Source organism: Hyaena hyaena, unplaced genomic scaffold (genome assembly GCF_003009895.1).
Source record: "Hyaena hyaena isolate Hyena2069 unplaced genomic scaffold, ASM300989v1 scaffold_819, whole genome shotgun sequence".
Lineage (NCBI taxonomy): Eukaryota > Metazoa > Chordata > Mammalia > Carnivora > Hyaenidae > Hyaena > Hyaena hyaena.
Window position 1 is genome coordinate 605,917 of NW_024081453.1, and position 272,148 is coordinate 878,064.

The 272,148-nt window shown below is 42.4% G+C and overlaps 4 protein-coding genes and 1 non-coding gene across 8 annotated transcripts; 4 read left to right on the top strand and 1 right to left on the bottom strand.

Moving 5' to 3' along the window:
* Positions 1-99,814: 99,814 nt before the first annotated feature.
* OSTF1 (osteoclast stimulating factor 1) lies at positions 99,815-157,563 on the bottom strand. The gene is made up of 10 exons (XM_039219463.1): positions 157,347-157,563; positions 131,240-131,286; positions 121,418-121,468; positions 116,711-116,774; positions 114,017-114,070; positions 111,323-111,430; positions 110,343-110,392; positions 106,695-106,773; positions 104,030-104,128; positions 99,815-100,381 (listed from the first exon to the last, which is right to left on the bottom strand). The coding sequence occupies exons 1-10, from the start codon at positions 157,378-157,380 to the stop codon at positions 100,323-100,325; spliced, it is 645 nt and encodes a 214-aa protein (XP_039075394.1). The 5' UTR covers positions 157,381-157,563; the 3' UTR covers positions 99,815-100,322.
* A 310-nt stretch (positions 157,564-157,873) lies between these two features.
* NMRK1 (nicotinamide riboside kinase 1) lies at positions 157,874-182,406 on the top strand. 2 transcript variants are annotated; one of them, XM_039219461.1, is made up of 9 exons: positions 157,874-158,084; positions 161,513-161,576; positions 167,590-167,680; positions 167,967-168,015; positions 173,961-174,108; positions 174,188-174,259; positions 175,786-175,892; positions 178,128-178,211; positions 182,286-182,406. In XM_039219461.1, the coding sequence occupies exons 2-9, from the start codon at positions 161,545-161,547 to the stop codon at positions 182,303-182,305; spliced, it is 603 nt and encodes a 200-aa protein (XP_039075392.1). In that variant the 5' UTR covers positions 157,874-158,084; positions 161,513-161,544; the 3' UTR covers positions 182,306-182,406. The 2 variants fall into 2 exon arrangements, with proteins under 2 accessions (XP_039075392.1, XP_039075391.1); XM_039219460.1 differs by lacking the exons at positions 157,874-158,084; positions 161,513-161,576 and adding an exon at positions 165,424-165,477.
* LOC120221851 lies at positions 181,052-181,165 on the top strand. Its single transcript, XR_005525909.1, has one exon. It is a non-coding gene; the product is annotated as a small nucleolar RNA SNORA12 (small nucleolar RNA).
* A 26,523-nt stretch (positions 182,407-208,929) lies between the features above and the next one.
* On the top strand, positions 208,930-243,364 carry CARNMT1 (carnosine N-methyltransferase 1). Of its 3 annotated transcripts, none has more exons than XM_039219464.1 (8): positions 208,930-209,318; positions 216,720-216,915; positions 217,749-217,912; positions 231,727-231,867; positions 232,825-233,003; positions 234,992-235,105; positions 240,710-240,813; positions 241,732-243,364. In XM_039219464.1, the coding sequence occupies exons 1-8, from the start codon at positions 209,083-209,085 to the stop codon at positions 241,831-241,833; spliced, it is 1,236 nt and encodes a 411-aa protein (XP_039075395.1). In that variant the 5' UTR covers positions 208,930-209,082; the 3' UTR covers positions 241,834-243,364. The 3 variants fall into 3 exon arrangements, with proteins under 3 accessions (XP_039075395.1, XP_039075396.1, XP_039075397.1); XM_039219465.1 differs by lacking the exon at positions 208,930-209,318 and adding an exon at positions 209,355-209,908; XM_039219466.1 differs by lacking the exon at positions 208,930-209,318 and adding an exon at positions 211,305-211,334.
* Positions 243,365-259,953: 16,589 nt separating this feature from the next.
* CUNH9orf40 (chromosome unknown C9orf40 homolog) lies at positions 259,954-266,868 on the top strand. The gene is made up of 2 exons (XM_039219467.1): positions 259,954-260,628; positions 265,196-266,868. Exons 1-2 carry the CDS (start codon positions 260,191-260,193, stop codon positions 265,352-265,354), a joined length of 597 nt encoding a protein of 198 aa, XP_039075398.1. The 5' UTR covers positions 259,954-260,190; the 3' UTR covers positions 265,355-266,868.
* The last annotated feature ends 5,280 nt before the right edge of the window (positions 266,869-272,148 follow it).

The window sequence follows — 272,148 nt, forward strand, 5'->3', positions numbered from 1 at the left end:
TATACCCCAATAAGTCTGAGTTGTTTGTTTTTTTAACACCAGGAAAAACAAAATTCCATATGAGGATGTCATGGACCATACATAAACTAAAATGAGGCATGATTTGGATTCATTGAAGTGTACAAAAGAATCTTTACCTTGAGTGGAACAGGATGTGTAATATCGAACTGTAGAAAAGGAGTTGCAGTCAGAGTGTTTTTGATCAGATTAACAATTTTACAAACCACAGAAATGCAGCCATTTTTGTATATTAATTTTTAGAATCAGCCTGTATTGACACAGTAAGACTTTAACCATGGTTACAAACAATATTTATAAAAGTTCTCGGTCTCATGATGCTACACTGTGGCACAGCTGACCAGAGTTGAGGGAAACTGAAGAAAGGGAAGGTAGTTAATGTGCTCATCTACAAAAAATGAGGGATGTTGGGGGGCGCCTGGGTGGCTCAGTTGGTTAAGCATCTGACTCTTAGTTTCTGCTCAGGTCATGATCTCGCGGTTCTTGAGACCCAGCCTCACATCGGGCTCTGTGCTGACAGTGCAGTGCCTGCTTGGATTCTCTCTCTCTCTCTCTCTCTCTCTCTCTCTCCTTTCCCCCCACTCATGCTTGCTCTCTTGGTCTCAAAATAAGTAAACTAATAAAAGAAATAGAAAGAAAGATGTTGGGAGTTTAGAGTTACTCTTCAAAGTTGATCAAGCCAGAGATGGTGGTTTAATTCTAATAGTGGAAATTACAGAGGTAACTAATAGAAAAACTAAAAATAGTGACTTAACCATCAAAAAATTAGGATAAAAGACTATGCTAAGATGACAGAAGTAAACCCTCCTCTCGGATATCACTGTAAGATCCCAGAGAGCAACCAATCCCTGGCAGCGCCTCAATTCTTACACTTGGTGAGCTAAAATAGCTGGGTTTCTGGACTTCTGCTTCTTTAATAAAACTGTTTTCTCTGTCGCTGTTTTGCCTACCCTTTTAAATTTTGGGTTCCATTCCGTCAAGGGGACATGGAGTAACACACCATGTGAAAGTGGGCATGTTCTAGTAAGTGACCTAATTAATATTAAGTCTATTGGATAAGACGTTTCATATCAGAAAATCCTGACATCAGTTATAAAAATACCCTCCGATCTTAAGATTTTATCAGTAATTAATGTGGTATTTCAACCTCTATTTGCATTAAACCTTTGTGGCTAATTCTCAATTCAGCTATGCTGGGAAAGAGGGCTCCTATTTATTCAGTTCCCATACAGAGCACATACGGCCTATGGTGTGCTCCCACTTTTGAACAATAGGTGTGTGCAAGAACACACACACGCATGCACACATACACACACACAACTGGAAACACATACAGTAACATGCCATCAGTAATTATTCACAGTGTTATGGGGGAGGTTTATTTTCTTTTCTTCACGCGTTCCTTGAATTATTCTGCCAAAAAAAAAAAAATCTACATTCATTCTAAAAAGAAAAAAGTATTTAGCCTTTGGAAATTTAAAAATCCTGGGTCTCATATCAGGAAAAGTTAAGCTAGCCAAAGAAAGAACAGAAAACAGGCGCATTTGCTCATCAGCAACCAACTTAATTACAATTCTAAAACATTTTTCTAAGTATTAGGGAAGACCTCACTTTGGGGCCAAAATCATCTTACATGTTCAAATATGCTGAATACCCAGCAAACCCTATGCCCGGATTCATTTCACACATGTCTTTAGCCACAGTCAGAAACTTTTTCTGATGTCGTTTTAGTAGCAAAATCTCAAAAACCTTTAGAAAGGATAATCACCCTTCAATTCATTATCTGGAGATCAATAAAGAGCACTAGGAAGAACACAGAACATGAGCCAAGTTAGTCTACCCTGCTGCTAAGGAAAGTTGTTTTCTCTTTTCATTGACCAACAGTGTGCCTCTCACCCAGTCACTCACTGCTTGAGGCCAGAGTTAGAAAATATTCTCATCCTAATTTATGTTCCATTGACTCTTTACAGTGTCAGGTATTGATCTTGCTTTGTGCCATCAGATCAGATGCTGCAACCCAGTTCAGGGCCAGGATCAGGACTGTAGGTGATCAGCCTTTAATGTGTAGCAGAAATGGAGGTAGAAGATGATTTATTTTGCTTTTGCAGGATCTTTTATTACAGACACAGATGTTGGGAGCCTTCCCAGCTAAAATCAGGCCTAGCATGAGGCAGGTGAGCTGTCCTGCTTGCCCAGAGTACCACAACCATAAAACAGACTGAACATTCCAGCAATGACTCATTTGATGAGGGGAGCCAAAAACAGCACTGCAAGCAAAAGAAGAAAAATCGAGAACCATTTTTCAATAGGGTTACTGATGGGCCCGAGGCATCGACCAAGAAAGGATGGAGGAGTGATTGCTTGTTATAGAAAGTGATGTAGACTCAAAGATCATTAATATTTTTGCTCCAGAGCACATAGCAATAGTGACTGGACTTGGCTGGGCTTAGGCAATGTCCTTCTGTCATATGTATTCCTTTATTGTTTTCTGAGTATTTTCTAAAGACATGGACTTCCTTGTTAGACCATAACCTCATGTGTCAAATCCCATGCAATGTATTTTAAGAGACTGACAACGTGATTCTGTTGAGCTGGAATGCTGTTGCATCAGATACGCTGGCTACAGGAAGTATGTAGACCACTTGAGCCCTAGGGATCTTTTTTTTTTTTTGAGCCCTAGGGATCTTATAGTCAGGTTAACTCCTTGTCGTATTGCAACTTCTAGAGGGAACTCTCATTGCCTTGTTACACACACGTGAAAGCTCAAAGAGTGCGACCTTTAGCTACTTTGCATTCCTGAAGAACTGGAGGAATAAGGGGAAATGTAGGTTTCTTGGATTTCGGTCAGAAGAGAACCTAAGAGAAACATGGAGGACACCAGTCATGTTGGGTTAGGAAGATACAGGTCTTAATGGCTTTAAGTGACTCCCTGAGTGGTTCCAATGGAAAGGCAAAACTCATCACCATGGTTCTAGGTCCAACCCCTCCCAAACGTTCTGAACTAGACAGAGCAGCTGCGTCAAAGACAGGGGTCACGGACATGTCAAATATTGAAATAGATTTTACTTCCCTACAGAGAAAAGAAGTTCTTGGAAAGCAGGAACTGTTTTATCTTTCCTTTGGATAATACCACTACCTGGCTAAGCAAATAATAGATCCTATAGAAATATTTGTTGAAAAGAATCACTAGTCTTAGGCTGAGAATCAGGTCACTCTGCTGCTTAAAATGTAAACAAGATGTTCTCAAACCATCAGTGCCCATACTGTGGAAGGTCCACTGCCTTTACTAACATTTGTATAAATATCCAGGAGATCTATATTGCCAGAGTGACTTCTGGTGTGAATTTCAAGCCCGTGCTTGAAATGTTTACTTCCTCAATCCCAAAGCATCAAAACATAGAAGACCTTCAGCAGGAAGCAAGTTCATTCTGCATGCATCACACAACAAACTAAAATCCCACAGTACACTGCCCTATTCTTCAAATCCTTTCTGTTACCCTGACTTGAGATTTCTCACTTGTTTTGCCACCCCAGGTAACCTGTCTTATCATCTTAACGGTGATGGCTCCTTCCCCCGCCCCTCCCAACTCACTCCATCACCCCCCATCTACTCCAAACTCCCTGTATAATAGGGAAAGATAGAACAAAATAGGCAGAGAGAGAAAGATTAGGACCTGAGGTCCCTGGGTCGGAGGGAACAACATTGGAACAATGCTGGGAGAGGTTGACCACAGCGACCCCCTCAGAGGGTCAAGTCCCTCTTAAGAATGTAACAGACTCCACCTACTCCCCCTCAGTTTCCCCTCAGGAATTGACAATAAAACAGTATGACCAGTGGGATTCCTCACATAATGGATTCAAACCAATCAGAAATGGACCACCCAGCACCTAGGGCTGTCCAGCCAATAAAGGTAGTACCTGAGAAGGAATAAAGGAAAAGAGGGGGGGTAATGACCAGAACCTTTTAAAACAAGGACCCTCACCTATAGTCTCAAGTATTCACTTTCAAATGTCTCCTCTGTGTAAAGAGATATTATACCCAATAAACTTTGCCTGCTGCTCATTTTGTGTCCACTTCTTCATTCTTCCAAGCGGTGAGACAACGAACCGGGCATTGTGGTAAAAAAAAAAAAAAAAAAAAAAAAAATCCTACAACAACAGGTCTTCCTACTCATAGGACAGATCTGCTCTCGGTGCCCTACTGCTAAACAGCTTCAAGCCCAACTTTATACCTACCCATTTAGGTGCTCTACTTAATGTGATAAGTATCTGAAGCTTTTTTAGCAACACAGACTGGAAAAGACCCTGAAATTACAGTTTTTAACAGTTCTCAACTGGAGGTAATGCTGCCTCCTTGTGGGAGGAAGCAGTAATGGAACGGTGGTTTCTCTAACGTTACCCCTTCATATTTCAGATACCTAAAACACATAAAACTCAAAACTTGGTTGAAAACTAGTAATATTCCACCTTTGATTCAGAACTTTACATGGATTGCTAAGGTGCTTGTAAACTTTGAAGCCAACATTCAGTAGATAAACAGGAAACACAGGTCATGCGCTGACACCGGCTATGGTGTAATTTACTTTAAAATAGACTATGGCATCTAGAGGCATCTATTTAGGGTTTGAAAAATGCTTATCAGAAATACGAACTGGCAGAAGATTTTAGGAAGAACTTCAAATATGGCTTTCAAAATCAGCATCAGATGGTTTATTAGTGGAAGAACTGTTAGAAACCACTTTTCTCTGGTAAAATAAACGTAAATAAATGGAATTTAGGATACATTGTAGCCCAGAAAGATTGTTAGGGCCTCCCTAATCTTTCCTGAACCAGGAGAATAAAAATCAGCAACCCCGGCATCCTAATCCTGGCGACAATCTAGAGCTCCATTTGGTCCTCTGTGCTTCGCCCTTCACAGGGGACTGTTACCTGACCCACATGGGAAGCTAGGATCTAGGAACCACAGTGATGCCGTATCAGCCTCACAGAGAACCTCTCATTTAAATGCTTTTAGAAATGCCAAAAATCAGAGACATAAGGACCTTCCCATGTTTATAAGAAGAGGTGACAGGACGACTTTGGTGTTGCCTTGCTAACAGAAAGGAGATCTAGAAGAATTGGTTAAAGGCTATTTTCTTTTTTTTCCCCCTAATTTTTTTTTTTTTTTTTTTTTTTTTACAAATAGTTTATTGTCAAGTTGGTTTCCAAGGCTATTTTCAATCTGAAACATCACCTAGTAGAAATACTGTGGCGGGATAGAAGGAATTTTGTGGAATTTCAGCAAAATGGACCTGAATATTGCTGAATGGTCAAATTGGCTAAGATCAGTTCACTCTACACAGCTGTCCTGTTTCTAAACAGAAAACCAGAGCAGTGGTTTTTCAGGACAGACTGGCTCTCACTTTGAAGAATCATTGACAGCCTTACAGGGATTCAGACACTTGCCTACATTCTTGCAGCCAGTTGGCGGTGGAATGGGGCTGAAAGCCTATGTCCTAAACCTCAGCTTCCTGAAATTTCTAAGATCTTGAGCACTTTTTTTCACCACTCCTCAGGGGTTGTTTTGTTTTGGTTTGCTTTAGAGAAGTCCAACATTCTATCTTATCATAGAAGCATCTTTAAGCTATAGTCCTCAATTTTCAATATGCCTGAGAATCAGTTCAAGAGGTTTATAAAAATGCATGTTTGATTCCCAAACTTTACTCCCTCTATTTCACTATATCAGAAGTAGAACCCAGAAATCTGCATTTTTTTAACTCCCACCTTCAGGGAACTTGGATGTAAATGGCTTGGAACTACAGCTGAATAAATACCTTCTAGAATGTTCATGGAGTCTTCATTAAGAGTAAGGAGAGTCATTCTGGTGGAGAAATCTAAGGAGAATGCTTTAGAGCACCCATCCCAGAAAAGAGGTTAGATATTAATTTCAGAAAATGAAGGGGCCATTCAATGCAGGAAGCTGCTGGAAGCATTTATTAAACCTGGGATATATTATTTGTTGACTATAATATGTATGTGATTTCCTCCTAGTATCTGTTTATTCTTGTAGGAGTGTTCTGCTTAGGATGTTGCTTTTCAAAATCCCAACTTTAAAATCCATATGTTCCTTTCTTAAAGTCATTTGGTTAGGAGGTTTTACATAAAGGTTTAAATCTAATTGTGATGTTCCTTTTACATTTTTTTAATGTTTATTTTTGAGAGGAGGGGGAAACAGAACATGAGCAGAGGAGGGACAGAGAGAGAGGAAGACACAGAATCCGAAGCAGGCTCCAGGCTCTGAGCTGTCAGCACAGAGCCCGACGCGGGGCTCAAACCCACAAGCTGTGAGATCATGACCTGAGCTGAAGTCGGACGCTCAACCAACTAAGCCACCCAGGCATCCCATGATGTTCCTTTTAAGAAGTGGTTCTCAATTACTAGTGTATATAGAAAGAAACCTAGGAAAAAAGAGGGATGCTTCCAGAACTGCAGCCTCCTTTATTAAGGCTACAAAAATAACTAGCTTAAGGGAACCATGAATGCAATCCATGCCCCAGGACAGAAAACAAACTGCATAGGGGATCATACGATACCAGGTCCTGGGCACAAGCACTCCATGCCACCCAAGGAGCCATTAAAGGACACCGACAGCAGGTGTGTTCTTTTGCATCGGAATCACCGGAGATTGTTGATAGAAATACAGATTCCTGGAGACGCCCCAGATCTTTTGAACTAGAATCTCAGGAGAAGAGGCTCTGAAGACGTATTTTCACAAGCCTCTTTGGTGATTTTTATGGACACTCAAGTTTGAACACAACCCCCAAAGAAAATGTTTGCAATTAGATTCATGCCATACACAAAAATCCTTCACCTGATGCCTGCAACTGTATCTATAGGGCTTCTTCAAAAGGGTTTTAGTTCAGAGAATGGGGCACTTAAGCAGAAAGAAACAAGAGTAAATAGATGTGATATTAACGAGAAATGCAGACATATTACAGGAGGGTTTGAGTCAGGAAGATTTGAAGATAAACAAGGGATTTATATCTAGCATAAGGTGCTGTGGAAAAAGCACCATTTTAAAAAGATTACGGTGTTAAAAAGTGCCAAATGTGGTTCATTTTATGGATCATAATGTGTATGTTTAAAGATATAAGTGATGCCATAAAAATATAGACTCATGAGGACAACAAAAGGAGTCAATACGTGTCTGGTATGCAGAATCTAACCGTGGGCTGTTTCACAGGAACAAGGTGCTAATCCCCAAGTGTAAAAAGCAGGACAATGCTGTGTTCTGCTGACGGCCATGAACTTCAGCACAGAAATCCTCTTTTGAACCAGGCAAGGTTTCCAGTGAGGGAGGAACTTGCAAAGCACAATGTAGGTGGGAGATCTCTGGAAAGAGAGTCAATGATCAGAGTGGAGAGTGCAGAAACACGAATCACAGGTTGGTCTCTCCAGTCAAGTTCATGCATGTGTATTATAGGCGTAGCACAATCGATAGTAGATAATAGTACAACACACTAGTTGAAAGGGACTTAGATCATGGAGTCAAACCACAATTCTCCCGAATGTGCCTGCCCTGCCAACCTATGGCCAACTATAGAATTTTATGTAATAGCTGCCTCAGAATCTTGAAATCAGATTATATAAATTACTTTTAATTTAAGCCTCAGTTATTGATTGAATAACTCAGGTGTGTGAAATACTTGGTAGCTGTTGGAATTAATTCTTTCCTCTAAAAAAAATCCTAGCAAAGAGGTCTCATGAGAACATGGTTATCATGGGCTATCTTCTATTTTGTAGGTGTTGAACAGTGATTGCATATTAGGATGATAACGGATTCTGACTCCGGCACCCTTATACTTTGTGCCTATTGTCTTCGGAGAACTTCACAAGAACTGGAAATTCATTTCTCAAGGATCTCCCTTAGCAACAATGGTAAAGATTAAACAAATGGCAAGTTTCAAGATTGAGCTGATCTATCAGCCATCACCATTACTACTGAATAGAATAAAGAGAGTTCAGGGACAGAGGAGCTGACAGTTTACCCACAGGTCTTTTCAGGGAGGAAAAGGAGTCCATTTTTACTCCAGAGAATTCTTCAATCAACTGTATGCAACAGGGCAATAGTTTTCAAACTGTGTTGAGCCAAAGCGTTCCAGAGATGCGCTTCTGAATGGTGTGGGGGAGCGAAGACCTACAGACATGGAATGTAGGGCAAGCCAGCCCTGGATCTGAAATAGTTCTTTTTTGTAGCTCCTACACTGGGGTCCCATAGAAGTTTTTATACTCCCCCCCCCCCCGCACCTTCCCCTGGCCCACCACAAGTTTTTGCTGCTTAACATACATCTGAAAATATCCCGCGAAGTCACCACATACATCCAAAATTCTCATTTCATAGAATGGCATACAGAACACTTTGCAACAACCCAAAGCCTTGGTTTGTAACTATATTTATTTTGAAGCTATTTGCCTTCCTTGTGTACGAACATATCTTAAAAGACTTTCTAGAACTTTCAAGGAGATCAAAACGAAAACAGCACCTTTAATAATTGGTTTCCATGGGGTATGTATGTAAACGTGAAAGCCCTGGATACCTCTCAGGCATCTTTTAGCTCTCTTCTTTAAAAACTCAATAATTTCCTGAATTCTGGTCTCTTGAAACCTATCTTAATTATACCCTCACTAGTAGTTTTCTACACAACGGTAATCACAGATGCCTATGATACTTGTCTAGTGAAAATGTCAAAGGAAACTCTGCATGATCTCCATTAGCACCACATAATTAAAGGTCCTGATATATTCTGGGAGGGTCTCTGTGGGGATTTTAACCAGGGGCTCATTGGACATGCAGCTAGCTGAATAGATTGGCCCTTGCTAAAACCGAACACAACTTCAACACCGTTGAACGGATTCATGGAACAATAATCAGCAGTAAAATGCTATGGGGATCTGAGAAGTTAAATACATGGATAGTCATCCCAGTAAAACTGCTCTGGCAACAACTAATGAATCACCTCGACTTAACAGTGTCTCGTCATGCTAGGAAAGCAACAGAAATGGAGCCAAGCCACATAGTAGAAGCTACTTGAAGTCTTTGCGAACTGGTGCCTTCTTGGGTTATAGGAGACAAGTTCATCCAACAAGTATTTACTGCATGTCTGCCGAGGGCCGGGCGCAAGAGGAGAGGCCGCCTCTCCGGCTCTGTTCATGGGGTAGTAAGAGGATTTCTTCCCTGCTCCAGTCAGGCCCCTCACCACAGAGCCCATATATTTTAGATCACTCAAGTGTCACTGAGGTCAGGAAAGGGACGGAGCTTGGCTCCTCAACTCTGCTGACTGCTTGGATTTAAAACAAAACAAAACAAAAAATACTTCAGGGACGGCATTGTCTACTGTCACAGCCCCATCACAAAGGTCTCATTTAAACATGGAGAACCCAGGGAGGAAACGCTTTCAACAACCAAATCAGGAAAACAGGAGAAAAAAAAAAAAAAAAAAGAAGGGACTTTTCAATCATTTACTTATTGACAAAGACAAAAACAGAAACGAGCACCTGTGAGCATCAGCTCTGTAGAGGTGGCATGTTAGGTACAAGATCAAAACAAAATGAGTGAGCAAAGGTTCCTGCCTGAGAGAATTCAACAGTCTGAGCCAGGAGAAAAAAGTGCTATAAATACGACATTGGCTTAAAGAGGCAAGAAAGTACTTAGAAAAGAGACAAAAACAATGCTTAACTCAGCTGCAAAGAAGAGCGAGGGGACTCAATAAAGAGGGGTAGTCTGCACCAAGGAACCCTGAGGTACAGAGAAGATGGCTGGCCCCTGGCCGCCATATTTATTTTGTATCCTAAGCAGATAGAAAGGCAGAGAAAGCCTCCATGGAGTTTTCCCCTGTTTGGCTTCTTATTTTTCCAAAATACCGTCTAACTGGGAATCCTAAACACCACAAGATCAAAATCACATTTCCATTTTTTCTCCAGATCCAGGAAGAGGACTGACCTGGGCATTTTCATTCACCTCTATGAAAGTAGAAAAGACACTTTGAAAAGGCTGTGCTCTGGACACACCTGTGTGGCTCAGGCGATTAAGAGTCCAACTTCGGCTCAGGTCAGGATTTCACTGTTTGTGAATTCAAGCCCTGCGTCGGACACTGTGCTGACAGCACAGAGCCTGGGGCCTGCTTCAAATTCTGTCTCCCTCTCTCTCTGCTCCTCCCCACTTTCACCCTCAAAAACAAGCATTTTTTAAAAAATAAAAATAAAGGCTGAGCTCTGGAGGCAGCAAATACAAGGTCAGATTCCCACCAAAGAGTCAAAATCGAAGCATAGAGCTTCTTAACTCTGAAGGATCCTTCCTGACCTTCTACTACCGTTGGTTCTTGCCAGCTTCCCTCTACCAGCGCGGTTTTGTTTTCCTACTTGGCTGAGGCAGGATGACTTGTGCTGCAACCCAACGTGTGTGATGGCCACAGGCCCAAGAGACCAGTGTGGGGATGGGGAATCCCTCCGATCATCCTCTGTCTCCTGCACAAACACCCACTCGTCCGCCTGGGAATTGCGGTCTCACCTGACTCTGAATTCCTGGGAGCAGGGACCACAGAGACCTTTATTTCCAAGCTTGATGGAAGAAGCCCAACTGCACCGAGCAGAATGACGCCGTGGCCACCTGCTGATGGAACGCTGCATAACTTCTCTCCGATGGCAGGCTGGGGCGCAGCAAGGGCACCTCTCCATGCTGGGCATGAGCACAGGGCATACTTGCTCCGGATCGGAGTGTGCGGGTGAGACACCTGCCCTCCAGTTGCCTTTCATGCTTTTCCAACTCCCAACTGCACCTGGGGATTTTTAAAATCTACCCAAGCCCTCCATCTGACCAATTTAAGAATCTTACGGGTGGTGCCACGGTGTCATTGTTTGTTTAAAGCTTCCCAGGTTATTCTAATTTGACCACCACGAGCAGTGATCCAAGGGGCTCTGACCAAGGAGCAAGACATCTTGATTTCAGCTGCAAATGATCTGCGCCTGGCTTTCCTCTCTATGATGGTGTTACTTTGTGGGGCTATTTGAAACTAATGAGAAAGGAGGGTAGAGAATCTCAAGCCTGAGGACCTTCTCAGATGCTGATTTAGTTTCTGAAATCAGGCCATCTTGCTCCTTGTTCGGAGCCTACAATACCTAACCACGGGGCGGCAGTGCCACAGAGCACATGTGAATCTGGCAGCCAAGACTTCCTGATCAAAAGAGACAATGAAAGAAGATAGATCCCATCAAAAGATACTCCCTCTTTTATTCTCAGGGATTATGATTTGATTGAGTTGGGGTGGGGCTTCAGGCATACCTACTTTTTTCCAAACTCCCCTGGGATTTTAATGCGTCCCAGGGTTGAGAACCACCAGCCCAAGGTTCTCCAACTTGGCTGCATATTAGAATCACCTGGGGAGTTTTAAAAGTCCCGATGCCCCAGGCCACACTTCACACACCTCAATCAGAACCGAGGGCCGTGGGTCCTGGGCAGCAGCGTCAATGCCCAGGGTGTCTCCGATGTGCAAGTCTCAGTTGAAATCAGTGCTTAAAAGTCTGCTACAGAGCAGAACACTGAGGAAAGGGAAATAACTAGATTCTAGGCACTGCTTGGCCACAAATTTGCATGTGACCTTGGGCTTATCACTTGGCTGCTCTGGTTCTCAGTTTTCCCACGTGTAAAATGGTATCCAAGACGTACTCCAACTTTAATGCACACTCCTCTGTGCATCTTAGAAGACTTTACTAAGCCAATTCCCTCCTACCACCCGTGTTGCCTCCCATGGGTCTGACTGTATCTATAGCCCTCCCTGCTGTTGGAAGGGGGTCACCTGCTCCGAGGATTAACAGTCCTGAGCATTGTCCCCAGAAAAGGTGGAAATGAAGCTTCCCAATGCTTCCCTACTCCCCAGTCAGACGGAACGTAACCATGCCCTGCGTAGAATAACTGTCCCTGGGTCAGTCTGGCCGAGAGTCATGGTCAGCATGTGGACGGAGATGTTTTGGCTGTCGCACACACAGAGCTGTGCTTCATTGATTTATGGTTTTACTTCTTTCCCCGGAGCCCAGTGCATCAGGCACACTTTCGTTGTTAATCTAGACACACATCACTAGCTATGAGTCACTGGGAATAAGGGTCCTCTGGACTTGAAACACTGCCCACATTGCTTATTTATTTCTAATGTCAGTCCACAGGCAACATCGTTAAAATGAAAGCCAGGGAGGAGATCATTAGCAACCGAAGAATCTAGCCCCTTCTCCATAACCCACGTTTGCAGTGTCGCGGCACAGGCCGTCAAAAGATCAGGATTCAAGCCCCACCTCTGTCGTATGCTGGTTGTGTGGCTTTCGGTAAATGAACTTGCACTAATGAAGCTCTCCGTCCCCTCATCTCCAAAGCAGAGCTCAGACCTGCCCCTTCTCATAAAGGCGAGGATTGAATGAAGCAACATAGGGGAGAGTATTTTGTAAAACATCTCTGCCTTTTTCCCCATGGAGTCCCCCGTCTTGCAACACAAAAAAATTCATGTTTAAAGATCAAAATGATTCCCTGCTGTGATCTAATTCCCCCCCACACCCCCAGATGGGTCCTGTTAGATATCCCAGACACCACGTTGGTGTAATCTAACACATACAAAGGAAGCAGGCCACGTGGAGATGATACCAATTAAAACGGGATTTAGGAAAAGGCAATAATGCAATTAACAAGGAGACAATCACCATTCACATTTCCAGTTCTGTAGGAGTGTTAGATTTTATCACAAGGGAAAGTGGAATCATGCACCTAGGCAGAATCGAAATATAGGACAGAAAATAGAAGGGTCCCAGATGTCAAAAAAAAAAAAAAAAAAAAGGTGGGGGAGGGAGGGGACTGTTCTGTGAAAGCAAAGGCAACAGAGGATGATAGAAAAGTATTGTTCAGTGAGAAATAAAATGGTCTTTATCAGCGTAACACGGACAGGCCTGGCACGTTGCATCTTCTTTGTTCCAGACCTTCCAAGATGAGGAAGCACAAATGCATTCAGCTGTTGAATGAATTCAGCTGCTGGTCTCCTAACCCCCAGATTACAGGGAAGGAATCTTCTCCATATTACAAAAGAACCCTGTTTCTACCTGATAGATGCAAGTTATTGAAAAATGATGCAGAGGATAAGAAGGACAAAAATGGTGACAGGCAGGAAGAAGACTTCCTTCCAAATTATAGATGCTGAAGCTGAGATTTGGAGGTTTATCCGACCCAAGCCAGGACTTCTTGCCCCAGGCTCAGCTCTCCACACCACGAAGAGGCTATGGAAGGTGTATTTTCAAGTAAATAAAAATACTTGCTCCATTTCCCTGAAAGTCAGGCTACTGTCAACCTAAATATAGTCCGAAATGAGAAGTACTAATAGAATAGCTAATCGTGTGCTAAGTATATCCTAGATCCCAGGCTCTTCTTAAAATAATTGTCATATGGATCTCCTGAAAAGCGCCTGAGTAGAGGCTATTGTTTCTTTTTACAAATGAGGAAAAAGCAATAGCGATGGCTACCTAGCTGCCTGAGATCACACAGCTAAGAACTGTTAGAGTCAAGATTCAAGCCCAGGCTATTGGCTCCAGATCCCACATGCACAACCACTAGTTGATAGTGAGAGTGAACCAAAGACTCTGAGCATCAGCAATAACTACCCCAAACTCTGTTGAAGATCCATGTGGGGATTTCTTACGCTTCACTTGGAACCTCACTTGTATTTAATATCTAATTCCTGATGGTTTTACAAAGCAGTCATACATGCAGGGGAGCAAAATCTGGCACCTGCTCACAGCTCCACCTTTGTCTCCCTAGGCTCCAGTCTCACTAGCTTCCCTTAGTGCTCACCCCTGGGCCTTTGCACCTGCCATTCCCTTTACCCAGAATGCTCTTCCCACCATCCTATGTCTGATGACCTCCTACTCACCGTTAAATGTCACTTTCTTGGGAAGGTTTACCAGCATGCTACCATTCCACGGTGATTTTCTCTCGGAGCACTTACCACAATTAGTCATTATAGATTCATTTGTGTGGTTATTGCCTTCACGAGGGCTAGAGCAGAGACAGTTCTGCTCATCTCTGTACTAGCTATGCCCAGGGTGCTCCAAAACACAACAGATGTGGACTAAATATTTGTTGAAAACATTGGTTAATTAATAATATTCTTTCACGTAACAGGCATACTTTGCAGACACTGTGAGTTCAGTTCCAGGCCACCGACAACATAAAGCAAACATCACAATAAAGTGAGTCAAATGAAGTTTTTCATTTCCCAGCGCATATAAAACTTACATTTACACTATACTATAGTCTATTAAGTGTGCAAAAGCATTATGTTAAAAAAAAAAAAGACAATGTACACACCTTAATTTAAAAATGACTTGCAGTACCTGGCTGGCTCAGTTCAGTTTCTGACTCTTGATTTCAGCTCAGGTCATGATCCCAGGGTTGTGGGATGGAGCCCCCATATCAGGCTCCATGCTGAAGGTGGAGCTTGCTTGCGTCTCTCTCTACCTCTGCCCCTCTCCCTTACTTGCACTCTCTCTCTAAAATATAAATAAGTTAGGGCGCCTGGGTGGCTCAGTCAGTTAAACGTCCGACTTTGGCTCAGGTCATGATCACACAGTTCGTGGGTTCGAGCCCTGCAGTGGGCTCTGTGCTGACAGCTGAGAGCCTGCAGCCTGCTTCCGATTCTGTGTCTCCCTCTCTCTCTGCCCCTCCCCTACTCATGCTGTCTCTCTCTCTTTCTCTCTCAGAAATAAATAAAACATTAAAAAAATAAAATATAAATTAGTAAGTAAATAAATAAATCTTTATTGCTAAAAAATTAAAAATAAAATAAACAAAAACTACTTGATGGCTCTAAAAAATGCTCACCATTATCTGAGCTTTCAGCAAGTCATCCCCTTTTTGCTGGCAGAGGGTCTTGCTTGAGGTCCATGGCTGCTGGCTGATCAGGGTGGTGGTTGCTGAAAGCTGGGGGGGTTGGGAAAATTTCTTAACGTAAGGTAACAGTGACGTTTGCCAGACTGACTCTTCCATGAACGTTGTCTCTGTAACAAGCGGTATGACGCACAATAGGACTTCTTTCAAAGTTAGAGTCAGTCAGTCCTTTCAAACCCTGCCACTACCGGGGCGCCTGGGTGGCTCAGTTGGTTGAGTGTCCGACTTCGGCTCAGGTCATGATCTCACAGTTTTTGGGTTCGAGCCCCGCGTCGGGCTCTGTGCTGACAGCCAGCTCAGAGCCTGGAGCCTGCTTCTGATTCTGTGTCTCCCTCTTTCTCTGCCTCTCCCCCGCTTATGCTCTGTTTCTCTCTGTCTCAATAATAAATAAACATAAAAAATTTAAAAAAAAAACCCTGCAACTACCATATCAACTAAGTGTATGTAACATTCTGAATTCTTTGTAGTCATTTCAACAATCTTTTTTTTAAAAATATTTTTTATTTATTTCTAGGAGAGAGAGAGAGAGACAGCGTGAGCAGGAGAGGGTCAGAGAGAGAGAGGGAGATACAGACTCTGAAGCAGGCTCCAGGCTCTGAGCTGGCAGTCAGCACAGAGCCCGACGCGGGGCTCGAACCCATGAACCGCGAGATCATGACCTAAGCGAAAGTTGGACGCTTGACTGACTAAGCCACCCAGGCGCCCTAATCATTTCAACAATCTTCCGAGCATGTTCACCAGGAGTAATTCCATCTCAGGGAAGCGCTTTCTCTGCTTACCCACAAGAAGCGACTTCATCCATTAAAGTTGGATCATGAGATGCTGCAACTCAGTCCCATCTTCAGGCTCCACTTCTAGTTCTAGTTCTCTTGCTGTGTCCACAAAGCTTCGTTTGTAAGACACACAGCATCTGTGAAGCGCAATAAAGTGAAGCAAAATAAAACAAAGTATGCCTGTAATTTTCATAATAACTCTAGGAGGTGGGTACGTAAAGGTGTATGAGATGCATATTATGGATGAGAGGCTTCAAGGCTGGAGAAATTTAGGATGGCTTCCACAATCACCCAATGCCGCCTTCCATCCACGCCATGAGAAGAGTTAATAATGAAGCTGTCCTTTATTTTCAAAAATAAATAAGCTGTGTGTTCACGGGGTCAGGCAAGGATGCTGTCAAAACCAGCTCTATGCCCATTTGCCTTTCTTATTTCCCCAGCATCAGAAAAATGTGCTGTTGTTCTTTGACAGCCATTGGAAGTCCACGGTGTTCTAGGCACTGTACAGAGCAAATCCTTGGTTCCAAACATTATCTAACAGCATAAAAAGTCAAAACCAAGCAATTTTGAGTTGTCTTTAGAGTTTAGTCCAAAAGCCAGGATGAGATAAAATGCTGACTGAGTTAGCATTTGTTCGGAGTCAACAGAAACAGTAACCAAGGGGCGCCTGGGGGGCTCAGTCAGTTAAGCGTCCGACTTCGGCTCAGGTCATGATCTCATGGCTCATGGGTTCGAGCCCCATATCAGGCTCTGTGCTGACAGCCAGCTCAGAGCCTGGAGCCTGCTTCAGATTCTGTATCTCCCTCTCTCTCTGACCCTCCCCTGCTCATGCTGTCTCTCTCTCTCTCTCTCAGAAATAAATAAATAACATTAAAAAAAAAAAAACACAGTAACCAAATGCATAGAAAGGATTGTCCACATGGCCTTCACCAGGTGATCGACCTCTTGAGCCCTGGGATTCATTGGGTGAAAAATGAGAAACCTGGACCTGGTGTACTCTAAGGTCTCTTCTCTGAATGCATGGTCTTCCAGACACACTTGTAGATTTGACTGCTCACAGTTTGGGAGAATGATTTCTTGAGATACTAACTATGATGTTCTTGTATTTTCCTCTTTCCCATTTAAGAAGGTAGAAGTTGGAGCATCCACTCTTCAGGGGAAGCGTGAGGCAGGCTAGAAATCACAATTGCCTATGGGCAATTTCTTCCCTGGCCTTTATTTCCAAAAGAATCAAGACCATATAGGAGGAAAGAATTTGAGAGAGGAAAGTTGAGGAGAAAGAGGTCTGCAAATGTTGAAAGCAGATGACTTGTAGACTGCTCCCTAGAAATGCCCATGAGGGGGCGAATGCTAAGAAAGAACTTCCATGGGGCATGATAAAGGCTAATCTCCTAGGCTGGGGTTTTCCAGACTCACCAAAGTCCACCAGGCACCAAGCACAACCTGAAAGCATCAAGGCAACCAGATCTGAAGAGGCTATGTGGTTGGGGACAATGGCGTTCTCAGAGGTAACCACCACGTACAGACGACAGGTAACCAAAATTGGCACTTGCCCGAGACTGAAGAAATTGGGGAGGGGGAGTATTTTGTTAATGTTTTTCATTAGTGTAAAAAGAGAGTCATCTTTTAGGGAACTTCGGAACATTTTGGAGGAACTTTGGAGCTATCCTTCCCTTGTTTGGGAAACCTACCAGGATTTATCCTTTATTTACATCAGTGTAAGGTAATAATCCGGTCATTGCTTTCCATTGCTTTCTGAGCAACGAGGAAAATGGGAGGCCACTTTACATCTGAATGCAAAAAAAGTACTGAGTGAGATGTCAACTGTGAAGTTTAATCATGTACACTAAGGGCTAGTTTAACTGCACTACGCCCTTGAGGGAAAAGGAAAAGATGTCCCAGAGGAGAGATGATGATGATTATATACAAGGTTCTCCTTCTCCCTGCTCCCCCCCTCCCCTGCATGAGACATCTATACAATCATATTGGGTTATCTAAGGCAGGATAACCTACACTTTGAACACTGTCCTATAGACTATTGGGATCCTCAAGCTGGACCAGAAAATCTCAACTGGACCAAGATTTGAAGCAGTTAAGAAAGATAGCTGTGTTTGCATTTGGAGCAAACTGGAAGAAAAGGGATAGTTCTGGACACAAAAAGCAGATGCTAGAATGGTTTCTGATCTAGCATCCCGAAGAATGACCAGAGTTATGGTAGACAGGCCTTCAACCACCATGCTGATGTCTGTCAAGGACAGAGTCTTGCTCACTACCCTGGATTATCTGATCTTGGAGGTAATACTTTTTCCCAGGAGAAGCAAAAATAGCAGCAAAGAAATTTGATTTTTCAGCAGTCTGAACTTTTACTGATGGTGTTCAGACTTGACCCCTTTGGACTTAGTAAGTAACCCAAGGGGTCCCAAGAAATATCAGATAAAAGAACCTCTGAATAAAAATGAGGTTTTGGGGGCACCTAGGTGGCTCAGTTGGTTGAACATCTGACTCTTGGTTTTGGCTCCATGCATGGTCATGAGATTGAGCCCTATGTTGGGCTCCATGCTGAGCGTGGAGACTGCTTGATTCTCTGCCCCTCTCCCCGCCCCCACTTCTCTCTCTCTTAAAAATTTTTTTAAATTTTAATGAACTTTTTTATGTTGGGATGAGACACAAAGCCATATTTATCTGAATATTAAATATGTTGTGATCTTATTCTACCCTAAGCTGATAAGATGGATGTCTATAGCAGTATGTTCTGTATTGATATTGTTATAGGTTGGGGAGAAGGGGGTATTTTTTAAGAACCCCTTTAATCCAACCACCCCAAATCAAGGACTGTTAGTATTGTGGGATATATACTTTCAGAATTATTTCCTCAGGAAATGTACAAAGGCAGATGTGAGGCAGAGTTAGTCCCCTCAAATTTAGATAATATACAAACTGTTTAAAAGTCTATCTCCTCAACTTAAAAAAAATGAGATAACTTCCCATATCAAACATAGATCTGCATCATTTATAATAATTCAGTTATTTTCCATTGAATGCATGTATCATAAGTTTTTAACCAGTTTCATATTAATGAATAATTTGAACATCAGTTTTCATATATAACTGATAGCATTGTAGGGAAAATCCAATTTGTCCATTCCTTGTACCTTGTACCTTCATTATCTCTTCCAGAACTATTGCAATGGCTTCATAAATGGTATCATTTTGTCTGGTCTTGGCTCTTTCAAAATGAGTCTCTACTAAATAATAGCCGCTCTGTACCAGTTTCACTATGAAATAATGTCCACATTACAAACAAGACATAGACTTCTTCAACAGCTAGACTCTTCTGGCATCACTTATAACTTGATTTGGAGCGCAGTATTCTTTTCACAACTCGATCTGAAGGCCAATCTCTGTTTGGAAAGGACTACCCTCTCCATCATTAGAAAACTTGTAGTCTTCAGTTATAGAAAGCAGCCATTAGTTATACAAGCCCACAGTAGTGTTCACTAGGACCACCCCTAGGGTATGCCGGGCCCTGGACAATAATTTATTTTAAAATGTATCGCAAAATCTACGGGTCCACATGAAGCATGGCAACTATTAATCAGTCACAAATAATGAATCTAGAAAGATACTTAGAATCAATTTATTGTTCAATCAGCACATGCAAAGAGTCTTCCGAGAGTCCAGGCGCCATTTTTTTCTATTCAGGTCCATCATTTCTTCTTTTTTTAAACTATCAACTGTGTCATGAGTATAAAATGTCCTATGAGAAAAAGAAGCCATGTGCTCATTCACGATACCCTAGCTCCGCAGAAGCTCTTTGTGGTGAAACAACATAGATCTTCTTGCCTTTGCAGCTTCCAAATACCATTTATTTTGTGCTGCTTATTTCATTACTCATAATGCTGCATCATCCATCCTACAGCATGTAACCGGCTTCTAATGATTCTCTCAAAGGCTGTTACTGTGCTTCATTGGTGAAGACCATAAACACAAGATTTACCCAGGGTAATCAGGGAAAATGTGAACAGTGATTCGTTTTCTGGCTATGTTAAATTTATCATCCGAAATGTGATAGCATAAACAGGACAACACATCTTCCAAACACGTCTTCCCTACAATTACTGCGTTCTTAAAACGTGAATTCTTTCCATGTTAACCATACACCTCCTTCCACATACTGCCACCTTTAAGGATGATAGGCAGGGCCCTGTGGGTTACTGTAAGAGATGTAGACCCGTTCATGCAAGGGTCTTATGACCAACCTGAGAGAGCCAGTGTCACCATATTGATTGGAGGCAAGAGAGGACATGGTTTGGAAGGGTCCACTGGTGTCACCAAACAAAAGTTTTGAAAGCCCATGGAGGACGTAGGCACATCCTGTCTGGAAGACTGGCAGTGGTGTGGAGCTTGAAGAAAGGTGGAGTGGATAATCCGGGCACTAATGGAAGGGCACACCTAGGGTAAAAGACACCGGGCCTCAGCCTTGCCATAGTCATGTGTAGACTAGAGGTGGCACTGAAGTCATATGCCACGTGAGAAGTCAGTCTCAGCACTATGCTGGTGGCCCAATCTCACATGATCTGGCAATGAAAACATACTGCAGCAGGAGCAGTCTGCTGCCCGCCTGGACCCAGCCCAGCCACGGGCCTCAGAACAACCCACAGGCATGAATTTACTGGGGGCATCTGGTCAAGCCCATGTGTACTCTGACCCTGGCCAATCCCAGGCCCAAGAGAGTCTTACAAATTCCTGATGAAGCCACCCTCTGAGGACTAGGACCCAGGCAGGTGCCCTGAGGTGAGTAGTGTTGTTCACATTCTATTATATGCCACATTGATCTCATGTACTTTCATTGAAGACCTCTTTTTAAAGTTTGCCTAGTGAGTCATCAGCTGAATGAAGCACAGCTAGTTATCTAAGTAGCATGGCTGATATAAACATTTGCCCAAAAATTTGAAGTAAAAAATTCTGCTTTTCAAAAACTAAACACAGAATTACCATATAACCCAGCAATTTCATCCTGAAAGATATACCCAAAAGAACTGAAAAGAGCTACTCGTACAAGTACATGTACATGCATGTTCATAACAGCATTATTCATATTCACAATATGGTTGAACCAATCCAAATGTGCATCGACAGGTAGATGGATAAACAAATTGTGGTATATTCATTCAATAGAATCTTATTCAACCATAGGAAGGAAGTACTGATCATGTTGCAATGCAAATCAATCTCAAAAACACCATGCTAAGTGGATGAAGAAAGATACAAAAGGACAAATATTAGGATTCCATTTATATAAAATAACCCACAGAGGAAAACCCACAGAGGCAAAAGGTAAACTGGTCATTACCAGGGGCAGAGAGGAGAAGGAAGTAAAATGTAACTGTTTAGCAGGGGAGCATTTCCTTTCATGGTGATTAAAATATTTTGGAGCTAGACAGAGGTGGTGGTTGCATAGTATTATCAGGGTGCTAAATGCCACTGAATTGCCCACTTAAAATTGTTAATTTTATGGAGCGCCTGGGTGATCAGTCGGTTAAGCATCCAATGGTTGATATTGGCTCAGGGCTTTACCTCGTGATCGTGAGATTGAGCCCTGTGTCTAGGCTGGGCACTGGCAGTGTGGAGCCTACTTGGGATTCTCAATCTCTCTCTCTCTCTCTCTGCCCCTCCCCCTGCTCCCATTCTCTCTCTCTCTCAAAAACGAATCAGTAATCATTTAAATAAATAAAATGGCTAAATTTATGTTACGTAAATTTCACCTCAATTTTTTTAAATCTTAACTTTGGAGATATTTATTCATAACATGGTTGCTATTAAGTAGTTATATTCAAACACAAAATCAAGTCTGTGATAATCTGTGGTCATGTTTATGATTATTATGTCTCATAGAACAAAATATCACAGAGAATAAGGCCAAAATATATCCAGCTGAGAGAGTTTTCAGAGAAAAGAAATAATATTGAGGGGAAAGGTTGCTGAAAGGAAAAGTAAATCTATGGCAAAAAAAGACCTGAAGAGAAGAAAATTATATTTGTTTTTTACATAAGAAAGTGATCTTTTAATCAAGAATTTTTATATGCCAAGGAAAAGAAATACACTCCAGCATTTTGCCTTGTAAACTATAACCCGAGATTCATTTTATAACCTGAATCTTTAAAATATGGCCTTACATGGTTGGTCCTCAATACAGATAACTGCTATCTGTCCAACCAACAAATATATTACAACCAACAACATAAAAACAAGCAACAAATAAATTACAAACAGAGATATAAAAACAAACACAACCAACAAATTTGCTGTGTTCTTTTGTATGTTGTTCAAGAGGATTTGGCTGGAAAGATGAAGCCACAATATGATTAATTCACATACGAGTTTAATCTCATTACAGCCATTACCTTCTAAGTGGAGATATAATGCAAACAATGTTGTACTTCTTTTTAGACTGCTCTTATCAATTCCTGATATTAAAATAATTATTTTAAGCTGTTATAGCCTACAGACACAACGAAATAGCACAGAAACTATAAAGCTTTGCAAAATAGAACATATAAGTAGTCAAATGGGGCTTATCACAACCCTGCCAGATAAAGAGGCTGATCGTCAGTCAAGAAAGAAACACATTAATCCTAAAGGAAGGAACATTTGCATTTCTATAACACAAAATTATTCCTGCACTAAAAGATTGTGTTGTTGAAGAAACTTAATGTATTTCTCCCCAAAACAGTTTTTTAAAGTACTTCCATCCTGGGATTTCTTTTGCACAAAAATGAAAGCAAAAATCATCTACTTTCGCGGTATAATAAATTTTTAGGAGTAATTGTTCCTCAACAGAGATAAAAAGCTCCGCTATTAATCTGCATGATTTTCTAGATAATATGAAGAGCAATGCAATTACAGTTATGGTAATTGTTATGGTTCTTACCTGATAATGATCAGGGGTCAAGAGTTTAAAACGTAAAGCAGAACATGGTTTGCACTTTTTAAAGTCAAGTTAGCGATTGGAAGGTTGGCTTTGCTTTTGCAGACCTGGGACCCTCGACCCTAGTTGAGGCAGAAATGGAAGAGAGTGCTGCTATGAAATTTTGTGTCCCTTCTTCTTTCAGTAAGGCTGTTATCTCCCCCAAACCAGAACTGTGCTTTCCTAAGGAAGAGCGTGTAATTCTCGGTTATCTGGCCAAACGAGAATCATGCGTAACAAGGCTAAATTAATTTCACAGTTAATCTCAAACCCCAGTTTCACCCCCACTTTATTAGTGTCCTAGGCTTGCTTACTTAGACGAAACCGAATCCAAATAAACAAATAGCCTTTCAATTCATTCAGATCGATGGCACCTTCTACAATTGGGGAGCCCTCACAAAGTCTAATGGTTTCGCTTGGAACCTGCCATTTTGTCCCTGACTTGGAGCCCCATGCTATACATTCTGACAGGGGAAGCTGAACGCACCACAATTTAATTAGGCCATTTGAGTTTTCATTTACTTGGGTATTTTTTTTTATTTTTTTATTTTTTATTTCTAGGAGAGAGAGAGAGAGAGACAGCGTGAGCAGGGGAGGGTCAGAGAGAGAGGGAGATACAGACTCTGAAATAGGCTCCAGGCTCTGAGCTCGCAGTCAGCACAGAGCCCGACGCGGGGCTCAAACCCACGAACCGCGAGATCATGACCTAAGCGAAAGCCGGACGCTTAATCGACTAAGCCACCCAGGTGCCCCTACTTGGGTATTTTTGAACCAAATTCAGTGGGACCAGAGAATTTATATCCAGGTGTAAGAAATGAGTAGAAAGATCACTACCTTTGATGTGACAGATCTTTGATGTGATAAATAACAGGAAACTAAAGAAAAAAAGGGGTGGGGGAAGCTCAAAGAAAAGTCAATTTTTCCATAACCCAGAGATCACAGTTTAATGTACTTGGGGCTGTACATTAGATCACTTTTGAGCCTTTAATGATATGATGTGATTCTTTCTATGAACCAGAAACAAAAATCTACAGCATTACTGCATTTGATATGACCATAGTTAAAAATCAGTGAGTATACAGGCAAATGTTAACAGTATCATTAATCAATGTGATGAGATTTTGGGGTGATGGTGGGGTTCGGAGCTATTGACCAAGAAGAAATTGTTGAAGATGTCTTTGGTGCAAAAAGGTGATTTTATTGAAGCACAGGGACAGGACCTGTGGGCAGAAAGAGCTGCACTGGGGTTGTGAGGAGTGACTGATTATATACCATGGACTTGGGGGAGATAAAGTTGAAGGAAGGTTTCCAAAGGGATTTTCAAAGGCTAAAGACTCACAGATTATTGGAGGCCTAACTATTGTCAAGCTAGGGTTGTTTTCCCTCTAACAAAGCATTAACTTTAGGACAGTAGGGGGTTCCTGGACATTAGACTATTGATAAGATTGTCCTTTTGTTGTAATTATCCTAAGGTATTTATACACTGATGGAGACTCATCAATTTAACCATTTGTTTTCTGCTCTTTCCTTTGTTCTTGGGCAGCCAGGAGCGCCTGAGGAATGTCGCACACATCCCACCAGGGGGCGAGGCTTCCTAGCTTGTGCTTGGCCCTCAGCTTGCCTTAGGCTCCCTCATCAAAGGTTATCTTGGGGTGCTAAGATTATACTTCCTGTGCTTATCTGAATTTTTAATTTTTCCCCAAATATTACTTTGGGGAAAAGTATAAAATAATATTATATTACTTTCATAATAAAAGAAAAATCAATTATTTGTTTCTTAATATTAAAAAATTCATACTATCTACTCCAACTGAGCTGGCGTTTCTAGTTGGATTTCAAACTCTTCTCCAGGAGAGAGGCAGAGTGGGCAGATATCCAGGATCCATGTCCAAATGTCAGTTTTATTCCATATAATAAAGTTTTCCTTAAGGGTTTTAAAAAAATGGGTCCATTGATTTTTTAAAAATTTGGTTGGTACCCATTTATCTATTACAGATAGTTTCTCTAAATTTACTATTATACAAAGTTCTGGGTTGAGAAAACCAAGTCACGTAAAGCTGAGATTTTCTTCTGTGCTCTTGCTCTCCTCTACACACCCCTACACATCGACTTTTTAAAATGTCACTATTCTTGGGGCGCCTTGGTGGCTCAGTCAGTTAAGCCTCCAACTTCGGCTCAGGTCATGATCTCGCAGTCCATGCTTTCAAGCTACACGTCAGGCTCTGTATTGACAGATCAGAGCCTGGAGCCTGCTTCAGGTTCTGTGTCCCTTCTCTCTGTCCCTCTCCTGTTCACACTCTTTCTCTCTCTCTCTCAAAAATAAATGAACATTAAAAAAAATTAGACATCACTATTCTTTTTTTCTCTCTTTTTCTCTTTTTTGGACCATTTTTCTCCCTTTTTACTCCTGAAGTTAAGCTTCTACTCCATCCTGACTTTTCCAGTTATTGCCTTGATTCAGCATCACAAAAGCCAAGAAACTGAGTAGGCAAGGACAGATTTTTCTTTGGAGGTGGGAGAGGAGGGAACACTATGTATATTTATATATTAACTGCTTGTCTCTCTTGTATCCTTGGTGTTTTGGAGTGGAGGGAGAAAATAATTGAAGACAACTGAAAGGTTTTTGGGTGGTTGGAAGATCAATGGGGAAAAAGATTTTTAAAAGCATAACTGTGGGTTATAAAAAGGATACCTTTTGATGTTTTATGAGAAACGCTAAGATTTTATTGTTACCATTACACTTTTTTTGGTCAGACTGCTATTTCTTTGAATCCATACTTAATAAAGACTGGGCCTCATGGTGCACTTATTATATACAGGTTCCAACCATATGGGTGGTGGGAACAAGACACAGAGCACATTCAGTACATAAGGACTTCAAAAAGAAAGAAGATGTAGATGGACCAGGACATAAAATTATCTTTGCCCTTGGCATAAACCTTCATGGCAATGACAACTGGTGATATTTCCATCTAAGGAGACTTAGTGTGCCTTTCAATCTATGAAGGTGACACTAATATATACTGTATACTGGACTTTTCTGTTGCAATATTTGAAGTGTGCTAGTTCAGTTTGGGATAACTTCCAATATTCATTTTAGGACATTGACTCTCTCACACACACAAACACATATACACACGCACACACAGACTTTTTCTTCCATGTGGATCAGGAGATGTTTATGTCTAGCTAGTTACAAGGAAACACACAGTTGATGTATTTATTCATGGGACAATGCATGGACTGTGGAAAGTCTGCATCTGGCATTGTCGGCAGGTTCAGGCCAAGGGGGAAAGGTCTATGACTGGCCTCATCGCAGGTAAACAGAAGAGTCATCCACGAGTCTAACAGAGGTCATGAGAAAGAATGAAGGGTGGACAGCAAGTCTTATCTAAGTCATACAGAGTGTGGTTCTCTGTGGCAAACTGTCTCCCAGGAGACAAAAGGGTCCAGGGATATGTTAACTGCTGGTGTTTTCAGGGCTCAGAGGAAGTTCAACATCGTCAAGCTCAATGAACTTCTGAGGGGAAATATACTGGGTACCTGAGACTCTTACAGGAAAAATACAGCTTCATGATGTCCCTGGTTACTGAGGCTGGTGTGACGAGTTAATCTCTTCAAGTAAACTTCATCTGAGTAATAGTTGAGCATTTTACCACTTGTAGAAGTTGAAAAAAACTAGATGCAGTTCTTTCTACTGCTTGGGGATACGGCAAATGTGATGAAATCTGAAGGTATCTAACAGGTAAAGCGCATGTTGGTGACCAAATTGCATCACAAACATCTTATAATCAATGGGGCGCCTGGGTGGCTCAGTCAGTTGAGTATCCAACTTCGGCTCAGGTCATGATCTCACAGTTCATGGGTTCAAGCCCCATGTCAGGCTCTGTGCTGACAGCTCAGAGCCTGGAGCCTGCTTCAAATTCTGTGTCTCCCTCTCTCTCTCTGTCCTTCCTCTACCCCCACTCATGCTCGCTCTCTCTCTTTCAAAAATAAATTTAAAAACATTTTTTAAAAAATTAAAAATAATAAAATACACGTCTCATAGTCAAAAAACAAAAACAAAAACCACTACCAACAACCACAAAAACGTTTTAGTGAAGCAGCAGGTGCAGAGGAAAGACCACAGATGGACTTGGGGTTCACATCCAAGGTCATCACTGTCTAGCAGCAGGACCCTGGGTGTTTTAACCTCTTTAAGTCTGATCTGGAAAAGAGAAATGAATAATAAGACTTACCTTTACAAGTCCCATGATTGGAGATCATGCATGTGAAGCCCTGGGTAAGACCTGCCTGGAATGTGCTAGGTACTCAGAGGTGAAAACTTATGCCCTGGCCAAGGCTAAGGGGTTCCACACTGAATCAGTGAGTGCCTTCACCCAATCTGGGGAGGCTTGTGTGTAGGTGTTTCGTAACTCCATGAGTCTGTGCACCTTAAGCGAAACCCTCTCCAGTGAGGGAAATCAAAGATGTAAATCTTAGGAACTGTCAGTGGTCATATCTCCTGCCGTACGGAGAAAGGCTGTGTTCAGAAAGAATGAAGCTGACACCCAATGAGAAGTTGAATGTAGGGGTAAGCGACTCTTGATGGGGCTCAAGTCCGGGCTCCACTTACCACTCTGGCCAGCTTCACCCTTCCCACAGCTTGGCTGTGCTGAAGGTCCATTTTCTGTCTCACATCCCACAGAGTGTAGACTGATCCAGATAGCGATTGTTGTTCTAATAATAGGCAAGGGGTCATGAGTAAAGTGGGGAGAGCTGAGAATAAACATTCTGCTCCAGTTTTGTCTCTTGCTTAGTCATTCATTGTGTCACTAGTTTCTACTTCAGACTGTCTAATGGAAACCCAAGAATATGAAATACAGGTGATAAGTATTTTTTCAAAAGATACTTTTTACCACGTATTTGGCTTTACCTGGTTGGAATTCTTCTTCAAAGAGTAAGTTTCGTCATAACCCTCCTTCTCCTCTTCCCAGTGGAGGTCTTAAAGTAAGCTAATGGGTTTTGATATACGTCCAACTCAGGCTGCATAATATACTATTATATGGGCTGTTCCATCTGGGAAACACTTAAGAGATAAAGGAAATAATCTGATTAGTTGCTTCATACAAATTGCCGCTCTCTGAAAATTAGTTTTTTAATGTAGAAAATAAGATAATATTTAATGCCTCCTTCTGGCTTAGGCTTTTTTGATGTTCAAGGGACTCCAACTGAATATTGACATGTAACAAAACACTGAAGTATATGCAATTAAAAAATCTCAGACTATGCAAACAAGAACACACTTAGTTTACTATCCTGCATCCAGAGCTATTCTTTTTTTTTAATGTTTTTAAAATTTTTTTAATGTTTTATTTATTTCTGAGAGAGAGAGACAGCATGAGCAGGGGAGGGTCAGAGAGAGAGGGAGACACAGAACCCGAAACAGGCTCCAGGCTCTGAGCTAGCTGTCAGCACAGGGCCCGATGCGGGGCTCGAACCCACGAACTGTGAGATCATGACCTGAGCCGAAGTCGGCTGCCCAACCAACTGAGCCATCCAGGTGCCCCCAGAGCTATTCTTAAGAGTTGTTGTCGGGGACTCAAGGACTTCGGCTCAGGTCATGATCTCACTGTTGGTGAGTCTGAGCCCCTCACTGTGCTATCAGCACAGAGCCTGGAGCCTGCTTTGAGTTCTGTCTCCCTCACTCTCTGCCTCTCCCCCACTCACACACTGTCTCTCTCTCTCTCTCAAAAATAAATAAACATTAAAAAATTTGTAGCCTGCATATAGAATCCCAAAAAGAACAACAAAATCAAACACACAGATTTGTACCACTGTATACCCCTGTAGTAATAAAACACCCCTGGAATGAAACCATGATGTCATCAGTGGTACTTGGTTTTAAGAGTTTAAAGTTGACTGGGCTTGTACTTTTGGCTACCTTCAGAAAAGATTTGAGCAAAATGTTTCCCAACTTTCAGAAAACTTATTAAAAGGTCAGTGTGTTTCACAATAAAATAAAATATAGAAAACCAACAAAATTGGCCTTTTTTCCAACAGGAGCTACTGCTGTGATTCCTCGCCAGAAGAAATGGGGTATGTGCCTCCATACATCATCTCAAAGCCCTGTCCGTGCCCCTTCAGCTCCCAGGCAGTCCCCCTGTGTCTCCATGGCTTCCTGCATCATCTCCTCATTGGAGAACATCCTGTGACCACACAGACGGGAGGTACCAGGAAGTGATTGCCTCAGCGCAACCTTTAACTAATGAGGATAATTATAAAGGATAATCTCAAATTCCTCATCACTCATGGTGACATTCGGAGGCTCATCCATCCTAGGGGTGAGACAGGTCTTTCCTGCCAGTCCTGTGTCATTTCCTCACTCCCTCACAGCACCTCCTAGGGTCACCTCCCAAAGAAACTACTTGCACCCAAATCCTTGTCGCACTACGCGCCTCAGGGAAAACCTAAGTGAAAACGATCTCCAAGCAGGTTGTTTGTGCCCTGCATTGCTTCCTTCCCTTGTCACTACCTCCTTCCGACTTCCCAACCCCCGATTTAGGTAAAGAGAGTTTATCTCCATAATTCACACATGCAGAAAGAAAATAGTTGATCTCCGTTACATTGAGAAGAGAGAACCAGGAACAATGGACGCTCCCCTTCACTATCAGCAATGCACCCACAGGAACGCATCCACACGAACCTTGAAGTCGTTTTACAGAATAGCAAGTAGGGGTAGGTTTTTCTCACAAATATATAAAGACTGCCCAGTTTTATCTGTAAAGCTGAATTCATGTTAACGATGCTCAGCATCCCTCCTCCTCAGGGAAATACAAATCAAAACCACACTGAGATACCACCTCACGCCAGTCAGAGTGGCTAAAATGAGCAAATCAGAGAACTCTAGATGCTGGCGAGGATGTGGAGAAACGGGCACCCTCCTACACTGTTGGTGGGAATGTAAACTGGTACAGCCCCTCTGGAAAACAGTGTGGAGTTTCCTCAGGAAACTAACAATAGAACTCCCCTAGGACCCAGCAATAGCACTGCTAGGAATTTACCCAAGGGATACAGAAATGCTGAGGCATAGGAGCACATGTACCCCAATGTTCATAGCAGCACTCTCCACAATAGCTAAAACATGGAAAGAGCCTAAGTGTCCATCAATGGATGAATGGATCAAGAAGATGTGGTTTATCTATACCATGGAATACTCCATGGCAATGAGAAACAATGAAATCTGGCCATGTGTAGCAACATGGATGGACCTTGAGGGTGTTATGCTGAGCGAAATAAGTCAGGCAGAGAAGGACAAATATCATATGTTTGCACGTATAGGAGGATTAGGAGGAACTTAACAGAGGACCAAGGAGGAGAAGAAGGGCGGAAATGGTGGGGGAAAGGGAGAGAGGCAAACCATGAGAGACTCTTGAATGCTGACAAAAACTGAGGACTGATGGATGTGGGGGGGAGGGGGGGAGGGGCATGGAGGAGGGCACTTGTGGGGATGAGCACTGGGTGTTATGTGGAAACTAATTTGACAATAAACTATTTGTAAAAAAAAAAAAAAAAAAAAAGCTGAATTCATGTTAAAGGCATTCCTACACAGAGATGCTCTATCTTATTCTTACAAGAATTCTTATTCGCGGATGAAAAGATAAGAGAATGAATGAATGAGAAGCTTCCAGTTGTAGAATTGAATACATCGGTCACGAAAGCAAGATAAAGATTGGAAAGGCCATTGAATTGAATGTGAGGGTCCAAGAAGAGCCTAGAGCCAGCTCTGTCACTGACGATGTAGCACATACAGCATCCATCACATTACCCTGAACTTGAGCTTGAATCAAGAGTGTCAGACATGCCAGCACCAAGGGCTTTGGCCCACAAGTCAGGACAGCAGGACTGGAAATCAAACTCACTGGTAATTGATGCCTGACATTTGGCAAATCACAGTCTCCACTGGATTAAATGCTGGGGTGATATTTGCACTTTACAGATTATTCTTAGAATGAAACGGAAACTTGGCTTTGAAAATGTGGTTCGTTAGGTTCCTTACCTAAGGTAACTACCTCAGGGCCTTCAGCTATACTTGTTGTGCTTAAAGAAAGAGAATAATTCAAATTCATGGTCAGGAGCTTCTGGTTTTGTTTTATTTAACAGTAAAATGAACTCTTGGCTAGAAACCCAATTGATGTTTCTTCACTTATTCAATCAACAAATATTTCTCGTGCACCAGGCTTTGTTCAAAGTACTGGGTATATGGTGGTGAACACAGCATACAAAACCTTCATGGAACTTACAGCTCACAAGAAGTGCTCTCGTTGAAGGGCATATATGAGCTGGGAGAGGCAAGGGAGCTAGTCCCTGGGGCTCTTCAATATCCTTAAGAACCACCTGGGACCCTGTCATAACTGAAAGCGCCCCCCCCCCCCCCCCCCCCCCCCCGCCCATTCCTCCAGCAGCCGATTCTGTAAGTCTCAAGCGGGAAATTAGAACTTTCAACAAGTACTGCAAAGTATTTGATATGCAGGGGATGCCGACCACACTGTGCAAAACACTGCCTTAGAGTTTCCTAGAGCACAATCTATGAGCCAGGTGCCTAAATGATTTCTCTAGGGCCCGCCTTTCTATCCCGATTCTCAGATGGTCACCAAAAACCCCACATTTAATGGTGCCCCTCCCCCATTGAACTTGACCTGGGAGCTTTATGATGCGTAATTAGAAATTCATGATGCCTAATTGTGCCAAAGACACAATTAAATAAAAACAAAGTACTAACCTTCATAACTTAGACCCTAAATATATTCATAACAGTAAACTGGACCAATGAATACTTGTTAATTGCTTCTCAACCAAGTTCGCAGAGCGCTGGGCAGATAGTTCTGCACATACCCACTTACCCAAAGTATCCTGAGTCTCTATTCCCGCCAATGTTTCCTTTTCTCTAAGAGTTGTCCCTCAAAGACGAGAACAGTGGTTTATGTCAGTCTTTGTGTCCATGGTGCCACCACAGTGCTTGTCACATGGTGGCCAACAAATCCTTAGGAAACTCTTGAATGAACGGGACAATGAATTGATGAACAAATGAATTAAGAAGTAAATAAAACAGCTTCTCTTGCTTTTGTTTTCTCACCCGGTAAATGATCTCTTTCTGAGGATGTCTGATTTCCCTTCCAAATCTGTACATCCTACTACTGAAAGAAGAAAAGGCGGAACTATTAACAGCTGCTTCCAAAAATTTGCCCCACAAAATTCCAGACTGCTCTTTACCACATGGCTTAGAAGTACCGGATTTGGCTACTTTTCAAATAAAATCTGCAACAATATATCTGTCAAAAAGAAAGCTTGAGGTGATGCAGTTGATAAGCGTCTGCTTGTCCTCCAACCGGTTGTATGAACTTTCCACAGCACATCTTCTTTCCACCGCAAAACCTTTTAGCCCTTAAAGTAACTCCAAGAATTCGATAATAATGATGATGATGACAGTGATGGATGAAATGGCAAGAGTCCAACTGTTTATTTAGGTATCACTGCCCTCTGCTGGATAGAATTAGAAGTGAACGGACTTAATTATCCAGACTGCATTGGAAGAAACTTTTCAAGTTATTGTTATTTGCTCAAACTCAGAGCTAAGACTAAGGTTCAGTATTTGATTTTTATTTTTGCCTGAAGGTCCACTATGGCTCAGCACAGCATTATTACTGATCCCTGACTCATCTTCATTCAAAATATGTCTTATTCACTATGAAATACTGTGCATTTCATTTTTAAAATATTGCATTAAAATATTTTGTGTCCCTTAAAGTTCTGCACCTGGGGGCGCCTGGCTGGCTCAGTGGTAAAGATGTGACTCTTGATCTCAGGGTTGTGAGTTCAAGCCCCACATAGGGTGTGAAGCTTACTTTTAAAAATTAATTAATTAAAAATGTTAACAAAGAGAGGGGCCTGGGTGGCTCAGTCAGTTAAGTGTCTACCTTTGGCTCAGGTCATGATCTCATGGTTCATGCATTCAAGCCCTGTGTCAGGCTCTGTGCTGACAGCTCAGAGTCTGGAGCCTCCTTCAGATTCATTCTCTCTCTCTCTCTCTCTCTCTCTCTCTCTCTCTCCCCCCTGCTCATGCTCTGTGTCTCTCTGTCTCTCAAAATAAATAAATGTTAAATTTTTTTTAATGTAAAGTGTTAATAAAGAAGGACATGCATATTTCAAGTTAAAAAAAAGAAAGAAAAAGTTTTGGACCTGACATAAATGCCCCAGTTCCAACCCTGATCCAACTACTTCCTAACATATTTTCTCCAGGAGGTTGGCTCCTGTTTGAGCACTTCAGGGACACCTTCCTTCCCCAAACCAGACTGCTAGAGCCAGGCTCCCAAGTTATCCCCTTGCAGAACTACTGGATGTGGATAAATCCTACCTTCTACTTTGGCCTCTCGGCTTTATGATGGCAAGAACCATGCCTGGGTTCAAATATCTGGTATTTGTCCTGAGCATGGGATTTCTAGCCCCTAGCCCAGATATGGCGCATCCTAATTTTCCATAAATAGAAGTTGAATAAAAGAATAAACAGTTAACCCCAGGGAAAGAAGGAAGAATTATTTAGTAGCCTTTTCAATCTTTGAACAGCCCTATTAGGAAAACCTTACTACAGAGATAATTATAAGAAAAGCAGCCATTTAGTGATCACTGCCTGCATGGACTGCAGACTACTTGTGCTAGGTAATATACAATCTCACTTAATCCACACAACAACCTTAAGAGGCGTATATCATTAATACCCCAGTTAGGTAGAGGAGGCATCTAAGGCTTAGAGAAACAAAGAAACCAGAAACATTTCTCCCAGTAGCTTTCACACAGATTCTAAAACTTCTCTTTGATAACATTTTCACGTGTCACATAAAACTGGTTCCACCCCTCCTCCTGAAAAAGGGTTATCTATCTGTTATGTGAAAGGCACTGCAGTAAGCTCTTACATGGATAAAAAGGAAACATAGAGCACATTTCTCTCTAGGAGCTTCAGTCTAGGACAATGAAGAGGATTGAAAAAAATAGCATGCAAATGATAATTTAAAAATATAAGCCTCAGTAGAATCAAGGTCATATGAGGACTAAAAGGAAGTTCAAATAAGAGAATGATTTTAATCCGGTTGGCGGGATCAAGTCTCCCTTCATAGGAGATGGCAGCGTGTCAAATATGCCTTGAAGGAAGGATAAAATATTAACAAGCAGAATCAAGGGAGAGGAGAGCGGGAGAAAAATTCAGAAAGAGGCAAGTGCCCAAATGTAGTAAAAGAGGCAAGTGTGTGTGTGTGTGTGTGTGTGTGTGTGTGTGTGTGTGTAAAGGAGTGCTCCAGTTTGCCTGCAAGACAGCACAGGCATAGAAAACAAAATGACGGAGGGCAACAAGACAGACTGGAACATTCTATACAGGGCTCCCTGGGGAAGGCAGGGGGATCCATAGTTAAGTATTTCCTATTAGAAAGAAAGAAGGTTCTTTAGCAGAACCTTCCTCCCCTACTGAAATCTCGAATCCATCCTACTGAAAACCATCCATTCAGCTAGTAGTTCCTCAGGCCGACAGAGAAACTGCATCTACCCAAGTCATTCCTACCTCTAGTTTGTTACCTGCTGAGGCCACAAAGAGAAGTAAAAGAGTCTGGGAGTATTGATGGAGCAGGTAGGGGTGGCCTCTGGCGGCCGGTGATCTGACCAAGGCAATGGCAGAGGGAGCAAGGTCGCCTTTTCCCTCGCTGGTCCACATGAGCCTGGGTCGGGACCCCAGCCTAAGTGGTGGGCTTGTGCCTTGCTGGTGGGATTGTGGGTTGGGCTGGCTCCAGGCCCCACCACACCGGAAGTGCTTGTATCTGGAGGTACACCCAACCTGGGCGCTTCTGGCTGCAACAAAGCAAAGAAAAAGTCCTCGAGGGGCACCTGAGTGGCTCAGTCAGTTAAGCGTCTGACTTTGGCTCAAGTCATGTTCTCATAGTTTGTGAGTTCAAGCCCCGCAGTTGGGCTCTGTGCTGACAGCTCAGAGCCCGGAGTCTGCTTTGAATTCTGAGCCTGCCTCCCTCTCTCTCAGCCCCTCCCACTCTCTCTCTCTCTCTCTTTCTCTCTCTCTGTCTCTCTCAAAAAATAACTAAACATGAAAAAAGGAAGAAAGAGAAAGTCCTTGAAAGGCCTTGGTGCAGTTCCTTGTGTTATATCATAGCTCAGAAAGAAACATGATTTACTCGGTGACAGCCAAAAAAAATTTTTTTTCTAAAGGCCACAAGTAATTTGGAAATTATTAGAATAACTGGATAAGTGATTTACAATAGAATTTATAGCTCTTGTTTTATGACATAAAGTTGAGTCAGAGGAGAACAAATATGTTTCTCATTTTCTTATTCATTTATTTATGGGTATAAGCATTGTCATTGTTAAATGTTTTAAATATCATTTGGATTTGCAGCCATTTGTTTCCACAGAGACAGGGAGCTGTCAGGGAGGGCCTGGGAAGTGATTGGGGGCGGGGGGGCTAGGGTGGCAGGCAAGGCCCAATTCACACAGGGCCTTGTGAGCGGGATTAAGAGATCTGCGCTTTAGCACGAGAGTAACAGAGGGCCATAGAAACCATGGAAGAGAAGAGTGATGTGATCAGACCCGCGCTCTAGCTCCAGCACAGGGGCTACCTCGCACGGGGCAGACTGGAAGCAGGAAAATGGAAAGGATGCCTGCTGTGGAGACGGGGTGAGGGATAGTGGTGTTCAGAATTATGATGGAGGGACACCTGGGCGGCTCAGTCGGTTAAGCCTCCTACACTTGATTTTGGCTCAGATCATGATCTCAGAGTTCATGAGATCAAAACCTGCATCAGGCTCTACCCTGACAGCGTGGAGCCTTCTTGGGATTCTCTGTCCTCTCCCCCTCTCTCTCTGCCTCTCCCTGGCTTGCTCGTACACACACATGTGTGCTCGCTCTCTCTCAAAATAAATAAACTTAAAAAAGAAAACTAATGATGGTAGGAGTTGAAAGAAGCAGATGTTTCAAACACGATTATTAGGAAGAATTGAAAGACCTTGGTGACTGTTGAATAGTGTCATAGACCAAATGTTTGGGTGCCCCTCAAAATCCATGTATTGAAAGCCCTAACCTCCAGTGCAAATGGATTTGGAGATGGAGCCTCGAAGGAAGTAATTAAGGTTAAATGAAGTCATAAGGATAGGATCCTGACTTGATGGGATCATATCCTTATAAAAAGAGACTACAGAGAGCTCTCTCTCCCCGCCCCTCTCTCTCCCTCTCTACCGTGTGAGGACACAGTGAGAAGGCAGCTGTCTACAAGTTAGGAAGGGAACCTTCACCAGAAACTGAATTTGCCAACACCATGAACACCATGATCTTGGATTTGTCGACATAAAGAAACATGAGTAAATAGATTCCTGTTGCTTAAAGTACACCTACTATGGTGTCTTGTTGTAGCAGCCTGAGCAGGCTAGCACAGCTGGGGATTCAGGGAAGGGATGGAATCTAGTGGAACATCCAGGGCTCCAGCTTGGTCACTGGATCACCTGGATGGATTATCTATCAGTCACTGGGGGCAGCAGCCTGGGCGCAGAGAGCCAACGGGCTGCATTAGCAGAGTGGACTGGGAGAGAAACAGAAGCAAAACAGCACGAGAAATAAGGTCATTTCCTGTTTGCACATTTTTTACCCTGGAGTTGTAATTTTTTTAGATGTAAATAGTAAGACAGAATTCATTACTAGAAGTCATAAAGAGATACTTTATTTGTGCAAAGCAATTTTTTAAATTAGGCTATTTGGCAGGTTAGAAATGAAGTCACATTTCAACCTCCTATGGAACTAGATTGGTATATTTTGTTCAGATTAGGTTTTAATACAAACAAAGCCTCGTGAATCTCTGAGCTTTCAAAACTGTTACTTTTGTTTATTTGTAAAGTGGCCTGAGAGCAGCCACAAGACATTCTGAAACCTGGAAAATTCCAGGAAAGTTCTCTTTGTGTATTGTAATGTTGGCCGCCATGATTGCCATTTGAAGATAATAGTTTGTTCATTACCATAATCGAACGATCTGTACTGACCCAGAATTACTAATCCATTGTTGTGATTGACATCTTTAGATTATTGTAAGAGTCGAGGAAGAAACTAGGCCTGCCCCTCTCTCTCACCTTCTCCCTCTTTCTGTCCTTCAATAATCATCCAAATGTGAAGAGCCCTAAATCAAGAGCTAACAAGATCATAGCTAGTGTTATTTTATCTGAATCTGTTTACCTGTCAGGTTTTTTTTTTTTAATTTGTTAACATTTATTCATTTTTCAGAGACAGAGAGACAGAGTGAAAGTGGAGAAGGGAAGAGAGGGAGACATGGCGTCTGAAGCAGGCTCCAGGCTCTGAGCTGTCAGTACAAAGCCTGACATGGGGCTCGAACTCACAAACCATGAGATCATGACCTGAGCCAAAGTCAGACACTTAACTGACTGAGCCACCCCAGCACCCCTACCTGTGAGTTTTAATTCCTCTGTAAGAAGTTCTTTCCTGCTGTCAACCCCCCAAATATATTGGAGGATTCTAGCACTCTCCTCCCCCCAAATTCTAGAATGTAGCCCATGTAGGACCCATTACCACCATGCTTTCCCTGATTCTCTTCAGCCCTGCCCAAGTCAAGGTAGACATCCAGTCTTTATGCAGCAGAAACTGGTTCCTGCCCCTCATGCAGTCTTCTAAACTATGTGTTTTTGCTGGGTCTTGGCTTCAAAAATACAAATGTTAAAAATTCACTGCACGTCAACCCATCCTTATGGCATGAAGGTATATTTCATGATGTATCAGAGGAATAAAATCTATGTGCAAGGAGGTGGGTATTTTATATCTCAGAATATTATCTTGCCATTTAAGCATGTAAAAGAAGACAGAAAGAACAGGTGCAAACAAGTTAGATATAATAAGGAAAATTGAAGCACCCATCAACCAACACCGTAGTCACTGGGAATAATTTTGGTATATTTACCTTTACAACTCATTATCCATTTATATGTATATGTCTATATTTCTACTATAGACAGATAGATACCTATCTATAGGTTGTGACCTCCTTTGTTCAATTTCATCATTCACCTATCTCTTCACTTGATCTTAACCAAAAGGCCGAGAAGCGATAATCATTCACCTATCTCTTGTGTAACATTATTTGGTTCTGGAAAACTTTGCTAAGTGAGAAAAAAAGTAATTTTTAAATTTTCATTAATTTCAGTGGGAAAAATTATGATACATTTCACCCCAACCTATGATATCCAAATAATTTTCACATTGTTAACTGAAAAATGAAAATAAGTTATATAAGGAATAAACTGATATTTAAAAGGATATGACTGTGGTTTATACACTGATTGAAATGTAGTAAAGATTTTTTATCCTCACAAAATGAGGAAGAAGGGCTTGGGTGCTGGTTGGGAGTGACTGGGAGGGAGTCACTCTTTTTTTTTTTGCCAAATGTGTGTTGTTTTTTTTAATGTTTTATTTCTAGGAGAGAGAGAGACAGCGTGAGCAGGGGAGGGTCAGAGAGAGACAGGGAGTCACAGACCGAAACAGGCTCCAGGCTCTGAGCTGGCAGTCAGCACAGAGCCCGACGCGGGGCTCGAACCCACGAACCGCGAGATCATGACCTAAGCGAAAGTCGGACGCTTAACCGACTAAGCCACCCAGGCGCCCCGGGAGTCACTCTTTTGAAAGATAAATTCTCCAGGTGCCATTTTCCTTACAAACTTTTTAAATTTGGGGGTCGGGGATCCATCATTATTATTTTGTACTGAAATTGGACTTAGAAATAATTTGTAATACTAAAAAACATTTGTAGAGCAAAATAAATGCTTAATCTACTTGTTCTTACTGACATATGGAAAGAGAATATAGAAATGCTGTATCTTAAAAATTTTTTTAATGTTTATTATTTTTGAGAGAGAGACAGACAGAGGGCAAGCAGGGGAGGGGTAGAGAGAGAGGGAAACACAGAAGCAGAAGAAGGCTCCAGGCTCTGAGCTAGAGCCTAATGCAGAGCTCGAACTCACAGACCGGGAGATCATGACCTGAGCTGAAGTTGGATGCTTAACTGACCGAGCCACCCAGGCGCCCCTAGTTATGCTGTACCTTTATCCTACTTGACTAGAGGATACAGAAAAAGAAATCATTTTGGGATCCACAAATATGGTGCCTACTTTACTGTTTTGTCTTGTACTATTTTATCAGAAACTATTGTGTTGAGAAAATTGATGAGCACTCATTAGCCTAAAACCATAATGGTTTTTTTGTATAGCATATTTATTTAGTATTTCTTGGATGAAAAATAATTCCTTATTTCAAAAGAATTTTTTGAAAAGAGGTATAGCGGGGCGCCTGGGTAGCTCAGTTGGTTAAGCCTCCAACTTCAGCTCAGGTCATGATCTCACGGTTCATGGGTTCGAGCCCCGCATCAGGCTCTGTGCTGACAGCTAGCTCAGAGCCTGGAGCCTATTTCAGATTCTGTATCTCCCTCTCTCTCTGACCTTCCTCTGCTCACTCTGTCTCTCTCTCTCTCTCTCTCAGAAATAAATAAAACATTTAAAAATTAAAAAAGAAAAGAGGTATAGCTACTAAATAGCCATTATAGCAAAAGACCAAAAAAAAAAAAAAAATTCAATGAACAATCATTGTATGAAGTAACTCTATATAGGAAAATATCATCTCATGGTAGTATATATGATTCTTCAGCAATATTTTAAAAGGCTGCATAAATTCCATTATGTAAATGCACCAAACTTTAAACAATTCCCAGTTGTTGGAAATTTAATGATTTTTTTTTCAAATTTCATTATTATAAACAATACCACGGATGAACATTCTTGTGGTTAAGTCTCTTAGGAGGTTATTCATGCACAAGTATTAGCTCGGACCTGGAGCGAGACTCCTAATTCTCATTCCCAAGTAATATATTTTTCTCTGTGCCAAATTGAGAAAACTCAGATCGCATTAGATCTGCCACAGATAGATTCAGCACAAACACAGAAACAAACACATAAAGATTCCCATGAAAGATTTATGTTGACTGCCCAACTCAAGCGAATACAATTCTCACTCCAGAGTAATTGACTGACAGTGTATTAAATAATATGTCTTTTGAGACATAGAGTCAAGAAAAAGAAATGTAGCCCTTGTTCAACTTACATGGTTTTAATGGCTTGGAATGGGAATCCCTTCCGAATGACCTAATTCCTGCAAAGCAAAGCCTCTTTAGGAGTTTTCCAGCTTTCCTCACTTAGCCAATTGCAGGAAAACTGTGGCTGAAAAAAAAAATGAGGCCTGGCTCTAATTCTTCTGTCTTTATCTTTGTCTCTTTGTTGACAAATATGGAAAAATTCTGGTGAGTCACATCAGCACAGTGCTCAGCACTAATCACATTACATAGTTCACACACACACACACACACACACACACACTCGCTACCAAAATAACTGCACACAGAAGGAGAAATGAACCTGGTGACAAATGTAATTGAAACAAGATTGCCTGGCTTTTGAAAGGTGTAATCTAGTATGGATGGAAAAAGAAAATTAATATGTTTCCATACACAGGGAAGTAAATGACCTCAAATCCATATTTCCAATTCAGATGTGACATTTTCCTGCGGAAGCACAGGTCCCAGCCAAGCAGAATGCTGTGTCATAAACAAATTTTGTGTCCATGCTACCTATCTATTTGAAATCCAGCAAGTTCCCTTAGCTTTTCTTTCCAGTAGTTCACGTAAAAAACACCATATCATAACTGTAATTTATCATCTTATTTAAGAATGATAAATTGTATAAATTCTGCCTACACGGTCCAGAATTGGTGAGGGAACTGATTTTCTATATAATCTCTCTGGAGCTCATTTCCTTGAAAAAGAGATGTGTTTGGATGTAACCTTCATAAACAGCAAAAAAATGAGCATTTCACTTTAATTTATTCTCTTTACAAGATGGCAGCCTAGGACAAAAGAAGCTTCAGACAAAGTAGAAGAGGAAATGCCAAAGAGGTGCGACTGCTGCTTACTGGACCATTGGTGTGCAATTGCCACAACCCAACAACCCCTATAGCAATCATCAGCAAACTTCAAGAGTCACTGATGCGGAAGCAAGTGGCAAAAAGTGTATCTTTTCCACCTACTTCTTTTTTTTTTTAATTTCTTTTATTTTATTGCAATAGGTGGAGTGTCATGTCATCTGCAAAAAGTAAAAGTTTGACTTCTTTGCCAATTCTGATGCCTTTTATTTCCTTTTGTTGTCTGATTGCTGATGCTAGGTCTTCCAGCACTATATGTTCAACAACAGTGGTGAGAGTGGAAATCCCTGGCATGTTCCTGATCTCGGGGGGAAAGCTCTCAGTTTTTCCCCATTGAGGATGATGTTAGCTGAGGGCTTCTCATCAATGGCTTTTATGATGTTTAAGTAAATTCCTTCTATCCCGACTTTCTCTAGGGTCTTTATTAAGAAGGGATGCTGTATTTTGTCAAATGCTTTTTCTGCATCTATCAACAAGATCATATGGTTTTTATCTTTTCTTTTGTTACTGTGATGATTCTCACTGATTGATTTGTGAATATTGAACCAGCCCTGTAACCCAGGAATGAATTCTACTTGATCATGGTGGATAATTCTTTTTAGATGCCATTGAATTCGATTTGCAAGTATCTTGTTGAGGATTTTTGCATCTGTATTCATCAAGGATATTGGCCCATAGTTCTCACTTTTTGCGGGGTCTCAGTTTGGTTTGGAAATCAAAGTGACGCTGGCTTCATAGAATAAGTTTGGAAGTTTTCCTTCGATTTCTATTTTTTGGAATAGCTTAAGAAGAATGGGTATTAATTCTGTTTTAAATGTCTGGTAGAATTCCCCAAGGAAGCCATCTGGCCCAGGGCTCTTATTTGTTGGAAGATTTTTGATGACTGATTCAATTTCTTCACTAGTTATGGGTCTGTTCAGATTTTCTCTCTTCCCGTGTGAATTTTGGTAGTGCATGTGTGTTTAGGAATTTGTCCATTTCTTCTAGGTTGTTCAGTTTCTTGGCATATAATTTTTCATAGTATTCCCTGATAATTGCTTGTATTTCTGAGTGGTTCGTTTTAATAAGTCCATTTTCATTCATGATTTTGTCTATTTGGGTGCTCTCTCTTTTTTTTGAGAAGGCTGTCTAGAGGTTTGTCAATTTTGTTTATTTTTTCAAAAAACCAACTCTTGGTTTCATTGATCTGTTCAACTGTTTTTTGGATTCTACCTTGTTTATTTTTATGCTGATCTTTATGATTTCTCTTCTTCTGCTGGCTTTGGGGTGCTCTTGCTGCTCTGCTTCTAGTTCCTTTAAGTGCACTGTTAGACTTGTGTTTTTGCTTTTTCTGGTTTCTTGAAATAGGCCTGGAGTGCAAAGTACTTTCCTCTTAGGACTGCCTTTGCCACATCCCAAAGAGTTTGGATTGTTGTATTTTCATTTTCATTTGTTTCCATATATTTTTTAATTTCTTCTCTAAATGCCTGATTGACCCATTCATTCTTTAGTAGGGTGTTCTTTAACCTCCATGTTTTTGGAGGTTTTCCAGACTTCTTCCTGTGACTGATTTCAAGTTTCATAGCATTGTGATCTGAAAGTGTGCATGGTATGATCTCAATATTTTTTATATTGAGGGAGCATTTTTTATAAAAAATTTAGCAATTTTTATATTATTGAGGGAACTTTATGACCCAGTATGTGATCTATCTTGGTGAATGTGCCATACACACTTCAGAAGAAAGTGAATTCCAATGCCTCAGGATGTAGAGTTCTAAATATATCTGTCAAATCCATCAGGTACAATGTGTCATTCAAGTACATTGTTTCTTTAGTGATTTTCTGTCTGGTTGATCTATCCATTGCTGTAAGTGGAGTATTAAAGTCCCCTGCTATTAGCACATTCTTATCCATAAGATTGTTTCTGTTTGTGATTCTGTTTTATGTACTTGGGTGCTTCTGAGTTTGGTGCATAGACATTTATAATTGTTAGCTCTTCCTGATGCATAGACCCTGTAATTATTATAAAATGCCCTTCTGCATACTTTGTACTGCCTTTACTTTAAGTCCAGTTTGTCCAATATAAGTATCGCTACTCCAGCTTTCTTTTGACTTCCAGAAATGTGATAGATATTTCTCCATCTCCTTACTTTCAACCTGAAGATGTCCTCAGGTCTAAAATGAGTCTCTTCTAGACAGCAAATAGATGGATTTTGGATTTTTCTTTTTTTAAATCCATTCTGATACCCTATGTCTTTTGATTGGAACATTTAGTCCATTTACATTCACTGTTATTTTTGAAAAATATGGGTCATTGTGTTCTCTGTAGGATTCATGCTTGTAGTGCTGTCTCTGGGACCTTGTGTTCCTTTCCACATTTCCCTCATAGAGTCCCCTTAGGATTTCTTGTCGGGCTGGTTTAGTGGTGATGAATTCTTTCAATTTTTGTTCATTTGGGGAAACCCTGATCTCTCCTTCTATTCTGAATGACATGCTTGTTGGATAGAGGATTCTTGGCTGCATATTTTTCTGTTCATCACACAGCAGATTTCCTGCCATTCCTTTCTGGCCTGCCAGGTTTCAGCAGATAGGTCTGCAACTGCTCTGATAGGTCTCCCTTTGTATGTTAGGGCCCTTTTATCCCTAGCTGCTTTCAGAATTCTCTCTTTGCCCTTATATTTTGCCAGTTTCACTATGATATGTTGTGCAGAAGATCGATTCAAGTTATGTCTGAGGGGACTTCTCTGTGCCTCTTGGGTTTCAGTGCCTGTTTCCTTCCCCAGATTGGGGAAGTTCTCAGCTTTAATTTGTTCAAGTACGGCTTTAGTTCCTTTTAATCTCTCTTCTTCTTCTGGAATTCTTATGCTATGGATATTGTTACGTTTGACTGGATCACTCAGTTCTCAAATTCTCCTTTCATGCTCCTGGATCAACTGATCTGTTTTCTTGGCTTCCTCTTTTACTATCGTTGTGTCTTCTAATTCACCTCTTCTCCTCTCTGCCTCTTTAATCCGTGCACTGGCCACCTCCATTTTATTATGCACCTCATGTATAGCATATCAAAATTCATCACAACTATTTTTAAGGTCCATAATCTTTGTAGCAATAGCTTCTATGGTGTCTTCCATGCATTTTTCAAATCCCACAATTAATTTGATGACTATTGCTCTAAGTTCTTGGTCAGTTATGTTGCTTATATCTGTTTTGAGCAATTCTTTGGTTGTCATTTTTTCCTAGAATTTCTTTAGAGGATAGCTCCTCCATTTTGTCATTTTGGCTAACTTCTGTCTCTGGTCAGTTTTAAAAGCTAGTTTTGTGCTCTGCACCTGTGAGTTCTGCTATATTAACGGAGGCTCATTGATTGTCCACAGGCTGTCCATTCAGGAAGTGTTCTCTTAGTGGTGTTTCTTGTTGTACCTTTGGTTATTTGATTTCCCTACTCGTAGTGATATTTGGGACTTCCACCATGTGTGCTTTGGCTTGTTTCTTGAGGTAGCCCTGAAAAGGAAAACAGACAGACAAACACACAGGGAACAAAAGCATGCAAATAGACAGACAAATCAGACAAACAAGCAAACTGAAAGGGAAAAACAACAACAACAGAAGACAGAGGACAATCTACAAGCATAAAACCAGAATTCCCAGCTACCAATAAAGAGCAAGGTGGAAGCAATGCTGACAGGAGAGCATATACAAGGAGAGAAATGACAGGGGTGGGGAGAAAGCAAAATAGAACATTGACCAGGCAGAGAGACTAAAAGGCTTAATTCAGAGAGAGAAAGAGGAGAATGTGGTAGGAGGTGAGGAGAAAGGAAGATAATGTTACCCAAAGGAACTACATTCTGATTATTCCAGAGAGAGAGAGAAAGGAAAGTAATGACCGAAGTGTAGGATATGCATCAAGAGAATGGATTAAGTGTGACTGCTTAAGCAAACCAATGACCAGAGTACCCAGTCCAGCAGAGGGGAGGGATAAGAATGAGATATGGTAAAATACATCTGAATAGCAAGAATTGGTCTAGAGTTAATCACGGGACTGCATCAAAGTTGGTCTTGCCCTGGGCTCTGGTTAAAAAAAAAAAAAAAAAAAAAAAAGCAGCTCTCCAGTGCGTGGATTGGTGTAGGCAGGTCTTGCCTCCACAGTGGGTCCTGCGTGCTGCTCCCTGAGGCCCCGCCTTGATGGTTGTGGGGAAAAAACTGGCGGCACCCCAGTCCCGTCTCGAGCCAAGCATTGCAAATCACTATTTTGGGTCTGTTCCCTGTGCCTCCAGCGTAGCCAAGGTGGGCCGTGTTCTATGTCCCAAGCCTGGCCTCGTTTCCAGATCTTAGTCCGGGAGCTTTACTGATACTGCCCAAAATGTAATCCCGCAGGTCAGGCCACTTCCCAGTTGGGGATTGAGTAGGGGGAGTTGGAGAGCAGTTTCTCCTGGTGCAGCCTGGGACCGGGCCACCCAGCCCAAAGATAGTGGCACAGCTAGAGACACGATCCCTCTCTGAATGCCCTGCGGTTAGAGATGGGATGAAAGAATCCCTCTCCATTGTGGGCTGAGGCTTTTCTCTTCTCCAGGGACAGTTCCATGAGCAGTTTCAGCCACTCTTTCTCTTCCCCGCATCTCTCTGTGGCTCTCTAGGGAGGGGATTCCCTCTCCTCACTGCCTCCAGGTTCCGGCCCCATTTTATCTTCTCCAGTTTGCAATCACGCATCTATGAGGCTGTCTTCTTAGTGGACTCTGTCTCTATTCCTCCCAGACTCTTGCGGTTCAGTGTCATATGGTTTCAGGCCTTCTTGGTTTGAGAGATGCGAGCAGGTAAATAGTATGGAACTCCCTACTTCTCCACCATCTTGCCTCTCACACAACTCTCTTAGACAACTTTAAACTTTACTAATCATTTTCATGTTCATTACCTCATTTAATACTCACATCAACTCCATGAGGGAGGTATTATTTTCCCATTAGAAATTACCACATCCTAAATCCTTAGTGACTTCTCAAAAAAAGTTGAATGTGAATGCTGAAGTTGGGTTTTTTTAATATGAGAATGTTGGATGCTAAAATCAACAGGTATTTTCAGTTCAAGGCAGCAGACTAGAAAAACATATTTACTTTCTGTTCATCCTGAAAAAATATTTAATACAAGTGTAGAAATACCAAAATTAATACCAATCAAAGCCAAGAGAATGTGGAAGTCATCAACCACAGAAAGAGATTGATACATTTCAAGAAGACAAAAAGTGAAATGCAGGATTGATGAATAGAATGATCAAGAAAAGACTGTCCAAAGAAGGGGTTGCACAAGACCAGTCTGCTTCTGCCGAGCCCTGTTTATAGTCAAGAGAAGAAAGAATAGGGGTTGAAAACCAGGAGACAAAAGATATTTTCGGGGGAAGAAAAGTTTGCTCAATGAGTTCCATGGGTCACTCAGTCTTCACTCCATAGTAACTCTGTAGGAATGACAACAGATTATTGGTGAGCAAGACAAGGGAACAGGGAGGGAGTGTTGAACCACAGGGTGTCAGCTCTGGTTCATTGTCACTACTACCAACTCCACCCAAGACTACACACCATGGCTTCATGGACTATAACTGGAGATTGTTGCTTCATAAATTGTTAAATGAGAAGGAATCTTCCTGGCAACTATAATTTGTGGTTATTATCAAAATATTTTTATTATTGATTAAATTAACCATTAATATAAATATTTTGTCTTAACAAATTCTGTCTCAACATGTTTGCTTCTGCCAAGGCAAATTATCCTGGAATAACCACTTGCCATCTAATATATTTTGCCTGTAAGGACAAGTAAGACAATGGTCTATATTTTAAAAAAGCATCCTATCTGTCTACTCCCATTTGACAAGAGAAGTCAAGAGGGAGATTTTTCTGGGATATCCTTCCCCAAATCTCCTTGTATTGTCCTGAAGCCCCAACACGCATCATATGCTTAATTGTTCCTCCTTGGGAAAAAAAAAAACGATGGAAATAACATGATTGTCATTTATTGTTTTCAAATACATCTAACATCATCATCTCTTTCAGTGTTCTAATAAGAAATATTTGCCCAAAATTTGTACAAGCTTGCTATTTCTGTTCAAAGAAACACTGCCAAGAAACTGTTTCTTACTGAACTCAAATGATATCAAAGGACTTGTGGTTAAATGTCTTATCTGGAAATCATTTTTGCCCTTAGAGAGATTAGAAAGGGCTTATAATATTTCTCCTTTTTTTCTTTCAAACAGAATTAGGGTCTGAGCAAAACCTTTTGTGTCCTACCAACCCCCACATTAGTGGGGGATGGAAGTTCGAATTTGCTCTAACATACTATAAAAGCTCTCATAACCAGAGCACTAAAGCTAATTTTATAATATGAATTATGCCCAGGACTATTTTTAATATGAAAAAATAGATACAGTAAAGCCTTGGTTCACGAGCATAATTTGTTCTGGAAACATGCTTGTCATCCAAAGGACTTGTCTCTCAAAGATAACTTACCCATAATAAATAATGGAAACTCAGATGATTTGTTCCACAACCCAAAAGTATTCATAAAAATTATTATAATACAGCACTATAATACAAAATAATAAAGAAAACACAAAATACAATAAAAAATAAACAAATTAACCTATACTTACCTTTGAAAATCTTCATGGCTGGTGCGAAGGAGACAGGGGAGAAAAGGGTTCTTGTGTAGGATAAGTTTCATTATCGCTAACGGTTGTTGACTGCACTACAGTATTAATAAGCTCTTGTCATACGCTCTACGTAACGTAACTGGCAATAAGGCAGCAGAGGAAAGGGTCTCTATCTGCAGGCAGCCTGACCTGAGTGAGGCAAAGCATTCCTGAGCTTCCTCTTGTATGGAAAAGCAAAGGACTGCCCAGAGGTGCTTGGAAGTGACAAAAAAGACACCAGTGCCAGTTGTGGACACCTTCCAATGTTCTGAAAAATCACTGATTTCTGCCAAACACTGTGGCCTGAGGCAGAGCATCAGAGTAAGGGAGACGATCACCCACATTCCACAGAGAAATAGAGACTCTGACAGAGAGAGAGAGAACCATTGACTCAATTGTCATGTGACATTTGGCATCATGTACTCCTTGTATTGTAAGACATCCCTCGTTTATCAAGTTAAAATTGATCAGAAATGCCTGCTCATCTTGTGGAACACTTGCGGAACAAGTTACTCACAATCCAAGATTTTACTGTGTGTCTATAGATGTGTATATAATATAATATATATTATATATAATTTTTAATATATATTTTTTGCTGATCTATAGGATTCTTGGTTCTGAAACTTATGCATGTCATGTCCCAGATATGCAACATCAGTCCCATGAGAGAGGAAAAACTTCAATGAAGTAAGCCACAGAAAGGAGATTCAAACTGGGTAAAGCCACATGTAGGTCAAGATTTTTCAAATCTTCTTCCTCATGCTGAAGCTTCCAGCTCCTAGACAATAATACATGTTTCTCTTGCCAGACACCCAAGCATATCTCTCCCCTCCTGGTCATAAGAGTCTCTAGAATTCTGTTTAGGTGCCAGCAATGTGAGGTGAAGAATGAACCTGGCTGGCAGGCTCACAACCACCTAATTGTGTTGACCTTCCTTTAATCCAATACGTTCCTTCACTTTTAACTTAAAATAAATGACATGTTTGCTTTCTAGACATTAGTGAGATGCCTTACTAGACATATTCCTAGAAGGCCAGAGAAACTGGCTTCTAATCCATATGGAATAATCCACAGTTGAATTTCTTCCAGGTAGACCACAACGTATCTAGAATATAATCTCTCATATTTTTTACATATAGTCTTTACATATAATCTTACGTATTTGGATTCTTCTGAGTAGACCAAAGAGAAAATCTGGGCTACAAGGCTCAGTTATAAATGTGGGATGGTAATATGCTTACCACGGGTGGTCCATGACCTACATCTTCTGCGACCAGAATGAACCATTGTAGTCCTTGATTATTTTATGAATTGAGCTTTTGTTCAACGAAGGCCTGGTCCTGGGCAGTGCCTGTGCTCACTGTAAATATGGCACCTGCTAAGTACCCTACGAACTAGGAGAAAGAAAAAGAAAAGATGATAACACGTCATGCATATATGGTAAGGAGGCACCACAGTCCAGAGTAAGAGCTCTGGAGTCACTTCGATGGGCTTGGATCCCAGCTAAGCCACCACCACCTGTGTGACCTGAGGGGCGGTCTAAATTGTAAGTGTTTTGCCAAATTCCTCAAAAGGAAGAAAGCAAGAACCTGCCTGCCAGAAAGGGAGGTCTTGGGGCGCAGCATCCAGTCAGGTCAGGGTTTGGCGACCGCTTGGAAACTGGCGCCGTCTGGAGGGCGATGCTGAAAGGCTGGGCAGCCCTAGCGAAGATGCAGCTGGCTCGAAGCCTCGCAGGGAAGCAGAGAGGGTCCCGGGGGCAGCGGGCCACCCGCTCGCAGCACTGGGAGCACCCCAAGCGCTCGTCTTTCTTGGGGGAAGGGCTGGCGACACACACCGAGGCGCTGAGGGGCCAAACAATCACGGCACTCTCGTACAGTTCGCACGCTGTGGCCTTGCGGGTTGTGTACACGTGCCAACAGGTGCACCGGCCAAGGGCAGCAGGCAGCCTACACACCGCCACCGCCACCTCCGACCGGAAGTCCCATGTGCTGGAGCCTAAGGGGCGGGGCTCTGGGGCCTCCCCTTTGCCCAGTGCCGGGGTCTCTAGCCGCGCTGCGCTTGCGCGCCCTTCTTTGTGACGTGTCCCCGGGTTGCATCACTAGGGCCAGGCTTGGCCGTTCAGACTCAGTGCGTATTTGACCTCGAGAGGAGTTAGACGCTCCGGAGGGGCTCTCCAAGCCTGGGCAGCCCTAGCAAAGATGCAGCTGGCTCGAAGCCTCGCAGGGAAGCAGAGAGGGTCCCGGGGGCAGCGGGCCACCCTTCTTGGGGGAAGGACTGGAGACACATACGGAGGCACTGAGGGGCCCGACAATCACAGCACTCCCCTACAGCCCCCACGCAGTGGCCTTGCGGGTTGTGTACACGTGCCAACGGGCGCACCGGCCAAGGGCAGCAGGCAGCCTACACACCGCCCCTGGCGACCGGAAGTCCCATGTGCTGGAGCCTAAGGGGCGGGGCTCTGGGGCCTCCCCTTTGCCCAGTGCTGGGTTCCCCTGCCAAGCTGCGCATGCGCGCCTTTCTTTGTGACGTGACCCTAGTGGGATGCATCACTAAGGCCAGGTGCGGCTGTTCAGGCTCAGTGCATGTTTGACCTCGAGAGGAGTTGGAAGCTCAGGAAGGTCTCTCCAGCTTTTAGACTCCAACCTCGCGATCGTTTGGCACACAACCAGCTCACTCAGGGCAATCTCCTGAGTAAATATCTACATTTCCCACTCCGCCGCCGCCGTCCCCTGCCTGGCCGTGACATGCCCTGGTCCGCCCCGCCCGTGATGCCCATCCAACACCTGGCAGGGGCCACCCCGCTGCTCCTTCACCTGCCCTGGGCCCTGGGCGCAGACTCTTCCACCAGGTTCGTAGGCCTTTACCAGCCAACTTCCATATCGAGCTGAGGAGGCGGGACTCCATCCTGCAGGCTGCATGGACCTCTCGGGGCATCCTCCCCGCGGTGACCTGGACTAACCCTCCGAAAAAACCTGCCCTATCTCCTCGTAATTTGAAGATGTGTGGGCACTCCAGAGCCATCAGAATCCCTCCTCTGGAACAAAAATTAACTCCAGCATTCGCCATCAGACTGGAGAGGGGGCTGCGGAGCCGGACCCATCCCGGTACCTCTCACTTTTGTGCCCAAATGGGAGGGAGGAGAAGGCCCACAGAAAAGATGGAGGAACTTGTAGAGGCCGAAGGGCTGGGTGGTGGGAGCAGAGCCCCCCGTAGCTGCGGGGATGTGCAGTTAACATCTAGGCCCCTGGAGGCCAGTGAAGTGAGCTCCCGGCACTGCGGCCCTGCACCTTCCGTCCTAGTCCTTCAGAAGACAGTCAGAGGAAGGACAGCCACCAGGCTCCGATGAACTCCTCCCCTGACGGCCGTGTAGTCACCTCCTCGCATGGCCCTGCCAGCGATGTCGTGCCTCACACAGATGCAGCCGTGCTCTCCGACCCAGCCCCGTGCTGCCCCTCACTGCGGGAGACATCAAGCAAGAAGTGTCGGGTGAAAACCATCAGGCTGTCGGGGACACACTCCTAGACAGCGAAGAGAAACGGGCTGAGGAGCCTTCAGGCATGTCATCAGGGAGCTCCTTGCCCCCTGTATCTGCCAGGAGTGGGCCCTGCAAATGGGAAGAGATCCCTGCCACCTTCTCTGCCACTGCCACCACCACAGCCACAGTCGTGGGGCCGCAAGGAGTTGCCCCCACCTCCTTGCATAGCTCTGGACAAAAACCTGGACACCGTGAAGAATGCCAAATGTCAGAGGAACAACACCTTGGGGGACAGAAGAGAGATCAAAGCAGACTGCTCGGACACTGTGCCTGCCCCTGCGCTCTCCATACTGGCAGCAGAGACTGCTAACTGTCTGCCTTCGGGCATGAACACTGTGCGAGTCCCCAGTCCTACAGCGGACTTGGCTGACCAGTCTGCCAGGCCCCCAGTCCCATCTGTCCCTCCAACTTTACCACCAAGTGTTGCTGTTGCCACGAGCTTGCCACTTGGGGGTTCTGGTGTCACCTCCACTCCAGTAGGCAAGCCCCCTGCCAAATGCCACTCAGCTTCGGACAGTGAGGCCATGGACACTCCATCTCCGTCTCAGGCTTCCATCATCTATTCCTCCCCTGCGTCCAGGGACAACCAGGTGCCACTTTACGTAGTGCTTCCTGGTTCTGAGAACACACCATCCGGTGTGGCCCAGGTAGCATGTGGACACGACGTAAATCCAGGCACAGGGGGCGCACCCAGATACCCAGTTAGTGGAGCAGTGGGCGGGGACTCCAGCATTCCCACAAGTGGAGACTCTACAGTCTGCATGACCTATAAGTGTCCTGGGGGCTCACGCAGGCAGAGAAAACGTTCTGCATGTGAAAGTGTTGCCATCCTGGAGAAGAGGTGCCGGTCAGGTGATCAGGCAGCCTCCCCCTATAATCTGAGCAGCAAGGGGGCAACCATCAAAAACCCAGGTGGTGGAGTAGTGGGAGACGGCCACGCTGCTCCTAGGAATGGAGACTCAGCTGTACCTGGTACCCATAAACCTACCTGGGACCCATGTCACAGAGTAAACTTGACCCACGTGAAAGAGCCACCACTCTGGACAAGAGAGGTGTGTCAGTCTCCTCCTCAAATCCGAGCAGCAGGAGGTAAATGGTCAAAAACCCAAGTGGCGGAGCAGTAGGAGACGGCCAGGCTGATTCCACAGATGGAGACTCAGCTGGTTTTCATAACCGTAAGCGCTTGCGGGACCCATCGACACAAAAACAAATTGCTCCATGTGGAAGAGCCACTATGTTGGAGAAGACATGCATGTCAAGAGACGTGTGCGTTCACCCCCCACAGAGCCCCTGCGGCTTGCCGGCCACACTGCCTCAGTCGTAGGTGCAAGTGGCAGCACCAACTCCGTGCTTGGACCCACTTGTACTTCCACGTTCCTTCCCAGTAACGGCGGTCCACCTGCCCAGCAGACAGTCAGTAAGCTCGGAGGGGACAAGGCAGATGCAGCAAGTGCGGCAGCAGATGTAGACGCTATCACATCAGTGATGGCAGGCCTCTGTGTCACCCCCCCCCCCAAGAACACTGGGAGCTCACTTACCCCTAACACAGGTGCTGCTCTGGGGAAGAGCTCCACGCCTGCTATGACTGGATACCCTTCCGGTCCCTCATCTGCACACAGCACATGTGTCCCCCCACCAAGCCCAGTGCTGGTCATGCGATGGGGGATAGCACCATGACATTTTAAACAGAACTTGGGCTCCTCATAGTCAGGTACTCCCCTGGAGGAGCAAGCACTGTGTTTATCCTGGTCAACTGTGCCCGTGCTCTGGGCGTGACTAGAGCACCTTCATCACCTGCCTAGGGCTTCATCAGAGCCACCAAACAATTCCTTGTCATCAGTCAACAAATAAGGACCAAATATTCCTCTGCAAATTGTATATAACCAGAAATGGACTTTATTGCACCAGAAAGGGGCCCCCACCCTTTAAGTGAAACTTAACCTGATCTCTTCGTACAGCAAGTGTGTACATTATGTGCACATGTGTGTATTTGTTATTTCTGTGCATGTGTGTGTTTTGGAGGGTGAGGGGCACATGAGCCCCAGTTTAGAACTACTCCAGAACGACACCAGATTCAAGAAATTCCAATGATGGAAAATAGAAGACAGCTGCATAAATCATCAACTGTGCCATTCCTGGCATGACCATGAACTCAGCTGACCCAAGCTCTGGGCCAGTTTTCTCTGGTCTTGGAACCTGGCATACCAGGTCTGGTCTGGTCTGGGCAGGACACCCCTGCTGTCTGTAGTGGTCTCCGCAACCTATTTGCCTCGATGGGCTTTTATCATTCCCACATTGTGTACTTATACAACTTTGTTCTTATTAATCTGCCTTCACTCATGTGTCTTTTTGACTCAGCAGTAGAGAAAGAATGAACCTGTGTAAATGGTGATGGGTTGAGCCATACTTAAGGATGCAGAATTTTCCATGTCACAGTGACTGGGGTGTGGAAGTGGCTGCATGTACTACCTGCATGCGCTGACGCCTGCACTCTGCATTTTGAATATAAGGGATGACAGTCCATGAGGAAGGAAGGTACAAAGGAGGGAGAGATGAAGTGATTTACCCTTGTCTCTTCCCTCTGTGTTTTGCTTTTCTCTCACCCCGCTCTGACCTTACTAGAGGCTACATAATCCCTGATGTGTCAAAGGAATTGACACATCAATAATCCCTGATGTGATTTTTTTAAAGAAATGTTTAAATGTTTTCTTGTATGTCTTCATATTTAAGTTAGACTTAGGCCAGTCATTCTTACACATTCCCTTACCACCCAGGGAGGATAGATTTGAGCCTGGAGGAACGAAGGGAGAAAGAGTACATACCTGCTCTGTAATTGCTGGAAATTTCAGTTTCTTTTAATTTATTGTGCTGCTTCTACGCAGCAGAAGAGATCTTCAGTAACTGGCCCGGCTCTGGTCTAAATCACTAAAATATCAAATAACACAAGTTACAGTTGTGCCCAGTTCTGGTTGACCCTCGACTTTTTTTGCTGGATCTGCACTAGACTTAAAAAAGGCAAAATTCTTGACTGTGTGGAGCCTACATTCTAGATGCAGGGGAGCAGAAATACAAACATGCAGATGATCTAATAGGTTAGCCAGTAACTCATGTTATGGAGAATGAAGCAGCATATGGAGCATTGAGATATTATAGGCAGAATCACAGCGTTCAACTTAAATGGTGGACAAGATAAGCCTCCCTAGGAAGGTGGGATTTGAGGAGGCTAGAGGGAGGTGAATGAAATAAATGTCTGAGGGAAGAGCATTTCAGATAATGGGAATAATCACTGCAAAAGCTCAGAGGAAAGGTGACTGATATCACCAGGGAACAATTATAAACTAATATGCCTGGAATTGTCAGCAACGGGAGGTAAGAGAGGAGGACAGAGAAGATGTGGGTTGAATTCCCTGCACCATTTATTGGTGGCACAATGACAAACAGTAGAGCCATCTTTCAAGTGTCTCGGTGAACTCAGTGCTTTTTCCATGGCCCATTTACCTTGCAAGATTTGGGGAAGGCTAAAATAAAATAAGGTAAGGAAGTAATTTCAATCATTGTTGTTGTTTTGTTCTATAAGGATAGATGCATAGTAGATAGATAGATACATACATACATACATACATACTTACATACATGGATGGACAGAGGAGATATATATATATCTACACTTACTGAGTTCCTTAGGCAATAATGCTTTAGTTGCTTTCACCAGGCAATTCAAATAGGAGATCCCATTTTAACAGGAGCATAAAAGTGCCAATTTTATGAAGTAAACACGTGGAAAAATATAACTGAGCCTAAAAATGCACGGCATTGTTCCTGCTCTTTGACTGCAGAGAATCACTTGCCCTCTGTAGTCAGAGCTGCCTCTCAGAAGCAGGGTTAAAATCCAGTTTGCTTCTAATAGTCCTGCACCCTCTCTCAGCCATGCCTGGTAATATTACCAGAGATAACTATTAAACATTCATACCTGCTGATTTTTTTTAAAGCCTTCAAGCTAAAAGTAATATCCTGATAACACACATTTAACAAATATGTGGTAGATGTAAAGAAGATTTTGAATTTCATGTTTGCTTAAATATTTATTTTTAAGAGGGAGCATGAGTTGGGAGGGGCCGAGAGACAGGGACACAGAGGATCTGAAGCAGGCTCTGAGCTGAGAGCAGAAAGCCTGATGTGGAACTTGAAATCAAACCATGAGATCATGATCTGAGCTGAAGTTGGACACTCAACCGACTGAGACACCCAAGTGCCACTTGAATTTTATGTTCTGATGCAACTTACACAGTAGAAGCAATTTCTATTTTTTAAATTTGTTTTAATGTTTATGTCATGGGGGTGGGGGGCGGAGCAGACAGAGAGGGGGACACAGAGTCTGAAGAAGGCTCCAGGCTCTGAGCGATCAGCACAGAACTGGACATGGGTCTCGAACCCACGAACCACAAGATCATGACCTTAGCTGACATTGGATGCTTGAGCTACTGAACCACCCAGGCGCCCCCTAGAAGCAATTTCTAAATAAACAGAAATATGTTATTGGTATGAAAATAATACATAAGCATAATAGCAACTTGAATCATATTGAAATGCAGCCCTTTTCTCCTGAGTTCCCCTTTCTAGAGATAGTTTTTTATTACTTTGATGTCATCCCCTTAATTCTAAACATGATGCTTATATTGGTGCATCATGACACACTCCTTTTAAACAATATTTTTACCACTCTGCTATCATGGAGGAAGACAAATCTCCACTCCCCTTGTTTCTCCCCCCCCTCGTTCCTTTCCAATAGGTCATATTTAGTGAATTTGGCTGCTTCTCCCTTATAACTTCATGTAACTTTGCTGACTCTGTTGGTGAGGGAAGTGGCAGCAGAGGCTGAAAGCCTGGTCCTGGAGATGGACTGCTTGAATTAGAATCCTTGTTCTTCAACTTTTATTAGCTCTGTACCCTGCGAAATGTCCACAGCCTACCTGTGCCCATTGTTTTCTCATCCATAAGCCAGGGAAAAGGATTCCTCTCTACCATATGGGGTTGCTTGTGATAATGCAACTAGTAATGCATTTCTAGCCTTTAGTGTCTAACACACAGGAGAGCTCAAGAAACATTAGCTGTTATTATTCATATCTTGTGTTATTAACTTCCCTCTTAATCTCATGATTCTCTCAGTGCATGAGGCCGTGCTCTGAAGCCCCTCCACCTTTCCTTTCTCCTCGTACAAATCACCTTCTGTGAATACGTGCTTGCTTTTACTTGTGCTAGTAGTATTTGCCTTTTGCCATTCAGTTGTAGCAAAGTGTTCTGTGTTTTCTCCCCAGGCTGGCTCTAAGGGTTGAAAACCAGTAAACTGAATTGATAAAGTATCTCTTCCCTCTTTCCCGCTCTCACTGTCTCTCTCTGTTTCTCAAAAATAACTAAAATGGTAAAAAAATGTATATTAAAAAAATGGTGACCATTGTACTGGTTTCACTGATCCCTCAAACCAAACTTCAGTTTCAAAACAGAACATACATTTCACAGCATCCCTACCGTGTAAACACATTACTAAGTGTATTTCCAGTTACACATTTCTTTTAAGTTTATTCATTTTGAGAGTGGGGTGGGGCAAAGAGGGAGACAGAGAATCCCCAGCAGACCCTGTGCTGTCAGCATGGAGCCCAGTGCAGGGCTTGAACTCACGAACCACCAGTCACACAGTTGATCTGGAGTAACAGTTCTATGAGGTCCGGAGTTCCTTATGGCTGCTATAACAAGTCACCACAAAATTGGTGGCTTAAAACACATTTATTCTCTTATAATTCTTGAAGTCAGAGGTCCAAAACATTTTTGCTAGGCTGAAATCAGGAGTTGGCAGGGCTGTGCTCTCTCTAGAAGCTCCATTTCCGTACTGTTTCTAGCTTCGGGTGGCTGCTACCATTCCTTGCTTTTGGCCACATTAATCTAATCCCTGTTTCATGAACACATTCTCTTTACTTGTAGTAAAATCTCCTTCCGCCTTTCTCGTAGAACACTTGGGATTACTTTTGGGGCCCATCAGATAATCCAAAATAATATCTCCATCCTTAACACTTCCATCTACAAGACCCCTTTTGCCCTCGAAGGTGACATTCTCAGGTTCCAGGGATTAGGATGTGGACATTTTGGGCAAGGGTATTATTTTTCTAAGATGCAGGAAAAATGTTTAGGGAAGTAGTTTGCCCCAAGGTCTTATGATGTTTCAGAGGGGCAACTTAAGTTCTGGCATGCTCAGGCACCTGGGTGGCTCGGTCAGTTAAGCATCTCAGGTCATGACCTCGCAGTTTGTGAGATTGAGCCCAATGTTGGGCTCTGTGTTGACAGCTCAGAGCCTGGAGCCTGCTTCAGATTCTGTGTCTCCCTTATCTCCCTTTCCCTCTGTCCCCCCCCCCCCTTTCTCTCTCTCTGTTTCAAAAATAAAATAACACTATAAGAAGGAGGGCTTAATCCCTACCCTGACTCACTGAATCTCTCTTTCTTACATGGAATCTAGAAACCTGAATGTACTGTCTAAAAAAAAATAGGCTATTCTGGCATAAATTTCAGATAGCAAGAAGAAAACCTCAAGAGGTTCAGAAGTTTAGTTCAGAGAAGCAACCAGAAATTGAGATGATTACCTGACACTGAAACGACTTGCTTGATATGAAAACAGAGCTGTAAATCTCACAAGATTACATGATCTTGTAAGAATTTCAAACCTTCTTGCTATTAGTTGGCAATCCCATAAGAATAGCTTCCCTTAAACACACTGATAATAAGCTTCACAGCTTAACATTCAGTGGCCTATGTTTTGGCTAAATGAGCTTCAGAAGAAACAAAAGGAAACTTGAGGTTTAGTTCCATCTACTTTGGAGCCTCTGGTTAAATAATCTGCTTCTGCTGTGCTCTGTCTTCTGACCATCTGTACAACAGAGCAGCTCAAAAACCACAGTCACAGAAATGATGTATAGTTTTATGCACACAGTTGTCTGTATTTATTTAAAATACCAGTAACATTTAAACTATTACTGAAAGAGTACACATGCTATTTTAAATCATCTAGGATAAAACTCTCTTAAAATAAAAAAAAGGAAAGGTGCCCAAATAACTATGAATTTCCCAAGGGGACACTATGAATTTCTGATCTGGGATCAGAACCCTGATATCATCGATCCCACTCCATAGTTCTTTAATTGAGTTTTGAATGATACAGAGAAATAATACTCCTGTGTTACATGTAACCAGTGCAGGACTTGGCAAGATTGGAATTAGAGCACTCCATATTAAGAGGAATCTGGAAAATTATTATTTTTTTCTTTTTTCGAAAAGTTTTTTTTAACAGTTATTCATTTTTGAGAGAGACAGAGCACAAGTCGGGGAGAGCAGAGAGGGAGGGAGACACAGAATCTGAAGCAGGCTCCAGGCTCTGAGCCATCAGAACAGAACAAAACCTGATGCGGGGCTTGAGCCCACAGACCGTGAGATCATGACATAAGCCAAAGTCAGACGCATAACCCACTGAGCCACCCAGGTGCCCCAAATCTGGAAAATTCTTAAAACTAGAACGATATATACTAGATACAGAGAAAACAGTGGAATCTGAAGATGATTCTACAGGAAGAGCAAAAGGAGTAGTTGAAGGTGTGGATGGGCTGCAGTTACAAAAAGGAGAGGTGAGTTCCTGTTTCCCAGCACTTTGGAGGCTCCACCCCAAGCTACAATACTAAGACAAAGTAAACATTTGAATTAGGTCATATTTAATTCTGCATGTTCATGTAAGCCATCAAAATATCCCAGGTAACATCCACGTTGTCATTTATTTTCTATCTTGAGTTTTCATCTCCTTTTTTTAAAAAATATTTTTATTTATTTCTAGGAGAGAGAGAGACAGCATGAGCAGGGGAAGGTCAGAGAGAGAGATACAGACTCTGAAATAGACTCCAGGCTCTGAGCTGGCAGTCAGCACAGAGCCTGACGCGGGGCTCGAACCCACAAACCGCCAGGTCATGACCTAAGCGAAAGTCGGACACTTAACCAACTAAGCCACCCAGGTGCTCCTTGAGTTTTCATCTCTTAAAGTCTTTCCAAACACAAAACAGAGGTTGGAGAAAGGTACATGGGAGGCGGCAGAGATAAAATAAGCCCATTTCACTTACCATGAAAATTAAGATCCAAACAAATTTTTCACAGCTGAAAATGTCCAAACAATTTTCATGTTATGGCAAGGCTTCTGGAAAAATCATGCTGAAGGACTCAATTACCAAAATGCCCCTTATCTGTTTCAATACATATCACTACATATTATGGGACTTCTGAGGGGCAGAGAAACATATCCTGCTAAACATCTCCATGCCCATGATGCAGACAAGATGGTCTCAAACTAACCTGAGGATGTTAGAGCCCACTTTCTCCATTCCTAATATTAATAGAGGATAAAACTTCATATGCTTTTGCTTGTACAACCTAAGTCAATTCTTCATTAAAATGGATGGCCCAGAAAGAAGTCTGTAGTGTAGGCATCATTGGATGCTGAAACTATTTTTGTGGGTTTTATTCATGTCATGGGTTTCTAGGGAGGATCTACTCAAAAACTCTGAGTCTAGTTTGACATTTACAATGAAATGATCATGTAACCTTGAACAAAGTGAGCTCATCATCATAAAGGAAGGATATTAATACTTTCTATCCCTACTTTCAGGGGCTTGGGTAAATTATCAAACAAGGTAACAGAGGTGTATATGAATGCACATATTTTCATTGATAATGATACATGCTTGAAAATAACTCTACAGAATGCACTATAAAAATCTTGATGATTTGTATCTCGAAACTAGTTTCCAGTTGTCTCATTAAAACTACTTAAATTAACAAACACCTGGGGAGGCAAGATGGCGGAGAAGTAGGGAGCTCTGTACTTTTCACACGCCTGCATCTCTCAAACAAAGAAGGCCTTAAGCCATAGGACACTGAACCGCAAGAGCATGGGAGGAAAAGAGACAGAGTCCACTAAGAAGACAGCCTCATACATGCGTGATTGCAAACTGGGGAAGATAAAAACAGGCCAGGACCCAGAGGCACAGAGGAGAGGGAGCCCCCTCCATGGAGAGCCACAGAGAGACAAGGGGGAGAGAAAGATCTGCTGAAACTGCTCAAAGAACTGTCCCTGGAGAAGAGAAAAAACTTGGCCCACAACGGACAGGGATACTACCATCCCATCTCTAACTGCAGGGCATTTGGAGAGAGACCCTATCTCTAGCTGTGGCACATTATTTGGGCTGGGTGCCCCGGTCCCAGGTGGCACCAGGAGAAACTACTCCCTTATTCCCCCTACTCCATTCCTGGCTGGGAAGCAGCCTGGCCTGCGGGATTAAATTTTGGGCATTATCAATAAAGTGCATGGACTAACATCTGGAAAGGAGGCGGGGCTTGGGACATAGAACATGGCTCACCTTGGCTATGTCTGAGGCACAGGGAGATCAGACCCAAAAGTGTGGTTTGAAATGCTTGGATCGAGAAGGGACTGGGGCGCTGACAGTTTTCTCCCCACTACCACCAAGGTGGGGCCTCAGGGAGTGGTCCTCAGGACCCCACAGTGGAGGTGAGACCTGCCTACACCAAACCATGCCCATCAGCACTAGAGAGCTGCCTTTTTTTTTTTTAACCAAAGCCCGGGGCAAGACCACCATTGATGCATTCCCGTGATTAACTCTAGATCAATTCTTGCCATTCAGATATATTTTCCCTTATCTCATTCTTATCTCTCCCCTCCACTGGATGGGGTGCTCTGGTCATTGGTTTGCTTAAACAGTCACACTTAATCCATTCTCTTGATGTATATCCTACACCTCTGTCGTTACTTTCCTTTCTCTCTCTCTGAAATAATCTGACTATATAGTTCCTTTGGGTACCATTATCTTCGTTTCTTTCTCCTCCCCTCCTACCATATTCTCCTCTTTCTCTCTCTGAATTAAGCCTTTTAGTCTCTCTTGCTGGTCAATGTTCTATTTCACTTTCTCCCCACCCCTGTCATTTCTCTCCTTGTATAAGCTCATCTGTCAGCAGTGCCTCCACCCTGCTCTTTATTTATAGCAGGGAATTCTGGTTTTATGCTTTTAGACTGTCCTTTGTCTTTTGTTGTTGTTGTTGTTTTTCCATTTCCATTTGCCTGTTTGTTAGATTTGTCTGTGTGTTTGGGTGCTTTTGTTCCCAGTGTGTTTGTCTGTCTGTTTTCCTTTTCAGGGCTACCTCAAGAAACAAGCCAAAGTACACATGGTGGAGAGTCCCAAATATCACTACAAGTAGGGAAATCAAATAACCAAAGGCACAACAAGAAAGACCAAGGGACACCATTAAAAGAACACTTCCTGAATGGACAGGCCATGGACAGTCAATGAGCCTCCATTAATATAGCAGAACTCGCAGCTGCAGAGTGCATAACAAGCTTTCAAAACTTACAAGAGACAGAAAGCTAGCCAAAATGATGAAATGGAGGAATCCTCCTGTAAAAAAAATTCCAGAAAGAAATGACAGCTAGAGATTTGCTCAAAACAGATGTAAGCAACATAACTGACCAAGTATTTAGAACAGAAGTCATCAAATTTATCGCAGGGCTTGAAAAATGCATGGAAGACACCAGAGAAACTATTGCTACAAAAACTATGGAGCTTAAAAATAGTTGTGATGAATTTAAAAAATGCTATAAATAAGGTGCAAAATAAAATGTAGGCCGCCAGTGCACAGATTGAAGAGGCAAAAAAATAGGTGAATTAGAAGACACAATTATATAAAAAGAGGAATCCAAGAAAAAGAGAGATCAATTGATCCATGAGCACGAAAGGAGAATTTGAGAACAGAGTGATCCAGTCAAATGGAACAATATCCATATCATAAGAATTCTAGAAGAAGAAGAGAGAGAAAAAGGAGCTGAAGGGCACTTGAACAAATTAAAGCTGAGAACTTCCCCAATCTGGGGAAGGAAACAGGCACTGAAACCCAAGAGGCACAGAGAAGTCCCCTCAGACATAACTTGAATCGATCTTCTGCACAACATATCATAGTGAAACTGGCAAAATATAAGGGCAAAGAGAGAATTCTGAAAGCAGCTAGGGATAAAAGGGCCCTAACATACAAAGGGAGACCTATCAGAGCAGTTGCAGACCTATCTGCTGAAACTTGGCAGGCCAGAAAGGAATGGCATGAAATCTNACATATAGTGAAACTGGCAAAATATAAGTACAAAGAGAATCCTGAAAGCAGCTAGGGATAAAAGGGCCCTAACGTACCTATCAGAGTAGTTACAGACCTATCTACTGAAACGTGGCAGGCCAGAAAGGAATGGCAGGAAATCTTCAATGTGATGAACAGAAAAAATATGCAGCCAAGAATCTTCTATCCAGCAAGCCTGTCATTCAGAATAGAAACAGAGATAAGTCTTACCAAATGAACAAAAACTGAAAGAATTCATCACCACTAAACTAGCCCTACAGGAAATCTTAAGGGGGACTCTATGAGGGAAATGATGCAAGGAACACAAGGTAGCAGAGACACCACCACAAGCATGAATCCTAAAAAGAACACAAGGACTCTAAACCCATATTTTTCAATAATAACACTGAATGTAAATGGACTAAATGCTCCAATCAAATGACATAGGGTAGTAGAATGGATAAAAAAACAAAATCCATCTATTTGCTGTCTACAAGAGACTCATTTTAGACCTGAGAACACCTTCAGATTGAAAGTAAGGGGATGGTCAGATTGAAAGTAAGGGGATGGAGAAATATCTATCATGCTAGTGGATGTCAAAAGAAAGCTGGGGTAGCCATACTTATATCAGACAAATTGGACTTTAAAGTAAAGGCAGTAACAAGGGATGAAGAAGGGCATTATGTAATATTTACAGGGTCTATCTATCAGGAAGAGCTAATAATATGTCTATGCACCAAATACAGGAGCACCCAAATACATAAAACAATCCAAACAGAAATAATCTTATAAATAAGAATGTGCTAATAGCAGGGGACTTTAATACTCCACTTACAGCAATGGCTAGATCAACTAGAGAGAAAATCACTAAAGAAACAATGGACTTGAATGACACATTGAACCAGATGGATTTGACAGATATATTTAGAACTCTACATCCTGAGTCCATGGAATTCACTTTCTTCTCAAATGTGCATGGCACATTCTCCAAGATAGATCACATACTGGGACATAAAACTCCCTCAATAACTATAAAAGAATTGAGATCATACCATGCACACTTTCAGATCACAATGCTATGAAACTTGAAATCAATCACAGGAAGAAGTCTGGGAAACCTCCAAAAACATGGAGGTTAAAGAACACCTACTAAAGAACGAATGGGCCAATCAGGCATTTAGAGAAGAAATTAAAAAATATATGGAAACAAATGAAAATGAAAATACAACAATCCATACTCTATAGGATGCAGCAAAGGCAGTCCTAAGGGGAACATATGTTGCACTCCAGGCCTATTTTAAGAAATTAGAAAAAGCACAAGTACAGAGTCTAACAGCACACCTAAAGGAACTAGAGGGAGGGCAACAAGAGCACCCCAAACCCAGTAGAAGATGAGAAATAATAAAAATCAGGGCAGAAATAAACAATATAAAAACCAAAAAACAAAACAAAACAAAACAGTTGAACAGATCAATGAAACTAAGAGTTGGTTTTTTGAAAAAATAAACAAAATTGACAAACCTCTAGACAGGCTTCTCAAAAAGGAAAGAGGGAGCACTCAAATAGACAAAATCATGAATGAAAATGGACTTATTGCAACCAATCCCTCAGAAATACAAGCAATTATCAGGGAATACTATGAAAAATTATATGCCAAGAAACTAGACAACCTAGAAGAAATGGACAAATTCCTAAACACCCATGCACTACCAAAATTCACACGGGAAGAGACAGAAAATCTGAACAGACCCATAACTAGTGAAGAAATTGAATCAGTCATCAAAAATCTCCCAACAAATAAGAGCCCTGGGCCAGATGGCTTCCCTGGGGAATTCTACTAGACATTTAAAACAGAATTAATCCCAATTTTTCTCAAGCTATTCCAAAAAATAGAAATCGAAGGAAAATTTCCAGACTCATTCTGCGAAGCCAGCGTCACTTTGATTCCCAAACCAGACAGAGACCCAGCAAAAAAAGAGAACTACAGGCCAATATCTTTGATGAATAAGGATACAAAAATCTTCAAGATACTTGTAAATCGAATTCAATGGCATCTAAAAAGAATTATCCACCATGATCAAGTGGGATTCATTCCTGGGTTACAGGGCTGGTTCAATATTCACAAATCAATCAGTGCAATACATCACGGTAACAGATGAAAAGATAAAAACCATATGATCCTGTCGATAGATGCAGAAAAAGTATTTGACAAAATACAGCATCCTTCTTAATAAAGACCCTCTAGATAGTTGGGATAGAAGCAACTTACTTAAACATCATAAAAGCCATTGATGAGAAGCCCTCAGCTAACATCATCCTCAACGGGGAAAACTGACAGCTTTCCCCCTGAAATCAGGAACACGACAGGGATGTCCACTCTCACCACTGTTGTTGAACATATAGTGCTGGAAGTTCTAGCATCAGCAATCAGACAACAAAAGGAAATAAAAGGCATCAGAATTGGCAAAGAAGAAGTCAAATTTTCACTTTTCACAGATGACATGATACTCTACGTGGAAAAACCAACAGACCAGAAGCCTACTAAAACTGATCCATGAATTCAGCAAAGTGGTAGGGTACAAAATCAACATACAGAAATCAGTTCCTTTTTTATACACCAACAATGAAACAACAGAAAGAGAAATCAAGAAACTGATCTCATTCACAAATGCAGAAAAAACCATAAAATAGGAATAAACCTAACCAAAGATATAAAAGATCTGTATGCTGAAAACTATAGAAAACTTACAAAAGAAATTGAAGACACAAAGAAATGGAAAAACATTCCATGCTCATGGATCAGAAGAATACATATAGTTAAAATGTCATCACTACCCAAGCAATCTACACACTCAACACAATTCCAATCAAAATTGCCCCAGCATTCTTCTCAAAACTAGAACAAACTATCCTAAAATTTGCATGGAACCACAAAAGACCCTGAATAGCCAAAGTAATATTGAAGAAGAAAACCAAAATGGGAGGCATCACCATCCCAGACTTTAGCCTCTACTACAAAGCTGTCATCATCAAGACAGTATGGTATTGGCACAAAAACAGACACATAGACCAATGGAATAGAATGGAGAACTCAGAAGTGGACCCACAAATGTATGGCTAACTAATCTTTGACAAAGCAGGAAAGAGTATCCAGTGGGGAAAAAAACAGTCTCTTTAACAGATGGTGCTGGGAGAACTGGACAGCGACATGCAGAAGAATGAAACTAGATCATTTTCTCACACCGTACACAAAAATAAACTCAAAACGGATAAAGGACCTGAATGTGAGACAGGAAATCATCAAAACCCTAGAGGAGAAAGCAGGAAACAACCTCCTTGACCTCAACCGCAGCAATTTCTTAGTTGACACATCCCCAAAAGCAAGGGAATCAAGAGCAAAAATGAACTACTGGGATATCATCAATATAAAAAGCTTCTGCATGGCAAAGGAAACAATCCATAAAACTAATAGGCAACCGATGGAATGGGAAAAGATAGTTGCAAATGACATATCAGATAAAGGGCTAGTATCCAAAATCTCTAAGGAACTCACCAAACTCCACGCCCGAAAAACAAATAAACTAGTGAAGAAATGGGCAGAAGATATGAACAGACACTTTCCAAAGAGGACATCCAGATGGCCAACAGACACATGAAACGATGCTCAGCATCCCTCCTCATCAGGGAAATACAAATCAAAACCACACTGAGATACCACCTCACGCCAGTCAGAGTGGCTAAAATGAGCAAATCAGAGAACTCTAGATGCTGGCGAGGATGTGGAGAAACGGGCACCCTCCTACACTGTTGGTGGGAATGTAAAGTGGTATAGCCCCTCTGGAAAACAGTGTGGAGTTTCCTCAGGAAACTAACAATAGAACTCCCCTATGACCCAGCAATAGCACTGCTAGGAATTTACCCAAGGGATACAGGAGTGCTGATGCATAGGGGCATACATATACCCCAATGTTCATAGCAGCACTCTCAACAATAGCCAAAACATGGAAAGAGCCTAAGTGTCCATCAACGGACGAATGGATCAAGAAGATGTGGTTTATCCATACCATGGAATACTACATGGCAATGAGAAAAAATGAAATCTGGCCATGTGTAGCCACATGGATGGACCTTGAGGGTGTTATGCTTAGCGAAATAAGTCAGGTAGAAGACAAATATCATATGTTTGCACGTATAGGAGGATTAGGAGGAACTTAACTGAGGACCATGGGGGAGAAGAAGGGGGGAAATGGTGGGGGAGAGGGAGAGAGGCAAACCATGAGAGACTCTTGGATGCTGAGAAACAAACTGAGGACTGATGGATGTGGGGGAGAGGGGGGAGATGGGCATGGAGGAGGGTACTTGTGGGGATGAGCACTGGGTGTTATACGGAAAACAATTTGACAATAAACTATTTGTAAAAAACAACAACAAAATCATGTTTTACAAGCAACAAATATCACCTGCAAAAAAAAAAAAAAAGTGAAGTGATCACATGCAAAATAAAGCTTTATCTGGTGTATAAAATGTGAAAAAAAATAAGAGAAAATATCATTCGTACAACAGAACAAGATACTTTTAACACAAGAGAACTTTCAAAAAACATGAAGAGTTTTTGAAAATTAAAATTGCCATAACTAAAATTAAAAATAAAAGTTCAAAAGAAGGCTGGGAAGAGTACATCAACAAACCTCCCATTATGTTTTCCCCAAAAAATACTTACATAAAGTTGAGAAAAGGCAAGAAAATTAGAGTATCTATTGAAAAAGTTCTGTCATCTAAGTAACAGAAATTCCAAGAGAACAAACCACAACTACTCAAGAAGAAACTATTTAAGATACAATAAAATTTCCCAGAACTACAGAGAATAAAACTATAGTGTGGAAGGCCCACAAGGTACTTAAAAGTACCATGGTATGTAGTTATAAAATTTTAGTGTATCGGCGGGGGCGGGGGGGGGGGGAGACCCTAAGTGTTCAAATAAGAAAAGAAAAGTCAACACATCAAAGATTCAAGAATACCACCAGACACCTAAGGAGGAAAAATTAGGCTGGAGGGGAGGGAGGGGGGATAGAAAATGTCATCAAAATTCTGAGGAAATAATTTTTCCAACTTAAAATTCTTTCCCCTCCCACATTATTAAACAAAAGATAAAATAAAGACATTTTTAGAATGCAAGGCACTCCCCAGACAATATATGTCCCAAGCATTGTTTTCTGGAAAGCTTTTAGAATATAAATTCCTTCAAAAGGAGGAAGCGAGCCAAGAAGTCACAAGATCCAGGAAACAAGGAGTAAAACATAGGAGAGTAGTGAGGGGAATTTTGAAGAGAGTGGTTCCTAGATGGTTGCTCTCCAAAAGCCCAGATTGGAGCTGAGGGACAAAAGGCTCCAAGAAAGTTGTTTCCACATATAGGGGGAGGGAGATTAATAGATTATTAATAGATTATCTGATGGGTGTAACAGAAAGGACATTTACCATTCAGTCTGAATGTTTAAGTTTGAAGTAACGGTAGGCACATAGAAAATGAAGTATATGGATAAAAAATACAGCAATTATAAACTCCAGGGAAACAAAAAATTCTAAAAGAAATAAACAATAATTATATTACATTATGTTACATTTTTATATGATGATGCTGTGAACAATAATTATATAATCAAAATAGTATAAATTGTGATTATTGATTTCAAAAAATGTGTAATGTTAGAATGACAGGAGCTGAAGCTTGGATGGGATTGGTGGAGATACTGGTATTGACAGAGTACAAAAGAGAAAAAACCTCAGCTTCTCTAATAGAAAATCAATTGAACACACTTAAAACTAAAACACTATGGAGCACCTGGGTGGCCCAGTAGGTTAAGCATCCGACTTCTGTTCAGGTCATGATCTCCCAATTCATGAGTTCAAGCCCCACATGGGGCTCTGTGCTGACAGCTCAGAACCTGACGCCTGCTTAGGATTCTGTCTCTCTGTCTCTTTCTCTGTCTCTGTCTTTCTCTGTTACTCCACTGCTTGTGCTGTCTCCCTCTCTCTCAAAAATAAATAAAATTTTTTTAAAATATAAGCTAAAACACTAAGGAATAGCCTTTCAATATGAGGATCCATTTTACATATAATAAAGCAAATAATTTAAATTGTAACTGGCCACAGGTTGTACACATAGTAGTGATGGTTCTAGGACTCCAATCCAGGTCTGTTATGCAAAATCTATGCTTTAACTCCCCTATGTGCTGATTCTGCCTTGCTAGCAATGTCATTTTTTTTATATCTCGGGCATTTAAGCCATAAATCCTACTCTACAAAATGTGCATTTCTAACACCGCAGAGTACTACACAGTATCATGTTAGAGATATTTCCCAGAATTTATTGCCAAGAAGAACTGTACCAAACCATTTGTCGGTATCATATGGTAACAACAAATAGCAGAACATCCTTTGATCTGGATCCTCTGAGACTGAACTGTAATACTAGATCTTTTTATAATTAGAGGAAATAATTTTTAAAATAGATTATACTTTATTTTTTATTTATACTGCTTTCTTAAAAATAAAGTAATAATCATTGTTAGCTTTTGAAATGGTTTCTCTTTTTTCTTAATTATTTTTTTAAATTTGCATCTATGTTAGCATAAAGTGCAATAATGTTTTCAGAAACTGGATACAGTGATTCATCCCTTGCTTATAACACCCAGGGCTCATCCCAACAAGTGTCCTCCTTAATGTCCCTTGCCCATTTAGCCCATCCTCCCACCCAAAACATCTCCAGCAACCCCCAGTTTGTTCTCTGTATTTGAGTCTCTTACATTTTGTCCCCCTCCCTGTTTTTATATTATTTTTGTTTCCCTTACATTCATCTGTTTTGTATGTTAAATACCACGTATAAGTGAAATCATATGATATTTGTCTTTCTCTAATTTCACTTAGCATATTACCCTCTAGTTCCATCCATATTGTTGCAAATGGCAAGATTTCATTCTTTGTGATTGTTGAGTAATACTTCAGTGTGAGAGTGTGTGTGCCACATCTTTGTTATGCATTCATCAGTCGATAGACATTTGCGTTCTTTCCATACTTTGGCTATTGTCAATAGTGCTGCTATAAACATTGGGGTGCATGTGCCCCTTGGAAACAGCACACCTGTATCCCTTGGATAAATATCTAGTAGTGCAATCGCTGGGTCATAGGGTAGTTTAATTTTTAATTTTTGGGGGAACCTCCATACTGTTTTTCAGAGTGGCTGCACCAGTTTGCATGTTTTTAAGGTTTATTTATTTGAGAGAAAGAGAGAGCACTAGTGGGGGTGAGGCAGAGAGAGAGTGGGGGAGAGACAGAGGGAGACGGAGAATCCCAAGCAGGCTTCTCCCTGTCAGCACAGAGCCAGACACAGGATTCAATTTCACCAACCATGAGATCGTGACCCGAGCAGAGATCAAGAGTTGGATGCTTAACCTACTGAGCCACCCAGTCACCCCACTCATTGTTAACTTTTTATTAATGATTCAATGCCATCGCTTTTACAATCGCACAGAAATGCCCCTTTTCATATCACAGGCTACTTTGGAGAATTTTTTAAAGTAAATGGCAGGTCTAAAGTAGTTGTCAGCTGTAAATTAGAATCACCTGCAGAGCTTTTAAACCTAATGATCCCTAGGTCCTACTACAGACCAATTAAAAATCAGAATACCTGCGTCAAGTTCCTCCTAATCCTCCTATACGTGCAAACATGTGATATTTGTCCTTCTCTGCCTACTTATTTCGCTCAGCATAACACCCTCAAGGTCCATCCATGTAGCTACACATGGCCAGATTTCATTGTTTCTCATTGCCATGGAGTATTCCATGGTATAGATAAACCACATCTTCTTGATCCATTCATCTGTTGATGGACACTTAGGCTCTTTCCATGTTTTAGCTATTGTGGAGAGTGCTGCTATGAACATTGGGGTACATGTGCTCCTATTGAATGCTGACAAAAACTGAGGACTGATGGATGGGGGGGGGGGGGGGGTATGGGCATGGAGGAGGGCACTTGTGGGGATGAGCACTGAGTGTTATGTAGAAACTAATTTGACAATAAACTATTTGTAAAAAAAAAAAGAAAAAAAAAGAAAACATCAAGAAACTAGAAAAAGAAAATAAAAAAATCAGAATACCTGGAGATTTTAAAAACATCCCAAGTGAGTTTGTAATGCAAAGCCAGTGTTGAAAGCCATAGGTTTAGGACCGCGATTCTCAAAGTGTTGTTCCCAGATCAGTAGCACCAACGTCCCCTGAGAACTTCCTAGAAATGCAAAATCTCAGCCCAACCCACACCTACTGAATTAGATACTCTGGGAGCCAGGGGCCAGCAAGCTGAGCTTTAACAACCCCTCCAGGTGAGTGTGATACACCCTTGTATTAGTTTGCCAGGGCGGTCACAGCAGATTATCGGAAACCAGGTGGCTTTAAAAAAGAAAGAAAGAAAGAACCCTTATTTTCTTACAGTTCTGGAAGTGTGGGCAGCACAGCACTCCCTCAGAAGCCTGTCTTCTGTTCCTTGCTTCTTCCAGCTTCTGGCAGCTGCCAGCTTTCCTCATGGTCTCCTTGCTCCAGATTCTGCCCCCGGAAGATTCACAAAACCTTCGCGTCTGTGCGTGCATCACCTGTTTCTCATAAGGACCCTAGTCGTTGGATTTAAGGACCACCTGGAGACCCTAAAGTTATTACATTTCAGAGGCGCCCTTGCCACTCACAGTCACAGGATTTGGAGACATTTCTTTAATGGAGAAGGGAAGGCACCATTTAACCTATGACAACACTCAAGTTTAGGATAAATTGATTGAGGACAAATGAATGGGGAAATGCCATGTGAAAAGATATACTTCGGGGGGGCACCTGAGTAGCTCAGTTGGCTAAGCATCCAACTCTGGCTCGGGTCATGATCTTACGGTTCGTGAGTTTGAGGCCCGCATCGGGCTCTCTGCTGTCAGCACAGAGCCTGCTTTGGATCCTCTGTTTCCCCTCTCTCTGCCCCTCCCCTGCTCTGGCTCTCTCTCAAAAATAAATGAATATTAAAAGATACACTTTCTTTTCATTTCCTCCTCTTTGCAGTCTTGTTGTTTTGTTTGTTAGGTTTTTCTAGTCCTTTTCCGCTATTTAGACTTTTTCTCTCTCTCCACATTCCCTGAGGGAGAATCTTTCCACTATTCCCTGACTCTTCTCCTTACAGTCTTATTCACACTAGACACTGAGGTTCTATGTTAGCAGAAATTTCAGGGTAGTCCTCAAATAAAGCTACTTTTCTCAGATGAAATGTCAGAAGTCGTATTGCACATAAAGTGTGATGAAAACTGATTTTAGACTTAATACCACATATTAAAGGGTCAACTGGGTGGCTCAGTCTGTTTAGCTTCCAAATCTTGGTTTTGCCTCAGGTCGTGATCGCACATTTGATGAGATATAGAGCCCAGCATCATCGGGCCCTGCACTGAGGGTGTGAAGTCCGGCTTGGGATTCTCTCTCTCTCCCTCTCTCCGCCCCTTCCCCACTTGCTCTCTCTATTTCTCTCTCTCTCAAAATAAATAATTAATTAAAAAAAATACTACAGAAAACAATTCAACGCTACATATAATTTTTAGGAATTTTAATGTTTTATCGTTGTGTCTAGTGCTCTCTAGTGGCCAGTGTAGGAATTCATAGTAAAAAAAAAAAACAAATCCTTTTTCTTGCTCATTGACTGATTAAATCTATTTTGAACATCTGTCAGACGCTGTCGATATCTCTGAGATGCCTGGACCAATAAACTGCAAGTCCTGGTCTTCAGATGTTCAACTTTCCCCCACATTATTTCATATCCCATAATAATACGTGACTGAAATATTTATTTCGCTAGAAAGTCTATAAAAACTATTTCAAGTTCACTAGCATAACTGCAGACTTCCTAGGGAGCAAGATTTTTCTTGTCTGGAAGGATAATTCCAGAAACTTCATCATGTATGAAAGTGAATGAAATTTAAAACAGACTTAAATCAGAAACCCTGGGTGTGATGTAATGAATCATACGTTTTGATATGGACATTTTCACTCTTTGAAAAGCCTTTATTTATAATGGGATGATTATATATCTTTTTGCCTTTGAAAACTAGCAGTTAGTTCATGTTTACTAACCAAGCATACATTTTTCCTTTCCTTCCTCCCCAAATCCGATTAAAATAATTAAAGAAACATACACAGGAGCATAAATCTGTTGAGTTGACTAGTGGAAAAGACGGGATCACCAGACCAAAAAAAAAGTGCAATTTGACAAAATGTAATGTCTGTGTAGAGAGTTCATGTCAGGCATGCAGACCTGTGGTTAGCCTAGGGCTTGAACGAGGGGTATTCAGAAGCAGCAGGAGATCAGAGCAGGCTGTGAACTGAAGAAGAAGAAGTTTCTAGAGATCTCTGGAGATAATGGGGAGAGCACTGGATTTCCAACAGCATACAGGACTCATGTTGGAGCAAGTCTACTGGTTTTTTGGTTTCTTGGGTTTTTTTTTTGTTTTTAATTTTTAATATTGTTAAGAGACAGAGCATGAGTAAAGGAGGGGCAGAGAGAGGAGATACATAATCCAGAGCAGGCTCCAGGATCTGAGCTGTCAGCACAGAACCCGACACGGGGCTCAAAGCCATCAACCGTAAGATCATGACCTGAGCCGAAGCCTGGTGCTTAACCGACTGAGCCACTCAGAAGTCCCCAATTCTACTAGTTTTTAAAGGTTAGAGCAACCTCCTAAGTCTGGAAGATGTGAGGTCATGCAGACAACAAATTGCTGAGTTTCAAATAACTGAAGTTTGCAAACTATTTGGTTTTTAAAAAATGAAGTGGAATAGTCTTGATATCCTTGTAATAATGTCACCTCCCTTTACTTGCATTCAATATGCTTCATTTGGCTGAGAGTGGGGCAATTAGAGGTAGCCTGGGGGGGGTGTGAAAGGAACTGACCACAGGGTGTATTCTACTCAGGAATATTCTCCCTCATTTGTATCAGAGTGAGGGGGAAAGAATCTGGATGGTATATTTCACAGAACATGCTCAGAGAACCTGTCTGAATTCTTCTGATGTTCACAATCCTCAAGCTGAGGGAGGCTCAACCACAGCGTAGCCCACAGTTACCTGAATGACGAGAGTAGAGCGTCGAGAGAAAAAGATCAGTCCAGTTACCCTGCCTCCCAAGCCAGCTCGCCTACCCGATAGAGACCCCAAACATTTGTGTTCCTTCTTATGGGCTGAAACGTGTCTGATCATCCTGTTGAAGCCCCGCTAACTCAGATTGTGACTGTATTTGGAGACAGAGCCTCTAAGGAGCTGATTAAGTTGAACAGAGGCCATGGGGGTAAGCCCTAACCCAATGGGACTGGTGTCCTTGTAATAAGAGTAAATTCAGACACACGAAGAGACACCTGGATGAGCACGCACAGCATGTGAGGGGACATAAGAAGATGGCCGTCTGCAAGTCAAGGAGAAATCAAGGGAGCAGACAGACCCCTTGATCCTGGACCTCCAGCCCCCAAAACTGTGAGGAAAATACATTTCTGTTGTCTAAGCCACCAGGTCTGCTGTGCTCTATTAGCACAACCCTAGCGAATGATACGTTCCTCAGGGCGTAATGTCTCAGTTTTAAGTTTGTTACCTAACCTAGGCTTCCTTGTACCTTTTCTTCTGCTATTAAAGTCCATTCATCAAAGGTCACCAAAGTACACCAGGGGTCATAAAAAAAAGTTAGGTTTCTTACCTTCCTGTAGCAAGGGGAAACATGTACCGGGAGAACCGTGCCGTTTCTCAAACTTGGTTAGGGCAGGACACCAAAAGGGGGGGGGGGGGGGGGGGCTTGTCACCTGATGGCTTAAGGGGGAAAATAATGAGCAAGGTCTGGGCAGAGATGGGTCAGAATTTGTAAACTAAGTGAGTTTCTGGAACAATCAGTGGGTTTGTTTTTTTTTTTTTAATCTCTAAAAGATACAAGTCCTTTATATAGTTACTGTTAGATCAAGTTTATGACTTAACTTGAACACAGGGGTCTGAAAGGGCTGGTGCTAAAGGGATCAGCGCTTAAATGGTTTGTCCTGAAGGTCATGGTCTGGTACAGTTGGGTCTCTTTTGCAACTTATGGTATCGTTTTGCAAACTGTGGTTTCTGTTTCATTTCTCACTACTCAGAACCTCTTTGTGCTTACCTTAGTGATCTCAGATACAGTCCAAAGAACTGATACGGGTAAGTGAGCTCTTTATCAGCAAAAAGCGACTGCTTACTTTCTGGGTGATTCCAAAAGTCCGTATCTGTTTAAGATCCTAATATTTTAAAAAAAGGCAGCTTGGTGTCTGAAAAACTAAAGCTTCCACACACTCCATTAACGCAAAGTTACTTCCTCATGTTAGCTGAAATCCACTGAAATTGCATTAACAATTCGGCTGAAAAATTTAAAGTGGGCCTGTCAAGTCAGACAGTCCTTGATTCAATTCCTGTCTCCCTGGCTTGTGAGTTGTAGCATCTTGGGCAAATTCTTTAATACCTCTGGGTCAATTTCATCACCAGAAAAATAGCATAAAGAACAGTACTTCTTTCAAAGGGTAAATGTGAGAATTAAATAATACATGTAAGTCTAGTTATCTGGCACTACATAAAAAACAACTCAAACTTGGTGGCTCAAAATGGCAATTTTATTTTGTGGGTCAGGAATTTGGTAAGGGTTTGGTGGGACGTTCATCCCTGCCCCACAAGCATCAGCCGAGGTGATTCCATTGCGGCTGAAGGACCCACTTCCAAGATGGCCGGGTGGGAAGGCCACCCAGTGCTACTCATCTGAGATCTCGGTTCCTCTCCAGGGAGCCTCTCCACAGGGCCACTCGGGCTCCCTGCCAGTCTAGCCACTAGGTTCTAAGAGTTCATGTTCCAAGTGGCCTGAACAGAAGCTGGAAACTTTTTTTTAATGTAATCTTAAGTCCCAGAGTATCACCTCTATTTTATCCTACTGGTGAAGCATGTCACAAAAGCCACCATGGATTCGAGGGGACAAGAATTTAGCCGTCCCTCCCTATTGCTGAATGGGATGGTAAAGAATTTGTGGTCATGTTGAACCTACCACACACGGAGTGTTTTACACAGTGATCGCCACACTCTGTGGGCTATTACAATCTTTAAAGCCATTACTGGACTCGACATAGGACAGAAGATAGTGTTAGTTTCCTAAAAGCAGCACAGAGATACAAAGTAAATATATATTTTGACTTCCAATATAACTTACTGTCATTGCTTCGGGGTATGTTTTCCCAGCCTTCTTTGATAATCATCACCACTATAGATGCTAATGATACTTTTTGCTGAGATGCTGAAACATTCTTTAAATAATCATTTGTCTCCAGATATCTCAAGAATAATATTAAAAAGCATTTCCTATACCAGCTCTCTCTTGCAAAGGCTGTCAGGTTAAAGGCAAGGAAAAGATTCCCCAAATATTAAGTTAAAGACCTCCCTCTCATCATGGCCCCTACCTAGCATCTTCTGCTTTGATGGAATAAAGATAAATAACTGATGATCTAAGGGCTTGAGACAGGAGGAGAGAGAAGGTAGGGACAAGCTACTGAATTACTTTCCAGTCCCATTTTCTGAAAGGGGAGAGGAGAAGATTAAGGGTGACAATAAAAATTGTCTTCAAATATCTGAAGGGCTGTCTTGTAAAGAAAGCAAACTTAATCCTGAAGCAAAAAAAAAATGTTTTTAAATTTTTAAACGTGAGTCAGTATGTGGAAGCCATATGACAGTAAACCTTGGTTTAATAAAAACAAACATTTTCTTTGTTAGAATTGTTAACTGGTGGATGGTCCGGGAAGTAGCATCCTTCTGCTTCCTGGAGGACTGGTAGCAGGGTCTGGATAACTATTTCGTGGGAATGTTACAGACAGGATTCCCACAACCGTTAGTTACGGCTCAACTGTGTGTATGATATCAAGACCCTCCAATGATACAACTATATAATTTAAAGTCTGATCAACTTCAGTGCCTGTTTTTCTGACTTCCTTTATCATCTACAATTCTGCAATCTACATGCAGGACCCACCTTCGTATATAATCTATTGACCACTCCTTCCTGTGTGAGCAAAAGCCTGACGGTTCAACAGACCCATCCAGCAGAATTTGGAAGAGAAGCAACTCTTGCCAGCAATTGCAGCGCGGGCTACTGAGGAGTAATTAGTGAAAGCACCATCCCTCAAAACCTCCCTGTTTGTACCAGGGTGAAAGTCTGAAGGTGTCATACAAATAAATGCAACTAGAGATATATAATAATTGGACATAAAGAGATGTGACATCTATTGGTTTGGAGGCATAGGAAAGTTGATACACAAGGTATAATATTTTAAAACAGAAAACAAGGAAATGAGTGGTAGGAAGCTTGAACTTGGTAGCATTTATGGCATACCTAAAAACTGTGTGTCGTGTGAGGCAGGACAAGGTAAAAGCCAGTATTGGCATGTCGATAGGAGTCTTTTTACCATTAGGCTGGGAGAGAACTTTGGTAACTAAGAGAGAGGTTTTCGTAAGAAAGAAGGTCACCATCTCTGCACAGATCATTCTCAGAGGAAAAGTGTCTTATCCTTACAGAAAAAAGAATTAGAATCGTAACCGTAAGATCACCAGTTACCTCTCTGGTGCCAAAGCCAGTCACCGCCCTCTGTCCTAATTTTATTGTGTCGTTCAGCAGCTTTTCACACTATTAACCATACTTGTCACTTTCTTTAAACACTTGTTTCTTTTGCTTTCAGTAACTCTGGACTCTTCCGGTTTCCTCCTCTATCGACTCCTTTCAAGTTAGTTTCCTTTTCTGGCCCTTGACATCACCTCTACAGGCTGAAGATCCTTCAAGCTCCAGTAATGGCAACCACTCTCTTTCCATATCATTAAATACCATCTATACCACCTACACACTTAAACCACCAAAAGTATGCCTCGAGATAAGAATCTCTTCTCAGAGCCCACCCCATCAGGTATCTATCCAACTGGCTACCTGACATCTCTACTTGTGTACTTCACACATGTTAACTTCAACAGGAACAAACACAGTACTTGATTCTGCCCCGACCAGCACTGCTCCTTGTATACCCATTGGCCCGCCCTCAAATCTGTTGCCGAGTCTTCCCTATCTTAGTAAATGATGGATCACCATATAACCAGTTATTCAGTCAGACATGCACGAATCATCCTTAACTCCTACTTCTCCTCTTTCCATCATACCCAATCTTTATCAACAAGTTCTGTTGAGCCCACATACAGAATATATCTAGGACCCATCCACTTTCTGCCTTTTACTTCTAGAACCCGAAGGACGTTGCAATGGTCTTCCTAACCGTTCTTTCCATGGTCACCTTGGTCATTCTCAACCCGTGCTCCACATGGCAACCACTGCAGCTCTTATGAAAAATAATTTTCTTGTGAAAAATGGTATTTCCATTTTTCTTCCCCCACAGAAGAAAAAGGGTTGGAGAATTTTTATGCAACTAGAACAACAGCTTGGGTTTCAATCCTTACTACTTCTAAGAGGCAATGTTTCCATTCTCTAGTCTTCTTTTCTTTTGTTCTTTTCCCTTTCATAAGTCAATGAAATGCCTAAGGAATGTATCTCTCATCTGCCAAGGGAGTCCACTTATTTTTTAAATTTACTTATTATTTTGGGGGGCGGGGGGAAACACTAGCGAGGAAGGGGCAGAGAGAGAGAGAGAGGAAGAGAGAGAATCCCAAGCAGGTTCTGCATTGTTAACATGAAGACTGACTCAGGGCTTAAACCCACCAACTATGAAATCGTGACCTGAGCCAAAGTCAAGAGGACACTCAAGTGACTTCGCCACCCAGGCACGCCGGGAATCTACTTTTTGACACATGTGCTAGACAAACGAGCTCCACTGTGGTCACAATTCATGTGACTCTTCTGTTTAGAAATTTTCAATGATATCCCTCTGGAGCCAAAAGAAAATCTAATTCTTTACTGGAGTCTTTATAAGGCTCTCACATACTTCTCTCAAATGATCCATGTTTTGGGCCAGTTTTCTTTTTCTTTCTTTCCTTTTTTTTTAATTTCCAATCCTTTCTCATGGTTACCTTCTTTATAACATATAATAAAAATGAATTACTAGAAAAGATAAAATGAGGGGAAAAAACACCAAAATACAAGTTCAATATTTTTAATTAGATTGAATAGATATAAAACCACTCCATCAACTGTTTAAATTGAAAATTGCTTATTTTCAACTCCTGTATTTATGCCATCATGGATCAGTTGAAAAACTGACACTGACCTAGATGATCTAGCGCCTGCCTGGCTCTCCAACTTCATCCTAAGGACTCTCTTCCCCCTTCGCTGTGTCCCAGCCCTTCTTTCTTTCTTTTTTCTTTTTATTTTTTTAATGTTGATTCATTTTTGAGAGAGAGGGAGAGAGACAGAACATGCACAGGGGAGGGGTAGAGAGAGACACACACGCAGAATCCAAAGCAGGCTCCAGGCTGTGAGCTGTCAGCACAGAGCGCAGCATGGGGCTCAAACCCATAAACTGCAAAATCATGACCTGAGCCAAAGTCAGACGCTTAACTGGCTGAGCCACGCAGGTGTCCCCAGCCTTACTTCCTATATCTTAACCAGAACATACTCTCTTCAGCTTTGAGACGCATTCCTTTCCCTGGATCTGGAAGCTTTGACATCCCTACCTCGATGTTCCTTCTCCTCCAATCTCATTTTGACTCCATCCTCTCAAATGACCATTTCAACTGAAGTAGTTGAGTAGTTGCCCTGTTTTTCTCTGATAGAGCACTTCGTCCATTTCTGCATACCACCTAGCAAAATTAATACTTTGCTTGTTTACTGTTTGTCTCCTAAATTGGGCCTCAGTTCACTACAGGGAAGAACCAGGTCAGCTTTATACACTATCAACACCTGGCGCACAGCACGCACTCTCTAAATATTTGAGTGACTGAATAAAGGGACAGATGAGTGGGCTTTTCTGATGGAGGACACTACTAGCCATGCTCTCTATCCTTGAATATTCAGCATTTGGGCCAGGTCGACCCAGTCAAAGTGAAATATTAAAGTACACAATTATTCTGTAGTTGTACTCAACTATTTATTTAAATTCACAATTCCCTGAAGGATAGTACTAAATCTAAAACTATATAATGGCAGGACTGTTCACTGACCTTCCTGGTGCTTTGTGCAAAAGAAAAATCATTCTAAGTCTCTGTCATCCTGTTAAATAACCACAATATTCACTTACTCGGTGTAAACGTGTGCCTTTTACACTCCATTTAGATAATAACATTAATCCCCAGGGTCAACATTTTAAAGTGAAGATTTAAAGTAGCACAACTAAGGGAAGGGGGGAGACCAGCAAGCTATGCTTTTTGTGGTTGTTTCATGGCAGTTTTGTTTAATGATTTTTACTGTGTCTTTTATTTGTACATTGTTGCACAATAATCTGAATATGAAAGACAAGTCAATCAAAAACAAAACCCTCTGAGCACATAAGACTTCCTGAAACCTTTGCTAGGAAAAAAAAAAAAAAAAAGGCTTGACAATCAGATGGTGCCCTAGCTGATATTCTAAAAGAAAAAAAAGTAATTTCTCTACTGTTATCTTGAAATCTCGAAGAAATTCAATTAATCATTATGCACGCAGAGAGTATTTTTTTAAGACACAACCATCTGGAGTGCCTGGGTGTCTCTATTGGCTAAGCATCTGACTTTTGATTTCAGCTCAGGTCAGGATCTCACAATTTGAGGGTTCAAGTCCTGAGTCAGGCTCTGTGGTGACAGCATGGATCCTGCTTCAGATTCTCTCTACAGCATGGATCCTGCTTCAGATTCTCTCTCTCCCTCTCTCCCTGCCCCTCCTCCATTCTCTCGTACTCTCTCAAAATAAGTTACTTAATTTTAAAAAAAAAGAATATAATTAATTAATTAATTAATTTTAAAAGAAGAACATAGAACAAGGGAGTAACATTGAGAGTCCAGAACTAAACTCAAGTTTGCATGGTCAGCTCATCTCTGACAAGGGTACCAAGTTCATTCACTGGGGAAGAACAGGATCTTCAACAGCTGGTGCCGGCATGACTTATTTTCCACATGCAGAGAATGAAGTACATCACATCATATATAAAAGAAAATGAGCTAAACAGAAGAGGGTAAACTATAAAATTCTTAAAAGACAACATAGGGATAAATCTTCATGGCCTTGGATTTAGTGATTGAGCTTTTAGACATGACATAAGCAATGAAAGAAAAATAGATAAATCTGACTTCATGAATATTAAGAACTTTTGTGCATCAAAGGACATTATCTAGAAAGTGAAAAGACAGGGATGCCTGGGTGGCTCACTTGGTTAAGCATCTGACTTTAGCTCATGTCATGATCTTACGATTCATGGGTTTGAGCCCCGCATCAGGCTCTGTGCTGACAGAGCCTGGAGCTTGCTTCAGATTTTGTGCCTCCATCTCTCTCTCTGCTCCTCCCCTGCTTATGTGCTCTCTCTCTCTCCCTCAAAAGTAAATAAATAAACATTAAAAAAAAAAAAAAAGAAAGTGAAAAGACAATCTTTGGAATGGGAGGGAATATTTGTTAATCACATATATATAAGCTTTAAATAACCAGAATATATACAGAACTCTTAGAACTCAAGTTTAAAAAGACAAACAACCCAATTTTAAAATGGGCAAAGTCCTCAAACAGACATTTGTCCAAAGAAGGTACACAAAGGGCCAAGAAGCACATGAAAATATGTTCGATATCCTTAGTCATGAGGAAAATGCAAATCAAAATCACAATGTGATAACACTTCAAACCTACTAGGGATGTCTAGAAGAAAACAGAAGACAAAAAGTGTTGGCAAGGATGTGAAGAAACTGAAACACTTAAGCATTGCTGGTGGGAATGTGGAGTGGCACAGCCAGTGTGGAAAACCATTTGGTGGTTCCTTACAAGACACAGAATTACCATATGATCCAGGAACTCCACTCTCAGGTATAATAGCCCAAAGAATTTAATAGCTTAGACAGCTGTATGGCAATGTTCATTGTAACACTATCCACAACAGCCAAAAGGTGGAAATAACTCAGGTGTCCATCCATCAACAGATGAATGGAAAAATTAAAAATTGTATATAGATCCACTGAATGGAATAATGCTCATCCATGAAATGAAGGAAGGTCCGATGCACGCTACAACATGGATGAACCTTGAACACAGTACGCTGAGAGAAAAGTCAGATATGGAGGATACATATTATATGATTTCACTTCTATGAAATATCTAGATTAGTCCAATTAATAGAGCTACAAAGTGGGTTACGGTTATCAGGGGGTAGGAGAAGATGGAAATGGGGGTGTTATTGTCTAATGGTTACAGAGTGTCTGTTTGAGGTGATGCAGATGCTTTGGAAGCAGATAGTGATGATAGTTGCACAACAGTGTGAATGTAACCAATACCACTGAGTTGTACATGAAAAAACGGTTAAAATGGTCAACTATTCTGTATATTTTACCACAGTAAGAAACACATCTATAAATAAGTAAAGACACATGTACACTAACAAAAGAATGTTAATAGACATATATCCTGGGAATATCTGCCTTGTAGTAGAGGACTATATTTATTTAACTAGCAGTTCCTGGTACAGACTCGGTGCTGATGATCTGGTCAACAAACATAAAGATGAGGTCCTCGACCTCAAGGAATTTACAATCCGTGGCAGAGACAGACAAGGCCAATGCCACTCTGAGAAATTCAGAGATGGCTGTACACGTGGGGAGCTAGACAGTACACAAGAGGAGTCGCTAACTCAGATCAGGAGGAGTTAGAAAAAAGACTAAAAAGGGACAAAGGATTCTGAGCAAGAAGAGGAGCTTTTGCAAAAGCTTTGGTAAGACAGACACTAGGCCTTAGGGAAGCACTATTATTGGTTGAGCAAGACTGAAACAAAGTTGAAGACGATAGAATGGGTGGTCGCTGAGGGGTAGTAAGGGATGAGGTTAAAGAGACAAGCAAAAACAAGACTTAGCCAAGCAGAAAAGTCTCCATTTTATGGAGAAGCCACTGATTTTAAGCAAGGTAGTAGGAATCTAGGGACTCCTCAGTGGCTCAGTCAGTTAAGCTCCAACTTCAGCTCAGCTGGTCATGATCTCACAGTTCATGAGTTCGAGCCCTGCGTCGGGCTCTGTGCTGAGAGAGCCTGGAGCCTGCTTCAGCTTCTGTGTCTTCCTCTCTCTCTACCCCTCCCCCACTTGATATCTCTCTCTCTCTCTCTCAAAAATGAATAAGGTTAAAAAAATTTTTTTAAATAAATAAGCAAGTTAGTAATACAATTAAGGGCAGTGCCATGAAGAATGACTTAAGGGTGATAAAACCAAGTAGTGGAATTCAGGCACTCCTATGAGCTTGAAAGAAAAATCTCCAGCCGCTAGAAAGCCCATCAATATAATGCTCTAAAATCACAAACTGTTTGATAAATCTTTTGTTGATAAGGCTTTGGGTAAACAAGCATTCTCATGCATTCCTGATGTACAGCAAACCATCAGGGTAATTTGACGACATTTATGGGAATACATGTACATACTTAGCAGTGTTTCTGGGATTCATCCTAGAGACAGACATGGGTAAAATGGCATATGCTGAATGTTCAGTGTTTGTAATCAAAGAAGATTGGAAGTAATTTACATATCCAACAACTGCAATCTGAACAAATAGGTTATGGTACAGCCATACACTGAAATACTATTTGACAATAAAAATATGTGATCAAGCTCTCATGTACATATAGAGAATAATTACCAAGATAAATTTGTAAACACTAATAATAACAAGAATGAAACAGCCTCCCCCCCCAAAAATGTAAAACATAAAATTTCATGTTATGAAAAGTGGGGGAAGGGTGGATTTAAAGAGAAAATACTGGGCGCCTGGGTGGCTCAATTGGTTAAACATCCAACTTCAGCTCAGGTCATGATCTCACAGTTCATGGGTTTGAGCCCTGCATCTGGCTCTGTGCTGACAGCTTGGAGCCTGGAGCCTGCTTCGGATCTTGTGTCTCCTTCTCTCTGGCCCTCCCCAGCTCACACTCTGTCTTTCTTTCTCTCAAAAATAAGTAAACAATAAAAAACTTTTTTAAATAAAGAGAAACTGCTATTGCCAAGACAAAATTTTAAGTAAGAACAACAAAAAATAAAGATAAGAAAGCAAAGATCAAATATGTGGCTATTTGTGTAAAACAATGGAAAGAGAAGTCCTGGATTTAAGAAGAATGCCATCTAAGTCCCTTGATAGTAAACAACCAAGAAAGTAGTATTATAACAACGTTACATTTCCTGAGTACCTTGATTGTGTTGTGGTTATGTAGGAGAATGTCCTACATTTCTACTTTTATTTTATAATTCCCTAGACTATTTTGGTAATAATTGCTGCGAAGCCCATTTATCCATAGTCTCTGAAATTCAACCCAAAATTTCCTTCTTTGGAAAATAGACACATTTGCTGCCGTCACATTTAGGCCTTGTACAAAAATAAGGCCCTTTATGCAACTGACTCCTCGTGCTATTAGCTGCTCAAAGCCTGTTGAAAATTTCCTCCTGACCCTCTGTCTAATACCTTGGTTAGAGACCTATGGCTTCCACCATCTTCTGTGAGTTTTAGAAACATACACAAGAATTAATTTTAAAGGTGGCCTCCAGGAACTGACCTTACACCCTTCACAAAATTAACTCAACATGGATCACAGACCTAAATGTAAAATGCCAAACTATAAAATTCCCGTAGGATAACATAGGAGAAAACCCAGATGGCCTTGGTATGATGATCCCTTTTTAAGTCCAACACCAAAGACCTGATCCATGAAAGAACTAAACCCTAAACTGAACTTCACTAAAATTAAAAACTTCTGCTCTGGGAAAGACAATGGAAAGAGAGCAAGACAACCACAGACTGGGAGAAAATATTTGCAAAATCACATCTGATGAATTGAACATTACCCATAATATACAAAGAATTCCCAAAACTGGATTGGAAAACAAGCAACTGGACTTTAAAATGGGCCAAAGTCCATGACAGACAGCTCACGCAAGAAGATATACAGATGGTAAATAAGCTTAAGATAACAACGTGCTCCATATCAGATGTCATCAGGAAAAAGAAAATTAAAACAACAACGAGATACGACTACACGTCTATTTGGAACGGCCACATCCAAAACACTGACACAGAAGGCTAGTAAGAGTGCAGAGAAACAGGAACTCCCTGAGGAAGGCCCTTCAGAAGACAGTCGGGCAGTTTCTACAACACTAAACACACCCTTGCCATATGATCCCATCATCACGTTTCTTGGTATGGACTCAAAGGAACTGAAAACTTATGCCCACACATTAAAATAAATAAAAACAGACCTGCGCACCCATGTTTACAGCAGCTTTATTCATACTTGCCAAAACTTGGAAGCCACCAGTGTCCTTCAGTAGGTGAATGGATAAATAAACTGTGGTCCATCCAGACAATCGAACACTACTCAACACTAAAAAGAAAAGAGCTACCAATCCAAGAGAAGATGGAGGAAATGTAACACATACTATGATTAAGTGAAAGAAGCCAATCTTAAAAAGCTACATAGTATATGACTCCAACTATGTGACATTCTGGAAAAGGTAGGAGATGTGGGGGTTGGGGAGAAGGGGTGAATAGGCCAAGGAAAGAAAATTTTTAAGGCAATGGAAATACTCTGTATGATCCTATGATGAGGGCTACATGGCACTGCACATTTGTCCAATCCCATAGAGTGTACACCACCACAAGTGAACCCTAATGTGAACCAGGGACTTGGGGTGATTGCAATTTGTTTATATAGGCTCATCAGCTATAACAAATGTACATGCCCCTGGGAGATGTTGATAATGAGGGAGGGTGTGATAGGTAGTATATAAGAAACCTCTGAACCTTCCTTTTAATTTTGCTGTGAACCTAAAACTGCTCTAAAAAATTAAATCATAAAAAAAAAGTGGACTTCAGATTGAAAATTCTATAGAGCAGTTGGGAATCTTTGAGTTCAAGGTAAAAGATTCAATGTCACTATTCCCTATTTATCATGGGGTTATATTCCTTGATTTGGAAGCTTGGATCTCTGTTCACTGTTTGTGACTAACCTTTCTCCCCATACCCCCCAAAGGAACTTCAGATAGAAAACACTTCCTAATCATTAAAATGTGGGACTAAGACCAGATAGTGTATAAAAAATTTTCCAGCTCTAAGCTTCTTTTTCTCCCTGTGATTGGGTAAATTATGAATAGGTACATCTGGGCACACCAATTTCTATAACAAGTTAAATATTATGTCCTACATCCTCCTTTATACTCTGGTTTGACCCATAGTAGAAGGTTAAAAATAAAAAATTAATGGTAAAGAAGTTAAGGTTCAGAGAAGGCAGGAACTTAACATTTACTGAATGAATATTATGATAAGCATTTTCTGCATGTTATCTCTTGAAATCTGCACAACCATCCTGAGTGGTAATCAATTGTACCCTCATTTCAGAGATGAGGAAACAGATGCTCAGAGAGGTTAAGTGACCCGCCTGAAGTGACTCAGAAAGTCGGTAGCTAATCTGTGACTCAAATTCAGTTCTCCCTGAAAGTGAATGTATCTTTCTCTATACCAGACTTTGTAAAACACACTGTCTTTTGTTAGCAAAAGGGGAAGTCAGATATTCTGCACTGTTTTTAGTGTTTCTGAGTATGTCTCGCTCTATTTGGAATTTCCAAGAATGTCTACAGTGACAAGTTCTTAAGAAATCTATATTTAAAGTATGTTTTATTTCTGAATCATTGGGAATGATTCTGTCAGTGATGTAAAGCAACATTTTGGACCTCTTGCAAGGATTTCCAAAATAATAAATTCTATGTAAATCACAAAATAAACAGACTCATTTTTGCAAATTCATGTATTTCCTTGATTTGTAGTGTCAAGCCTCTGGGAAGCAATCGTTTGATTTCAGAATCCAATTAATATTGATCATACTTCAGTGACACAACTAATCCTAGTTTTTCCTGAAATCTGAAAGAAATGTTATAGGTTTATTTTAGAATTACTCCTCATGTATAAAAATATATAGTTTGTATACATAATCTTCAGGTACATATAGACATATAATACACAACAAGAAACATACATATAGTCTTCCTCTCACACATATTCCTAAAATCCTTGGAATGTTTTCTCTTTTTAATGTTTATTTTTGAGAGAGAGAGAGAGAGAGAGAGAGAATGAGAGTGCCTGATGTGGGGCTCGAACTCATGAACTGTGAAACCATGACTGAATCTGAAGTCAGATGCTAAAGGACTGAGCCACCCACGTGCCCCAACCATTGAGATCTCTTAAGTGAGAAATGTCTTTATGCATCTTAATGATATGACTAGTGGCTGGGGGCTCCCAGAGAGCCTCAGGATGGAGGCTGGTCGATGGAGGTCACCAACCACATGATTAGACACTTGGAACTTTAAGCCTCACCTCCTACCTTCAGGGAGCAGCCAGAAACTGAGATTGAGTTAATCATCTACTGCCAATGATTTAATCAACCGTGCCTATGTAATGAGGCCTCTGTAAAAACCCGTTCTCCAAAGTGGTTTGGAGAACTTTGTGTTGGTGAACACTAATCCAAAAGGTGAAAGGAGGGTGGTGCACTCACCCTTACCGCACACCTTGCCCTATGCATGACTTCCATCTGGCGGTGAAACTAGTAAACTGAGTTCTGTGAGCCATTCCAACACCTTATCAATCTGGAGAAGGGGTCTGTAGGCACATCCGATTTATGACCAGCCAATAAGAAGTGACCTGGGCTTGTGACAGGCATCTGAAGGGGTTGGGGGACAGGCTCAAAGCACATCCGATTTATGACCAGCCAATAAGAAGTGACTTGGGCTTGTGACAGGCATCTGAAGGGGTTGGGGGACAGGCTCAAAGGACTGAGCCTTTAATCTGTGGGCTCTGGCACTAAGTCCAGGTAGCCCGTGTCAGAACTGAACTGAAATATACACACCCAGGTGGTGTCCAGAGCCCGGGAGAATTGTTCCATGTGTAAATTCCAGACATTGGTGTCAGATATGCAGACAGTAGAGAAAAAGGCTGTGGGCTTTTTTAGCCTCTCATGAGCCCTATCACAGATTTTGCTTTCCCATGCAGTCTGTAAGACCAATTGGTTGAAACTACACTGATCACTTATTTACCAGTTTCTAAAAACACTTCGGAGGTGGCTGGCACTAAGTCTGGACGCCTAGGGAGCCGGGGGAAGGGTGGGTGGGGAGGCTTGAAGAAGGAAGCGGCAGCCAGGAGACTGGCCACTGTAAACATTGCAGCAACAGGGGTGCTCAGTGCTGCTGAGGCAGGATGGCAGAGCGGCGGAGCCAGCGACACGGATCGTGGGGCGACACTGTCTTCCAGGTGATGAATAAACAGCTCCCTAGTGCAGCGGTCAGGCGGCACCTGGTTGGTGGAGGGGGACCCTTTGACCAGATCTCTACCGGCTTAGCTGGACTGTGTAGAGGCGGCCAATGAGGGCAGAGTCCGCTGTGGTCGCTCCTGCCCCGGCTGTGCCTTGTGCCCGAGGGCGTCCCCCTCCTGGTGCCTGCCAGGCGGTGGCCCTTGCTTAGCTCACTGATCAATCGCGGAACATCACAGATTTAGAATTACAGCCCAGTTATCGGACAGGCTGCAGCAGAGATTCCGTGCACCTGCGCCTTGGGTGGGTGGCGGAGGAAAGGAAGGCTTCTACAGTAATTCCCAGGGAAGGGGGGGGGGAGAAAAGAAAACCACATAATCTGAAAGACAGGCAGGGAAATCATGGGCGCAGGACAAGATCCACACAGAGGTGGGCGCTTAGAATCCAGGCACCTGCACCATTCACGCCACCTCACCCTCTTACAGAAACGGAAATAAAGGGAAGCCTGATTTGCTCTGTTAAAAAAAATTTTTTTTAATTAAAAAAAGGACTTACTAAACCCTCTACATAAATGTTGATAGCTTTTCATAATTGCTCCAAACTGGAAACAACCCAAACGTTCAGCAACAAATTGTGTTACATTCATAGAATGCAATGTTAGCAACAAACCTGGTTAATCTCAAAGGTATTACCCCGAGTGAAAGAGGTCAGTCTCAAAATTACAGTTTAGGATTCCATTTGTAGGACATTCTGGAAAAGATAAAAGTAGAGGGATGGAGAGCGGATAAGTATTACAGGGGATGGAGAAGGGGGTGGGCATGATCATAAAGGAGTAGCACACAGTTATCTGGGGCGCCAAGACTGCTCTGTACCCTGATTATGGTGGTGGTTATAAACTCTACACGTGTTAAAATTCATACAGCTTTACAGAGAAGGGGCGCCTGGGTGGCTCAGTCGGTTAAGCGTCGGCTTTGGCTCGGGTCATGATCTCGCAGTTTGTGGGTTCAGGCCCTGCGTCGGGTTCTGTGCTGACAGCTAGCTCAGAGCCTGGAGCCTGTCTTCAGATTCTGTGTCTCCTTCTCTTTCTGTCCCTCCCCTGCTCACGCTGTCTCTCTCTCTTAAAAATAAAACATAAAAAAAAAAAAATTAAAAAAAAATTCATACAACTTTACAGAGAAGGGGCGCCTGGGTGGCTCAGTCAATTAAGCCTCTGACTCTTGATGTTGGGTCAGGTCACGAATCTCACTGTTCATGAGATAAAGCCACAAGTTGGGCTCCGTGCTGGCAGTGTGGAGCCTGCTTGGAATTATCTCTCTCCTTCTCTCTCTCTGCCTCTCCTCTGCTCTTTCACTCTATCAAAATAAATTTTACAAAAATAGAACTTTACAGAGAAAAGTGGGGAGTCTATTTTACTGCATAACTTTTTTAAAATTTAAACACTGTATCAGGCATTATGCTATCTGCAGCAAAAGCAATGATGGACTGTTATTGTGACAGGGCTACACTGGTAAGGCATGAATATCGGCACAAAGTAACTCTGGCACCAAAATATTTGGTATGTGATAACTAAACAGTAAAAATAACAAATGTTGGGGTGCCTGGGTCACTCAGTCGGTTAAGCACTGGACTTTTGATTTCAACTCAGGTCACAATTCCAGAGTTGTGGGATTAAGCCCCATGTGGGGCTCTGCATGGTGCGTGGAGCCTGTTTGAGATTCTCTCTCTCTCTCTTTCTCTCTCTCTCTCTGCTCCTCTCGTGCTTGTGCTATCTCTAAAAATAAATAAAATGACAAAAAAACCCCAAATGTTAGAAAATGAAAGGAGAAAGAAATCATTTCCAGCTTAACTCAACAATGTTTCAGAGCAGAGCTTGCACTGGATCACGCTGTCAAGAGCAAGGGAAGGCAGACAATCATTTAGATGCATTATGTCAATGCTGTGCAGGCAGGAATGGAACAGAAACTGCTTCAGGACAGAAAGTGTGCCCAGTTAAAAGATAAGGGATTTGGGGAGAGCCTTTGCTGGGGTGCTGGCCATCAGGCACAGCAAGCCTTCACAGGCAGTGCGATGCACCCCTGCTGGATGCCATGGAGACCACGTGGAAGATGAGCCTGGTCCACTTCTTCATTTTACTACCACCAATTAAGGGTTTTTTGGAGCCTCCTTTACAAATATGGGGCATACGTTCCTCTTCCTTGCAACTACCGCGGCTCCTCCTAATTATAGTTATACTATCTTGTCTGCAGTGTATCCTGAAATCGGTAAGAACAGCCCTTCCCAGCTTCTAGTATATTCTGACAACTCCGCACAGATAGCACCTTATAAGACAGGGGCACAAGCTCCCTCTTCAGGGATCCAGGCAGCCCCATAGTGAAAATGGAGAGGGAAGCACAGATTTGAGAGACAGGATTTTGGAGTTAGGATTAACTAATAAGACTGGGTTGTAGATGAAAGGGGAGAAGGAACTGGGAAGAAAGTCAAGGACAGATTTGGAGGCCAAGTTCTAAGGAAATGTAAATTTGTTGATTGTTTTAATTCTTGTTCGACAACTGCATTTAAATATTAGTTGGCTTTATCAATAACCAATTCTTTATTTAAAAATACATACAGGGCAATTAAATACTATTTGAGAATAGGCCATTCTAACTTTAAATAAAAACTTAGGGGCACCTGGGTGGCTCAATCAGTTTAGTGTCTGACTTTGGCTCAGGTTATGATCTTGTGGTTTGTGAGTTCAAGCCTCACATCGGCTCTGTGCTGACAGCTCAGAGCCTGGAGCCTGCTTCCGATTCTGTGTCTCCCTCTCTCTCTGCCCCTCTCCCACTTGCACTCTGTCTCTTTCTCAAAAATAAATAAACATTAAACAAAAATTTAAAAACCCTAAAAGGCAGATGTGCGAAATAAGCCCACTGACACAATCAAAGAAGGGACATGGAGATTTGGAACATGGTGAAGCAAGGCTTTAGTCAATGTTGTTGTAAGAGCGGGTGTCTGATGGATATGCACGCTTGGGGTGGTTACAGCAGGCAATTTATCTCCTAGTGTGCAAGTCCATCCCCTGACTCCTCATTGGCTGAGCACTACAGAGGTCACAGCCTTACCCAGAAGTCGCCTGTGCCCACATAAGACAAAAAGTACATTCCTTGATGTGATGCAGAGACCTCCGTTCTTTGGACACGCTCATTGCAAAGCCTGTGAAAATAAGCCTGTGAAATGTAGAGGGGAAGAACTAGGAAGTGAAGTGTCTAAGGGTTTGGGACTCCATTATGTGTGTGTGTGCAGTGGGGGGGGGGGGGTTTGCACATATTTCCAATAGCTTGCAAACCTATTAACTAGACAGCACAGCTTTTATTGGGTATTTCTGAAAATGAATCTTCTCACTTCTCACAGAAGGGGTGCATGGATGGATGGCTCAGTTGGTTGAGCGTCTGACTTCAGCTCAGGTCATGATCTCACCATTTGTGAGTTCAAGTCCTGTGTCGGCCTCTGTGCTGACAGCTCAGAGCTGGGAGCCTGCTTCCAATTCTGTGTCTCCCTCTCTCCCTGCCCCTCCCCCACTCACGCTCTCTTTGTCTCTCAAAAAACAAGTAAGCATTTAAAAAATATTTTTAAAAGAAAAAATAAAAGAAGCCAAACCCTACCATATGTTAAATCAAGCTTGAACAGGCTTCAAAAAGAAAACATCTGGGGCACGCACGTGGCTCAGTTGGATAAGTGACCGACTTCAGCTCAGGTCATATGTCACAGTCCAGGAGTTCGAGACCCACGTTGGTTTAACTATTGTCAGCGCGGAGCCCTCTTCAGATCCTTTGTCCCCCTCTGTCTCTGCCCCTCCTTCACTCATTCTCACTCTCTCTCAAAAATAAACAAAACAAAACAAAAAACCCTTAAAGGTATTTGAAGCAACAGCATGATGTAATCCAATTTTTGAAAGAGCAAATAATAGTCTCTCAAATCACAATTAAGAACTCCTTATTGGTTATGTAGATGAGGGAAAAGTTATAGATTTTGCAAAAATAGAGAGCAAGAAAATAACATATGGCTGAAGAATTCTTTAAAAATGGGAATCAGCGGTTTTTCTCACAGTAAAGAAATTATGTTGAAAGAGAAATAAAAATGACATAGAGAATAAAGTTTGCTGTACAGCTTGTAGTAAAAAGGAAAATTTGACAGCACTAAATGTATATCGCTCTAGTTTCAGTATTAAACCACTAACATATACAACAGAAAAGACCTGCCAACTAATTTGAACACAGTGAGATTTTTCCTATTGGTATGAATATATGTGATATCATCATTAACACTGCAATAAAAAAATATATGCAAACCAATATAACAAGCAAGTCACATCAGTGAAAAAGGAAATGAAATTAGCCTTGTATTCTTATTCTTTGAAGTCATGACCAAGTTTACAGGGCTCTTGGTTCAAAGGAAAACACAGCAGCCACCAGCACGTACTGAAACATCCCCATTTTACCACGTTTTCATTCTTAGGACTCGTCAGTGAATCTAAAGGACAATGCTGCTCGGCAAGTACTAAGTAAAACCAGTCAACAAGATTTAGTGATTTTTCCTCAACTTAGAGATAGCATTTTCAATGTACAAATGTTAAATGTCTGCTAAATGTCCAGCGATATTCCTTGCTGATGGACGAAACAGAGAGAAAGCATAGGAACACTGATAGCCTGCGACTGGACACTGCACAGTGCGGAGTAATCTCTTTAGTGTAGCGACTCAGACACCATGAAAATTAGGACATAAGAATTTCAACTCCTTTGCCTCTAGGACAGCTGAGAGAGGCAAGCCACACAACAGGGATAAGAAACTCAATCATTTCAAATTTTATTTTGGCTAGCATTTCAATTTCTCCTCATATTAACCTTTTATCAGGAGATAAAAGGAAACAACAAAAAAAATGAGTTGATTCAATCAGGTCCTTCCCATTTCCTGTGTGTGTGGCTAAAATGTAATTAAAGAAAAGAAAGGGGAGGGAGGTGGCAAGAGTGAGAGCTGAATAGACAGGACCCAGAACATGCACTAAAGCAAAGCATGTGTACAGAGGGAAAACAATCTCTCACAGAGCAGCATGATCTAGAAAGACAATACTCATGGCAAAGATCTCAAATCCCCTGTATTTGATTCTTCATCAGTGATCAATTCTGTCATGACCCTGCTGTGTTTCTAATAGAAAGTCACTTCTGGTCATCAGGGTCCATCTATTTAAGAAGAGGGAGAGGGGCCAGACATTGGACTGAATAAATAATGTCTAAGCACTGTTTAAGGACAAAATTAAGAACAAGTCTTATAGGGGTGCCTGGGTGGCTCAGTCAGTTAAGTGTCTGACTCTTGGTTTCAGCTCAAGTCATGATCTCATGGTTTGTGAGTTTGAGCCCTGCGTCGGGCTCTGGGCTGACAGTGCAGAGCCTGCTTTGGATTCTCTCTCTCTCTCTGTCTCTCTCTCTCTGTTCCTCCCGCTCCCCATCAAAATAAATAAACTTTAAAAAAAAGTCTTATATTAGCAGTTACTGTATTCTTGCTGAAATATCCTAGTGGGGAATAAATGCTTAATAGTTAGAGGTGGTAGTAGCAGGAGTAATTAATGAATTCACATAACAGTAACTAACACTGAAAAATGGAGCAAGGGAAAGATAAGGAACAATTTCCAGTTTTAAGAGAGAGAAGTAAGGCGTTCACAAATTTCATACAGTGCTTGTAAGTGATGACCCAAAGGTTAAAAACTAATGAAAAGCTGGGGAGCCCAGTTGGCTCAGTGGGTTAAGCGTCCAACTCTTGATTTCAGCTCAGATCATGATCTCAGTTGGTGGGACTGAGCCCTGCATCAGGCTCTGCTCTCAGAGTGTGGAGCGTGCTTGGGATTCTCTCTCCCCGTCTCTCTCTCTCTCTCTCTGCCCCTCCCCTGCTCACACACTCACTCTCTCTCAAAATACATAAAAAAAATTTTTTTGTAAAAGTCTTAAAAACAAACAAACAAACAAGAACAACTTATGAAAAGCCTACAACTCACAGAAGAGCAAACCCAACAGCACTGACTAATGCAGATGCAAATATACAGCAGCACTTGCTGCCGCACATCCCACTCATACACTCCGCTGGAGCAAAGGAGAGGAGCCCCACGTATCCTTTCATCCTGAAGTCCGCTATCTGAAGCCCAGTTCTGAGATTAAGGGTGGGGGTTCTTCATCTGTCCTGCTGCAGAGGGAGGGTGTCACAGGCTCGAAAGCTGACACAGCTCAGTGTTTCTACTGTAACCGGAGGTTCTCAGAAAAGGTCCTTGATGGAGGTCCTCTTTAAAAAATGGATCTGGCAATGACACTTTGAATTCATACAAGCCAATGTCACTTGATCCTCATTGTTGGTGCATCACGTGGACAAAGAGGCCCAGCCAATGTCACAGGGTTCAGAAATGACAGTGTAAGGGCTGCAGGCCACGTGGTACATCTTTGCTCCCTAAAGGCTCTGCAGAGCGGTGGGTTTCTCTGAAGCCACTTTGTAAAGGAAGTGAACTTTGGCAAATTCTTCACACCAGCCTGTGACCCAGCAGCCCTCACTTCCACATCTTAGACTTGGTCCTCATTTATAAGAAGGCACTTTCATGTAGCCCCAAGAGTTCCCCTTCTGGAATGGGAAACGAAATACCCAAATGGGTTCTTCCTCTATAGCCTTCTTGCTCAAAGTTAGTAAGGATTATATGACACTTAACTTCTAATGTCTTAGATCCTTGTCAGTGTCACTGACACTGGGAGGTCAAGTTCTTGCAGCTGAGACTTTACAGGGGAACCCTATGAAGTTGCAAAGTTTATCCATTTGAAAAGATGGATTGTTTCTATTTTGAAGACATGTAAGAACAAGATGGTAATACCAAACACCCCTCCAATTTGAAGTCATCACGTATGGAATATTGGACACATGGTCTTCTGAGCCAATCAAAACATGTAAAACCAAAATGGTGGCAGGCATTCTCCCTACTTGACCTGTGAGTTATTTTAATATTAATAATAATAATAATATCCAGGTCTTTTTGAGTTATATACCTCTTCCGTACAACTCTCAATAAGCATACTGAATAATGCTCTACCAGATGTAAGCATACCTAAATGATGGGAAAGACACATCACTGTCCTGTACTTATTTTTAAAGTATTTTAGGAAATCCCACGATGGCCATGTTTTTGAAAACCATGTGTGACCCATCTTTCATACACACACATATTTATTTAATGAAAACTTCCTCCTTCGGACTTATGGGAGTAGCCAACGTTCATGAAGCAATCACTCTGCCAGGCACTACCCCAAGTCATTTATGAGATCACTTGGTTTAATCCTCTAACTTCAGGCAACAGGTATTTTTACTTAACCCAGTTACAGCTAATGAATATGAATGTTTTAGGTAACCTGCCCAAGGTCATTCAGCAAGGAGCGGCACAGCCAGACTTGAATCCAGAGAGTTCCACCTCAAAGTCTGTACTCTTAGCCACTTCTGGAAGCGTTCTTTCAATTTCGCATCAGAACTATGTGTAACTAAGAAAAGGTCATCAGTGGGGCACCTGGGTGGCTCAGTCGGTTAAGCGTCCGACTTCGGCTCAGGTCATGATCTCACAGTTCATGGGTTCGAGCCCCACGTCGGGCTCTGTGCTGATAGCTAGCTCAGAGCCTGGAGCCTGCTTCGGATTCTGTATCTTCCTCTCTCTCTGACCCTCCCCTGCTCATGCTGCCTCTCTCTCTCTCAGAAATAAATAAAACATTAAAAAAGAAAAAGAAAAGGTCATCAGTTTTACTTTGCTGTGCGTCCTCTTTACTCCTGTCTCTTCTTCCACTTTCCTTCCTGCTCCCTTTCGGGCTTTCCAACTCATTCTTCTGGATTTCTTTGGTTTTCTTCGTCAGCCCCTGCCAGGAACCTGACTTCACTCCAGCCCCCCCACAGTGGCGACAGTTCAAGTGTAGGTAGAAGGCTGAGCCTAATGGGAGCCCCAAGCAGAAGGCCACTGGCAGCAGACATCAGCAGAACTGCCTGGAAAGTGGGAGGTGACCCGCATGTCCACAGTGAGCTCCCAGACTTGGGTAAGAAAACATCCTGTGGCCCTTCCCAGGCACACATTTCTTTTATGGTTACATGGAAATATGTGAGGAGCTCTCGGACCGACTGAGGGAAATATTGAAGGCAGCAGTGCAAGCTCGGAGCAAGGGGATTGGCTGCCGATTGAGGCTTTCTTTGTTTGGCATTTCTTTATAGTCTGTGCTTAGATAGGAAATTTAGAAACTTGTTCACTAAATACTTCTTCAGGGTAGTGGGATTCAAAAAGTACTGCCAAAATTTTTCCGAGGGGAGAAAAGGGAAAATCCTTTATTTAAAAAAAAAAAAAAAAGTGGGAAGTGCCTGGGTGGCTCATTGGATTGAGCGTCCAACTATTGGTTTTAGCTCAGGTTCTGATCTCACAGTTCGTAGGATGGAGCCTCACATCAGGCTCTGTGCTGACAATGCAGAGCCTGCTTGGGATTCTCTCTCTCTCCCACTCTCTCTGCCCCTCCCCTGCTCTCTCTCTCTCTCTCAAAAAGACATTTCTACAAATAAGCCAATCATAAAAGAGACAAGTACTGTATGATTCCACTTGTATGAGGTACTTTTAGTATCAGACAAAAAATCATAAAGATAGTTGGGGCGCCTAGGTGGGTCAGTTGGTTGAGCATCCGACTTTGGCTCAGGTCACGATCTCACGGTTCCTGAGTTCGAGCCCTGCATTGAGCTCTGTGCTGACAGGTCAGACAGAGCCCGGAGCCTGCTTCAGGTTCTGTGTCTCCCTCTCTCTCTCTCTGCCCCTCCCCTCCTCATGCTCTGTCTCTCTCTCTCTCTCAAAAATAAACATTTTGGTAAATTAGCAGATATGCTGAATTCATTAGATGTTACATCAAGGGCTTGATGTAACATCAAGGGGCTGGCTTGTTTCTGCTTTATTTTCCTGGCCAACCATGAATGGCATCACGTGCCAGATGCACTAGGCGGCAGGTGAATTAGCTCAGGAGTCAGCCAGACCTGCACTTCCACCTTTTTTTTTTTTTAAATATTTTTTTTATTTATTTCTAGGAGAGAGAGAGACAGTGTGAGCAGGGGAGGGTCAGACAGAGAGGGAGACACAGACTCTGAAACAGGCTCCAGGCTCTGAGCTGGCAGTCAGCACAGAGCCCGACGCGGGGCCCGAACCCACCAACCGCGAGATCATGACCTAAGCGAACGTCGGATGCTTAACCGACTAAGCCACCCAGGCGCCCCGTTGCACTTCCACCTTCAACAGTGTGACCTGGAGCTAGTTACCTAACTTCTTCAAACCTCAGCTTTTCTGTAAAAAGACAGGGGCCTTAATGTTCACTGCCCGGGGCTGCTGTAACGATCAAATGACATCATGTCTATGAAACTGCCTAGCACAAGAACTGGCAGGGGAGGCATTTAATAAATGGTAGTTTTATTTAATTTTATGTCATTTTAAGGGACGGGCAGATGTAAAGCCTTGTTATTAAGAAATAAGGAGAAAGCAACCATAAATTTGTGGTCTGCCATTTTTTCCCTTCACTTAAGAAAACTTCACCAAAGCTGTATTTTCAGTTCAAATAGGGAGAATAGAATATTTTGCAATAGTTCTCCCACCAAAACCTCAACTCTCAGTACCCAGACACTTTGAAGTTTGGCTGTACGATATATGGCTGTCTATGTATTACTGCTACAGACGTGTTTACGGCATGAAATTCAGACATATTTACAGCATAAAAATGAAAGCCAACAGAGAAAGGCTGATGTAAATGTTAGGCTCCGAATAGCCTATCAGAAAAGAAATCATCATTTACAAAAACGAGGGGTACAGGCCTTCAAGAAGAAATAGCGGTAAATCGGAAATGTTACACGATAAAAACATTTATGAAGAAAGCTCAGAGGGAAACATTTTATTTTTTCTACCTAAAATTATGAGATATAATTTTCAGCCTTATTTGCCTTTTGAGATCAAGAAAAAATCAGGTCACTACCACTCTGCTTAACATTTATTTCCTTTTGAAGGCGCCTCATTAGCGCAGTAGGTAGCACTTCTGTCTCATATTTCCTTTTGGGTGACAACATGGACACTCTGTTGAAAAAAAATAAGACAGTGGGGGTTGCTCACCAGAGAAATAAAGAAATTGACAAACGTAGTGCACAGCAGCTCAACAACAAATAATTTGCCACGGACCAGGCCCAGGAAGGAAACTAAAATGGGAAATTGATAAAAACCGAAAACCGTTCTCTGCGTGAGGCTACAGGGCCGGAAGCTGATATATTTCACAGCCCAAAGGGCTGGAAGACATTCTCTATCTAAAGCGTACAATGGGCTGGGGAGGAGGTCAGGCCACAGGGACTGTCAAAAAGCTCACGGTACAGCAAAACCTCCAAAGTCATTTCCAGAATGTAATCAAAGCTCTTCTGCACAGAATCAGAGTGGTGACAAGTTCTTAGAACTGATTTTTGTTGCTGAGTTCAGCATTAAAGAGTCTCTGAAAAAGCTCAGATCGGCGAGGCTGAATAAACAAGAAGGAAAAGTAAGTTTTCTTATAAAGTCTCAACCACGGCTACATGAAGCTGTCCTTTTTTGTTTCACCAGAAACTCACTGCGTATACCTAAGTCCAACCCCAACCCCCACAAAACCCTGTCTGGCCAACTTTCTAGAATATTCATAAGGTCGATAATGTTAAAAGCAATGACAGTGAAGCCACTCACTATTCTTTTCCTTAAATACATAAATAATATGCCTACATCAAGCACAGAGAATTTTCCCCCCAACATTACATATATTCATGCAAACTGTATTACCTCTGCCCATGTTAAAAAATTTAAGTGTTTAACTGGCATCTATCCTAATCACCCCAGGCCCAAAGCATACAAAAACAAAAAAATAGAGATTTCCAAAAACTTTTTATTAAGGCACACATCCCATATTTTGTTTTAATCATTTCATTTCAAAGATTTTACTTGTAAGCAATCTCCACACCCAACATGGGGCTCAAACTCAAGACCCCGAGATCAAGAGTTACACGCTCCACTGACTGAGCCAGCCAGGGCCCCCTCTACCCCGCCACAAACCCCATTTTAAAGAATGAACCCCTAAAGGTTCTGGAAGAACAGATATCATTTCAACAAGGATATCATATCTTCAGGTTTATGCTTATGAAGAAATATAACTGCTTAACTCAAATTTAGTAAACGTATTTATTTTGAAGAGAAAATACCCTTTCTCCTTAATTTTAGATTTTGTGCTCATCCTTTGCTTTCCCTACTTATACAGATTTCTTTCTATTAAAATTTGGTTATTCGAAAGACCTCGAACAGGCGTCTCAGGATACTCTTCCTCAAGGCACCGACAGAGAGAAAAAAAACAAAGTCACAGACAGAAAACTCTCACAGTAGCAGTTATTCATTTCCTGAGCTAACCCACTTCCGTTTTCAAACATTTCCTTCTCTTCACCAATGTTTTTTTTGAAATTTGCATCAAAGTCTTCTTGCAAAATACACTTCTGGATCCAGGGCCTGGAAGTGGGGCAAATGCCAACGGCCATGTCATTTTTAATGCCATCGCCACCTTGATGCAAAATTAGAATCTCAAATCAAGTGTCTTTCAGTAGTACAGAGGGCTCCCTGCAATATTAACTGATATTTTCGCAAAAGAAGCTGAGTTTTTATGAGCTTGAGCCATGCTCTGGGTAACAAATGCTTTGATAACAAATGCTCTCAAAGTGAAAAACTAAACACAAAAAAATTTCATGGCTCCTGGCTACTCCATTATAGAAAACCAGAGCATCTTCCATGATAAGGAAATCAATTTTTTTAATCTTTCAGACCTTCAGCAGACTGTAATGAGTTGCTGAGTTTCTCCGTACTAAGTATAACCTTAGAGATAAAACTACAGGTCTAACAATGACTACTGTTGTATATTTCATTATAAATATATCTTCTCAATGATTATGGACTTTAATCAAAGCAAATATATAAAGTTGAACAGGTATTTGGCTATTATGATTCCTTTGTGCTAATAAAGGAATCTTAACTCTATTGTACAAAAGTTGTATTGTACAAAATACAACTTAAAAAATAAGATCAGCCTTTTCCTAAATATAAATATAAAAAGCTTTATGTACTGGCAAAGAGTGATACCACAAAAACAGACAAAAGGAATACAGTCTCTTAAAATGTTTATTTTTGTCAGAATAGCTGACGATTTTCTGTTAAGTCTTTTGGTTCATTATTATAACAAGCATTCTCCCCCTTGAAAAAAATCCATTCAAAATATGTCAATCCTTGAGGTAAAGAACTTTAACTAAAAAAAAAAAAAAATCTGGTTTTTTTTTTTTTTTTAAAGAAAAATTCTTAAAATTCCTTTAGCTTGATAAATAGAAATAATCTCTTCTTCTTCTACTCTGGTGAACAAAAATGTACTTTATACAGCAAAATATCCAGTCACTTATTGGCAAACTAAAGGTGAGACTAAAGGTGAGAACCTACTCATTTACATGTGCTACTCAAACACAGTGCAATACTTCCATGTTCATATAGACTTAAAAAAAAAAACCCAACAACAACAACAGCAACCAAAAAACAGTTACCAACACTCTTCTGGCAAAGACAAGGGTTTTGGAATGGCAAAGGCAATAGAAGTTTTAGATCTCAAAGCTCCAGAAGGGAATTAATCTGAGTCTTCATCATCAAGATACTCCTCGGCATTGCTTAATGTTCGAACAGCATCTAAAAGGAATGGCGGGAAGGCAAAAGGGAACAATTACAGACTGCTCACATTTTGTTTTCACTTTCAAAGCTCCTGATACCTCAACAAGGCGTAATCTTTCCTCAGACCCGGGGACTATACTTCCCCCAAGGATCTTTTTCAACCTTTGCTTTCCTGCCTGACTGTTCAAATGTCTGCTGTCATAAAGGCTGACAAACACAGCAGTCTGCATGTCCCTAAAGTACGTAGTGCTGAGGTGCCATTAATCTATCTTGCATGAAATGGAACATGCCGGAAGCCCCTCCACTCATCCAACCTCCTCTCCCAATGACAAGTGCACACGTGGCTTCGGTCGGTCAACAGCCTGCAGCCTTACCTGAAGGGAAGGTCACTGGGTAGAAAGATAACTGATGAAGGGGAAAAAAGGAAAAAGAAAGAGAATGAAAACACAGAAGCTTCGGTTTCATCTTTAAAAGCATGGATAAATAAAGTACCCTCCGAGATAAAAGAATGAAATAAGAAAAGCAAACAAAAGTTTGAAACAGAAAGAGCCAAACCCTACCATATGTGACAACAAGCTTGAGCAGGGTTCCGATAAAGTCATCTGATCTTTAACTGTTTACCTATTTGACTGTCTAGTTAAATGCCTGTAAGCAACAGGTTACATGGGGTATAATTTCAGGGGGCAAACTGAAATGCAAACCTAAGCACTGTCAGAGCTCAACAAGGGTATGTTATCGTGCTCTCTAACTACTATACTCTGTGCTCACTGGAGATATGACAGACGGATTCCAAGTCTGGGGCAGAAAATGTAAAAGAAGGACCTGAAACCTCCTGTCACAGCATAAAACAAGGATGCTATCAGGGCGCCTGGGTGGCTCAGTGGGTTAAGCGTCCAACTCCGGCTCAGGTCATGATCTCACAGTCCGTGGGTTCGAGCCCTGCATTGGGCTCTGTGCTGACAGCTCAGAGCCTGGAGCCTGCTTCAGATTCTGTGGCTCCCTCTCTCTGTGCCCTTTCCCCACTTGCTCTCTGTCTCTCAAAATAAATAAATAAATAAGTAAATAAGTAAATAAATAAATAAATAACAAGGATTCTATCAAAGAGAGTGTCATGTTACAAAGGTTCATGATCCAACCTAAAAAGCCCTCCTCCACTAACCAGACAGGAACTATCAATAGGGACACTAAATATAATGGATCGAAACACAGCAAATATTTCAGCACACATCAAAGAGAATTCACTAGTCCTCTTTGGAGAATGATAAGGAACCAACACATTATTTCAAAAACTCATACATAAAGGATGAAAATCAAGCCTTGATTCTTCCCCTACTATACAAACTATTCCTCGGAGTCATCCTATTCCCACGCAGATCACAATACAAATTCAAACTTTTTATTGGATGATTGAGGGAATGAAGCAAGAAGAAAGAAAAAGGTAATGTGAAAACTGAAATATGAAAATTCATTTCTTGCCTCTGTGTGTCAGGCCCTAAGATGACCTCATTAATGAGTCCATTATCTAATCATTACACATTTAGGAAAGTAGACCAAAGGCACTTAGTGTGAACAGAGAAGAAGAGACCTACCTCCTAGCCCTGTTCTACAAAGACTGCAGAAAGGGGAGGGGAAAAAGAGCAGACCTGCCTTCCCCAGCTCTGCATGCTCAGATGGAGGCTTCTGGGTAGAGCCTTCTGGGGTCTGGGCAAGCATGGCATTCTCCTTGCCTACCAGGATCAAGCCCATAGTACACATGAGACTCTGATAACCTCCAGCTCCGAAGAAACCTTACTTGCTCAGGACATTCTGAAGGTACCCGTAGAACAACAAGAAGTCAGTGGCAGAAAAAGGAAGTTGGGCCATAGTCCTACTTCCTGACCCAACCAAGGCAGCAGGAAGGAAGAGGCGCATGCCAGGTGAAAGCATCTCTCCCACATGGCTGCATGCATGGCTTCTCAATCAACAAATAACTGGGGGGCACCACTCGGCTGGTCCATACTTTCCCGCTGGCTTAGCAGACCCTCGATCCATCTAAGCATGAGTAATTACTTTAAAGAAACACCAGCTCTGCCAGTGAGCATTCATGGATGAAATAATTCAGGAACCTGAGCTGCTCAGCGGTTTATAGTGCATCTGAACTGAAGTTAAAAGAAGTAAGAATCTGGAACAAAGATGTATCTGGAGTAAAGAACAGAAGGACCAGCGGACTCGTGAGCAGGGCTATGATGGGAATTTGGTGATGGGCGAGCAGGATAATTCTGGGAAGCTCCCTTGGCGAGTCACGAAGAGGAGGACTGTTTGCTATTTTTGATGAACTAAAGCAGGAAACCCGAGGCCTCATTTTATTTTGTTGCTTCCGCTGGAACAGGGCGAGGGGACAAGATAATGCTGCCTCTTCTCAGAAAACAAAGGGGGCTTAAGGAAGAGAGAAGCTTTCTAGGGGTTCAAAAACCAATGGTAATGTGACTCATATGAGGAAAACAGAAATCAGTACCTCACTCCACAAGCTCAGAGAGTGACAACACCATCGGGTTAACATAGAAACAAAAATGCACGGGGCCTCTACACTGGAAACGTCTCAGAAGTTGTTTTGGTGATTCTCCATCAACACAGACCAGGCTAAACTTTAGACTCTAAAAAGCAATACTAAAAAGGGTTGGAATGATGAGTAGCAATGCTCAATAAAGATGTGAAAATCGAGTTCTCCATTATACTAGTTCCATTCTAGAAAATGGTGGACAAGGTATAGCAATCATTGGCTTATATACTCCATGCTGGTATTAAAGTGCCAAACACAAGATAAAAGTAAAGTAAGGTTTAGAAGTGGGGGGGAGTGGGAAGGAAGAGAGACTGTCAACCAAAACATCTTGTATTTTCCTTTTTCCTCCCTCAGGGTTCCTCATGGGCCAGGAGACTGATGGCGGATGAAACGGAGAGACAGGAAAGGAAAATGGGGAGGGGTAAAGCACCTCCCCCCAGAATTTCTTTCAGGGGGAAGCATTCAGTACATTATGTACAGAGAAGTCCAATAAACAGCCAGTCTCTGAATAGTAATCATGAAGAATGCAAGCGTGTTTCACACCTTTTCTTTAACAGCTTTTTGAAATAACCACAAGGACCTTTGGTTTTTTTTTTTTTTTTCAAACCCAATCTCCCACGCGGATAGATATTTTTATCTCTAAGAATGTATACCTGAACTTCACCTTTAAAAACCACCCCACAGTCTGTAAATAAACGTCAAATTAGTTACGTCTAGAATAATTCTGATTGTAGTTTACTGATACTCTTGTTTAAAACCGGAATAAAATGTAATTATGGAGCTCTTCAGTGCTTAATTGAAAAGTAAATATTTAGAGACAATCACTTGTACAACCAGATTCGGAAACCACAGTCCTCTGATAAGGGCTCTAATGGAAAGCAAGTGATTCTACTGGATTGCAAGGAACAAAGGAAACACACAGAAAGTACTAAAAGGCCAAAGACTCTTCACTGTGTTTGCCTGAAGGTATTCTTTGATGTTGAATGTTCCAAATTAGACCCAGGATGTAAAATCTAACTTCGGAACCACAGGAAAAGTTTACCAAGAAAACTTCCCCCCAATTCTAAGCTGATAAACGTCAGTCCTGACGGCGTGAGAGAGGAGAGAGAAGGATTCAAGTCAAATACCTCTTCCCTCTTTCTTTTTCAGGAGAGATGCACAAGCCGCATTAGTAGCCATGTCCAGGGCCAGCTTCTTCTCGTTGTTTCTTAAGTCTGTTCTTGCACCTTCCCCAACACAAGAAAAGCAAATCAGTGTTTTTGAAGAATCTGGAGTAGGAGACCATCTTCTTTCCACCAAAATGAATCACTTTTGGCCAAACTAACTAAGAGAACCGTTCTGGCCCCGAAGTAAGCTTTTTTAAAACAGTCAAAGCATGTTTGGTGTCCTTCAATCAGGGTGCTTGCTGCTGTGTCATTGATAATTAGGCACAATTAAAATAGTGCCTTTCCTTTCAAATCCTCACAATGCCGCATGTGACTTTTCAGTGGGGACTTCACTATCCCCGAGGTACATTTGAGACAGGTGGACTCCAATGCATCCTGGCATGAGTTGTAAGTAATTTAACACACCCTTTGCTTCCTGAGAGAAGCCTATGTCGGGTGCACCCGTGGCGATTAATATTTTATATCTGCAAAGATGCTCTTGTGCAAATTAGCAGAAGAGTAACTCAAGAAAAGCTAGGGGTGATCCATTGTTTCCGTAGCACGCCTTCTACTTGCTTTTTGTCCTGGTCTTCATTGTGATAAAAATTACATCAGGATTCATGGGTACATTTTCATTGTTAAAACTTCAAAGATAGCGAAGTATGCTGAGCAAAAAGCATACGTCCCATTTCATCCCCCGACTAACCCCTCCCAGCCCATCTTCCAGCTTGTCTGGAGGAAACCATTCCCTGCAAGGAGGTACCAGTCCCTGCCATCCTCAGCTGCAGGAATGCACTCATGGACATCTACACCCAAAATCACACCGCATACAATGGTCTGTAAGTGGATTTTTTTAACTCAGCAATATAGAATGGTACCCATTCCTCAGCAGTACACATACTAATAACTCAATCCATCTGAACATTCGTAAGTAATCAATTTTGTGAACATTCCAATATTTATTTAATAACCCTCCTCTTCCCCTACTGAGGGGCATGTAGGCTGTATGTTCCTAGATCACAAACATTATTGCCGTAAATCTCCTTGAATACCAGCTTTCTGAAGAACTTCCCAGAAGTGATGCTGGAATATAAGGCTAAGTTCAGTTTTAAGTCTGCTAGCTACTGTCTGACTGCTTTCCAGGAAGCTTTACCAATTTATACTTCCTGCCACAGAACAGGAGGAGCCATTTTTTTGTGATCTCATCCTCTTCAGGAAACAAAAAATAAGTGAAATGAAACTCAAAGGCACAAAAACACTGAGTGAAGAAAGCATGGTTTGTTTAATTAGGAATATGGCAGTTGTGTATAGAAATCTCTCTCATGCAACTTAGATCTACCCACAGCTAAGTGTCTATAGAAACCTCATTCTCTCATTGGGCTACAGGGAAAAATTCCAGAGGGTTAAGGGCTCTGTGACTGGTCATATCTTACATTACATTACACGTTAGGACCCATATACATGATTTCTGTCAGGACAGGAAATGTCCGGAGCCAGCAAGGCAGAGAAGAAACGACCATTTCCTGTGTCCCTCTCAACCAGTGCTACCCAAGAGAAATACAATATGAGCCGTATGTGTCATTTAAAATTTTTCTAGGGGCCCCATTTTCAACAGGTGGAAATCATTTTAATAATGTATTTTATTTAATATGGTAGATCCAAAATGTTACCACTTTATCATATAACCAACATAAAAGTTATTGTGATACTTTACATCTTTTTTTTCCCCTAAGTCTTCGAAATTTAATGTGCCTTTTACTCTGACAGTACATCTCAGTCCAGACTATGCTCATTTCACCGGCCCAGTGGCCTGTGTGGCTAGTGACAGGTGGCGCGGTTCTCAGCATAACCCTTAGGGGGCACTAGAGTGGTCCTCATGCTGTCTGATCTTTTACACCTGAGATTTACATCACCAACGTCCTTTAAATCGGTAACATTTCCTCTCATGTATCCCACAACATTGCTATGAGGGTCCCTAATGAAGGTGCATCCATAAGACACCTTGGGATTCAAGCATCTTCTATCATAGGCTTCTGGACCAGGATGCAGTATAGGAGAGACACCCAGCCCTGTGGAAGGACTAATCCATATTTGTGTGACGGACGGGTAGATGGTGAGTCCATTATTTCACTGTCCCCTCTGACCTGTATAAAAAATAGGGAATTGAGGTAGCTTCACATTTTTTGTACAACTAGCACCTGCTCAGATCAGAGCAGGACATGACAGCCCCAGCGTTCTTTCTTGTCTGTCAGGACTCTGCTTGTGAGCAGGGGCCTCAGCACCTTCACCCCTACAGACTTCTGAGATCACATCGTCTCCGCACGTGCCCCTGGGTGCACACACATGCCTTTCTTCTAGGACCCTTTACTCCTGCAGAAATGTATTAAAAACTCGTGCGATAAGTAATGTATGTCATTTTAAAGCCTACCAAGCTTTTAATGTAAAACCAAAACTTTGGCACGAATCACCTCAAGTCTGTAATTTCGTCTTATTGTAACAACTCTGTGATACAGGCAGAGCCGAGCTTAAAATCCCAGTTTCAAAATACGAGGCTTCTGATTCTTCCTACTATTTCAAATAATGTAATTGAATGTAGCCTGTTTGTCCAGGGTAAGCAAAGGCCAGACCAATGGGGCACCTGCTTTACCTTTTTCCAGAAGCAACTGGACGATGTCTGCATAACCCTTCCAGGCAGCGGCGTGCAAAGCTGTGTCTCCCAACTTGTTCTAGGGTGATTTAAAAAAAGAGAAAAGCAGCATTTTAAAAAGAGACGGCGGGTTGAAAACATGCATGGAGTTAGGTGGACTCTAAGCAAAGTCAAAATGAGAACGAGTTCTAAAGTCACATAAAATTCCCAAGAGAGAAATCTCGGAGGCTCAAGAGATGAGGAAACGGTCTTCAGGGATGGAACGCGGAGCAGAGACGGACTGGACCGAGCCGACGGAGACCCAGGAGGAAGCCCGCGGATCCGCCCCTGCAAACCTCGCGAGAATTAGGAAGTCGCGCTGTCTGGAGACGCGGAACAAGCAGGAGGCACGCGAGTGAAAACGAGAGTACTGGGCGGAAGCGTTTACGGAAGTCATCAGGGGGCGCCTGGGTGACGCCGTAGGTGGAGCCTCCGACTCTAGACTTTGGCTCAGGTCACGATCTCACGGTTCGTGGGCTCGAGCCCCGTGTCGGGCTCGGCGCTGCTGAGAGGATGGAGCCTGCTCGGGACTCTCTCGCTGCTCCTCCTCAGCTCACACACGCGCACACCTTCTCTCTCAAAATAAATAAGTAAACATTTAAAAGAAGAAGAGGAGGTAATTCGATCACCTTCCTCTCTCCTGGCTGCCGGGTGAGCCGGGGCAGACGGCCGAATCACCCTGTTGAAAACGTAACCAGAGAAGTGTCCAAGCTCGGGCAACTTGCAGGTACCAGGGAAAGTGGCCACAGGGCCCGGTACTGAAACACTGCGGGGAGGCGGGAGAGGGCAGTCACCCTCACGTCTGGGTGTCGCCCCAGCGCAACGGCCGGGACCTTCCCACGTCACCCCGCAGAGAGGCCTGGAGCCCGTACGCCCCACCCGCCTGCCCAGCTTCCAGTCACCCTTAAACACGAACAGAGGAGGCAGAGATACTACGTATTTGAGGAAAGCCTCTAATATTTGAGAGAAGAGTGAAACAAAATGAATGGATCTCAGACGGAGAAGACACAGTACAGTGAATGGCAGGAAGCCTTTTAAAAAGCTATAAATTAACATATTCAAGATATATACAACATGATACAGCGTAATGGAACAAGAAAAGATGCTATTTAAAAGCAATAATCAGGGGGGGCACCTGGGTGGCTCAGTGGGGTGAAGTGTCTTAACTTTGGCTCAATTTATGACCTCACGGTTCATGAATGTGAGCCCCATGTCAGGCGCTCTGCTGTCCGTGCTTCAGATCCTCTGTGCCCCCTCTCTTTCTGCCCCTTCCCCATTCTCTCTCAAGAATAAGTAAAAAGAAAAAAAAAAAACATTTATAAAAAGCAATAATCAGAGTAAAAATGCTTACAAGTAGACAGAATTCCAAGATGGTGCCCAAGATCCCTGCCCTCTGGGGATCCACCCTCTGTTTAATTCCTCCCCCTCAAATATGTATGAGACTAATGAATATAATAGGATATCGCTCCCATGATGAGGTTTCTAATCAGTTGATGGTGAGTTCATCAAAAGGGAGGTTATACTGGGTGGGCCTGACCTAATCAGATGGGCCCTTTCCCAAAGTTATAGCTTCAGAGGCACAATTGCCTACCGACCTTAAGAAAGAAAGCAAACAGCCATGTTGTGCAATGTCTACGGAGGGGGGTGATCCCTAAAAACTAAGGGCCAGAGCACTGCAGGTGCAAGAAACTCAATCCTCCGGGCAACCTGAATGAGTCTGGAATACGATCTGAGCTCCAGATGAGAACCTGCTTCTGGCCAATACCTTGACTCTGGCCCGAGAGACCCTGAGCAGAGAGCCCAGCTCTGCCACACCCAGAATTCTGGCCTACAGAACGTGTGAGGTAAATGTGTGTTGTTTTAAGCAGCTAAGGTTGTGGTTATTTGTCACACAGCAATAGAAAACTCAAGACACTAAGGAATTTAAAAGGTAATCAAAATAAAACACAAAGCTAAGAATATCTTGGGGCATGTGGCTGGCTCAGTCGGTTAAGCATCCGACTTTTGATTTGATTTCTGCTCCAGTCACTATCTTGTGGTTGGTGAGTTCGAACCCCAAGTAGGGCTCCACGCTGACAGCACAGGGCCTGCTTGGGATTCTCTCTCTCTCTTTCTGCCCCTCCCCCACCTCTCTCTCTCAAAATAAATAAATAAACTTTAAAAAAAAAAAGTAAGAAAATTTGAGAAAAACAAAATAACTGGAGACTCAGTAAGAGGTCCAACCTAGCTACTACTGAGCATTCCAGAACCAAAGAATAAAGACAGTAGTCAGTAAAAACTAGAAAAGAAATAGTCAACAGGACTTTTTTTCAGGCTGAAGGAGTCTACCACCATTACTGGGAAGACACACACGCTGAAGCACATCGTTACAAAATTCTAGAACACTAAAGACAGAGTTGTAATTCTGAGCAACAGAAAAGCAGATCACATACAGAAGAATGGGAATCAAAATGGCATCAAAACAATCCTAAAAACCAGAATACCGTAGAGCCTTGCCTGCAAAATCCTGAGGAAAATAATTTTCAATCTAGAATTCTGTCAGCCCAATAACCAATCCCTAGGTCCCCTTTCTTAGCAATCTTCAAGGATGTTCTTCAACATACGGAGGAAAACACAGGATCCAGAAAAGTGAAGACACGCCCCAGGAGAAAGGCGAGAGTAAGTCTTCCCAGGAAGACAGCAAAGGGCAGCAGAGACCGAGTTGCTTCGAATGGGGATGAGGGCTTCGGGAAGTACCATTCCAGGGAGAAAAAAGAATGCAGTTCTCTAATACAGTTTGGAAAAGTATATCAAGAGAACATGAGATAGTGTGGAAATCTTTATGAGATACAGAAACCAAAAGCCAGAAACCAGCTAGGGGCGCCTGGATGGCTAAGTCGGTTAAGTGTCCAACTTAGGTCATGATCTCACGCTTCCTGAGTTCGAGCCCCGCACTGGGCTCTGCACTGACAGCATGGAGCCTGCTTGGGAATCTTGCTCTCTCCTCTCTCTCTGCCCCTCCACCACTCATGCTTCCTCTCACTCTCAAGATAAATAAACTGAAAATAAAACCCCCAGCAAAAGAAAAGTCAAGAAGTATAGAAACAGAAGTTATACACGCAGTGAACAATATTTAAATATTTAAATAGCCATAATACTTGTAAGCATCGTAGAGCAATGTAACCAAAAACAATGATATGATATGTGGGAGAGACCAGAGGAGCAGAGGCTGGGCGCTGGCAGATCAGAGTGGGGGCAGCTGAGAAGCTTCAGCCTTCAGATGGGACACTGACACACTGATGAAGGTGACGACTTAGGGGACAGCTCCGTAAGCCTCTTCCTTATTAGTCACATGATGGCAAGAGTGAAGAGCTCAACGCTTCAACGCTGAGTGACACATGAGAAGGAACATGACAGGTATTTTGGGCTTTATACAATTTGGACTTCAGTACAACAGTAATTTTTTAACTATGTGCTTATATTACCTGGATTAAAAATTGTAGGAAAGATAACAAATGGGAAAAGGTCAGTTCAAGACACGAAGATAGGACTTTCCATGCCCATAAGGCACAGGGCGAGAACAAGGCAGGTGTGTTAAGTGACGAGCAGCTTCCGTGGAAGCGATCTTACCTGTTGGTTCAGTTCAATGTTTGGTTGAGTAAACAGCATTTCTACTATATCTGAAATTCAAACAGAAAAGGGATTTTTTTTTAAGACTGCAAAGGAAAAGGCTGACAAGACTAGGCATAGCCGTTTTAAAAGAGAGGATTCCTTAGAAGACTCTTCAAAAAAATCCTTACAACAAATTTGTTAAAATTTATGTAAATACAAGACTTAAGAACCTAAAAGTAGAATTATCTAGGGGAAAACTGTTTTGCAATAATTTGGCTTTTGGATTTTCACATGGCAACCATTATAGAAAAAGCTCTACATTCACTATGATATTTTACATTCATTTAACTAATCTGCCTTTATCAGCTCAAACGAGATGGGCTTCTTTTGGGGAAGAGCCATCAACTTTCTTCTGGCTATGCTGCTTAATGTGTTGGGTGCTTTGTTTCTCATGGCTGCCGTGTTTATTTTGTGTGTGTGCTGTGGGGAGAGGTAGAAAGAGGGTGGGTGCAGCAGATGTGGGGTCAGGCTGAAACAGATCTAGAAATTCCATCTGTCATATTGCTGAGTGTAACTGAGAGGTCTGTCCACTCAACCACTACCTTACATAAATGCTGTCTTTCCCCAGAATCTAACATGCACGTGTTAAACTTCCATGTAAATCGAAAATACGTCTTGGGAAGGGCTAAGCTAGAGTAGTCACTTTCTGCCCCTCTCTTCCATCAGATTAGATAGTGGGGTTTGTGAGGACATGACTGTGATCTTCCTGTAACCCCTCCAAGCCCTAGAGAGGAAAGGAAGCTCCCACTCTTTCAAGAGGTCCGTGCAGTGAGCATCCAACCTACTGCGTTCCAGACCTCCTAGGAGGAAGGTTTTGGCCAATGTTCTGAAGGATGCGAAAAGCATAATTTTTGTTCCGTTTCTGTAAACCCCGCTCCCCTTCCTGAAGCACATTTTCAGCAACATGGACGCTGAAGGCAACGAACAGGACACAGTACCTTTGTGGCCCCCGTGGCAGGCCCAGTACAGGGCAGTGCTCCCGGCTTTGTCCAAGCCATTCACACCAACTCGGTTGTCCAAACACTCCCTCAACCAGCTCAAGTTGCCTGAAAAAGTTTTACAGAAAAGCACAAGAAAGAGGGTTTTGGTGTTTTGTTTTGCTTTGAAATCAATTCCGTCCTCTACACATTTCCATCTAGAATGGATTAGTTAGCAAATCTGAAATTAAGACCTCCTCAGGAATGTATTCATGATGGTACATTTTCACTTCCAACTTATTAATGAAAAGCAGTAACGACAATTTGCGGGGGTTGGGGGGGAGGGAAAAGGGAGGTACAGTAGGAATGGCTTAAGGAACACACATTATTAGTCACAGTTCTCAGAAGTCCAGAATGAAGGTGCCAGCAGATTCAGTGTCTGGTAAGCGCCTGCTTCCTGGTTCATAGACACCGTCTTTCCACCCCTTTGACAGAGCAGAGGGAGGGAGCTCTCTGGGGTCTCTACCAGTTCCATTCATGAGGCCAGAGCCCTCATAACCTAATCACCTACCGAAGGCCCTCCCTCCAAACACCGCCACAATGGGGTTGGGTTTCAACATCTGAATTTTGAGGGGACACAAGCATTCAATCTATGGTGTACACAGGTTGGTACACACACACTAAGCAGTGTGTATAAAACTGATGAAATAAGCTCGAATGGATTGTGCAACATCAATTTTTAATGATAGGTTAATGGGAAGAGTGGCCTACATGAGTCTATGTATGGTAGTCTTACTCTGTAAAAGCTATACACATGTAATTTTTTCCTTTGTGAAATCCTGGACCTTGGGGGAAAAACACCAGTCAAAACTAAGAACAAGTAGATAACATTCATATTCATATTAAATGCATATTAAATTTCAGTTCTTATAAGAAAATAAGAAAACAAACACTAAATAACCTACTCAAAGCTGCTGCTCTCATACGTTAAAATATAACTTTTTAAATTTTATTTAAAAATTTTTAATTTTTATTTATTTTTGAGAGAGAGAGTGCAAGTGAGGGAGGGGCAGAGAGAGAGGGAGACACAGAATCCAAAAACGGCTCCAGGCTCTGAGCCGAAGTCAGATGCTTAACTGACTGAGCCACCCAGGAGCCCGTAAAATGTAACTATTAATTTAAAATCCTCTGGCTAATACTCTAAATATATAATTTACAAATGATTCTTCCTTTTTTCTTCCCTCCTTCCCTTCCCTCCTCCCTCCCTCTCTTTCTTGTTTCAAGTTTTTATTTAAATGCCAGTTATTTAGGGGCTCCTGGGTGGCTCAGTCAGTTAAGCATCGAACTCTTGATTTCAGCTCAGGTCATGATCTCACAGTTTACGAGTTGAAGCCCATACAGGGCTCTGTGCTGACAACTCAGAGCCTGGACCCTGATTCAAAGCCTATGTCTCCCTCTCTCTCTGCCCCTCCCCCCTCGTTCTCTCTCTCTTTCTCTCTCTCCCTCTTTCTTTTTTTTAATGTTTTATTTATTTCTAGGAGACAGAGAGAGAGACAGCGTGAGCAGGGGAGGGTCAGAGAGAGAGGGAGTCACAGACTGAAACAGGCTCCAGGCTCTGAGCTGGCAGTCAGCACACAGCCCGACGCGGGGCTCGAACCCACGAACCGCGAGATCATGACCTAAGCGAAAGTCGGACGCCCAACCAACTAAGCCACCCAGGCGCCCCTCTCTCTCCCTCTTTCTGCACCTCCCTAGCTTGCACTGTCTTTCTCTCTCCGTTTCAAATATAAACAAACACTAAAAAAATTAAAAAAAAAACAAGATAGAGTCCCAAATACACGGCCCACCCGTTGCTTCCTCCCTCCCCAACTCCATCCTCAGCCCACACACCTGCCCTGTACCAGTACCCACCTAAATGGCTTACCCCCAAGAAGCCTCCACCCTCCTGCCCTCCAATGACTCATTCTGGTCTCTGGAGCCTGTTTAACTTGAACCTAACTTCAGCTGCTGTGTTCCGGCATCATCTTGTAATGCTCTGTTACACACATCTGACTCTGGGCCCTGGGAGTCACAAACGATGCCTTTCTGCTTGCCACTGAGCCCAGGGTATGGAAAGTGCTCAAAAGTGTTTGGTGGCTGACATTTTGAAAATTAAAATCGCAGGGGCGCCTGGCTGGCTCAGTTGGTAGAGCATGCGACTCTTGATCTTGGCATTGTGAGTTTGAGCCCATGCTGGAGTGTAGACATTACATAAGAAAATTTTAAAAAATAATAAAATCACACTTCTCTCTCCAGGGTGATGGCAGAAGAGACTGCCTCTGGGGGAGGCGGGGGGTTAACTGGAACAGGAACTTTCTGGGATGACAGAATGTTCTAGCTCTTGGTCTGGGTGTTGGTTACATGGGTGTGGACATTTGTCAACCTGGGGCGCCTGGGTGGCTCAATCTGTTAACCCTCCAACTTTGGCTCAGGTCATCGTCTCACAGTTTGTGAGTCCAAGGCTCACATCGGGCTTTGTGCTCTCAGTGTAGAGCTTGCTTCAGATCCTCTGCCGCCCCTCCTGCCCCTCCCCAACTTGAGCTCACTCACGCTCTCTCTCTCTCAGAACTAAATCAACATTAAAAAAAAAAAAAAGATGCCAAACCGTATAATGAAAATCTTTGTGTTTTCTTGTGCACCGTACTGTGTATCCCAATGAAATACAAGCAGACCTACCTCTTTTTGCAGCTTCGTGCAACGGATTGTCAATGGATTCTGCCTGTGCGGCCACTAGATTGAAAACAGAAACGTGCAAAACCAATGGTGAGCATGCCGCCCAAATGACTCAATGAAGCCACTTTGCAGTCCCCAGTTTCCAGGGCCTTCCACCACAGGGCATCCCTTCCAATGCGGATTGAAAAAATAGCAGAAAATCAAGCTGGTGTTTCCTGCTTTAAAAGAAGCTGAATTATCTGTGAAATGAAAGCAAGCTAAGCAAGAAGGCGCCACCACAGCAATTAAGTGGCAGTATAAACAGAAACAAACGTGGCAATTAAGTGGAAGCGTCAGCAGAAACAAACAGACCCGTGGCCTGCACACCAGTATCCTCAAGTAAGTGATAAACTTGGTCATGAACGTGCAGGAGAAAACATCTGACGTCCAACTTTACATTCTGTAAAAACGCCCTACTTTGAAGATGGCTGAAAAGAATTGTTTCTCGTGTGTGTGTGCATGTAGGGGGCATGCAGGAGGGGGAAATCGTTTGCTTCCTTTATTTAAGAAGGGCAATCAGCACACCTACCTGCTTCTAAGGAAGGTGTGTTCTCAGTTGTCCTACAATCAGCAGGAGTGATCACGTGAAGATGCCGGTGGTTCAAAACAGACCAGACCCACCCCCTCCCGCCCTCAAGAGCTGTAACTGGACACTCCCTTGGCCACTGGGGACCCAAAGTAACCGAGGAACACACTACATGCTCAGTGTCTATGGCTGGCTGAAATGCACTGCGTGGCAGAGGTATACTGGGGATTTCAAAGGTTAGAAGAATGTAGAACTGCTTCAGGTCTTTTTTTTTTTTTAAGTTTAATGTTTATTAAGAGAGTGGGGGAGCATCAGAGAGAGAGGGAGACACAGAATCCGAAACAGGCTCCAGGCTCTGAGCTGTCAGCACAGAGGCTGACACGGAGCTCGAACCCATAAACAATGAGATCATGACTTGCGCTGGAGTCTGACGCTTAACTGACTGAGCCGCCCAGGGGCCCCTCAAGTCTTTTTTAACTTAGAACGCTATCCGCTTTAGACCAGGGCAAGTGGGGTCCGTGTGTGGGGCCCCAGACCTCAGCTCCCACTTCCCCTCCCTTGCCCTCCTTCTCCTGGCTTCCCTGCGTTGTGGTGCCTTCCTTGAAATTTTCTGAGTCCTCTGCCAGTGTTTGGCACTGGCGCCTGATGCCAGCCCTGGTGGTCTAGGGAAACATCTAATGCTGAAGTCAACAGGAATCTTGGAAGTGATTTAAATCAAACCTCTCATTACACAGAATGAGGACACAGTCTCAGGGACAGCAATCAGTGCCTTCACTAAAGTCCCTTGTTATTAAGAAGTGGAAGAAAAAGGATTAAAATCCTGTTTGCCAATCCTGTGGTCTTTTTACTTTACTTTGCTGTTTTCTACAGAAGTACGTTTGCCTGTGTGTCCCTCTTCCAACTAGAAGTGGATCTGATGAGGGAGCATGAGGCAGGCTGAGGGGAAAGTCACGAGCTAGCAACCCCCCCCCCCAACCACCAGGTGGAATCTGTGTGACTTTCCTTGGATACTCCCAGCTACCCAAGAACAAAGGAAGGGGTTTAAGGGCTTGCCATGGCGATGTAGGAAACTAAGGCAAATGAAAAATTAAATTCCCTACTGCCCACAGCCCCCTGTCAAGTCCGTGAAACCGGCAGAAGGACCTCCCTGTAGGTGCTCAGCTGCCTCAATGAGGACACACTGCTGGGGGCCAAAGAGAACCTGGGCTTAACATTGTCCCAACCTCGAGGATCCTGTAAGTCTACTTCCTTTATCTCAGCTGCCCCAAGATACATGCTGGCAATCACACTCCAAGCTTACGGTCCTCAGATACACATCTGAAGGATCTCATGACTGAGGTGTTATTAAGTGGTAAAAAATGGCGTTTCCCTAGCAACAGCCAGCCCCTCAAGGTCCTGGAACCCGTGCTTTCAAAATTCCTTGAGACTTACTCTATCCCCGACCCCCTCCCAGCCTAAGGGTATATAACGAGTTATCTGTCACAACCCCAGCACAGCTCTTCCCACCCACGGGTCCCTTCCCCAGGCTTTAACAAAATCGCCATGTTTGCACGAAAGACATCTTCAAGAATTCTTTCTTGGCCATCGGTTCCGAACTCCACAAAGCCTACATCACCCCAAAACCTAATCGGCTTCATGGCAGGGGCCGCATCTCACTACTCAAGCCCCTCCAACTGCCTTGATACCTGGTAATGAACACAACTGCCCCAAACATGATTAACAAGGCAGGATCACTTCATCCCAAAAGAAAGGGCTAGGCTAAGTAAATCTGTGAAATGTGGTTTAACAGTGAAAAGGGAAGGAAAGAAGAAAGGAAGGAAGGAAGGAAGGAAGGAAGGAAGGAAGGAAAACATATTCTAAGAGTTGAATAACGGAGAGCCGTAAACAATTCCCTGGAAACCTTGGGTTCTATCAAGATGCTATGATGCATTTTCTTAAGCCAAAGAATCAAGTTCAAGCACATCCAGTGTCCATTACCATCTTATTAACGAGGTTCATGGAGTAGAAAACATCCTACAATGGCAATGACTCCACTGACTTTTCAGCCACAGCACTGAGCAGAAAGGCTCAGGACCCAGAGAACTGCAGTGCCCAGAGCGAGCCCAAAGCCAAGCCACCACGGCCATGCTTACCATAGTTGCTCGGGATTAGTCCAGTCTTGCCTTTGGAGGTGCCTTTCCACCAATTGTTATCACTCTAGTGAAAAAAGAGGTAAATTAAGTGGCACCAAATCCAGTTCACGTTCAATCACTTTTAAAACTGCTGGCCTCATAGAGTGCGCCTGCTCTACAAAAATGGCCATCGGTCCTTGTCACAACGATTGAGCTTCCGCGCCCCCTAGTTATGGGTGCCCCCTCCACTGATCATCAAAGTACAAATACACACACATCGGCCTGCAGCAAACACAATACACGTCGTGACAGAGTCTCAACAATCGCACAATCAGAGACTATATGAAAGAGAAGAACACGGTTACATTTAGTTTAAACTAAATGCCCAACTTCCTGCTTTTTTTAAAAAAGATCTCTTTATTTCACCTTTATGTTTTGGGAAACTTTATTTTGGAAAAATTCAAACCTATGAAAAGGAAAAAGAGCAGCATAATACGCCTACATAATCTCATCTCCCACTTGCATAAATTCCCAATATCATTCCATATATTTCACCCACAACTTCCCTCCCCTTCAGGTTATTTTGAAACAAATTGTAGACATATTATTTCATCTGTATATATTTCAGTGCATATTTCTCAAAGATAAGGATTTTTTTCCAAAGACATTATCACAGCTTAAAATTCATTTCAATACTTTTTTTTTTCTCAGTTTTTATTTTTTTTATTTTTTTATTTTTTACAAAGTTTATTGTCAAATTAGTTTCCACATAACACTCAGTGCTCATCCCCACAAGTGCCCTCCTCCGTGCCCCTCCCCCCCTCCCCCCCACATCCATCAGTCCTCAGTTTTTGTCAGCATTCAAGAGTCTCTCATGGTTTGCCTCTCTCCCTTTCTCCCACTGTTTCCCCCCTTCTTCTCCCCCTTGTTCCTCCGTCAAGTTCCTCCTAATCCTCCTATACGTGTGAACATATGATATTTGTCCTTCTCTGCCTGACTTATTTCGCTCAGCATAACACCCTCAAGGTCCATCCATGTTGCTGCACGTGGCCAGATTTCATTGTTTCTCATTGCCATGGAGTATTCCATGGTATAGATAAACCACATCTTCTTGATCCATTCATCCGTTGATGGACACGTAGGCTCTTTCCATGTTTTAGCTATTGTGGAGAGTGCTGCTATGAACACTGGGGTCCATGTGCTCCTCTGCATCAGCATTTCTGTATCCCTTGGGTAAATTCCTAGCAGTGCTATTGCTGGGTCCTAGGGGAGTTCTATTGTTAGTTTCCTGAGGAACCTCCACACTGTTTTCCAGAGGGGCTGCACCAGTTTACATTCCCACCAACAGTGTAGGAGGGTGCCCGTTTCTCCACATCCTCGCCAGCATCTAGAGTTCTCTGATTTGCTCATTTTAGCCACTCTGACTGGCGTGAGGTGGTATCTCAGTGTGGTTTTGATTTGTATTTCCCTGATGAGGAGGGATGCTGAGCATCGTTTCATGTGTCTGTTGGCCATCTGGATGTCCTCTTTGGAGAAGTGTCTGTTCATGTCTTCTGCCCATTTCTTCACTGGGTTGTTTGTTTTTCGGGCGTGGAGTTTGGTGAGTTCCTTATAGATTCTGGATATTAACCCTTTATCTGATATGTCATTTGCAACTATCTTTTCCCATTCCGTTGGTTGCCTATTAATTTTCTGGGTTGTTTCCTTGGCTGTGCAGAAGCTTTTAATCTTGATGAGGTCCCAACAGTTTATTTTTGCTCTTGATTCCCTTGCTTTTGGGGATGTGTCAAGTAAGAAGTTGCTGCGGTGGAGGTCAAGGAGGTTGTTTCCTGCTTTCTCCTCTAGGGTGTTGATAGTTTCCTGTCTCACGTTCAGGTCCTTTATCCATTTTGAGTTGATTTTTGTGCATGGTGTGAGAAAATGATCTAGTTTCATTCTTCTGCATGTTGCTGTCCAGTTCTCCCAACACCATCTGTTAAAAAGGCTGTCTTTTTTCCATTGGATATTCTTTCCTGCTTTGTCAAAGATGAGTTGGCTGTATACTTTTGGGTCCACTTCTGAGTTCTCAATTCTGTTGCATTGGTCTATGTGTCTATTTTTGTGCCAATACCGTACTGTCTTGATGATGACAGCTTTGTAGTAGAGGCTAAAGTCTGGGATGGTGATACCTCCTGTTTTGGTTTTATTTTTCAGTATTACTTTGGCTATTCGGGGTCTTTTGTGGTTCCATACAAATTTTTGGATAGTTTGTTCTAGTATTTCAATACTTTCTTAATACCATCAAATATATAGATCAAGATTCAAATTTTCCAGTTTCAAAGATCCAGTATTCTACAATTGGGAATCCAAGTAAGGGCCATACAATACCACTGACTGATTTGTCTCTTTTCTGTCGTTTAGTCTATACGTTTCCCTCCATTTAAAACAAACAAACAAACAAACTTTAATGTTTGTTTATTTTTGAGAGAGGGACACAGCACAAGCTGCAGAGGGGCAGAGAGAGGGGGACACAGAATCTGAAGCAGGCTCCAGGCTCTGAGCTGTCAGCACAGAGCTGGATGCAGGGCTTGAAGTCATGGACCAGGAGATCATGACCTGAGCCGAAGTCAAAGTCAGACGCTTAACCGACTGAGCCACCCAGGCACCGCTCCTCCCGTTTTTTTTTTTTTCCCCCACTTCTTCATAATACACTTGTTGAAGAAACCAGAAACCAGTTTATTTGTTCTGCTGAGTTTCAGTCTGGATTTTACCTGTTGTATCCCTGTGTTATCAAAAATGTGTTCTTCTGCTCTCCATACTGCCCATAAATTGGCCATTAGTGCTAAAGGCTTAGATTTAGATTCAGTTTTTTGGGCAAGACTATCTCTTGGGTAGTACTGATGCCTTCCATCAGGAGACACATAATGGCTGGTGGTCTCTCTTTTTGTAATGTTAAGTTAGCCACTGATAAGCATTAGCTGGATTCATTGTTTCCTGGGGTTGCAAAACCTTGATAGTCTATCATGCCTTTTTCATTTAAACAATTAGAATATCAGGGCACCTGGGTGGCTCAGTCAGTTAAGCATCTGACTTAGGCTCAGGACATGATCTCACAGTTTGTGGGACAGCTCAGCACCTGGAGCCTGCTTCAGATTCTGTGTCTCCCTCACTCTCTGCCCTTCCCATGATCATGCTCATGCTTTGTCTCTCAAAAATGAATAAATGTTGAAAAATAAAAGAAGAGGGAAAAAAATAAACAATTAGCATCTCTCTTTAAAGAAAAATTTTCCCTCATCAACACTCAGGTTATGCAGAGATGAAGTTCACAGAGAGAAGGCAGAATCAACGCTAATTATTGTCCTTAACGGAAGTTGTCAGAATACAAAGTCGGTTCCCTAGCATCCGCTCAGGGTGAAGAATGATGTTTGGGATTTTTGAACTATCATTAGGAGCTCACGAATTTAAACATCACAAATGCATTTCAATTCTTGGGGACTGTTGCCCTAGTTGACTGCTCAAACTGTCCTACCTTTGACTAGTGACAGCCTCTTCAACTTAGTTCCTTTCTAGGATCTAGAAAGTTCTGGCTTTGGAGGCTTCCTTGCATTCTAATAACGCAGAGTTCTGGGATTATCTTGTACTTCTGCTGCCCCCAACCTGGTAACAGGTGGTTCTCAAAGGAGCCTTGTTCCTTTGAATGCAAAATAACACATTTTTATTGGGTCATTTTTTTTTTCCTCGGCCTTTTCAAAGGACAGAGCAGGACATATTTTTTTACTTTATTTTAGATAAAATACAACATGCTTGCAATACAGATGCAGAGCTACGGGGTTTTTACTTAACCTCACTGATCTTTCATGTGTGTATCTTTTCTTGCTGGCTGAAAAATCCCAATTTTCAGTATCACTGACCTAAGGACTCATTTGCTGTAAACCACAGCATACACGCAACGATCTCAGAATGGCAATGCCACGGCTTCTGCAACAAGATGGTGACTGAAAACGCTTGACAGCTGTTTTCCTTGCCAGTCCTTTTCGTCCTTCCCATGTATCTGACGGGAGATGTTCAGTTGACCTGCTGAGGTTTAAGGTCACTTGGAATAGTTCCTGTCTGTGTGGTTATGCCACTTACTCGGGGTATCATTAACTTCACTTGATTCATTCTGCCTTTAAATTTCAGGGACTGCTTTTTACGATTCAATTTAATTTTATAATTATGCAAAAGTTTCCATGACTCCAAAGTCAGAGCTCCAAAACAAGACGATTTTTTAGAAGTCTGTATTTCATCTATGTTCCCTCTACCCTATTTTCCTTCGCTCACACAGAAGCAGCTATTTCTTAGATTTTATTTTATGATTCCTCCTTTGACTTTTTATTTTAAACTGAAGAAAATATCTAACCTCTCTTAGATAAATATGGCATACTATCCACATTTTTTTTACTTTGCGTTTTTTCACTGACAGTACTCCATAACAGTATTTAGAGATATTCCTCATTATTTTTTAATAGCTGCATAATACTCTATTTGCGGATATGCCAAGGTTTATTCAACCATTTTCCAACTGGTGCACTTAAGGGCTACTTTCAATTTTACGGTGTTATTACAGATTGTGCTAAAATGAACAAACTCAGGCGTAGGTATTTCTATACAGACACACATCTAAATAACGTACAATATTACAGCCGTACAAAATAGTTTTAATGCATCTTTAGTTTATATGTAGTATTACAAAATATTAGCTGGGCTTACCATGTCAGTAATGTAGATAATATCACCCTCCTCGAAGTACAATTCATCTGGCTGAAAGAAAAAATATAGAGAGTTTGACTTTGTGTGATTTTTCATGACTTAGAAGACAATGATGAAGATAACAATTATATGAATTTCAAATCCTAATGTACCTTATAGGCAATGTGGCTTTTATAGACTTAAATTCGCACACAGACCACATAATACCACCCTACTTCCCAACTAAAACGTGTGTAGAAAGCTGAATTTTTCCTGGGACGAACTGCCAAGAATGACATAGAGGGCACATAAGAATTCTTCCCTGTGCCCACATCTTTTATAGTCTTCTACAATGAAAGCAAGGCATTTTTATATCAAAATAGAATATTAATAAAACCTCTTTCTTGTAAAATTCTAAAACGTGATATGTATTTTTTCATAAAAGGATACATGTCTAGAATTTAAAACCATGGCTCTGTCTAAATGACTAGGCTTCAATCCTTAAATACTTTCAGATCAACATCTGCTACCTGCTTGTTTTGAGAAAACCAGTATCTTATCTCTTCATGTTCAGAGACCATGAACATTTATATAAGAATAGTTAATACATCATTCAACCATTAATAAGGCTGAAGAGCTGGAAATAGGAAGCAGAAAGTCAGCCAGTCCAGGCCGTCGGCAGCTCTCAGGGGTTGGCGGATTATACAGACAGTATGCGCTCTGGCCTGTACCAGCCAAATGTTCAGCAAAGCTCTGAATTAAAGCCAGGTGCTCTCATGAAGCACCTTTGTTCCATCAGTACAGAGCACTTAGCAGCATGACTTTATGACTCTACAGGACCGTGTCCATTAGGATCGATCTTCAGAAACTGGGAAATATTTACATTGTCATGTTGAGTGAAACATGTGGAGCACAAAATTTCACATAGGATCAGATCACAAGTATGCATGAAATACGCATAAAATCTTTTTCCAAATTGTCTATCACGGCATGTGTTACTTTCATAATTTTGGCTGAAAAGATATTTTTGAAAAGGGCTTTGATATTTCTGATTATCACTATTGTTCCATCAACAAATAAAAGTTATGTTGGTGAAGCAAATTATTTCATCCATGCATTTTTCCATGTGTTTATCTCCTCTCTCAGTAGCACACTGGGGCAGTAAATGTGACTCTGTGCTATTAATTTATTTAGTTTCGAAGCTGATCTATATTATTATTATAACTATTTCTTCTTGAATATAAGTGAAGACTATAGCAGCTGTATCATGCTTTAAGCAACATAAACAATTAAGTGCATTCAGATATAAAAATCACCAAATGATAATCAATGATCCTAAAAAATGGCTGAGTTCCTTTAAAAGGGGCTTCCTGAGAGTTGCATTTACAACCTATTTACCCAATCTAGACTTACACACAGCACAGATATGCAAAATTAGTAGAACCTATGTAGACTCAATGATACAAATGTTAATATGTGAAATAGGCATCTAGGGCAAAAAAAAGTAAAGCCTTCTAAGATCTTTGCTAATCTTTCTCGACAATGTTCTGACGATCTGTGAGCAATAAACTACCAACATGGGATGGATATAGGAAGTAGTTAGGGAAACAGACTATTTCTTTTAGTATTTCCCTGCCACTAACTGGGTCACTCCCAGAGAGGCTGGAAAGGGGGACAGGCCCCTCACCAAGCTCCTCACCAGCACCCCAGCTACACACAGTGGCCATCCCCCTAATGTAAGGTTGGCCTTTGCTGGCAGTTTTAACACCCACTAGAGTGTCTCTCCTTGAGATGACAATAGAGGTTAGGAGGCGAAAATGAAGGTGAATGGAAGGAAGGAAGGAAACCAGAACGTATGTGTGAACTCAGTATTTTTCTGGAGGGACTCTGAGTTACCCGAACTTTTGAAAGAGTTCAATGGCTTGAAGAGCTCTCTCTGGTCTTCGGGACATCCTGAGCCACTCTCACCCAGTACCCCTCCAAGGTCTAACCTTGCCTACTTCTGTCCAACAAGGGGGATTTCATCCAAGTTAAGGAGCATCTCTACACTATTGGTCTCCTTCTAAAATCACGAAGGTCGAGTTGGCCTAAATTTCTACATATGATAAATTCATTCATTCTTGAAAGAAAAAGGCGTATTTTGAAAAAAGTGCTGAACAAAGAGCTTTAAAAAAAAAAGCACGCACACACACACACACACACACACACACACACACACACACATCCCTGTGATTGGTCCTTCTCAAAAAGAAAAAGAAAAAAAAAGGAATAAAGCCCAGAACAATGGAAAGTACGTGCTTAATGGGTATAGAGTTTTTTTGGGGGAGGATGAAAAATGTTCTGGAACCAGACAGAGGTGGTGGTTGTGCAGCACTGTGAACGAACTAAATGCCACTGAATTGCTCCCTTTAAAACAGCTAGTTTTAAGTCATGCAAATTTTTACCTCAATTTTTAAAAAGGCAATTGAATAAAAGAAAATAACAATAAACTTAAGGGCAATAAAGCCAAGAACAGTTAAAAACAAGAAGAGTTAAAACTCTTAATGTCTTTGAAGTAATTCTTGTCCTTTGCCATTTGGTAAAAAAACGCACCATTTGGAAAATGTCACTAAGTACAGTCATTTCGATACCTCTTGGTGCTACTTTAGTTTTAAAAATAATGGCTGCTGTTCAACGGTGGTGACTGCCACAAGCCACCTAGGAGGTGAGGGCTGTTTTTCAACTGAGAGAACAACAGGCGGTCGATTTCAGTCAGGGGGGATAAAAGGTCTCGTGATGTTTTTCATCCTGAGAAAGGACAGTGGACAGTTTATTCTCTTTTTAATCGATAGCTCCCAGACAGACGATGCTACTCCCCATAAAATATCTTCTTCCGAAGAAACTGGGGGCAGTTCTTCCTAACCTAGCAAAAGAGGTCATCCTCCAAATTCTTCTGACTGTCGTTGGGAGTACACTTGATTTTAAAATTTAAAGGGATCGTACCAATGATATTCACACTTTCCTAGTGGAAAGTGCTTGCGGGGCACTTGACCAGAATGGTTCGATGTGGGTCTACTTTTAAATTTCTGGCATCGTATTCACGGAACAGAAATGGCAACGCAGTGACACAATCAAGCAAGCACTTTGTTTCCAGTCTGTTCTTTAGTTTCCAACCACATTCCTCTTTTCCTCTCTCCTTGAAGAACCACAAGGTATCAGAACGGGGAAATAGTTGGCCCCGGGAACGCTGGAGCGATGTGTACAAATTTGGTAATATATGTTCTCATTCCTGTCCCATATATTCTTGGTAACATATAATTCCCAAGGCATTAATCTTGTTTATGGGTTATGAAAATATGTGTTTTGTGAAAATGTTTAAAGAGGCGATAACGTAGTTTTGAAGCTTTTCAGATCTGTCAACCTGAAACCCCAAGAATTAGTAAAAAGATTTTTAGGGGTGCCTGGGTGGCTTAATCGGTTAAGCGTCCGACTTTCGCTTAGGTCATGATCTCACGGTTCGTGGGTTCGAGCCCCGCGTCGAGCTCTGTGCTGACTGCCAGCTCAGAGCCTGGAGCCTGTTTCAGTCTGTGACTCCCTCTCTCTCTGACCCTCCCCTGCTCACGCTCTCTCTCTCTCTCTAGAAATAAATTAAAAAAAAAAAAACATAAAAAAAAAAAAAAGATTTTTAAAAAGCAAATTCTCCATAGATGATCTCATTTAACACTTTAGAGTACCATCACGTGCCAGGCACTGGTCCGGACATTGCAAATCTCAACAAATTTTAATTCCCACCGGCAATACCAGGAGATGGGTGTTACTCTCATCGGCGCACTATAGATGCGAAACTTGTCCAAGGCCATAGAGCAGGTATGTGGTAGAAGCTGTACTTGAACATGACACTTAGACTCTGGAGTCTGCTCTTCACCAGGACATACGCTTTCTCTCTTACACAAGGGTCATGCAGGGCCATTCCTACTCATCACAGTGTCGTGATCAGGTTAAAAGGGGGTGGCCATGGAAAATACCTGATGTTCGCCCCTATCCCCATGCCCACAAAACGCAGCACAACAAAACCAACACCAGCATCTTACACTTGCAAAGCTTGTTCCCCCTCAATTACTCCTCACAGCAACCCGTGAGGGCAGGGCTGGAACGTGGGTATAATCTCCATTTCATAACCAGGCTCAGCGGGGAAGGGCTAGCCACAAATCACATGCCTAAGGGAGTGGCAGGGCTGGGCTCCGATTTCAGCTTCTGGAATCCCATTCGAGGGTTCCTGCGTCTACACAGAGTGCTGTAAACCTAGCGAAGCCCAGCAAACATGACATGACAGAGCAGAGATCCGGCTGGTTTCCCTTGAGAAATCAGTACACAGCCAGCACCCAGGCAACGCTGCTCTCTATCGGCACATCTTGTGCTGGTCTGTCCCGTCCAGCCAGGTCTCTGCATGAGACTTCACCGCACTGAGGATGAGGCAGGAATTAAGAACCAAACAGGCATGGGTGGCGCCAGGGCCACCCTGCCTTGCAGCCTGACGGAAGGGAAGCGGGGTGGCAGGAAGAACCAGGAGTGACGAAGTGCCCCGTGTTCTCACTGCTCTGTGAGTCGCCGGGGCTGAGCTGGGCAGTGCTGTCCCTATACTGCCTGAGCACGGAAGAGGGGCGGCGGGACCCAGGCCTCCCTGGGGCGCTGCACTTGTCGGCAAGGGTCCCGCAGAGTCCAGCTCGGCCCTTCCGTCCCGCCTGGCCCCCGTGACCTCGGGGAGGCCAGGTCGGCTCAGGATGTGCCAGGGGACATCCGTCCCGCCAGAGGAGATGGCTCCTGGGGGAGACGGGAGAGAGAGACCCAGCTGAGCTTCCCTCATCGTCCAACAGGAATTCTCATTCAGAAAAAGAAATGTGAAACTAAACTAGTTCTGGGATGAGATTCCAAATATATCGAATAACCGGTAAATCACAGGCACTTCGCCAGTCAGGAAGGCCCACGGGAGCTAGAGGCCACCGGCCTGGACAGACACCTACCTCCCCTTTAACATAGGGATCAAGGGAGGTAGAAAGGGACAGAGTGTGGGGGCAGCGGGCGTAGGGGAGGGGACTTATTACCAACCACCCAATACATCCCGGATGAATTAGCAGCACTGCCCCACAGCTGAGGGCATGTTTAAAAACTAGCATTTTAAATATCGACTATTCAAAAAACCTAACGAATTAAATATCCATTTTCTTCTGTATATTCAATAATAACAGATTTTTTTGAAGTTTATTTATTTTTGAGAAAGAGAGAGAGAGAGAGAGAGAGCGAGCACAAGCCGGGAAGGGGCAGAGAGAGAGAGAGAGAGGGAGAGAATCCCAAGCAGGCTCCGTGGTGTCAGCACAGAGCCCGACGTGGGGCTCGAACTCACAAACCGTAAGATCGTGACCTGAGCTGAGGTCAATAGTCAGAAGCTTAACCAGCTGAGCCACCCAGGCACCCCAATAATAACTAAGATTTCTGAAAGCAGTAGAGAGATTCCATCCTGGAGCAGAACTGGATGTGAATTAAAATCATCAATATGCTAACCAATCAAAACTGTTCGCTAAATGTCTATGATTAGGGCGACCGCCCCTCCTCCTTAGGGCAACAGCAGCTTCCCACACTTAACCTCCCCCACGTCTCACTAGAACCCTATGAGACTCCTCACTTTACAGAGGAGCACACGGACGCACAGACGTTAGGGACTTTCTCAATTTCCCAGGTCACACGGACGCTAAAGAGGCAGTGCGGGTCCTAAGATTCACCGCCAGCTCTGAGCAGGCCTGTTCCGCTGCCGTCCCAGACACGGGGCCGGTGAGCGGGGCTGAGATGCCACGTGCGTAGGTTCGGAGGGGGAAGAGGCGCCCCGCTCTTAGGCGGGTTAATCAGAGTCTTCACGGAAAAGGAGGGATGGCTGTGCTATTCGAGCCTAGAAAGGCAATACCATGGGTCCAGAAAGGGTTCAGAGACGGGTTCCCCTGTGCATCCCCTGCGGACTGGACCGGTCCAAGACAGGGAAGGAGCAGAGAGAGGACTGCGGGGCTGGAAAGGCGCTGGCCTGGAGGGGACTCTCTGCGAAGTCAAATAGCGTTGAAGCAGGCTATGGGGTCAAAGCCACACCGTAGCTCTGCAGGGCGCAGATGGAATGGAGAGGCTGGAGTCCACGTGCCAGAAGCAGGAAAAAGGACAAGACAACTCAAGGACCAGGAGGTCCGTGAGGAAGGACAAAGGTGATGACCAACAAGTCCCACACTGAGTACACGCGGGTCCCTGCCCGGAGTGAGGGGGCTGGAGACAATGAGCTGGTCACTGGCCAGCCCAGGAGGCAGCTGACAAGCAGCGCCCCCACCCCTCAACTCTTATCGACCTCAGGGGTCTTGTAATCTAGGAAACAACTGATTAGGCCGATTGGACGCATGAAATGATAGCCTTCTGATGAGCAGGGGATGGACAGAGTCAACGGCTTCTGGGCCTCATACTTCCTTACCTTTTTGTGTCCCTTGTCCCCCGTCCAAAATTCGTATGTTGAAGTCCTAACCCTCAATACCTCAGACGTGAGTGTATGTGGAGACAGATTTTTTTTTTAATGTTTATTTATTTGTTTTTTGAGAGAGAGCACAAGCCAGGGATGGACAGAGAGAGAGAGAGGGAGACACAGAATCAGAAGCAGGCTCCAGGCTCCGAGCTGTCAGCACAGAGCCAGACGCGGGGCTTGAACTCAGAAGCCACAAGATCAAGACCTGAGCCGGGGTCGGGCGCTTAACCAACTGAGCCACCAAGGTGCCCTGAGACAGGCTCTCTAAAGAGGTAATTAAATTAAAATTAGGTCATTAGAGTGAGTGCTAATCCATAATCTGACTGGTGTTCTTTTAAGAAGAGCAGATTGGGGCACCTGGGTGGCTCAGCTGGTTACGTGTCTGACTCCATCTCAGGCCACGATCTCAGTTTGTGAGTTCGAGCCCCACGTCCTGCTCTGTGCTGACAGCTTGGAGCCTGCTTCAGATTCTGTGTCTTCTTCTCTCTCTGCCCCTCCCCTGCTCGCTTGATCTCTCTCTCTCTCTCAAAAATAAATAAACACTAAAAAATTAAAAAAAGAAGAGCAGATTGGGACACAAACAAGCACAGAGGAAAGACCATGGGTGGACACAGGGAGAACTTGATCATCTACAAGTCACAGAGAGACGCTTCAGAAGAAATCGACTCTGTCAACACCGCAGTGTGACCTCTGGCCTCCAAAATTCTAAGAAAAATGTCTGTCGGTTGAGCTACGGAGCCTGCAGCACTCAGCTAAGGCAGCCCCGGCAAGCTAACCGCCCCCCACATTCATTCCCCACCCTCCCGGCACCACAGGAGAGACGCCACTGGGACTTCTTGGTAGGAAGAATAAAAACCAGAGATTTACCTCTACCTCCCCCACCCCCCAACCCTTTTCTTGATCCAGGAACGTTTGTGGATTTAAAGTCTTGGGAGAACTCATCTGATCAGGAGCACACCCCGCACTGGCCGGACTCCCTGCTGCCTCTTACTGATGCTCCCCACATGCTGGGCTCAAAAACTGATCTCCTCCCACGCTCACAGCGGAATTCCGTAGGACGGCCAATCGTATTCCCGTTTTCAAACGAGGAAACGCATGGCCACAGGTTGAGGCAATTCGCCATGAGCACATGACAGATCCGGAATCTGAAGGCGGGCCTCAGCCTGATGGCCCTGACTCCCTGATACCTGTTCTGTGGTAGCTTCTGAGGCGTCCGACTCGGGGCAACAGGGTCCGGGACAAGCCCAGACAAAGCCAGCAGCAGGCTGACAGCCTCGGGCAGGAAGGCTCCCATCTCCAGCGAGTAAGGCCACACGGTCAAGAGAGCAGGTGCCCTTGCTGGGTCTCTCTCTCCTCTGCCTCCTAACCGTCTGGACACACTGCTCCCCGCCTTGCTCTCCGGGATGGTTCCCCACACCTCATGGAGAGTGATCCTTCTAAAACTTAGCTAATCAATCCTGCACTCAAAACCCTCCATCTTCCAGTGCCTGGGTGGCTGGGTTGGTTAAGCGTCCAACTCTTGGTTTCAGCTCAGGCAGTGATCTCAAGGTTTGTGAGTTCGATCCCCCACATCAGGCTCTGAGCTGACAGTCTGGAACCTGCTTGGGATTCTCTCTCCCTCTCTCTCATTCAGTCTCCCTTTGCTCCTCCCTTGCAGGCTTTCTCAGTCTCTCTCAAAATAAATAAACTTAAAAAAATTTTTTTTAATTAAAAAAAAAGAGGGCGCCTGGGTGGCTCAGTCAGTTAAGCATCTAACTTTGGCTCAGGTCATGATCTTGTGGTTCGTGAGTTTGAGCCCCGCATTGGGCTCTATGCTGATAGCTCAGAGCCTGGAGCCTACTTCCAATTCTGCGTTTTCCTCTCTCTCTGCCCCTCCCCCACTAGCACTCTGTCTCTGTCTCTCTCTACAAAATAAACAAATTTCGGGGCACCTGGGTGGCTTAGTTGGTTAAGCGTCCAACTTTCGCTTAGGTCATGATCTCGCGGTTCGTAGGTTCGAGCCACGCGTCGGGCTCTGTGCTGACTGACAGCTCAGAGCCTGGAGCCTCTTTCAGAGTCTGTGACTCCCTCTCTCTCTGACCCTCCCCTGCTCACGCTGTGTCTCTCTCTCTCCTAGAAGTAAATAAAAATATTTTTTAAAAAAAATTAAAAAAATAAAATAAAATAAACAAATTTTTAAAAAAAATTTTTAAAAAACCACCCTCCATCGTACCCAGGGCAAAATCCAAATGAGCCCCATGAGCCCTACACGATCTGCCCTCCCTCTCCGCCCAGAATCTCTGAACCCATCTCCTACCTCCTGCTCCCTCATTCATGACGTTCTACGCTGCTATCATCCCTGCTGTTTCTAGAACTCATCAAAGACACTCCTTGCTGTTCCCTTGGCTCTCTCACCTCCCTCAGGTCTCTACTCAATAGTCACCCTTATGGAAAGGCCATCCCCGAACACCCTGTTGAAAACAACACTCTTTTTTTCTCCTTTTGGCCCTGTAGGCTCCTTATTCTTCTTCAGAGCACCTACCAGGCCCTCACAGTCATGTTCATCTGTTGTCTGTCTCCCCGCACTGGGACGGCAGCTCTGTGAGACCCCCCCGCCCCCGCTTTCTGTTGAGGTGGCACTATCTCCAAGGCCTGGGCTGGCACATAGTAAGTGCTCACTGAATCCAGGATGGATGCGTGGATTGATGGATGGACCCCAGAAACTGTAACAATGGAATGTGTACACGGCAGAAACACAGAAAATTGCTCCAGACAGAACTAACTGCTGGAGGGGAGGTGGGGGATGGGCTAAGTGGGTGATGGGCATTAAGGAGGGCACTTGGGGGTGTCGTACGTAAGTCATGAATCATGCAGATCTACTCCTGAAGCCAATACGACACTGTATGTTAACTAACTTGAACTTATAGAAAATCTTGGAAAGAAAAAAACATTGCTCTAGATGGTTGTAAAAGGTGCGATTACGAGGTGGCCTGAGGTAGAGGGTCGACAGGAAGAACAAGGAAGGTCAGTGTGAAATTCACGGCAGGGTAACTAAGATAAGGTCATGCACTTTATGTGCAGGGCACTTAGTGATTTTTCAGGTGGTGTCACCATGTGGGAAGAAGCCACACAGGACGGACGACATGAACTCAAGGTGGGGAAGACATTCAGATCAGTCCAGGGACTTAGCTTCCACACCTCTGGACCACGCGGAAATAAGTGAGCATCCGCTCCTATGAATCTTTTATGACTAGCAAAGAAAAGGCCAGAGGAAGTTATCTAAATGAAATCCACTTAGGTTTTTACGCCAATTTTAAAGTTAAAAACTCAATACTTACCGTTCTGGGTTCAAACGTATAAAGAGCTCTGAACACTTTAACTTGCCCTAAAAGAGAGGGAAAAGACAAACACATGATCAATTCTTTCATTTTAAGTTTACTGTAAAGAGCATTACCCATTATATTCTTCAGAATTCCCTAACTAAAAGCCCATGTGAGAAATTTATTTTGGAATTAAGTGCTTTCTTCCAGCATAGAGGGTATTTCATAAATATTTGTTAAATAAAGGCATGAATACACACACACCTCCAGGGATGATTTTGCAGGAGCTAATAATTATTTGGACTTCACCTTTGTTCTACATAGAGCCCTTCCATCGCTAGGCTCTAAGTTTATGGTAAGCATTTAACGTAAAGAGATATTTAATGTGACAATCAACACTGGCTTAGTATTCTTAAATCAATTATTTAGAACTTTCTATTTTCCAAAAGAAAAGAAAATACCATGGAGAAAAATAGTATCGCTTGGAGAAAAATGTGATTCCGTTAAATCCCAAAACAGAGCGCAATAACTCAGCAAAGAGGAGATCATGTTCATGAAAGCTGTCCTCCACTCTCCCAAAGAAGATCCCTCTTAATATGCCCCTTCCCTGTGTTTCCATAACACCTTGTATTAGAATAAGTGACTTGCTGGCCTGTGTCATTTGGGAGCAGGAGCCCTGACTTGTTCAATTTCCCAGCACAGCCCAGCATACGGTATGCACTTCATAAAAAATTACTAAATGAATATGTAACAGAACAAATTCAAACAGTAGAAAAAAGTCTACAGATAGGGAATAAAAAGAGGTCTTTTATGAAATAAATAGATTTCGAAGGAATATCAAAATAGGACTACCTATTTAAAATGTGAGAACAATTTCATTTCAGCACTACAAGAACCTTTATTTATTTATATTAAAGATTTTTTTAATGTTTATTTTTTTGAGAGAGAGAGACGGAGTGCGAGCAGGGGAAGGGCAAAGAGAGAGGGAGATACAGAATTGGAAGCAGGCTCCAAGCTCTGAGCTGTCAGCACAGAGCCTGATGCGGGGCTTGAACTCGTGAAATCAGGACCTGAGCCCAAGTCAGGTGCTCAACCGAGTGAGCCACCCAGGCGCCCCAGCACTACAAAACCTTTAGACATGGCTACATCCTACAAGAGCATCGTTCAAAAAGATAGTCTCCAAGATGTGACACAGGAGGACTATTTTGGAAAGTATTTCCTTTTTTGACTTATTCTTTTTCATTCCTATTTTCATTGTTTCCATATATTACGTTTTATAATACGACAACTTAATAGGATACATACGCAACTTGTAATACACATACATTTACTGGGAATGAGTACTGAAAACCTTTTGCTGATAGAGTGTTAAGCATTATGAGGACAGGTGTTTATGTTTTATGAGCAAAACATCCAAGTACCTAGCACAGTGCCTGCCTGGCACAGAGGAGGCACTCAGTAATTATTTGTTGAACGGATGAATAAAGAAATGGAAAATGCACTCAAAAAAAAGTCTGAAAACCTGCTAACAGACTGTCCAAGAGAACTTCATGCAATGAAGGGGAAGCTCTACTTCTGTGCTAGGCACATATGGCTACCGAGCCCTTGAAATGCGGCTAACGTGACTGCAAACTGATATTTAAACGTCATGCAATTTTAATTAAGTTGAATTGCTACACAGGGCTGGTGGCTAGCATGTGGAACAGAGGGTTAGAATATCGAAAAATATGGGAAATGACCGTAATGTCCATTAAGAAGGGCTTATGTAAATCAAGTCTGATGCATCTGAAGAATGCTGCAGACAGATGTGCAGACACTGCCCTAGCAAAGACCTGGTAATATTCCGTGAAAACAAGCAGGTTACAGAACTGCATACTGGGTCCCATTCCCCTCATGTTGACAATATACACACGTGTACATACACCCCTTAAATGGCACCACCAACTATGGAGAACCTTCACCTTCTACCTTATATATATGGCTCATATTCATGACACTTAGTGGGTAGGACTTCTATAATCCACAAAAACAATAATGATCCCTTAAGGGCAGGTGGTGGGGTTTTGGGGAGGCGGGGCTGGCTATCACCCTTTCTCTTAAATGCCCTCAAACAGAAGATCCCCTGCTGACACCCCTTGTGACTTAGCATGTGTGCGAGAAAACATTCTTTTTTGCATGTTTCAATGCCCCTCCTTCCCTGCTCTTCTAGGGGGAGGCTGATGGGCAGAAAGCAAACATGAAAACTTTTTTTCTTCCGGGGTATGTGTTTTACACACACCTGCGGCCCTGGGAGAGGAAACACGGAACGGAAGGAAGAGCTGCCAGGAGAAAGGCTGCTGCCCCGAATGTCTGTCTGAGAGGGAAGGCTGGTTATCTTGATGACTTCAAACTTTCCAAAGAGAAGTTATACAAGGAAGCAGTCCAGTGGGGACCAAAATCAGTAATGACAGAACGTTCTCGTTCCTTTGAGGGAATGGCAGCAGTGTGATGTGCTATGGCTACCTGTGGAAATCAGATCCAATGTGAATTCAGTGAGCTTACTTCAAATTCAATACAAATTAAAGAACCTGGGGAAAAAAGTAAATACTTGGGAGTGTGACTAAGCCACTGATTTTTGTTATCTTCTGTGACTGTCTCACTTAAAATGTTCCCAACTAAAAGGAAGTGGGAGATTCACTTGCGTTTTGACTTATACTAAACATTGAACATTAGGCCAGTCTTCTATATGGTTACGCAAGGGAACATTCTCTCTGTGTGAAGCTGTGGAAACCCCTTTCACACACACAATCCTGTTTATCGACTGATGTTGGGACGTTAGCCTCGTGAGGCTCCCGTTTAATCCATAGATTATAAAAGTTCTGGGGCTTAACTTACTCAATTCTCAAACCAAACCTGAGCCAAACAGAAAAGAAACAATGCAAAAAAAAAAACCCAAAAAACAAAGAACAAAAACAAAAACAAAACAAAACAGCCAAAGGATATGAAAGAATTGCATACAGATAATAAACAAATGACTTTCGTGGTTACAGTCTACCAACCCTGGACAGTCTCTCAAGAGAATAATAATTACTGATATTTAATTCACTGAGCATTTTTACATCATCTTTAAATTCAACTGTTCTATAGGTGAATAGGATCACATAGAATATTAAAGGACTCAGGGTATTCTGTGTTTATAAAGCACTGCCCTCACAGACACCTAAAAAAATATTAATAAACGTCTTAATAAAGATCAAGATAGGCACTGATCAATTCCAAAATTCTTCATTTATTCATTTTAATTTAAGTTTTTATTTATTTTTGAGAGAGAGGTTGAAGATGAGTAAGGGAGGCACAGAGAGAGAGGGAGACACAGAATCTGAAGCAGGCTCCAGGCTCCGAGCTGTCAGCAAAGAGCCTGACGTGGGGCTCAAACTCACGAACTGCGAGATCATGACCTGAGCCGAAGTCGGACGCTTAATCGACTGAGCCACCCAAATGTATTTAAAGAAGGCAGATTCACAAACATAAAATCGTGGTGTTCTTGGATGGGCAGGGAGGCAAAATTAGATGTCCTCTCTGGGCACTCCCCCCACCAACTTGATCATTTTCTCATGGAAGGCTGGTTACATATAACAAAGAGAGAAAGTGGAACCAGGAAGACTATATGAATCACCTGGAATTCACTCTGAATTAAGACTGGAAAGAGGCCCAATCTTTTGTAAGATCCTTTAAATGAATCTCACGTGAACTAGCATGTGAACGGCACTTAGGATTTCAGGAGGGCGGGCCTTCTGACATAAGCCAGATAAGCAGATTCCCACGTTCCCTGGCAGCAGCTGGTCCCTGCTGGCTTTTCACTTTGTGGGCCCCTCACCTTCCCCGGCACACCCTTCCTTTTTCTCCGCAACCCCACCCTGCCCCTACAGAGAAGGGCTGAGTCCACCGGTCATCAGCCGAACACTGTTTTCCCTGGAGTGGTGACTACAGTCAACGACTTCCTGTCCCCAGCAGACGAGGCAGATGGAGGGAAAGGGGCTCTGGGAGGGGTCCTGTGCGGGCAATGGGTAGAAAACTTTTCTGTCTGAAGTCTGCCAACAGAATGCAGACAGGTGCACCTCTGTGGCCCTGAAAGAGCACTTAGAAGGACTTGGGGCACACAAACTCTAACACACAGTGTCACCATTCTAGTTTCTTCTCTGCTGGTGAAGGAGTAGAAGGCTGCAGAGTGAGCCACAAAGGCGGCATTAAAAAAGGATCGCTCACAGCAAAAAGAGCGACTATTCAAAATATCAGAAGTTAGTTATCTGAAACAGATGAACCATTTCACTTACATTCTGCTGAAAAACATCGGAAGGCCAGGGGCGCTGAGTGGCTCTGTCAGTTAGACACCCAGCTCTTGATTTCTGCTCAGATCATGCATGATCTCACAGTTCGTGGGATGGAGCCCTGTGTTGGGCTCTGCCTGGTCAATGGGGAGCCTGCTTGGGATCCTCTCTCTCCTTCTCTTTCTTCTGCTCTCCCCTGCTCACTCGCTCTCAAAAATAAAATAAACTGTAAAAAAATGTTGGAAGGCCCAAGACACTTTAGATGGACTTCATTTAACATGGCTTTAATAGGGGCACCTGGGTAGCGCAGTCAATTGAGCATCCCCTTCAGCCTAGGTCATGATCTCACTGTTCCAAGGTTCGAGCTCCATGTCAGAGCCTGGAGCCTGCTTCAGATTCTGTGTCTTCCTCTCTTTCTCTGACCCTCCCCTACTCATGCTCTGTCTCTCTCTCTCTCCCTCAAAAATAAAAAATAAAAAATAAAACATTTACAAATGAATGAATGAATGAAATGGCTATGATTGGGGCACCTAGGTGGCTCAGTCAGTTAAGTGTGACTTCCACTAAGGTCAGGATCTCATGGTTCTCAAGGTCAAGCCCCATATCGGGCTCTGTGCTGACAGCTCAGAGCCTGGAGCTTGTTTCAGACTCTGTGTCTCCCTCTCTCTCTCTGCCTCTCCCCTCCTTGCTCTCTGTCTCAAAAATAGTAAACATAAAAGAAAACTTCTTTAAATACTGGCAATGCTAAGTGTTAAGAAGGATACAGAACAACCGTATCGTTCTTAGTATCCGTGGGCATGTAAACAGGTACGACTGCGAGAGAAAATTATTCGGCAGTAGCATTCATTCATTTTTCGTAAGTCTTGACATGCCTTTGAGATCTTACATGACATTTCTGGGAAAGGAACTTAGTTGGAAAATCACTCCTCTCATCTTCTGTGGGACTAAAATGCTGCATACAAAAATGACCCCTCCTGGATGGTGCTACTATCCCCAGGGTACAGTGAGTCTCAACGGTTTTTTTAATTGCACACCGTGAAACTAATTTAGTGGCTTTTAAAACTATCAAATGAAACAGAAATGACCAGAGTCCAGTGTACATGGCAGAAATAATTATGGTTTTGTGCAACGTTTATTTTGTCAGGACTGGACCGACGGATGGACGGAGAAAGTGATGTTTCTTTTGGAAATTTACCAAACACACCTTTAGGCATAATGCCAAACGGCCAAATATTAAAACCAATTGTTTGCTGAAGCCAAATGCTGCTTCGCAGAAGGGACTATTGGGAAATAAATCTGAAGTTCTACTCAAAAAGCATATTACGTTTACAATTTTATTACTAAAAATTCTAGTAGACCCATGGCAAGCACTTGATATAAAAGAGCAGGAACCCTAATTCGTCAGCATGATCCGCTCCGGCCTGATGGGATGTTTCGAAAACTACATGGATGCTCCGAAAATCAGGTCTGTGTAAAAGCAAGATACTTTGGTGCCGAGACAGCTGCTGCCTGTTGTGATTCTGCAGCAAGTTAGGAAGCTTTCCTTCCTCCCTAATAGAAACTGAGTGAGGCTAAGGCCCCTCGTCGCCTCCCGGGCTTGAAGACGTGCTTGCTGCCTGATGGTGCAATGTCACGGAAGCCTGTCCCACAGAAGAGATGGTAGTTTTCCCCAAATTATTAGCAACTGTCCTCTCTCAACACTAATTCTCAATCTATACCCATCGTTTTCTATTATTTATATCATCATTTGGGGGCCCAGAAAATTCACAGCCTGACCATCATCCATAATTTTTGCACTGTTTTATTCTCCAATAAAAAAAAATAGATGTTTATACTTTCAGTTGACCGAATTTCGATACACAAAGCACAAAAGGGGACACTGCAAGAGTTACATACAGAGTATTTGCCTATTTTTCTTTTTTTAAAATTTTTTTAATGTTTTATTTATTTCTGAGAGAGAGAGAGAGAGAGACAGCGTGAGCAGGGGAGGGTCAGAGAGAGAGGGAGATACAGAATCTGAAGCAGGCTCCAGACTCTGAGCTGGCTATTAGCACAGAACCCGACCCGGGGCTCGAACCCATGAACCGTGAGATCATGACCTGAGCCGAAGTCGGACGCTCAACCGACTGAGCCACCCAGGCGCCCCATATTTGCCTATTTTTCAAAGCGAGTATTATGATAACAAGCCCAATGGGCTGCCTCGTTTGTATCACTGGCACCGGGACACTGGTGAGAAAGGAAGGTTACCTATGCCATCTACAATCCTGCTTCATGTACGAGTCCAAGGACGCCAGAAACAACGCTGAGGTGAGGCACGCCGCTCTCTGGCCAGTGAGCGGAGGCTGAATGGCAGATTTAGGAAAAAAATCTGAGGTGAATTTCTGTGTATCCCTCGTGTGTATGTGTGTGCACTTTTGCACATATCAGATCATTATGTGAAATATGTATCTTCCTAAAGACCAAAGGCAAGAGAAGTTGAAAAGTGACCACTCTACACCACCCGATCAAATGAGGGATCTGTACAGGACTCTCTAAAGAATGAGTAATATTTCCTCTATTTCAAAATTCAGCACGCAAAACTTAATATTCTCCCATCGGCCCCAGAGACTTAGAATGTTGGAGCTCTTGAAAAGAAGAGGAAGAGAATTATTTGAATAAGGGAACATCTTGGAAAAAATAAGAATTTACCATATACATAGAGTTCTCACATTTGTCTAAGAGAATGAAGGTAATATCACTTCTTAATTTATATTCTGTGGGTATGAAAAAACTGCCACCATCACTGAATATTCTCAGGGCAAATAGAAGTATTAATATTATTTCTACTACACATATTTAAATTATTCCATTAAACAGCATGATGAAACAGGATGTTTTCTGCTCAAAACAAAACAGAGTGAGTCTACGTGATAGTATCCAAGAGTCAAGGCCATCATTTCGCCCGCAGGGTAAGAGGAAACAGCTGTGCTCTGTTGGGTCAACACAGGCTCCCCTGGGTTTTCTGGATTCCAACGCCCATAAATGAGGTGGTTAGCTCAGAATAGGCTTCTTGGTGAAGATCTCTCTGCATGTCAAGCTCACTGCTCTTGAATCTAAAACACAGAGGCTATAATTCTTGCAGAGAAAATCATCGTGGGAGCACAATGACATTTAAGAGTAAGTTTCTTCCCTCACACTTCCATTCCTGGATTCCTTAAATCAAATCCAGTGAAGTCTATTTGCATATACACCCTTCAAGGATATAGCTAATAGAAAAGAATAGGAACCTAATATTTCCATCTCTCCTCACACCAACACCACCTCTTCTCTGCCTCCTCCCCTCATCCAATCCAAAATAAATAAATAAATAAAATAAACCACTGAAGAATTTGAAACGTGTCTTGATTTCAGCTGCAGGGCTGGCAAACTCGTTAAAAACAGTAGCCAGTGTGTTTTCTAACAAGAGGGTTCTGTTTATTAACAGTGTGCCTTTCTTAACCATTTTGTTTTCTTTTTCTTATGCTTTTTAGTGCCTTTCAGCAAACTTCGTTACTTTTACATCTTCAGGAGCCGTAACTACTGGGTATTTTTCTTTCTTCTCTGCAGTGTAGCATAAAAGTCCCAAAGAGCAGGGTTCAAAGCTTCCGACGACATGCTCGTTGCCAACTCTGTCCTGACTGGCTACAAATTAGAGAGGAAGCAATGGCCCCTGAAGACCAGCAGGTCTTTCACTCCCAGACACACTGCTTCCAGAGTCACTCTGAGGACACCTCGGGGAAGAAATCTTTGTTTCGGTCCTTGGAATTTAAGTGATAAAGGTGACACTGGTCATGCCACTTTGGGCAAAAGGCAAGATGAATCCAAGGGCCGACTCATGACAGCAAGTTATTGTACAACCCAGGAACTAAGAATGGTTTTGCCTTTTTTTTTTTAACTTAATTTTGTAATGTTTATTTTTGAGAGAGAGAGAGAGACAAATGGGAGAGGGGCAGAGAGAGAAGGAGACACAGAATCCGAAGCAGATGCCAGGGTCTGAGCTGTCAGCACAGAGCCTGACTCGGGGCTCGAACCCCTGAAATGTAAGATCATGAGCTGGGCTGAAGTTGAATGCTTAACCTACTGAGCCACTCAGGTGCCCCAGGATGGTTTTACATTTTTAATGGTTGGGGAGCAGGAGCAAAGGAATAATAATATTACAAGAAACGTGAAAATTATCTGAAACTTAAATTGCAGTGTCATAAATAAAGTTTTATTGGAACAGAGCCCATTTTTGCATTCTCTTCTATGGCTGCTTCCGCTCTACGACGGCGGAGTTGAGTAGTTGCAACAGGAACCACCTGTGGCCCACAAGCCTGAAATATTTACTACGAGGACCTTTATGGAAGAGTCTGCCCACCCCATCCCCTGGCCCCTGTTCCTGTTAGGAACAAGTCAGCGGGTCAGATCACAGGAGCATTAGCCCCAGCAGGAAGGGTCCAAACCGGTCTCTCACAGACCCCACAAGTAGCATGGGTCTCAGCCTCATCCTGGGTGAAATAATTGGCTGACTATACATCCAGGATTGAGATAGATGATTCTCTAACACGAAAATCTTTCATCCAAAACAAAATTCCCCATCTAAACCCGTTTGTGGGACACTTATCACGAGCCAGGCACCGTGCAAAGTGCTGATTTGCTACAACCCATTTAATCTTCAAAATAATCCTGGGGTGGGGAGGCTAAGTGGCTCAGTCAGTTGGGCGTCCGACTCTTGATTTTGGCTCAGGTCATGATGTCACGGTTCATGAGTTCGAGCCCCACGTCAGGCTTTGCGCTGACAGCATGGAGCCTGTTTGGGATTTTCTCCTTCTTCTCTGCCCCTCCCTCGCTCAGGCTTTCTCTTTCTCTCTCAAATAAATTTTAAAAAGAAAAAAGGGGGGGGCACCTGGGTGGCTTAGTCAGCTGAGCGACTGACTTCAGTTCAGGTCATGACCGCATTGTTCATGAGTTCGAGCCCCGCATCAGGCTCGCTGCTGTCAGCCTGTGGGCGCAGAGCCTGCTTCGGATCCTCTGTCCCCCTCTCTGCCCCTCTCCCACCTGCACTCTCAAAAATAAATAAACATTAAAAAAACAAAAAAAAAACCCAACCCGAGGAGAGAAACACTTCATCGGTGGCCTATTTTACAGCTGAGGTAACTGAGGTTAGAGAAGACAAGTAACTACTCCAATCTACACAACCGGAAAGGGGCAGACGTGGGGTTTAAACCCAGGCCTTGGGGCCTTAGGGTGTGGATGGGGCTCTGAGCGGTGTGAATTTCAATGCCAGCAGTCTGGGATTTAGCTAGAAGGAACAAGGCAATGTATGCAAAGTACTTAGTGGAGTTCCTGCGGCATTTTATGCGCCCACAAATTTAGCTATTATCATTTACTACCAATTGTTAGCGGATCTGGGATCTGGGGGGTCATCCCTTATGCCTTCATCCTCATTGGCAAGGCAGCCACTTACCCGAATCTTGTTCCTGCACATCAGAGAAGTTAACATTTATCACACCCCGAGAGAGAAATCTTCACATTTTTGTTAAGCCAAGGATAATACTTAATATTACATCTCTGCAGGGTTATTAAAGAATTAAATATAAGTTTTAAGTTATCATTTATGAAACCTATAGCTACTATCTTTAATCTATGCAAGGCATCACAACAAAATGCAACAGCCTGGGTGGTTTAAACAACAAGACCTGAGTTTCTCACATCTCTGGGGGCTGCGCTGGCTCCGAGCAAGGTATAAGCCAATCTGGTTTCTAGAACCCTCTTCCTGACACGCAGAAGACCGCCTTCCCACCGCATGTTCATGGTGGCCTTGGTGTGCATGAGTGCACACAGAGATTCTCTCAGAAAACCACTGATCCCACCACATGGGCCCCATCCTCAAGACTTACTCTGACCCTAAGTGCTTCCCTAAGGCCCTGACCCAAATTCCACCACGCAGGGGGTGAGGGCTTCCATTCATGAGCTAGGGGCGGGGTGGGGAGGGGCATAAACACTGAGCTCACAACAGCTAGGAGTACAGGATTACAGAAAAAACAGAAATGCATGAACATGTAAATGCACCCATGTTGGGACAGAGATTCAATAGTAAAAATGATAAAAAGGTTTATCGTGACCTTAAAAATCAGCTTTTGGGGAATATGCTTATATAAAAAGTGCTGGTTTGGTGGTAATATTACACATTCAAACAGCTACAGAAAACAAAGATATGCATAGAAAAAAACAACACCAAAATGCTAACAGTTACTCTGGGTGGTACAACTATGAGCCATGTTTATTCTCTTCCTTTATTTTCTAAATTGTCCACAAAGAATGAGAACCCCATATATAATCAGGGAAGCCTGGTTTCTTCTAATACCCTATTGAAGCACAACTCATATATTATTTGTACTCTATGACCAGAAGTTTGTTTTTTAAGTTTATTTATTTATTTTTGAGAGAGGGAGGGAGAGTGGGGAGGAGGGCAGAGAGAAAGGGACAGAGAGCATCCCAAGCTGTCAGCACAGAGCCTGAGGTTGGGGCTCAAACTCTCGAACCATGAGATCATGACCTCAGCTGAAATCAAGAGTTGGATGCTAATGGACTGAGCCACCAGGAGCCCCAGCAGAGTAGTTTTTAATACTGGGTCCGCTCTGCCTCCTTGATCTCACCACACACACACATACACACAGAGTCGGTGGGGAGATATGCAACCACGATGCCGGATGTGACACTAAGTCACACTGACGGTGAGATGTGTGGGCGGTGCCGGCTGTAGAAGAGGTGGCATGCACTTTGTTTTTGGAAAGATCAGAGGATGCCGATGCAAGTGGGCAGGGCTGACCCAAAAGGTGGAGCCTGTGTACAGGAGGCCTGGAGGCCAGGGTGGAGGAGGAAAGTCAAGGAAATCCACGGACCTGAGCCCGGCAGGAGAAAAGACCTGCTGTCTGGAGACAGAGACGTGGACTGGACAGGGGGTTCTCAAATGTCTCTGAGACCCACATTCAGAAAAACGCTGCACAGCAGGACTCAGGAAACATACACACACTCAACCCTAAGAAACGTTTCACAAAAATACTTATCCTTACTTTGAGTGATATCTTCTATTCTTGCTCTCTTCTCTTTCCTTTCTTCTTAGTAAGATGCTAGTCATCACCCACTAAACAGACTTGGGGACCTACCACTGGGTCATGGCTCACAGTCTGAAAATACACCTGGCCAGAGCATTTAACATATGAATGTGTGTAATCTGTGTCGATGGGCCAAATGGAAATTCATTCAGATTTAGAAAGCTGGTACTCTTGGCAATAATAAAGTACTCTCGGATGATAAAATATTAAAAATGGCCTTGGAAATGATTTTTATTTCAAGAAAATTTTTTTTTATTTTGAGCAAATAATAAGCTTAAAATTCAGACTTCCTGAGTGGGACTCGAACTCATGAACCACGAGATCATGACCTGCATTGAAATCGGACACTCAACCAACTGAGCCACCCTCGTCGGGCTCACTGCTGTCAGCCTGTCAGTGCACCTGGGTGCCTCAGCTGGTTGAGCGTCTGACTTTGGCTCAGGTCATGATCATAACGGTTTGTGGGTTCGAGCCCCGTGTAGGGTTCTGTGCTGACAAGCTCAGAGCCTGGAGCCTTTTTGGGATATTGTGTCTCCCTCTCTCTCTGCCCCTCTCTCACTCCTGCTCTGTCTCTGTCTCTGTCTCACTCTCTCTCAAAAATAAACATTAAAAGAAAAGACTCATGCTAGCAAGACAACATGATATAAAAAAGTCTCCTTTTATTTTAAACACCCCTTTAAAACCTGATATAGGGACAAAAACATGTCCTGATATAGGGACAAAGACTGTGTCTAAGAACAAAAAAAGAAAATCTCTGGAGACGTGGACGGAACTTAAGCAAGGTGTTCACTTGAAGCTTACCTGACGGGCACACAGGGGCCAGATCTGTAGCTGAGGCCATTTTACTATTTCACGTTAATGCCAGAACTCTCATATAACAACACAAACTCTGGATGAATGAGAAATATTATCAAACACAGCAGGAGAAACTAATGAGAGGGCAATGCATAAGCAATACCCTGAACTGAGCTCCTCTCTGTTCAGAAAACAAAAGGACTTAGATTTTCTTCCGCAGCACAGACACGAAACTCTGCCAAAGCCCATATTCAAAATTACAACAGAACCGATGACAACAGAGTGGGTTCAGAGAGGCCGTCGGTAGGAAACCAACAAGATGCCTAAGTACTCATTTCTTCCAAGATCATGTACGTATGAATACAACAGCCTCTAAGCTGGAAATTATTCCCTTCTTGCATCCTCTCTCAAGACAGACAACGGTGCTCCTTCACAAGGTTTACTGCATGTTCCTGAGGGTCTGGTTCTGATCATGCAGGTGGTGAGCCTCGCCTGGCCTGGTGGCCCTAATGCCCTGGTTGGAGCTCCGCTCACCGGCCATTTCAGGGCCAGACCTGGCAGCCGGCCGCAGGTTCGGCCCAGGCAGGGAGGACGACCCAGGCGATCAGTTTCTTCTCCCAACCTGCCTGGTCCCTTAAGTCCAGACTGTTCATGTTTGAAAGGAGGGGTGAGACACAGCCCTGGAGGCCTGGAAAGACCCCAGGAGTCCAAGGACCTCCCACAAAAGGCCAGGGGAGAATGGATGTTAACCCAAAGAAATGCTCAGGTATTTTCCCACAGCAGATCAGACGCTGGGAGGAGGAAGAAGGAGAACGGGGTTGGATTTCCCCTGGAGAGCGGTAAGGCCAGACAAATGAAAAGCTGTGGTTTTCTGGGGTTGTAATTAAAATAGGGTAATTACAGGATCGTTCTGACGAAAATCTCCCTTCCACTCCAGGCCTGGGCAGGAGCTGTGATAATACACTCCGTAGGGTCTTTTTTTTTTTTTTAATTTTTTTTTTTTTTTGAAAAAGACAGACACCGTGTGAGCGGGGGTGGGTCTGAGAGAGAGGGAGACAGAATCAGAAGCAGGCTCCAGGCTCTGAGCTGTCAGCACAGACCCCTATGCAGGGCTCGACCTCATAAACCATGAGATCAGAACCTAAGCTGAAGTCTAACACTTAACCAACTGAGCCACCCAGGTGCCTCCTGAGGGTCTTATATTCTTTGACTAAAACCTCAGGCTCAGGGCACTTTCACATCCACTCCTGAGGTTGCAAGGTGTTCATGGATTTGTGTGTGTGTTTGTGTGTGTTGTTAACTCCTTTTCATTCATGGATGCCCAGATGATCATTTATCATTTTATGAACATGGGGTCATTGGTTGAGGGAAGGCAGGGGATAAAGACATTGGAATTTGCCCTAAAACGTCTAGGAAAACCCTCATCCCCTACTAAATCTTTGAGCCTGCAGAAACATTTGCTGTTTACAATGTGGATGGGATGACAGTGAAAATAACCCCTGTCCACAGGGACAGAAGAGGGAAAGCCCGGCGCTCTCTAGGATGGTGGCTCCCCACCAATATGCAGTGGGTTATGTAAATTGCAGGCTTTCATAATAATTGCCAGGAATCTGCTCTCCTTCAGTGCTCCCTATCCAGCTACAGAAGTAACCTGCCTTCTCTCATCATCTGGTCTAACAAACCCCAGGGCTTTACCTATGGTCTTAAGACATTTAGTAGAGCCTTAATACTCAATTTTTAACTATGAACAAAAAAATTTTTAGCTCTAAAATTATAATAACAACATTTATTCCAATCAGTACAACGCTATGTTCTTAAATTTATCATGATATCCCTAGGTGTATACAAATGCTGTTTTCTTTAAAAACAAAGAAGGCGGCTCCTGTTTTCTTTTTTTTAATTTTTTTATGTTTTTATTTTATTTTTGAGAGACTGAGTGCCAGCAGAGGGCGGGTCAGAGAGAGAGGGAGACACAGAATCCGAAGCAGGCTCCAGGCTCTGAGCCATCAGCGCAGAGCCCAACGTGGGGCTCGAGCTCACAAGCCGTGAGATCTTGATCTGAGCTGAACTCAGGCACTTAACCAACTGAGCCACCCAGGCACCCTGGCTTCTGCTTTCTGTCTGAGCCCTACTTAATGTACAAGGTGACCGGTGGGCTGAGAACTCCCTTGATGGAAGAACTGTCCCTCTTCTAAAGAGGAGCACTGAAAATCCTCCTGCCTGGAATGAAATATGCAAACTGCTACAAAGCAAGGTCTGAACTTGAATATACGGCTTAACACTGTCACCTCCAAAGCAGACAGGAAAAAACAAGATGGGAGAACAATATTTTGCACGGAGACTTAATTTCAAAAAATTAGCAGAATATATATTCTTAGATCTCAAATCTACAGAGTTGATGCCACTGAGTTATAATTGACTTTATATATTTTTCAAACATAAAAGTCCCAAGAGCCATTCAGGAACAAAAATTGATTTTTTATTTATTTACTTATTTATTTATTTTTGCCATCAGACTGTCACTGGACACATTTCTGCAGGGCCACCCTGATGTAGTATGCCTCTAGGCAACTGCAGGGAAAAAAAACAGTAACAAACAAAAACAAACCGCACCGTCCAGTGTAGCTACAGTCTAAGTGAAATCAGATCAGGTCTAATTAAGAATATATTATGTCTCCACCCAAGCCCTCTCCCCATCCTTTCCCCTCTCTCTGTCATGGAAATCTGGATGTGGGAAAAGCCCTTCAAGCATCGAATCCTTCCATCTGCGGGCAATTGGCTGGCACCGAGCACTGAGAACACCACAGTGGGTAGAGGACCCACTGACAATGTCCCACGGCTCCATAACGAACACAGGATGAAATGATATAGAAATGCGGGGAATTATTTGAAAAGCTGCTCTAAGGCAATGAACCCTTACAAACAAATGAAGAAACCCTGGACCAGGCAAGGTATGGCCTCACTCGTCAAGGTTAATCCAGCAAGGCAATAAAAGAATGGGGGCCAGAACTTTATTTCCTAACTAATGTCCACTTTCCATTACTATATTCTTTTATAAATGTTTATTTATATCTTTTGAGGGGGGAGGGTAGCACATGAGCAGAGGAGGGGGAGAGTGAGAGAGAGAGAGAGAGACAGAGACAGAGAAAGAGAGACAGAGACAGAGAATCCCAAGCAGGCTTCCGCGCTGTCAGCACAGAGCCCGAGGTGGGACTCGATCCCATGAACCAAGAGATCACAACCAGAACAGAAACCAAGAGTGGGACGCTGAACCGACCGAGCCACCCAGACGCCCATTACTATATCCTGCCTCCGCTTCCTCCAAATCACAGCTTGGTAATAACATCACCCTATGAGCCTGTCTTTATGCCTGAAGTCCTACCATTAGAGGAGTTCATTTGAAAAAAGAATTCCTTTCAGGAATCTGGTGTTTAACTTCTGAGATGAGACGAGATCGGGTGCGTTCAGGGTGGTATGGCCGTAGACCGGAATCTGGTGTTTAACTAATCTTATCTTTTAATGTAAGCACCCTGGGGAAGGAGATGTTGACCAATCAGTGACTCGTTTAAGCCTGCAGGTCAGTTTGTTCATCACATGTGAACCAGTGAGTTTGTTCCCAGAGCCCTGTGGAATTAAAGAGTCAGAGAAACCAAGTTCCAAGTGACTTCAGAGGAAAACCGGGACAGTTTTGAGCAGAGATACTCTTGGAAGGCTCTCTGGACATGTGGCCCTGATCCTCTGAGGTACAATAATCAGAGCGTAAGCAACAGTTGGCTGTGACGCTCAGGTCTGCCAAAGGTTAGTTCTGGAACATGGAGACCAAGGGGAAATCCATTCAAGAGTAGACAGGGACCCACACTAATCTTAGGGTCATAGTACGTTGGAAAGACACAGGTGTGTTGGCAAAAGGTCCACGTGGCATGGAGCAGGTGTCCCAAGCAGGGAAAAAGCAGACCAATGACAAGGACTCGGGGCAAACTAGGGCGCAGATTCCCCGTGCCAGTACACAAAAGAGTGCAAGACCAGATGTCAAGACACCAGAGACACCTAGTACCAACCAAAAATCAGAAAATGGGCCTGAGCCCATTGCGGAGGACAGAGCTCCCAGCAAGCCAGTGCCAAGTCCTGGGCACACCATAGAGCCCCAATACTTAGGTACAGAATTGGTCGTCGAGAGTAGGAAGGCATCAGGCAAGTACTAGAGGCAAGGCTGTCACTGGGACAGGCTCCCTGAAAGAGGAAGTGGACAGTGACCCCAGGCAGTGACTCCTACTTCATGGTTCAATGGTTCACAGGCCCAGGTTCTGGTCGGCCGCTGTGTGGGTGACTCAGATTTAGAACCTGAGTGCAGAGGGATAAAGAGAATGACTTATTCCCTAACAGAAGAACAAGGCTGAGAACAATGTCAAGTTTGACATAGTATTAAGAAAATGAAATTTGGGGGTGCCTGGGTGGCTCAGTCGGTTAAGCATCCTACTTTTTTTTTTAATTTGATTTTAGAGAGAGAGAGACAGAGTGCAAGCAGGGGAGGGGCCCTGAGAGAGGGAGACACAAAATCCAAAGCAGGCTCCAGGCTCCGATCTGTCAGCACAGAGCCCGACATGAGGCCTGAACTCATGAACCGTGAGATCACAACCTGAGCCGAAGTCGGATGCTTAACCGAATGAGCCACCCAGGCGCCCCAAGCTTCCTACTCTTGATCTTGGCTCAGGTCACAGTCTCACGGCTGGTGAGTCTGAGCAGTGTTGGCTTCACACTGATGGTGTGGAGCCTGCTTGGGATTCTCTCTCTCCCGCTCTCTCTGCCCCTCCCCTCCTCTCTCTCTCTCTCTCAAAATAAATAAACTTTAAAAAACACAAAGAGAAAGAAAATGAACTTTGGAGGGACAGGTTTCTGTTGCAATGACTGTTTCACAGCCAGTTTCCTGCCTAAGAAACCGGCAAGAATACCTCCTGTTCAGATCCTCCCAGGGCCACGGTCAACAAACTTGTACTGACTCATCAAAAACAACAGGCCAGAAAAGCAGCCGCAAGATCCTGTAAACCTGGGTAGGCAACATTTCAGAGAGAGTCAGAAGAGTCTGGTTTTGTCAAACAAGGAAACTGAAGATATTCTGTGCTCTCAGACACCTGCCGAATGTGCCGAATGTGCCGAAAGGCCAGAGGGGCTTCGCCCAGCCTGGCCGACCCCACCTGTGCTCGGGAGTGAGGACTTGGAGGCGTGTCCCCCCACATCACGTTGGGTTGTGGTCAGGAGGTTTCTGGAAGACCCAGCCACTCCAGAATACTCTCCAGGTGGAAACCAAATCTTTGTCTCATGCAAGGGAGTCAATTCAAGTGTCTCCTGTGAGATGAGGGAATCCCTTAAGAGAATCCATGACTTTGTCAGACCAAGCAAAATCCCTGAATTAAAGGGATCTCACAAAGACTTCAAGGCTGCCTTCAGATCCTTGTAAGGGGGCCTGAGACAGACCCTCCAGCAGGAGAATAAACTGAGGTAGGTCTCTAGAGTCTTCCTTAACTTGAATTTCCTTAACCTGAACTTCAAACTGCCTCAGGCTCCCTGGAAATCCGGAGACTAGGAAAGGACCACATTCAGTGCATCCTTTGGTCCCAAGAATATTAAACCAAAGCAGGTTATCAGGTTTTAAGGGATGCTTATGAGTTTTTAAATCCCATGCGAATCAAATCCACAAATAAAAAACTCTCCCCCAACTCCTATGCCAAGAGTCAGGTGAGGAATTTGCTTTGTGATTTTCTAAAAATTCTACAGAAGTCCAAGCATAAAGTGGGAAATGACTGGCAAGAATTCCTTAAGAGGAAGTCTCCACAGCAGTCCCACCAGTGACTTCAGCGACTTCTAAGCTGTAAGCTGTGACCCTCCTTAACACTTGGCTGCACTCCAAACACTCACAGCCATTGTTAACATCCTGACAAATACAAGCAGATACGCGCAGAGGGCTGGCATGCGGACAGTCTCACTTTCTGCGGGGAGCAGTGCTGTTTCCACAATCTGTTACTCCAGGCCAATGGCTTTCTCTTTAATTCGGGACAAATTTCTCCAGTTCACACTCCTACGTGTGCAGATCAAGTCCCCTGGCTTCTCTGGGAGAGTGGGGCTCAGCTCCAAGCAGTCCGGCAAACCAAGCTTAGATGAGATACCACGTTATTTCATGGTGCCCGAGTCAAATGACGTTTCTCGCTTCTTTTTTTGACTGGCAAACTCTTACTCAGCATTCTAGACTCTGCTTAAATTTCCCCTCGTAGGTGACACACCCAGAGCTTCCACAAAACTCTCTGTCTTGGACTTCCCAGCCCTTGGATTCCTGGCTCCCTTCTGATGCGCTGTAATCTTTCTGTTTAAAGCATGCGCACGCATTTTTGGTAGGAAAGTAAACTGGTACAAACTTTTAGGAGAGCATTTCGGGAATGTCGATGAAAATGACGATGCACATATCCTTTGACTCAACAATCGGACCGCCAGAACATTCTCTTGTGGATCTACTCACCGAGTAAGCAAGGCTGCTGTAACTATTTAAATGTGGAAACAATCTAAAAGAGCATTCTAATCGAATGCTCTAATCTAATGTGCAACGATCTAATACAGGTCTGGTTAAACAGATACAGTGCAATATCACGTGATCATTCAAAAGAACCAGGGAGCTCTCTCTATACTGTTACCTATAAGGTTTCCCTCGAACTCCTTTAAAGTTTTGGTCATCTTTTCTTTTTTTTCAGCTTTATTAAAGTATGATTGATGAGCTGATAGAAAATCTTGATGTAACGGCTCACATCAGCCCGCTGAAATTTGTCTCTCCGTCCCTCTCCCTCTCCGTTTCTATCTTTCACGTGTTTTGTCTTCCCCTGAGCATTAAACAACTGAGTATAACGTTGACATGAAGTATGAGGTGAAGGGGATCAGAATATGCCACCTCAAAGTAGGCCACTTTGGCATACAGATAATTTGGAGCTGAAGGCAACTGCGAAAATGTAGACACAGGAAGAACTCTGTGCCTTCTCCCCATCTACCTAAAAGCAGGGCATAAATTTCCTTTATGAAGGAGTTCTGTCCCCGTACAGGAAAGACTTTTATTATTAGAGATGGAGATGACATGTAGTTGTGTCTGCATAAACAAACCTTACTAAAATAACCCTTATCTTCAATTACTTCCCCATATTTACCTTTCTATAATTTAGTACCCCTAGAAACCAAAACCTCTCTTTCCTCTGTCTAGTCACTTCTCCACTATGTATCACACTTCCAAAATGGCACATAAGCGTCCAAATCAACCCCTTTCTTGAATTTTCACTTCTTCTGTGTATAGCCCCTCTGCAGGTAAAACTGAAAACATCAATTAATTTTGTGTGCCTTTTCTTCCTGTTAATCTGATTTTCTGTCCGTTTAATTTGCAGGACCCAGACACAGAACATAAAAAGGTAGAGGAAAGATTTTTTTCCTCCCTTACACAGGTCTGTCAGAAAAGCTCACTGCAGGGCCGCCTGGGTGGCTCAGTCGGTTAAGCATCCCATTTCGGCTCAGGTCATGATGTCACAGTTCGTGGGGCTGTGGGTTCGAGCCCCACGTCAGGAAGCACAGAGCCTGAGACTGCATCAGATTCTGTGTCTCCCTCTATCTGTCTGCCCCTTCCCTGCTCTTACTCTTCTCTCTCTCTCTAAAATAAATAAATAAATAAATAAATAAATAAATAAAACATTAAAAAATTAGAAAAAGAAGAAAAGCTCACTGCACTAGTGACACCAGAGTCAAGCTGTGTGAATGCTGAAACACAAGATGGAGGGGACACCACTACTTCCAGAAGTGGTACTGATGGCTACTGCCTCCAGCCTTTGCTGCTTTATAGTGTAGCTAGAAGATGCACCCAACCCCGGCCTACCCCTTCTTCCAAACAAAGACTTTATTATGTATCAAGACCTTTTATGTATTTGCCATGAATAAAAAGTTTAGTTGCTGCAAACAATTAATCTCCTTTACAAGGAAACAACAATTCCTTTACAAGGAAATAAAAGTTATTCTACTCTCAAAAAGTTTCTGATAGTTTAATAGGGACGCACTGAAAGAGGAGAGTTCTACAACACAGATGCAAATAATGCAACTGCATAAGTTAATAAAGGTGGCTGCTGGAAACAAAAGCCAGTCCTTGGGGCGCCTAGGTGGCTTCGCTGGTTCAGCACTTAAGCATCGGACTTCAGTTCAGCTCAGGTCGTGATCTCAGGGTCCATGAGTTTGAGACCTGCGTCTGGCTGGGTGCTGACAGCTCAGAGCCTGGAGCCTGCTTCCGATTCTATGACTCCCTCCGCCCTTCCCCGCCTCATGGTCTGCCTTGCTCTGTCTCTCAAAAATAAATAAATGTGAAAAACGCTTAAAAAAAGAAACAAAATCCAATCTAATGGAATCCTCATAGATTTCTCTGCCCAAAATACACAGCTTGCACTTAAGGCTAGTGCTCCATTCTCAGGTCAAACCAACCACCACTTCCGAGATTTGAGACCTTAAGTGGTTTAGTTAACCTCATTAAGTCCTACTTCACCCATAAAAATGGGGATATTAGGACCCACCTTACAGGGAAGTTAGAAAATTAAATGAGATTGAACATATAAAATGCTTTGCATAGTACCGGATACTTAGGGCCAAATAAATGTTAACTATCATCATCATCATCATCATCATCATCCTCATTCTGGAATTTTCAAAATGCTTTCCAAACTTTATTCTGCCACCAGGTATAAATGCAGCATCAAGTTTATGAAGGAAACTATTCAAGCGCATATTTCCAGCCAACCCCACACTCTCACCTTTGACTAATTCATTTATCCAGAGGGGGAAAAATACACAGAAGTTCAGATCATTTTAGATGAAGACTTTTTTCCTCTCAACAGTGTTACATAAGTAGCATCTGTGTGACATCTTTGAAGTTCATGATGTTTTTACTGTAAATACGAAAGAACCCCAAATACTGACATTTGCTTTTTCAAAGCCCCACAGATTTATTTTCATAAGACACATAAAATATTTATGCTGCTTTACTTCCAACACCAAAATCAATAAGCCATTTAAAAGAATTGGTCAAGGTCAGACATCAGGCTTCCAACTACAGTGGAGGGTTATCAAACTGGCTTAGAAAGAGACGATTCTAGTCCAACATTCAATATCCTTTGACCCGTCTTTACAGAATAAAGTCTCAGGATAAAGTCTCTTTGAAAAAGTCTTTGTGAGAATACAAGTTGTCTTCTTCACTCTGAGGGCCTAGTGGCTTCCCCCTAATTGAACAGCAAGGCTTGGGAGGATGGCTGAAAAGAACACTAAGTGCTGTATTTATAAAACTGAGCGGCTACACTGGTCCCAAAGAAGTAAGAGGGTCCCATAAAGAATGAGCTCAAGACTATGAAGTCATGACTGAGTACGATGGTGGCCCATGGGGAGAAGGGAGAGTTTCAATGACAGACCTTGAGTGGCCAAAAGTGACCCTATAAAAAGAAACCAATAAGCAAGGAAAAGTCAAAATGTGATAACTGATTTTTCCTTTTTTTTATGTTTATTTATGTTTGAGAGAGACAGAGAGAGAGAGAGAGAGAGCGCGCGCGCGCGCGCGCGCAAGTGGGGGAGGGGCAGAGAGAGGAAGACACAGAATCCGAAGCAGGTTCCAGGCTCTGAGCTGTCAGCACAGAGCCCAGTGAACCCACGAACCATGAGATCATGACCTGAGCCAAAGACAGACGCTTAACCGACTGAGCCATCCAGGCGCCCTGACAACTGATTTATCATGCAGAGTGTAGGCGACAGTATATTGACTATAGGAAACAAGGCAATCAATAGCCAAACACTTAAAACTGAAACTGAGACACCATTCTGAGGATAACTGTATTTTCTTTTTAGAACAAAATGGATTTGGAGAATGATAATCACTAGACAGGCAGAGATAATATTTATATTTTTATATATTGTTTTTCTACATATATTTCCTAAATTTTTACAATAAAAATATATATTCTGAGATTTGGAGAAAAAAAGAAGAAACATATTACTTTTATTTTAATTTTTTATTTTTAATTATATTTTTCTTAACAAAATGGGTAAGATCAGCCATCCAATTATAGATAGAGGTCAATCTAAGATATTGCCTGAGATACATAAATCTCCCCCATTAGGCTCGACACCTCCATGGGTGAGACCTTCTTTTATCGTTCCTTGGAACCCCAATGTCTAGCACAAGGCCTAAAATATTAGCTGCATATATTAAAAAATGTTTAGCAAATGAATTTCGGATGTGGCTACAAACCCAAACTCTGGTGTCACCTCAGAAAGGAGCAAAAGAAAATGGTCCCCTTATGGGACATATGTCAATCATCGCAATAGGTATACTACCGACATTATAGCTTAATGTCTCTTGCTACTAAAATCTTCCATTAAGTCCTACGGCCCCCCTACCTAGCTCCCCTGCCTCTGGCGCTGCCTGTGGAATTGACCATGCTGGTTTGCTGGGGTCTTGCTCTGCAGGAAGCTAGAGGGACTACTCCCATGACGTTCCACTTGTGTTTCTTGAGAGATGTCCAGTTCACTCCAACACTTCGAAAGAACCCAAGGGAAGTTTATCTCAGATCTCAGTGCCATCAAAATAACTCTCCTCGGAGCAAGCAGTACATTTTAATTTTATGACGAGTAGGAATCTTATAATTGATCTTTTATCTTTATGCCGGAAGCTGAGAGCCAAATCTGTGGCCAGCCTTTAGAAACCCTGGAGGACCTCTGGGGGTGCACTCTCCACAATAGCTAAAACATGGAAAGAGCCTACGTGTCCATCAACAGGTGAATGGATCAAGAAGATGTGGTTTATCTATACCATGGAATACTACATGGCAATGAGAAAGAATGAAATCTGGCCTTGTGTAGCAACATGGATGGACCTTGAGGGTGTTATGCTGAGCGAAATAAGTCAGGCAGAGAAGGACAAATACCATATGTTTGCACGTATAGGAGGATTAGGAGGAACTTGACGGAGGACCAAGGGGAAGAAGAAGTGCGGAAATGGTGGGGGAAAAGGAGAGAGGCAAACCATGAGAGACTCTTGAATGCTGACAAAAACTGAGGACTGATGGATGTGGGGGGGAGGGGGGATGGGCATGGAGGAGGGCACTTGTGGGGATGAGCACTGGGTGTTATGTGGAAACTAGTTTGACAATAAACTATTTGTAAAAAAAAAGAAAAGAAAGAAACCCTGGAGGACCTTACGTCATGCACGTCTGTAAGCTAACTTTTCCTCTGGTTTCTTCTTGTTATTCTTCCCTCCCTCTACATGGTCCTTTCTTGCCTTAACATTTGGGATGAGGCAGGGTATAAACAAACCAAGAAGCCAAAACTTAAATGCAACCCCCTTACCCCTAATTTCAAGCTGCTCCAGACATTTTTCACCCATGCATCTTGCCTACGGGACAAGAAAGTAGAGCTCAACACCACTCTCCTCACATGCAGTCAGCCAGGGGGGTCACTTTCATAGGCATCTGTGATCAGAATATCTGACTGGGGACCAGAGGCACTTTCCTTTCTGCCCCCACCCCCAGCTCTACCATACGCAAGACCGTGCAGGTGAACGGTCTTTAACACGGTGATGTTAAAGGCAGAATAGCATTACGACTAGGAAACGAAGATTCTGAAGCCAGGCAGATCTGGGTGCTAATCCTGCCCTGCTCTACCCGGCTACTGACCTTGGGCAAGTTATTTAACCTCTCTGTGCCTTGCCTTAATTTCCTCGCCTGTGCAATGGGAACAATAATGATACTGACCCAACAGGGTTGTTGTGAGAAGTAAATGAGTTAATACTTGTAACGTGATTAGATCAGCGCCTGGCACACGGTCCTATAACAGGGCAGTTTTGTTTTCGATGAAGCCAGGCCATGGAATGTTGTTTTTTTTTTACTTTTTTAACATGTTCTTTTTGTTTTTATTTTTTTGTTTTTATTTCTGAGAGAGAGAGAGAGAGAGAGACAGCGTGAGAAGGGGAAGGTCAGAGAGAGAGGGAGACACAGAATCCGAAAGAGGCTCCAGGCCCTGAGCGGTCAGCACAGAGCCCAATGCGGGGCTCGAACCCACGACCCGCAAGATCAAGACCTGAGCCGAAGTCGGCCGCCCAACCGACTGGGCCACCCAGGCGCCCCCAGGCCATGCAATGTTTCAAGTCTGACTGAAAGTAGCATTTCTCATTGTAAATTAGCAAACTAACAAACCGATTTCTATGGTGACCTTGACTTTGGATCCTATTAAAAAATCAGTGTGGCGTCAAAGCTCTGTCATACACGGGCTTCCTGATTTGCTGAAGAGGACAGAGCAGCAGGGTCCGACAACAAACTGGTTTGTGGGAATGTATCCCCAAGGGTAGCAGTGGATCCTTCAGTCAAACCTGAGTTGCCCCGCTACTCATGCACACACTCACACATTCTGGCTGCAGCCCGGGCATCACTTAAAGGTCTAGAGAGATGAAAATGCTCATGAACAACTTCTCAGGACATTCTTTAAAATAAAGTACTTTTATGAGCTACCGAAGTACAATTCTGCTTTGTTGGATACTTGAGGTCCTGATTTACATCTGAATTTAGAAAGCTGCTACCTCCTACACGTGCTCTTAAAATGCAAGCTCCTCACCAGATTCCACTTATGAAGAAACACAGAATGCAACACCAGCCACACCTCATTTTTGCTCACAGCAAAGCCAAAGTCCCAGCAACTTCTTCACACCCTGCCCACCAGACAAATTTAAGTCCTCGGTGAATGGCTGTCACAGATATGAGTGTGTACATAATTTTCAAATAAAATGACTTGAAACTCCACTGTATGGGGGCAAAGAAAGAAAACTAGATAACCCTGAGAGGTATAGTATTCTCAGTCAAGGTTATTTCTAAATTTGATGTGAAAGGATACATACATTTCAGCTCATGCTATACTGAAGTTACAGGAGACTGGAAGAAAAAAAACCCGAGAATGTATCAGGGCCATTTATCTTCTATTTCCTATGTTTCCGTAATTACTCACCAAATGAATGCACGAGTTTGTTACAGTATTGAATTGAAATACGTCAGCCCCTTTCACATTCTGCTTTCCCCATATCACAGAAAATATTCTAAGAATAGAATCAAAAATGCAATGGGGCTGTAGGCGGAGAGCACTGCTTTGAGGAATTTAGGAATCTCGCCCTCTCCAGCTGAGCCCCGCAAATTCACTGGGGGAGTGGAGGCAAAGGACTTGTCCAGAACGATCAAGTGACACTCCCGAACTGCAACAGCCGAGATTACTCTACCGCAGCCTAGATTCTTCTCGCCACGAGACAGGGTACAGAGTTTTTCTAAACACTTTCTCCGAGATCCCGGGGTCAATTTCAAACGGGGCTCCTCTGTAAAGTCCCAAAGGACGCTCGCTAACCCACCCCACCCTGCAAGCAGCGCACTTCCCGTTCGCTCTGCTCTGGCCGGTCAAGAACTCTAACTTGACAGTGACACACACGGAAAGAAAAAAAAAAAAAGAGGAAGTGGCTAAAAGACCATGTCAAGGCATATATACATATATGTATTTTTTTAAGAGGGGCAATAGCCTTGTCTTCCAGTGAAGCTTCCATGGGACGCAGCCATCACACTCACTAGAAAGTTGCAGCGAATGACAATGTTGCAAAATCGAGGGCGACTCCTCTTTAAAAAAAAAAAAAAATTAAAAATTTTTTTTAAAAAAATCCTGGAAATTCTCCTGCGGTCCAAAAGGCTTCCCTCCCCGCAGTGGACGCAACAAAGCGACCCATCCGGGTGGCTCGGCTTCTGAAGGCGAGGCTCCAGGCCGGGTCCCTGCCAAGTGGCAGAGGAAGCGCAGGGCACCCCGGCGGCCAGGGCACCCGGCGAACACCTTTCTTACCTGGTTTGACCGGTTTGGGTGGCGGCTTCGACATCGCGCTTCCTGGAGCGGCGGAGCCTCAAGACCAAGCACGAAAAGCCAACCGAACGCCCCGCCAGCCGGCACTCCGGGGGCCCCAAAGTTTCTTTTTGTCTGCTGAGCAGCGGTGCGCCCTCAAGGACCTGCGCCCACCCTGGGCCGTCAGACTGGCGAACGCAGTTAGAGCCGCTCGGCGCCGAGCCCCGCCCCGCGGCCGCCGGAGCCTCCCGAGCGCGCGGCCGGGCGACGAGGAAGTGGCCGCCGTCCGGCCGCCGAGCGCTAATTGGCTCCGGGGCTGGCAGCTCCGGCGCGGCGGGAGCGCGGGCGGCGCGCACGGCGGCGCGCGCGCGCGGCGGCGGAACCGGCCTGAGCCGAGGGCGGGCGCCGCAGGCTCGCGCGCGCCCCCGACGAGAAAGGGCCGGCCCTTGCGCGGGCGCACGCACGCGCGCGCGCGGCCGCGGGCGCCGGAGTCCCGCCCCGCCCCGCCCCGCCCCGCCCCGCCCCGCCGGGGCTGCTGCCGGCGCCGCGTCCCGCCCGCGCCGGACGGAGCCCTCGCTCGGCCGCCGCTACCTGGGCCGCCTCCGGCCGCGTCCGCGCCCGGAGGGAGGGGCAGCGGGCCTCTCCGCCCGGGAGCTTCGGGGGTTGCGGCGGCTCAGCGGCAGGCGCGCGTCCGGCCGGCGCCTGGCCCGCTTTGCTGGGGAAGACTCGAACTGGCGGCCGGTGAGTCCCTGCGCGACCCGGCCTGGAGCGCCGCGCGGCGTCCGCGAGGCCTGCAGTGCTGGAAGTGTGGCTGCGTCTAGCAAGCCCCGTTGGGACTGTCCCCGTCCTAAACGGGCTGCGGGATGTCCTGCCGACGAGGACGTGTCCGTGGTGGCGTGGTGCCTTTACGCCCCGTACGGGTTGTAACGACAAGTCGCCGGCGACAGGCTCAGCCGTTGATCCCCACGGGGGGAGACAGCCCTCTATTCCACGGGTAATGGGGTGGACCGGCCCCGCCTCGCCTGCCACCGATTATTGCACGGCCTGCTAACCGAGGATGATTTTTACCATTTTGAAAGTGGCTGGAAAAAAAGCAAAAGAAGATTTTGTGGCACGTGAAAATTATAAGAAATTCAGATTTTGGTGTCCCTAAAGTTTTGCTAGAACACAGCCACGGCTCGTTTGGCTTATCTACTGCCGGTGGCCGCTTGCTCTTCACAGCACGGCTGAGCTGCTGCCCCCAAAAGCCAAAAACATTGACTACCTGGCACTTACAGAGGTTTGCCGACCCCTCACCTAGCAGATTGAATCTCCAGTGGGAGGCAAGGGCGGGAGCACACAAGAAATAACAGGTGTGCGTTCGGTTCAAAATAGCACAGTCAATGGAATAAAATCAATTGTATCTTTAAGGGACGAAAAAAGTCTATTGGAAGGTCTATGTAAGGTGAAGCTTGAAAGTTGCTGCTGGGGGTTAGTGAAAGTTGAAAGTGATTACAAGAGAAAGGGACACGGGCTGAGTGTTGAGAATTCTGTTTACTAAAAGGGAGCAAAGGTTAAACAATAGTGGGAAACAGCTTCCCTGTAATGCAGGAGAAGATAATCAAAATACCTGGTGAACAAAACAAATAAATCAGAAGTCCTGAAACATTTCGCGGGTTTGAAAACATCAGACTGCCCTTTAGATGCCCTGAAAGGCACATTTCGGTAGCATGTTGTCATCCATTTGTGTTAGAGAGTTGCTCTCTTCCTTCTAATCTGATTTGTATACTTACCACCTCTGACCGCTTTGCAGTTTAGAGTCCAAAACGTACCTTGGTTAGTAATCGAATACACAGAATAAACACCGACGAGTAATGATAAAAGGACTCAACAGCCTGTCTTACCTAGAGTAGAAAAAAGTATAAGAAGAAGTTAAAATACTCATTTTGGGTTTTCTCCGGGCTATTTTAGTTTCTTATCCTCCACCTATGTAAATGACTCTGCTGTTGAGGAAAGCTTTGCACTGACTGGGAGAAGAAAGTACATAAATAGCCCACGAGATAGAGGGGTGTGTATTCCAAGGAATCAGACGCCACAGATCAGATAGGGGCATCCAGCGATTTAGTTTGTCGTTGACCCAGCTTGTGTTTGCCTCATGGAGTCTGCTATGTGTATTTGGAGTCTGGCAACGCTGGATTGCAGGCTTTTAAGGGTGATTTTAAAGTAGTTCTCAAAGCGGGCAACAGGCGGTATGATAACACAAAGTGTGGAGGTTGACAATTCCAGTCCTGAACTTGGAGTTCACCTTGGTGCGGCCCTGTGTAGCCAATGTGGTTTTTGAAATAAATGAATTCTAGGGTCTTGCACCTGTCTTGCTTGGGCTTCCCCCAGTTCCCCACCCCTCCCACCCCAGGGTTACGTGATCGGTGCTGCTAGATTGTGGCCAACATTTACCCAAACACTGTCTTGGGCAGGCTGGCACTGCTAACTAATACAGAATTCAGGGCTCCTGTTTTGATAAAAACTTGCATTTGACTCTGGGCATCCCCTCCTGCGCCCAAGCAATTTTAGAAGTGGGTTCTTGACTCTCCTTATTTCTGAATTGCTAGTTTCCACCCAAATCGTCCCCCCCCCACCCAGTGTCTTTCCAGTGCCACAACCACACTCACGTGTTCTTTGCACGCTGTGTAATTGATCCAGTATCCTCACATGTGTGTGCACAGATGTGGCATGAAGCAGGGGGGCCAGGAGTCCTTGCTGAAGTGTGCACAGCCATTAATAAAACATCAATAACAATGACATCTGTTATACACGAGAGCCTCACAATGAAGCCGGCACACGTGGGGCATCCCTTCTTTGCTCTTGGTAAGAAAGTGCTTTTTTAGCAGCTTGGAAAGAAGAAAGAAATCAACTCTCCTTGGACACAGGTCAGGGATGGGAACTGGAGGGCTTCTGGGGGGCCCGGCTCCTAGGCCACTCACCCCAGTGGCCCAGCTTGGTTCCCTGATCACCCAACCAGGCCAGTCCAGAATAAAGAGCAGCATTAGTTCAGACATCCATCAGGAACCACTATTCTGAGGTTCCCTCCAGCTGAGCCTCCTTTTCACATAAAGAGGTAAAAATGGCCCATTAGAATAGCCACCGGACTGCTTTCCTGAACCTTAGGGGGCCTTGTATGAAACTGCCCTCCACCCACTAGACCCTGGTCAACAGACAATGGCCTGTGGCTAAAACCTGGCCCTACGCCTGAACCTTTGCAGTCAGTTTTCTGATTAAGAATGCTAACTTTGAAATCCAGTAAGAGAGATGTTATCCCAATAAGAAAGGAATTCCATTCTTCTCCTTAGTAGACGTGTATTACAGCAAGAACAACAAAAATGTACTCCATTCCTATGTTTTGACTTTCGTCAAAAGTTCTGCAAACCTGTTGTAGAAGTACCTTCGTGATGACTTTGAGTTTGCCTCTTGCCTCACAAAGGCTCAAATAGTTACTACCTGGCCCTTTTCTGAAAAAGTTTGTCTACCCTGACCCTGGACTTGACTTTTGGGTGAGGAAATGGTATCCTTAATGGGAATTCACTTCCTTTTGCCTCTGGCCAGCAGTGACATTTTCCCCATTTCGGGAGGGGTGAGAGGCCAGCTCTGTGGGTTCCTGCCATCCTAATCTCCAGACGATTGAATCTTGAAACTAAGTTTTAGAGTAATGAAACTCTGTAATGTGTGAATCTGAGACTCGGGCCTATAAGCCTTGAGCGCACACGCCAGCTGTTGCATTTAACAGCAGCTGTGTGGCAGAGAGAAGCTGGTACGGTGTGAATCTCTTCTGCTGGATGTGGGTAATCCAGGGGTGGGGTTACCCAGAGATCATGATCATCCTTCCCCCTCGGCTGGCTTTCCTAATTTAGGACTCTTATTTCTTTATTATTTTTTTAATGTTTCTTTATTTTTCAGATAAAAAGACAGAGTGTGAGCAGGGGAGGGGCAGAGAGAGAGGGAGACACAGAATCTGAAGCAGAGTCCAGGCTCTGAGCTGTCAGCACAGAGCCCCACATGTGGTTCGAACCCATGAACTGCAAGATCGTGACCTTAGCCAAAATCGGACACTTAGCCAACTGAGCCACCCAGGTGCCTCGGGACCCTTATTTCTTGAGACATCTAAGTGATATGCATTCGTTTTTTTTTTTTTTTAGGAAAATTTATGAAGACGTGATTTTCAAAGTTAATGATGAAACCATTTGTTGTTGGAATCAGTGGGTGAGTAATTTTGCTACAAACAGCTGGTGGAGATACTCATGCTGTCTAAAGGGTGTTTTTCTGTGGAAGTGGTGAGGGAAGGAGGAGTCAGGATTCCTGAGTCCTGAAGAAAGGAACAGGCCACTGGCTGTTTTATAAATGGCAGCGGGAAATGGCAGAGTCTTCTACAAACAGAGAAGAATCAATAATCAAAATCTGCCTGTTTTACCATTTCTTTTCTAGAGTTAACACCAGATGCTTTTTATCCTTCTCTCCTTAGGTCCTTATTGCCCTGGCATCATTATTAGCTGTGTGCCCCACTCCGTCTCCAAAGTGTCCTAAATTATATGATCGCCCTATCTCTCTGGTACCAGAAGTGTGCATGCAAATAAGACACCAACGGGCATTATTTGTTTTGCTACTCTTTTATGTTCATCTTTCTTCTGGGTGCGTTCACATTATGTGTGGCCCAATTAATGAAATACTTGAGACTGTTATTGTATTACATTAGCGTAGTGAGTAACCAGACGTCAAAGGGAATGAATCCAGGGGCGCCTTGGTGGCTCAGTCGGTTGAGCGTCTGACTTCGGCTCAAGGCATGATCTCACCACTCATGGGTTTGAGCCCTGCATTGGGCTCTGTGCTGACAGCTCAGAGCCTGGAGACTGCTTCGTATTCTGTGTCTTCTCCATTTCCCTCTGCCCGTCCCCTGTTCATGCTCTGTCTCTCTTTCTTTCTCAATAAATGTTTTTTGTTTTTTTGTTTTTTTATTTCTAGGAGAGAGAGAGAGACAGCGTGAGCAGGGGAGGGTCAGAGAGAGAGGGAGTCACAGACTGAAACAGGCTCCAGGCTCCGAGCTGGCAGTCAGCACAGAGCCCGACGCGGGGCTCGAACCCACGAACCGCGAGATCATGACCTAAGCGAAAGTCGGACGCTTAACCGACTAAGCCACCCAGGCACTCCTCAATAAATGTTAAAAGAAAAAACCCCACAAAAACAAAGGGAATAAATCCAATGGGAGAAGTCTGCATCGTCTTGGTCCCATCTAACCAGAACCAGAGTTCTGCTTGTTCTCTGCGTGGCTTCTCGTGTCAGTGCCTTCCCTCCTGCGCTCACTGTGACCATCCTACTTCAGGCCCCCTCCCCTCATTCCAGTTCCCCGCTCTTTAAATTTTTTAAAATGTTTTATTTATTTCTGAGAGAGAAAGAGACAGCATGAGCAGGGGAGGGTCAGAGAGAGAGACACACACAGAATCTGAAGCAGCCTCCAGGCTCTGAGCTCGCTGTCAGCACAGAACCCAACGCGGGGCTCGAACCCACAACTGTGAGATGATGACCTGAGCCGAAGTCGGACACTTAACTGACTGAGCCGCCCAGGTGCCCCTTTTAATTTTTAATTTTTTCAAAATGTTTTCTGTTCCAGTCCCCCGCTCTTAACCTTTCCTCCCTACCTCTCTACCAGTTGAATCTTCTTGCCAAAAATCTTTTACTTATTCTCTCACTTAGCGAACAATATTCAGTGGCTACCAGTCACCTAGAATGAAATCTGAGCATCCTGGTGTTTGAAGACCGTCCGTTGTAATAAAAGAAATGCCTTCGCTTCCGGGGCAGGTGGGCTGTAGGAAGGGTTTGGGACAGGAGCTCGGTGGTACCCCCAGCCTCTGGCTCTTTCCGTCTCTGTGTCTTCCTCCATCTGGATTCATCCTAGAGTCGACTCCGCGTTTTGGTCACAAGGGGGATACCGGCATGTCCTGGGACTTTATTCTCCTTAGCCTGCCTCTCTTCCCCTAAGTCACGGTTTTCCCTTTGACCAGACCCGCTGTGCCACATACACACAGTCACTGCGACAACAGGGATGGGCCTGCCGTGATTAGTTGAGGCCAGAGGCGCCCTGCCCTGGAGTTGAGAGTGGGGTCAGTCCAAACCAGGCTTCAGAAACAGGGGCGGAGCCCGGGGAGGCTGCCTGCTCTGCTGCTCTAGCATCAGTCAGTTTCGTTCTGCACATGTGGGAATACAGTTCCCTTCTCAGTATCTGCCTCGTGCTTTCTTGCCACGTGCGTTGGGTGCTGCCCGCCTCCCCCCCCCCAACCCCCTCCCGGAAAGCCTCCCCTTTACCGTGTCTTCCTCAGCAAGCGTGAAGATTTCATTTTAGTGCTGCTTCCGCGGAGCACCTGCCGGGCTCGGCTGCAGTGACCTCTGCTCCTGCCTCTTCCTTCCTCCAGACTCGGTGTTGGACCTTTCTTACCACTTGCTTCCCTGTGACGTAATCATCAAGTTAAGACGTCCAGGAATCGTGGGGATTCCAAAGACTTCAGGGTCAATCAAGATCCTCCTGAAAATTTTAATGCATGTGTGACAATGTTCACTTTTCCGGGGAAGGGGTATATAACCTTTACCAGATTTTCAAAGAATTCTGTGATGTTAAAAAATATAACTCCGTGGGCTTTGGGGTTCAACTTTGTATGCTATTACGTGCTAGCTGTTACCTTGGGCAAGCTTTATGAGCATCCAGTCATTCAGTCCTTAGTTTCCTCATCTGTAAAATGGGAATATGATTATCTACCTGCTACAGAATGGATTTCCTCTTGTTGAAGAGTCTGCAGATAGCCTTTTTAACGCCTCCTTAGCCCTCTGTTACATTCCAAATACATTTATCACCTCTTGTCTCCTGGCTCCCTAAGAGATAAAGGGACCAGACTTGTGCATTTATTTGGGTATTAGGAACAAAGGTGGAATTGGCTCCAAGTCGTTAGTCATTTTCCTTCTCCGAATCCTAGGATACAGCGTGCACCTGTCAGGACACTCTTGCCCTGAGGCTGGAATGCACGTGAGGTGGTTGTGAGCTTGGTGCCCGGTGGTTATGAGCGTGCTGGAAGGGACGAGTTAGTCATAGGCGGTCACCTGAGCAGGAGTCACGTAGAGATCTTAGGCTTGTCCAATTCTTCTTAAATCCCCTTTCCCATCTCTCCGACCTGGGCTACCTTCTGTCTGGTCCGCCTCCTCTGGGTCTACAAAACTGGAGCCCTTGTTTTCCATTGTCTCCAGCTAAGCCAGTGCGAAGGGATCTAATTACTGGTGGTTTGACTGTATCATCTGAGAGAGAGAAGTCTAGAAAATGACACATTTCCTAACCAGGTTGCTTATAGTATAATAAAGCTACCCCTGTTTGCTGTCTGGTTTAAACCAAGGTTCAGAATCTGAACTATGGAAACTCAATGTGGGTTACAGACATTTTTGTTAAGAGGGAAGAAAATTTATACCAGTATTTTCTCAAAGCAAAAGGTAACACCCACCCACTTTCCTGTCTTTTCAAGGAGATCATCCTACCGAATTGTGTATTCTAAGGTCAGTTGGAAAAACTTTTGAATCCTATTTCTTGTACTTTGTAGGTATACGTTGTTTGGGTGATAATTGAATTCTGGCCAATAAACAGTTTTGGTGAATTAATATTAGTTTCTTTTCTAGATTAGAAACATATTGTAATTTCTCATCTGGGATTAAGCACAGGTTCTTGCAAATAAATGTGCAGTTAAGAGTTTTTGTACCATCAGAGTGCCTGGGTGGCTCAGTCAGTTAAGCATCATACTTTGCCTCAGTCCTGACCTCAGGTTCGTGAGTTCAGTCCCGCTGACAGCACAGAACCTGCTTCGGATCCTCTGTTCCCCTCTCTCTGTCCCTCCCTCACTTGAGCATGTGCACACATGCTTTCTCCCTCCCTCCCTCCCCCTCTCTCTTTCTTTCTCTCTCTCTCTCTCAAAAATAAATAAACAATTAAAAGACAAAAGAGTTTTTTGTACTATGGACATTTTGTGGTACGATGAAGTCTTGACTTAGAATAATGCATTTTTGTTTGTTTTCGGAGAAAAAAGATGGCTTTACTCTGGCACAGGACAAGACCCATGAACAGAAAGAGCTGCCTAGAGTAATGTTATGTTTTGTTTGTTGTTTTGTTTTTGTTTTTAGAGAGAGAATACCAGCAGGGGAGGGGGGAGAGGGAAAGAGTCTTAAGCAGGCTTACACGCTCAGTGTGGCGCCGATGCAGGGCTCTGTCTCACGACCCTGGGATCATGACCTGAGCCCGTATCAAGAGTCCAGACGCTCCACCGACTGAGCCACCCAGGCGCACCTACAGTAATGGTTTTAAGGGCACAAAGTAAAATACAGGAATACAAAGGAAAAACCAGGTATATTGAAATAGAGTTTTAAAAATATTTTCAAAACCTAATTGTAGCATCGTGATACGTACATTTCTTTGTTAACTTATTAGGTAACAGTATCCAGTTATCTATAAACTATTTTAAAGTGATCTTAGAAATAGGATATTTAAAACGATACGTACGGGGTGCCTGGCTGGCTCAGTAGTAAGAACACGTGACTCTTGATGCTGGGGTCATGACTTCAAGACCCATGTTGGATAGAGATTACTTAATAAATAATTTAAAAAATAAATAAGATGAAACCTGCCATAAATTGGAAATGATACTGAGTGTCGATGATGCTTCAGGATACTGACTGTCCCATCTATACCATAATATGAAAATATCTATGATTTGTATTGGTGACAAAGTCACAGGTACTGTAAATACTATTGATGTTTGTTACTTATATTTATAATGAAAGGAAAGGCTAAAATTTTGTTAAAATACAGTAAAAATAGAGATGTAATTTCTTTCCCGTTCAAGTTCACAAAGCCCGTGAATCTGTCCACAGACCCTTGCATGCATCAGCCCCAGGTCAAAAAAAGGTCTGACTGAATGACTAGAGACGTGTGTGGTGTTAGATGCTGGAAAAATAGATGCACAGAGCAGTTAGTCGAGGTTCCCGTTGCCCCAGATGGCGCAGTCCAGCCTTGCTGACCGCCTGTGAGAGGACTCAGCGGGCCCCACATCTAGCCCCAGAGTGGACAGTGATTAAGGAGAAAAGGAGGCAGCACGGCAGAGATGATGTGAGGGCGTGGGGTATGCTTGTCCTAAGCCAGTCCTCCATTTTTCTCCACGATGCACGGACACAGCGTCTCAGTGACCGCCTGCACTTTTACACACTTGCGCTAAGATGTGCTACTTGTGTTCTCTGTGCTTTGCGTATGAGCCCCGTGAGCGCTTCAGTATAAGCAGAGCATTCGTTTGCTACCCACCCAGTAGTTGTATTTTTAAGTCTTAATATTACCCAGTTCACATGCCCAGTACTTAGTTCCCTTTCTCCTCCATCCTTTCCAGTATGTTTCTTACCATTTATAGTAGATCATTTAAGATCATTTAAGTAGATCTACTTAGGTCTATGGTTTTGCCAACGTATCTATGAAAGAAATTTCTTTTTTTTTTTTAAATTTTTTTTTTTAATGTTTTATTTATTTCTAGGAGAGAGAGAGACAGCGTGAGCAGGGGAGGGTGAGAGAGAGAGGGAGTCACAGACTGAAACAGGCTCCAGGCTCTGAGCTGGCAGTCAGCACAGAGCCCGACGCGGGGCCCGAACCCACGAACCGCGAGATCATGACCTAAGCGAAAGTCGGACGCTTAACCGACTAAGCCACCCAGGCGCCCCAAGAAATTTCTTATTTATGTTTGTTTATTTTTGAGAGAGAGAGAGAGAGACAGAGTGTGAGTGGGGGAAGGGCAGAGAGAGGGAGACACAGAATCCGAAGCAGGCTCCAGGCTCTGAGCTGTCAGCACTGAGCCCGACACGGGGCTCAAACTCGTGGACCACGAGATGGTGACCTGAGCTGAAGTCTGACGCCCAATCAACTGAGCCACTCAGGTGCCCCAATAATTTCTTCTTAGATACTGCATACTGTTTTATTTCATCTTATTTATTTTTTTAAAATTATTTATTAAGTAATCTCTATCCAACATGGGTCTCGAACTCATGACCCCAGTATCAAGAGTCACGTGCTCTTATGACTGAGCCAGCCAGGCACCCCGTACATATTGTTTTAAATATCCTTTTTCTAAGATCACTTTAAAATAGTTTATATTAAATGCATCTTCCTTCTTGGTATGTTTTTATTTATTTTTTTCCTTTCCTTTTCCTTGTTCAGTGTGACAAATGGTGGAAAGACAACACTGGCTAAGAATTTGCAGAAACGCCTCCCAAACTGCAGTATCATATCTCAGGATGATTTCTTTAAGGTATCTAACACGTCTCGGGTAATTCACTTAATACAACAAAATCCTGTCAGCAGGTTGATTAAATTACCCCCCAAAAGCCTTTGCTGCAATGATACAGCTTTTGTAGCGAAGGTAGGCTCCATGCAGTAATGACACTGGTCCACCAGGTGGCATTACTTAGTGTCGCGGCTCTGATTTTATCTGTCCTCCTCATTCAAAACGTTTATTAAGTTAGTCGCCTCTTCATTCTGTAATTGTATTATTTCTACACCACACCGTTTTGATGGGTGCTGCGTTATTTTTTCAGCCGGAGTCTGAGATAGAGACAGACGCCAATGGTTTTCTGCAGTATGACGGTAAGTCGATGAGCCTGTGAAACATGCACGACTGTTCGTTTTCTTTTTCAGCCCTTCTCTGTCCGTGAAGACAGTCTCGAAACGTGCCCAGCACACTGCTGTACTCTGCACATGGTTTTGTAAAGGTTTCTGATTTACGTCCAACTATTAAATAAGAGAAGCCCTTTCCCCAGTTTTATATTTAAAACTGAAAACATGGGGACAATAGATTTTTTTCTTCCAAAGCTAGAGCAAGGTATGTTTGCTTGAATTCTACTCCTCCCTGCTGGGGGCACCCAGAGCCCTACTCCCCTCACCCCCTCCCTGCAATTTTGCCTGGAACAGACTCTAAACTCATTCTGTGGACTACCCCCCCCCCCCCCACCCAGTGACCAAGGTGCACCGGACAGCTGGTTTTTTCTCTCCACTGCTCGTAAAGGCTAGGGAATATTTTTTAGATGGGTTCGCCTCACTCCCTTGCCCTAGCTGAACCTGCTTTGAAGCCAAAGGATTATAAAGTCCATCAGAAAATATTTATTTTCCTATAGAGAATCTCATGGCAATAAACTATACTTAATGCTCTAATCAGCGTTGAGAATTAAGAAGCTGATCACGGAGTGCTTGTGCAAACTGGCAGCAGAAACAGCTCTCTTAAAGAGCCGTAAACCACGTTCTTTATTTTTAACTTTGACGACCTTAGAGGGAGAATGTTGTGTAATCAGTTCTTAGAGACACATGATAGTTTTAAGAGAAGCAAAATCCTTGACTCCCTGCCTGTTCTTGTGTCTTGAACTGCAGCCAGGATATGCTTTTCATCTCTTCCCCTCCTCTAAAGGTTAGTAAGGAAGATTATTATGAAGTAAAGGTTAAAGAAGGAAAAGCCGTTTTCAACAATTGACAACAAATTATTCCTTATTCAAATGAGTTCTTATAAACTGATAAGAAAAACACTAATATCCCAATTGAAAAATGTCCAAGGGTATAAATAAGCTATCGTAGAAGCAAAAGGTTATTTGATTAATAAACAATAAAAAGTCAACCTCAGAAGTAGTCAAAGAGTTGTAAATTATTTTTTCCCACTTCCCTTGTTAAGCAGATTTTTGTTTTTTCAGTGTTTATATATTTACTTAGAGAAGGAGCATGCGTACACATACGCGCACATGAGCAGGGGAGGGACAGAGAGGGAGGGAAAGAGAGAATCCCAAGCAGGCTCCATGCTCTCAGCACAGAGCCCGTCTTGAGGCTCAATATCACAAACCATGAGATCATGACCTGAGCCAAAACCAAGAGTCAGGTGCTTAACCGACTGAGCTACCCAGCACCCCTAGTAAATAGATTTGTAAAGAAATAATTATCTAATGATGGCACATGCTCAACAAAACATAAACTCTCATAAATGGAAATATCAGTTAATATAACCTTTCTGGAAGGGAAGGGATATTGAATACATGTCCCAAAGATCTTAATATGTTCATGCTATATGTCAAGTGACCCACTTCCAGGAGTCTCTCTTAAGGAAAATTCTGAAATTTTTAGGCAAATATACACATTTAAAGTAAATTTGCTGTTCAAATCTCTATGATAATCATCAAAGCTATCAAATTTGTAAATAAATGGGATCATTAAAATGTAGTTGGTTTACATGCAAAATAAATCAGAAGAGGTAAAAAACAACTTAAAAAAATCAAAGGATATGGAAAGGTAGAAAATGAGAGTAAGATGACAGATTTAAGCCAAATATATTGGCAGCTACATTAAATTAATTGAACTAAAATACTCTCAAGATTGTCAGAGTAGATTGAAAGAAAGAAAGAAAGAAAGAAAGAAAGAAAGAAAGAAAGAAAGAAAGAAAGCCTTTTACAAGACATATTTAGATATCAGGACAAAGAAAAGTAGACAAGGCTAGAAGAAGATAATGCCATGTGAGCAATTAACGCCTACTGAAAGAAATCCAGTGTAACTACTAATTCCAGACAAAGTAAACACAAAGAGTATCACTAGAGATACTATTACTGATATATTACTAAAGACAAATAGAAATAAATGAGAAAGATAATCAGCAGAAAGATAAACAATCTAAAATTTCTAAGCACCTAATAACATAACTTCAAAATATATTAAGCAAAAACTGACAAAACTAAATAGGGAATATATAAATCTATAACTATCGTGGGAAAGTTAAAAAAATTCTTTTTAAAGTTTATTTAATTTTGAGAGAGAGAGAGAGACAATATGAGTGGGGAAGGGGCAGAGAGAGAGGGAGACACAGAATCTGAAGCAGGCTCCAGGCTCTGAGCTGTAGCTCAGGGCTTAAACTCATGAACCTTGAGATCATGACCTGAGGCAAAGTCGGACACTTAACCAACTGAGCCACTCATGCACCACGCAGTTGTGGGAGATTTTTAATACAACTTCTTCAGTACCTAATGGAAAAAGCAGACAAAAATTATAAGGGTATAACAGATTTGAAGCACACAGTTAACAAACTTAACTGAACTAGCATGTACGGAACTTGTAGCCAATCACAGAAGAATACACATTTTGGTTTTCTTAAGAATAAAGGGCACGTTAACTAAAATAGAAGGCATATGCAAGGGCACAGAGCAAGTCCCAGCACATTTCAGTAGATTGAAGTAGTATAGGGGTATCTTCTAATCACAGAGAACTGAATTAGAAATCAGTAACAACAGAGTAAGTAGAAAACCCCCAAGTGTTCAGAAATTAATCAGTATCCTTTCTTCCTGGAAAAATTTAAACATATGGAAAAGTAGGCAGAAAAGTATAATGAGCTCTCAAGCATTCATCATCCAACTTCTAAAATGATGCACTCTTGACCAATTTATGTTTCATCTGTACCCTTACCTTCTCCTATATTTTTTGAAGTAAATTCCAGATGTCATCACATTTCATCTGAAGCAAAGCACTTCTGTATATCCCATGGGCCAAAGAACAAATCGCAGTGAAAATTAGATCCTTTCAACTGAATGGTAGTGAAAATATATTAAAACTAATGGTATTTCTGGTTCTAGCTACGATGGATTGGACCCATTTTTTGCTCTTCCTCTCTCATATAATTGAAAACCCTGGAACACCACAAAGGAAGACTCTGGAAGATGAAAGAAGGGAGCAGACTGGTGAGGGCCTTTAGGACTTGAGAAAAGACATGACAGATTCTGTGGGTTTTCTTTTTCCTCATCCTATATCCAGGAAAGGGTGCTGGAAGGGTGTGCAACATGGAATCATCAATAGGCACGGACAAAAAAAAGCCCCAAGAAACGTGTTCCCTTTAGTCAAAGAGCCAGGAAATGGGGGGCCTACCCAAATTGAATATCGTTTTGATAATATTCACACTATTGTAGCTAAACACGGAAGGAAAATCCCTCCTCCCTTCATGGTGTCAGCAGGGCCCCGTGGTGAGCGAGCAAGACTTCTGGACCCGTTGGGCACCAGAAGGCAAGGACCCCACAGGGGTCCTATCACTGGAGCCAGACAGAGAACTGAATTTCCACAGCCTACAGCAGAGACAGGATGAGGCAGCGTGAGGTGGCGCTAGTTGACACTCCACTTTCCTCACCCAGGGAGCGTCAGCTAGGGTCAGCAGGACACAGCTGAGAGCTGAACTTCTACATCAGCGTCTCCCCTCGCAGCCGCCCCCCCCTCTGTGTTGGTGAGGTTTAGCAGGGAGATGGCCACCCACCCCCACCTGGACCTGTGTACCACAGCTAAACAGGGTAACTGCCTATTAAAAAAAATTAAATAGGATCCAGAGCCTCACAACATAATACCCTAACCTTCCAGGATGGGTCTGAAATTCACTTGTCGTATCAAGAAACAGGCAGCTATCAACCTGAATGAGAAAGGAATCAACAGACGTCCACTCCGTGATAACACAGATGCTGGAATGATCTAATAAAGATTTTAGAGCAGCATTCATAAAAACGCTTCAGCTAGCAATTGTGAACATTCTTGAATCAAGTGAGAAATGTGAAAGCCTTAGTAAAGAAATAGAAGATGTAAAAATCATATAGAAATTGTTAAATTGACAACATACAGTAAACTGAAAATTTGAAACTCACCAGGTGGGCTCAATAGCAGAATAAATATGACAGAGGAAAGAATCTGAATTTAAGGACAGAACAGCAGAAATTACTCTTACCTGAACAGTAGAGAGAAAATGGACTGCAAAGAAATTAACCGAAATATGGGCCAATAATAAATGCTCTAACATATCATTGGAGTCTCAGAAGGAAAGGAGAAAAAGTGTGGTGCTAAAAAATAAGTCTGTAAAACATGACAAATTTGGCATAAGACAAACCTACAAATTCAAGAATCTGATCCCCAAGCAGATTAGACAATACTGACCAAGAAGAAAAGAGAACGTATAAATATCAAAAGCATAAAAGGTAATATCACTACAGAGCCTATAGACATTAAAAAGATGTGAGCATATTATGAACACTCTGTGCAACTAAATTAGAAAATCTTAGTGAAATTGGGTCTCCTGGGTGGCTCAGTCGGTTAAGCGTCCAACTTTCACTTAGGTCATGATCTTGCAGTTCGCGGGTTCGAGCCCCGCGTCGGGCTCTGTGCTGACTGCCAGCTCAGAGCCTGGAGCCTGTTTCAGTCTGTGACTCCCTCTCTCTCTGACCCTCCCCTGCTCATGCTGTCTCTCTCTCTCTCTCTCTCTCTCTCCTAGATATAAATAAATAAATAAATAAATCTTCGTGAAATTAACAGTTTCCTAGGAAAATGCAAGTTACTAAGGTTAACAACAGAACAAAGAGAAACCCCTAATAGTCCTATGTCTATCAAATAAGTTAATCCATAATTTTAAAACCTTCCACTAAAAACCAAAGTCCAGGTGGCTCAATTCAGTAGTTCTAGAGTAGGCTCAGAAATTGCAATTCTGGCAGATTCCCAGGTGATACCAATGCTATTGGTCGCATACTATACTTTGAGAATCAGCATTGTACTTTTCCAGAATTATAATTGTAAGCTCAAAAAGCATATACATTTTAGAGCTTGTAAAGGACATGTCCTTTATAAAATTTTTATTGATGTTTCTCTTACTTACCTGTAAGAGATACATTAAAAATGTTGTGAAATACATTGTAGATATCCTCCCCAGCATGTCATATTATCTTTCAGTCTAATTTATAGATATTTTGTTATCAAAAATGTTAAACTTTTATGTAGTCATGGGGGAATAGGCATTATAAATAAAGTAAGATTAGGGGAGCCTGGGTGGCTCAGTCAGTTGAGCGTCCGACTTCAGCTCAGGTCATGATCTCACATTCCTGAGTTCGAGCCCTGCGCCAGGCTCTGTGCTGACAGCTCAGAGCCTGGAGCCTGCTTCAGTTTCTGTGTCTCCCTCTCTCTTTGACCCTCCCCTGCTCACGCTGTCTCTCTCTCTCTCTCTCTCAGAAATAAGTAAAACATTAAAAAAATAAATGAATAAATAAAGCAAGATTAGCCATGAGTTTATAATTGTCAAAGCTGGTAATGGGGACATGAGAATTCATTGTACTCTACTTTTGTATATATTTGAAATTTCACATACTAAAAATGTTTCAGAGTGCCAGGGTGGCTCTGTTGGTTGAGCATCCGACTTTGGCTCAGGTCATGATCTCACGGTTTATGGGTTTCCAGCCCCACGTTCAGCTCTGTGCTGACAGCTCAGAGCCTAGAGCCTGCTTCGGATTCTGTCTCCCTTGCTCTCTGCCCCCCCCCACACTTATTCTCTTTCTCTCTCTGTCAAAAATAAATATTAAAAATTTAATGTTTCAAACATATCAATTTGTCAATAATAGAGTTTAAATTTGTCTAAAATATTAGTTATTTTGAAAGGTAAATAAAATAGCATTATTTTATGTATTTATAGCGCCCTGGACATACTCATCATAAAAATCCACATCATAAAACTTCTGTTGTATTGGTTTCATGTATCTTTGTACATTTATTTGAAGTGCTTGAAGCGCTCAACATGGAAACAATGATGTCCACCATTTCCTGCTGGATGGGAAGGCCAAGACACTCAATGGTATCAACAGACTCTGGAAGTGCCGAGGAGATGCCCATATTAATCATTGAAGGCTTCCTTCTCTTTAATTATAAGTAAGCATCCTCAGCCTTGTATTGACCTTCCATGAATTGGGGGAGGGAGGCTTGTGAACTAAATATGCTTTTATTTTAGGCCCCTCGACACACTATGGAACAGAAGCTACTTTCTGACCATTCCATATGAAGAATGTAAGAGGAGAAGGAGGTGAGTTGTTGATTTTTTTTTAATGTTTATTTATTTTTGAGAGAGAAGGAGAGAGCACAAGTAGGGGAAGGGCAGAGAGAGAGGGAGACACAGAATCCAAAGCAGGCTTCAGGCTCTGAGCTGTCAGTGCAGAGCCCGATGCAGGGCTTGAACTCACAAACTGTGAGATCATGACCTGAGCTGAAGTCAGATGCTTAACTGACTGAGCCACCCAGGTGCCCCGAGAAGGTGAGTTTTGACATCACCATGGTGGATTGGAATTCAAAGGACAAAATATACATGGGGATGAAAAGTACAGCATAGGAAATAGAGTTGGTTGTACTTACAAGAGATTGTGAGATGACAGATGGTAGCTAAGTCACAGTGACCATAAATCACAGATAGACACGCTGAATCCCTGTGTTGTACACCTGAAACTAATGTAGCCTGTGTCAACTGTACTTCAACAAAAAATAAAAACTTTTAAGTAAAAAAATTTTTGAAAAGAAAATTTTAGGAGAAACCAGGAAAGAACATTATTGAGCAATGTGTATATGTCATTTTTCAAACAACTCAAGCCTCATCTCTTCTACATAATGAACAAAACCTTTTAGCATAAATGCTCATCCACATGGAGTTATGCAAATTATTTTTCTATCTTTTTTTTTTAACATTTATATGTTTGTTTGCTTATTGAGACACAGGGCATGAGCAGGGGAGGAGCAGAGAGAGAGAGAATCCCAAGCAGGCTTCGAGTTGTCAGTGCAGAGTCCCGTGAGAATTCAATCCCCCGATTGCAACCCTGGGATCATGACCTGAGCTGAAATCAAGAGTCAGACGCTTAACTGACTGAGCCACCCAGGCGCCCTGCCAATTACTTTTCTAAGAAAAGGCCCTTCTGCGAACCATTTGACTCCTCCCTCTTAAATCCTCAAATGAACCAATCCCACGTTGATTATGATTTTAAATTCACAAGCCATTATTCTTCTATAGCCACAAAGGGCACCAATTAGTTGAAAATTTAATCCAACATATCAGTTTCTCGATCATCATTTACATTGATGTTTGTCTCAATTTTTTTTATAAAGCATGCAGAAATAATTATGAATGGGGGCTCCTGGGTGGCTTAGTTGGTTAGGCGTCCAACTTTCGCTTAGGTCATGATCTCGCAGTTCGTGGGTTCGAGCCCCGCGTCGGGCTCTGTGCTGACTGCCGGCTCAGACCCTGGAGCCTTTTCAGAGTCTGTGACTCCCTCTCTCTCTGACCCTCCCCTGCTCACGCTGTCTCTCTCTCTCCTAGAAATAAAAAAAAAAAAAAAAAAAAGGAAATAATTATGAATGATCGTGAATTACAAAAATTATTTTTTGAACCCGAAAACTAAATCCGTTTTATTGTCTTTGTAAGTAGCACTGAATCTAAAATGTATGTATGCTCGTAATCCTGTTTAGTTGAAGTCTCAGTGGTTTTCCCATCCTCCTGACCATCGTTAGTTTACTTTATCAGTTGTGTGTTTCCGTCGGTGTAACGTTTCCTATGTGTTTCGATAGTACGCGAGTCTACGAGCCTCCAGACACCCCAGGGTACTTTGATGGCCACGTGTGGCCCATGTATCTAAAGCACAGACAAGAAGTGGAGAAGATCACGTGGGAGATTGGTAAGTGCCTTTCCTCCCTCTGCAGACGCCTTTAAGTCCACAGGAGAAAGGACTTGAGGAAGTGCTGTTCTCACAGGTTGAGCCACAGCACTCTGGGCTCCTCTTCTTCCACCAGTTCTTCTGGTTTCTGTTTCTCTCTCTTCAGCTCTTGTCAAAGCCTGTCAACTCCTAGGTTGTCATTCTCGAAACACATAGTGATTGAATGTCTTCTGTGTGCAAGGCACTGTCCTGTTGATACCGAGGGAAATAAGACAAATCCTGCCCGTACCCATAAGAGCCAGCATTCTGTCCAGGAAGCGGCCGCTAACGATACTAGCTGCACGAGCGTGCCCTCTCTGAGCTGTGCTAAGTGCTGTACCACCGACTTCCACGGTGGGCCCCAGGCCCAGCAATCAGGGAAGGCTTCTTTGAGGAAGCGTCTTAAACCACACTCTGAGGGATTTAACCGGATGAAGGGAGATAGGTTGGTTGACAGAAGATCACCCCAGAGGGTCCCCGAAAAGTCCAGGGACAGAAAGGAGTGAGCAGCACCTGAAGGAAAATTGGTGTATTTTCTGTAGAGAAAACCACGAGAGGGAAGGTACTGGAGACACAGGGAAGATCGAAAGTCTACAAGGCCATAGGCCAGTTAAGGACTTGGGTCATCATCCTGGGAGAAGTGGGACGCCCTCTACAGAGAGGCTTTAAACAAGGACACCGTAGGGACACCTGGATGACTCAGTGTCTTGTTCTTGATTTCAGCTCAGGTGATGCTCTCACGGTTTGTGGGTTCAAGCCCCTCATGGGGCTCTGCGCTGACAGCTTCGCTGGTGCTTCAGAGTCTCTCCCTCTGTCTCTGCCCCTCCCCTGCTCATGCACTTGCTCTCTCTCTCTCTCTGTCTCAAAATAAATAAACTTTAAGAAGATTTTAAACGAGGACACAGTTGCTATCAAATTCGTGTTTTCGTGAGATTCCCCTGGCCCTGTGAGGGTAGATGCAGAGTGTGTGACATTGGGCACATGTGCTCAGTAAAACAAGGTGACAAAATAGGTACGGAGTGCCACTCTCCCTCTGCATCTAAAACACCAGTCTAACTATGCCCCCACTGTGCTGACAGACCTTCAAAGATTCCCCAGCTTTTTGGTATAAAATCTAGATTTCAAGGCCCCTAAAGACTAAGGCATAGACAGCCTTGCTGTAAAACCTCATCTCTGCTGTGTTCCCGCCTCCCACCTTTTAGCCCTTCGAAATTGTGCATCCTTTTCTTAACAGGAAAGTCTATCTCTTACCTCCAGTTCTTTTTAATTATTTTTTTAATGTTTGTTTTTGAGAGAAAGAGACAGTGTGAGTGGGGGAGGGGCAAAGAGAGAGGGAGACACAGAATCTGAAGCAGCTGTCTTCACAGCTGAGCTGTCAGCACAGAACCTGACATGGGGCTCGAACTCGTGAACCACAAGATGAGCCAAAGTCGGCTGCTTAACCGACTAAGCCACCCAGGCACCCCCTTACCTCCAGTTTTATGATTAAAGGGTTCTTTCCGTCCTTTAACCTACATAACTTCCTCTTTTTCTCCAAAATTAACCATGCCAGTTTGGGTAAAAATATCTCCTGGGCCTGGAGAATTCTGAGTCAGTACATACGTGGCACAGCCCAGACCCCTGTGTGATTCAAGAAGCTTCACAGGCAAGCCTGATGCATACGTAGGTTGGAGAACCACCCTCTTAAATGATTCTTTCGGGGACACACCTCTTCAGTGCTCCTAAAGTGCCACATGCACAGCACCACCTCACTCTTGCTTTTTCAAAAAATAACTTCCACATCTGCTAGCATGCGTTTCTCAAATCAAATCTTTTTAACCTCTTGTTCCTGACTGTAATCTATTTCTGTCTTTAATGGCTATTAATTTCTTTTTTAAGTCATGGCCCTCTATCCCTTGTTTAAACCTATTGGTATTCTTTTTTTTTTTTTTTAAGTTTATTTATTTATTTTGAAGAGACAGAGTGTTGAGTGAGGGAGAGGCAGAGAGAGAGAGAGAGAGAGAGAAAGAATCCCAAGCAGGCTCCGCTGTCAGTGCAGAGCCTGATGCAGGGCTCAAACTCACAAAGCCGTGAGATGACCTGAGCCAAAACCAAGTGTCAGACGCTTAACAGACTGAGCCACCCAGGTGCCCCAAACCTGTTCATATTCTTAAGAGATGTCTAGTGCCTGAGTAAGAATCGTGTACTAACAGACCAACCCTCCTTTCTACTTCCCAGTTTACCTGGATGGAACAAAATCTGAAGAGGACCTCTTTAAAGAAGTGTATGAAGATCTAATACAAGAACTAGGAAAGCAAAAGGGTAAGTATTGTGGATGGTGAAGGAAGGGCCAGGAAAATAGTTCGTTTCATACCCAAGAATGGCTTACCAGAATGCCAACATAGGAGTCCTTGTATCCATTCATTCATTGCTTTGAAATAATTCAGAATCAGAGACTCTGAATGGGTTTGGGGACTTGATTATTTTGTTTATGAGGTTTTTTTTTTTTTTAAGGGTGAAAACATCCACCCGTTGTAACATCCCTTAATATGTTTACGTTATGTAGTTTAAATTGTTTAGTAGATGGCTGTTATTTCAATGGGATGCAAATTATCCTTTGGGCAGAGTGAACTTAAAATGCTGGTGATCTCATTTTAATAAGTCTAGAGTCCCCCTTCTCCTTTATGCCTCTTGAAGATTTCCCATTAATTTATTTTCCCAAATACCTCAAAAAAAAAAAAACCCTCACAAGATGTTAAAAATGTATTTATTGAGTGTTTCCTTAAGGTTTTCCTATAAGATGACCCATTTTGCATGTACCAGAAACTTCCCTTTATCTGGCTTAAGCACAAACAAAGTACAGGGGTGGCAGTGGCTTCAGGCTCAGCTGGATCAAGGAGCTCAAATGTCATCTTCGGGGCTCTGCCACAATTCCATGTTCTGTTTCAATATCTTTTGAAGTCAGACTCTCTCCACCGACATATACCATGGCTGTTGGCAGAACCATCCTCCTACACTCAACATCCTTCTAGGCTCAACGGTAATAAAAGACTGTTAATCCTTTCCCAAGATTTCCCATGAGTTGATAAATGTTGAAGCTGAGTGTTGGGTTCCGAGGGGTTTGTATGTGATTCTCACTGCTTTAGCATATGTTTAAAAATCTTTATTTGGAACAGTTTCTTAAAAAGCAGTTTTACATGTTAGCCAGGCTGTACATTCCCAGGGAAGATTTTGATTGGTCCTGCTTGGGTCACGTGCCTTGTGCTAACCCCATCACTTTGGCCGGGGAGATGGCATACTCTGATTGGGGAGGGCTGGATCACGCACCCGTCTTGTAATTGAATGCCTCTCTAAAAGGCCTTTTGTTTAGGGGGAGAAATTCCCCAAAGGGAAAGCACAGCAGGAGGTAGAAACCAGAAGAATGAAAAAGCACGAAGGAGCAGAAAACTCTAGATCCAGCGGCTGTTTTATTTGAACTATTAGAACTAAAAGGGTTTCCATGGTGAACGTATGCAAAGTGCTCACTCAGGACAGTAGGGGTCACACTTGGGGTGGACAGCGTTACGTGCGTTTAACTACCCTAGTCTGATGTCATTGTCTCTAATAAGAATTAGAGTTCCTTTTTTCTCTGTGAATTCCTCTCTCCCAAGGGGACCGAGCCTGGCCAGCCAGCCCGCTGATCCTCCACACTCCTGGTTTCAGGCTCAGCCCTTCGTGGAGGCAGGAGCCTGTTTGAGGAAATTTCAGGAGTGTTTTAAGGTTTCTTCTAAGTAGAACTTACAGTCCTTGGCAGATATGCCAGCGCACCCCTGCCTTCTGTTATTTGGCTGAAAGGCGGGAAAACTTGGCACTGACATGAACGGCTATAAAGAGGTGTAGGGCAAAGGGGGGGGGGGGGGCGTTCAGCCTTTATAAATCATAGCACCTGAGCCGAGGCCTCGTTCTGAGGGTTATTGGCTCCCCTTCCTGGCCCTGTGAGATACTGCAGGGTGTTTTAGCTGCTGGACACCTATACCTGCCCATTCTCTTATTAATGGCCAGTGATGAAGTGCATTTCTTTCTTCTTTTTTTTTTTTTTTTTTAAATAAATGCTTATTCATTTTTGAGAGAAAGAGCATGAGTGGGGAGGGGCAGAGAAAGAGGGAGACAAAGACTCGGAAGCAACCTCTGGGCTCTGAGCTGTCAGCACAGAGCCTGATGTGGGGCTCAAACTCCCAAACAGAGAGATGATGCCCTGAGCTGAAGTGAGACGCTCAACCAACTGAACCACCCAGGCGCCCCTCACGTCCATTTCTTTAGTGACTAAGTCATACTCTATCGAGCTTGGCCTTGGGATCTGTCTCCTGATAAAGGTGAAAGGAGCCTTAATCAAGGAGCCCCGGCAAAGCACCCCGCTCCGTGGCACACGCCGGCATGCGCCATCCGTGCCAAGGCCAAGAACAACAGGTGTGTTTTGAGGGACACTGAAAGCCCAGCAGACAGTGCACGCCCACGTGTGTGGCACCCGCTCTTCCCTTGCTTACGCCCTAGAGGCCATATTCGACTTCGCCTTTTAAGGCTATCTTGTCTGTGTTCTAGATGTTGGGTAAAGTTAAGTAGAAAAAAACCCCAAATGTTAGAAGAGATAGAAAATCCAAACTAGGTGAGCTTTTCTTACCTCTTAAGATCTATGTTGGGGGTATCCCCCCTACTCCCCCCCCCCCAGTTGCTTAAGTAAGTCCTGATGTTATTTATAGTAACCCACCACCTTTCCCAGTTCTGGCACCGCGGTGCCCTGGCTGGGCCGCCTGGACGGGTCCTCGGCCTGGCCTGGGTTAACCCTGAGCTGGGGGTGAGCAAGCCAGGAGGCCCAGCCTGTGTTTCCACGCACGACTCCGCAGGCCTCCCAGAGCACCTCCCGAACCTGCTCAACTCGAGTTCTACCCTGAGCGCAGACCATCACAATTGCAGGAAAGTAATAATAACGAGAGGGAAGCAGAGATTGAGCTTCATTATTAATGAAACAAATGACCCAGGAGAGTAAGAAACACAATGTTCTATGTTTAATTTAATCCTTATTTAAATTCAGCGTTTGAGGCAAACCGTCATCGTTACATAGTCTCCCCATGATAAGGCGGTGTAGCCACCAGACCATTCCAAGTCCTCTTGAGAATGTGTGTCTTCATGGAGATGGCTTTCTGTCTGGCACACTTGTGATGGTTCTGAAGGGGCCCAACGCGGCCACATATATGAGGAAGGAGCTGGCAAGGGTTGACAGGAGATGGGCTCCCGCATATGGGAAGGAAAAGGGGGGAAACGTGCATTTCCATCTCAGTTTAAAAGCACATTAATTATTTTTAAAAATTTTAATATAAAAAAGAAAATAATCACTTCAATTCCCACCAATCAGCAGTGTTACCATTTTAATGAACACACAGTCAGTACTTTTTTGCTGTTCCCATGAGTCTCTTACATCGTTACGTGGTTAATCGCCATGCTCGTTTCTGTTTTCACATTAACGTTTGGTATTTCAGGAGCTTTATAGAGCTTATTATATAATGAAACTGAGTGAAACTAAACAGCCCTTCTAGTTAAAGGAGTCAAGGCTGAGTTCTATTTTGCTCATTAGAAGTGAATTATAAGGGGACCTGAGTGGCTCAGTCAGTTAAACGTCCAACTTCAGCTCAGGTCATGATCTCACAGTTTGTGAGTTCAAGCCCCACATCAGACTCTGTGCTGACAGCTCAGAGCCTGGAGCCTGCTTCAGATTCATTGTCTCCCTCTCTCTCTGCCCCACCCCCGATGTCGCGTGCGTTCTCTCTCTCTTTCAAAACTAAACGTTAAAAGAATTAAAAATTTTTTTCAGAAGTAGTACTTGCTTGGTCAAAGACTATAGTCATCTTTATATTTACATACTTCAGAGGTGACTATACCAAAAATGAGTTTTCCCAAAACAAACTAAGTTCCATAAATACAATAGATTTATCATTGAGTTTCAAGCCAAAGTCACGAAGTCGGGCTTAGGTATGCTTCCTTGGTTTATGAGAAAAGATTAGAGGTGCCAGTACTCTTTTCCCAAATCAAGGATAACATTCCAAAACAATAATTCCAGTACAGACAGCCACCCCTCTTGATACTCTTCTAGTTTTCAAACTATTTCATTCCTTGAAGCTAATGATTATTATACCAAATGCAAATGATATTGGATATCTGATATTTTCAGATAGGCTTAAATTTAATCAAGCATTAAAAGAATGAGACTCGGCCCCTATTTAGTTCTTTATGGAAAATGAGCATTTCTGGTCCCAGAATCCCTGTGACCTCAACATTAAGATTAAGGTGGATTGTATGAAGATTTAACAAAATGAGAATTGGAATTCTCTATTAATTTCTTTTCTGCTTATATTTGTCCCCCAGGTTTGCACGTGACAACATGAAGATGAAGTGCACTGATACCCTTCCTGGGATGAATACGGAAACTTGAAGGACTATATTTAAGAACCTGAACCAAGATACAATATGTACTTTGGTATGATGACAGCTGTAGTTCGTTTGTTTGTGCTATCACCCATGCTTTCCCCGACGTGAGGAACAGCAAGTAGTGACCCAGACCAATGGGCAGGAATTTACCTTGACGAGTTGTTCTTACTCCAAGGAGTACAAAGATACAGCAGAGCTCACAAATGAGTCACTTCCTCTAGACCAATGATTGTCAAACTTTTCCGAATGGGACCCAGTACGAAATAAGATTTCCCTCACAATCCAGTATAGATGTAACCTATTGTGTTTGTGTCTATGTGTGTGTGCATGTGTGTGTGTGTGTGTGTGTGTGTATGGAGGTATATATGTGTGTGATATGTGTGTACATATACACACACAAAGATCACAAAGGATTAACCTTAGACGTAAAGCACAGTGATATATTTCTATTTTTAATTTTTTAATAATCTTCATTACCATCCAGTGTCGGTCAATGCCTATTTCCAGCAAATAAAGGCTTTACCCAGAGTAGCAGTCACGGTGAATGAATCAACAATTTACTACAATGGCTTTTTTTGTGTGGATTTTGTCACTGTCCCTGCTGTTCCTGTTTCTTGCGTGTGTGTGTGTGAAGCCACTGGGTCGTTGTGTCTCTCACGCTGATACTTTGTTACAAATGATGTCTTTTGTTTTGTTTTGGTTCTTGTCAAACCAATGGTCTGAAGTCACAGAAATAAGTTACAGTTACTTAAATGATACATAGTACCTTTCAGTGAAAGGAAGAGACAGGAGATCTGAATTCTATAATATTTTGAGGTCTCTTTTAATACTGGAATTTAAATTATCTATTGTACTGATCAGCCTCTTGTTTTTTAGCAGATTGCCCAGAATCCTCTCAATCTTTACAAATACAAATATGTTGTTATATTAACTTTAAGTGATCATTACAGACTCATTTGATCAGCTCTCATTATTTCTGTGTTTCTAACTAGCTTGTACTCAGTGACAATTAGGGAGGGTTTTTTGGGTCACATACACTATACAAAAAGCAAAAAAGAACAAAAAAACAAACCCTGAGCTCAAATGACAGTTCTTCCATCTAATGGCTATATGACTTTGATCAAACCGTTCAAAGTGTTCATTTCCTCCTTGTAAAATGGGAATATCAACAGTACTTAGCATGGGTGTAGCGTAGAGTAAGAATCACATTCCACATCCTTAATGTGGCCCCCAAGGCATTCCCTGAACTAGCTGCAGTGTGCCTCTCTATTCTCACTGCCCATCACTCAATCCCTTGCTGTTTGGTGCTGTGACCTCCTCTCTCCAAACTTACCAGGGCCCTTCCGGAGCCTCACGGCGGGCACACTCAGAGCAGATGCCACAACCTTTCCCTCCAACCGGCCTGTCCCTCCACAGAGCCCTGACATCCTACCTCACAGAGGACTTCCCTCAGAGCTGCCCCACCTGTCCATCAACGCACGAAGCGCTATTGTAATTGTGCTGCCACCTACAGAATCGCTCATTTAGTGGCTGGCTCTCCAGCTACACGGAAGCTCCGTGAAGGCAGGTCTTACCTCTGTGACTTACCTCCACACACACCCCTGCTAACCAGCAGTGTCTGGCTCAGAGTGAACACACAAAAAACATCGGGCACTTTTTATAACTTCCTATTACATCAGGGATGGATTCACATGCAACCAATATCTTATTTGAGTAGTAGTAGTAGTAACTTAAACTCATTGGGGTTTACTTTTTTGTTCACAAAAGAAGAAAGTTCAAGGTAGGCAGTCTAGGGTTTGCATGCCGAGTTGTCAGATTTAGGGGAAAATAACAACAAAATTAGAGGACACAGTTAAATTTGAATTTCAGATAAACTGTAGTTCTTTATCAGTAACTTTAGTATAAATAAGTCTCAAATACTACATATGTAAGACTGATGTTTTTCTGAAATTCAAATTTAATGGTTGTCATATTTATCCGTACCTCTACTTTTGCAGCAACTCAAAAATGTCAGGAAAAAAAGCCAGGGTCTTCCATCCTTGGCTTGTGGACCGATCACCAGGTCACAGGAAGGCATTGGAAATTCCCGACATGGTGTCAGCAGTCAGGCAGGAAGATGGTGTGGGGAGGTACACGCACAGGTAGCCACATGCCTTCCAGAGTCACCCAGCAATGTCCCCAACAGACTCCGTATGTCTCTGGAGCCAGAAGTGCTCACATGGCCACCTCTCACTGCAAGGGAGGCTGATAGAGGATGTCATGATAGATTTGACCCAATATGACTCATTGTCTGGGAATGCTGCCACGGGAACAAATTCAAGCCTCTTTCAGCAAGGAAGGAGGGCACAGGTGAGCAGTCAAAAGCGCCTGCCACAGCCTCTTATTCTTTTTACTTTTTTTTTTTAATTTTTAAAAAATGTTTTCTTTATTTTTGAGAGACAGATAGAGACAGCGTGAGGAGCAGGGGAGGGTCAGAGAGAGAGGGAGACACAGAATCTTGAAGACAGGCTCCAGGCTCTGAGCTGTCAGCACAGAGCCCGACAAGGGGCTCGAACCCCTGAACTGTGAGATCATGACCTGAGCCGAAGTTGGATGCTTAGCCAACTGAGCCACCCAGGCACCCCCCCCTTTTTTTCTTTTTAATGTTTATTATTTTTGAGAAAGTGTGAGCAGGGGAGAGGCGGGTTGGAGGACCCAAAGGAGGCTTTGTGCTGACAGCAGCCAGCCCGATGTGAGGCTCAAAATCACAAACTGCAAGATCATGACCTGAGCCAAAGTCGGAGGCCCAACCGACCGAGTTGCCCAACCTTTTTTCTGCATACCTTCCCGGGCCATGATTTTATTCAGCTTGGGTTGCTGTAATTCCAAATTCCTGTTCTCAAAACAGGAGGGATTCCTTCTAGAATAAAAATCTAGATACAATTTTTCAAACATCATTTCCAGGAATTTCTGAAATACCCTCTTCACCCCTTACCCCCAGCACAGAGGGATGTCCCCGCTGATTGAGAATCATTACACTTGACTTTTCTCCCCATTTCAGCATGGGGAATAGGTCAGAGAGAGGCTTTATCTGAAAGGGGAAAAGAAAAACTTTAACAGACGTTAAAAATGGAAATATTCAGGGCACCTGGGTGGCTCAGTCGGTTAAGCATCTGACTTCAGCTCAAGTCATGATCTCACAGTTCGTGAGTTCGAGCCCTGGGTCAGGCTCTCCACTTTCAGCATGAAGCTCCCTTCAGATCCTCTGTCCGCCACCCCCCCCGCCCCACCTATCTCCTGTTTGTTCTTGCTCTCTCTCAAAAATAAATAGTAAAAATTTAAAAATTGAAATATTCAAAGCACTTTGAGAGGCAATATCTTTTTGTTTACCATTCTCAGTGAGGAATAAACCAGGAATTGGAAATAAAGACACGAGTGCCTCATTTCTGGCTACAGCTCCTCTAACCCATGCAGTGAATGGGACATTATATCTATTTCAAAAGGCACGTGCTCTTCTATACAGAAAAGAGCGAACCTGCTGAAGTCTTCACTCTCTGTGCATAAGTAACCTCAGTCCTTTTAGGTGAACTTGTAGGAAGGTTTCTTCGTTCTTAATATCAGAGGAGGGAATTAAAAAGGGACTGGACTGTCAGAGTAGAGGGAGAGATTCAAATCCAAGTTCCCTTTTAAGGATATGCTTGTGGTAGTACATAGAATCCTAAATGCTATGGTCCAACATTCTGTATTTCAGTATGGAAATTAAAACCAGCGCTGGGGACCTGCCCAACCCCATGCAGCTAGTTAGCGGCGGGACCAGGGCCAGGCCCCAATCCGCATACCACTCAAATACGCGCACGCACACACATTTTTAATGCTAAAGCAGAGAAGGGCAGAAAAATCATCTGCCAGACTACATCATCTGCCCTCCCTGCTTTGAAGAGAGCAAAGCGAGGAGCCTGGGGAGACGAGGGCTGAGTCAGGGAAACATGACGCCTTCTGTTCCGGGGTTGGAGCCTAGTCAAGGAGGGAGCTCTGCTCACCAGTGCGCGCTCCATCCTGCTGTCCGGCGGTGCTGACCGTGGGCTTGGGGCTGTAGCTGTACTCCCAACACTCTGTCCCAGGTGGAGCATTAGGGAAAAGCAAGGACATGGAGAAAGGGGAAGAGGCATTGCACCCCTTTTTTTTGCAAATGCAGAAATAGGTGGAAATTGCAAGAGCAGGTTCAGGGCCCTAATCAAGGAATCATGACCTGCAGATGAGAGAGCGTCAAAAACAGACTCTCTTACTGAAGTGAGCATATCTGGTATGTTCACGCCCACAAGTCAAGTTCAATGCAAAAGTGGAGATACAATAACATGCCCCCTGCTGGCTTCCAGATCTCCCAAAAGATACGCTGTCTTCAAAATTAAAAATTGAGACTAGAGTTGGGACACCTAGGGGGCTTAGTCAGTTAAGCATTTGACTTCGGCTCAGATCATGATCTCACGGTTTGTGGGTTCAAGCCCCATGTCGGGCTCTGTGCTGACAGCCAGCTCAGAGCCTGGGGCCTGCTTTAGTCTGTGTCTCCCTCTCTCTCTGACCCTCCCCCACTTGCAGTCTCTCTCTCTCTCTCTCTCTTTCTCTCTCTCAAAAATAAGTAAACTTTTTTTTTTTTAATTGAGACAAGGGGCGCCTGGGTGGCTCAGTCAGATAAGCGTCCAACTCTTGATTTTGGCTCAGGTCACAATCTCACAGTTTGCGAGATCGAGCTGAAAGCACAGAGCTAGCTTCGGCTTCTCTCTCTCCCTCTCTCTCTGCCCTCCCCTCATGCTCGCTCTCTCTCTCTCAAAATAAATAAACTTTTTTTTTAAATTGAGACCAAGATTCAGAAAAAGAAATCCCTGTTGACTCTTCCCTCCAAGCCTGCACAACAAGCTCCCACAACTTACTGTGATCGCAGTGGTTTTCCCACCTTAGCATGTACCAGAATCACTTGGAGGGCTCGTGGAAACACAGACTGCTGGTCCCCAGACCCAAAGGATGGATTTCTAGCAAGTCTTGTCAGCGTGGCACCACAGCTGCTTTCCTGCCCTTCGTGAGCCATGGCAGTGCCTTCTCCAGCAAAATTTGGCTCTCATTAGTGGCCACATAAATGTGACATTTTGAGAGGCAAAATAACTACCAAGGTGACACGGCTAACACTTGTTGGAACCAGGTTTGGAACCCAAGTCGTGAGCTCTCAACCACCGTACAGCACAGTGCTATAAGGCCAGTCCTGGAGCTCTGTGACCTGGCTTGCTGTGGTCACGACACTCAGCTTGCGATCACACCTCCACTGCTCTTGGCTCCCCACTTTGCACACTACGAAAGGGCTTCACACTTCAAAATCCAAGAACCAATCAGAGTAGCCTCCTAACTCTGAAGCATTTTATGTTAATTGTATTATATCACAGAAGTCGACACTGTAGTGGGCTGGCAGGAGAATGCCTGAGGTCTTCTTTTGCACTACCCAGTGCAAAGCACCATGTTCAACACACCCCTTGAACTTATCTCCATAAGTGGGTTGCTGCTCTGTCTCTCTCTCTCTCTCTCTCTCTCTCTCTAGACAAAAGACACACCCAGCAAGCGCCTTGGTGGGACCTGCTCACCCTAGTATTCACTCTTTGTCCCTTTCTCCCTGTTCTACAAGTGCGGATGTGGTAGAAGAAGGCACAAAGGCATCAGGGATGGATGACAGCAGCACTTGAAGTTATTTTGTTTAGATCTATGCTGATCTTCTCGACTTCTCTGTCTGGTCCAATAATACTAATCACAGGAGGCAGTACGTAGATGCTTATTGGGCTCCCTGATTAAGCACTAATTTGCCTGACTCTTAAAGTTCTTAGGAGGTAATGTAGCTTTAGGAAAAATACGTGCAATAATAAACATAGCTATCACCTGTGGAGTGCTCACCATTTTACCAGGCACCATTCTAAGCTCCCTACCTATATTTTCTCATTTCATGCCCATTAAACCCCTATTAGAAGATATTTTTCATATGAAGAAATCGAGGAACAAAGAGACAAGTAACCTGCGCATTGCTACACAAGTAACGCCAGAGCCTAATTAAAATTTGATTTCCAAGTTCATGCTCTCAACCACTACACTCTACCGTAATTCAAGGAATGACTGACTCTCCGATTGACAGGATGGAATGAGGGGGTGAAGAAATAAGACTTCACTGAAGATATGACTGGCTGAATGTTCTGGATGCCAGGATGTGTGGGGCACATAAACTGTGAGGCCCTCCAGTCCTCTATTTTGACATGGTCCTTAAGGAAGCAGAGGTGTTACAGGGTTCAGAAAAGGAGTTCGTTCCGGGAGTCACGTGGACAGTACTGGATTGAGGACGGACATATTGCCTAGCTAATCTCCAGAAATAGCAGACTTGTTTGATGGGAGAGTTGACATCTATATTGGATAATCACAGGTATTATCATTGCTTCTAGTAAACCACAAACAACATGGAGAAGTGATGTTTACCTGCAATTGGAAACCTTGACCCAGTTCACATCAGGGCATATATGTAAATTATAAGAGCATTTAGGAAGTTTGAGGTCATTAGCAATAGAGATGATGTTTACAGCCTGAAAACACATTTATGTTTCCCAAACACATCATATAGGAACACAAAATGCTTCCCATCTTTCATAACGCCCACCTATCCTTACGTATCGTGCCACTTAGATCCAACCTTAAGAAGTATTACCCTACTTGATAACAAAGGAAAAAGATATGCAAGATGTTGCTTGAGGCTACTAAAGTAGTCTGCACTGGGGCCAGGTTTTTAATACAAATCAAACAAAGGGAGATATTCCCAGAGAATTGGATTTATTTCAGTGTAAATTGTGAACTGGATTTGTTTTCCAACCCAACCTATTTTCTTCTGTCCTTTTTTTTTCTTCCTTTCTTTCCAGTAGGCCTGTAATGAAGTGCTCACCAAAGCAAAATGAAACAAAAAGCAGCTCGTCCCCAGGGTACAGGAAGTGTGGGCCCGAAGTTACAGGGCCCTCTGTCTTTTGGGGAGTCCTAGGCCGCCAAAGATGCAGATTGATTTGAGGATGTGGCACCTGGAGAAGGCAGCAGCAATGGCTGGTCATGCTGAATAGTGAAAATGCCCAATGGAAAGCACGTGGCACTATGGGTAGGAATACCTGGGGTTCTGATTCTAGCTCTGATGTTTGAGCCTGGGCATGCCATTGAACTTGTCTGAGCCCATGAAGTTTAAGCCTCCTCGCAATTGAAATGATTCATATCCACCTCGTGGTATCTCTTAAAAGGGTTAATGAATATAAGCATCCAGTCAAACGCCTGGCACCCGATGGGTGTTCACTATTATACAGCTCCATTCTCCAGGCCCAGCCCTCTTGACTCCATCCTATGAGATCATTCTTGAGATCAAATAAAATGTTAGAAAATCATCTGATGGAATCTAAAGGGTTCTGCAAATGTTAATGTGTTAAAGATTTTTATGACAGATGAAAACCAAGGCTAGAGGCAGGTCACACATAACCCTTGGGTTTTTGAAAAGTATTATTCTTCCGCCTTCAGGCCTTCATTTGATTCTCATTTCAATCATTGCACCCTATAAAAAATGAATGGGACACATGGTATGTTTGGTATAGGCCCCACAACTGTATACAAGGGTCCTCAGCTTTTGCAACAGTAGATGAATACCATCCTCCTCCTCATCCTCAAAGGAACCTTAATCCCAGCCAGATAATTGCATCAAGCTGTTTCTGCCTTGCTCTCTCAGATTACTTGATCTAGGGAAAACCCACACAACATATTATGAGAATAGTCAAGCAGCCCCATGCCAACCCCTCAAGCCTTTAGGTGACAGAAACCCACTGACAGCCTGATTTCAACTTCGTGAGAGACTCTGCGGCAGAACCACCAGCGAAGCCACTCCTAAAATCCCGATCCACAGTAACCGTGCAGGGTGACTGCGGTTTAAGCTGCTGCATTTTGGGTAAGTGGGTGATTTGTTATGCAGCCTTGCATACTAACGCACAACCGACCCCAAACTGTTGGCTGAGGCTCACTTGCATTGCATTTCTGCCACTTCCAACCAAGGACATTTTGAATAATACATCGGAACCACTTGGGATGGGTTCTGGGCATCTGTGGTTTTTTAAAGCTCTATAGACGAATTTGATGTGCAGTTAACAACCTCTGTTTTATTGGGAAGTATAAATATTTAACGTGTAATTATAACCCACTGGCTTTGAATCAGCTAAACCACATTCTGTGATGCCCTAAAAGAGGCAGGACTAGCTTTGAGGCCATTGGAGTTCGGGCGGCCGTCCCCATCATTAGGAAAATCTGGTTTTCTTCTGCTCTCCATCTCTAACACAGAAATGAGCAAGAAAGATTCATCTTCACTGCTTTCCTCTGAATTTCCCCCTTGGCTTCATTGTTCCGACTAAAGACCAAAGCCAGTTTATATGAAACACTTCTTGCCATGAGACAATTTGCAGTGGCTGCCATCACGCTCTGTTGCAAATCCTCCTTTGCCTCTGATTCAGATGCACTGACTCTGAGTCTTTCATTCCACAAATATCTGTCAGGTAATATGAAAATTCTGTTTCACCTGGAGAAAATAAGGGTCCTGATGAGAGGCTGACACTCTGTCTCATTCAAACATATGCACCAAAGATGCTCAATTTTCAGACCTGAAACTTGAAAACAAGAGTAAATGCATGACTGAGACTCTCCTACTACTTTTTTTTTATCTTCAGAAATCTGAATTACAATGACCTTGACCACCAGCTGATAGTGGAGTCAACCATATACCCGTTATCCTAATATCCTAGTAATTATTCTCAGCTCCTCTCTTCACTTCACCAATGGAAGCCCCTACATCCTATTAGCTTCACTTCAGAAATCCCATATCAGACTTTCATCCCCACCTCGATAGCCACAGCCTTTGCTCAGATTACTTCATCTCCAGTCTCTTAACCATAGCCTTAAACATGAGCTTCCTTCACTCCAACGCATTCTGCACCCATCTGCCAGAGTTATCATTCCAGATTGTAAATTGCATCATGCCACTCCCTTGATTAAAAACACTCCAAGATGTCACGTACCCCGATATGATACACTGGGGAGGGACATCATTTCTGTGGTGTTCTTACCAGAGACACAGAGCGCCACTCTAATCATGAAAAAACACTAGATAAGCCCAGCTCAGGGACATTCTATGACACAAATGGTTAGTATTCTTCCACAGTGTTAAGGTTATGACTAAGGAGCTTTCGCAGACTGATGAAGACAAAGGAGAGCCGATGACGAAGTGCAATGCCAGATCCTGGATTGGCTTCTGGAACGATAAAAAGGCATTAGTAGAAAAACTGGTGAAATGCAAATAAATGTTGTCATTAATGCTGTTGTGTTAGCTTCTTAGTTTTAACCCTTTTGCAAGATGTTGAAATTAGAGAAAGCTGAGGGAAAAGTATATGAAATTTCTCTGTAGTACTCCTGCAACTATACGGAAGTCTAAAATTATTTCAAAAGGTGGATTAAAAGATGACGGCGGGGGTGGGAGGGAAGGGGGTGTGGGGGAAGGGCCATTGCATCAAATTCCAATCAGCTATGTAGGCTTAGTGAAGAGAGAGGTGGGGTGGAGGTGGTATCTGTGCAGGCCTGGCAGGTACCACGGGATGAGATGTGAATTTATAAGATCTCTTGCGAGCCCTCCAAATGCACGTATAGTTGGAGCATCCCACAGGGCAAAGTGTCATTTGACTCTTCAGAAAATGCAATCCCTAGGGCCGTCTGGGTGGTTCGGTCGGTTAAGCATCTGACTCTTGACTTCCGCTCGGGTCATGATCTCACGGTTCATGAGTTCAAACCAGGCATGGGGCTCTGTGCTGATAGTACAGAGCCTGCTTGGGATTTTCACTCTCTCCCTCTGTCTGCCTCTCCCCTGCATGCATGGTCTTCTCTCTCTCTCTCTCTCTCAAAATAAATAAACTTAAGAAAAGTTTTTAAAAAGCAAGAAAATGCAGTCCCTAAACGCAAGCCAGTTGCTTCATCTGGTGCTCAGCTGAAGAAACGATGGTTTGCTCCAGTACTAGGAAAAACTGATTGTGCTGTTTTATTGAATGTGGCAGAGAATGCCTCCCAGTTTCCATCTGTTCCTCCTTCTTCAGCAATGAAATTCCTGGTCTTCCGGTTGGAACACTGTCACCTGGCTAAAAAGAATTGAAGGGTTTCTCTATTTGTTTGGAAAAGAACATAATGTGGTAATGAAAACCAGACCTTTGGTGTCCATCACATAAAGCAGAATTACAATTAGCCCTGTGACCTCCAGCAGGTTATTACTGTCTATCTTGAGGCTCAGTCACCTTGTCTGTGAAACAGAGAGGTGATGATAACCTTACTTTATTCATGACTTTGCTGTGAATATTAAATTTTTAACCCATGCAAGCACTTTACATTTAGCATAGCATTCTGGCACAGGATAGGTGCTTATTAAATATTAGCTATTATTTAAAGGCATAAAGAAAAAATATCTAAAACTTGTAGTAGTAGAAGGTTAGTGATGAGACATTCAAGTACAACTCCGATTGGATGGTCCATTCATCCAGTACTCAGTAGTTTTGAAATTTTGAACTTGTACTCAACTTTCTTTTTCCCATTCTAGATTTTACTCCTTCGGGAATTCTCACATTCTTTGTATTCTATTAGTCAAACCACTGAATCTCTCCAGTTTCCCTCAATGAAGGAGAATCCATCCTCTGATCTAGTGAACAGGGAAGGGAACCCGGAAAGGGAAGATGACTCCCATTGCCTGAGGGCTACTGTCAGTCGGCTCCCCAACCATGAGATGACTCTACCTGAGGCACGTTTGATCTTTCCTCCTCTCTCTTCTTTTCCTCATGTCTATACATAATTGGTACCTCTATCAAATGCCCTGATTACTAAGATTAGATAGATCCACTTTTATTCTTGAAGAGTTGGAAATTACTGGAGCACCTGGGTGGCTCAGTCGGTTGAGTGTCCGAGTCTTGGTTTCGGCTCAGGTCATGATCTCGTGGTTCCTGAGATTGAGCCCCACGATGGTCTCTGCACTGACAGCGCAGAGCCTGCTTGGGATTCTCGGTCTCCCTCTGTCTCTGCCCTTCCCCCACTCACACTCAAGAACTCTCTCAAACTAAATAAAATAAAATAAATGGTCTGAAATTATAAATAAAAATTTCAGAATTCACGTATATATCCAAATGTATTTATATATATATATATATGGAATTTTATATATAAACATAATGATATATATCTATATGTATTTACAGGAATATATATATTTTTATATATAAATATAATTATATATATAATTTTATCCATTAATCCATTGAAGGACATTTAGGTTGTTTTCTTATCTTGCTGCAATGAACATAAGAGTGTAGATATCTCTTTAATATCCTGTTTTCATTTCCCTTGGGGGAAAAAAATCAACTGTATTAGAGCACCACTATAAAAGTTGCCTTTAAAAAAATCCAGAGAGCATGTAGTCTAAGAATTTGTTTTCTTTTTTTTTATGTTTATTTTTTTTATCTTTGAGAAAGAGAGAGAGAGAAGAGGGAGAGAGCATGCACTCATGAAAGAGGGGGAGGAGCAGAGAGAAAATCCCAAGCAAGCTTCACATTCAGCATGGAGCCTGATGTGCAGCTCGATCCCACAACCATGAGGTCACAACCTGAGCCAAAATCAAGAGTCTGATGCTTAACTGACTGAGCCACCCAGGCGCCCCTAAGAATGTGTGTTTTCAACCTCATGTCAAAAGTAAGGACACTAAGAAGCAGTGCTGGCTTACGTAAACTAAACATGAATTTGGGTCTCAGCAAGTGAAGTTCTAATGAGAAAAAAAAATCATAAAATGATATTTGTGATTGTAAACAAACATCACAGCCACATCGTGTGACAAATCATGCTGTTGGATTTCTTGGGCTTTTGTTATTATTATTTTATATTTATTCATTTTTGAGAGAGAGAATTGGGCGAGCAGGGCAGGGGCAGAAATAGAGGGGGACAGAGAATGCAAGGCATACCCTGCACTGACAGCAGAGAGCCCAATGGGAGGCTTGAACTCACAAACCTTGAGATCATGACCTGAGCCAAAGTCAGATGCTTAAGTGACTAAGCAACTCAGGTGCCCCGGGACTTGTGCTTATTTTATAATTTACTGTTTTTTATGTGGAATTGCATATGATGGTGGTTGTGGGGCACCATGATCTTCCAGTACTTGGAATCTCTAGCAGTTTTTATCTACCTGCTGATGGAAATCACAGGACAGGAGAGCAGGCTTGTGTGGTGGGGACACTGAGCGAAGGAGAAACCTACTTTCCTTATAAATTTCTATTAGTGACATTTTTATAACACTAGCTACAATCATTGTCCTCCCTCTTGACTCTTCTCTTTATTCATCCCCTATATTCAACCCTGGCTTTTTTTCCTTTGAAATTATGATCTGGATTTACTTTCATCTCTCTCCTTCACTATTCCTGTCTAGCATAACTCTTTATCACAGCATTTCAGGATTATTCGAACAATCTCCTCATCTGGTCTTCCTGACAGCAGTTTATCCCCTGGCTCTTGCCAGATTAATCCTTCCATAATACTACTTTCATCATATCACTCTACTGCTCCAGAACCTAAAACGAATCTCTGTTGCTTAGTGACTCATCCAAACTCTTCTGTTGGACCTCAAAAGTTTCTAATAATTTTATACCACCTGAATTATTGAAATTTATTTCCCAATATTTCCCAACACTTAAGGGTTTTTCACATATAAGATACAGATTGACTGATAAATTCTTGTTTAGGTTGCTTTTCTTTAGGAAGTCAATGGTCAGAAGCTCAAGAGTAAATGAAAAAGTGATTGTTGCTAATCAGAGCCCTGCTCTGTGGATAATTCTGCTCCCACCTTCCTGATTAAAAACAAATATGGGAGGAAAGAAGGGGAAATGAGATCAGTGACTGGTATAAAATCTCACTTTGCATCACCTTCTGAAGCTCTCTGTTCTGTTCAGGCCTTTGGAGGGGCCCAATGGCAACTACCTGTTTTAGAACGTAGGTGTTATTTTGAATTTTTTAAATGTTTTATTTAAGAGAGAGACAGGGACAGAGTATGAGCAGGGAAGGGGCAGAGAGAGATACAGAATCCAAAGAAGACTCCAGACTCTGAGCTGTCTGCACAGAGCCCAACATGGGGCTCAGACTTGTGAACCATGAGACCATGACTGAGCTGAAGTCAGACGCTTAACCGACTGAGCCACCCAGGTGCCTCAGGTAGGTTAACCCAGGTGCCTCATAACCCAGGTAGGTGTTATGTTTATTCGGGTATGCTGAAGCCAATAAATCAGGAGATAACTGCCATTGAAAAGATAGTTCGTTAGTCACAGTCCCCAGGAGGAGAGGGTACACCACAGCCCACAGGAACACGTGGGGAAGCACAGGGCTGTTCCACAGGCAGAAGGAGCAAGGGCAAAGTCTTGGTCATGGTTTCCATGGGCAAGACCAGGCAAGGCAGAGTGAGCAGGTTTAGGATTGGCCAGTTTGAATAATTTCAGGGGGCTCTAGGGTGTAGGGGCTACCCCAAGTTGTCTGGTTCCTGAGCCTGGATTGACTAGAACAGGGGAGTATTGGCTTAGTATGTGAGAGTTTGATAAAGGAGGGGGTGGGGGGCCGTGAGTTCTGGGTTGGTTAGTTTACATAGGAAAAGTTCTGGGAGATATTGGTTTTCTCAGGATTAGCTAGTTGTGGGGGGGGCGGGGGGTGGGGGGAGCAGTCTAAGTCTCCAGTCAGTGAGGCTCTGGTGGCAGTATCATCAATACTGAAAATAAGAACATATACTTAACATGCTCCCCTCTCTCCCACCTGGGTTCAGAACAAATTGAACAGTAAGACAAAAGAGAGCCAGATGGTGGACAAAATACCCAGGAAGCCTGCATTTGAGAATGTGTCTGAACATGAGGTCTTCTAACTCCATCTGGAATTAGTCAGACGTGTTCATGTTGTCATAGGCAGCATTGGACCAGGACAGCTTTCCCAGCTGGGAAGGACTTTTTAGTATGAGCAACAGACAAGAAATTGTGCTCAGCGCAAGCATATTTCCTTCCAAGAGGGAAAAATAAATAAGGTTGAGATATGAGTCAAGCGTGCCCAGTGTATTCTTCCCAAATGTATCAATCAGGTAAGACATCCCACCTTCCTGCAGGCAGAGTGAGTGGAGTAGAGAATTTCAAGAGCGTATTGCTTGGGTAAATTCCCTTTTCACAGAGAGAAACATCAAGAGTGGGGAAAAAAACATGACCCCCCCCACCAAAAATCTGATTTTTCTAGAGATTTTAGGGAGATGGTGAAATTCTGGCACTTGCCTAGCCATGATTCCAACTTCATGCTTTACATTTTATTTTAAAATTTAATTTAATTTATTTATTTTGAGAGACAGAGACAGTGTGAGTGGGGGAGGGGCAGAGAGAGAGGGAGAGAGAGAATCCCAAGCAGTCGCTGCACTGACAGTGCAGAGCCCTACACAGGGCTTGAACTCACAAACCGTGAGATCACGACCTGAGCCCAAACCAAGAGTCAGCAGTTTAACTGACTGAGCCACCCAGGCGCCCCCATGTTTCACATTTTAAATCCAGAGTTTCAGCTAACTGGTACTCAAAGGCTGATTCAATTCCCCCACCTCCCACCCCGGGGTTTCCTGGGTGACTGCTAAGTCTATAAAATTTAGGGTCAACTTTCAGATTCCTGGTGTCTGGGAAATATCCCGCTTCTGGCTCCTGGTTATATTCTGTCTCCCCTACTCCCACTCCCTATGATAGGTCCAGGGAAAGGACAAACAGGTCCAGACACTTGGAAACTGTCATCTGGTAGATTGATCAATAAAGAATGACCTAGAGATAACGTTTGAGGCCCCCAAGGGCCTTAAAATGGCATGGGAAAAAAAGAAAAAAGCCATTATGGCAACACAAATGTTTATTCTCAACATCTATTCATCTATAGCAGGGTCAGCAGATTACGTTCCACTGGCTAAATCCAGCCAGTCGCCTGTTTTGTTTTTTTTTTTTTTAAGTTTTTTTTTTTAAGTTTTTAAAAAATTTATTTCTGAGAGAGAGAGACAGTGTGAGAAGGGGGTCATAGAGAGAGAGACACAAAATCTGAAACAGGCTCCAGGCTCTGAGCTAGCTGTCAGCACAGAGCCTGACGCGGGGCTTGAACTCACAAACCATGAGATCATGACCTGAGCCAAAGTCGGTCGCCCAACTGACTGAGCCACCCCAGCGCCCCTGTTTTTTTTTTTTTTAAATAAAGTTTTATTGGAACACAGCAACACCCGTCTCTTTACGTGTACTGTGTGGTTGTGTGCATACCCTAACAGCAGGGCTGAGTAGTTGTGATAGACCCTATGGCCTGCAAAGTCAAAAATATTTACTCTCTGGTTCTCTGTAGAAGATTGCCAACCTTTGCTCTATATCTGCTCATGGAATGCTTCTGGATTACCTACACGGTGCTAGGAACAGAAACATTCTGGGCCTTAGACGAGCTCACAACTTGCTGGGGAATCAAATATTTTTAATGACTACTTGCAGGGCAGTGTGAGAAAGAGACACAGAGGAAGGAGAACCCTGAAGTTGTAAAGGAAGGAGTGGCTTTTGGGAGTGATTAGGTAGGGGATGGGAGGTCCCTCCTGGGACATGGTAGGAATGGTTGCCTACTGCCCACGGGAAAGGATGTAATGTTATGCTACGTAACTTTGTCAAAGAGCAGCCAAACACCACTAAGGGGTTTGAATCAGGAGAGCAACATTATCACTTTGCTTCTGAAAAGGAAAATTATTTCTTGAAAAAAAGAATCATATGAAATCTCTCCTGTATGTGATACTCAGGAGAGAAGTCTGAAATCTGGCAGATAAGTTAGAAATGTTGCAATCAAAAAATGAACTATTGGGACCTCATCAAAATAAAAAGCTTCTGCACAGCGAAAGAACCAATCAGCAAACTGAAAGACAACCGACAGAATGGGAGAAGATATTTGCAAACGACATATCAGATAAAGGGTTAGTACTCAAAATCTATAAAGAAACTTGTCAAACTCAACACTCCCCAAAAAAATAATGCAGTGAAGAAATGGGCAAAAGACATGAAAAGACACTTCTTCAAAGGGGACATCCAGATGGCCAACCGACACATGAAATGATGCTCAACATCACTCATCATCAGGGAAATACAAATCAAAAGCACAATGTGATACCACCTCACACCAGTCAGAATGGCTAAAATCAACAACTCAGGCAACGACAGATGTTGGAGAGGATGCAGAGAAAGAGGAACCCCTTTGCGCTGCTGGTGGGAATGCAAACTAGTGCAGCCACTCTGGAAAACACTATGGAATTTCCTCAAAAAATTAAAAATAGAGTTACCCTATGCTCCAGCAATTATACTAGTAGGTATTTATCCACAGGATACAGGTGAGCTGTTTTGAAGGAGCACATGCTCAAATGTCCACCAATGGATATATTCATAAAGAAGATGTGGTACATATATACAATGGAGTATTACTGGGCAATCAGAAAGAATGAAATCTTGCCATTTGCAACTACATGGATGGAACTAGAGTGTATTATGCTAAGTGAAATTAGTCAGAGAAAGACAGATATCACATGACTTCACTCATATGAGGACTTAAAATACAAAACAGATGAACATAAGGGAAGGGACGCAAAAATAAAAACAGGGAGGGGGAGAAAAACATAAGAGACTTACATATAGAGAACAAACAGAGGGCTGCTGGAGGGGTGGTGGGAGGGGGGATGGGCTAAATGGGTGAGGGGCATTAAGGAATCTCCTCCTGAAATCATTGTTGCACTACATGCTAACTAACCTGGATGTAAATTTAAAAAAGAAATTAAAAAAAAAAAAGAAATGTTGCAATCAGCCAGATCTTTTACCTAGACCAAGCTCTGCCCCAGATAATTTTTATGTAAGCCTATTTATGAGCCAGTAAAGTACATATCAGGGTTTCATTTGGCATGGAGCATAGAGTGCAATAAAGTAAACTGAAGCCAAACATTAATTAGATGCACATAGTTATGCTTAGAGCCTGGGAATATATTAAATCGGAGGGGAGTCATTCCTTAAAGAGGATTTCTGTCATTCCTACTTGGTTCTTTTTTTCTGTTAACACATGAAGGTAAAGTTATTATCAGTTGCCCGCCCTGCAAACTCACCCCCCCCCATCCCCACATATCTACCCCCCACTTGAGCTTTCCTCTTGATGAGAGGTAAGAGGCCTGAGTGGTTTAAGGATCAGGTATGCATTTCAGGATTATGAGGAGGATATTCATGAGTCTAAGCCTGTCAAGGAAATCCTATATCCTCTGCCTAACATTATTTTACAAGTGGGACCTTCAGTAAGGGGGAGTCGGCTGTGAGGCTTCCAGAAAACATGTATCTACTGAAGAAAAGGAACACATGTGGGAGGAAATGGACTTCCTTTTTGCTAGATTTTTGCGATTATGAGGGACTCCATGACACACTGAAAATAGCAGAGACGAAGGATAGGAGGGCCTGGCTTGATGATGGGCTGACTCAACCTGGAGCTGCCTACCTTGGGACTTCGTGTTGCTTCTGATAGTAAATGTCCTTGTTCCTGAAGCTTGTTTCAGTTGGCTGTTCTGCTCATGTTGACATAGGCTCTCAGGAAAGATACATAGGAGCTTTCAATCCTTTCAGTCAAAGGATTCATGGGTGTCTGTTCTCTGTGGTTTCCGAAGCAGTGCTTTTCAAATGGTAATGTGCCTTCCAATCACCTGGGGACCTGCTTTAACTGCGGATTCAGATGTAGTGGGCAAGGTCTGAGATGCTGCTTTTCTTAGAAATGCCCAGGAGGTGTTGATGAGACCACAGGTACGGCTCATTAAGGGTTCAACAATGGTGAGATCTCTCAAAAACTGATAGGACTATTTTTTAATGTTTAATTTTTATTTATTTTTGAGAGAAAAGAGACAGAGTGCTAATGGGGAGAGGGGCAGAGAGAGAGGGAGACACAGAATCCGAAGCAGGCTCCAGGCCCTGAACTGTCAGCACAGAGCCTGACACGGGGCTCAACACACAAGCCATGAGATCATGACCTGAGCTGAAGTTGGTCACTCAAATGACTGAGCCAACCAGGCGCCCCGATAGGACTTTTAAAGGGAAAGCCAGGAGTCATGGCGGGGTGTAATAGTGATTCTGATCATTCAAATAGAATAGCCCAAATATTATGCCTTCTTGATAATTCCAGAAAAGTTAAGGGACAAATGCTGGAAGATGGACAAGCTCTGTGGAAAGTGTCTTTCTTCCCTGTGTGAAATCCCCAGACAAATCCCAAATCTATGCTTCCGGCAGTGCTTTCAGTAACTATATAGACCTTTTGCCCTGAACATACTGTGGTATGCCCATCTTCATCGCTGTGGGTAATGCAAACCAAACAAACAAAAAAGCAATCTGTAAAATAAGTGTAAGGAAGCCCAAACAGTCTGTTTTTTTCCTATGATTACTACTTAGATGCTTTTTCCCCCTTCAATGCTTTTTTGTAGAGGTAATAGTTATATAATTCCTTCCCAATTTTGGGGGAGGGGTGTACATTTGCTTGGCTGGTACCTTAATCATACAAAAGTATGCTTATAGGTAACTAGCCCTGGATTTCAGAATGGGAAAGCTTGGATAGCAGTAGATAACCTATGATATATTGTAAACCAACATCCACATATAATTTACACAAAAACCCATTTTATTTCACATTTTATTAACAAAATTAACAGTAATAGACTTTTCATCCCAAATTGTAGACTAACTATTGAGAACATTAAAACAATGTGCATACAGGGACGCCTAGGTGACTCAGTCAGTTGAGTGTTCAGCTTTTCGGCTCAGGTCATGATCTCATGGTTAGTGAGTTTGAGCCCCGCAACGGGCTCTGTGCTGACAGAGCCTGGAGCCTGGAGCCTGCAGCCTGCTTAGGGTTCTGCGTCTCCCCACCCCCTCTCTGCCCCTCCCCTGCTCATACTCTGGCTCTCTCTGTCTGAAAAATAAATAAACATTAACAAAAAACTTTTTTTAATGTGCATACAATGATTGCAAGTGGCTCTTGGCTCTTGTGATTAAGAATATAAAGAATCAGAAAAAGTACACGGAAACCGTTTATAGGTGTCATATCTCTACTTTTATAGGGGAGAGTGTGCTTGTTATTTTAAGACCAAATGATGCTCTCCTTCATCTAGATCCAGCTACTGGAACAAAGAATACAAAAGCAAAACAAGCTAGTTCTAAGACAAACACTAGACTCATAAAGAGCAGAATTAGTAGAGGAATTCCAAGAATAAAAATCATAAATCCTAGAACGATGATGATGATTATACAGGAACTCTGTTAGTGAGCCAAGAAAGGCCGAAGCAGCCTTTTCCTTTTTCCATGAGATCCTTAGGTCGATAGCAGTCGGAGTCTGTTGATAGAAAATCAAGATATTTCACATAAAGCGTTCGAAGTAGTTCCTCTCTGCAAATGCACGCCTTGGGCAATCTAGTCTCTCAGTTTGGGTTAGCAAAATCTGCATTCTTCTTGCCCACCTAGAATGTTAAGTCTCTGTAAACAATTATTTGCAAGTTAATAAGGTTTCCCAAAGTAAAAGGACTCCTTAAATCTTATTTAAGGATAAACAAGAACAAATCCAGTACAGGCAGTAGATTCAGTGGTTAATAGTTTCTTTGGGGTTTTGTAGACTTGCTTCCACATCAGGGCTTTACCATTTAATAGCTGTATGACTTTGATAGAGTCCCTTGAAGTCTTTTTAGTGTTCTCATCTGTTTAAAAAAGAAGGATGATAATGCTATTGTATTAAATTACATGCAATTATATATGTACAGCATATATATATTAGCACAGCACCTGGCACTTAATTCATTTATTTATTTCACAAAATGGGTTTAGAAAATCTTTCCATGCCAGGCACTGGGCTCAGTGGTGGGGACACGGTCATGAACAAAACAAATACGCCTCCCAGCCTCAAACAAGTTATACTTCAAAGTGGGTAAAACAGCCGATTAAATGGCCAATCAACATGATATATAAATATGAACTTCCAATGAGATATCTTCTCATTGTGTAAGTATAATTTGTACATGAAGAGGCCCACAGGTTTCCAAGCCTGTATTTTCAAACATTTAATTGTTATGAAATCAACTTGAGAATAATGAGGGAATACATCATTGACACACCAGGAAAACTAAGGGATGCTTTCATTAACCATTTTACGTAAGGCAGGAACACAAGTTTGGACTTCTTGTTCAGAGCATAAAACACGTAATTTCTTCCTTTCAATTCATCATGTTGATCCACTCTATATCTGAGTGAAAGATCAGCTTTGGAAATGGTATGCAGAAATCCTATGCTAGAAACAAAGGTACATACAAACATATGTAGTGTGTATGTATGTGTGTGTGTATTTATAAGTATATATATGTGTATTTATAAAGTTTACTTAAATGTATTTAAAAAAATTTTTTTTTAATGTTTTATTTATTTCTAGGAGAGAGGGAGAGAGACAGCGTGAGCAGGGGTGGGCCAGGGAGAGAGGGAGTCACAGACCGAAACAGGCTCCAGGCTCTGAGCTGGCAGTCAGCACAGAGCCCGACGTGGGGCTTGAACCCACGAACCGCGAGATCATGACCTAAGCAAAAGTCGGACGCTTAACCGACTAAGCCACACAGGCGCCCCTACTTAAATATATTTTTGAGAAAGACAGAGCAAGCAGAGGAGAGGCAGAGTAAGAGGGAGAGAGACAATCCTAAGCAGGCTCCCTGCTGTCAGCCGGGAAGCTGAAGTGAGGCTCAATCTCACAAACCTTGAGATTGTGACCTGAGCCAAAATCAAGAGTTGGACACTCCACCGAGTGAGCCACCCAGACATCCCTGGATACCAAGGTATTTGAAAAAAAAGTTTTTTTTAAATAGGCAAACAGAGCAGAAAAAGAAAAAAATATAAACATAGAAAACCGCAGATATAAAACTCGCTAACCAACAGCATTTCTTTGGAGAGGACTGCTTGAAATCGAAGGATTGTGCTTATGAAACGATTTCTGAATCATAGAATGTTAGGGCTAGAAGGATCTTTTAAGAAAAGTAGTCCAATTGTTTCATTTCAAAAATGAGGACATAGTCCAGGGAGGTTAGCTGACTTCCTTAAGGTCATATACCTGCTTGCATCAGTGTCAATATCCGAGCCTAGAAGCCCTAAGCCAGATCTGGTGTTTTTGCTCTGTACTGCTCTGCTCCTTGTCACCTGCACCCGGTCAACCAGTGCTGACTACAGCGTTCGTCAGTGACACACAAATAGTCATCCTGGCCGTGACGTAGATTAGCTCTCTGAATACCCTCCTTCCACTTTCCTGAATGCCTTCCTTTAGAGGTTAGAAAGTGAAAAAAACACGTTCCCCACCCTTCTTTGTAACTTGTTCTCATTTGGGAGGCAGAAGCGAGCATCACCTTAAGTGATGGCCACGTATGGGAAAACGTGATCTTAGGCAGAAGCATTGGTGTTTATAGCATAGGTTTTATTATCTGATCCTTAACATTATAATTAATGGATGGTGGGCAGTGGTGGAATTGGTGTCCATTAAAACACTTTCCTTTGGAACAACAGGCATTGAGCTATATTATTTCCATATAGCAGGTGAGGCTCAAGTCCCAGGGCTTCCTAAAAATTATGTGTGCTAGCATTTCAGTAAATTATTTTCTGCTTAAAGTAGCTAGAATGGACTCTGTTGTCTGCTGCTAAGAAATCCGACTTGAGTTGAGTGGTTTCCAACAGAATCTTAGTGATAAAAGAAAGCCCTTTATGTCACTATTAAGAAGAACATTGAAATTAGGCAACTTGAGTCTGAGGCCTGAGAATAGGGAGGCTGAAGGTGTCAGTCCAGGTCTGAGTCTGAAAGCTTGAGAACCCAAAGCTCTGATGTCCAATGGCAGAAGAAGTTGATCGTTTCAGTCCGAGCCAATTCACCCTTCCTCTGCTTTTTTTAAATTTTTTTATATTTTTTTGTTCTACTCAGGCCCCCAGAGGTTTGGATGGTTCCCACCTGCACTGATGAGAATGATCTTTACTCAGTCTATGACTCATATGGTAATCCACTTTGGAGACATCCTCACAGATACACCCAGAAGTCATGTTTTAACAGCGGATTGGGAGTATCTCTCAATCCTGTCAAGTTGAAACATAAAATTAACCATTACAGAAATTCAATATCAAGTAGTGCTACGTGCTCTGAAGAAAAAAGTCGATAAGGGGGCCAGGGCGTACATGGAAAAAAAAAGTTGTCTTCTAATAACAAATCAGTTGTGATAGGTTCACCCAAGGAATACCTCATGGCATGAAAATGAACCAACTGTAGCTCTACACACAGCATGTGTAAAACTTTGAAACATAGTATTGAGTAAAAGAAGCAAGAAATGATTCCATGAAAAAACAATCAGACTAAATCCGAACTTTGGGATATTCTGCGGGTCTCATGGTCTAGTTTCTAAAAAACCCAAACCCAAACCAAACCAAAACAAAGCAAAAAAACCCCCCCCAAAAAACAAAAAAAAACCAACCAAACCAAACAAACAAAAAACCCCCGCCATGATAACAAGACAGGAAGAGGGAAGGAAGTGGGATCTTGAGGAATAAAAGAGATACAGGAGTCATGATGTTTTGAGTTTTAACAACAGACTACAAAAAGACATCTTTGAGGCGATCAGGGAAATTTGAGTAAGAACTAGGTATTAGAGGCTATTAAGATTGATCATTAATTTTTCTTGGTAGAATAATGACATGATGCTTATCTTTTTGAAGTTCCTCTCAGATATGCACACTGATGTTTGCATGGGAAGAACAATATAATGTCTGAGAACACCCTTCCAAAACAATCAACAAGAGGAGGTTAGGTGAAACAAGGTTACAAAACATTGGGTGAAGGATTGTAATACTATAGTAGATTGCTTATGTTATTGCCTCTACTCTTATTTCAGTTTGAAAATTTCCATAATCCCAATTTTTTAAATGAAAAAAGTATTTAATTTACTTAGAAACCTCTTCTGGGCTTACATGTAAAACTATCTGTAAGAATTAAGTAGAAATCACACTTGTGTGTGATCTTATGTGTCATTCTGAAGACCTTTTGTTTTGAGATTATTGTAGATTCATATGCAGTTGCAAGAAATAATTCAGAAAGATTTCGTATACTCTTTTTAAAAAATATTTATTTTGAGAGAGAGAGAGAGAGCGAGCATGAGCAGGGGAGGGGCAGAGAGAGAGGGAGACACAGAATCTGAAGCAGGCTCCAGGCTCTGAGCCGTCCACACAGAGCCTGATGCGGGGCTCGAATCCACGAACTGTGAGATCATGACCTGAGCTGAAGTCTGACGCTTAACCGACTGAGCTACCCAGGCGCCTCAGATTTCGTATAGTCTTGACCCCAATGGCACAATATCACAATCAGGAAGTTGACATTGATACAATTGATTGATCTTATTCAATTTCACCACTTTGTTATGTATCCATTTATGTACATATGGCATATATATTAGTTTCTGTGCAATTTTATCAAAGCATAGATTTGTGTGACCTCCACCACGGTCAAGAGACAGAACAGTTCTATCAAAAGATTCTCTTGTACTACCTTTTTATCTCCACAGACACCACTCTTACCCTCAAACCTCTGGCAGCCACTAATCTGTTCTCCAGCTCTATAGTTTTGTCATTTCAAGACAAAATATATACATGAAAATATACAGTATGTGTAATCCTTTGAGATTTTCTTGCAACTCACCATAATTCTTTTGAGATTCACCTAAGGTATATTTTTATTTGTTTTTTAGAATAATCTCTACATCCAATGTGGGGCTCAAACACACATTCCCAAAATCAAGAGTTGCATGCTCCACTGTCTGAGCCAGCCAGGCGCCCCTCAGCTGAGTTACTGAGTGCATAAATAAATCATTCCTTTTCTCATTGCTGAGTAAGTATCTTATAGTATGGATGTGCTCCACTCTGTTTAACCATTCATCTACTAACACTCATTTGGGTTGTTACTAAATTTTGGCTTTTACAAATAAAACTACCATGACCTTTCATGTAAATTAGGTTTTGTGTGAACACATTTTTTTCATTTCCCCAGGAGAGATGTCTAAGAGTGTAATGACTGGATCGTATAGTATGCACATGTTCAGTTTTGTAAGAAAGTGCTATACTGTTTCCCGCAGTGGCTTTTCCATTTTCCATTCCCATTAGCAATGTATGAACATATGAGTGTGCAAACTTTAACTGCTTCACTAATAGTTCTTCAGAATAGCTAAAGAAAGAGTAATCTGATGAAAATATTTCCGCCCAAATGGCCCCATGGTTTGGGAAGATTTCTATAGGAGGCCCACATTGTAAAGAAGTTAGGTCAAGGAAGTCCTAAAAGTGCTTTGAAACAAGGCCAAAAATTTATCCTAGAGACTTCTGAAAGGAAAGGAGAAAACTAACATTTATAGAGCAGAAATACCAAGGCATTCTCATTCTTTATCTCATTCATTCCTCAGATGACCCTGTAAGAAGGGTAATATGCCCATTCTACAAATAATAGTCAAGGTCTCAAGTAACTTTTCAAACAGTTACAGTTACCAATGGGCAAAGCAAGACTAAACAGCCCAGCTTCTAGCTCAGTGCCAGAAGCAGAGGAGGGAAGCAACACATTTGTTGAAAAGACTGAATGAATAGATAAGTGTCAGTTCTGCTATTTGTGTCTCCCTCGGCAAGACCATTTCTCTGAGTCTGCGTCTTCGTCTGTTAAAGGAAGACAAGAATAACACCTTCAAAGAGTAGTGAACAAAGGAGGTGATATGAAAAAAAAAACCGGAAACATGTAAAATATTAAAAAAATGTTAGCACAATATTCTAAAAGTACAGTCAGTGTCATAACCAAATCCCGATAAAATACAGGCACAAGAGTTAGGTGGGTGGGTGTAGTGCCAGTAAGTACCCTGTGGATCACCTAATGTCTGTTTCCCCGAGTATCCTTATCTGTGAAATCACAATTGAGATTAAGGTGGAGCACCTTAATGACACGGACCCTAAGATTCTCACTAGGTAATGAGATAGAACCAAGCAAACCTCGACATAGGAAATTCATTTGAAAATATTTATTATACCTCCCAGGATGATGAAAAGTGTATTGCTATCATTATCCACGGCATTCTGGCCTATATCAGTTAGGTCATCGAGACCTGTATCAGTGCATCAAAATTATTACATATGTAATTTGTATATTTGTATATGCATTTATATATGAAAACAGTATTGGTAACAGTAAATAATGAGAATATATATATATATATATATATATAACTTCCGAATACCAGTCTCTAAGAAAAATATGCACTGGATAGAAGTGGAAGAATGGGCAAGGAATTGATATATTATGTCTGTGTAGGGAATAAGACTGGCTAAAAGGGTAAAGAAACTTCAAATTTGTAACTCTTTGCATTTTCCCTTTGAATTTTGCATAATATATTACTATATTACTATTCAAAAATACTGTAACATTTTATAAAAATCTTGGATAAAATTGTAACATTAACATAGACTAACTACAGGACTTTTTAAAGCATTGCTTTTAAATTATTAAAATCGGAAAATATGAAACCACTTCCTTTTCAATATCATTGTGGGCTTTTACCGAATTGATGGTCTCTGGGCATATTTAACTCTTCTAAATAAAGCAATCTTCCCCTTTTAGCACATTTTTAAAGACTGCTGAATGGTAGATAAAATGGAACAAAATGAGTTACTTCCTAGGAATAAAACATCTGTTTTAACTAAGAGCTCAGAAGTAATGAGGCAAAAAGTGTACAGAGGCGAAGAAGAGAAAGAAGTTAAGGCCAGCATTGCCAAGGGCCATCGCTGGAAGCTGCCAGCACCAGCGCTGTGGCATGACGGCTCATGTGCACTTTGGTGGTCATCCAACGCGCGGGGACTAGACAGAGTTTGGTGCCAACATGTTTTTCATCGGCTACCATCACCAGTCAAGGCGGGATTAGGATTTTCGCAAACCCCTAAACACTGAAAAGATGATGGTGTCTCTCTCCCCTATGTAGCTACAAATGGAGATATATGTAGAAAATAAATTACAATTTAAATTAGGGGGAACGCAAGACCGTCCCTCTAGATTTACTTAGATAAAAATTCTTAATAAAGTCATCAAAGCTGACCATTTTTTTCTGATTTTCCCTCCTTTAGACTTAGTCCAACTGCTTGTTCCAAAACCCAGCACTCGCAGGCTCTTAAGCGCAAGCCACGCCGAGCGCCGCAGGTGCCAGCCCCACCCCAGGGATCCCCTCCGTCGCTCCGCCCACCTGACCCTTCGCCCCGCCCATTGGGCGCGCCGTCGTTACGGCAGCGCGCGGTCGCCGAAGCCCGGCAGCAAATGAGCGCAGGCGGCCGCGGCCCTCCGCCGTACCCTCGCATGCGCATGCGCGCTCGTGCCGGGCGCTCCCGAAGCCCTGGCGGAGCCCGGCGCGGATGGAGGCCTGAGGGCGGCGGGGGCGGAGCGCACCGCGAGCGGGGGGCATGTCCGCGGCGGGCGCCGTCTAGAGGAAGGCCGAGCAGCCGCCACCACGCTCTCAGTCGCGGCGAGACGCAAGCGAGCCAGGCCTCGGGCCGCGGCGGCGATGCAGCGACGGCGGCGCCCTCCGCCGCCCGCTTCTCAGCTGCCCGAGGGCTGCGGGGGAGGCGGCGGCGGCCGCGGCGGGAGCGAGGAGGTGGAAGTGCAGTTCTCCGCCGGGCGTTTGGCCTCAGCCGCGGCGGTTTCGGCGGCGGCGGCGGCCGCGCGCAGCACCGAGGACGAGGAGGAGCGGCTCGAGCGCGAGCACTTCTGGAAGATCATTAATGCCTTCCGCTACTACGGGTAAGAAGCCCGTGGCGGACCCCGGCGCAGCCCATCGAGGTGCCCGCCGGTTGCGGCGGAGCCGCCGGAACGGGGGCGCCCGCCGCGCTCGCCCTCGGCCGCCACGCCTCCGGGGCCCCCGGACCGGGCCGCCAGATGTGACCTCCGGGCCCCCGAGTCACCTCGTACCACCTTAGCCCCTCCCGGCCCTGCACAGCCGCGTGTCTGCCGCGCCGTCCGCTTGCTGCTCAGCCTCGTGTCTTCCAGCCTCGGGATCAGATTAGCTCTCTTGCCTTCCATCCCTCGTTAAAGGTTTGGCTTTGAGGCCGGTGGGGGTGACCGGAAAAGTGCTGTTAACAATTGCAGATAGAAGATGATGGTGGTAAAATCGTCCAGTGCTGGGCATGATCTGTATGTGTTGTCGATGTCCTCCAAACTGAACACACGGAGAACCCAAGTTCACCTACACGTGGGATGCCGTAGGACGAATTTTCCCAAACTGTTGGCCAGTTCTCGTGAGAGCTGCGTTAAGATTTCCATCCCAGTCCCCCTGGCGCTTTGAACGTACAGGCACATTAGTGGTGAATGATGGCGCTCAAGGTCTTTAACTGGTGGGTGAAATTAAGGCCGGAGGTGGTCCGGATGCTCTAAAATTCTTTAAGTATAAAGAGGGCGATGAGAGAAGGCACAGCAAAGAACCGCATATATGATCTTTTCTTCTGCAGATATGCATCGAATTCTTACTGTGGGCTGGGCACGGTGGTAGGAACTCCCTAACGTCCACTTTTCTTTCTCTTTTTAGATAGATGTTAAAATAGCTTAGTCACAAAATTAGAATTCCACGATCTGAAAGGGACTTAGGTTTTCAGGTAAATATAGCACTTCCATTCGTGTGAAGAGATGAGTCCGCCGACGTCTGTGTTCTGAGCCTGCAGTTGGAAGGAGATAGACAGACATGACCTGTACAAGTAAAACTGTTGTTCCCTTAGATAGGCTTCTGCTGTCCTTTATGCAAACTTTTTTTTATTGCTTGGCTGTGACCTCTTCAAGGGCAGGGACTGAGCCTTATTTATTTTTGTGCCACCAGTGCTTGGCATATGTTGTTGAAGCTCTATTTTTAACAAATAAGACAAGTAGTAGCAAAGAAATACATTTGTCCTTCCCAAGTAGTCTGTGAATTTGTGACAGGCCGGTAGTTTGTTACTATTTTGCATTTGGAAACTTGCTTAATAAAAGCTTAAAGTTCTTTGGAATCTGACACCATTGGTAACATGAATTTTGGAAAATGCAGAGATTTTGATGAAATACTTTACTGATTAAACCCAGGCACAGGAACTGGGGACTGCATTACTTATGGACCCCAAAAGGGAACTAACTAGTATGGGTATATTACTTAGTGTCAACACAGGGAGGAAGGCAGAAAACCACAGAACTGAGTTTGATGCATGTATTGTGCCTTCAAGAATCACCACAGGGAGGGGAAAGAGCTGCCCTTAGGGTTAGGGAGCTAGGAGAAGTAGGTACAGAAAAGTCTGGTACATTTTACTGTTGAAAATTCTAGAAAGGATATTGGAATCTGTTCTGGAAATACAGTGAATACAGTGGACCTGATTAGTTAAAATGTGTGTTTGTGCAGGGTCGTATATAAAATTAATATTTATGATTAGGTATCAGATGGGCCTTTTGGGGGGCCCTGGGGACAACAGGGACCTTGGATCTGGAACGAGGGCTCCAATGTGGCAATAGAGAGAAGAGTGCTTGCGTGAATGTTCTGTTGGTTGTGATATAGATTCCTGTACTCAGCCTTCTGGTTAATGTGGGATTAAGGACAACTTCATTTTTAAAAAAACAATCCTTTTTATGTGTGTGTACTCTTTTTTTTTTTTTTTTTAATTTATTTATTTTGAGAGAGAGAGAGAAAGGAAAGAATCCCAAGCAGTCAGTGAGGAGCCCAACGCAAGGCTTGATCTCGTTACAGTGAGATCATGACCTGACCCGAAACCAAGAGTCGGACACTTAACTGACTGAGCCACCCAGGTGCTCCCAGTGTGTACTCTCTTGATGAAACGTTGAGATAGACTGAAAATAGTGTTAAAAATACCTTTTAAAAATATCACTTGAAGGACTAGGGGTTATGGAAAGCATTTTGTAGCACAAAACACTCTGAGTTGTTATATTCCAACATTTTATGATCTTATAGACTTTCACTGTTCAGTACCATAGTCACTAATCACATCTTGCTAAATTTAAGCTTAAATTAATTAAAACTTACTAAAATTTAAAGTTCATTTCCCTAGTCTCACTGGCCACCTTTCAAGTGCATTTCAAACGTGGCTGGTGTCTGCCATGTGGACAGTGCAGATGTAAGCCTTCCCATCCCTGCAGTGAGTTTGGATGGACAATCCTATTCTGAGCCTTTAGCAAGTACTTCTCAATTTCGAAGAGTTTCCTTTTACTGCTAAATGTTTTTTAGTTATTATATAGGGGACTTAGACTGAAAGTCACAGGGCAAGAAGTGTCTTGAAGAATGTTTTTCCAACAGCTCCAATTTTGTATTTCCTACAGATTTTACATAGATGATATGTTTTGACTAAGGCAAAAATGATTAGGGCATTGTGGCAATAGCAAAAAAAAAAAAATTATTAGTCCTAAAATGAATGAAGATATCTAATATGTAGAAGATACTACAGTTGAAAAATCAAAGGTCTTGTCAGAAACATCCTGCTTTTAAAAATAGTAGGTTGGTGAGATTTAGAAAATGGAATTGTAGAGTTCTTCCGTGCAGGTGAAGGAATAGTCCTATAAAGAGGTGAACAGCTTGCTCAGGCTTACACAACCAAATTGTGGTAGAACCTGGCCTGAAATCCAGAATTATTCACTAAGATTTTACCCTGCATTAGAAAGCAGGGATGCTTACTAAGACAATTTTAACCGTGAGTTTTTAATAAATATTTAAAGTGGATTGAGACAGACTTTCCTTCTGAAAAGATAGGCTTTCCTGTTTTGGAATTCTAGAGTAGTTCAGCGGGTGCAGAGGAATGGGTCTGTGACCTTGGCCCTTGGCTCAGTCCCGGTATCAGACCCACCCTGATGAAAGGAGACTAAATCAGAGTTGGAGTCAATGCCGAGACACTCCTTCTGTAGAGAGCTGAAGGTAGAGATACCCCAGGGAATAAGGGCTGCTCATTCTGCTTTCTCCCCTCAGCCACCAGAGGATATGGCCTCTTGCCTTGAGTTGAGAACCAAGGAGAGCCTGAAGGTTGTAAACCATTCCTTAAAAGCAGGCTTGGGAAACTCTTTAAAGGGCCAGGCAATGACTATTTTTAAGATTGAAAGGCTAGGTAGTCTCTGTTACAACTATTTAACTCTGCTCTGTGTGGAAGCAGCTACAGGCAGTATGTGAACAGTTGGGCGTGGCTGTGTTCCAGTAACACTCCTTATAAAATGGGCCTAGTAGCCACAGGGGCCATGGTTTGCCCGTCCCTTCCTTCAGGTACATTGGTAGGGTAAGCATTTCCAGAACGGTGAAGTTAGCCCCATTTAAAATAATGAGTAGACTCTTTTCTCAACTTTTTTTTTTTTTTAATTTTTTTTTTTTTTAATGTTTTATTTCTAGGAGAGAGAGAGAGACAGCGTGAGCAGGGGAGGGTCAGAGAGAGAAGGAGTCACAGACTGAAACAGGCTCCAGGCTCTGAGCTGGCAGTCAGCACAGAGCCCGACGCGGGGCTCGAACCCACGAACCGCGAGATCATGACCTAAGCGGAAGTCGGACGCTTAACCGACTAAGCCACCCAGGCGCCCCTCTTTTCTCAACTTCTAAGACCTCCCTTATTTCAAGAGAGACACTGTGGGTGTCCCGGGCAGTTTTGCACACCATTAGATAATCAAGGGTTGAGAGATCTGCAGCCTCTCCTCCTGCTCTGTGTACTCCATCCCATACACCAGTCCAAAACTTACCTCAACTACCCTGCAAACGTGGAAATTAAGTAGTCTTCACCGAGCATCAAAAATGGCACTTAGGGAACATAACTGAATGTGTACTCATTGCTGTTTGTGTATGCTGAAGTCTGGAGATTCAGTGGGGACAAGACTGTATGTTAGAATTCATTGGGAGTGGTAGACTGAGGCTGGGTACAGCATCCCCAGGGAGCAGGCCTCTTAGGAATCTTGGGGAGACCTAATGAGGGCCTAGGGGAGGTGGTGATTTGCAGACAGTTTATGGACTGGAATCAAAAGGATCTGGGGCTTGTGACTGGGATCTGTGAGGAGAGGCGTTTTAGGATGACTCATTTGTTTCTGACCTGAGTGGACTTGCAGTGTCCCATCATGCATCCATACTGCCATTAGCCAGTACCACTCATCAGCCATATAGGCAGAAGTGCAAGGTTTCTTGGAGGGGTGATCGTGTGCTAGGTTCAGTGTGTCTGTGTTGAATTTTGAGGTGTGCCAAGAGAGAGGTTGAGAGGCATCCGGTGGCCAAGAGTGCTAGAAACGAAGTACTGTGAGACTGTTTTAACCAGTTGACCGCGAGCCATAAACCTTCACAACTCTGCTGTTTGCCTGGCACATTCTGGTCACTTTTAAATTGTTCTTCAGTGTCATAATCTATTTTATAGGAATGCAAGCTGATGCAGTCTTTCTGAAAATCACTTTGTATTAAAAACCTGAAAAATACTTATTCTTTCTTTTAAAAATTTTTTCTAAGTTTATTTATTTTTGAGACAGAGACAGTGTGAGCAGGGTATGTAAGGGCAGAGAGAGAATCCCAAGCTGACTCTGAGCTGTTAGCACAGAGCCCGATATAGGGCTCGAACCCACGAAACTCTGAGATCACAACCTGAGCTGAAAGCAAGAGTCAGACACTTCTCTCACTGAGCCACCCAGGCGCCCCTACTTATTCTTTCTAACCTGGTAATTCTTCTTTTGGGAATTTGTAGTATTTTTTTCCCCTGAAATAAAGACCCATTTAGAACACAGAAAGTTTATCATGTAGACAAGTGAAAGTATCTAGATGTCCAGTGTTTGGGAAATAACTAAGTAAATTTTGGTTGCATAGATGGGATAATGAACACTTATTATGTAGTCTTTTGCCCTGTAGTCATTAGAGAACTTTGTTCTGATCTGGGAAAATTCTTTTGATACAGATGAAGGATTACAGTTGCTTCTAGAAAGTTGGTGTGCATGTGAATCATTTGGAAATCTTGTGAAAAGGCAGATTACATTTCAGTAGGTCTTCGGTGGAGCGTCAGATTCTTCATTTCCAGTTGTTCCTAAGTGATCTGCTGTTCTGTGTATCACGTTTTGACTAGAAAAGCACTTTGTCTTAACAACAGGAGAAATATGCCAAAAAGTTAGTGATTGCCTCTGGAAGAGGAATTATTAGTAGCTTTTTTTCCTAGAGGACTTTTACTTCTCTACATTTCTTTTTTTTGTATTTTCACTGTGAACATATCGATTATGCAGATGAGATATACCTACCATATTTGAGCTATGTCTCAGGCCCTGGGCTAAGTGATGTGTGTGCAGTATTTTGCTACATTTTCAGTGAAATCCATTGGGTTGGCAGAGGAGTATTACGGTAGCTACCTCATGGAATTTTATGGAGATTTTTCAGAATAATCCATGTTTAGTGACTTTTGATGTAGGGCCTGGCTTTTATTAAATCTCAGTAAATGTTAGTTTCTGTCATCATCATCATCGTTGTTGTTACGTAGTATCTTGTTTTGTATATGACATGGTTGGGGCACAGAGGAAGGAAGTAACTCTCCAAGGGTCACATAGCAAATAGGTAGTGTAACCTGGATATCAGTCCATATATGTGTTCTGAACCCAGAGCTCGCTATTATGCTGTCTCCAGGGGGGAAAGCAAACAGCGATGCAGTCCTTGTTGCCTTCATCTCTTCATGTTACTCTGCCATTCCCCCCCCTTGCCCTTAACCCCTACGGCCACCACACAGAAGCTTCTAAAACCATGGCCAGGTTGTTGCTTTAGTCAAGAGCTGCCTCAGAACTTATTACTATTCAGAAATTAGTGATTAGCATAAAAATGAGACAATTATTTGGATGAATAGAAAGATTCAGTCAACCAAATGAAAAAGTGTTTTTCATGATCATTTAGTAAGGAGTAAATGCCAACGCACGTTTTGAAGAAACAAACGTTTACTTCCTTGTTTGTATGTATAAAATGTAATGACACAGTGAATACCCAGGAATCTTAACACCTCGTTTAAAAAAACATCCTTTCCCTTTCCCTTCAAAGAACATCACTTTATTGAATTTTCATTTCCTTGCTTTCCTTGTGGTTTTTCTACCTGTATTCAGCCCCTGTAACGTATTGTTTATTTTTATACAAGATGCAATTGTACATCATGTATTTTTTCTGCAACTTGATTTTTTCAACAAATATTTAGATTCATGAGTTTTATCCAGATTATTGTGTATAGTTATAGTCTATTAATTTAATTGCATTCCATTGTATGATTATACTGTACTTCATTCATTTTTCTGGTGATGGACTGTTAGGTTGTTTGCAGATTTCTTGTTTGTTACTGATAACAGTGCTATTAAGAAGATAGTGTTGTGGAACCTGTTTGAAAGTTTCTTGAGTATGTGTCTAGGACTATAATTGCTATGTCATAGGGAGTGTGCATATTAAGCTCTACTGGGTAATGCTAAATTATTTTCCAGAGTGGTTGTGCTAATTTATGCACCTACCATCAATCAGTATATATACGTATTTATACTTACATATTCCTATAGTCAGGCTTTTAGATTTTGCACATCTGGTTAATGTAAAATGGCATTCATTGCAAATGTATTATTCAACTTTTTAAAATGAGGGTTTTGTTTTTCAGATTTTATAAATAATCCCCAAAGTGACCTTTAGAGTTATCTGGAAACTTCTGGAATGCAAATTATGAATAATATGTACATTTCATTTTTTTGTTTACTACTTTTGTAGTACATAAGATCTTTTGTGATTTTTAAAAATTTACCTTGGTTGGCTCTTAGTTAATTTTAAAACACAGTTTGTGTATTCTAAAGTAATCTCAGAGCAGTATTCTGCTACTGAGAGAGAAATTTAAAGCAGTCAACTAGTTTGCTGAAAATTTTAAGTTTGGAAATTAAAATCATAAAAATAAACTCATTGTGTGTTATTCCTCTTCATGTTTTCTTTTACCCCCCAAAATGGTGCAAATGTTTACTTTGCTAGCTATCAACTCTTTCTCTTTTCTTTGCCTAAAGAATTTGTAATAAGGTGAAAACATAAAGTTGATATCCTTTAAGAAACCAAAAAATTGTAAATAACAGGACAGTATCCAACATTATAAAGGAATAATTATACAGAAAGACAACCTTAAAATAAGATTGGCCCTGATGAGAATTCTTTTGCCAATTTAAAAAACACCTTTTATGTTTTAGCACCAGTATGCATGAGCGAGTGAACCGAACAGAAAGACAATTTCGATCACTTCCAGATAACCAACAGAAACTACTTCCTCAGTTTCTTCTTCACTTGGACAAGATTCGGAAATGCATTGATCATAATCAAGAAATACTACTGACCATTGTGAATGATTGCATACATATGTTTGAAAATAAAGAATATGGAGAAGATGTATGTGAAAGTTTGTTCTATTTTTCATTTTAGGGTTTAACTTCTGTCTTTAGAGGTCTTTATCTTTCTGGATTTCACTTTTATATTTTGCATGAGTCATTTGCTCTACTCAGAGAATGTTTTCACTTATGTGTTCAGGCATTTGATTAGGCTTAACAGGATAGTGTGCCAGAAACTGGGTTTGTTCACTGATTTTTTTCCCCTAAAATTAGTAAGATAATTGGTGCCACATGGATATACATTTCACAGAGTATTCGGACTGTTCTAGTGGATAGAGTTAGTGACTTAGATTTTTGTGATCTTCAATAGCTGTGTAAAATTAATTTCCCTTGCTAAACTCATCTTCAGTATCTTGTATCTATTGATATTTATCTTTTACTTTAAGAAATGATTTTCACTTATAAATCTCAAGGGACTGGCAGTAATAGAAACTGAAGTCCTCCTTTTGTATCCACAGGAGAGATACAGTTGGGCCACTCCACTGTGAGCCTTTCCATGCTGCCACATCAGTGACCCGGAGGGACTTTCTTCCCTCTCTTAGAGAGACATGTTCCGTCCCCATAGCAGCTCATTTCTGGTCCTCTCCTGAGTAAGGACTGCTTAATTATATGGTGGTTTCATCATTAATGGACCTTAATCTATTGAGGGTAGAAGTGAGACCACCAAGCTCTTTTCATTTAGGATCTCAAGCTGCACTTGAACCCCGGTTGAGGTGAGAGGCTAGTGATTTATCCACTAACCCATCTATATGGCCCCTCAGTAGCCTGTCTGTTTGACCGTATCCAGGGTTGATTTCTTTGTCAGAAGCTAATTGAGTTCTGTTTTTTAAACAGGGGAATGGAAAGATTATGCCAGCGTCTACGTTTGACATGGATAAATTAAAATCCACACTGAAACAGTTTGTGAGAGACTGGAGTGAAACTGGGAAAGCAGAAAGGGAAGCCTGCTACCAGCCAATCATTAAAGAAATTTTAAAAAATTTTCCAAAAGAGAGATGGTAAATAGTATCTTATTTTTAACCTATTTCTTTAAAGATAAGCACCAAGTTTTTCTATAAGAAATTTCACAGTCTTGATTCATTCTTACAGTTGCTGTGTGCCTGTAGTTTTTCATATATGGATGTGTGGTGTTGTGTATGTTCTTAAATGCCTTGTGTGACATTGTGGTTAATATTTTGAATATTCTTTGCCCTAGCACTTAATCACTGTAGAAATTAGTAAGATTAGATTGAATGTTCATTATCAATGATATTTTCTTTTTATAATTTGCCTATGGCAAAGCCAAAAGCTTTAGACAAATTTAATTTTCCTTATTATGACAAACTTGTAAGTAAATGGGGGGATTTTTAGCTTAGAGCAGAGATTCATAACATTTTTGTGTCATGAAAAACCTAAGCAGGCTACTTTTCTGAGTAACATTTATGAATGGATAAAATAGAAGGCATAAGATTACCAAGAAACCAATTTCAAGTACAGCTATAAAAATATTTAAAAAGCAAACTTGTGCTATATCATGCTTTGTTTCCTGTATCACATTGAATCAGATCTAGCAGCAAGTATAATTACTGTACTTTAAAAATACCAGTCTATGTGTTATTTTGAGAATCTCAACAGTTTCAAAATAACAGATAAGTTGCATGCATTTTACACTTATATACTCTCCCTACTAACCAATTCTTAACATTTTACATTTAATGCATTATTTCTTCTTCCTATATCCTTCCCCGGTTCCCCTGCTTTGTAAGTATGTCGAAAACCACATATATGCATAGCTACTTATTTAAACCATTTGAGAGATCAATCTGTGTGTACATCATGGTGTTATTTTTTTTACTTCTTAATACTCCAGGGTTCATTTCTGAAGAACGAGGATATACATACACACAGTGTGGTTATCGGGTTGAGGACAGTGTAATACTGTCTTCTGATATAGAGTTTATTAGGTTTTGTAAATTATCCTGAAAATGTTCTTTATAACATTTCTCTTTCTAGTCTAGATCCAGCCCTGGATGTTGTATAACATTTATTTCATTACAGTATTTTAGTTTTTAATCTAGAAAGGTTCCCTGGCCTTTCTTTGTCTTTCCTAGACGTTGACATGTGTGAAGAATACAAGGAAGTTATTTTATAGACTCTTCCTCAGTTTGAGATTATCTGATGTTTCTTCATGAGTGAATCTGGATTATATGTCCTTTTCAAAATAGTATGTAATTGATGTGTTCTTTTCAGGATGTCACATTTGGAGTAGTACAATGTCTGTTAGTCCATCAGTGATGATTTTAATTTTGATTACACATTCAGAATGTCATTCAGTTTCTCTACTGTTCAGTTACTATTTCTCCTCTTACAACTAATAAACAGTTTCTGGGGAGACACTTTGAGACCATGCAGTTAATTTCCTGCTCCTCCTCAAACGTTCTCTGCCTTAGAATTGTCAGCCATTGAGGATTCCTGCATGAACTAATCTGTCCTCTGACGGTTATGAAATGGTGATTTTCTAACTATAATTATCAGTCAGCATTCTACTGTATCTATAAACTATTACCTGAAAGGACCAGTGGTTCCTATTTTATTCAGTGAGTTACGATCCATTATTATTGGTTTGTTGTTCAAATTGCCTCCGATTTAGCCAGCAGGAGTCCCTTGAGGTTGGCTCCTCTGTCCTTTCCCCATGGTCCAATTGTTTTTTAGCACTTCCTTATTTCTCTGGCACAGTAAGATATTTTAGTACCATTGTATCTTCCTGACTTTAATCTTGGAATTGGATGTTTTTCCAAGGACCCAGTTCCTTTAATGTGGAATGGAATATAGAAACCAAGATCTGGCCCTGAGCATTTTTATTGTTACTAAGATGTCACTGCTTCTGAGCCTTTTGGTGGATAGAACACACACACACACAAACACACACACACACACATACACACACACACAATCATTAGTTCATGTGAATCCCTTCAATTCCAGTCTAACCCCAAAGGTTTCCTTCTTGGCTTCCCTGTTCTCTCTGTCTGCCTTTTTCCTCAGGAAGAACCCTGCCTTCTGACAGCATCAGTACATGTACTCATTCCCTCAGTCCTACAATCACATGTTTTCAGAATTGCTCTCCTCATACCACTATGAAAAACAGATTACCCACATGAGTTTAGGATTTGCTAGCAATTATTTTTTTCCCCTTAACTAAGGGTATTCCCAAAAGTATTCTTCACAAGTTACTCAGATTAGCTTCTCTTCAGCCCCCTATCCTCAGTGTGGTTGTGTTTAATTTGAAACTCAGTACGTCAAGGTTTGTTTCTCTTTGTTTCAGTTTTTAGGGTTGTTCTGTCCTCCCCCCATTTTCCATCCTTGCTGATTTATAGTTAATTTTTGATTCATGAGCTGTCAGCTATCAATTTGTGATATTCAGAAAAAGTGTCATTCTCTTCCCTGTTCCTTTGATAGTCCGTCTCTTCAACCCCTCATTCTTAGCCCCACACCCTATGTAGGTAATCAGTATCATTGATTTCTTGTTTGTCCTTGTATTAATTTTTTGTTTCCTATGAATGTAAACAGAGGTTTTCTTCTTAATTACCTCCTTTTTTCATACACAAAATGTAGCAGCCTGTATATTTTATGTTGCATTCTGCTTTTTTCACTTAACATTTTATCCTAGAAATAGCCAATTATTGGGGTACCTCCTGACTGGATCAGTCAGTAGAGCATGTGACTCTTAATCTCAGCGTTGTGAATTTGGGCCCCATGTTGGGTGTGGAAATTACATAATGTTACAGTTGATAACCACATGCATGTGTAGTTTTGTACTGTTGGAAGTGTATCTTTAGTGTAAATTCTTAGACATGGAATTACTGAACCTAAATGCATATGGCGTGCTAAGTGTATTGGTTACCTGTTGCTGTAAAAGACATTACCACAAATTTAACTGCTTAAAACAGACACACTTTTCATTTCACATTTTCTGTGGGTCAGAAGTCTGGGCCTAGCTTAATTGGGTCCTTGGTGTAGGATCTTTTAAAGGTTATAGTCAGGATGTCTAGTGGGCTGTGTTTTCATCTGGTGGCTTGACTGTGGAAATATCTGCTTCCATGTGCACTCATGTTGTTGGCAGAATCCATTTCATTGGGGTTGTAGGACTGAGGCCCCTGGCTTCCTGTTGACTGCTGTGGGAGCCTGCCTCAGCAGTTTTGTCTTGCGAGCTTTCCCCAAGGGGTCACTTTGTTCGCCAGGCTGGCAAGAAAAGTCTTTAGAAGCCTTCACTGGTGTGTTTATAATGTGATGTTATCACACGGGTGACTGTTGGTTAGAAGAAGCAAGTCATAAATCCTGCACACACTAAAGGGAACGGATTGCAAAAACGCGTGAACACCAGTAGGTGGGGCCCAACTTAGGGTCTGTGCCACAGTTATTGCCACATATCCTTATAAGGTTTGTACTGTTTCACCTTCTCGTCAGCAGTGTACGAAATTGCCTGTTTACTCACAGCCTTGCCACACACACTGTATTATCAGGCTTGTGAACTTTTGCCAATCTACGGGTAGAGAATCATATCTTGGCCTACTTCTTATTTGCCTTTCTCTTATTATGAATGAACTTGACTAGTCTAATATGTTTAAGGGCCATTTTGTACCTAGTTTTGAGAAATACAGATTGGTGTTTTTCCCAAAGTTGAGGTGAAATGCATATAAATGATGTAACAGTTTTAAACACTTTGGTGATATTTAGTAAATTAACAGTATTGTGTATCCATCATCTCTTACAGAATTTGAAAACACTTTCATCAGCCCACAATAAATTCCATACCCCTGAAGCGGTTACTCCCCATTCTCCTTACCCCACCTCTGACCTCTGTCCGAAGTTTACGATGAGGTGCCTAGATGTGGTTTTCTTTGAATTTATCCGGCGTGGGCTTGGTTTTGCTTTGGGAGGCTTGGGTAGATATGTAGCGCCAAATCAAAAATTGTTCTTATTTCTTTCCCTTTTGGGACTGAATAGTATGTATAAGAAACTGCTTGACATGGTCTCTAAGGTGTCACATGGCTCTTTTCCCACTAACTGTTTCTATATTTTAGTTTGGATAGTTTCTATTTCTATTGGATAGTATCTACTTGAATTTCACTAATTCTTTATTATGCCAATCAGTTGATAAACCCATTGAAAGACTTTTTTAACTCTGATACCGAATTAAAAATATTTCTACTACCTCCATTACACTACATTTCTGTGTGTTCTCTCTGTGCTGACATTTCCTGTTTTGTACATGTAATCTACCTTTTCCACTTGATGCTTTAATGTATTTTTTATTTTTTTAATGTTTATTTTTGAGAGAGATAGATACACACATAAACTGAGTGTGAGTGGGGGAGGGGCAGTGAGAGAGGGAGACATAGAATCCAAAGCAGGCTCCAGACTCTGAGCTGTCAGCATAGAGGCAGACGTGGGCCTCAAACTCACAAATCGTGAGATAATGACCTGAGCTAAAGTTGGATGCTTAACCGACTGAGCTACCCAGGCACCCTTGCAGTTTTCTATAAATAGGTTCATGACATCTGCAAATAGAGATGGATTTTTACCTCTTCCTTTCCCACTTGAATAGCTCTGGCCAGAACTTCTGGCACAGTGTTAAATAGCAGTGATGAAACGGGGCATCCTTATCATGTTCTGGGTCTTTCTTTCATTATTGAACATGATGTTGTTAGCTGTAGGTTTTTCGCAAATACCGCTTACAATGAGGAATCTTCCCTCTATTCCTAGTGTCCTGAGCATTTTTTAAAAAATTTTTTTATAGTTTTTTATTTTGGAGACAGAGAGAGAGGGAGACACAGAATCTGAAGCAGGCTCCAGGCTCTGAGCTGTCAGCACAGACCCCGACGTGGGGCTCGAATCCACAAACTGTGAGATCATGACCTGAGCAGAAGTCGGATGCTCAACCGACTGAGCCACCCAGGCGCCCCTGAGCGTTTTTATCAAGAAAGAATGTTGCATTTTATCAAATACCGCTTCTGTGCCAAGTGAAAAAATCCTCTTTCTTTCCTTTGTTCTATTAATGTGATATGTTACGTTGATTGGTTTTCTTATATTGAACCATTCTTGCGTTTGTGACATAAATTTCCATTTGGTCATGGTGAATAATCCTTTTATTTATTTATTATTATTTTTTAAAATAATTTTTTAATGTTTGTTTATTTTTGAGAGAAAGAGAGAGAAGGAGTGCGAGCCGGGGAGGGGCAGAGAGAGAGGGAGACACAGAGTGTGAAGTGGAGTCCAGGCTCTGAGCTGCCAGCATAGCTGTCAGCTGTTTGACATGGGGCTCAAACCCATGAACTGTGAGATCATGACCTGAGCCGAAATCAGACACTTAACCGACTGACTGAGCCCCCAAAGTGCCCCTGAATAATCCTTTTAATATGTTCTTGGGTTCAGTTTGCTAATATTTTGTTGAGGATTTTTACATTTGTAAAAAGGGTATTATTGATCTGTTCTCTTTTTGTTTTGTGAAAATTCTTGTGAATTTTCTTTTCCCGTGATGTTGTTACCTGATTTTGGTATCAGGATAATGTTGGCCTCATAGAATGAGTTAGGAAGTGGGTTCTTTAACTTTTTGAAAGTTTGAGAAGAAATGGTGTTCATTTGTCATTAAGTATTTAATAGGATTCACCTCTAAAACCATCTGGTCCATGGCTTTTCTTTATTGGGAGACACCTTTACCTCTTTGACTATGGAATATTGAGGTGGCAGTGTTGAAATAGGCCTTTAATTTTTCTTCTTCCTCAATAATGCTTGTTTTGAAAACTGAAGGCTCAAGTTTGAATAAATAGCTAAAAATCAGTTCTTAAAGGCTATTCTTGTTTACTTTAATACATGCTACAGGTTATCTTTTTATCCTACATTGGGAAAGCAGTTGGTTATGCGTCCAGTTCTTGATTTCAGCTCAGGGTCGTGATCTTGCGGTTTGTGAGTTTGAGCCCTGCATCAGACTCCATGCTGACTGTACAGATCCTGTTTGGGATTCTCTCTCTCCCCCCTCTTTCTCTCTTTGCTTCTCTCACATGCATGCTCTCTCTCTCTTAAAATAAATGAGTAAACTTAAAAAAGAATTAGGATATAATCTCTTGTTTTCTTATTTTTCATAAATGTTTCAGCTTTATGCACTTTTACAAACATTGATATATTATAGATTATATTGTAGGATGTTAGATTCATAAAGTTTCTAGTTGGTGCTATCTGTCAATGTATATATTCAGTGCTCTGCTCTAAAACTAATATGTAATAGCTGAATAGCTTCTATAAACATAAAGTCCAGGTATTTCTCAAAATTCAAATAATTTGTTATTGAAAAGTAGGTTATGAAGTAAGACTATTTATAATTGGAAATTACCAAATTCTGGGTATTTTTGTAAAGCTGAATGCCAAATGCTTATGTCAGCATCATTTCTAGTACTTTCAACATGACTTTGTTCATACTCATTTAGTCACAGTCAGTGAATCATGTGTATTACCATGGTGTCCAGTCCACATAACAATGTCAGTTCTAGGGGCACCTGGGAGGCTCAGTTGGTTAATCCTCCATCTTCAGCTCAAGTCATGATCTTGCAGTTCATGAATTGGAACCCGACGTCAGGCTCTGTGCTGACAGCTCAGAGCCTGGAGTCTGCTTTGGATTCTGTGTGTCTCCCTCTGTCTCTGCCTTTACCTCGCTCATGCTCTGTCTCTGTCTTTCTCAAATATAAATAAAATGTTAAAAAAAAAAAAGTCAGTCATATGATAGGGCATGTCATTGTTAAAGGTCCCTGGTGAACTAATACAGAACATAATTTACTGTTATGTATCTACTATTTTATTATTATTATTATCATCATCATCATGATTATTATTGCTACTGAGAGAAAGAATGTGGACTGCTAAGAAAAGGATGGGTTAACTCTTAGTGATTGTAATAGTTTGTTTTAAAATAAAATAATAATTAAATGATTTTTATTTGATAAAACATATCACAGTATTCAAAAATTTAAAACTTAACAGGATTTAAAGTCTCTTTCCCATAACTGTTCCCCAGCTACCCATTTTCGTCCCTGAAAGTAATCAATATTATAAAAGTAGACTGGTGTGTTTAAACTTCAAATGGAGTGTGCCAAAGTATTTGTCAGATTTCTTTTTTTGTGTGCCATTCTTGGACCCAATGGGACCTTTCATTATCTTTTCCTATGTGTCATTCGTTTTGCTTGTTTAATGTAGGTTGGTTTCCCTATAGTTGGGAAGATGAGCTGTCACAGAACCTTACAAACATGCAGCTAATAAAACAGTAAGGTCAATATCCATACTAAAGTCGTGACTTTGCCATACAAAAGTAACCCCTTAGTCCTTGAGAAGGGACATTAATTACAGCCCTTCAGAGTCCAGGTTGATTCTTAGGTAAATCTTGGTCAGCTTTGCATCTCAGAGAAATTTCCAGGACCCTATTTATGCCACAGCAAGTACATGGGAATCTGAAGTCATTACACTTTAGGCTGGATTTGACTCTGATTTATGGCCGCTTGTGTTCTTTCTTTTTGAAATTTTAGCGAAGGCCTTTTCTAACTGAGCTGTCGATAAAAGATAATGTACTTAAATATGCATAGAGTTAACTATACCTGTGATCATTAAAATATTTTTTTCCTATGGAAACACCTTGTCATTAGTTTGTCCAATTTGTCTCTGTTTAGAGTTTTTATTTTTATTTATTTATTATTTGTTTGTTTAGAGCTTTTATTTATTTATTTTTTTTTTAAATATTTTTTATTTATTTCTAGGAGAGAGAGAGAGAGACAGACAGCGTGAGCAGGGGAGGGTCAGAGAGAGAGGGAGACACAGACTCTGAAATAGGCTCCAGGCTCCAAGCTGGCAGTCAGCACAGAGCCAGACGCGGGGCTCGAACCCACGAACCGCGAGATCATGACCTAAGCGAAAGTCGGACGCTTAACCGACTAAGCCACCCAGGCGCCCCTGTTTAGAGCTTTTAAATGCCTGAGTTTGCAAGCACAAGCAGCTTTGAAGCCACAGATAGACATGTGTATTGGGGTCTCTTTGTTAATTAAGGAAATGCTATTTTAATTGTGCTGCATGCTGACCATTTCAATAGTTATTAGCCTCTAGTCTGCTTTGGTTTTAAATAGATTTGGACTCTGCTTTAGTGAGCAGTTGCTCCTTGAATTAGCAATGTAATTTTAAGCTTTGTTCTTAAATATGAACATAAGTACAGAAACATTTCAGTAGGTGGTCTAAACCGAATGTATTGAGAGTTTTAATTTTTCAAGTGACTATCTAATCATTTAATCATTTGAATTTAAGAATTTTGTGCTATAAAGTTTATAGTTGCTAAGGAAAGAGAGTCTTAAGTTTGAGTCCTACCCGAGATGAAAAATCACAACCATGTGGAACCATATTCTCTTATGAATCCTGAAAACTGTCGGACATATTTTTAGATCTAAATTTCACTAACCTATCCTATTTTAGAAGAATTTGAAGTGATCTTTTGTTTGTGTGTAGGAGAAATCTATGCATTTCACTCCAAAACATAACAGGTACACATTGTCTAGTTGAATATATATATATTTTAATATAGTTGGGCATTAGGAAAACATATGCTGAGCTTTTCCAACTTATATTAAAATAAAGACTATATAATTTATGAAAGGATTCTGTTAGCTAGAAGAATCTATTTAAGAAGAGAAAATGGAGGAAATGTAGACTGCCACATAATGCAAGAGTAGAGACTGCAAATTTAGATATATCCCTCGTCCTGAAGCCCTCTTAGGCCAAAGATACCTATTTCAGATTTCTTTCAAACAGGATCTCAAGCTCTTAAAATTCAGGATATCAAGTGCTTACAAATCTAGAGTAATAACTCAGAAAACAATTCAAGACTAATAACCCAGTAGAAAGTAACATAAATAGTTCACAGAAAAACGAAATACAAGGAACTCAATCATAGGAATATGCAAATACAAAAGCCACACTAAGGTGCCGTTTTTCACCTATCACAATATAAGGTTTAAAAGTTATGTAACTTACTGAAGATGTGAAGAAACCTATAGCCTGCTGATCAAAGACTAAATCAGTGAACTCTTATGGAGGCAACTTGGTAATAGTTAACAAAATTTTAATGCTTATCTTTTGACTCTTGAAATCCAATTTTGGGGAAGCTTTCTACAGATATATTTATTCCTGCATGTGGAAGATCATTTATGCCAAGGGTATTTTGACATACTGACAAAAGATGGGAAACAATGGAAATGTCTGCAGTCGATTTTGATACATTATCTTACAGTCATGCAGTGGAATACTTAGTCACAACACAGGTTAAGGAGCTACTGTGTAGGAGTAGGAGAGAGGTTCAAGATGTAGAACATTGGGTTGGCAAACTTCTTCTTAAAGGGCCAGCTAGCAAATATTTAGGCTTTTCTCTGTTGTTGGGAGACAAAGCCATAGACCGTATGTCCATGTGTATGACTGTTGCAATGAGTCTTATTTAGAGAAACAGATGTCTGGTCTGTGGGTCATAGAAGAACTTGGAATATAAATTGTAACAGAGGTATGAAGTGCTGAAAGCACTGGGTAGTGAGTTCAAGCTTTGCCTGGGGTAGTTGGGAAAGACTTCACAGATGAGGTGGGTGATAATTTAAACCGAGTTTCGGGGGGTGTGTAGGAGCTCTGAAGATTGAGGTGAGGAGGAGGTGTTTTCTGGAATTGGTGAGGAGTTGTTGGGTACATGGAGTTCTTTGTTGAGAGTGGCTGAAGAGGTAAACTGGGATCATGTTTTTGAAGGCACTAGATACTGATGAGATTTCTAACCCATTTTCTACTTGGAATAAAAAATATTTCAATGCCTAGCTCTGTTAAACCTTGAAATTTTGCCATATTTACTTCAGGGCTTTGTTTGTTTATGTGTTTTTTTGGTATGTGTTTTTTAAAAGAAACAGAGATGCAGTTGAAACCATGGCCTGCAAACCATGCTGAGTAACTTCTCTTTCCAGAGATGATAGCTAATATGAATTTGTTTTTCTCTAACCTTCTGACATTAACTACACGTTCATATACCTTTATAAACAATACATTTTATTGTTCTTTATATTGTAATAGTTCACAGAATGAACTGTGGTATCATTTCACAAGTGGCTTTTGCTCAAAATTGTGTTCTTACTATTTCTCTGTGAAGCACGCCAGTCAATAGAAATAAAATGGAAGCCGTATATGTTATTTTAAATTTTGTAAGAACCACATAAAAAGTCACAGGTGAAATTAATAATGTACTTTAGTAACCCAGTTTACCTGAAGTGTTATTCCAGCATATAATCAGTTTGTGAGATGATTAATGAGGTATTTTACACTCCTTTTTTATACTGGCTCTTTGAAATCTGGCATCCGTTTCACACTTGCACCTCTCAGCTCGGACAAGCCACATTTTAAGTGTTGAGTGGCCATAGGTGGCTAGTGACCATAGGTGGCCAGTGACCATAGGTGGCCAGTGGCTTTTACCGTATGGCACCGAGAACTGCCACAGTTCAAGCAGGACCGAACACTCCCAGTGCTTGAGGGTCGTGCATGCTCCTGACCTCCAGGGGTCGTGCTGACACGAGAGAGAGTCGTGTGTGTTGGAACTGGCTGATCCCCCCGCCTGCGGCCCGCAAATCGCTCTGTGTACCATCAGGGAAGCCTCTCTCCAGAGGAGCATTTACTGCCCATGATGGCCGGAGCGCAGAGTGCGGCACAGGCACAAGGCGCGGCCTCTAGCCACGCGGGGGCCCCGGGCCTGTCCTTACAGGAGTCCGCGCTTCACTCTTGCTTGTCTGGGGTAAACCGTCAAAACGATCCCTGCTTTTCCTGGGTGTCACATTGGTAGAAAATGCACTGCTTCCCCCCAGGCGGACCTGACTAGCCAGGTAAACCTGCCACCTAACGTTTCTTTGCTCACGACCCCCGCAGCCACGTGTATTATGCCTCCAGTCCTGGTTTTCCAAGCTTCAGTCACGTTTAGTCACCTCACCCTAAAGGTCTGTATGTAGACTTCTATCTAGTTCTCTTCTTTTCTACAGAACTTTCTTCATTGAAATGCCCTGGAGTTGACATGGAGTCCTAGTGGAAACCGCCTTTTAGTATACTTTAGAGTCATACACTTTAAATTAGAGGGGCTTTCCATTATGCAGTTAATATCCCTCCTATAATCACCCGATGAAAACGAGATCTAGCTAAGGACAAAAATTTAGGGAAAAATCCTCTACATGTCACTCATTCATTGCTTGATTTTTTATTATTTTTTCAATTCTTTGGATTTATTTTAATGTGTCTTTTATATGCCCACAGAAATAGATAGTGTATAATAGTAGATCTATCATGACCTCTGCCAACCCTTAATCTGGGTTGATATATAATCTGCATTCCATGGCTTGAAGATAGCCTTTTAATAGTTTCGGACAGCACTTTCTGCCACAAGGTGGGGGTAGAGAGTTCTATGGGCCTTTTTAGGTGGGGAGATTCTGGTCATAAAGTTTAGTTTCACAGTGAACAAAATAATTGTCAGCAATGTTATTAACACAACTGTCCCTTAGGGTTAGCATGATTTATAATTTTTTCATGCTAATATTCAGCTTATTCAGTACTCAGGTCATTAGCCATTCAGAAATGATTAGTGATTATTCTTATAACAGTTTAAATACTCTATAACTTCCACATCATTTACTTTTTGTTGCATTACTTTGGTTTTGTTTTTAAATCTAAGGTGAGAACAGTCACTTGGGGAAAATGGATGTTTTGATTGGGCAGACAGGAACTGAGAGGAAAAAAAAGACGTAATTCTGGGAGAGTAAGGGTTTTGGTGGGTCTGATAGGGAGAGGAAATGAATGAATCAAAGGTGCCTGGGGCTCAGTCAGAAAAGCGTCTGACTCTTGATCTTGTGGTTGTTAGTCCGAGCCCCATGTTGGGGGTACAGATTACTTAAAAGTTAAAAAAAAAAAAAAATTTAATCTGTTAAGTCAATTAAAAATTAAAATGTTGGGGCACCTGGGAGGCTCAGTCGGTTGAGCATCCGAGTCTTGATTTCAGTTTGGGTCATGATCTCAGGACTATGGGATTGAGCTCCACATTAGGCTTCGTGCTGAGTGTGGAGCCTGCTTGGGACCCTCTCTCCCTCCCTCCCTCCCTCCTTCCTTCCCTCTTTCTCTCTCTTCCTCTCCCTCTGCCCTTCTCTCTTGCTTGCACATTCTCTCTCTAAAAACAAAACAAAAAAAGAAAAAAAAGTGTTCACACATAGACATTGTGTGTAATCTGGAACAAGAAGGCATTTTTTTAGTGAAAACTGTTCTCTGGCAACTTGTGTCAGTTGTGCTCCTGTCAAATACTAAACAGTGTCTACTAATCATAACAAGCCTACTTGTCAGAAATCAGTTTTAGCAAATCTTGGTTATGCCTTATTGTACATAAAAGATTAAATAGTGAAACTCGAGACTTGGTTAAGGTTTTTATGCAGATACATATATAATATGTTCAGACTGGATGACCCTAGACAAATTCCCATGTTACTCTATTTGTAGACTGAATTTTCAAAAGCCCCAAAGTCCTGTTTGTTTCTTTTTCATTTCAGAATGGGAAATGCCGAGGTTACCGTATGGGCCACTAGTAAAAAGACCTGTTGCTGTTGGGAGCACACCAAACTTAAAGACCATGTAGTATAAAGATTTAAAAAAGAATAGGAATAGATTTGGAAATTGGAAATTTATTTTTTTATAAAGTTTTTTAATGTTTACTTTTGAGAGGGACTGAGCATGAGCGGCACAGGGGCAGAGAGAAGAGGGAGACACAGAATCCGAAGCAGGCTCTGGGCTCTAAGCCGTCAGCACAGAGCCCGATGCAAAGCTTGAACCCACAGACCGTGAGATCATGACTTGAGCCAAAGTCAGATGCTTACCAGACTGAGCTACCCGGGTGTCCCTGGATTTATGAACTAAATTTGGAGAATGCAGATAATAGTGAAATTCCTTCTTAACTGACGTGATGACAGCTGATTTCTGATTTCTATAACAATATCATTTTCGTTGCCCTAGAGCTCTATTGACTGACTGGTATTCCTGAGAAACTCCCTTGCTTTGCTAAGGCTTTTGAGCCATTTGAAGGTAGGGATGGTGGATGTTAGAATGAAGAGAACTTGTGACTGCAGTGTGATGCTAATAAACAGAGAGCCTGTGGTTTGGTGTGACATACTTGCCATTATCTATGCTCAGTTGGTAGGTAATTCCTCATTTTGCCCTTGAGAATACCTCCCTCCAAATTCTTTTGCCAGCTAAAATATATAGGATCTTACAGATAATACCTAACACATTAAAATCTACACATCTTTTATCTGCTTAGTCATACAACACATTGTATTTGTTAATAGAATTTGGAAATAATGTTTTGTTCTACTGTTTCATGATAAAATAGTTTTGTTCAATCTGTGTGTGTATTGGGATCCCTTCCTTTGATAAATTATCTTCTTAAGATAGTTGTTGTTCAGGTGAAAGCTACTTAGGAATATGAGTATCTTCATAAGTCTTTAGATATAAGGTGACTCCTTTTTGCCTGAAAAATATTTAGAGCATAAAACTCTCATCTGATATCTGAACATGTGATAATTCCTCATACTCTTATTTTTTCATTTATATTTAGAAGTACTTCTCAATTTTAAGAAGTCAGAGTCTTGAGTGAACTTATTGAATATCTAAGTCTTTAGTTAATGTGGATTTTGTCTTTTTTTTTTTTTTTTCTTTCTTTCTTTGAGGGGTTGGACATAATTGCCTTATTTCATTTCAGGGATCCTTCTAAAGTAAATATTCTGGTACCTGGTGCTGGACTAGGAAGACTGGCCTGGGAAATAGCTATGCTAGGTTATGCTTGTCAAGGAAATGAATGGAGTTTTTTTATGCTCTTTTCTTCCAACTTTGTACTCAACAGGTATTTAATTTACTTTTTGCTGGAAATAGTAATTTCTCAGAATCAGATTGACTTACCTATTTTTGAGCAATTCCGAATTTGAAGATAAATAGTGTTTGATTATATGTATCGTAATTGTTATATTAGCATCAAGTTGCTTATACAAAGTACCACTTTTAATCAGTTCCTAATTAACAGAATGTTGAAACAGGATGGATAAGTGACGTTTTAGAAAATGGTGGGATGGCCCATGAAACAAATGCTTCCTGTGCAGAATTTCAAGACTGTATGTATGATCCGGGAAGTAGTGTTTTTTTTTCTCTTCCCTAAACTTCTCCACCTATTGGTTTCTTTAGTGGAATCAGAGTTCAGTGTAGCAGTCGTAACTTTTTCCCTCAATCGGATTCTTATAAAATGGCCAAGTATGCTCATATGACTGAGTTGGAAACATCTCTCAGAATTTCTGTGGCCTCTTTCAGAAAATAGTGGAAAAGGGTTTTTATTTTTAAAGTCAGAAGAGTTGCATTGGGAAAAAAGAACTAGCTGCCTTGTTTAAATTAAATACTATGTTGTCTTGGTGGCAGTATGAGTTAGGGAGTGGTGAGGATGTAAAGAGGAGAGAATTAGAATAGTTGGGTAGCAAACGAAACCCATACCACTTTTCTAAGAAAATAGTTGGACTGTTTTTTAACTTGAGTTTGAAGTTTGGAAATAGATTTTTTAAGATGTGAGTGAACGACACATTTATATTTCTGAATTTACTTTAATTTTTTTTTCCTGTCTTTTAATTCATGATTGGTTGCCCATCTACATGTATATGTGCATTTTCAGATAATTAGGTGGGGTGTAGTGGTAACACTTCTACGTATTAATGAGCTTTATAAGTAACTCTTCAATCAGATTATATTTTCGTGTTTAGAGTGGATTTTCTTGGTGAAATTTTTAGTTAACACTGAATTCTATGCTCCTGTTTTGCAGATGTTCTGAAATTAATAAATACAAGCTTTATCCTTGGATTCATCAGTTTAGCAATAACCGGAGGTCAGCAGATCAGATTCGACCCATCTTTTTCCCTGATGTTGATCCCCACAGTCTTCCCCCTGGTTCCAACTTTTCGATGACAGCCGGAGATTTTCAGGAGATATACTCAGAATGCAGTAAGTGCAAAACAAACATTTAAAAGGTCTTGTCATTTATTCTAAATTTAATGAGCTAATTTTATACTAAGGCAAAGTTTTGGTCATTCATTCTGATAGTAGAATATAAGGTATACTTCAGTGACAATTTAGGATATTCAAAGTCATATATAAGGTAATGATGGGAAATATAAAGGATAGGATTCCACAATTAGGAAATTTGAAATCTGTTGGGTCTATTAATGTAAGATGATGTGTAAACAAATTTTAGTGAGTAGTGAGTACAGTAAAGATAAAAGTAGATGAGTGTGGGAAAGAAGTTCTTTGTAGAGAGAAGGCTGTGACTTCAAGAATAGGGAGACAGAGGTACAAAGGGGTGAATGAATAAGGTAATGAGAGACGGTGACACACTCTGACTAGAAGGGAAAGAGGTTGGTTTGGGAGTTTAATGCGAGATACGGCTAGAAAAGTAGGTTGGTTCCAGACTGTGGAAGACCTTTATAATTAGATTATGAAGTCTGGATGTCACCTGGGCAAACTGTGAAGTTTGAGCTAGCTTTAGAGAAAAGGAGACGATAATGAAGAAAGAGGCGAGGAGGAAGTGGATTGGCAGTGAAAGGAAGAAGAAAAGTAGAATGCTCAGAGGTCAGTAACATCTTTCATTCAACAGATACTTAATTTGAGCACCTGCCAAGTCCTAGGTATGTTCTAGGCATTGGAATGAGAGCAGGGAGCAAAATGAAGCTGCTGTATAGGGGATTTCTATTCTAATAGGGACTGAGAGGCAGCAACATGAACGTTGTGAGGAAGAATACTAAGGCAGGTGACAACGATACAGAGTGGTGGGGACGGGCTGCTGTTCATGGAGTTGTTAGGGAAGGCCTTTCCAAGCAAAACTTAATAAGAATGTTGAGTGGAAAACCTAGAAAAAGTGAAGAGGCAAGCCATTAGATCCGTGGGGGAAATGTTGCAGACGGAAGGGGTGGGGAGGGAAGAAGGATTCAGAGTGGAGAGGGGCGCTTGTTCTGCTTAGGGAGAGCGAGAGGCCACTCTGGCTGGGGTGTAGTGAGCATGGGCACCACACTGGGAGGCTGGGGAGGGTTTGATTATACTCAGGGGGGATGCCACTAGAGGGATTGGAGGAGGGGAGTAATAAGAGAGTCAGGTTTTTGTTTCTTTTTCCCTGAATGCTGACACTGGGAAAACCTGTACTCTGAAGGTGGAAAGAGCGATACGGAAGATGTTGGGTGCTGGGGATGGGTTAGAACGAGGCCTCAAAATAGAGGTGAGATCATGGAAAACATGAGTTAGGCGAGTCCAGGAGACATTGTTCTGCAGCAGGGTTGGGGAGGGCTGATGGTGAAGGTCTTCCTCGGCTGGATGCGTACCTTTATCAGGCCAGCATTCGTACAGAGGCCTGTCTGCACTTCAGCCTCTGTCCCTGTCCTGGGCCGCGGCCTCCAAACACTGCTCTCCAGTGGGTTCCCTTGACCACCTGCCCCCACTTTTCCACCGGCCAGTATCTGGAGCACTGGTGGTATTGATTGAGTATCTGATGTCATTCGTTTCTCACTTGACGACAAGTACCTACGGTCTTTCTGAAACTTGCCACACTTGGTGGTTAACACTGGCTTAAATCACAGTGTAAAATTCAAATAACTACTACTTCATCTTAACTGATTTGAAACGAAGGCTAGGCCCTGAGTAGATTATAAAACTCTTACAAGTACCTTTTGTTAAAGATACTAGTTATATAGGTTATCAAAAATGGTTTCGGAGTTGATTATCAAATTCTTAATAAAAACTTTTATGAATTGCAAAGTATCTCATAAATGATTGTTTGATTACCCTAATTACAGACTTGAGTGGAAGAGTTTAGCTTCTGTATTCCTCCAGTTAAATGAAGTATTCACAGTCTCTTAAGAGCTAGCTGATACATTTATAGAATTAATTAAAAGAAAAGGCAGAATAACATAATTAAATGTAGTAATTTGGTTTTCCTTCACTAGATACCTGGGACTGCATTGCTACCTGTTTCTTCATAGACACAGCTCACAATGTAATTGATTACATTGACACAATATGGAAAATACTCAAGCCAGGTGGAATTTGGATCAATCTAGGTAAGTTCCTCAGTATTTATTAGACTCTCATACATTTATCTGAGTACTTAGAGCTATTCTCTGTTTGGTAATTTGACAGTAACAAATGTCCACAAAGGTTATAGTTAGTTAAGTTGTGCAGCTTCCTGTAGACACTACCCTAGTTAGTAGTGCAGTTCCTCTGAGAGTGGAGGGAACCCTAAAAGTTGTGTCTTCTGCTAGGTCATCCTCACAGTACGAATTATTACTCTGATGATAATCATTGTCCCCACCCTCCCTCCATCACAACAGCAATCTGTCAAGATGGAAGTGTTCTTTTTTCTTTCAGATGTTTTCATTTGAAGAAAGCACTTAACCTCCCCCATAGAAACTTCCTCCGAGGTACATACACATAGTGGGAAAAGAGTAGGTATGGTGATTTTCAGGACTGCCCTGAGTTTAAGAGAGAGTATCATTTCATTTATGCAAAAACCTTTTTACTGCATCCTACTACTAGGTGATGAATATTCCCATCCAGCATCTAGAGGAAGTAACCAGTTTTATCCTCCTCCTTTAAAATAAAGGGAGAATAATAATATCAAGGTAAATATACTTGTCTTTATTAGTGAGATGTATAATCCATGTTAAGAAAGACATAATGGCTAGGGGCACCTGGGGACTCAGTCAGTTAGGCGTCCGACTTTTGATTTCGGCTTAGGTCGTGATTTCAGAGTTTGCGGGATTGAGCTCTGCGCTGACAGTGCGGAGCCTGCTTGGGATTCTCTCTCACTCTGTCTCTCTCTGTCCCTCCCTTGTTCCTGCTCTCTCTCAAAATAAGTAAATAAACTTAAAAAAATAGACATAATGACTAGAATATAAAGATTTTCAAGATGAGGGTTAATATACAACATAAGAGGACAGATACACCTTGTTTGAGTCTGTGGCCTTCAGGTTTGGTCTAGTTTTGTTGTTGGTTCTGTCCTGTGCTCTCTTTTGAATGACCGGACTTGACCACAGATTTTGCCATCAGGACTCAGACTAGAGGCAGTAATAGGTCTTTTGAAACTTCTCTTTAAAATTTCATGGGGCAAATGAGAGTAGTTGTAAAATGTAGCCATTATCTGAAACAATGATCTCAAACCTTAGATCCTCTTTAAAAGTAGTCACTTCTTTAAAGCAGATTTCTTTAAAAATTTCCCAAGGAGTCACTGAAATGTAATACAGTTGACCGTTGAAAAGAGGGATGCTGACCCCTTGTACAATAAAAAATCTACATATAACTTTTGGGGCGCCTGGGTGGCTCAGTCAGTTAAGCGTCTGACTTCGGCTCGGGTCATGATCTCACAGTTCGTGGGTTCGAGCCCTGCGTTGGGCTCTGCTGACAGCTCAGAGCCTGGAGCCTGCTTCAGATTCTGTGTCTCCCCCTCTCTCTGACCCTCCCCTGCTCACGCTCTCTCTCTCTCAGAAATAAATAAAAACATTAAAAAAAATTTGTTTTAAATCTGGATATAACTTTTGAGCTCCCCCAAACTTAACTGCTAATAGCCTGCTGTTGACCAGAATCCTACTGATAATGTAGTTAACACATATTTTGTATATTACATGTTATTATATATTGTATTCTTATAGTAAAGTAGGCTAAAGAAAAGAAAATGTTATTAAGAAAATTATAAGGAAGACGGGGCATGTGGGTGGCTCAGGTGGTTCAGCACCCAACTTCAGCTCAGGTCATTGTCTACCAGTTTGTGCGTTCAAGTCCCGTGTCAGGCTCAGTGCTGATAGTTCAGAGCCTGGAGCCTGCTTTGGATTCTGAGTTTCCCTCACTCTCTTTCTCTCTCTCTAAAAAATTAATAAACATTTATTAGTTAAAAAAATTATAAGGAAGAAAAAATACACTGAGTACATTAAGTCTCACTGACACGTATTTATCAACAAAACAAAATGTGTGTAAGTGGATCTGTGCAGCCCAGACCTTTGTTGTTCAAGGGTCAACTGTATCACCTATTGGGTATTTGCTCACTGGGGGTTAGGTGGTGTGTTAGCCACTTGTAACCTTATTTAATCTGAAAACAACCCTATGTTGAAATGGTATGTCTGCTGTCTTTATCGTTGAAGAAACTGAGTCTTGCTTTAAGTAACTAGCTGTTACTTAAAGGGGGGTCCTGGAGGTCCTGGAGCTTATAACTGCCTGGAACAAATAAAATTGTCCCTGCATAAGCATATTGTTTGGTAAGAATGGATGTGCTGGGCTCCGTTGTGATTTGTCACAGGCACCAGAGGGAATAGGGCACATTGGTTAGTGGGAGGTCAGCGAGGAGATCTTCTTACCGGAGTTTCAAAGCAATTCTGAGAATTGGAATAATGGAGAAGCACAGTCCTTAAAAATAGTCATTCTGAAGGTTAGTATTTTCCAAGTAAAATTCTTTAAACGTATAAGCTGAAGAATTTTAAAAATAATTATCTCAGGGTGCCTACGTGGCCCAGTCAAGTGTCTGACTCTTAATTTAGGCTTATGTCTTAATTGCAGAGTCGTGGGATTGAGCCCCACGTCAGGCTCTGCGCTGAGCATTGAGCCTGCTTAAGATTCTCTCTCCCTCTGTCCTCTCGCCCCCACTTGTGCTCTCTCTCTCTAAAAAAGGAATTAAAAAAATACAGATAATAATAATTAGCTCAGAGTGAATATTCCGTGAATAGTGGTGTGCTCCAGATGTCTGTGCAGAACGGTGTCTCTCACTTCCGATGTCATGTGCTCATCCTTGACGAAATATGACTCTTACTGTGGCTTCCCCTGTTCTTTCATCTCTCCGTTCCACATGTCTCTGTTATGTGCTGAGCCACTCTCTACCAGTTTGGATACCTCACAATCCAAGAGAACCCCATGTCTTTTTTTGATCCATCATCTCTGCAGATTTCTCCCCAACTGGAAAACTGTGTGTCCTCCTTACCCTCTTCTTTCTCATCTTCAGCACCCAGTCCACAACTTCTGTCTCCTAAAGCTTCTTAATAGGTCTTGAATGTCTTCTGTCCCAGGGATTCTCAGTGGCAGCACCATTGACATTTGGGGCTGGATCATTCTTCATTTGGAGGGGCGGAGAGGGAGGGCCCTCCTGTATACCGCGGAGGGGTGGTAAATTTGTGACATTCCATGGTTTTGGCCTCAGTCATGTGGGCCTAGAAAATTAATTTTACCAGTAAACTGAGAGCACATAGCCCCTGGGGGGTGATCTCACCCTCACCTTGCTGACCTAGACTAGAATGTTCATTCATTCATATGGAATGAGAACTGGCAGCTGCCGGTGTAACTAAAAAGCTACATTGCAAGTTAAATTATAACAGATATTGTCTACATTCTATGAAATCAGAGCTGGAATATTGTTAATTTCTAAACTGCTTTGAGGGGGATTTGAAGGACTCTGGTCTTCCTCAGGTGAGGAACGGCTAGTGAGCTTTTTAAGAGAACTGTTTACATGTGACCTTCGGGAAACCTGTTGTTCCATTTTCACGCTGGCCAGTGCTCCTTAAACACATTCTGTGTACTGTATTTTAAACCCCGGGCACGGGTGTGCATGTGCGTGCACTGACACACTTACAGCCCAGTTGTGGAGGGCAGGCAGTTAGCGAAGTGAATCTAAACTTCATCTGGAAGAATAAACAGGTGAAAGTTCTCAAAAGAAAGACCCACAGTCTTTTCCTTCCTGTGGGGAAAAACCCATTTCTTCCTAAACACTTCTGACCCTTCTGAACACCAACTGAGGGGTTTTTCCTCCCCCCTCTCTCTGTCCCTCCCTCCTTTCTCTCAAAATAAATAAACTTCTAAAAAATTTTTAAAAACCTACAACTACAGTAGTTATCTTTGTAATCTGGTTAAAAAAAGTGCAGATTACATGAAAAATAATTAGTGAGCAATGTGACACTACAGTAAATTAAAAAAAAAATTTTTTTTATGTTTTATTTTTGAGAGACAGAGCGAGTGGGGGAGGGGCAGAGAGAGAGGGAGACACAGAATCTGAAGCAGCTCTAGGCTCTGAGCTGTCAGCACAGAGCCCGATGTGGGGCTCGAACCCACGAACCGTGAGATCATGACCTGAGCTGAAGTCGGATGCTTAACCGACTGAGCCACCCAAGCGCCCCTACAGTAAATGTTTTAGAGTATGGCATATTGAGAGAGTGAGCAGTAGGGCCAGGAACTTGAAGGGATTCTATTAAACTTGATTCCAGCAAGGTTTTGGAGCATGGCTGAGGCTTGGGTTGGAAAGTTGGAGCTCTCTAGGTGGGACGCAGCATGAGTAGAGGTACAGTTTGACCTGAGGGTGTAAGAATCATTGGAGTGTGTTTATTTAGATGTAATAAAACAATATTGTTGGAGGCTCTTAAAATAATGGAGCAGAAACATCATACACTTTAGAGCTGGACAGACTATGATGCTCTGCATGTTTATAAAAGCTTCCAAGGCTTAAGGATGGTCTAGGACACACAGCAGGTGCTCAGTACATGGTAGCTCCTGTCATTTTTACTAGTACTAAGAAAACTAACAGGAAGTTAAGCTTGACAGAATAGTTTGATAGGGAACCATTGTTGTCTTTTGAAAAAGAGTAATAACGTAAACATTCATAATCATTTTTTCTAGTGTTTTATGTAGAGTTAAAAAGAGGAGAGGAAGAAAAACATTTTAAGTCTTAGTAGGTTCCAGAGTGATGAGCCTTTTGGGAGGAGAAACTGTCCTGTTGTTATTCTTATTTCCAGTGATTAGCACATTGTATGAGGCTTAGGGTGGTGGGCCTGGTATTTATACTTAATCCAATGAACTGGTTAAAAACTGGTTAAAAAAAAAAACCCAAAAACTGTTTAGATTAGTCCTGAAGCAAAACTGTTCAGGTAGTATTGCCTGGACGAGGCTGATGGATTGGGCAGAATGCGAGAGATTGAAAGATTGAAGAGTCTGGTTTGAATCAGATGATAGTTCCTTGGACATGTGGAATGAGAGAATAGTAAAAGGAGAATGTCATTTTAAAAAGTTGTGATTGCTGTCATTTACTCTGCCTTCTCTACACTGGGTGCATTGGATGTTACCTGTTAGATGGAGCAGAGCCAGTGGCTTGCCCACAGGCACACAAGTAGTAAGTGTTATAGCTGGGGTTTGAGCTGAGCACTTAACAAAGCCAGCTCCATTGTCACCTCTTCCTCCCAGGAAGCCCTGCCTAGAACTTGCCTTCACACCCACACTCTCTCTTACCCAGGCTAGCTGGAAGACCCTTGTCCAGTTTGTAGCTGCTTTTGGGCGTTTACTTAAGGAATTATAATTACAGTGTACCTTTGGAATTTAGGGACTTTGCATTCTCTGATGCATTTGCTCCTTCGGTAACTTACGAGTTACAGGCGCAAGGCCGTGATGTGGAGAATCACAGGGCAGTCCTGGTATACCAGAGGGACTCGCTCCCCAGGAGTGCAGCTCCAGCACTCAGATGTCAGCTACTGGGCCAAAGTCTCGGGTCTGGACACATGCCCTTGGCAGATATAAACGTTCTTGACTTCTTCTTACGTTTCATCCCCTACCCAGCTTACAATTCCGCTTGGAGTTGTATCTAACACAGCAACTAGTGCATGTTTATATTTAAGTAATTCATTCATAATATCTTTTAACCATAGGTCCTCTGCTGTACCACTTTGAAAATTTGGCAAATGAACTTTCCATAGAATTGAGCTATGAAGATATAAAAAACGTTGTTCTACAATATGGATTCCAGGTGGAGGTAAGGGTGGAATGAAGTGTAGCCACGCTTTCACTTCCAAAGCTTTAATATTAGGACAGTTACTGGCTTTAGCTCTTAGCTTGTTTTCTCATTCATAAAGTGAAAATAATATGTACTCAGGTTTTAGAATTATAAGGATTTGGCATAAGGTATATGTGAAGGGAAATAATCTCTGGTGTAGTCAGTCACCTTTCAGTACATTGTAGCTGACCATGATCGTGACATTGGCTCCTGCAGACTCACAGATACCAAGTACACAAGGGTCTGGAGAAGCAGAGGTGGGAGGGCAGGGGTATTCGGTCACTATATGTACTTTTGTAGTCTTAATTTCTTTTTTATCATGTGTGATTATAAGGTTTTATGAAACTTTGACTTGTTTTAATTGTGTGTTTATTTAAAAGCATTCCAGTCATTTAAAAAATCAACAACAGGTTTGTTCTTAAAAATAAAGAGAAGTTGGGGTGTCTGGGTGGCTCAGTTGGTTAAGTGTCTGGGATCACGGGGCTCCATGCTGTGCATAGAGCCTGCTTAAGATTCTTTACTTCTTCTTCTGCGCCTCCCAAACTTGTTCTCTCTCCCTCTCTGTCTCAAGGAAAAAAAGGAGAGAGAGATTGAGAAAGACAAGAAAGAAGAGAAAGAAAGAAAAAGAAAAGCAACATACCCGAGTAATATGTTGAGCTCAGAGCTCAGGCTCTGGTGTTAGACTGTCTGAGTTTGAATCCCAGTTCTACCACTTAGTAGTGTGACCTTGAGCAATCTGTTTTTTGTAAAGTTAGGATTACTAATAATGCCAATCTTGGGGTATTTGTATGTAATAAATGAATTAATATACAGAATATGTTTAAAATAGTGCCTGTCACAGTGTTTGTGTTAGCATCATGGTCATCATCATCATTATGATTATTGTTTGCATTCCAGGTGGAAAAAGAATCTGTCTTGTCAACATATACTGTGAATGATCTCTCCATGATGAAATACTACTATGAATGTGTCTTGTTTGTGGTCCGTAAACCACAGTAACGTTCTCAAGTGGTATCGGCAGGAAAAAAAGCTTAATAAGAGCAAATGCTGAAATAAACAACTCGAAATCAACTATCCCAATGACAGGACACAACCTCAAATCAGTGGTGCCTTCTTATTCCTAACAAAATTTAGAAATAGCATCTATTTTCTTAATACGTCTATCGCTTTTTCAGAAATATACTATGCTGTGCATATTTGTACTACAAAAGTAAAAAAGGAGGAAATGTCTTCAAGTATACTTTTTCCTTGAAGCCCAGAATTGTCTTTCAGTAGAAAAAACTCTATCTCCAGTGGTCTTCATGAAGCTTTCTATTGCCAAGTCCACCATGTTCATGACTACTAGTATTGAAGTCCCCCCAAATCTTTCTGTTCTGTGTGCACTGCACAGGTTATTTTTAGAAGAGTCTGAGGATCCTCTGCCACATTCAGCACCTGGAATTGGGACTTTTGTTCACTTTGGACCTAAGCAGTCCCTACATAAAATGTGTACCCTTTTATCATTCAGATTATTTTTTTGCTAGCTCAGCTGAATTGAGAGAAGCAACAAACGTTTTGTTTTTATGAAACGTTAAATTTAATAAGATCACAGGCTGGTAAAATGCATTCAGGTAACTGAGAAATGGATCTTTTGGGCACACTAAACTGAACGTTATTTGAAAGCATACTTATCATGAATCACTCTGAAATGTAGAAGATCTCAGCACTCTTAAGCGAGGCACAAAAGCCTTTATTAAAGGTACTGCTAGGAAAATGGGGAAATAAGAATAAAATCTGCCCGTTTGAAATGTACGATTTTAAACTAGAAGTGAATACAGTCTGTCAGTGAGATGTTTACAATAATGTCTTTTCTTTAAATTACCTGGATTACAAAAGCAAGCACTTTTTTTTTGTTAAAAAATTAGATACTAGTAAAACTGTCATGATGGTATTACCGTGGGAAATTTTGAATATAAAATTCAGGGATAAATTACTGCCCGTGGTCTGTGTCTTCAGTATTGTAAGCAGCAGCTGTTAATGTAATTTCAGATTAACACCAATTTTGTTCCCTGATAGCTGGAGTTAAAAGAACTGCTTAAAAGATATGCTGCTTTAAATCTCTACCTCTAGCAGAATCTTTATTGGAGAGAGTTTTCCTTTGTATTTTTTTATGTTTATTGTTTTGTTTCCAGTAGCTTGGAAAGCAGAAATGACTAATGTTTTAACCTTTTCTTGGGGAAAGGAAGTACTCTTGAATACTTTCACAGGTGGTTATGATGGCATTAAATAACCTCCGTGGCAATTTGAATTAGATAGATTTAATCTCAATAATGTGCTGTTGGATTCATGTCATGTTTTAATCGGAAAACCTTGTGAATCTTTATAGACTTTTTTTGTTAGTGGGGCTGGGAGAGTCTACACAGTCTGGTGTCATAACTGGTATGAGCTGATCTGGGTGCAGTAAGGGGGCTCTTGTGGAAAGGGCTCCAGGAAGGCTATGTGACTTGCTAAATTATAGAAGCCTGTAGCCTGTTGTGTTTAAAAAACACAACACAACTATTTCTCTCTTGTGCCCCACCCCCATCCCCCACACTTGGCAGATGTTCAGTTAATTAGCAAGAATGAATTTGAAATTAACTTTTAGGGGACAGCCCCCCGCCAAGATTTGCTTATTTGTTTAAGAAAGAAAAAAGCTAAAAGGGTCCTAAGTATTTAAAAAATGCATTGAAAGGAAAGGAATGCATGCTATTTTTGAGTAATGTAGAAAGGCTTTTTATTCACTGACTAGTGTTCAACCTTTTTACTTGTATCAGAACAAATGATCTTGTTTTTCTCATCGAGGCAAAAATGTGTTGACAGCAATGGGTTGGCTTTGTGACTTAAAAGTTTTGGCTATCAGGTTTTATTCTTTAATAATGTTACTTATATTTCTAAATTATAGCTTCGTTTTAGTTAATTCTGAAATCAGTTATTTCATTTGTTTTTAATCTCTCATATCATGACTACTGTTTTTCAAATGTTCATTTGCATCACTTTTTTTCTTACCACTTTTGTAGTTAACATATTCTAAACTTGAAAATTGTGTCAATCAGTAATAGAAGTGTCACTGGAGGATTTACTTTTATATTCTATGTAGTCCTGGCTACGAAGGTGTGTAAGCCTTAAAGCTTTGTGTACTTTTTCCTTATAATAGCTCTCTACACAAATGTTCCCATTCATTTTCATTCATTTCCATGAAGCAGGAGGAGATAGGTCATTGTGCTTCTTCCTCCCTCTCCTCCCCCCAATATTCTGAAGTGGTGCAGGTTAGGGTATTTTAATCAAGTGAGCAAGATGGGAAATGTAAACTATAAAGAGAAGCTGTATAAATCACAGTATAAAATTATGAAGTTTGGGAACTGTAAAATGTACTGTATTTATATGTAATTCTCATTCTAAAAGTTGCCACAAAGGCTGAATTGGAAGCTTCATGTCTGCATGAAATTTCCTATATTTTTAATGTGTATGATGGACTTAATTTTTCTTGAATATTAAAGTCTGCCAATTGCTACGAAACAGTATTTGCTTGGTTGTTTCGATCTAAGTTAGTAGTAACTGTGGATGTAGGAATTTAAATTAATTGAATGCATGCTTTTGACTCCTTAGATGAGCCTATTCTTACATGCTTCTGGAAAGTCAATTATAAGAGTACTTGGTCTTTGACTATGTCAGGCTTTATACTGATTAATCTAGATCTTTGGTTTTATTAAATAATAGACAAATAATTATAAAGGAAACCAGTACAAGAGAGTTCCAGGACCAGCCATTAGTTGGATAAGTACTGGACATGGCACTTAGGTACTCTGGGTTTGTTTTCCTGACCTTTTGTTTGTGATCTCAGGCAAGGAGCTCTAAATGTGTTTCCTCATCTGTAAGAGAAGATTGATACCAAAGGGTTTTTACGAAGTCATGCACTACTACGTGCAATATTCTATGCGAATATGTGAAAGTGCCTGGTAGTGCAATTTCAGTCTGTGTTGACTGCTGTATAGTGATAGAAAAAGATGAAGATTAGTAACAGGACCTTAGTGTTAGTAATGTTATGGTGGAAAAAAGTTCCACTGGAATCCTAGGGATGGGGGGAGACCAAGAGGACAGGGATGTATGGATATTCTTGAATATTAAAGTCTGGTGAGAATTGTAAAGAAATAAAATGGTAGGTAATGGGAGAGAGGGCACAAGTACAACTTAATGGAGGGTTATTCCCACTTTGAGAAACATGTCAGTACATGCCTCTTGTGTGTTTATTTCTCTTCAATAGATACATAGAAGTAGAGTCATTCAGCCACGGGAATGTGCCTTTCCAGTCAAGTTGTCTTTCAAAAAGATGAACAATTTACACACCATTGACGGTGTTTCGGAATAACTTGGTTTTCATTCTCTGCTCAATACTGGATTTTGCTAAGATTGTCATTTTTGGCAGTGTGATGGGAAACAGGATCTCATTTTCATATTCATGTCTTTAACTATTAGGGAAGTTGAGCAATTGTGTAAGTGTAATGCCCAGAGAGAGGTGACTTTAATCTGCCAGTCTGTCGGTTTTCACCTGGCATGCCAGACAGGCCATTGGCAACAATCCAAAAGTTGGTAAAAATGTCTTGAGCTTCAAGAGGAGGACTGGCCAGTCTTGAGGATGCTTTGAGTTCTGTCCACTGGTAGGTGTGACCATATCTGCTTTTGGTTTTACATAGCTGGCACTGAGGCTGAAAAGCTGCAGCCCACTGGACCCCCCTAGGTGTTACTTAGCCCAGCAGTGGTCTAGGTCCAGGAGTTTAGGGAATGTCTGTGAGTCAAGAGCCCCATTGAACCAGCAGCATTGCTTTAGGTGGCAGAGTGGGGCATAAAGTTTACTCCCAAAGGAATAGCTGCCATTTTATCATAGCACTAAAAAGCTGCTAGGGCCAGGCCAGCCACACTCCTGAATATACTATTTGACTTGTAAATCTTGCTGGATAGTCCTCACCTTATTAGTCATCAGGTCTAAACTGACCCACCTCCGAATGAGAATGTCAAACCAAAGAGTCCCAGGGCCGCCATAAGTCATGCATTCAGTCCCAAAAGCTTAGTAGCAGATTAATAGTTTCCTTCTTTTGTACCAAGGTGTGTCTGGTGCTGGTCAGGTAGTTAATCCTGTTGTAGTACCTGGCTGTGTGGCCTTTGAGAGTTCCGGGCAGCCATTAGATCGTTGAAGCTGTGGTTTCTGTCTTGGAGTTCAATATTACGTCTGCTGTACCACCCAGGGGGGGACTGTCCGTGCAGTAGTCCCTGAATATGACACTTACTGGAAGCAAAAATGCAGGCATGTAATATATCAGATCCATTATACGTGCACTGAAGTGGTCCAAAGGGCCTCAGTGAGAGGTTATTTTTGAGGTGGACTCCAGGTAACACAACAAAACTGATTTTCTTCAGGCCTGAACATAGGTAATTACCTGGCAGGCTCGTGGAAGAAAGCTACCCTCCGCATCCCAGACTTGGTGCACAGCTAATGCACTGCATCTCTAGTGGGCCTTGCAGTCAAGGACTCCGGTTTTTATACACAGTTGCAGCCCTAGCCCGCTGCTTCTGTTCAGATGCCGAGACCCGCTTAGAGGAGGGAAGGGGGTTAACTTGACACATTTCTTCACTCTCAGTACTTTTTCCATCCTTAGGCCCCCCCCCCCCCCCCGGTCTACAGGCCTGCAGGAGCCTTTTTAGAGGAACCTACACTTCATCAGGCTTAGTCTATTGTTTATACTACTGAAGTGATCAGAGGCTTGACCATAACTTTCATTTCTGCTTCTTCTATTTGAACACTTGGCGACTCAGCTCTCCCAGGCTCCGATGAACCCCTAACAATTTCAGCTTCCTTCCCCACTACAAGCCCTGCCCAAACCATCAGGTGAATTCAAGTGTCTTTTTTCCCCAAGAGGATCACAGACGGAGAGACGTTTAACCCGTGTATCAGGGGCTACAGCACAGACACCAAGAGACCAAATCACCTCCAGCAGGGAGGTAGAGGAGGCTTGTCCCTGGGGACGGCGGGAGCAATGGTGGGGGGGGGGAGGGGGAAACTGGATTTCCTCCATTAACCTCTGGCTCGAGATAATGCTTGAGCACCGCCGCTACTTCCTCCCCCAGGTGCTCCCTGCACCCAGTGGGTGCCTGGCCTCCGGGGCCCTTTACTTCCTGCTCACACAGGCCATTGCGCTGCAGTCTTCCAGCTTTGCGCCCCCCCCCGCCGACCCCCCGGCACCCAGAGCCCCATCTTGATTCTCTGCAGGACTGGCTGAGACTCTGCACTAACAGGCAAGGCTTCGCCCTCACCTTCGAGGGGCCACCCACATCCATTCAACAAAATGGACTTCTGTTTTCAGGTCACCCAAAGCTCTCCACTGGGTGGACTGGGTGGCAAAACCCTCATCGCGGAAAGGACGACTCCTTTCCGCAGCATTCCTAGCACCACTGCCTTCTGCTGGGGCCACCGGGCTTCTGCTGTGATAACATCCCTATCTCATCCTGCCCAGAAGAGAGAGCAGATCTGGGCGCCATGCTTATCTCAGTCCCACCTCTAGCTGCTCATCATCGGTACTAGGACGTAGGGAGCTCATTACTTTGTTTCCACATTTACCATTTAGGCAAGAGCATTTGCTGCTGTTTCCTTTGAAGTCTCATGTTCCTGAACTGGCCTGTGGGACCTTGGCCTTCCTGATCTGGAATGCCATGTCTGTCTGCAGCCCAGACTTATCCACAGAACTTCTGAGTCTGGGATTTGGTTTTACCTTGTTTACAAATGAGTAAGTTAACCCGTTCGTTTCATGGCCATGGACAGAAGACATAAGAAGTTACAGAGAAGTAGAGTTCCTGGATACCCTTTCCCCAGCTTCCCTTCCACAGGAACATTCCACGTCATTGTAGGACAGTGGTTAAAACTGTGAAATGGACATCGGCATGATTTTCTTCTAAAACGGTAGACCTTGTCTGAAGTTTGCTGGTTTTTGCACACACTTTTCAATATGCCTTCTACTTTTAAACTTTATGATTTGTATCTAAAGTAGATTCCTTACTGAGGTAGATTAAAGGTCTTGCCTTTTTATTCAATCTGATTTTTGGGGGGAGGTATCTTTTAATTGGTGTTTAAACCAATTTCATCTTAAAGTAATTATTGATATGGGTGAATTTAAACCTACCATTTTGCTAGTTTTCTACTTGTTCCATTTCTTCCTCCCCCCCCCCCCCCCCACCTATTCCTGGACTATTTTCTTGATTTCATTTCCACTATTGGCTTATTAGTTATAGGTTTTTACCAAAAAAACCAAAGAAAAGTTTCACTGGTTTCTCTTAGGGTTTCTGATATATATTGTTAGCTGGTCACAGTCTACCTTCAAAGTATTACACCACTAGATGTACAGTGGTAAGAATTACAACTCTTCCAATATGCTTACAATTCTCTTCCACTATTCATGCTATTGTCATGCAATTTTAATGTGTATAATAAACCCCAGGATACATTGTTACTAATTTTGCTTTAATCAGATTCTTCTAAAGCAATAAAAATAACAAATATATTTTATATTTATCTTCATTTTTATAGCTTCTGCTTTGTGGTGCTTTTAAAATCTCTCCATAGACTCCTCCCTTTGGTATAGTCTCATTCCTCTCTCTCGAAGTGTGGACTGTAGTGACACACTTTTAATGAAGACTAAGGTAGAAATGTGAGATTTGTGTCAGGCCCCCTCAGAAGCAGCTACGGTGTGTGTGTGTGTGTGTGTGTGTGTGTGTGTGTGTGTGTGTGGTTTAAGGCCCCTGTTCTAAGTCTTTATTTAGAGCACCCAATGGAAGGCCATGAAAAAAACCCTTGTGTTTGAGACTCCGAGCTATTCCAAACTGAGGTGATAACCCACATCTGCCAGGAAGGTAAAAAATTTTGCAGCTCATAAAAGACATTGTAGCTTCCATTTTTCTCTCAGATCACTTGCACAGGAAAGACGTGTCATGGGGACATTCACATCACCCTATGGAGAATCCCACAAGGTGAAGAACTGAGGCCTTCCCAAAACAGTCACATATACAGAATAAGCTTGGAAGTGGGTCCCCCACTTAATGACTGACAGCCCCAGCCACCATCTTGACTGCAGCCACATGAGCAACCCTGGTTGGCAACACTCAACTACCCAGCTAAGCTGATGTTGGAATTCCTGACCCCCAAAGACTGAGAAAAATGTTTGATGGGTTAAGCCACGGAGTTTTGGGATAATTTGTGACAAAATGCTCTTCATTTCTTTGTGTGCATTCAAGTTTCCATCTGGAACCTGAAGAACTTCCTTTAACATTTCTCATAGTAGGTCTGCTGGCACTGAATTCTTAGATTTTATTTTTGAAAAATCTTTTTAGTTTTATTTTTTTAAAGATTTGCTGAATACAGAATTCTGGGTTGACTTCTTTTCTTTAAAAGATGTCACTCCTTGGGGCACTGGAGTGGCTCAGTCAGTTGAGCATCTGATTTTGGCTCAGGTCATGACTTCTAGTTCAACAGTTTGAGCCCCGCATCAGGCTGTGTGCTGACAGCATGGAGCCTATTTGGGATTCTCTCTCCCTCTCTCTCTGCTCCTGCCCTGCTCATGTTCTGTCTCTCTAAAAATAAACATTAAAAAAATAATTTTTTAAGATGTCACTCCATTGTTTTAATGGGTATTCTGCTATAATTCTTATTTTTGTTCTTCTGAATGTGTTTATTTTTTCTCTGGCTGCTTTCAATATTCCCTCTTCAGTTTTCAGTAGTTTGATGTGTCTAAGCGTGTGTGGTTTTTCTGGTTTGTTTTCAGAATTTATCCTGTTTGTCATATCTGCTGTCCATGTTACTATTTCTGGAAAATTCTCTCTTCAAATGTTTTTTCTGCCCTATTCTCCTCCTGGGACTGCTTTTGCTTGTACATTAGATTGCTTGTTATTGCCCCACAATTTGTGGAGCCTCTTGTAGTGTTGGTTTTTATTTGGTTTTTACTCTTTTTATTTTCCTCTTCATGTTTCAGACACAATATTTCTTTTACTTATCTTCAGGTTCCTTTGAAACTTCTTTCAGCTGTGTCCATTCTAATAATGAGCCTGTTAGGAATTTTCATGTTATCCTTTTTATTTCAAGCATTTCCATTTATCTTTTAATTTCCATCTCTCTGCTGAAATTCCCTGTGGTTCAATGCATGTTGTTTGCCTTTTCCACTATGTCCTTTCATATATTTTAAGAATTTGTCTAATAAAGAGTTTATTAGATCCTAATAACCCAGGATCTTGGCCACCTCTGAGTCTAGTTGTTAATTGCTTCATCTCTTGACAAGGTTTTGCTTTGCTTATTTTCTCCTATTGCTTTCTTTCTGAGTCTTATAGTATTGAATTCCATCTGCTGTGTAGAAAACAAGAGACTGAGATAATAGTCTTTATGCCTGGGTATGAATTTATGCCTAGTAGGCTGGTATGGGAGGCCGAGTCAATGCTGCAAGAACTCAAGTGGGGTTTGCATTTCATTTGCACTACATCACTGGCTTCAACCTCTGCTAGCAGTGACCTGCTGTTACCTTGTGTTTAGGGTGGGGGACGGGATACCAGAGGGTTTTTCTGTGTTCTTGCACCCTATCCAGCCTTCAGCTGTGTCTGCATGCCTGTGCCAGAGGAATATTCACCGCATGCTCCAAGCTCTTCCCCAGGGGTAGGCTACTGGTCCCTGCGAGTCTGTGCTAAGTTCATGGTAGGGAATGTGGGAATTCTTGTCTTAATGCTGCCTCAGTCTTAGGCAGGTTCTGTCATCCAGGCCTTATAAGTGGGTTTTTCTCAGCATTCCCATACTTTTCCCCACGTATTTGTGGTTGGTCTTAAGCAGGAATTTCCTGGGTTTTGCTTCTGTTTTCCTCCAAGGATCTTTGCTCTTGTCCTGGGGGTGAGAGACTTTTTCCTATCCCTCCCCTGAGGCAGAGAGGGTTTGCTTTTAAGCTTCCCCACAAAGAAACAAAGTCTGCCCCTTCTGCCCTGCCCTGCCCCAAGTCTTTGTCTTAAGCATCCAGTGGAATGCCATGAAAAGCTTTTTTTTATGTGTGCAAACATCTTTTGTGTAAGAAATTCCCAACTATTCAAACTAAGATGCTAATCCACGATTGCCAAGAAGGAAAAATGTTTGGAGACCTCTTAGCAGCTTATCAAGCAGCCGCTTTTGACACAAAACTCCTACGTCAAAGTCAAAGGAGAGTTTATAACTCACAGCACGAGCCCGAGACAGAGTATTAATTACGCACAGTACCCTGCGACCCAAATCTCATAGAGTGACACAAGAGAGGTCTAGCTGACACCGCACAAGCACTGGGTTGCATGAGAGGAGAACTTTGAGCTTAGGAAACCTTATTTTATTGGGCTAGCATTACGTGTGAGTGACTTTTTCCCCTAGAAGATACTATGCTAGACGGTAAACAAACCTGCCCTTTGTTCAGAAGGAGACACGTTGTCTCTCTCTTCCAAGGCTGTTCCCTGCACACACGTCCAAGAAAAGGTAATCTGGAATACAGCTAGCCAGTACCTCTGCTTGCAAAATACGCTGAAACGAAACAAAACAAAACATGGAAAATTGGCTCCAAACAGAAAATTACAGAAGCTACAAGTTTTTAACTGTTGGCATAAAGAAACTTGGAACCCACACAAGATACCAGTGACACTAAATAATCTGAGGTGGCCCAAAGATGTGCCCATTTGCCCTCTACCCATGTTTCCTAATATCCCACCTCACTATTGACAGTCTTGTCCTGAGAACATTTTGTGTAATACCAAAAAATGCAAATAGACATGCATGCACATATGTGTACATAATATACATCCACTACTTTCGCATGTTTTTGGCCTATATATGCATATACGTACACATAAACATATTTTTTGACTTAATACATTTTGCCAGTTGTTCTATATCCATACATATAAATTTACTTCATTCAATAAAATCTGTATGTCTGTATGTGTAATACACAGATGCACACACGATGCTAACGAGTAATATTTAGGTTGTTTTCAACCGTTTACTACTCAGCATTATATTACAACGAGCAGTCCAGTACATACTGGCTTTGTGTCTATTCTCAGTGGACACATTTATACATACAGTGTAAATTCCTGAAGGTGGCAGAGCCTTGTTAAATTTTCACAGATGTTGTCAAATGGCTCTCTTAAAAGGTTACACTTTAAAACAAGGAATGTATCTGTTTTTCAATATCTTCACCAACACAACCTATTAAACATTTAAATGGATAATCTGATGTTGAAAGCTGCATTAAAATCTTTTGAAACATGCCATGCTTTTTGTGGGCTTTGGGGTTTTATTTATTTATTTATTTTTGCTTTTTTAGTTTCATTTTTCTGTTGTCTTTGCTCTTCACTATCATAGGCTGCCTGGTAAGGAAGAAATAAAGTGGAGAAAGAAAGACCTGGTCAGTATCCCAGCCTCAATATATACTGTGTGGTCTTCATTTTTTTCATTCACCCCACATTTATTGAGAGCCCACATTATGTCTGAAATGCTTTGATGTTGGGGATTCAGAGGTCAGAAGACAGTTTCTCCCACCAGAACTTATGTAAGAGCGGAAAGATGTCAAACAAGTAATTACAAAACAAAAACCAAAAGAAAAAAAACCAACCATAATTGTAAGAACTGAGGTAACCATGATAAAGGATAGGTACGCGGTGTTCTGAGCAGTAAGAATGTGCTGACTCAGGAGACTTCCCTAAAGAAATGATATTTGAGCTGAGACCTGAAGGAAGACCAGAACATATCAAACATACGTACAGATAAAATTAAGGATCTATATTTCATTTTTCAAGTGTTCCTGCTATAATCACCATTTTCGTATATCCTAATTAATACAAAGAGGAAAACTGGTATTTTTCTAGTCTGAGAAAATTTATACAATTTTCTTTATACTGGTTGAGTTCTTTTAGAATAAAATCAGGTATGTCATAGTGGTTTGAATGTTATAAGGTTGATTAATTTACTTTTATATATTATATGTTAATTATGTATTAATAAAGGTTAATATATAATATACTAATATATAATGAATAAATACAACCTCCTACAACAAATGAGGAAACATGCATATCTCAAAGTTAAAAGTTATACACAATATAACCATAAAGCCAAACTGAAATCTTATATAGGAAGGCCTTTTCTGCTTCCAGTCAAGATGGAATAACGGACCACATTTACTCTTGCACCTAAAACAACCAAAAACCTGGACACAATGTATGAAACAACTGCCAACAAAGGCCAGTGATTTCTGAGAGACAGGAAGCAAGCCTGGCAGTGTGCCTGAACTGAGGACAAGCAGTTGGCAGTCCAGGGAAACCACGACAGCTAGAATTTGCAGGACTGAGTACCTGAGAGGAGAAAACTACGTGCAGAGAACATTCTGGCGATCTGAGCACAGTTCCCCTGAGTACTGCCCTGCAGAGTGCTGACCAGTACATGTGTGTGAGATCACTACCCAAGCCCAGAGAAAGAAGCACCAACAAAGTAAAACTCATAATACCTGGTATCCAATCAAGAATTGCCACATATACAGACAAAGAACAAAACAATACCCAGAGAAGGGAAAAGCTCAATCAATGGAGACCAACCCAGAACTGACACAGATGTTAGAATTAACACAGAAGGACATTAGAACAGTTAGCATAACTGTTCCATGTGGTCAAAAAGTTATTGAGATGTGTGTAAGACTTACACTGAACTTCTGGAGATGCAGAAAAAGCATGAGAGAAGAAAAGGTTCGTGAAGTCGAAATCCTACTAACGGAAACTAGAACAAAACACTAAGGGAGAAAAGGCCACACTGGCTTTTTTTTTTCCCCTGCTGTCCCAAGCTCATGCCAGGCATGTTCTTGCTTTAGCACATTTGCACTTGTTATTACCTCTGCCTACAGTCACTCACTCGCCATACATACTCAGCTCACTCCCTGATTTTCCTCAGGTCCCTGCTCAAAAGTCTCCTCATGTGAGACCCTCCTTGACAACCTAATATAACCTCCCCTGTCTTTCTTTTTCTGCTTGGTTTTCTCTCAGCACTTGACACATGTACTTGTTTACTGTCTAACTGCCTCAATATAAGTGTCATGGGAGAAGTCACAAGACAGGGATGTTTTATTTACTATTGTAACTCTAGAATTTTCCATCCATAGCAGATGCTAGTTTTCAAAGAATAAATGAGTCAGCATAAGTTTGTGAAGGGGTATAGTTACACTTCTGATCCGAGTTCATGGTTAGATGAATGATGGGATACAGGGTACATGAGGATGGACTGGGAGATGCCTGTGAAACATCCAAGTGACAATGAATAGTCAACTGTTCAACAAATATGTACTGAGCACCTGATATAGGCCAGGCACTGTTCCAGATGCTTGAGTATATCGTAAGTAAAAAAACCAAAGAATCCTACCCTCAAGGAGTTTATTTTCTAGAGAGGGACACAATAAGAATAAATAAGTGAATTATGTAATAGATTGAAAGGTAGTATGTGCTATGGGAAAATAAAAATCAGGCAAAGGGAACCTCAAGAGTCCTGGGCAGTGCTGAGCCAGCTGTACTTTTAAATAGGGTGGTTAGGGCTGGGCTCATTGAGAGGTTGACAAGGGTCTAAGGCTCTGGGGTGAGCTTTATCTGTAAAGTTGGGAATAATATTTGCCACAGAATTTTAAGGATTAAATGAGATACGTAGAGGTCTGGGAAGTACATAGCTGCTAAAACATTTTAAACCACTTTCCCACCCTAAACTACTGTAAGGCTTTAATCAGTCTGAAACAGGCAAATGTTAAGATAAGCAGAATGTGAGTGTGCAGCCTTACTCTACCAAGAACACACTAAGAAAAGTTTCCTTCTTCGTTGCTGTGTTGTTACTAGTGATGAGTTCTGAGTCATTATCCAGAAGACGTGCTGGGGAAAGAAATCAAAGAGTTGTTTGTACAAAATAATAGGAGAGGAAGAAGATCAACTGGGTCATTATGAAAGTGCACCTGCACAGGGTGAGGAAGGGAGTGAAGGGTTGCAAGATTTCTGCTTCACATGAAGTGGTACAGTGTTTGCTTTAAGCAAATTGTGAAAAGTTAAAGATGTACTTTGCAATCCTTAGAGCAACCACTGAAAATTCATATAAAGAGGGGCTCCTGGGGAGCTTTTTCGGTTAAGTGTCCGACTCTTGAGTTTGGCTCAGGTCATGATTTCACGGTTTGTGACATCGAGCCCCATGTTGGGCTCTGTGCTGACAGTATGGAGCCTGCTTGGGATTCTCTTTCTCACTCTCTCTCTGTCCCTCCCCTGCTCATGCTCTTGCACATGCTCTCTCTTGAAATAAATAAAAAAAAATCATCTTAGAAAATTCATACAAAGAGGTATAGCTGAAATGCTGATAGATTAAATTAAAATTAAATTCAAAATAATATTGAATTAATCCAAAAGAGGTCTGGAAAGGAGGTACAGTCAAAAAGGAAGGGGACAGACAGAAAATAAATAGTAAAAGAATAGACCTAAATCCAGTCATATCAGTAATTTATATCAAGAGGTAAAGAATTAAACATTCCAATTAAAATACAGAAATGTCAGAATGTCAGAAAAGCAACATCTAACTATATATGTTGTCTCCAAGAGAAACATTAAACATAAAGATACAGATACACTGAAAGCAAATGGGTGGAAAGAAAAGAGGTACTATGTGAATGGTAAGCATCAGAGGGCTGGAATGGCTATAAAAATCAAAGTAAGATGACTTCAAAATGAAGAGCATGATCAGAGGTAGGGATATTTCATTAAGAACAAAGGGTTATATATACATCAGAGACAAAACAATCATAATATTTGTGTGTCTAATAACGGAGCTTCAAAACACATAGACAAAAATTGATAAAACTAAAGGGAGAAACAGAAAAATCTATGTCACAGTTGGGTATTTTACTACCTATTTCTTAGCAATTAATAGAACATTTAGATCAAAAGGCCCCCCAAAACAAAACCAAAAAAACCCCCAAATTTGGTCAGACATATAATATCTGAGAAACACTATCAACCACCTTAACCTAAATGACATTTATAGAGCACTATGCCCAATGCCTGCAGGATATATGTTCTTTTTCAAGAGGACATTTACAGGCACCATAATTCATATGCTGGGTCCAAACCTATATCTCAACAAATTTAGAAGGATTAAAAACACCCAGATAATGTATTAAATGAGAAAGGAATTAAAACTAGAAATCAATAAGAAAAAGATATCTAGGAAAACCTTTGAGACTTGGCAAGTTAACAGAAATAATCCATAGGCCAAAAAAGGAATCAGGGAATATAATGTACAGCATAGGGCATACAGTCAATAATTTGGTAATTACTTTGTATGGTGACAATCACCAGATGTATCATGGGGATCATTTCACAATATATAAAACTGTGAATCATTATGATATACACCAGAAAACAGGATATGGTATGTCAACTGTACTTCAACTAAAAAAAAAATCATGAACAAGTATGTTCATAGCATACTATTTCTAACTGCAAAACTTAAAAAAACTCAAATGTTTATCAATAGAGTGGATTCATCCTTGGTGCCTTGGTGGCTCATCAGTCTGGTTGAGTGCCTGACTCTTGATTTTGACTCAGGTCATGATCTCACAGTTTGTGAGATACAGCCCCCCCCCCCCCTTGGGCTCCACACTGGGCATGGGTCCTGCTCCCTCCGTACCTCCCCAACTTGCTCTTGCACTCTGTCTCTCAAAAAAAAGAGTGGGTTCATCTGATGGAATACCATACTCAATATAAATGAATGAAATATAATTACATGCATAAAAATATAAAATAAGGGAAACAGGAAAGCAAACAACTCAACATTTTAAGGGGCAAAAGACTGGAATATTTTACAAAGAAGAGATACAGACAGCAAATAACTGCTGAAAAGGCAGTCAACATCATTAGTCACTAGGGAAATGTAAATTAAAACTACAGTGAGATACATGTGATACCTATTTAGATAGACTAAAAGTTAAAGTCTGACCATACCAATTGTTGGAGGGCACGTGTAGGAGCCGAACTCTCATACACTGCTGATGCGAATGTAAAATGGAATAATCACATTGGAAACTAGTTTGGCAACTTGCTAGAAAGTTAAACATACACCTACCATACAGTCCAGCAATTCTACTCCTCGGTATATACCCAAGGGAAAAGAAAGCCTATGCAGCTCTATCTACATAGCCTCCCCAGACTGGGAGCCACTACATGCCCATCAACAGGTGAATGGAGACACAAATTGTGCTATAGCCACATAATGGAAAAGTACTGGGTAAAAAAAAAGGAATGAACATTTGATAACATGAATGAGTCTCAAAATAATTGTGCTGAAGGAAGGAAGCCAGACAAAAACAGTACATACAATATGATTCTATTTATGTAAAACTCTAAAAAGTGCAAATTAATCTATAATAACAGAAAGTAAAGGAGTGGTTACATTTTCCAGGAAGGAGCCAGGGGAGGAGGCAGGAATTACACAAGAGTCAATGGAGAAACATTTGGGTGTGATGGATATGTGCATTATCTTAATTGTGGCCATGGTTTCACACAAAATTCAGCAACCATTTTAAATATATGCATTTTATTTTATGTCAATTAGGGCTCAAGTAACTGTTCAAACAAAAACATCAGCAAAACTAAAAATGTCATTTAAGAACACAAACACAGATGGGAAAATTACAAAGTAAAGCAAAGGAATGGTTAATTCAAAATCCAAAATAGCAATTATTTGAAGTGGAAGGAGGAGAGGAAGATAGGCATCAGCACGAGAGGTATGTGGGGGCCTTGACATGGTCCGAGTAATATTCTATACATGAACCTGGGTGCTGGACAGCCTACTATCATTTCTTCAACTGCATATGTTTTATACCACCTTTTGTATATGTGACCTATTCCACAATGTAGAAAAACAGAGTCTGTGGGGAGGACCACAAAGGACCAGAAACTGCCCTTTCATCATCTTGTGGGCAGGACACCCTGAAAACCTTTCCAATAAAATTCAGCTCTTTCATATCTGATAGGTGTGATATGACCTTTGAGACAGATAGGTTATCAATTTCAAAGAAGGAATGGAAAGATCAAAGTGAAGAGCTATTGTTTAACACCCTCACTTGTTATATTTCTGTACCTATTAAGTAAGGAGTTGCCAGGGGTGCCTGGGTGGCTCAGTCAGTTAAGCATCTGACTTCAGCTCAGATCATGATTGCCTAGTCTGTAGGCCTGAACCTCCACATCAGGTTCTCTGCTGTCAGCAGGGATTCTGCTTGTGAGTCTGTCCCCTTCTCTCTCTGCCCCTCCCCAGTGGTGATCTCTCTCTGCCAAAAATAAACATTAAAAAAAAAAAAAAGTAAGTCATTACCTATCTTGTCACAGCTTTGAGGCTTAGGGGCATCGGGTATATACTATATAGGTTAAGTACTTCCTGATGGGATTTTGGGGTGATGGTGGGGCTCGGAGCTGATGGCCAAGAAGGAATTCTTGAAGAGGTCTTTGGTGCAAAAAGGCGATTTTATTAAAGCACGGGGACAGGAACCATGGGCAGAAGGAGCTGCACTGGGGTTATGAAGAGTTATATACTATGGGGCTGGGGGAGGAGAAGTCAAGAGGAAGTTTCTTCAAGAGATTTCCATGTGCTGAAAACAGATTACCGGAAGCCTAACATTTATTGTCAGTCGAAGGTTGTTTTTCTGTCTAGCAAAGCATTAACAATAAAACATGAATTCGTGGAGAAACTCGAGTATGTGTCAATGGGCTACAGATTATAAGGAAATCCAATTTCATTTGCCACGGATTCCTTCTGGCCTTTATTTCCCACATCGTCATGGAGGGGAGGGTGATGTTGGGGCTCCGGGAAACTGAGTCTATAGGTTTCTGGAGACTAAGCTATTGGCAAGATCACCTTTTTCTTGCATTTACTGAGATGCGTGTAAACGGATGGAGACTCTATCAGCTTAACCATTTGTTTTCCATCCTTTCTTTTGTCCTTAGGCAGCCAGGAGTGCCTGAGGAACGTCACACGTATCCCGCCTGGGTGGGTGGGTCATGCCAGCAGGTGCTTAGCCCTCAGCTCGCCCGATGGTCCCTCATCACTTACCAATTAGAGTACAATTGTCTTCCTTGCACTTTCTCTAGAAGTTCACGTGGCTTCTCCCCTCAGCGCACTTATGCATAGTTTCCTTCCTCACATTTGTGTTTACTTGGTTAACTCTCTTTCCCCACCATGAAAATAACGAGCGATAGTAAATACACTGCTCTCAGCCGCCTCACTTCGCTTGGTAACAAATTCTGCCGCGAGGAGGGTCTTGGAATCTCACTTCTGACCACTGCACGGAGTTAAGAAGGGAACTCTGTGCGCTTCCCACATGATTTAGGAGCCAAATAATTTTCGGCTTCGGCTGGAAAAGAGCTGTGCTCTAGGCTTGGGCTCTAGGATGAGCTATTTTAGAGGAGCTGCACATCTCTACAACTTCAACAATGAAGTTTTCATATCCAAAGATCTTCGAAGAATGTGGTGCCTCAGTTCACTTTCCACGACAACCGCTGAAAAGATACCCTGCGTTGGGTTTCGCTCCGTTCTGCTTTGTTTTTGCATATTGGCCTTCGCCACTTCCCTCAGCCTGACCTCTGTCAAGCGGAGTCGGCCTCCAATAATCTCTTAACGTGGCGCTAGTCTCCTAACACAAGTTTGCTCAAAGCCTGTACCTCCGGGAGGTGATTTTAACCCCCTGGAGGAGTTCCCGAAACCACTGACTCCAGGGAGAGAGAACTTAGCTCCGTTTTACCGGTCTTGAACCCACCCCGCTTCACCAAGTTCGGGATTTGCGGAAAAACGCCCCACTGAAGAGGAAACAAGGTCACGCCCTTCGCGGACACCGCCCCTGGGCCTTTAATAAAGCCGCGGCCGCCTTCCCGCCTCCCCCCGGGGCGCGCACTTCCGGCCGCGGGGGCGTTCGGGAGCGCGCGCCGCGAGCCTCCACCAACCAGCGGCTCCGCCTGGCCGGCGCGAGTACGCGCGCGCACATTCGTGCGCAGGTTCGAATCTCCGCCGCTTCGCGGTTGCTCCCCAACGTCCGGCAGCCCCTCGGCGGCCGCGAGGGCAGCGCGCGGGCTGCGCCGGGCCCGGCCGCCCCGCCCCCTCCGCCCGCCCCACCTGCCTGCCGCCGGCTCGCCCGGAGCAGGTCCTCGCCGTCCGTCGCGCGCTCCGCCCTCACCCTCCGCCCCCGGAGCTCTCCGCGCTCGGCCTCCCGCGCCGGGCGGGCTCCGCCCGAGGCTCCGGGGCCCATGGCCAAGCGGCGTGCGGCCGAGCCGCTGACGTTCCACGTGCCTTGGAAGCGGCTCCTGCTCTGCGACTTTCCCGAGGAGCCGCCGCCGCCGCCGCTCTGGATCCCGCCGCCGGGGGCCTCGCATCCCGGGCAGCCCGTCGGCGTCCCGGAACTGCCCCGAAAGCGCAAAATCGACGCGGGGGCTATGACTGAGCCTTCAGCTTCGCCCAGCAAGCGCCGCGACGGCGGGGACACCAGCGTTCCGGGCGGCGCGGAGCGTGTGGGCCGAGGCCTGGAGACGGGCGAGCCGCCGCCACCGCCGCTGCTGCAGCCTCCTGTGCGGCCCCGCGGGCCGGGGGAGGAGCCCCGGAGCGCCCGGCCCCCGAGGGGCGGTGGCGACGACGGGGCGGGGCGCACGGAGCCCCCACTGGGAGACTGGGGGGCCGCACCGCGCCAGGTAGGGGCTGGGGACCGGCTGAAGGATCCAGAGGGTGGGCGGGGTGAGGAGAGGCGGGGGTCGCCTTTTACGCAGCCACTGCGCGCCCCGGGAAGAAACAGCTTGCCCTCCTCTTGACTCGTGTTAATCGAGAAGCCCCAAAAGGCGAAAAGCCGGGGTCCCTACTTAGGAAGGACCGGACTCCCAGGCTGTACACCAAGCCCTTGACACCTTGGAAACGTTTAGGGAGAGTCATGCGGGCTGACAGCTCTTGGCTAAACTAAGGGTGACCGTCGGGTGACGTAGACGTGGGCTTGCACCTTCAGCGCCTGTCCTGTGAAAGAGGGAAGCAGGAGCGTGGGTTAACGACGGGCTAGAGCCTGGTGAAGACCTTGACCGTGAACTGCGATAGGTCAGCTCAACGACAAATGGAGAAAGGACAGCGCACCTTCCTTTGCTTAACGGTGATTTCTTATAGAGATCGTGGTAGATTTTCTAATGGGGGGCGACCAATGTGGCAGCCATCAGTTGGATGGCCTATAGGCTGGGCACAGCACTTTTGGTAGACAGGAAGGGCCTCCCTGTCTTGGGAACAGGCTTTTAAAAACTCAGTGTTAAATCGGATTCTTTTAAAAAGCATCATTGTTGAAAATTAATTTGGGCCCTAAAGTAAAACGTATATGAGGATCGTAAATGAGATTTCCCGTTCTTTGGGAAGCGAGCCTGCCCCATCTCTGCACCTAAGATTTGACTTGTCTAGAAGTTCAGTGTGGCAACCATCAACCAGGTGAGACAGCGGAACACTTGAAATGTAAACCAATTCAAATTGAGATGTACTTCAATTGTAAAATACACACGGGGCGCCTGGGTGGCTTAGTCGGTTAAGCGTCCGACTTTCGCTTAGGTCATGATCTCGCGGTTCGTGGGTTCGAGCCCCGCGTCGGGCTCTGTGCTGACTGCCAGCTCAGAGCCTGGAGCCTGTTTCAGAGTCTGTGACTCCCTCTCTCTCTCTGACCCTCCCCTGCTCACGGTCTCTCTCTCTCTCTCTCTCCTAGAAATAAATAAAAACATTTTAAAAAATTGTAAAATACACTCTAGATTTCGAAGATCTGAAACATTTTTATCTTGATTACACATCGAAAGAATTTGAAGACACTGGATTGAATAAAATGTATTAAAATTTACCTGTTTAACTTTTTTAATATGGCCACTAGAAAATTTAAATTGTGTTTGTGGCCTGCATTCCATATTTATGAGTCCGCTTTGGTCTATACTTAGGGATTCGGGCTGCGTTTTGACAGTTCTGGATTGACTTACCCGGAGCTTTGGGAATAAAAGGACTAAATGTAGGGCTTAGAATTCACCGAACTCTCTTGAAGTGTTACATCATAGCATCCATCTCACCTTTTGCCATTGTCTTCAGTATCTCCTGCTGAATTAACCAAATGCCTTGCTGAAAAAAAAAGTGAATTGAAGTTCCTTTGGCCTGACTTATTGGTGGAAAAACCCAATAGAATAATGAGAATTTCATAGTTGGGAAAGAGCTTTTTCTCTGGTTGTGAGAAATCATCCTTCAGATAATAACATATTTGAATGAAAGTCTAAACTGTAAATATTCCCATCCCCAGTTTTCTTGGAATCTAGAGAACATGAAGTCTGGGTTTTCAGGGTTTTTTTTTTTTAGACTTACCTTTAGATTGCTTTGGGATATTCAAAATCCGCTTACTTAAAACTGAACGATAGTACTTAGGTTTTGAAAACAGAATAATTAGAACTTCAGTTATGTGTGTTGCCAGTGACAAAACCTAAGAAAACAAACAAACCCAGCATAATAGTCACCCAGATCTATTTGATAGGAGGGTAAGTACTCTATAGTTTGAAAACTTCCTCTTCAGACCATTTTGGTACCCCACCCATATATAGGCTTGTCTTCCCTGCCAGAATATAGTCACTGCAGTATGCCACAGATTGATAAGAAGGACATAGGGAAGTTATAGGTAGAGGAGAATTTTTTAGTAGACTGACCCACCTGAGAATCTCTTAGACACAGCTGTATCTTCCACAGCAGTGACTCCATCTGACAGCTCTTTGCTTCCTAGTCACTCCAGGCTCATGGCGAGGACTAAGCTCATGACTACCTTCTTCACCAAGACAATCCCTGATCCCTTTTCTTTTGGCAAAAGCCCAAGAGCCCTCATGTTTCTTCTTTTTGTTCTGTTCCATGAGCTGCTTGTCTTCTGCAAATTTAAGAGAGGGACGTGTTTTCTCCAGCTCCTCTCTTCCCTACCTGCTTCTAAAGATGCAGGGATTGTTTTGGTCTGTTTTAAGGGATTTACAGCTAATTACCAAGACACAGTGTACAACAAAAAACATGGAGAAGTTAAAAAGGCTTTTCGATTCATGCAGTAAATGTCTCTCCCTGGTTCCTAGCACTCAGAATAGAGCATAAGACCCTGCCTTCACCCTTGGGATCTTATTCAGGAGAGGTTTTCTCAAATATGGCCTTTCTACATTGACGATTCAATGTAGCAGAATGAAGATACCTTTCTGTCTGTTCTAGAACTTAAGTGTTTTTTGAGTTGTCTAACGTTTTTTTTGTTGTGTTGGCTTTTTTCCTGGGTGGTTTTTTGTTTTGTTTTGGTTTTTGGTTTTTTTAACCAGGGATCTAAAATAAAACCAGATATTTCTTGATTAACTATTTATGTGTTTTCCCATGATAGTGTCACGTAATGCAGATTCATTTGCTCTGTCTGCTGGTCCTCACCGTTATAGCCACTTTTAATGGAAAGTAGGCAGAAATGTTTTTTTCTATTCCTAGGAAGAAAATAATGATTTGTGGGTTTCTTGGGATATAATACATAGCAATGTTGAGCTATTACAGTACTAACCCTTAATTTGAAGATGAGGCCTACATTTTACTGATGAGGAAACAGACTTAGATCAAGGTCAGAGTCGGTGGGTGGTAGAGTTATCTAGCAAACCCAGGGCTGTCTGGTGGCAAAGTTTGTGCTCTCAGCTACTAGGTTACACTGATATCCTTAGAGGATCTTTTTTGAGCCCATGTTTATAAGTAGGTAATTTGAACAGTATATTTTTTCCCCCAAAAGGCAGAGATACAGGCCCTTGTTTTTAACCCTGTTTGCTTACCAAAATGATTTTGGTGGTGGTGGTGGGGGACATCCTTTGAATTACTGCATTTTTTTTTCATCCCATTGTAAAGAAATTCCAGTGATATTCTGAATTCTCTAAGCTTTAGTGTCTACGATTTCCTTTTAGGCCTGTGTGATCCAATAAAGTAACTAGCTACATGAGGCTGTCTATCGAGTATCGACATGTGGCTGATCTGAATAGTGCTGGAAGTGTAATACTCGCCAGATTGTAGAAACTTCATATGGCAAAAAGAATGTGAAATATCTCAATCATTTTTAAAACTATTGACTACATATTGAAATAGCAATATTTTAGATATACAAGGTTAAGTAAAATATTAAGAGTCATTACATCTGTTTCTTTTGTTACTTTTTAAAATTCTGTATGTGGCTCTCATATTTCTGTTGGATAGTGCTGTTACAAGTGTGAGCCTAAAATAAAACACAACCTGGTAGAATAGGTATATAAATATTCATCTGGGCAGAGTGTTAGCCTTCAGAATGGTCACCGTGGAAGCCTCATGTATAATTCCAGTGCTGTTTCTTTGCACAAAGCATTTTGGGGATGCTTTGGAAATTCTGTGCCAATCTTGAACTTCATTGGAATGTCAGCTTCACTTCATAGTTACTTGAAACAATTCTATAGCCATTCAGTCTGTTGAATTTTAAAGGAGCCAGCACTCAACGAGGATTTATCAGTGTTGATTTATTGATTTAAAAGTCACGCGTTCGGGATGTCTGAGTGGCTCAGTCGGTTGGACATCTGACTCTTGATTTCGGCTCAGGTCACGACCGCAGGGCCTTGGGATCAAGGCCCACATCAGGCTTCTTGCTGAGCATGGAGCCTGCTTAAGATTCTCTCTTTCGTTTTGCCTCCTCCCCTACTCGCTCTCTTTATAAAATTAAAAAGTCCTGCCTTGTACCAAATCTTGTATCTTTAATAAAGTTTAAGATTTTATTGTTATTTAGCATGTTTATAGCCTAAAACTTCTTGGCAAGTTTTCAAAATATTTTAGCCTATGTAAATTGTTTAAAATACCAAGCCTCAGGGGAAAGACCAAAAAATAAGTTTTAAGGTATGTGTTCCTCACTGAAAGGTAAAAATAAACATAAGACCCGTTTTCCAACATTTCCTTTGGTGGCGAAATGGAAGAAAATTATCAAGAAGAGATGCTCTTGGAAGACCTTCTTTAAAGTTAAACTACTAACAATGTTTTCACAAATCCATGAGTATGAAAATGCACAGATTTGACTGAGCCCATGAAGTACTTTGATTAGGCAGAGTTAAAAATGTGTATTTGTTGAAGATGCGAAGTAAAAGACCACACAATCTTCATGTGAGTTTGCTTTTAAAACAAAATTTGTTTCCTGAAACAAAGAAAAAGTAACTTTTTTATAAACCGATGATATACTTTCATCTCTCTCTCCTTTCCCTACAGCTCAATGAAGAATTTTGGCAGTATAACACCTTCCAGTACTGGAGGAATCCTCTTCCGCCTATCGATCTGGCAGACATCGCAGATGTCAGTGAACACGGCCCGACAGAAGCAAGGCTTCAGGGCAAGAATGACGTGGTTGAGATCGACATGGAGTCCTGACAGAAGGGGCTGAGGAAGAGGTTCTTCCTCAATCGAGGAGACCTCTCTCAAGTGAATTTCCATATTCTTAAGGAGAAAAGTTATTTTCCATACTTGATGTGATACCATTCCCAAACCTGGAAAATGAGGAAAAGTTGTTTTAAAGATACATGCCTGTAGTCACTACTGAAACTCCCAGAAGGGATTTGACAAGGATATAGTGCAGTTAGAGGGGAAGTATTTTATATATGTACTCGTCAAGAAAAACTTCTGTTTAGATTCTAAATTTGAAAATACCGATCTTCTAAAAAAGAATTCTGACAGTTTTCGAAACAGGTGGGAAACACTCAAATGTTCCTCTTCTCTGTACCAAAAAGTTAATTTGTGGTACATGAAATGAATCTTGTTTTATAACTGTTATTAATAAAATGCTTTCTAGTACACCCAGTTGACTCTTCTTAGTTGAACAAATAGCTGACTTAAACAACTATGCAAACTTGAAATGTGGGAGGAACTCTTAAAGGTGGTATAGTTTTAAAAGACCTTTTTAAATGTGAAGTGTAAGGTCATGAGAATTTCACTTTGGGTAGCATGTTTGCATAGCTTCTAGTATCTGATATTTGTTTAACTCTACTCTGGGGAATCAAAAATGGATAGGGAACAATGAGAAGTGAGGAGGCTTTTCCCTCCCCCTTTTCCCCAGGATAAGAGGAAAGAAATTTAATTGTATTTCTTAATTTCCTGATTTTTGAATTGCTTTGAGGGCATGGTTTTCATGGCTTATTCCTTCAGACCTATAGTTCTCAACACTGACAACACTCCAGACATCTTTGCCCGAGTCGCACTCGAGAGATTCCCATTTAATTGTCTGAGACGGGCCTTGAGTAGAGCTATTTTTTTAAGCATCCGTCCTCCTTTCCCCCCAGTCCTAATGTGCCAGCAGCTTTGAGAACCACTAGGCTCATGGTAGGTTTTCCTGTTTAAAGGAGATAACTAATTTGAGATGAAACAGCACCTCCTAATTAGCTTTGTTTTTATTTCACTCTTACATCGATGGATTTGTTATAAGTAAGTTATTGTGTTGTTAATACTATTTCATTGTTAAAAAAAATAAAGCAGTTTGTGTTTGAGTTGAGTATCAGTGATTAAGTTAATTAATTTGTACGACATCCAGAATGTTGGCTTTGAAATCGAGTAACTCATCCTTGTATTATTTTTTTGTTGTTGTTAACGACAGTAGATCCCGAATTCAGAAAGGATGATAAATACCAGTGAGAGAGAACAACCAACGTTTTGTGTATACTGTCGGATTTAAGTCTGAGTTGACATTCATAAGAGTAGCCTAGAACAGAAGACACGTACTGTGGTTAAAAGTTAAGGCTTTGGAGTCAGACCTAGCTCAACGGCTTGTACTGCCACTTTCTACCTGTGTAACTAACATTAAGCAAGTTATTTTTCATCGCCAAGCCCTAGGTTCCTTAATTGTGAATCCACATATGTACAATAAATAGCATCTACCTCAAAGAGGCCATGTTTATTGTCAAGCAATGGACTACGGACTTTACCTGCATCTTGCTTCATTCTCATAATTTATTATAGGTACAAAACAGTAATTACAAGTGCATTCTGTAGTTATGCTTCATTCCACTTTAAGTTGCCACTAGAAGTTTCACGGTAAGAATTGGAATTGAGATCCTAAGGATGGCGAACAAGTGGGGAAGGAGTTACGATACTGTGGAAAAAAGAAAAAGGGCAAACTTTCCTCCTCTTCCGTTTGACCGGAGAGTGAGGAAGGTGTCCGTTTTTGTTCACTACTCTTCCTGGTGCCCAGAACAGTGTGTGTCAATAGTAGACAGACAGTAGAAATCGCATGAGCGAATTAATAAGTGATCTTACCTTTTGATGGGAAGGTCAATGCCAACAGTTTTCTAGGAACGTATCTTACAGTTAGGCACTCTACCAAAGAAGTGCATACAAAAGATGTTGCAGAGAATCCAATAGTAAAACACTGGAAACATAAAAAAACTAAGACATGTGTAGCTAATGAACTATAGGAAGTGGTCATCTAATGAGAAGTTTCACAGGCTACTACAACGCAGGCTTGTGAATGAGAGATTCAAAGTGTAGCTCAGACACGAGTTCCTGGCTGACTCCCAGGAGAGCTGTGTGACTCTTGGTCTCAGGGCTGCGGCTCCAGCCCTACCATAGGTGTAAAGCTTTCTTAGAAAATGAGTAGCTCAGACCATCTTTTTGAGCAGTATGTGTCAACATACAGCACTAACATAAAGAGATTCAGGGAAAATATTTGCTGTCAATATGTTGAAGGCTGAACATTTTTATACAGATATGTATATACTTTAAACCTTTCAACATGTTTAATATGCAGAATATGAATTTATGTGTAAAGATGTATACATACATATCCACATATGTACATGTATAGAACAGACGTGAATGAATGAAATAAGGACGTCCTTTTAGAAAAAAATGTTTATTACTACAGATAATCTGGCAAAATTGCATGGTGGATAAATTAAGATGGAAACTTAAAGGTAGGTTTTCTTTTTTTTAAGTTGTATACACTTCACCCAGATTCCCTAATATAACATCTGACGTTACCACGGTACAATTATGAAAATGAGGAAACTAAATATCACTCTGTAATGTTATTATGAGGACATGGAAGGAATGACTTAAGACAGTTCTTAAAAGGTAGAAGTAAAAAATGTACAAAATTTATAGACTATTCAAATCTTACTGTCATCTGACTAACTTTTTTCTGGCCCAGGATTCCATCCAGGGTCACATGTCATATTTAGTGGTAGTATCTCCTCAGTCTCTTTTAAAACAATTCCTAGGAATTTCTTTGCCTTTCATGACCTTAGTACATTTTGCAGAGTACTGAGCAGTTATTTCATAAGGTATCCCTCTTTTTTGGTTTGTCTTATAGGTCATAATTAGGCATTTTTGTTAAGAACTCCAGAGAAGTGAGGTATCATCAGTGCATCACAACAGAAAGCACTGCGTGTCACCTTGTCTTGTTTTTGTCGATTATAACTTTGATTACTTAGTTAAGGTGGTGTCTGCTAGATTTCTGTGTTATAAAGTTAATATTTTCTCCAATATAATACTTATCTTCTGGGAAGATACTTTGAGACTATGTAAATATTCCATTTCTCATCATATTCTGCCCATAGATTATAGGACCTGTTGAACATTTTTTTATAGGACCTTACATGAACATTTTTGGGTCTGGTGTATGTCAACTTTCTATTTTCATTATCCCTTCTACATCTATTCACTGGAATTCTATAAAGCATGAGCTTTCCTTTCACCCCCATTTTTTATTCAGTGATTTATATCAGTATAGACTTATGAGCATATATTTTATGAGTTACAATCTGTTATTTTGTTGTAGAAATTATCCCAACAGATTTGGCCACTGGGGGGCCATTTGAGTTAGCTCTTGTGCCTTTCCCCATTTTTTAACATGCTATTTATTGTGTGAGTACTGGTTAACCTTGGCAATGCACTTCTGCATCTACAAGGTTAATGAATGGAAATTATGCCCCCTGTGCTCTGCTGTGTTTTTCACTGAACACTCTGATCCCTGACATCCTCTTCAGGGCTCGAATGGGGACTCGAATACCCAACTAGAGCAGCAGAGTGGGGATGAAATGACACACTGGCTGTGCAGAACCCATAGTGGGCACCAAATATATATGTCCCTTTCTTACAGTACATGAAATGCACATATTTGCCATCTTTCTGATAGGTAGGTAGATAAGACTGTTAGTGATCTCTGACAGTACCTGAAATTGAGGCCAAAACTAAGGTCACTTTTAAAGAATTCCAGAGTCCACAGAACTAAACAATAGTGTTCTAGTAATTTATATTTATTGATTGCCATATCTCATGTCTTTTTGATACACCCTGTGGTAGAATTCTGAAGTGGACCCAAAGATTCCCAGACCGCAGTGTATCATCCAGTCATTTGATCAAACACTAATTTAGGTACTACTGAGGAATACTGCAAATGCAAGTAAAGTCCCAAACCAGCTCATCCTAAGACGAAATGATCCAGGTGAATGTGACTTAATCACATGAACCCATAAAAAATATGGGTGGAGGGGTCAGGGACAGATGTCAAGTGCAAAGTGTGGGAGGGATTCAATATAGGAGCAATTCTCCTGGTTTTGGAGATGAAGGGAGCCATCTGACAAGAAGCCAAGAATAGCCTCTAGGGGACGAGAGTGAGTTCTGGCAGCCAGCCCACAGGGAAACGGCAACCTCAGTCCCACAGCCTCAAAGATCTGAACTGAGCCAGCAACTTGAATGAACATAGAAGTGGATTCTTTCCTGGAATTCCCAGAGAGGAACAGAGAAAGCCTGGCTGGCACCTTGACTTCAGCTTTGTGGCACCCTTGAACAGAGATCCTTCCCTGCCAAGTGGGACTTCTGACCTACAGAACTGTGAACTAATTGATATGTTTTTGTGGTCTTTCTTTTAAACACTAAATTTTCGGTAATTTGTTATTTATTGTTATTAATTTGTTATTTATTGTTAATTATTGTTATTTTATTGCAGCAATAAAAAACTAATAGAGACTATCATTTCAGCATTTCCATACCTTCTCACACTGATGTTCCATCACAAACATTTCTTTTGTGATATCTTCACTCTACTCTTGGTTGGAATCATTTCTCCAAACAGCCCTGGTTCTTTTTATTAGAGAATGTTACTTAGAAATGAAGATCTGGGTCCAAGATTGCTCACTGGTACCGAGTATCACTGCTTCTAGATCTTCTCAGCTGACAAAACTACAAAATACATGTGTATACAACTATATGTATTTCTACATCTATCAGTATACTTGTGTCTATATCTGTATGTATATTTTAAAAAAACACAAATGCGTATGGACACTTCCAATCCCAATGCAACTCCACAGTGTTCATCGTAACTTCCCCTTATTTTTTTTTTAAGTTTTTTTTTTTTTTTTTTTTTTTTGAGGGGTGCCTGAGTGGCTCAGTCGATTAACTGTCCGACTTCAGCTCAGATCATGATCTCATGGTTTGGGAGTTTGAGCCTCGCATTGGGCTCTGTGCTGACAGCTCAGAGCCTGGAGCCAGCTTTAGATTCTGTGGATTCTTCCTCTTTCTCTGCCCTTCCCCACTCATACTCTCTCTCTCTCTCTCAAAAATAAACATTAAAAAATTCTTAAAATTTATTTATTTTGAGGGAAGAGAGTATATGCACACGTGTCTGAAAGGAGGAAAGGCAGTGGAAGAGAGGGAGAATCTAATGGGTCCAGTCCCACAACCTGTGAGATCATGATCTAAGTGGAAACCAAGAGTCGAACTCATGAGTAAGCCATCCTGGCATCCCTTATTTTTAACTCCTTTGAAAAGTAGACGTCATATCCCTTATTAATCTATTTGCTCAATCCTCAAACACTCCTGCACCAAACATGCCTGCTAATGGGAGTAGAAGATCTATATATACTTCTTTTTGTGTTTAGCCTTTGGCTATTCAATTAATATATTGTTTCCTACAGTTACTGAGGTTGGTTATTTACTTGTAATACAGTTAGAGTCATTTGTTTCTGTTTGTATATCAGTTTTGACTCCCCATCTAATGTTTTTTTTGACATCGTTCTGAGTCAGAACTATACAAAAATGTATAATCAGAGAAGTGTCATTCACCCTAACTCCTCCATTCCCTATTTTCCCTACTTTGTTCCCCTTACCTCTGTAAGTAAACAATGTCATTCGTTTCTGGTTTGTTCCAGTGTGTGGGGTTTTTTTGTTTTGTTTTTTTTGCACTAATGGACAGACACGTATAATCTCTTCTTTATATACTTATAACTCATACAGATTTATTATAAAATTATGATTCTAATAAATGGGTAACGGACATAGAAAAATAGTTTACAAAAGAAAAATAAACATGAGCATAAAAAATAAACACTTTTGCTTAATTATGATCTCAAATTTTAAGTAAGAATCTGTTTTTATATATATTGGCAAAAGTTGCAGATAATGCTTTATTTTTAGTAAAGCCTTTGTGAAAAGCAGTTTGGCAATATGCTTTAAGAGCCTTATCATAATCTTTGAACTAGTTTTCATTCTGTATCTAAAAATATATCCTAAAGGGATAATCAGAAGCCCAGATGCAAATTCGCTCATCACTGTAATAGTAAATTACAAATTTTTAAAAATAGGTTTTAAGAGAATTGATGGATAATTAAAATATACATGATATAGTGAAATCATAAATTAGTATTACTAAGAGTTTTAATGATACAGAAAAATGCTTAAAAATAAGAAAAAAATAGAAGTTTCAGAGAGCTCATCAAAGTCTGTCTTCCACTAATTACAGCTAATAGCCCAACTAAAATACACCTCTGGTCTCTAAAAACTAAATGAAGGCATTACTGAATAGGGAATGGAAGTCAAACTTGGCAAAGCAACTCATACAGAGTAAAGTTTTATGGTTTTATATTTTGCCTTCTCTCCCAGCTTTGAACCAAGAGTAAACACCCAGCAGAACTCCACTGGCCAACATGGGCAGCCCAAACACTGAAGAAACCTACCTTTATGGCTAGAAGACCAGGAAAGGGAGCTGCTCTGAGCAAGAGTGAATTCTGGGGATGAGAAAGCTGGGTAAGTGGTCCCATAATTGTGTATATAAACTGGCACTAGTCCTGGATTTATTCCTTCTTATTTTTTTAAATTTTTTAAATCTTTATTTATTTAAGTGGGTGGAGGGGAGAGAGAGAGAACGAGCAGGGGAGGGACAGAGAGAGAGGGAG

Coding starts and splice junctions, on each gene's coding strand:
- OSTF1 (XM_039219463.1), bottom strand. CDS start 157,380: ATGTCGAAGCCGCCACCCAAACCGGTCAAACCAG. Junction 111,431..114,016: donor GCACGAAGCTGCAAAAAGAG/GTAGGTCTGCTT, acceptor AAACTTTTTCAG/GCAACTTGAGCTGGTTGAGG. Junction 106,774..110,342: donor ACATTGAACTGAACCAACAG/GTAAGATCGCTT, acceptor AAATCACCCTAG/AACAAGTTGGGAGACACAGC.
- NMRK1 (XM_039219460.1), top strand. CDS start 165,425: ATGGCTTTACTCTGGCACAGGACAAGACCCATGAACAGAAAGAGCTGC. Junction 165,478..167,589: donor AACAGAAAGAGCTGCCTAGA/GTAATGTTATGT, acceptor TTCCTTGTTCAG/TGTGACAAATGGTGGAAAGA. Junction 174,109..174,187: donor TTCCTTCTCTTTAATTATAA/GTAAGCATCCTC, acceptor CTTTTATTTTAG/GCCCCTCGACACACTATGGA.
- CARNMT1 (XM_039219464.1), top strand. CDS start 209,083: ATGCAGCGACGGCGGCGCCCTCCGCCGCCCGCTTCTCAGCTGCCCGAG. Junction 217,913..231,726: donor AATTTTCCAAAAGAGAGATG/GTAAATAGTATC, acceptor ATTTCATTTCAG/GGATCCTTCTAAAGTAAATA. Junction 240,814..241,731: donor AATATGGATTCCAGGTGGAG/GTAAGGGTGGAA, acceptor TTTGCATTCCAG/GTGGAAAAAGAATCTGTCTT.
- CUNH9orf40 (XM_039219467.1), top strand. CDS start 260,191: ATGGCCAAGCGGCGTGCGGCCGAGCCGCTGACGTTCCACGTGCCTTGG. Junction 260,629..265,195: donor GGGGGGCCGCACCGCGCCAG/GTAGGGGCTGGG, acceptor CTTTCCCTACAG/CTCAATGAAGAATTTTGGCA.